The sequence below is a fragment of the Eretmochelys imbricata genome, chromosome 7, assembly GCF_965152235.1.
Source record: "Eretmochelys imbricata isolate rEreImb1 chromosome 7, rEreImb1.hap1, whole genome shotgun sequence".
Classification (NCBI taxonomy): Eukaryota; Metazoa; Chordata; order Testudines; family Cheloniidae; genus Eretmochelys; species Eretmochelys imbricata.
The window spans coordinates 85,334,722-85,621,278 of record NC_135578.1 but is presented as its reverse complement, the minus strand read 5'-3'; the positions used below and the strand labels follow the sequence as shown (position 1 = coordinate 85,621,278).

At 41.1% G+C, this 286,557-nt stretch overlaps 1 protein-coding gene across 7 annotated transcripts; it reads left to right on the top strand.

Annotated features, from left to right (window-relative positions):
• The first annotated feature begins 48,592 nt into the window (after window positions 1-48,592).
• MICU1 (mitochondrial calcium uptake 1) lies at window positions 48,593-265,335 on the top strand. 7 transcript variants are annotated; one of them, XM_077822070.1, is made up of 13 exons: window positions 48,593-48,673; window positions 84,334-84,495; window positions 105,952-106,132; window positions 113,384-113,546; window positions 122,814-122,857; window positions 143,339-143,356; window positions 144,498-144,612; window positions 162,899-162,981; window positions 172,101-172,298; window positions 218,522-218,659; window positions 224,763-224,871; window positions 256,816-256,905; window positions 264,009-265,335. In XM_077822070.1, the coding sequence occupies exons 2-13, from the start codon at window positions 84,335-84,337 to the stop codon at window positions 264,167-264,169; spliced, it is 1,461 nt and encodes a 486-aa protein (XP_077678196.1). In that variant the 5' UTR covers window positions 48,593-48,673; window position 84,334; the 3' UTR covers window positions 264,170-265,335. The 7 variants fall into 7 exon arrangements, with proteins under 7 accessions (XP_077678196.1, XP_077678200.1, XP_077678201.1 ...); XM_077822071.1 differs by lacking the exon at window positions 48,593-48,673 and adding an exon at window positions 48,780-48,879; XM_077822073.1 differs by lacking the exon at window positions 48,593-48,673 and adding an exon at window positions 56,181-56,200.
• Window positions 265,336-286,557: the final 21,222 nt, after the last annotated feature.

Genomic DNA, 286,557 nt, shown 5'->3' with positions numbered 1-286,557 from the left:
ATAGGCCCTGGTTCTGTAGTTGACTCCTTGTGAACAGACTCTTGCACCCATGCACAGCCCTAGAGTTTCACTCACACAGAGTCAGTGGCAGGACTGAGTCCATAATACGTTTCTTTTAGAAATCTCAGAGCACTTTAAACCCGTTATTTGATTAATATTCACAATATCCCTGTTGTTAGGTAAAAAGAGTTAGACCAAATGTTTTTTACAGATATGTTAAACTGAGAGAATAATGACATGCCCAAAGTCAAAGTGACACACACAGCAAATTAATAAGATGGAGCCAGCAGAGTCCTGGTTCCTAGTCTAATGTACTAGTAAGTACATCCTACCTCATGTGACCTACTCATCCCGTTTGTTATTAAAGAGAGACTTAAAGAAACTTGATTCTATGTCTTTTCACTGTTCTAGAATAGTGTTCAACAATAGCCTGGAATGTGATTCTAGTGTTTTGTCTATCCCGTTTACTATAACATAGAACTATGACAATCTGATTATATGGTGGCATCCGGATGTACCACTGGAAAGATAATAATTATGGATCAGAATTCAAATGACCTAGATAGTATATCTGTATGAAGAATAAATTGTTGATGCTCTTTACTGATACTTTTTAAAGATTTCCTCAGTAGATATACTGTTGAATATAAACAGAGGTTTTACAGAACGCTTCACTGGTGTATTTGAAGAACCATCCTCCTGGAAAATATCCATTGTGGTTCAGGAGCTGTTCAGAAATCCTTCTCAGTGATAGCTCTGTCATTATGAAATGGCAGTTTCATTAGAACTCCAGTTCAATAATGAAGTCCCTTTTCATTCTAGATTCCCCAAATGCCTCTCTTATCTACATTCTTGTTCAATAATTGCTTTCTCAAAGGGGGTTTCAAAAGTACTCTCTCTCACTCACACACAATTCTAGTTCATTAAAGATTGTCATAGTTCCCAGTTCTTGGACCTTCAAATATGTGCTATACATCACAAGATCATTCCTCGGTAATTTCAAATTCTCATATAACTGTGTTCTCAGAATGTTTATTCAGGAAAGGCTTCCTCAGATTCCTCAGTGTTCTGCAAAGCCCCAGCCAGCTCTGGTTCCTATGCCTTCCCTGAGTCACTCTAAGACAGGGCCCGGTTTGCTAGTTCCACACAGCTGCAGTTTAGTAATATCTTCCTGAGGTACAGCCATGTCCTCAGATACCTCTCTGGAGTGCTGCAATGCCTATTCAGGCACAGTAAATACATGGCCAATTAAAATTTTAAATGTAATGCCCTGATTTTTTGGCATTTTGGGAAGTGCATCTCCTACAGTCATTGACAGGAAATGCAGCTGCTTTTGGAAGGCTGAACTTAGTGTGACAGGAACAGACTTCACAACAGGAAAAAAGTTGGAAAAAAGATGGACAGCCTGATACCATGCAAAGGCTAAGAGGCTAGAAAAAAGCACAAGATGAGAAAGGGACGAAAAGACTAATAATTAATTAACAAATGTATATTGTGCTTTAGGATAGTCATTAAAGTTCATAGTAATGGAAATAAAACTGCCAAACACTGAGATCAATAAGATATTAAATTTAAAAAGACATTTCCAATGCTTGGCACCAAAGGGTTTATCCGGAGAACTGCGAAGGCTAACTGGGTCAGGATACTGGTAATGAGGTACAGGACCATTTCCTTCTAAGTGAAGTCCATCCCAGGTTGGCAGTGGCCAAAAGTCATCACCATCTAATGACTATTTAGTAGTGAATTGTGAAATGATGGCCTCACTTTAGTTTGTATCAGAAAAATGTCACAAGTGAGGATGCTTTCAGCCCCTTTCCCAGAGCTTTATTGCCATCTCTCTGCCAGTTTTAACCCCTAAGGTTGCATTTGCCTACCTCTATTTTTAATGGCACACATACCCACCTCAGAACTTACACTCAAATGACATTTTCACTCTTCTATATTCTTCCTTTTAAGTGAGGATAGGTGTATTTTATGTTATTTGGGAGCCTAGCTGGAGACGTAGCTAAAATACTTCACAGTTTATGATTCCCTTTTATTATTATACAGGTTTTCCCTTTCAGAAATAAATAAATAAATAACTGACTTCACTATGAAATGATATCCTATGAGTGCTCCAAAAGAAGGTGAGTATAAACAGTTCTGGTAGCATACTTATTCCTGCTAAACCACTTTCTGAAGAAATTTTAATAACTAGGAGCCTACTTCCAGAAATGGAATTTGTTCACTTGACACAAATTCCTGATTGAAAATTATATAAGTTTTGCCTTTAACGTGACTTGTCAACCTCTCACCAAATTCCCTGCACTGTAGCAATATGAGCCAATTCTCCCAACAGTCAGGCGAGGAGGGGCATCTTCATCATGTTACAAGTCTGAAACTTGAGAAAGTTTTCAACTTCTTGGGTCAAACTAAAGAGGCAGTGTACTGCAGTGCATCGGGCACAGGGCAGGGAGCCTTGAGACCTGGTTCCGTTGCCAGCTCTGCCACAGATTTAATGTGTGACACTGGATAAATCACCTAAACTCTAGCTCCATTTCCTATGGACCAGCTCTCTTCCCATTCATGATCACACGGTTCTCTCTCTCCCCATTCATGATCACATAATACCTCTAGCAATTACACAATTGCTCATATGGAAAAAATAATACTAAGAAAGCATTTATGAATTTTGGCTGCTTTTAGTATGATAAGCGTTTTGTCTGTTTTTAAGCTTAATTACACTGCTTTTACTTTTCACTTCATCTACCACTCCCTTCTATTCTGTTTCTCTCATCTGGAAATTAGGGGATAGCCAGCAGTATCTGATGAGCCAGCCCCACACAGACCACCCACAACTGTTCCAATGTCTAGTAGTCCCATCTTAAACTTCTGGAATCTCTGTTTTCTGGCCTAAGCCATGGGACGTGGGGGGGAAAGTGGGGTATTCTGGACCCAGGAGGGTGCTATGTGCTTTTTACAGTAAACCCTTGCTGAACTGGATTAATAATTTCTAGGGCTGTCAAGCGATTTAATAAATTAACTGCACTGTTAAACAATAACAGAATACTATTTATTTAAATATTTTTGGATGTCTTCTACATTTTCAAATACATTGATTTCAATTACAACACAATACAAAGTGTACAGTGCTCAATTTATATTTATTTTATTACAAATATTTGCACTGAAAAAAACAAAAGAGATAGTATTTTTCAATTCACCTAATATAAGTGCTGTAGTGCAATCTCTTTATCATGAAAGTTGAACTTACAAATGTAGAATTATGTACAAAAATAACTGCATTCAAAAATAAAACAGTGTAAAACTTTAGAGTCTACAAGTCCACTCAGTCCTATTTCTTGTTCACCCAATCTCTCAGACAAACAAGTTTGTTTATATTTGCAGGAGATAATGCTACCTGCTTCTTGTTCGCAATGTCACCTGAAAGTGAGAACAGGCATTTGCATGGCACTGTTGCAGCTAGCGTCACAAGTTATTTACATGCCAGATGCACTAAAGATTCATATGTCCCATCATGCTTCATACACCATTCCAGAGGACATGTGTCCATGCTGATGACAGGTTCTGCTCGATAAGAATCCAAAGCAGTGCAGACCAAGTTCATTTTCATCATCTGAGTCAGATGCCACTAGCAGAAGGTTGATTTTCTTTTTTGGGGGTTTGGGTTCTGTAGTTTCTGCATTGGAGTGTTGCTCTTTTAAGACTTCTGAAAGCATGCTCCACACCTCATCCCTCTCAGATTTTGGAAGGCACTTCAGATTCTTAAACCTTGGGTCAAGTGCTGTAGCTATCTTTAGAAATCTCACATCCATACCTTCTTTGCATTTGTCAAATCTGCAGTGAAAGTGTTTTGAACAACATTTACTGAGTCATCATCCGAGACTACTATAACATGAAATATATGGAAGAATGGGGGTAAAACAGGGCTGGAGAAATACAGTTCTCCCCCAAAAGAGCTCAGTCACAAATTTAATTAAAGCATTATTTTTTTAACGAGCATCATCAGCATGGAAGCATGTCCCCTGGAATGGTGACCGAAGCATGAAGGGGCATATGAATGTTTGGCATCTGGCACATAAATACCTTGCAATGCCAGCTATAATAGTGCCATGTGAATGCCTATTCTCACTTTCTGGTGACACTGTAAATAAGAAGTGGGCAGCATTATCTCCCATAAATGTAAACACACTTGTTTGTCTTAGCAATTGGCTCAACAAGAAGTAGGACTGTGTGGATTTGTAGGCTCTAAAGTTTTGCATTGTTTTGTTTTTGAGTGCAGTTATGTAACAAAAAAAAAAATCTACATTTGTAAGTTACATTTTCACTATAAAGAGATTGCACTACTGTACTTGTATGAGGTGAACTGAAAAATACAATTTCTTTTGTTTATCATTTTTACAGTGCAAATATTTTTAATAAAAAATAATATAAAGTGAGCACTGTACACTTGTTTCTGTGTTGTAATAGAAATCAATATATTTGAAAATATATAAAAACATCCAAAATATTTAATAAATTTCAATTGGTATTCTATTGTTTAACAGTGCGATTAAAACTGCAATTAATTTTTTTAATCACAATTAATTTTTTTTAGTTAATCGTGTGAGTTAACTGCAATTAATCGACAGCCCTAATAATTTCCCAAATTAATTAATAATCTCTGCAGGCAGCTGTGCAACATTTCTATGAACTCTCTTGAGCCAATCAGAATGTGAACCCGTAGTGACACTTCTTTATAGCATTTATGTGCTCTTATGTCCATGTGCCTAATATGCTGGCTGGCTTGTCCTCTGTGTGCATTCAGCATATATTGCTTCCTAAAAGGTCTTTTCCATCTTTGTCTTGTGAGATCCTGTGATAATAAGGTGAGGTAATAGAGCAGAACATATTGTAACCTATTCATCTCCTACCGACAAGGCTGCAAGTAACCATAAGATTCCTGACATAAGAACCAGAATATATACAAGGAAATTAAAAAAGGATTTGCAGGCCACCTCTAAGAACACAGGGTCGGTAACTCATTTGTGGGCAAGTAAAAGCCATTGGATTTGGTGTTATATGCCTCAGTTGGAGGCTGAATGACTTCAATCACCAGAGAAGTTCAATTCTCACTCAGGAATGCACAGCTTGAAGTGCCAGTGTGACAGAATGTAACATAAGAATAAGGGAAATAGCTCAGTGTGTTTTCTAGTCATTACAGACATAGATGTGACATAAGTGACAGCCAGTCAGAAAACTCCAACTGTGCTCAATGTCAAAAGCCATTCTAGAACTTTACAGAAAGAAAGAAAGCAGGAAAACTTCCATTTAATTACAACCTCTGTGTTTATTTGTTTTATATCATTATTTTGCCAGTGATCTTATTTATGCCATTCTTCAGTTTCTACAGAACTGCACAGATCTATCCGCTTCAGATCTATCCACTTCTGTTTCCTTCAGGGCTTTACTTTATCTAAAATCTTGGAATTGTATTTTTTCCCCATTTGCAAATGGGTCATCTGGCAGTTTGCAGAGGAAGCAGACACTTTGACAGGGTCCAATGAAAAGTAATTAATTCTAAATATAGGGATTATCCAAAACTACTAAAAGAACAGAAAACTACATAAAGATATCAGATAAAATGTAACAGACTCTTTCTCCCTCTCTCGTGTATTCTCCTAGTTCATAGATTTACCTCAAAATATAGCCCTTCTGAAACCATTAGTGGACACAGTGGAACTATACAACAGAAAAAAAATTACAAAGTAATTCAGTTTAATTTGGTTCAACTCTTTTGAGAAGTCACTTTATAAAAAAATGTTTACTGACTTTTCACCCACATCACATTTTGGGGGGCATGGGTTGTGCCGAGTTTAATACATTCTAATAGTATTATTGGCTCTCTTTTATGGCATAACTCAAATCAACAGAAAATAATAATGCTGCTGTTTGCTTTCCATGGCAGGCTTTTCCGAAGTGTAAGCACTCACACAGCCCAACAGGAACAGATGGCATTATTGCATTCTGTATTTGTTCCTCTGCAACACTCTTTTGCCAACTTATAGTCTTGTTTGTTGGTTATGGCAGTGCAATACATTCATCCTACAGAGAAAGATAATTAAGCATCATATGCTGTGACAAAGTGGGAATTTTCTGTAATATTTTTATGAAGCCTATGCTTACCTCAGTTTCCCTCTGTACTTTGCATTGCTACCCAGTGGGTGCAAAAGGGTTAATACTGCTTCTGGAACAGTGCAGGAGACATGAGGTATGTGTCACCTAGCTGTCTGAGTGGAATGACAAGGTCCTTAAAGAACTGATTGAAACTGATCCACATCAACAGAGGATCCGGAGAGACAATGAGAACCTCCATTGACTGAACAATCAACACCTAACAGATCCCAGCAAGTGGAACATGTGAACTTAGCTGGAGAGCAAAGGGGGAACTCAAGTGGCTGGAGTAAGGTCTGCCCTTTTGAGGGACATGGCCACTCTTATCTGGGTGTAAGGACGAAGGGAAGAAGACAAAGCCAGAAAGGGATCCATAAGAACTTGGCTGGCTCATTGCACTGCCTTGGGCAGGATAGACTATGGCTTAACCTTGACCGCTCTTTGCTAACCCAAAAGCTTTCAACTTCTGTATGCCAGGTGACTAATACATCCTATTCTGTTTTGAAACGGTTGCTTGCTGTTGCTGCAAATACTCAATGAGAACATTGTGCCCTGAAGGTGCATAGTACAAACCTCCTACAGGAGTCTGGCTCAGCTGGGTTTGCTGCAGGAGCCACAGAGAGAGATAGGGCCCAGTCTCTGAGTCATGAAGGCCATGGTCCTGTCCCTGTGGAACTGTGTGAGTCCTTGGGGCCTGGCCCACTAAAAAGAGGTCACTCTCAGGGGACTGGTTACAAGCTAGGGCATAGACCACATCTTTTGGATCTGTGACAGACATAGCAAGAAGTGTGGTTATACTAGATACTTACATACCTTGAGTGCACTGGGAGGCACATGGCTCAAAACCAAGCACCTTTAACCATCAGTTATAACTGCATCTCTTGAAGGTTGTTGTTATTTGTATTAAATATTTTGATACATTTCAGTAATCATTTAGTTAATCTTAACACACATGGTTACAACTAGAGAGGGCTGAATATGGGAAAATAATGTAAATGTACATGTAAATAATGATTTGAGCAGAAAAGTGCCAACATTTGCAGTGAATATTATTTGCAATAAATGATTCAACTAGCTCTTCTTATAATAGCACTCAGATTCCATCTTTCATAATAAACTTATTACATTTAATGAGTTTTGTCATACTGTATTCCACAGCATAGCATACATAATATAAATAAGATCAAGCAAACAAGCTTCTTATAGCATGTAGAGTGATTATTCTCTGTATCTGGCCTGATTGGTTATTGTAATATCCTCAAATAAAGTTATAGTCACCAAGTGGACTCATTAAAATGACACTTGAAGAGCGTGGACACATCGTACTTACTCTATAGCTATGAGCACAGAATCTTCAACAAGTGTGAGCCCTCACTGGCACCTAATATGTTACAATAATAGGCATCCTAGAACTATCACATATGGAAAGATATGATTGCAGAGATTGTCAAGGAACCCAGCCATGGGGGAAATGTGGCAGGTTCAGCTGAAGCTAATTGCTCCTCTCAAGAGGAAGCAACAGGAGCTATAAAAAGTCAGAACAGTTGCATGCCTCTCCCTATGGATTTGGACTGAACTGAAAGCCTGATTCAAGCTTGGACAAAAGAAGATGCTGGTTGAATGAAACCCTTTTGTTTATTTTGATTAGGTCTATGAACCCAGACTGCTGAGTTGTTTCTGCATCTGGCCTTAACTTACATGGCCTATAATAAATGACTCCTTGTATACTTGCCAGGAGTTACATTTTCAATGCATTGTACAGGGATTTCACCCGGCAACACCAATGATCATCAGTAGAGGTCTAAAAGCTCTTGTACAAAGTGTCTTCTGAATGTTTGTTGCTAATTAATTGAATTTCAGGACCAAATCTTTATTACTGTCCTCCCTGCAAAGCAATTTAGGTGCAAAACAGCAGTGTATTTTGCTCTGATTCACATACCATAACCAAAAAACAAAACTCCAAACTAAGGTGTTCCCAGAAACTGTGAGGAACTGTGATGTACAAAGAAGAAAAGACACAGCTTGATTGTCAAATATCAACATATTGAGATTTAATTGCTGGCACTTAATGCAATAAACAATATTTTTGTCCCCTGGGGGTTTTAGTGTTTGTATCACAGCCTCGATGTTCAACATACAGGAAGGATAAAGTATATACATACGTATATGTAAGCAAAAGATAACTGATATTAACATAATAGATTATGTGAATCTCTGTTGCTGCTATTTAATACTCAAATAAGCACCTAAAGATTAAGTACAAGTAGGAGGAGGAAAAGGGGGGTAAAAGAGAAGGGGAAGAGCAGAGAAAGAGAGATAGAGAGACAGAAAGCCAGGAGAATAAAAAGGAGGAAAGTAGAGAGAGAAGTGACACAGCTATTCCTTACTATTTGGGGAATTCTGCACCACTGCACATGTACAGGATTCATGTTCCCCACAGATTTTTTTCTCCACAGAAAATACATTCTGCCAGAGGGGTGCTGCAGTTATATCTTTCACCCACCAGGGGCTGTTGTGGCTCCAGAACAGAGGCATCTGGCTCACCAGCTGTAACAATCAGCAGGCAATAGGGAGGAGAAGAGACTATATTCCCCACAGTGCCCTGCCCACAGGGCCAAATGAGGAGGTATGGGATATGGGAGGGATAGATAGAGGGGGTCACATGGAGCTGCTTGTGGGGTCATATAGACTGGTATTCAGAAGGGCTAGTGTGGGGGACAGACTGGGGCAGAGGCTGAATGGGAGTGGGGGTGCAGGGCCACATGGGGGTGGAGGGTGGCTGAGTGGGGGTGCAAGCCCACATGGGAATGGGGGCAGGGGGTGCATAGGGCAAGGAGTGGCTGAGTGGAGGTGCAGGGACACATGGGGATGGGGAGGAGAGGTGGCTGAGTGGGGGTGCAGGGACACTTGGGATGGGTTTAATTGGGACGGGGGTACAGGGACACATGGGGATAGGGGGAGGGGGTGCAGGGACACACAGGGACAGGGGCTGATGTGCCTGACTGAATGGGAGAGGCTAGCTGTCAGACAGAGTCAACAGAGGGAGGCTCCCCAACTTCCTAACAATCCCTCTCCCCCCAAAAAAACTGTTCCATACTTCTCCCACCCACATCCAACAACCCTCCAGATTCACTCCTAGGCTCCTTCTCAGCAATAATTTTCCTTTCCCTCAGCTCCTCCATTACCTCTGACTCCCCCAAGCCTTTGCACTGCTTCTGTGGGATGCGGGAAATATATTTATGTATTGTAGTTTAAATTAATTATTACTCAAAGTTCCATATTAATATGCCTAGTAAGGAATTGATTTGTCAAAAAACATTTCCTGAATCTTTTTTGTTATCTGTACTGTTACAGACCTACTTGTTGACAGGTATTCTGAAATAAATTGCCAACATAATTGAAACTGGCATGATTATATTGCATTTTTTTAACAAATAAAGTATGCAGAATTAAAGTAGTCTAGGAGAGCCACAGACTGGGCTGATAATTGGTTCACTGGCTTCCAGATAAAGGACATCTCTGTAACGGACACTATCTGCAAAAGAAGCAGGTGATATTTATACTATTAAAAAGAAAAGACTATTTAGAAAAAGAACAATTGGCTGATTAACCATAGAAAAATTAATAGATAAATTACATATTTATGGCACTAAAGATTTTAATCACCTAGGGTCAGACTTTAGCAATCCAATAAGTGCCCATATCTGTCAGCTATCCTCATGCAAACACTGAAAGCTGCATTATTCTCACAGTACATGTCTTTCTTAGCCTTCTAGCTCATCATGATGAATGTCTTCACTCTTCATCTTGTGGCACAACATACTTCTCTCATGTATTACTGAAACTCAAAATTCAGCTTTTCAATGTTATATAAAATCACAATTGTTACTAAAGAAAGTAGTTCTTAAGAATTCACTTGGTTTACAGAAAGCAAACTGCTTCCACACAATTTGAGATTAGCAGTTAAACAGAAATCTGTTTATTTTGTTAGCAACATCAATTGTCTTCTCAGTGAAGACCATTTATTAATACAGATCCACTGCTGTAAGTGATGGTAATCTAGAAAACACAAACCAACAAAAAATGAGGATGCTCCCATTTCAAGATGACATTTCTCATTTTGTCTTTAATGTGTACAGATATTTGCCACACATCTGGTAAAAGTCTATCTCATGCTGTAAAGATTTAAAAATCCTGCAGCAGCTAGAAATGACCAGTTCTCAGAATTCAGAAGTAAAAGACAGGAAAAAATAGAATAGATCAGATATCCCTTTCCCTGCCACAAATGCAGATTATAACCCCCCACATAGAGGATCTACCTGACATCAAACTGATACTACACTGGATTGTGTATGCTTAAATCACAACCTTAACATGACTAAACCATGATAGGATTCTTCTGAAGTTATTAAAATGTACCTATTTAACAATCTCTATATCTTTTTGGTTTTTTCACATTTTAGTCAAACAGATAATGTATGATTACAAGAGTAAATCAGCAGCAAGCTTAAATATCCATATCACTGATAGCATTGTAGATAAAGAAGGAAGGAAGCCTCTCTCAAGTCCTCATTAGCTCACCATCTAATCTATAAACACAGACTTCCCTGTTATGCTTCTTAATTTCTCCATATCAGCCTTATGACTGAATTATTTTCTTTGTGTGTATACATGTGTATTTAGTGGTTGTGAAAGACACTAGACTGATCACCCTGGAGAATACTTATTTCTTCATTTATTTATTTTGATTTATTCAGACATATGGTAAAAGCATGCTATCCATAGTTCTAATGCACTCTTGACAATATTTAAATTGACAATTATTGATCCACAGAAGAAGCAAAATATGGATAGCAACAGTGCCCATATTCCCTTGCCAAGGTATCTGCGGGGATGCTGTTCATGAGGGACCACCTCTAGGAAGCAGAAGGATATTTCAGTCTAAAAAGTCTATTCAGTCTTTGGCCCCTTCTCAAAGGCTACCTTAATATGTGTAGCATTTGGGGATATAATTGGTATGAAAGACGCTATATAAAATAAAGCTGAGGTGGACTGGCTCTCTTAAATTATCCATTACAGGTGCCAACTTGTCCAAAAATGTTGTCAGAGTTTGTCCGAGTTTGTCCATGCACTTCAAGACTGGAAAATCTGTAACCAGGTCAGTCCAGATATTTCTTTGTAGTACATTAGAAGCCAGATTCAACTGCTATTGAAGTCAACAAGAATCCTTCCTTTGACCTCAGCAGGAATGGATTCGGCCATTATAGCTGATGCCATGTATTTAAAATACTTTTTTGTTTAGAACAAAAGTAAGTAATACATTTTTATGTGTACTGTGATAGTTCTTGAGGTACCAGGGACTGTGAGTCACCTTGCATGAGCATCATAATGGGGGACTCTTGCTTATCATAACTCGGTGTCAGCTCCCTAATACCACCAGCCTGTTAGCCACTCAAATACTCTCCTCTGGGCTTTGTTAGGCCTGACTTAAGGTAAAGCCTTACAGATTAACAACAAGTGCACCCCAGTACTTGAGTCCCTTTGAAGTGTTCCCCTTTGTTACCCAGCCCCTGAGACTGGCTAGTCACAAAAATCCCAGATCCTCCCCAGCAAAGGTGCCATGTACTCTGGTTTATTAGTTTTACCTAAAATCATTGCTCCTGTAAAATCACACAACACTGGGACAAAAAAACAGAAGTAGGTTTATTTAAGAAAGAATGGAGCGTTAACTAGAAACAAGTGAAAGTGGTGGACATGAATGGTTACAATGCAAAACATAATCATAAAATGCAAATCTAGGTGTGCACTTATTAATCGTTACCTTTCCTATCTAATAAAGTAGGTTTCCCTCCCAAAGTTCAGTCTGTTGCAGAGTTGGCGGGCTTCATGGGAAGCAGGATCCAATTTTTCATGAGAACATATCTGCTCTCCAAGTTGTCTCCTCAGTGAAAGGAAGCAGAGGATCTTTCCCATTCCACGGTATGCATCCGATGAAGTGAGCTGTAGCTCACGAAAGTTCATGCTCAAATAAATTGGTTAGTCTCTAAGGTGCCACAAGTACTCCTTTTCTTTTTCCCCCTCCTCTATTATACTGAAGCAGACTTTTGTCTTTATTCATAGGCAGGGTGATTGTCTGTTGTAATGTTCCTTTTTTATCTCCAAGTGGTTTTGATTGTTTGCAATTGTTTCTGATAGTTTTCTATTGATAGTTTGGGGATGGAGCAAGCCTAGACAACTGAGCCTTTCTTGACATGAATGGCTAACCAGTGAAGGGTGAAAACTCCTACCTGCCTGAATGAGTCATCACTGAGATCTATTATCCCCTCATGACTAACTTTTACTCCAAATCCACAAAGCCTACTTTCAATATAAATACCTTATTCCTTAAATATTATCTGTATATTTATCTCACAATGATTATGAATCGTGACAAATTACAAGCTTTCTGTCAATACCTTACATGTTACTCTTTATGGATAAATATCTTGCAAGACGTGTATAATGAGTTTGTGAGGTCTGAGGTAAGAGTTGTTTGCAAAAGAACAGGAGCTTGTGTCACATGTACTTTCCCAAACTTTACAGTAACTGTTCTTCACACTAAGCACAGTTCAATTTTACTAGGAAGAGAGCAGCTCTGTACTTTGTACTTGGTTCTGTAGAGATTTTTCTCCATAGTCTAATACACAAGACATGTTTGCCTACTATGACCAAATGAATCTGCTTCTGCTATATGTTAAATATATTTGGAGTCCAATTGTGTTAAATATTATATCTCTTCAGAGAATTAAAATTTCCCTTATAATACAGAACAGTACCTGGCTTCAATTAGTATTGTCTGAAAATTTAGGCTTTGTAGGCCTATTCCCACTTCCCCTCAGTCAACCTTTCCTCCACACTCCTCTACCATTTAGGTATGAGCTTGAGGATTCTGAGTATTTTGCAAAGCTTCTCAGCATTTACACATACAAACCTCCTGAAGGAAGATTTCTTATCTACAGGAGGGGATTGTCTCTCCTGCTGAAAACCCAAGGAAGAGAAAATTTGTGGAGAGCCCCTGTGTGGTGTGGTTAGTCGTCCACCTCCCTTCTCCATCTGAACAATGAAGAATAGTTCAGAAGCCCCAGTTGCTGCAGATGCCCTGAGATTCACATGGATCTTAGGGGATCCACAAGCAGCACAGTTCTATTTACAGTAGTACCTCAGAGTTACGAACGTTTTGGGAAGGGAGATTGTAACTCTGAAATGTTGGTTTCAGAGTAGCAGCCGTGTTAGTCTGTATTCGCAAAAAGAACTGGAGGACTTGTGGCACCTTAGAGACTAAGAAAATTTATTTGAGGATAAGCTTTCATGAGCTACAGCTCACTTCGGTTCTTTCAAAAGTTTACAACTGAACATTGACTTAAGACAGCTTTGAAACTTTACTGTGCAGAAGAAAAATGCTGCTTTTCACCATCTCAATTTAAATGAAACAAGCACAGAAACAGTAACCTTCTCAAATCTTTTTTTAAAAACTTTCCCTTTATATTTTTAGTGGTTTTCGTTTAACACAGTACTGTGCTGTATTTGCTTTTTTTTTTTTTCTTTGCGGGGAGGAGGGGGATGTCTCTGCTGAGGCCTGATTGCATTCCTCCAGTTCCAAATGAGGTGTGTGGTTGACTGGTCCGTTTGTAACTCTGCTGTTTGTAACTCTGAGGTTCCACTGTACATGGAGACCCTGTGGCTTTGCACCAACTCCAGGGATCCCAGCATTGTCTTTGGCTCCCTGGCAGTATGACTGCATTGATCGATATAAATTTCCCTGTCAGATGTTCCTGAAATTCTCTTTCACCAGTGTGAAGGGGGCACTACACAAAAAGTTAATACAGCCTCTGACTGCAGTAACTTTTTAGTGAATTTGGTGCTGGTTTCTGGGAAAGAAGGTCACTCCTAGGCCCTGCCTTTGACTTACACTTGGCACATTGACACCCCATGTTGGAGGTCCTAGACAACCCTTTGCAGATCCACAGTTGAGAGAGGCGGCACCACAGAGATAGCTTATCATCCACACACAGAAGGCAGCCTTTTGATCCCAGGAGAACAATCCCCCTGTGATTATAGTTTCCACTGGAAGCAGAGCAATACAATCCCTTGAGAACAAGGATATCCTGATAAGAAAACATTGGCTTGTCTGGTTTCAGAGTAACAGCTGTGTTAGTCTGTATTCGCAAAAAGAAAAGGAGTACTTGTGGCACCTTAGAGACTAACCAATTTATCTGAGCATAAGCTTTCATGAGCTACAGGTCACTTCATCAGATGCATATGGTTCGTCTGTAATGGAAAGATAGTTCTTAGAAATTCTTCTGTCCTGGGGTAATACTGGACTTTGAGAGTAACACCTATGTTGCAAATTAAGTCTCAACAATACTTCTCTCCCTTCCCACCCCCAGTGCACAAACCCAAGAGGAAGTGTGGACTGTCTACAGATATAGATAACCAGAAGGGCCCAATCCTTAGCTAGTGTAAAATCTATGTAACAGCATTGAATGAAATGGAGTTACATCGCTTTACATCAGTTTTAGATCTGGATCTTAATGTTTTACCATCTCCTTGCTTATGTCCAATTTCTGCCTCCCAATAGTGGGTTGGTCATAGTGGGTATTACTACGGCTGGACAACACAAGAAGTTTCTCAGGGAAACTGGTTTGAAACACTATTGCTCTGTTTGGATTCAAAAGTTACCATGCAAGTCAATCACCCAGCTGGTTTTACTTCATTTGACATACCCAGAAAAACGTCTGGAAAATGAATCCCCTTAGCCCCACTCTTTGTTTACATTCTTTTTAACAGTAACTTTTTGAGCTGTTTAAATGAACTTTAACATCAATTGTTAATTTTGCTGAAAAGCATGCCTTTATAGTGGATTTTTAATACAGATGCATCCCAATTATGGTTTGAGAAACATGAAATTAGTTTGGATAACTGGGAATTCCTACAATCAGGAGTCAATCTACTGGAAGAACCCGGGCGTTCATTGGTTAGGAAAGTTGTATGCTGAAGTGTGTATACCAGTGTTCAAGTAACTGAGATCCCACTATGTCTTAATTTGCTTTATTTAAAATAAGTGGATGCTATATATATTTTGGAACTTTTGAAATAATGCAATTATTGACTGAGTTACACAGTTAAGAGATGGAGGATCAGAGGCTCAACTGGGGTAAATCAGCATAACTCCACTGACGTCAAAGGAGCTATACCAATTAACACCAGCAGAGTACCAGACAAAGCACCTTTAAGGTGTATTGTGAAATGATCAAATATGACAGATAATAGATAAGTCTGACTAGTCAGTGCGGGCACTGAGCTATGTTGTTATCAGCTATAACCAGGCAGTGCTGACCTTGCTGACCACTCTAGACCCCCAGTTCATTCAAAATAGAATGATCTAAAAGCAGTAACAAATGTCACACATTGTGCAGCTGTTCAGGAATCCCTCCACTTCTAATTTGGTTGGCCATGGTACGAGGCTTATTGCAATAGTGGCATATGAGTATCCTGGCCTGTGTTTTCTTGCTTACATTGATTGTATCTTTAGGGAGTTTTTTTTAAAAACACACATTATAAGTACAGTTGACAGCAATGGCTCCTTTCAGAGCAGTTCTGGTCTATTGTGCAGCTACAGTACAATGATTTTTCAAAAGCTTTTATACTCAATAGATTGCTTTATTTTCCCATAGGGATATGCAGTATCTTGAATCTGCACAGGATCCTTAATCTCTGAACTTTGATTTCTGTTGCAAATTGACTTTGCACTTATCTGTATGACACAAGAACTGTATGAAACCTGTTATTTAAGTCCTCCTATTGCATAAACATCCACTTACACCTTTTTAAGAGAGTGCAGCATATCTTGTCATACACAGCCCTACAGAAAGTTTTACCAAACTAGCGTCACAGCAGTTGCTTTTCAAAGTTAATAATCTTATCCATTTTTTGTTTGATTTAAATTGACTGAATCATATTCATGCCCTTAATAAGCACATTTTTAAATTGAAATTATTTTAAAGTTGGAAAATATAAACATAAAAAGCATTTGAAAGCAAGGCTGGTATGGCTAAAATTAGCCCTCCAACCCCAACAATGAATTATCTGTTTGGATCACAGATGCAAATTTGCACATGATTCAGCATGCATGTCATATTTTCCCTTCACTGTGTCATACCATTCCTGTGACCATGCAAGTCACTAAGGGCTCAATTTTCAGAAGCATCTAATAAGCGTTGGGTGAAGCGGCAGAGGGAGAAGCCTATAAAGGAGTCTTTTGCTGCTCCTCTATCCTGGGACCTGGTTCAGTACTGCCCTTGTCCCTAGTGCTGGCATAGTTTAGAGCAGCGCTTCCTTAACCTATGGTAGCTAGCTTTGGCCCATGGAGGCTGGTATGCTAGCTGGAGATTATCAGTGCACAGCAGTACTCTGGCTTTGCCCCTTTCTTCCTGGCTTCTTACACTATGAGCTGGAATGGGAATGGTGTAAGAACTCACTATTCCAGCTCTAGACAACTTAGAGATTTCCTTTAACTGGGGTAATCCCCGCAACTGGCTGATTATGTCAATTTTCTGGCCCCTTTGTTCTACCAGAATGGTGTAAAGAGGCCACAGCTGGGACAAGGATGTGGTCATCTAAGGGCAAGATGGTTGTAAATGTCACCATATTTGTTTCTGGGCTCTAACCATTCCATAATATCCCTAGCTGTGAAAGTATTTCTCCCCTCTCTATTTTCTTTTTGGTTTGCATAATAATTTGCTACAACAAATAGACAACTTGCTATTTACATTAATCTGGAATTTCAAGATCTGTATGTAGCTTCCCACCTCTACCTAGGACTTTCACAAATAAATAATTCTTCCCAATGAGATAATTTTTTGTTGTTCTAGAAGATGTCTTTTAGAATCTAAGGAATTCTTGCAGCCCCACTTTTATGCACTTTCTTCTTTCAAGGCATCATGTTGTGGTGAGCATCCTTTTGGCAGAGAGTTCGATACAACTCCTACCGCAGCCCATTAATATGGTTACTGAATCAACTAGACAGGTAGCTGCATCATGATGGGTTCTGTCTACAAAGGGCTAACTAGTGGTGTAAAGGACCGATCTGAGTCTCAATTTCTGATCCCCTACACAGAAGTGAACTACATCAGCGGTTCTCAAACTTTAGCAACCTAAGGACCCCCATTTTGATTTAATTTTTTTCACAGACCCCCCAAGCTGTCCACTCAGCTCCAGACCCCACACCCACTCCACCACTTCCCCCAAGGCCCCACCCCTACCCCACTTCTTCCTGTCCCTGCTTTACCCCTGCCCCTCCTCTTCCCTGACTTTTTCCTCCCCCTCCCCTGAGTGTGCCCCATCCCTCCTCCTCTTCCTCCCAGCACCTCCTGAACAGGCTGTTCCCCAGCATGCAGGAAGTGCTGGGAGGGAGGAGAAGGGGTTGAGGGAGGGAGGGGGAGGAGTTGATCAGCAGGGCCCGCGGACCTCCTGGAGTACCGTTGCAGACCCCCAGGGGTTTGCAGAACCCAGTTTGAGAAATGCTGAACTATATTATTCTCAGGTTTCAGTAATCTGAACTAGGTTGCATCCTTCATTTTGAGTGTGTGAAAAGGATTTTCAGGCACCAACGAAGATAGTCTGAATTTGTCATTTTTAAGTAGGAAAATGACCTACTGACACTGACAGTGACCCTGCCCTTTGTGTGGAACCATGAAAACAAATATATTAAACTGGGGGATGTAAACTGGTGAGAAATATGTACAGAACTGAGATTCTTCAATGTCACATTTCTGACCTGTGTACCTATAGTTCATCTATAATCTCCTGAAAAGGACCCCTTGGGGTGTAAAGTGGAGAAGTGCTCACATCTTTGTATGTGCTTTCAAGCTGTGAAAGTGCAAGGAAGTGTTTCTAAGTGGTTAGAGCAGGAGACGATTGTCTGTTTGTGGATCTGCCTCTAACTTGATATGATCTATTTTTAATACAACATTAGTGCCTAGAGACCCCAATTGGAGACTGAGGTGTCATTGTGCTCGATGCCGTATACTCTTTTAATAAAAAGACAACCCGTGTCCCCAAAACATAGCTTTAGCATCTGGTGAGAGACAACAGGGAGAGAGAACAGATAGACAGAGGGAGGATGAGGTAACAGAGAAACGGTTGTGTTTGGTAGCAGCAATCTAGTCACACCAGCTGCTAACCGTTGACTTGAACTGGAGTTGTGGATGCTCAGCATTTCTTAAACATCAGAACCAACCTACTTCAAATAGGCATCCAAAATCAGTGGCCACTTTTGAAAAGGTCGGCCTTTGTGTCTCTTTACTTTACTTTTTTAAATCTGCAAAATGAAGTTACAGTGCTAAATCTGAGCTACTTCACAAGTGTGTAGTGAAGCTTAATTACTGTAATGCTGAGAAAGAGATAAAGGTCCTCAGATAAAAGCTGCTACGTAAGGGCAAAGTATCATTGTTACTGCAGCTCTGGCAGGTGATATGGGGATCACATAATTCCTCATGGAGAGGTGAATAAAACAATCCAAGCAATTTCTTCAGTAAGAGAGAAGTCATATATTTAAATATGTCTCTATTTCACTGAAGAATGCATTCAAAAATGGCTTTTGCTTACTTTATATTGTCATTATTTTTCATTTAGTTCCTATTCTCACAAACAATTAGTGCTATGTCATAACAGAATATTCTGTATATTGATGCTCAATATATGTTACTGCATGTAATTAGAAAACCTGTACAGAGACAGATTTCATATTGGCCACAGTATTTTGTATTTTATTCAGACCAGTAACTAGTGGTATAAATATAGCTATCTAAGCTACATTGCAAACAGAGTACTTCCTACTTCTGTTTGTCACCATTTCTCATCTATTAACCTGTGTGGAAAGGTCTAGCCACATGACAAACAAGACCTTGCATTCCTGTTTCTGTGTTACCCTTGTTACCTTGTCTCTCCTCTTGTCCAGAGACAGTGTAACTATGGAGGTAGGGTGTTCATACACAAATAAGCAACATCCTTCTGTGCTGTAGCATAGGTGTTATTAAGGAAAACGTTATCGTATACATTAAACCATTTATCAAGAGACAATTAAGAAATGAGCTCTTGGAGTCAAGCACCACATAGAGATTCTGCACTGAGTGAAACTCTGCTTTTTTTGCCCTCATTAATACCACCAAATGAGCATACTGTGCAGTTCTGATCAGAAAAGTGACCATGAAAATGATAGATATAGGTGCCCCATATTTACTTTCTGTAATAAGTCTGCTTACTTTAAAAGTCAAACAAGATTCACCAGAAGAAATGCAGCCACACCTGCTAAGGTGCACCAAATAAATCTTTAAAAGGTAGGGAGATTTTAGTTGCAATAAGGTTGTAAAGGGATATTGAAATGTGAAATGTCCAGTGAAGTCACAGGGAGAGAAAAGAGAGCTAGGAGCTTTAAAGGGGAACGTTATCTCCTTAAAACGGACTGAAGACATGATTGACACATTGTGTCAAATCCAAATGCCTTGGAGTCAATGAAGAGACACTGGGGATGGATTGTTTTGAGACTCCTGCAGTACATCTTATTGATTCCCAGGAAAACTGTCTCACTTTTGAAAGTGAGGTTTAGAAAAGAGAAAGGCAGGAAACCCAGACAAGGGCAAATCGGTTGCTATCATTTCGTTTCAGGTTTTATTGCTTCCCCCTGCAGGTTTTAAAAGAACGGTACAATTGGGTCCATCTCTTCATATCTGTGATCAACTGTAGACAAAGGCTATAGGGAGGGGTTGCTTCTGTGCTCCCTAGAGACTGTATTCAAATTTCGTGTTCCAGATATGTATAAGAGAACATAGGTAGGTGAAAACTGAAATTCAGAAATGCACACAAGGTGAAAAATGAAATGACCATAAATAGCTGCTTTTCTACAAAATTCCCGTTTTGGACGGTGCCAAGATGGAGCAGTATCAGAAAAGTTGATGTTGATGCCTTGTGGAGTGAACTAAAGACTGGTGAAAAGCTTTAGTATCTTAAAGTTAAAGCTGTCATCTTTTTAATTTCTTGACTTTTATGGTTTTCGGTCAGATTTATTTAAAAAAATTATTTCTTTTTTTAATATGCGAAGACAATTATCCTAGAGACTGGATGAAGGAAGGTTCTTCATCAAAGTATTAACAGCAATTTTATGTATTCCTGCATTTCTATCGTGAGTCAAAGATTATTATCAGTATCCCATTGAATGTTATTTTATCATATGGCATGGCACTTCCAATGGTCTAGTCTAATGTCAATGCACAGAGATTTGAAGGTGTAATTCTCATAATTTTGAAAGGAGTCCATGTGGCCAAGACTTCCCCCTACTGCCTGGCCCACAGAGGTGAGGCTGTATTCCTTTGCTCTTCACTGCACGCTGCAAAATATTTCCTCTAGATGAGTCACCAAAAAGTGCCATTCACTTTAATGACTTACATTGCTATTGGGGTTGTCACTGAAAACAGAGGAGCATTTGGACTTACAACAGGTTGTCGTGGACTTTTGATGACTCACCCTGTTAGCAGGCGTTGAAACTGTGAAGGGAGGTGCTGTTTGATTCCTTCTGACTCACTGTGGCAGGTATGGTTTGTTAATCCCATCCAGGTAGTTGATCACCAAAGCCCTTCCCTTGGAACTAAGTATGGGCGTGGGCAGGCGGGGGAGAGATTTAGACTGAGGTTTACATTTTTGTTGCTATTTGAGTTACTAACAAAACAAATCCCCAGAAAGGAGGGTAGTTTTAGATTTAAAACTGTGTGCACAGATTTTGTTCAGAGGAGGGTGGAAATCGCAGCTGCTTCCAAGATCTTTATCTTGTTATTGAAAGTCTGTGTGAAAAAATAAAGACTACGTACAAAAACAACTAGTGCAGGGGTCAGTCTTGAACTGGAAGACAAGACATGGCTCATAGCTCTGATACAAGATTACATCCTAAACAAAGAGACAGGCAGTAAAAACACAAAGCAATAGCAGAAGCTTCAATCTGGGAAATAAAGGGAAACAACATAAGGAAGAAAACAGCAGGAGAAAACAAAGCTCTAAGGCACCCATCCCCCCCATGGTGAGAGATAGATCTGAAATGTCTGGAGAGCAGGCTCTACCATCCCACTTTGTGCAGTTGAACAGCCGGAATTAGTCACAGATGGGTCAAGCTTCCTCCTTTAAAATTCCATGGCAGGACTCCAACTGCCCTCACTGGGAGTTGGATAAGTCCTTCAATAAAAAGGTGTTTTTATGTAGGAGGTATTTGAAATTAAATGTTAAAATAACGCTGCCTTTATGTAGGCCAATTACCAACTATGGGCGAAATTCTGGCAGGTCACACCTAAGCCCACCAGAGGGACCATGTGACAGATGCTGGGCAACCCAGTGTTGGTATCCTCCACAATCAGCACAGAGGGAGCTGCAGAGATAGGGTTGCCAGGTGTCCAGTTTTTGACTGGAAAGTCATGTCGAATGGGGACCTGTACAGTGTCTGGTTAGATGTACTGACCAGACACCAAAAGTCTGGTTACCGTGGGTAGTGGGGGGAGATACCAGATCATCAACCTGCACCAGCCCCTGTTCAGCAAGGGCAGCCTCCTACCAGCATCTCATGGGCAGGCAGGCTGGCTCCCTGTCAGGGGCTGCAGCTCCCATCCCAGCCCCAGAGCAGAAGAAGCCCAGGTGGGGTGGGGGAGGGAGATGGAGGGAGAGCAGTGAGCGAGGGGGAGAGGAGCGAGTGAGGGTGGGGCCTGTATAAGAAGCAGAGCAGGGGGCAGGACGTTGAGGGAAGAGGTGAAGCAGGAGTGGGGCCTCGGGGGAAAGGCGGAACAGGGGCAGGGCCCAGGGGGAGAGGTGGAACAGGGGCAGGGGCTCAGTGGGAGAGGCGGGGCCTCGGGGTAGGTTCCGGCACTCCTGGTGTAGTGTCCAGTTTTCAGAAATTAAAAAGTTGGCAACCCTATGCAGAGATGTGTTGCAGAGGGTGGCCCAGTAGTTGATATGTGGTTTATATCTATATGCACTCTGGTCTAGCAGAGGGTGTACACAGAAACATGCATACACCTTACCTCAGACACCTTACCTGTGTGGGGCAGAGGAAGCTATGTGTGACTGTTGTTGGCTTGCAACATACGTGTCTTTAGCTGCTAGCATCTCTTTGCAGCAGCATAAGGAGCTGCACAGACCTAGCTCTGTCCTCCACTATGCTGTCACACCTGACTACATTTGTCACGTCCTTGTCAAAGATCCCCCCCTCCCCAGCTAGGTCCTCAATAGTTTCTGTCCCCTTTACGATAATGGGGAGGCAGAAGTTCCATGGCTCCTGTAGGGACTAATCAGCCTAGTTCCCCTGGGTTTCAGAGCTTCTTCTTTAAGAGTCCTGGGTTCAGGTAGATAAAGGAACACAGGCCCACTCACTCCACTGAGTTACAGCTCAGGACCCTTGTTTGGAAAAGCCAGAACCAGTCCTGTGTTGTTTTCTGAGTTATTTCCTACCTCTCTTGTCATCCTCAGATTCTTGTGCTGCTTCTCCCTCTTTGGTGGATTGATTTGTCTGGCAGTTTCTCATTAGCCTGGTGGAGGGATCCTCTCTTGTTTCTCTGGCAGCTGTCCTACCCTCCTGCCTTGCAGCCCTTTTACCCTCACAGCTGCTGTAGGGCTGCCAATCAGCTCTGGCTGAGCATGCAGGCAATTGCTCTGTTATTCATTTGGCTGCTGAACCATCATGGGGTTCATAGACCCCATGACACAGCCATACAGAGAAGCATAATTATGCTGCTCTTAGGGAACCTTGGCCCTGATTCTCAGCTGAGCTGCAGCCACTTTGCACTCCCCTTCCACTACAATGAAGCTGTAAACATGGCATATCTGACCAGTGGAGGATTTCCCTTGCACAGGAGAATCCTCCAATGGCATCAGGTGACCAGAGGAGCTCAAACATCACCCCTCCTCCTGGGCCCCTGCTACAAAAGTCAGAATGAAAAGATAAGGCTGGGATGTCCTTGCACCCCAACACTTTCCAGTTGCTGGAACAGCCTTTGGGTGTTAGTGGAAGCTGGCGTAAAGTAAAACCATTCTAAGGTTGCTCAACTTTGAGACTAACTTAGTGGTTAGCTAGGTCCAGGATTTTGGGATGGGGCTGGGGGAGAGAAGGGAAGGAGGACTGAAATAAAATTAGCCTGGCTGTAGCTCAGATGCAGCCTGGGGTCGAGCCCTATTTACACATCCTTTCTGGGGGCCTGTGCAGAAGGATCTATATCACTTTACCCTCCACTGACATGCAGACATCTTTGGCATGGAGCAGGGCAGACCTTTAACAGCAGAAGGGTCCATTTTTCGTGAAATCTGAACTTGGTTTTTAAAATGTTTTTATTTATTTTGTCATTTCACAAATGGTCCTGGGGCTGACACTTGACTATATACTGGCACTGATTTCCACACCTAATTACTACTATTACTGTTACAATACAGTATTATATTATAGATACAGTATTACTTATTGCTGTACCTTACATGCATACATAGAACACTGCATAAAATAGGATGTCCTTAACTGAAATAATCATTCACCAAAGACGCAGCATTTTCATCAAAAATCAGTCAGAAATATAGGACTAGCACTTGTTGCAGAACCCTAAAACAGGCTATTTAAAAATGGGCTCTCTTTTCTGAAAAGTATGTGCACCAGTTGTGAGGGCTTGCCATCATTCACCAAGTGTGATTAAGGTGGGAAAGGGGGCTAGAATCTAGTAAATGATGATGCAAGTCTACCTTCAGAGTTCCTAAAATAGGTTCCTTTAATAGGTATTTCTTATTTGTGCTAACTTGGATTCTTTCCAATCAACAAATGTGAAGATTATAATGTTTAAGGAGCAGCCAATCATCAGAGCTAGCTCAGCACCTACTAGAAGGCCTTCACCTGCTATGGACAGTCATAGCAACATTTTAACAAATTTATTCAAGCTCTTTCATTGAGATAAGAATGACAAATTTAGAAAAGGTAAGAAGCCTGTATGTTATTCCACAATTGCTTGACATTTCATTGAACTGCACCAGACCTCAGCTGCATCTTGCTGGATCTCTGCTGCACAACACCACATCTTCAAGGCCCTGGAGAATAGACTGAAGAGGACCCCCGTCCCCTCCGCATGACATTTTTGCAGATCATTCACATGAAATGTTATCCTGGATCCTCTGGAGCCTAGTAGGTCAGAGCATTCTTAGAGCTGCTAAACTGTGGATCACACTAAAGACCTTTAATGCACAGTTTGTTGACACAGCACAACATCCACTGTGTAATCTGTGTGCAATACTTATACAAATAAAAATTCCATAGGAAAAATCTATTAGCATGCATGCTTAGTATTTGCTGGTTTTTTTGTATTAAGTTTTTCAGTAATTGAAACACTTTTAAAGATTTAAGCAATTTCTCGAAATATAGACCAAATTACTTAAAATCTCCTACAATTTCCAACATAAAGACAATCATAAGCGTGCAAATCCTCCTCTCACAGGCATAATCAAAACAATAGAAAACTGAAGCACTGTAGATATATCTAGTATCCCACTAATGCTCACAAACAAACCTTCAGTGGTAACAAAAAAGCTTGTTTAACGGGCAAAGATTGAAAAGAATAACACAGGACATTAGGTAAAGTTACGTGCGGTGATAATTAAAGAAAATTAAAAAGCAAATAAATACTCCAAAATAGTAAGTTCCAGCAAAGAGTAGGAGACAACCAAAGATAACACCAGTTGTTATAACACTTTCAGAAGTTTATTGGATACAGCAGCAGCGGTTTTCCATGGCATACTCAATCCACCAGGCAAAACACATGCATTGGGAGACTCACTCCCATATTGTGGTTTGGCCTTATTAACAAGCAAGTGAATTAAGACAACAGAGTCCAGTCCAAGATTTCTCCCCAAGAATGGATCCCTCACAAAACCTGCCCCTTTGGCCATCTCTGACAGACCTAAGATCACTCATTCAGTGCAGATACATTGTGAAGCCTGCTTCTTTGGTTTTCATTCTCTCCAGTTGGTAGGCACGCCTTCAAAGCTTGTAATTGTTGGCAAGTATTGTAAGGCTAGACCAGCTTTAGCCCCTTTCTCCAGGAGAGATTATTAACAGCTTCCTCCTTTGTTCATATGGGGTTTACCAGTCCTATCACACAGTGCATTTTGTAGAGAGAAATCTCCAGTCTAGCTACTCCTTTTATAACGTCCATATTACATTGCATGGGTATTTCAAGATTGTAATGCCTCACAATGTGGATTACAGAATTAGTTAGAGTCCCACCCACACAACATATTTATAACTTTGCAGCAGCACATTGTAATATGAGTATGGCATCATTTTTAAACAGCATATTGACTTCTATGTTATGAGAGATGACTATAACTTCATGAAGGACACCAAGTGCTAAACAATCGTCATTGTAATAAATAATGATTGTGGTATTCCTAAGTAGCACATACTGAGTTAGCCATACAATCTTCCTCCAAGTTCTGTGAGTCTACCGGCTAGGTTAGTAAATTCAGTTTCTTTTTCTTATTCCCCCCAGTGAATGTACGAGCTCCTTCAAAACCACAAGTGACCTCCACGACACACTTTGATTTAGCAGAATATAGCCTAGCTAAGTTAAGTTAGGTCCCATGTTTTGCTCTTAGTTCTTTAATAACTAAGAATCACCATTACCTATTCAAAGCAGAATACAAGGCCAGATCCTGGTGCTCTTGAAAGTGTTTCAGACCTTTGTCGTGGACTTCAAGGAGACCAGGATTTAGTTGATAATTCTGTTTTATGGATGGAAACTGCAAATTAACATTTCTAGCAGTTTCAGAATAAGGATACTGGGGCTCAAGGATTCACAAACTATTGAAATTATTCCCAGAATGGCACTACTACAGGAAGTTTACCTCCAGGGATTTTGTAACTTAAGCTAATGTAATGAATTCCAACCTTCGTCTTTGGCAGCATATCCTTTCCCTTCACCCCGCCCAAAATTTCCAAGTTTCCCGATTCACCTTTTTCTGCTGACCCTAAAATGCCTTTGCAAGAAGTCTCATCTTGTTGCTACATTCATCCACTTTATTTTGAAGAAAGTTGTTATCCTTGTAAAAGGTAGAGTTCATTACAAGAGGTTTCAAGGACAGATATAGTCATGGACTTTAAGGTCAGAAGGGTCTGCCAGATCATCCAGCCGGAGCTTCTGTCTACCACAGGCCACTAAAACCACCCAGTCACCCCCACACCAAGCCCAGAATTAGATCAGAATATTACAGCCCTCAGGAAACTGAACTATTGTGTTCCACAGGCAGAAAATAGGAGGGACTGATATGCACCCGTGCCCAATATTTTCTTCTCCATATGGTGCTGCCTTGAGGAGAAGGACTTCATTCTTTGATCTATAATCTTAAGAGACTTCTGTGGAACATCATGTATGTTATGGATCAGATGTATGCAGGGCTGGCTCCAGGCACCAGCTTTCCAAGCAGATGCTTGGGGCGGCATTCATAATGGAGCGGCAGTCTGTGTCCCACGGCGGCAAGTCGGCGGCCGCTCTGCCGCTCTTCCCGCCACAGTGGCTTTTGGGCCGCTCTTCAATTCGGCGGCAGCTCTGCCGCTGTTGCGGGGGGGCAATTTGGCAGCCACTGCTTGGGGCGGCAAAATTGGTAGAGCCGGCCCTGGATGTATGTCTTGCTTGTAGCCCTGCTTAACATCTAGGAGCCTAGCATCACAAAATTAGGGGTTCACTTTTATGGAAGGAACTCTAGTGGAATTTCCCATATTAAAGGCTGCAGTCCTTTAGAGCTGAATTTAAAAAAGGGGAATCCTTACAAGAGACGGAGCCTTGTTTTTTGGCTTCCTGGTAGCAGCAGACCTTTAGCTGTCTTTTCATGGCCATTGCAGCAAAAAAAAAAGAAAAAAAGAGATTTAACATGAGGTTTAAGAGTATAAAATCTTGAAGGGATGGAACAGAACTCAGGGGATAATAACTGAACAGCAGCTCATTCACACCTGTCACCAGCAGCTGTTTACATTTTATTATCATTTGTTTATTTTTTTGATGTTGTGAGTGATCTACATTATGGCCCACAGCAGTATCAGGATAATTCTCTAGGAGGTACTTTCCTCTCTGGGCTACAATGCTATGAAGCAATGGGCTTACTGTGTTTAGATTCCTGTATCACAACCATCACCATGGTATCTAATCCCCTTCTTCATATCTGATCTTTGATTCTGGCTAGGACGTGAACCCCAGTTAACTATGTAAAAGGCAGCTATGCTAACCATTACACAACTTATCATGCCTTGGACTCATATTCAATGCTGACAGTAAAGTACTGAGTTCCTGTGGAAGCATACGTGTCCCTTTTTGAGGTGCTAACTCTTCAATCTGGTTTTAAATCACAGTCTCTTCTTCCAGATTGATGGTTGTGTAGGTGAAAGCTAAAAATCCCATGGCTCTTTAGTCTTTTCTGATATAGTAGGGAAGAATCCCAGTGTCCTGGCGAACTGTCTTTTTGTGAATCAGATTCTAATATCCAGAGCTGAATGTGAGCTATTTCTGAGCATGACTACTTTACATCATAATTGCACTAGAAGAAACTAACTCAGTACTTTGTACAAACTTGGAAATCCCTCTAGTATAAATGGTAGTTGAAATAAAACCAAATTCTATTCTATAAATTTGATGTTCTGAGTAGAAAACACTTAGAAAGCACTTAGATTCTCCGCTACTCCCTGATTTTCTATTTGTTACAAAAATTGCAAACAAATTTTATATGATCCTGCCAACAGCTGCAGCAGTTTAGGTGATAGAAAAGAAAATATAACTGATATTGGTGTGCAAATGATCTCTGAAGACAAAAAATAGTTGAGATATCACATAAGATGTTTCCTTAATTAAACATTTATATAGGTATTAAAATGGAGCTGAGAAAATGGATTGATAACCTGTTTTCCATCAGCAAGACTTGTGTCAAAAGCACTGCACAGAAAAGGTGAGCTTTGAATGGCAGAGCAGAGTACAAATAAGATCCAAGAATAATGATGATGAGCATCCTCTCGGATGATTTCCAAAGACTAGGCAAGGAGAGACCACACAGAAGAATGTATCCATCTGAGGGATTTCATAGGAAGAAAAAAAAATCTAAGTTAGCCCACAGAGAAGCATAACCCTCCAATCAACATTTGAACTAGCCACTTTTATAAAGCTCTGAATGTATAAATAAAGATGTCGGCACCATAAAATCCATCTGCTGTCAATGCTGAGAACTTTTTAAATTGCCCTAATTAAACATTGAATTATTCATTTTGACAAGAGGCAGCTTTAAAAGACATTGATTGCTAAATAAAATATAGATTGCCAAATTCACAGCTGGTGTAACTGACCAGACTTCAGCAGAGTTATGCCACAGATGAATTTGGCCCAGAGTATTTAGCCTAATCCTCTGCATGAATTTACTTTGCTTCATGCTACTAATGAAATGCTCACCTTGCTTAGGAAATTAATGCAATGTGCAATTATGAGGCTGGAGTGCAAATGTTATGTTTCTAGATGGGCAAGAGGTACTTGGAACTCTGGAACATTGCCTATGAATTAAAGGAATAGATTGAGGAGGTTTTCACTTTACACTCTGTTGAACCCTTGGCTAATGATATATTTCTCATCCTTTCTGCTTGATGATCTCCACAGACTAGAAGCAGATGCAAGAACAGATCAAAAACATGTGGAACATTAGTGTCAGGGTCAGGACATAGGCAGCTGATCCTAGTGGCTAGTGTAGAGCAGGGGGACTCGTCCCCACACCAGCCAGGGTCCAGAACCAGAAGGAGAGGAGCCCAGGTCAGGAACAAAGAGTCTGATACCAGGAATCAGGCCAACTCAGGAAACCAGGAAGTCAGGATCAGAACATTAGCGAGAGCTCAGGAAACACATGTCAGATACAGGAATCAGGCTGAGTCAGGAAACCAGGAATTTAGGACCAGGAGATGAGCTAGTAGCAGTGGGGTGAGCAGTTCAAAGCAGGACAGAAGCCAATTGTATAAATGGCCTTCCTGTTGCTCGTTCTAGCTTAAGTAAGGGAAAGGAGCCAATCAGGAGTTTTGGTGTTCCACCAATTGGGATTCAGGGGTGGAGCCGCCCATCTGAGCTGGACTTCAAGGATTCCTGGTCTTAGTTGCTGCTCATCAGCTGGAGGACTTGAGTGTGATGACCTTACAGGACCCCTCTAGATTTGGGTTTGAGACCCATGGGTCATGACAGTTAGCTATCGGATACATTGGTAAATCAAACCAAAAGATGAACCACTTCATCATGAAAATGTAGATAAACTGGAAAATCCATCAGCAAAATATTCAGTAGTGAAATGTTCTTGCTTGAAATTGCTTCGGAATAATTGTTGCTAGCAAAGGCATTACAATAAGGCCAAATCCTCAGGACTAGGAAGGTTTCCTACTCTCCCATACAGGAGCTCTGTAACAGCCTAACGAATCCTGAGCATGGTCAGATCAACCCAGTGAGGCATGTGAGGTAGCTGTTTGATAGTCAGGTCCCCTGCAAGCCCGGAAAGGGGCAGAAAGATCATACAGATTAACTCTCTGTTCCCTCCACTAGGCCTCCATTGCTTTTGCCCCCTCTTCCCTTTGCTGGGGTTACAGAAGCTACCCTTGCCTAAAGGCAGAGGTAGGGTACATGGTGCCACCTGAAGCAGTATTTAGTCAGAGACCCTCAAACAACAATTATTTCGGTGGGAGTTACAGGAAATTGAGAGGGTTGCAGGAAACTCTGCTGCCCCCTACTCCTGTAGGATTTGGGGTCAATGGGCCCAGTTCCTGACTGACAGCTCAATTTCTGAGCTGTTGCCTGTCTTTGATGCCTACAGATAAGAAATAATCTTTTCAATGGACCCTATTTTTCCCTCAAATACATGAATGCCGCTATAGCTGATATCAATGAGACTTGCCCCTCCCCCCTTATCTGTGCGCAGAATTGGACCTAAAGTATTTTGCCTGAGGAGTGATGACAAGAAGATGATTCTGAAATAGAGTGTCAGAACCCACGAAGCTGCAAGGACGTTTATATGTATTCTCACCTTGGTGTCCGGTGTTAGAATCCTACAAACAGATGTACAACTGATGCACTGACCTGCGGTGGCAATCAGAATGGGTTTGTTCTATTAACTCCAACTCAGAGAATAAAAGGAAATGGGGCTCTGTCTGAGGTAGGTTGAATTAGAGTTAAAAGCAGAAAGGGCCTGCAAGAAAAAAACATAGTTATATCCAAGCCCAGAAAAAGCTTAAGGCGAGGTTTTTATGTTGTTGTTGTTTACTTCAATTAACAATAAATGGAAGCTCTGTAAAGAGGGTGAGTTTGGACCAAACTCGTTGTGGGTGTTAGGAGCAGGATGGAAATGCCACCTGCTTGCAAAGTGTTATGTGAAAATAAATAGATGTTAAGCACTTTGCATGCTTAAAAGAAAAAGTCATTGATCTCATTATAGTTCAGCTGGAAGCCAAAAACAGTTGTATTGATTCTAGTCATGGGGGCCTGAAGGGCTAATTTGTCTAGACGTTATTATATGGGGTTCTTTCCTTTTCCATGTCCTCTATTTGCAAATCCCATATGAGAAAAAATAAATGCTTTTTATATAAAAGCTGAAATGTGTTATCATTTTTTGGAAAACAACTCAATATTTTTAATTTTTAAAGTTAATTAAATACAATAAACAGACCACCATCACTTATCTTATAGTACATGAATGAGGACGTGTATGGAAACATGAAATAAAATCCATGTTAATTAAAAATTTATACTGAAGAGCAAATAAGTTAAATATAAATTGTCTCTTAGTGATTTTAAAAATAGTTACAGATTTGGATTTTTGCTTTGATGTACCCTATTAAAATAAATTTCTTAAAGGATTCTTTCCTGCAACAGCACTCCTAATGTTGTCTCATCTTATCTTCTTTAAAATTGCCTGCCCTTTCCTCAGATGCAGCCGACACATGTGCAACCCACACAAAACAGGAATGAAACCGAGGAAACACAAATAGTGTCAACATTGATACAGGTACTGGAACATACGGTGCTGATAGAAAGCTGAGATTACGTTCGTTTTCTTACTGAATTATTATCATCATCATCATTCTATCCTCAATCAAAAGCAAGTTAAACAAACTGTGGATTATAGCAACTTGGTTTCTCATTTTATAAACTTGAATAAATGTAATGATTGTTATGATAATTTTTTTGTCAATAAAGTAGCAAGAGAACTTTACTCACTAAACAAAGAGGAATTTCAGTCCATTTTCTCTCCCTCTTGAAATAAAAGTGAATCTGTGCAGTAGTATAATGATAGCTAGGGAAACAGATATATTTCACTGTTCATTTTCATGTAAATGAGATCTCAGATTTCATGGTAAGCAATTTGGCAAGGCCTACATCTGAAACACTCTACAAATTCAAGTCTTTTCAAAGACGAATTTTAAACAGCAACATTACATTACACACCCGTTGACAATGACAATATTTTTTCTAATTCAATAGCAGATGTCAGATTCATTAAGGTTGTGTCATGGTATTTTTTCCCCACAAACCTTGCATATGTATGTCTTTAAAAATTGTTTGAAAATGTATTGATTATGATTTTAGAGTTTGGGGTATATATTTATAATCAATAAAAGTATAGCTAGCTAGCTAGAAATAGTGTGGGGGGGGTGATGAGTGTGGAGAATGAGAGTCAGAGTGACACATAGACACACATTCCATTGTGGCTCGTCTTGAATTTCCTAAACTCTCAATCCTTCCACTGAAGGCAATGGGAGTTTTGGCACTGATGTCAATGAAGGCAGCATTGGGCTCAGCATGCAGGATTGAGGCTTTTATATTTTATACTACTATAAGATAAAAGAATTCTCTTTAGAGGTATGCAGGTGCACTTGAAATCCACTAGTTTCTCACTTTTCATTATATGCTATATTTTAGACAGAGATTTTTTTTTTGTGTGCATTTTTAAGAGGAAGAAAACAAATTACATGAGGGAAAAGCAATGAAATAAATATGAGCGATGGGCTGGCATAGCAGCATTGGCACATAACATTTGTATTCTATCTTGGTTAAGAAGAGATCATCCTATTAAGATTCTAGCTTCTATTTGCATTCTGTTTCTAAGCATTGACTAGTGATGAGGGCAGGTGGCTGTCATCTAGGGCTCCTCGGCCATGTGTACACTACCACTTATATCAGAAAAACATATGTCGCTCAGGGGTGTGAAAAAACATACCCCTGACCAACAGAAGTTTCGCTGGCATCAGTGGTAGTGTGCACAGTGCTATTTTGGTGGGAGAGCTTCTCTTGCCGACATAGCTACCACCGTTCATTGAGGTGGCTTGATTATGTTGATGGAAAAGCTGTCCACATGAGCGGCTACATGAGTTATCTTACAGCGGTGCAACTGCATTGGTATAGCTGTGCCACTGTCAGCTCATTAGTGTAGACATGACCCTAGATTCTAATCAAAGGGACTGGAAGCTGGATCCCCAGGTGAGTGCCATACCCACTAGACTATAGTCATTCTCTGTCTCTCTGGCCCAATGACCACTTAAGTAAGTCATGTAAGTATAACAGCTTCAACAGGAGAGACTGAGGGTATGTCTACACTACGAAATTAGGTCAAATTTATAGAAGTCGATTTTTTAGGAAGCGATTTTATACAGTTGATTGTGTGTGTCCCCACTAAGCACATTAAGTCACCGGAGTGCGTCCACGGTAGCGTGACTAGCGTCAACTTTTGGAGCGTTGCACTGTGGGTAGCTATCCCACAGTTCCCGCAGTCTCTGCCACCCATTGGAATTCTGGGTTAAGCTCCCAATGCCTGATGGGGCAAAAACATTGTCGCGTGTGGTTTTGGGTACATGTCATCAGTCGCCCCTCCCTCTGTGAAAGCAACGGCAGACAATTGTTTTGTGCCTTTTTTCCGTGCAGACCCCATACTGCTTTCAGCAGACAGTGCAGTAGGACTGCTAACCATTGTCATCGAACCAACGCTTCCGCTGCAACTCTGCTCTCCTACTCTTGACTCGATAGCAAATTTCTCCATGTTGGCTGTCATGGGCTCCCGCTTCCACTGCAACTCTGCTCTCCTGCTCTCATGAATCCAGCTCACCTCTTCGTTCTCTATAAATATCTATTCTCGTGGCATCCGTCGTCAGCCACTGCTTTCGCTGCAATTCTGCACTCCTGCAGATACCATACCAATGCAAGCATGGAGCCCGCTCAGATCACTGCGGTAGTTATGAACATTGTAAACACCTCGCGCATTATCCTGCAGTATGTTCAGAACCAGAACCTGCAAAAGCAGGCAAGGAGCCGATGGCACTGGGGTGACAAGAGTGATGAGGACATGGACACAGACTTCTCTCAAAGTACGGGCCCCGGCAATTTGGACATCCTGGTGGCAATGGGGCAGGCTCATGTCGTGGAACACTGATTCTGGACTGGTGGGACCACATAGTGTTGCAGGTCTGGGATGATTTCCAGTGGCTGCGAAACTTTCGCATAAGGAAGGGCACTTTCATGGAACTTTGTGACTTACTTTCCCCTGCCCTGAAGCTCAAGAATACCAAGATGAGAGCAGCCCGCGCAGTTCACAAGCGAGTGGCGATCACCCTCTGGAAGCTTGCAATGCCAGACACATACCGGTCAGTCGGGAATCAATTTGGAGTGGGCAAATCTACTGTGGGGGCTTGTGTGATCCAAGTAGCCAGCGCAATCACTGAGCTGTTGCTATCAAGGGTAGTGACTCTGGGAAATGTGGAGGTCATAGTGGATGGCTTTGCTGCAATGGGATTCCCTAACTGTGGTGGGGCGATAGACAGAATGCATATCCCTATCTTGGGACCGGACCACCTTGGCAGCCAGTACATAAACCGAAAGGGGTACTTTTCAGTGGTACTGCAAGCACTGGTGGATCACAAGGGATGTCTCACTAGCATGAACATGGGATGGCCAGGAAAGGTACATGACGCTCACATCTTCAGGAACTCTGGTCTGTATGAACAGCTGCAGCAAGGGACTTACTTTCCAGACTTGAAAATAACCGTTGGGGATGTTGAAATGCCTATAGTTATCCTCGGAGACCCAGCCTAGCCCTTAATGCCATGGCTCATGAAGCCATACACAGGTACCCTGGACAGTAGTCAGGAGCTGTTCAACTATAGGCTGAGCAAGTGCAGAATGGTGGTAGAATGTGCATTTGGACATTTAAAAGCATGCTGGCACAGTTTACTGACTCGCTTAGACCTCAGCGAAACCAATATTCCCATTGTTATTACTGCTTGCGGTATGCTCCACAATATCTGTGAGGGTAAGGGGGAAACATTTATGGCTGGGTGGGAGGTTGAGGCAAATCACCTGGCCGCTGATTACATGCAGCCAGACACTAGGGTGGTTAGAAGAGCACAGCACAGTGCGCTGTGTATCAGAGAAGCTTTGAAAACCAGTTTCATGGTTGACCAGGCTACGGTGTGAGAGTTCTGTTTGTTTCTCCTTGATGAAAACCCACCCCCTAGATTCACCCTACTTCCCTGTAAGCCAACCGCCCTCCCCCCTTCGATCACCTCTTGCAGAGCCAATAAAGTCATTGTTTTTTCAAATTCATGCATTCTTTATTAATTTGTCACACAAATAGGGGGATAACTGCCAAGGTAGCCCAGGATGGGTGTGGGAGGAGGGAAGCACCGGGTGGGGTGGTGGAGGAGGGAAGCAGGGAAGGACAAGGCCACACTGCACTTCAAAACTTATTGAATGCCAGCGTTCTGTTGCTTGGGCAGTCCTCTGGGGTGGAGTGGTTGGGTGCCTGGAGCCCTCCCCCCTGCATTCTTGGGCATCTGGGTGAGGAGGCTATGGAACGTAGGGAGGAGGGCGGTTGGTTACACAGGGGCTGCAGCAGCAGTCTGTGCTCCTGCTGCCTTTCCTGCAGCTCAACCATACGCAGGAGCATATCAGTTTGATCCTTCAGTAGCCTCAGCATTGCATCCTGCCTCCTCTCATCACGCTGCTGCCACCTATCATCTTGATCCCGCCACCTCTCCTCTCACACATCCCTCCTGTCCTCGCGATCATTTTGTACTTTCGTGGACTCTGACATTGCTTGCCTCCATGCATTCTGCTGAGCTCCTTCAGTGCGGGAGGACAGCATGAGCTCAGAGAACATTTCATCGCAAGTGCGGTTTTTTTGCCTTCTTATCTGTGCTAGCCTCTGGGACGGAGATGATAGGGGGAGCATTGAAACATTTGCAGCTGTGGGAGGAAAAAAAGGGAGAGTAGTATTTAAAAAGACACATTTTAGAGAACAATGGGTAGACTCTTCCACGGTGAACCAAGCTGTTAACATTACATAGCACATGTGCTTTCAGTACCAGGTTGCCCCCCCTCCACACCCAATTCTCTGGGATGATTGCTTCACCCCTCCCCCCACTGCATGGCTAACAGCGGGGATGATTTCTTTTCAGCCACAGGCAAACAGCCCAGCAGGAACGGTCACTTCTGAATGTCCCCTTAATAAAATTCCCCTATTTCAACCAGGTGACCATGAATGATATCAATCTCCTGAGGATAACACAGAGAGATAAAGAATGGATGTTGCTTGAATGCCAGCAAACACTGGGACCATACGCTGCCATGCTTTGTTATGCAATGATTCCAGACTATGTGGTACTGGCCTGCCGTGGTAAAGTGTCCTACCAGGGAGGACGGAATAAGGCTGCCCTCCCCAGAAACCTTTTGCAAAGGCTTTGGGAGTACCTCCAGGAGAGCTTCATTGAGATGTCCCTGGAGGATTTCTGCTCCACTCCAGACATGTTTTCCTAAGTCCCTGAGGAAAGGAAGGGCTTAGGCTACAGCAGCCTTCTCTTTGGCACTTCCTATGGGTTCGCTTAGGCGTCTCCCTACTCACTTTGCTGTCCTCTGTGAATCCTGGTTTTTTGGGTTTTTTTGGAAGTGGAGGGGCTGGTTTTATTGAGGTGAAAGGCTCAGACCAAGGTGCCATACTGCTTCAACACGCAGGTGTACCTGGCGATCTTGCCTTCCATGTTCTTCTCTGCCTGCTTCTGCGGTTTCATCAGCTTCTTCTTCTTGTTGTAATGCAGCTTGGCTTTCTTCTTGCGTTTCTCCTCCAGGGTCAAGGTCTAAATCTTCCCGTGTATTGTATATGGAATTGGAATGCCTAACTTGGAGCTCTGAATTCCACTGACTGGCAGGGTGGCTAAATAACAGACATTGCTATACTGTCACATATAGAGTTGACACCTGTCTGGTTTTTCAGAAGTTTGTTTTGTGTTCTGGCTAGAAGTCTTTGAGTCATAATTTCATGTGGAGGCCTTTTTTTAGCAGTTTGCTTATTGATTTAAAAATTGTGATATCATCCCAAATTTTGCATAGAAGTTAAGTGGTTATGAATGGGTGAATTATCTTGAGGTAGTATTTTCAAATCTTACACTACTGTCAGGGGAAATTTGAATATGCCCAAGTCATGTTCCTTCAATTGTTTTCAGGTCAGAAATATGATGAGTATTGTAGCATTTTATAAGTTCTCAACATTCTCCCATAGAAGAGATAACTAGATTTGCTGAATTAATTTTAGAAAACAACTCAGAGTTTTGATATCTTTAATAAATTCTGCTGGAGATTTTTGTAACTATTATTTCTAGGATAGACAGTGCACCTTTACAATTGGTGTAAAAATGTCTTCACTGTGGCTATAATTATGGCTCAGAAGGCTTCAGATGGCTGCTTTTATGTAACCTGTACTGGGTGATGTCTATACTGAAAAACTGTATAAAAATACACCTCAAGATATGAAATAATCTGTTGCAGCAATGAAACAGGGGAGAGTTAATAAAATATTGTGAACTTTTTAAAAATGAAGAATCTGTGTTTCAGGAATTATAAAACACCATTCACATCAGAATGTTGGTTGTAAAAGTATTTTCTTTCCTTAAAACTGTACTGGTAATGTACTAGCAATTGCTGCTGGTACACTTTACAATATATGCAAAGGGAAGGTATGTAATTGCCAAAACAATAAAGGCATCATTGTACTTTGTGAAAAAATGTATTATATATATATATAAAAAACAGTGATAGTGTGGTGATCCTGGATGTCACTGGCAAACTTCCCAGTGGCTGCAGTCTTGAAATAAAAGAACGAGTGTGGGAGAGAAGAATAAATGCTGGCGATTGAGGAGCTAGAAATCAGACCAAGGCAGGTTTTCCACTTCATCTCTAAACGGTATGGCTCCACCCAGGGATGGCGTTAGACTCGCTGAGGCCTAGGGCAGAAAACAAGGAATGGGCCCCCACCCCACATCCCTTACCTGCTCACACATTGGATTTCTGCAACATTTCTGAAGCCGAATCCCGAATGCCCCAGTGTAGGGCTGAAGCCCGAGCCTCACTACATGGGGCCCCCTGTGGTGTGGGGCCCTGGGCAATTGCCATGCTTGCTACCCTGAAATGCTGGCCCTGGCTCCACCCTGCTTTCATTTGCTACAACTCTATTTCTTTCCCTGAAAGGAGTGCTATCTTTAACTTGGTCTAAGCGAATGATATTACCTCAGTGTTTTGTTTTGTTAGCCCTCTTGTTCAACATGTATGCTAGACTGTTAGGAGAGTTAAGTCCGCCAGTGGGGCTCCATACAGGTGCAGTGGGTCCAGCCATGTGGCTGCAGTTTCAGGATTGTAGCCTAATTCTCCTAATGGTCTCATATACCTGGAACAAGAAAGCTGACAAGACATAACGCTATGGTATCCTGCATGCGAGAGCTCTCAAAGCAGATAAATGATCACCCTTAAATACCTTGTGAATCTTCCAAAAAAGAAGGAACAGAGCCACTCAAGTGTGACTTAATCTGCTTGGGACCACAGGTATGTGAATGATATCTTATGGTTAATGGTACATGAAACTGATGATAGAGCTAAAAGAATGGCACGGACACCTGATCTTCATCAATTGTAAGAAGGAGATGGTTAACCAGTGAAACTAGGTTATGATTCCTGTATCTTTTCCAGGCCTGAAACCATAATTACTGAGGTCCAGACTCCAGATTTTGCTAGCATTGTCTTGCTTCCTGTAACCTTCTGAACAATGTTTTCCATAACAAAGTGCTTAGATACTACCTATAGTGATAGGAGCTAGTACAAAACTTTGCAATAGATAGAGAAAGGGAGTTCTGAAACAAGGTAGTTCTTGTCAAGAGACTGTTTCTCAAGCAGAAGCCTCGTACTTCCATCTTTAAAGACAGCTGGCATCCTGCCCTCCCGTATTTTCCCCTATTTCTTCCAGTTTCTTCACTGTACATTTTGACAGCACTTTATGTATAGTCATTTTCAGTATTTGCAACTGATTTGTGCTAACCTGAACTACTTGTGACCTGGAATGGCTTTTAAAAGAAATCTTTGACTTTCAAAATGGGAAGAAGAAACACAATAATTCTTAGAAATTCAAACCTTGCAAAGCTCTGACACACTTTGTATATAGAAAAGGAGTACTTGTGGCACCTTAGAGACTAACCAGTTTATTTGAGCATGAGCTTTCGTGAGCTACAGCTCACTTCATCAGATGCATACCGTGGAAACTGCAGCAGACTTTATATATACACAGAGAATATGAAACAATACCTCCTCCCACCCCACTGTCCTGCTGGTAATAGCTTATCTAAAGTAATCATCAGGTTAGGCCATTTCCAGCACAAATCCAGGTTTTCTCACCCTCCACCCCCCCACACAAATTCACTCTCCTGCTGGTGATAGCCCATCCAAAGTGACAACTCTTTACACAATGTGCATGATAATGAAGTTAGGCCATTTCCTGCACAAATCCAGGTTCTCTCACTCCCTCACCCCCCTCCAAAAACCCACCCCCATACACACACAGACTCACTCTCCTGCTGGTAATAGCTCATCCAAACTGACCACTCTCCAAGTTTAAATCCAAGTTAAACCAGAACATCTGGGGATCCATCGTCTACAGCCAAGCTCTGCGATACAACCGCATTTGCTCCAACCCCTCAGACAGAGACAAACACCTACAAGATCTCTGTCAAGCTTTCTTACAACTACAATACCCACCTGCGGAAGTAAAGAAACAGATTGATAGAGCCAGAAGAGTTCCCAGAAGTTACCTACTACAGGACAGGCCTAACAAAGAAAATAACAGAACGCCACTAGCCGTCACCTTCAGCCCCCAACTAAAACCCCTCCAACGCATTATTAAGGATCTACAACCTATCCTAAAGGATGACCCAACACTCTCACAAATCTTGGGAGACAGGCCAGTCCTTGCCTACAGACAGCCCCGCAACCTGAAGCAAATACTCACCAACAACCACATACCACACAACAGAACCACTAACCCAGGAACTTATCCTTGCAACAAAGCCCGTTGCCAATTGTGCCCACATATCTATTCAGGGGACACCATCACAGGGCCTAATCACATCAGCCACACTATCAGAGGCTCGTTCACCTGCACATCCACCAATGTGATTTATGCCATCATGTGCCAGCAATGCCCCTCTGCCATGTACATTGGTCAAACTGGACAGTCTCTACGTAAAAGAATAAATGGACACAAATCAGATGTCAAGAATTATAACATTCATAAACCAGTCGGAGAACACTTCAATCTCTCTGGTCACGCAATCACAGACATGAAGGTCGCTATCTTAAAACAAAAAAACTTCAAATCCAGACTCCAGCGAGAAACTGCTGAATTGGAATTCATTTGCAAATTGGATACTATTAATTTAGGCTTAAATAGAGACTGGGAGTGGCTAAGTCATTATGCAAGGTAGCCTATTTCCTCTTGTTTTTTCCTACCCCCACCCCCCCCAGATGTTCTGGTTTAACTTGGATTTAAACTTGGAGAGTGGTCAGTTTGGATGAGCTATTACCAGCAGGAGAGTGAGTCTGTGTGTGTATGGGGGTGGGTTTTTGGAGGGGGGTGAGGGAGTGAGAGAACCTGGATTTGTGCAGGAAATGGCCTAACTTCATTATCATGCACATTGTGTAAAGAGTTGTCACTTTGGATGGGCTATCACCAGCAGGAGAGTGAATTTGTGTGGGGGGGTGGAGGGTGAGAAAACCTGGATTTGTGCTGGAAATGGCCTAACCTGATGATTACTTTAGATAAGCTATTACCAGCAGGACAGTGGGGTGGGAGGAGGTATTGTTTCATATTCTCTGTGTATATATAAAGTCTGCTGCAGTTTCCACGGTATGCATCTGATGAAGTGAGCTGTAGCTCACGAAAGCTCATGCTCAAATAAATTGGTTAGTCTCTAAGGTGCCACAAGTACTCCTTTTCTTTTTGCGAATACAGACTAACACGGCTGTTACTCTGAAACACTTTGTATATTGTCAGTTAGAGCCTGATCTTGCCGTTGATGACACTGGGGCATGGCCACTAGGTAACTCGAGGGGATGGAAGACCACGAGTGTCGATGAAGCCCCCTCGCACTAGGCCCAGGTGTCCTTGGCCCCCCCTCCCGCCTGGAGGCACTCGCAGCAGCTCTGCGTACTAGGCCCAAGTGTCCTTGGCCCCCCTGCCTGAAGGCACACACAGCAGTTATGCTAAGGATCTGCAACAGATCTGCAATCTGCAAGGCCAAACAGGGGAGATATGGAAGAACAATGCTGAATAAAGCAGCTTTATGTATAGTTTAACAAATGATACAGAGAACCAGGGAACTAGCTGGAAACTGGATTGGCTAGCTATATGGATACTTGGGGCAGCTTGCTATTGGATAAGTATGCTGGGAAAAAGAATGTATAAAAGCCTGTGTAACTTCCTGCTCTGTGTACAGGATTTGAGATTCAAATCTCCCTGTACCTTTTTGAAGCTTCAAATAAACTTTTCTGCTTCTCCACCCCGTTGTGATTATTGGGTGTAGCACACGGGGTAACGAACCAACTTCAGCTGTTGTTTAGCCTCTTGGCACTGGGTGCCGGCAACAGCTTTTGGCGGCCCTGGGTGGGCAACAAGGCTGCAATTTAGCCTTGCCCAGACCCCTCCTGGAGGTCGAGGATTGCGGCGAGAACCGACGCCCAGCGCGCACCGATGAGTTCATCGGGGGCCTCGGAGGAGACGCGATTTGATCGACCCCGGAGGGCACAACGGTGCAACGCACTCATATAGTGGAGAAGCAGTTGTGGACGGCGGTGAAGAACCAGTCCCTTAGACATGGGGGAGGAGCAGCTGCAGGCCACGGTGAAAAAACGGTCCCTTGGATAAGGTAGGAACCTTTTAAAATCCGGATTGTATGCTCTGTTGGAACCTGAGGACGCCCAGAGTTACCCTGTAGGTATGGGACAGGGACAGAGCTCAGGGGTTAGGGCACGGTGTACGCCCTTAGAGTGCATTCTAGCAAACTGGAAGGTATTTGGTGCGGATCCAATGACTAAGAGCCAATCAAAACGATTTTGTACAGTTGACTGGCCTCAGTATCAACTAGAGGACCAGGAGTGGTGGCCACCAGGAGGGTCAATTAATTACAACACGATCCTCCAATTAGTTTTGTTTTGTCAGTAAATGGGTAAATGGAATAAATATTTGTATGCACAAGCGTTTATGGCTTTAAAAAAATAAAACAGAGCTGTAATTCTGCAAAGTTGTATTTTGACTCCGACTGGTTCGGTAGTAGCTAATGTTAGTCCCCAGACCCCCACCCCCACTGTAATGGCAGAGCCGGTGTCCCCTTTGGCCCCCACACCCCCACCATATAACAGTAGAATGCCTCGGGTTACAGAGATTGCCCCCTCACTGGGACTCTATCCTTTGCTTACCGAGACTGTTGTGGCTTGCCCAGGGGCAGACGGACGTCAGGCTACCACTATGCAAGTTTACACCCATGTGCCATTCAATCCAATAGACTTAGCAGCTTTTAAAACACAGGCTGGGGAATTCTCAACGAACGCTAGCAGGTTTATTTCAGTCTTTGAGGGGTGCCTCAGTAGTCACAAGCCAATTGAGACGACTGTAATATCCTCCTGAGAACCCTGTTGTCTTTGGTGGAGAGGGATCAGATTACAGCTAAGGCAAGGGGAGCGTCAGCGTTCAAGCAAAAAAAAATAAAAAGGAATCTGTCAAGTTCCTCTCCAAATAATCGTAAGCGGCTCAGGGCATTTCTGGGTATGGCAGGCTTTTGCAGAATATGGATCCCAGAGTTTGGACTGTGGGCTAAACCCCTGTACGACTGTGTAAAAGGAGCGGATCCTAACCCCTTCTATTGGACCCCAGAGGCTGATAGGGCATTTAAAATCCTGAAAAGAAAATTAATGGAAGCCCCAGCTCTGGACCTGCCGGATCTCTCTAAGCCGTTTCAGTTGTATGTACATGAACGAAGGGGGGTGGCCCTAGGAGTGCTCACACAGCTGTTAAAAGCATGGAGACGTCCCGTGGCTTATTTTTCTAAGCAATTGGATCAGGTTGCAAAGGGTTGGCCGGCATGTTTACGGGCGGTCGCAGCTACTGCCCTAGTGCTTAAGAAAGCAGAGAAGCTAACATTGGGAGGGGCTTTGCAAATCTATACTCCCTATACGGTCCGAGCCTTATTGGATGCAAAGGGAGGGCTTTGGCTCACCCAGGCTTGGATTGCTCGGTACCAGGCTAAGCTGATAGAGAACTCTGAAGTCACCCTACAGCCTTGCCCCTCCCTTAACCCAGCCACTCTCTTGCCAGAAACAGAGGAACTGAAACATGACTGTTTAGAGATCACAGATGCCCAGTACTCCAGCCGTCCGGATTTAAAGGATGTACCCCTCCCAAATGCAGATTATGAGTGGTACACTGATGGTAGCAGTACTGTAATAGATGGACAAAGGAGGGCGGGTTATGCTGATGTGACCCTCCATGACACTGTGGAAGCTGAAGGTTTGCCTGCTGGGACCTCTGCCCAGCTTGCCGAATTAATAGCCCTGACCCGTGCACTTGAACTGTCAAAAGGAAAGCGGGTCAACATTTTTACTGATTCAAAGTATGCTTTTGGTGTGCTGCATGCTCATGCTGGCCTATGAAAGCAAAGGGGAATGCTGACAGCCCAAGGCTCCCCAGTTAAGTATGGGCCCCAAATCCTCCAGCTCCTAGAAGCTGTACAACTCCCCTCGGAAGTGGCGGTGGTACATTGTAAAGCCCATCAAAGGGAGGATCAAGTTGTGGCCAGAGGTAACGCCCAGGCAGATAGAGAGGCTAAGCATGCTGCCACCCTGCCATCCCCTCAGACTGAGAACGCCCATATGCATGCCCTTATCCCATCAGTAGGGGAGCTTCCAACCCCTCAGTACTCTGGGGAGGAGAAAGAGCTAACTGACAAACTCAGTCTCCGGGAAAAGGAGGGATGGCTCCATTCCCCAGAAGGGAAGGTCCTCTTACCAAAGGGCTTAATCCAGCCAGTGCTGCAGAAACTACATCAAATCACTCATGCTGGCAGGGAAGCACTTATCCAACTAATGGGAAAATATTTTATCACTTCCGGACTCCGACCCCAGCTGCCCAGGTACAAGCGGACTGCTTAGTCTGCCAAAAGAATAACCCCCGACCGGGACATCCTGTGCCACCAGCTGCTCTAGAACCCACTCCGGGCCCTGGACAAGTGTGGCAAATAGACTTTACTGAGTTTCCCCGGACCCAAGGGTTCAAATATCTCCTTGTCTTAGTGGATCGGTTCAGCGGATGGCCAGAAGCCTTCCCATGCCATAATTGCACTGCCAGAACAGTGGCCCTCAAGTTTGTTAAGGAGATCATTCCTCGCTTTGGACTCCCCCGGTGGATGAAATCTGACAACGGGACACACTTCACGTCAAAAATCATTCAAAGCATCTCACATGCCTTACAGGTCCCCTGGAAACTCCATACGCCCTGGAGACCGCAAGCCAGTGGGGTAGTGGAGCGTACCAATCAGACCCTTAAACGGCATCTCTCAAAAGTGTGCCAAGAAGCCTCACTGCGATGGCCTGATGCTTTGCCCCTCGTCCTGCTCCGCATCCGCGTTCTCCCAAAGGGTAGATTAGGGCTTAGTCCCTTTGAAATTATGTTTGGAAGGGCATGGCCTATGAATGGCACCCCAGTTCTGTCAGGGGAATGGGAGTTGGGTAATGGTTTTTCGTCACAGTATATGTGTTTCCTGTCTGCTGTTCTCTTGTCTCTTCACAGGTATACCAAGGATTCCCAGCCTCTCCCCTTGGACTCTCCCGTCCACTCCTTACAGCCCGGTGACTCCGTGCTTGTTCGTACCTGGAAAGATGAGCGTCTCCAGGAAAAGTGGAAAGGACCCTATACCGTCCTGCTGGTCTCCCATACAGCGGCAAAGATCGAGGGACACAAGAACTGGATCCATCACTCTTGTCTGAAGGCAGTACCCGCCCCCTCGTCAGCAGAACAGTGGACCGTCCAACCTGCTGACTCCTCATCTAGTGACGATCTCGGGCTAAAGCTAATGTTTAAAGATACAAATAGTGGGCACCTTAACGCTAAAATGGGCCCACCCAGGTACTGGAGACCCTGGGTTGGAAAGACTCTGGTGATAATTAATTGGGTAACATTGTTATTCTCTGTATTGGTATTTCTAAATTGTGCATATTGGGAGCATAACTCCTTTGTTTCGCTTGCGCACCATGTTGCTAATTTAACAAACCAGACTGATTGCTGGGTATGTGCTCCAATTCCACTGTCCCCCCAAAACGGGAATGCCTCTTGACATGCTGCCCTTGACCCTAGCAGAATTAGCTGCCACCAAAGAGCAGGAAAGAACGGATTCGCCATTCTGGAACAAGACCTCTTTACAGCAAGCCACCTATCAGGACCAGGAGTATTCAGTTGCAGTACTCACTGAGGGAGTGTTATGTTTTACCTGAAACCAATCTGCTCACTATGGGCGTCCTGTGGGAAAAAGCTCCTGTGTTATTACACAGTGGGCTGATGGGTATTGGATAAAGCCAAGAGGGGAGGCCAACAGTGTGGGTGTAATGGTTCCTCCCATTTTAGGGAAACTCTTACAAATACTCTTACCACAAAAGAAAGGTTTGGAAATATAACTTGCCGTCCAGTTAATATCTCCAATGTAGCAAGCCAATGGTGGGTTTGTAGTGGTCCCTATGGTGAGTGTAATTTGAACGGCACAATTAGAAACGCCCCCACTTGTACCCAGTCAAAAAAAAATAAGATGCCCCCGTAGGGGCATAAAAATTGTTTAAAAAAGCAGCCAAAGCAGCCTTAAATATCCCAGGAATCCCCTTAAGAAACAGTCCTTACTGGGCCCTACAGGGTCACTATTTTGTATGTGGCCGAAAGGCTTACAAGGTGCTGCCAGCCAACTGGACAGGTAGCTGTTATATAGCTCATGGAGTTCCTCATCTTTCCATAACTGCCACACTGCCCAAAGGAAAGATTAGAAATGCCCGAGACACCTCTGTTGAGTCACGAGAAAAGACCCTGCGGTGACTGACTACAGCATTGGAGGGCAATATGAAGAATCCCCTCACAACCGAGAAGCTTGTAGGGTGCTCTGTACTGGGAATAGCGCACTGTTTACCGGGCCAGCCATGGCATGCATAGGCTGCTATACTATAAGGCTGCAGATGGTACTTGAGAAGGTGGCCTTAAAGTTAGAGGACTCAGTTAGTAATTTAGGGTCAGCAGTAAAAACATTAAATAAAGAGGTACAGCAGCTCAGGACGTTTTCCCTCCAAAACAGGCTGGCTTTGGACTATCTCTTGGCATCCCAAGGGGGGGTTTGTGCCTCGTCGGGCCCCGATGTTGTGTATATGTAAATAATAGCAGTTACGAAATCTATAAAAAGGTGGTACAGGCTGAGGCCCATGCCCGAGCCGTAGCACAGGTTGCCTATACTGCCCCAGAGAACGATTGGTTGCAAACCTTGTTTTCAGGCTGGGGTTTGTCGTCTTGGCTTGGTGGTTTATTTAGCCTGCTATTGAAATTTCTCTTTCCTGTATTGCTTGTATTACTGGTATTATGCTGTGCAGTATCATGTGTTAGGGCCCTTTTGCAAAAGTTAATACATCATTCTCTTCAGGGCTGTCACAAAGTGCTTATGCAAAGTCCTATTGTAAAGAAATAAGTAGCCCAAGTGAGAAAACTCAGAGCCAAGGTTGTTGAGTGTTCTCAAAGGGGGGAGTTGTTGGGGACACTGGGGCATGGCCACTAGGTAACTCGAGGGGATGGAAGACCACGAGTGTCGATGAAGCCCCCTCGCACTAGGCCCAGGTGTCCTTGGCCCCCCCTCCCGCCTGGAGGCACTCGCAGCAGCTCTGCGTACTAGGCCCAAGGGTCCTTGGCCGCCCCACCTGAAGGCACACACAGCAGTTATGCTAAGGATCTGCAACAATATGCTGCGGAGTCAGACTGCCTGAAACTAAGCAAGGCCAAACAGGGGAGATATGGAAGAACAATGCTGAATAAAGCAGCTTTATGTATAGTTTAACAAATGATACAGAGAACCAGGGAACTAGCTGGAAACTGGATTGGCTAGCTATATGGATACTTGGGGCAGCTTGCTATTGGATAAGTATGCTGGGAAAAAGGATGTATAAAAGCCTGTGTAACTTCCTGCTCTGTGTACAGGATTTGAGATTCAAATCTCCCTGTACCTTTTTGAAGCTTCAAATAAACTTTTCTGCTTCTCCACCCCGTTGTGATTATTGGGTGTAGCACACCGGGTAACGAACCAACTTCAGCTGTTGTTTAGCCTCTTGGCACTGGGTGCCGGCAACATTGCAATCAGGGCCGTCCCTAGACATTGTGGTGCCCTACGCAGCCTGGTCCCAGGCCTCCACGGGGGTTGGGGGTCAATGTTCCCTCTAATTTTTGACAGACTGTGTGCACAAAAAATTTCTTCTGTGCAAACTTTTGACAGGCCATGTGCACAAAAAATGTCTTCTGTTCAAATTTTTGTGCTTCTGTGCAAATTTTTGTGCGCGCAGTGTTTCGCCGTGTGCACAGGGTTTAGGATTGGTGTGTGTGCGCACACGTGCACAGCTTAGAGGGAACAGTGTTGTGGGTGGGGTCTGTGCCCAAGGTCTGTGGGGGGCAGGAGAAGGCTTGGGGGGTAGGCAGAAACCGCCCCCCAGCATGAGCTGGCGAAGCTGGTTGGGGCTGAGTTGCTCCACTTCCTGCCACCTGGTGATTGCTGGGCGGCCCGACCTCACAGTCAGGGGGCGACAGGAAGTGGAGTGACCCGGCCCCAACCTGCTCCACTCCCCTGGCTCCCAGCCTTGGGACTTGGTGGGCAGGGGGGAACTGCTCCCCAGCACTCACCGGTGGCGCAGCTGGGCGCCAGCGGAGCGGAGCAGGCTGGGGCCAGGTTGTTCCACTTCCTGCTGCCCGGTGAGTGCAGGGCGTGCCCAACCCCTGCTGCAGTTCACCTGAACCTAGCTCAGGGGAAGGGGTGGGGTGAGGGTGGGGTTGGGGCTGGGGCGGAGTAGTGGTGGGGGCTTTGGGGAAAAGGCATGGCGGGGGCTTTGGAGAAAAGGCAGGGTGGGGGTAGCTTTCCTGGCGGGCTCAGCCAGCCAGGGAATCAGGCTGGCCGCTAGAGCAGCACGCAGCTGTGTAGGGCACCAGAAAATTTGGGGCAATTTGGTGCCCTAAATTTCCTGGTGCCCTACACAGCTGCGTATTCTGCATATGGGTAAGGATGGCCTTGCTTGCAATGAGCTCTGCATGGGCTCAGGGGTCCACACATGCAGATGTAGTGCAGACTGGAGTGTTAGTTTCTCCTGGTCCATTTGTGCATCTCTCACACAATAACAGAGGATAGATTTAAAAAAAAACAACATAGAAGAATGTGATTGCAAAGGCACAGAAACTAGCAGGAAAGACTGGGGGCTGAGGTAGTATGTGAAACTATGTTTTACTAATTTTTTTGAAGTTGATTAGATTTCAAGGTGACTGTCTCCTGAGTTAAGCAATATCTTCGGGATCCCTCTTTGGCGGGTGCAAGGTATTATCCTCACTACACACAGCCCCAGGCCAGTTACACGCTTCCACCTCCAGGGAGAGAGGCCAGGCAGGCGGGGAAGGCAAAGGAAACGTCCCTGAGCTCAGGACGCCCCAGCTCCCAAGATGCACATTGGTAAAGAGGTCCACGTCCAGCAGGCTGGGCGCCCCAGAATGCACACGCTATGACATCACATGGAGACGTCATGACGCGAGGGTCCTGCCTGACAATGCCGTCACAGAGAGGCGGAGGTCAAGGCGCAGGCAACGGCAGAGCTCCTCAGTCCTACACCACAGCGACGGACCGTCCCGCCCCGGCTCTGGTCCGCCACCATCCCAGCATGCCTCTGCCTACGGAAGAGCGGCGGGGGCGGGGCCTTTCTGTACGCCGCTCCAGTTTTCTCTGTACTAGGGAAGGCGGAGCTGGTTGCTGGGGCAGGGGAGTGTGGCGTCGTCGCTGCAGAGCCCGGGACAGAGGGTAAGAGCGGCCGGCCCCGCACCCTCCTGAGGCAGGGGCTGTATTCGCAGAGCCGAATGCACCGAGAGGGCACAGAGGTCTCTGTGGTGAACCGTGACCCTCCGCGGTGGGGCGGGCCGGGTGGCTCGGTACCCTCTGCTGCTCCGTCACACCCCCCATCCCAGTCTGCGAGCCCGGTTTGCCGCAGCCTTTGCGGAGGAAGCTCGGTGCGTGTCAGCAATGGGTTGAGGGGTCTGCGGGGGGAGGCGGCTGGGGACCGCCCTCAGAGGAGCGCTGGGGGTCCTGACTTATCAGAGTGCTGCCATTCACTCGTAGGGTCATGACAGAGGGCAAAGTGGGGCTGGCCCCATTGTCCACAGCTCGGTGCCAGAGGCCGGGTACAGCCGCTGGGGCAGGGGACAACAGTCCAGCCTAGCTGCTGGGATGTGGGAGGATAGAGGGGTTCCTCCTACTTGGGGATAAACTTGGCCATACCCCCTCCACCCCACATCTCAGCTGCCTGTCCCAGTGTCGGGAGTGTGGGGTCTCTTCCCCCAGCTGCAGTGCCTCTCTCTGGGGCTTGGCCCTTCCAAGAAGCAAAAGTAACCAGACTGGTCAGTTTCACTGCTCCTCTTAAAGAATCCTGTGAGCTGCAAGGGAAACTAACAAGACAGCTTCACTCTGCTGCTTGGGAAACCTCTGATCATCAGCTGAGTCACTGAGTTGTCAGGCAGCACTGCTTACACTCACTTTGAGAAGGGGATAAGGACCATATAGGGGGAAGATACTTGTAAAAAATAAGTTCTAGAAGCTTTTTTTAAAAATGAAAGCTTAAACTCTATAGAAATGCATGATTCCCATACTTGACAGATAACACTTCCTGCTTGCAAAAGGTAAGTAGGTGAGTGGATTTTCCAAGCTCTGATTAATTAAATTGCATATTTTGAGTTCTTTATGTAGAATATATCCCCTAAATTGTTCTAATATTTTCAGGATATGTGACTTTAATGATATTGTAAGAAATCTTTTCCTCATGTTGTGCTTCTTGAATAGGTAACTCAACAGCATTCAGAAAAGTGACCCAAGTTGCAGACCTAGTATGAGTGAAGTCCAAGATTATTCCATTGGGGCAATCTTAAAAATAAACTGTCCTGTTCTAAAACAAACTTCCCTTTATTCGCCATCTTCAAATATAGTATATGGCTCTTTCAAGCAACACTGCCTATAGCAGTGGTCCTCAAACTTTTTTTGTTGCACCTCTCCCCCCTTACTCATAATGGAATCCATCCATCCACCCCCAAACCCTCCCTGGAGTGGCAATCAGCAGCCAGGGGCAGAAGCCTGAGCTGGAGTGACACTGGGAGCAGAGTGGGGCTGGGTGGTGCGCCCTATCTTCCTTCCTCAAATGTTCCTCTGTGCCTCACAGTTTGGGGACCACTGGCCAATAGAATAACAATCCTATTTGGCCCTCGAGGCCACTAATTTTACAGTTTTAAATAATGAGTATATTTTGTTTGTATTCTGGGAAGAGTATTTCAGTGGCCTTCAGCCTTAATGTTAGTTACAACTCCATATCAACCTTATATTGTAAATCAGTGGATCTCAACTTGGGTACGTGAACCCCTGGGGGTATGCAAAGGTTTTCAGGGAGTGCATCAACTCACCTTGATACTTGCCTAGATTTACAACGGGCTTCATAAAAAGCACCAGCAAAGTCGGTACAAACTAAAATTTCACACAGACCATGACTTATTTATACAGCTCTATATACCGTACCCTGAAATGTAAGTTACAGTATTTATATTCCAGTTGCTTTATTTTATAACTATATGGTAAAAATGAGAAAGTAAGCATTTTTTTCATTAATAGTGTGCTGTGATACTTTTGTATTTTTATGTCTGCTTTTGTAAGCAAGTAGTTTTTAAGTGCAGTGTAACTTGGGGGTGACAAATCAGACTCCTGAAAGGGGTACAGTAGTCTGGAAAGATTGAGAGCCCTTGTGTAAATAGATCAATGGCATTATCCAGTTCAATAAGCTGGGTTTCCAAGGAGCAGAGAAGTAAGTATTGATAAAGAAGGAAAAAAGTCTGAAAAAGGACACTGATGTCGAAGTTTTGGAGACATAGTGGGATTTCATGGAGGGTTCATGCCACAGCTCTAGAGAAGAAGGCAAAAACCCCAACCCTACTTCCTGAAAGTCTTCACCATTGGACAGAGTTATGACTGGTGGCTAGCCAAACCTAGCATTACAATAAGAATATCATCTGCAAAAATTCCTGTAAGGGGAAGCAGGTTAATCAGTTCACATCCAGTCAAGATTGCAAGTGATCAGAAGTTATCATCATTTGATTACTCAGTTGTAAAATGAACTGGTGATGGAAGTTCAGCATCCTAACTGACATTGTTTATCAGGAAGGATGAGTGACAGAACCTGGAGATGCTCATTCTGTAACAAGGGCACATAGGTTGGAAAAAGAAATTAGCTTGTCTCTTGTCAATGCTGCACTAATTTTAATCGATAGGACTTTAGTCCCCAATACTGCCAAGGTAATAGTAATTCCCTTTTAAGAAAGTTGGCTAAACCTTATATTCAGTAACTTTTTTGTTTCATTCCTTTTCCTTTCAAATTATTTAGGGATATGTACATTTTGCCTTTTATTATTGGGGTAGCTTGTCAACATTAATATAATGGGGGCTCGGCACTATTTTAATCAGAATTGGATTGTTCCAGGTGCTATATACACATAGGAATACACAGTCCTGTTTCATTGTGTACAACTGTGCCATGCTTTAAAGGGAAAAAAACTGTAATGAAACTCAGTGACTGAAAATTAATTCTTCCCTTTTCAAACTCAGTCTAAACCAGATTCTAAACCAAAAATTCAAGTCCTAATTCAAGACATAATTTGATGTAAACATGCAATACAAGATTTTAGTGTTTGTTGTATTGGGTATTGTGTTAACAATTCATACTTATAATGGCTATATTTTATGGAAAATTAATACATATTTTGAAATAATCCACTTCAAAAGGAAATTGGTTTTGCAAACCGAACAGCTGTGTGGGTGATATTTTTCACTTATGGTCTGGGTGAGCCTTCCTTCTAATCTTCAGCAGATATGTGAGCTTCAGCTATCTTCATTTGTTTTTATAATTCTGTGTATAGATGTTACTTTAACAAACTTGAGTTTTCTTCTCCAAGTTATATGTGGCAGCCTTTGGAATGGTTACTTCCTAGTACTAAGAAACTAAGATATTAAAAAATATACCTACACAGCAAAAGAGAAACCATGTACAAGTTCCAAGTATCAGAGGGGTAGCCGTGTTAGTCTGTATCCACAAATAAAAAACGAGGAGTCCGGTGGCACCTTAAAGACTAACAGATTTATTTGAGCATAAGCTTTCATGGGCATAAGCTTTCTTCACAAGTGGGAGTTTTTACCCACGAAAGTTTATGCTCAAATAAATCTGTTAGTCTTTAAGGTGCCACCACACTCATTGTTTTCAAGTTCCGAAATAATCTAAAAAGCAGATTGCTTACTCAAGCATATACGTCGTGTGAGGACTTATGCCCTATATGGGGATTTTAGCTTTAAGCTATGTTGCAGGAGCCATACTCATCACTCAGTCCATTCCAATCCTAATGTTCTCTATGCATTTTGGTATAAAATTAAATTTAATCTTCCAATTGCACAATTTTAAATGTGCTACTGATTTCTGTATTTACTTAGACTCATAGCCTTTAAGGCCAGAAGGGACCATCATGATCCATCTGAGCTCTTACCTGTTGCAGGCTACAGAACCTCACCCACCCACTCCTGTAGCAGGCTCATAACCTCTGGCCAAGTTCCTGAAGTCCTCATAGCTTCATTTAAAGAAGTTCAAGTTACAGAGAATCTACCATTTACTCTAGTTCAAGCCTGAAAGTGTTCCATGTCCCAGGCTTCAGAGGAAGGTGAAAAAAACCTCAGTCTCTGCCAATCTGACGCAGGGGAAAATTTCTTCCTGGCCCTGAGCACGTGGGAAGGACCTGCCAGCCAAATACCCGGGAAAGAATTCTCTGTAGTAACTCGGAGCCCTCTCTCTTCAGTGTCCCATCTCTGGCAACTGGAGGTAATTTGCTAATAGCAATTGTGGATGGGCCATATGCTATTCTAGGCAGCCTCATCATACCATCCCCTCCATAAACTTATCAAGATAAGTTTTGAAACAAGTTAGGTTTTTTCCCCCACTGCTCCCCTTGGAAGGCTGTTGCAGAATTTCACTCCTCTGATGGCAAGAAACCTTCACATAATTTTGAGCCTAAACTTATTTATAGCCAGTTTATATCCATTTGTTCTTGCACCAACATTAGCCCTTACCTTAAATAACTCCTCTCTCTCCCTGGTGTTTGTTCCTCTGATGTATTTATAGAAAGCCATCATATCACCTCTTATTCTTAGTTTTGTTAGACTAGACAAGCCAAGCTCCTTAAGTCTCCTCTTATAAGGTAGGTTTTCTATTCCTCTGATCATCCTAATAGCCCTTCTCTGCACTTGTGCCAGTTTTAACCAGAATTGCACACCGTGTTCCAGATGAGGTCTCACCGGTGCCCTGTATAATGTCAATAACACTTCCCTATTTCTACTGGAAATACCTTACCTGATGCTTCCTAGGATTGCATTAGCCTTTTTTACAGCTGCATCACATTGGTGATAAGTGGTCATCCAGTGATTGACCAATACACCCAGGTCTTTTGCCTCCTCTGCTTCTTCCAACTGATATGTCCCCCACGTTTAGCAAAAAATCTTTGTTAGCCTAAGTGCATGACTTTGCAGTATTGATTTTCATCCCATTTCTTTTACTTCAGTTCTCAAGGTTGCTCAAATCTTTTTGTATGATATTCTGCTCCTCCTCCATATTGGCAATATCTCCCAACTTTGTGTCATGTGCAAATTTTATTAGCTCACATATACTCCTTGTGCCACAGTCATTAATGAAAATGTTAAATATGATTAGTCCCAAGATGGATCCTTGAGGAACTCCACTAGTAACCTCCCTCCACTTTTTTATTTACCTTTCAGCATGACCCATTGTAGTCACCCCTTTAACCAGTTCCTGACCCACCTTTTGATTCTTATTAAGCCCCATCTTTTCCAATTTAACTAATTGCCCGTGTGGAACTGTATCAAATGCTTTGCTGAAACCCAGGTAGATTAGGTCTACTGCATGTCCTTCTTCAAGAAGTTATCTTCTCAGAGAAAGAGATCAGGTTGGTCCGGCATGATCTACCTTTTGTAAAACCATGTTCTATCTTATCCTAATTACCATTTACCTCTATGTTGTTAACTACTTTCTCTTTCAAAATTTGTTCTAAGACCTTGCATAAAATTGAGGTCAAACTAACAGGTCTGTAGTTTCCTGCATCATTTTTTCCCTTTCTTAAATATAGATATTATTTGCGTTCTCCAGTCATAGAATATAACCCCCAAGCTTACAGATTCATTATTATTGGGCTTGCAATTTCATGTGCCAGTTCCTTTAATGTTCTTGAATGGAGAACATCCGGTTCCCCCAATTCGTCCCATTACGCTGTTTGAGTTTGATTTCCACCTCAAATGTGGTAATTTCTACTTTCATATCCTTGTTCCTGTTAGCTACCCTGCAACTATCTCAAGCATCTCAGTGCCCTTATTAAAAACTGAGGCAAAGTATTTGTTTAGGCGTCGGGTCATACCTGTGTTCTCTTATCTCCATCCCGTCCTCAGTGCTTAGTGGTCCCACTTCTTCTTTCCTTGTTTTCTTTGTATCTGTGTAGATAACGAACATTTTACTGTTGGTTTTAATTTCTTTTGCGATGTCCAACTCTGATTGGCTTTTGGCAGTTTTCACTTTTCCCCTACATTTTCTGACCTCCAAGAGGTAGCTTTGCTGATCCATCCCTTCTTTCATTCCTTCTAGGCTTTCTGTTTTGAGATGCAAACCAACCCAATGAAGAAGCAACCCCTCCCTACAAATATTTTCCCCTTATTTGGGATGCAGCCTTAAGATAGTTATAGAAATGGACTGGACTGAAGAACTTGAGCATCTGAACACGAAGGAGGCTTGGAATTATTTTAAGTCAAAGTTGCAGAAACTAATTCCCTTAATGTTTTTAAAGTTGTCTCTTTTAAAATTAGGGACCCTAGTTGCAGACCTATTTTTCTTTCCATATAGTTTAAATTGAATTAACTCATGATCACTCAAACTAAGCTTTCTTCTACAGCCAGTTCTTTTTTGATGCCTTTGCTGCTTACCAATACTAAATCTAAAATCGTGTCACTTCTTGTTGGTTCTGTGACTGTTTGGTGAAGAAATCTGTTGGCTATCACATCCAGCAATATCTGGGCCCTACCATTATTAGTAGCACTTATCCTTCAGTCTATATCTAGAAGATTAAAGAAGATTAAATACCATAATCACAAAATTCCCAATAGTATTTATTTCATTAAAAATATTATTGGTCTCTGTCCATATCCAACTTGGATCATGTGAGTCTGTAGGAGACCCCAACCACTATCCCGGTGGAGTGTTTGTTAGTTTTCTTTCCCAAAGCGATTTTTGACCCAAACAGATTGTTTTATCCATTCCATCACTTCTAATTTCTTGTTTCAGAGTAACAGCCGTGTTAGTCTGTATTCGCAAAAAGAAAAGGAATACTTGCGGCACCTTAGAGACTAACCAATTTATTTGAGCATAAGCTTTCGTGAGCTACAGCTTATGCTCAGATAAATTGGTTAGTCTCTAAGGTGCCACAAGTACTCCTTTTCTAATTTCTTGACAGTCTGCTTCATCATTAATATACAATGCTACTCCATCACCCTTACCTTTTTATTTCTGTCTTTCCTGAACAGCATTTATCTTTCAACACCTGTATTCCAGTCATGATTACTATCCCCCCGCCTGTTTCTGTTATCCCTAAAATATCTGGTTTTCTCTTACATTTTGTTACCTGGGCCCCCTGCATTTGTGTACAAACATCTTAGCTGTTTCTGTTTTGATCTCAGCCAGATTCTTTGTCCAATTAGGTGCAGTCATTTTATTGCTTGTATCGCCTACCTGACTGTTACTGTCAGTGGTATTGGCACTGTCTTTCCTCTTGACCATTCTCCTACCCTCTGTTGTTCCTTTCTCCATTGCTGTATCCTCCCAGTTGATTTTCTTCTTGCTCCATAGTAGAATCAGGCATGGTGATTATGTAAGCATCTCCCAGCTGTCTCCCCCAAATTCCTAGTTTAAAGATTTTAATTAGATGTGCCAACCTCCAGCCCAGAAGACTGTTTCCCTCCCTATTCAGGTGACATCCATCACATAAGAACAGTCCTCTGCCCGTGAATGCCTGCCAGCGGTCGAATGCCACAAAACTGCTCCCTATAGCACCATTGCTTGAGCTATCTGTTGATCAACATATTTTCTTGTCTTCACTTTTCTCCTCAGGGAGTGGTAGAATCCCAGTGAAGATCACCTGAACCTCCATTTCTCTAAGCATCTTCCTCAGCCTGGCATAGTCTTCCTTGATGATGCATACCGTAAGAATCTAGCAATATCATTGTCCTTCATGTGGGAAGCAGTCTGTGGATTCTTTCCAGCTTCCATTTGGATCCTCTTCAGCTTCAGGTCCGCATATTATATCTTCGCTCCTGGCAAACAGCACATCCTTCTGTTCTCCAGATAAGTTCTGGTGACAGGCCTGTCTGTTCTTAGTCGGGAGGTCCCAGTCATGTAGATCTGCTTCTTCCAGTGTTGGTGCAATTCTCTGGTCTTCCCCCTTCTGTTCTTTCTGGCTGCAAGTCATATTGTCTTCTGTTCTCTCTTGCAATCTTCAGTGAGTCATCCTCTGGCTATCTCCATTGTCTCTTGCCCTCTTCTTGTAGGACTAGCGCTCTTTTCTTCTTCCTTCTCTCCCATCTTCTGTTGCTGCCTACCTCTCCCCTTCTTTTTCCAAATTAGCAAACATGTTCCTCAGCTCTTTCTTCTTCACTAGTTGGTCTGTTCCTCTGCCTTTGTTCTCATAGTCACATGCTTCCACTGTTCACTTTCTTAATCCAGCAGTCTACCCTCACAGTTCTCTGGTCTAGCATGCGTCTACAAGTCTTGAGGCTTCCCTTCAGGCTCCTCCTTTCCTTCCCTCTATCCACTCAAATCCCCTTTAAAACTCAGCTATAGTTTCTAACTGCATCTCCAAACCTCAAATCTTCTCTTGTATCAGATCTATCAGATTGCACTTAATACAAATGAATCACTTTTTAGGTACCATCTCCAGAACAATGTACGTGCCACAGCTTTTGTATCCAGTTATCTTCATTGTCTCTTTCATTCCTTGGGTCTCTACCATTGCTACCTCCTGCTGCTGTCATAGTCTTCCCTCCTAAGCTGCTGTCAAAAAGGAAACTCTCACTCCTCCCCCCCTGGCTTTCAGCTCTATTTTCTAACTTCTGTGCTGCTGCACAGTAACTACAATTCTTCATTCCCCTGTCGACCTCTGCAGCTAGCTGCCCCTGCTTCTGCTACTCCAACTAAAAAAAAACTCCAACACATGTAAGCACATTTGTCTTCTGCTCATTCCCTTTTGTGTCGCAGGGTGGAATTGCCCTAATGGGGTTGCTGAGGATTCCCCTTGTGTTGGAAGAGCATCCGTTCTCTAGGGCACTTGTTACTGCTTCTCCTCACCCCACTGTGTAATGAGTGTGTTGGGGTTGTTGGTGGAGCACACTTCTGCTCTGGTTATCTGGGATTGGTGGAATGTCCCAGAGTTATTCTAACTTGCGCAGAGAAAGAACCAAACCAGATACTGTCTTCTTCAAGATGAGGGTGGGGGACTAGAGATTGTAAAGTCAATTATACTTCTCAGATGCACCAAGCAGAGCTTGGGAATACCTGATGGTTTGTACTTTTATCTTGATTCTGTTTAATAAGCAGGGATAAGGAATAGGGACTTAATTTTTTTCAAATTAAAGTTTCGATTCTTGAGCCCTACAATAGAACAATTAAAATATTCTGCAATTATGCAGCAAGTGACTTGGCTGCATGACCGTATTACACAGGAGAGACTGACAATATGCATATGATTAGACTAACTTATCTTTTGTGTTTATATTGCCTTCATCACCATAGTATTTGAGCTCCTCACAATCTTTAGCCTGCATCTTCACAACTCCCTGGTGAGCAATTAAGTGACTTGCTCAAGGTCACACAAGGGAGTCTGGCACAGCAGGAAATCAAACCCACATCTCCTGAGTCCCATGCTGGTGCCACTAGACCATCTTTCCTTAAATAATACTGCATAAAAAAGGATCTTGAACCATGAAACCTTAGATTAAAAGTCAGATGCTGTACCAACTCAGTTATTTGAGCTCATAACCAGGACTGGTAAAACCTAACCGAGGAAAGGTTCTTTTCTTCAGTCATCCCATATGCTCCAATCCTAATTCAACAGGATTTAGCAGGTAGATCACTGTGGCAATGGATCTTGATCAGTATTGCAAAGCCTATAATATGCTGTACCTGAGAAACCATCATCAACCAATATCTTATATTGCAAATATGGGGTCAGGAACATGTTTACTAGGAATTCCAAACCACAGCATTACATCTGCAGCGGCACAGGAGCCAGCAAACAGAGCTGTAAACAGGGGAGTTTGAGTGGGAATTCTGTTGGAGGAGAAGATTAACAAGATTTAGGTGGGAAGGCTATGACAGATACAGAGGCAGCAATGGGAGTGACCCAAGTAGTGGAAGACACAATGAAGATGACTGGATGTGGAAGCTGCAGTATGTACATGATCCTGGAGGGTGTACCTGGAAAGAGTTTTGTCTGCATGAAGTACTGTCTGATAGAGCTGATGGAAGAAAAGATCCGAGGATTGGAGATGCAGGTTGAAAGTCTGGTTGAGTAAAGAAGGGGGTTCGAGCGGATTATGGAGCAAAGACATGAGGCGGCTGAAGGGAAAAGCTCAGACTTGCAGATGGAAGCAGGACCGAAGAACTTTGAAGGGAGACTGCTGGGTGAATAAAATGGACAGTGGAAGCATGTGACTAAGAGAACCAGGCAGAGGAAAAGACGGGCTAGTGAAGGAGAAATAGAGCTCAAGAACGGGTTTGCAGAGTTGGAAAATGAAGAAGGGGCTCAGCAGGTGGTCACTGAAGGTGGAAGGGCAGGGAAGAAGAAAAGAGCGGCTATTCCTATAGGAAAAAGGGAAGAGTCAATGGAGACTACACCAAATATGAGTCCCAGGAGGTTACAGGATGGGTTGAAGAGGATTACAAGGGAGAATAGGAATGGAAAGAACTTGTAGCCAGAGGGAATAGGGGATAGACCGGAGAATCGCACCGTCACCAGGAAAAGGCAGGTCTACTTGATCGGGGACTCCTTACTGAGAAGAATGGACAGGCCTGGAATCAGAGCTGATCTAGAGAATAGAAGGGTGTGCTGTCTTCCAGGTGCTAAGATATGGGATGTGGACCTGAGGTTGAAGAGGATCCTAAAGGGAGAGGGAAAGAATCCACTGATCATTCTTCATGTGGGAACAGATGATACCGATAGTCTCCCTTGATGTGTTCCAGCAAGAATCTATGCCAGGCTGGGGAAGACGCTTAAGGAAATCAAGGCTCAGGTGACCTTCAGTGGGATTCTGCCTCTTCCTAGAGAAGGGCAACAAAGGTGTGACAAGATTATGAGCATCAACAGATGGTTCAGGCAATGGTGCTATAAGGAGGGCTTTGGGATGTATGGCCACTGGGAGGCATTCATGGTCAGAGGACAGTTCTCTCGGGATGGACTTCATCTGAGTAGGGAAGGAAATAGACTTCTAGGATGGAGGCTGGCACAACTGATTAAGAGAGCTTTAAACTAGGAATTTGGGGGAGATGGTTGGGAGATGTCCAGGTAATCTCCACGCCGAATTTTAACATTGAGAGGGAAGAAAAAAAAGTAAGAAAGGATACAGCCGTGGGTAGGAGGAAGGGCAGTGTGGATACCAGTCTAATAGGTCATACTGGCTGTAGAATGTCCATGCCTAATCGGGTAAAGAATGTGAGTGAGGCCAAACAGAAAAAATTAATATGTTTGTACACCAGTGCGAGTAGCCTAGGTAACAAAATGAAGGAACTAGAGCTACTGGTGCAGGAAGTGAAACCAGATATTATAGGGATAACAGAAACATGGTGGAATAGTAGTCATGACTGGACTATAGGTATTGAAGGATATGTGCTGTTTAGGAAAGACAGAAATAAAGGCAAAGGTGGTGGAGTAGCATTGTATATCAATGATGAGGTAGAATGTAAAGAAATAAGAAGGGATGGAATGGATAAGACAGAGTCTGTCTGGGCAAAAGTCACATTGGGGAAGAAAACTGCTAGAGCCTCCCCTGTGATAGTGCTTGGGGTGTGCTATAGACCGCCGGGATCTAATTTGGATATTGTGACATGATAAAAAACCCCTGCTTCAGTCAGACAAGAGGAGGAGTTGAAGCAGAGTGGATTGGTGTTGGAGCAGAGAGCAGTTTGGAGGGAAGCAGAGGAGAGTTTGGAGAAGTTCTTCAGTGGGCTAAGAAGACCAAGACTCTCAGTAAAGGGACACCTGGTTTGTGCAGGGGGAGGGCAGGAAGCCCCATAAGTTCAAGGGCAGGAGAGGGAAGTAGCCCAGGGGAAGGAACCACTAGTTCTAGTGGTTTACCGCTATCCCTAGGGCCCCTGGGCTGGGACCCGGAGTAGAGGGCGGGCCCAGGTCCCTCCCTCTCCACACCACTCCCCTCCTCTAAGACACTAGTGGGGCAGTTAATACCCCAGTTCAGGGGCAAGAAACGGTGCCCTGAACCCCCACCCAAGAAGAGATAGTGGGAGACCCATCGTAGTAGTGCCGGCAATTTGCCACAATATGGATAGAGCCTTTTTAAATGTTTTTAATGAAGTAAATACTAATGGAAACTGCATGATCATGGGAGACTTTACCTTCCCAGATATAAACTAGAGGACAAGTGCTAGCAATAATAATAGGGCTCAGATTTTCCTAGATGCGATAACTGATGAATTCCTTCATCAAGTAGTTGCTGAACCAACAAGAGGGAATGCCATTTTAGTTTTGGTTTTGGTGAGTAGTGAGGACCTCATAGAAGAAATGGTTGTAGGGGGCAACCTTGGTTCAAGTCATCATGAGCTAATTCAGTTCAAACTGAACGGAAGGATAAACAAAAAATAAATCTGCGACTAGGGTTTTTGATTTTCAAAAGGGCTGACTTTCAAAAATTAAGGAAATTAGTTAGGGAAGTGGATTGGACTGAAGAACTTATGGATCTAAAAGCAGAGGAGGCCTGGGATTACTTTATGTCAAAACTGCAGAAGCTATCGGAAACCTGCATCCCAAGAAAGGGGAAAAGATTCATAGGCAGGAGTTGTAGACCAAGCTGGATGAGGAAGCATCTCAGAGAGGTGATCAAGAAAAAGCAGAAAGCATACAGGGAGTGGAAGATGGGAGGGATCAGCAAGGAAAGCTACCTTATTGAGGTCAGAATATGTAGGGATAAAGTGAGAGGCTAAAAGTCAAGTAGAGTTGGACCTTGCAAGGGGAATTGAAACCAATAGTAAAAGATTCTATAACCATATAAATAAGAAGAAAACAAAGAAAGAAGAAGTGGGACTGCTAAACACTGAGGATGGAGTGGAGGTTAAGGATAATGTAGGCATGGCCCAATATCTAAACAAATACTTTGCCTCAGTCTTTAATGAGGATCTTAGGGATAATAGTAGCATGACAAATGGGAATGAGGCTATGAAGGTAGATATTACCATATCTGAGGTAGAAACGAAACTCAAACAGCTTAATGGGACTAAATCGGGGGCTGCAGATAATCTTCATCCAAGAATATTAAAGGAATTGGCACATGAAATTGCAAGCCCATTAGCAAGAGTTTTTAATGAACCTGTAAACTTAGGGGTTGTACCGTATGACTGGAGAATTGCTAACATAGTTCCTATTTTTAAGAAAGGGGAAAAAAAAGTGATCCGGGTAACTACAGGCCTGTTAGATTGACATCTGTAGCATGCAAGGTCTTGGAAAAAATTTAGAAGGAGAAAGTAGTTAAGGACATTGAGGTGAATGTTAATTGGCACAAAATACAACATGGTTTTACAAAAGGTAGATCATGCCAAACCAACCTGATCTTCTTCTTTGAGAAAGTAACAGATTTTTTAGACAAAGGAAACGCAGTGGATCTAATTTACCTAGATTTCAGTAAGGCGTTGGATATGGTGCCACATGGGAATTTATTAGTTAAATTGGAAAAGATGGGGATCAATATGAAAATTGAAAGGTGGATAAGGAATGGTTAACAGGGAGACTACAGCAGGTCATACTGAAAGGTGAACTGTCAGGCTGGAGGGAGGTTACCAGTGGAGTTCCTCAGGGATCGGTTTTGGGACCAATCTTATTTAATCTTTTTATTAGTGACCTCGCCACAAAAAGTGGGAGTGTGCTAATAAAGTTTGCGGATGATACAAAGCTGGGAGGTATATGCCAATTTAGAGAAGGACCGGGATATCATACAGGAGGATCTGGATGACCTTGTAAACTGGAGTAATAGTAATAGGATGAAATTTAATAGTGAGAAGTGTAAGGTCATGCATTTAGGGATTAACAACAAGAATTTTAGTTATAAGCTGGGGACGCATCAATTAGAAGTAACGGAGGAGGAAAAGGACCTTGGAGTATTGGTTGACCACATGATGACTGTGATGTGGCCATGAAAAAAGCTGATGCGGTCTTGGGATGCATCAGACGAGGTATTTCCAGTCGAGATAAGGAGGTGTTTGTACCGTTATACAAGGCACTGGTGAGACCTCATCTGGAATACTGTGTGCAGTTCTGGTCTCTTATGTTTAAGAAGGATGAATTCAGACTGGAAAAGGTACAGAGAAGGGCTACTAGGATGATCCGAGGAATGGAAAACCTGTCTTATGAAAGGAGACTCAAGGAGCTTGGCTTGTTTAGCTTAACCAAAAGAAGGCTGAGGGGAGATATGATTGCTCTCTATAAATATATCAGAGGGATAAATACCGGAGAGGGGGAGGAATCATTTAAGCTCAGTACCAATGTGGACACAAGAACAAATGGATATAAACTGGCCATTGGGAAGTTTAGACTTGAAATTAGACGAAGGTTTCTAACCATCAGAGGAGTGAAGTTCTGGAAAAGCCTTCCAAGGGAAGCAGTGGGGGCAAAAGACCTATATGGCTTTAAGATTAAACTCGTTTAGTTTATGGAGGAGATGGTATGATGGGATAACATGATTTTGGCAATTAATTGATCTTTAACTATTCATGGTAAAGAGGCCCAATGGCCTGTGATGGGATGTTAGATGGGGTGGGATCTGAGTTACTACAGAGTTACTACTTCTTTCCTGGGTATCTGGCTGGTGAATCTTGCCCACATGCTCAGGATTCAGCTGATTGCCATATTTGGGGTCGGGAAGGAATTTTCCTCCAGGGCAGATTGGAAGAGGCCCTGGGGTTTTTTCGCCTTCCTCTGTAGCATGGGGCACGGGTCACTTGCTGGAGGATTCTCTGCTCCTTGAAGTCTTTAAACCATGATTTGAGGACTTTAATAGCTCAGACATAGGTGAGAGGTTTATCACAGGAATGGGTGGGTGAGATTCGTTGGCCTACATTGTGCAGGAGGTCAGACTAGATGATCATAATGGTCCCTTCTGACCTTAATATCTATGAGTCTATGTGTAAGACCCTGTTTATTGCCCCTCTCGTTCTCCTTTAGTCTTAGTTTTCCCATTATATACTTTTTATGTATTTGTCCAGTTTCTTTCTGTCCAAATAACTTTGCTGTATTTTCATCGTATATCAGTCTCATGATTCAAAACATTCCCTTAAATTGTTGAATATTCTGGTATCATTTGTTAGTACACATTAAAAAGTATTTTGATGCAACCCCCTCCTCCCCCACTTTATTTATGGCTTAAAACTGCTTGCTTTCTGAATCATCAGTTTGGCTGCAAAAGTCTGTGTGCTATTCATTACTCTCCCCCCCTTACTCTCAACAAGAAATTTTAATTTCATGCTCTGAAGGAAAATGAATGATGTGATTCACTTATCTCATTAATCATTTCTTTACTGACTGACTGAGTCTCTGGAGTTCCCTGTACATCATGTTAAACTCTTAGTAGAATTTCTTCTTGGAGGATTCCCATTTTGCCTTTCTGATATCCAGGTTCATAGGATCCACTGGTTTAGAAAGACATGTCAGCAAACTTTTTCACAGTAGGGCACCTAATTAGGATTCCTCAAATTATGGCAGTTTTGGGACACTATCAGGTTTAAAACTAACTTTTTAAAGACTAAATTTTCTTTACCTCTTATAACAAATATCGTAGCAGATTAGGAAATTGGAAACATCCAAGAAAAAAATGTGACTTCTTATACCATTAATGCTGACTTGTTCCCTCTGAATTTCACTCACTAAGTGAGTTTCCCTTACTTGCTGTCATGCACTAGCACAGTCCTGCAGCGGCTGGCTTGCATGTACTGAAGGGGAATCTTTTTTTAAATCCAGCAAAATATTTTTTAATAGGAAAGAAAACTTCATGGAAATATTTCAGGTGATCTTAGATTTTTGAAAATAACCCCCCTAGCCTAGACCTTAAATTTAGGTCTGTATCTGCTTGGCAGTGTCCCTTTTAATATGAACTTAGTTCCAAATCAGTCTTTTTTTCTGTTTGATTGAGTAGGCGGAGGAGAAGTGTGGTTACATTTCAGATTTATCAGTACTGCTTATTTCAACTGACTTCTTTCTGCTGAAAGGAAAGAGAATAAAACCTACTTTCAAAGAAAATATAAGGATGTTCGTGTTTCAGACAGTGTTCATATCTTGGTCTGTAATTCCTTAAGTGTGAGAGACGCATCATTATCGCTGGTTTAAGAATTTAATCTTAAATTTATATGTAGAAGTTGCGTTAAATGTATTTGGATGAATTTGCTTTGTTCATTGCAATGTAATTGTAGTCAAGTCAAATACTTCTCCCGCTGGACTGGGCTCTGTTGTCAGAACATAATTTTTTTTTCTTTAAAGTTTTCCACTGTTGCTACCAGTGGTGCTGCTCGTAGTTTATACTTATGTTTCCATTACCACCATCACCAGTGTTTTAACACTGCTACCCAGAATAAGTATTATTGCAATGGTGCACAAGCATTCTGTGTTTATGGATAGGTGGTGTGTTACAGGTAGCATGCTAGAAGGTTGCAATCGTGATGGTAATGCGAACGTATTTTAGTGTAGACAAGATTTCACTTAGTTACTGTTCAGCATCACTCATTTGGAAATTGGGTCTGTCCTATATATCCCTTTGCTCTCTTCTTGTCCTTAGAGGTTAGGTATTTTCGATGCATCATTAGGACTGTGCTTTTAGAGTGACATGCCTCATGAAAGACAAGACGTTAGTTTGTCTCTTTTAGCTGGAGAATCTTAGCAAAGTAGTTTTCAGATGTCTTCACTCACTGTCTCCTCTTAGATGTTGAAGACTGTGTAACCTCTTTGTGATGGTTGGTTTGAAATTCTCATCCTAAAGCCTAAGGGATTGTAGCAAAACAAGATCTATTAAAAATACGTAGAGAAAATTGGATTAAACCAAACTGTAGACTGTGATATGCTCTGCAGAAAATCATCTAGATAGGTGTGCCTTCATGGTGTTTTAAAAAAAGCAGGGTGGATTTGATTTTAAATCACTAGTCAGGAAGACTCAATTTAATCATGGATTTCTATGTAAAAGTGCATTCTTGTTGGTTGTTATAACCTTAATACATATGCTTCAGAACTAAGAGATAGATGTAGGTTTCATTTTTAGAGGGTATACACTATACATTTTTAAACAGTTATTTATTTTGAAAACTTTACAAATTTAGTTTTACAGCTATATCAGAAAATGAATGATTTGTTATTTCATTTACCAAAGGTAATTGAAGCAGATATTTATGAAGTCATTGGGAGGTGAGCTATCGCCAATTCAACAGGTTAATCATTAATATTTGGAGGATTTTCTTGCCATGCTGTATTAGGAGGAGAACATCACCAGACAGACATTTAAATTGTTTTATTTAACTAAAACAACGTTATGTATTCTGGATTTTTTTCTTCAACAGCAAACATAGAATATTTCAGCAAAACAAGTATATGAATTTTTGAATTTAGTTAAACGTTCAAGTTTTTTTTAAAATTAGGTTTGTTTTTGTTAAAATTGTTTAACTAAAATACTTAAATGAAATATTTTTTAAACATAAAAATGTAAATCGTCTATGTAAGCCAGGTCAACATGAGAAACTTAAAATATTGGCTTCTGCAGCTAACTCAGTCGTCTTCACGTTCAAGTTTTTCTGCTTTTTCAGGTCCCTAACGATTTCTCAATTTGGAACGAATTAGTCCAAAGGAAGAAAATATTCTTTCTACACCGGCAGAAGAAGTTACTGCTGTTAAAAGTGAGATTATCACTTCAACGGTCTCTGAATCCAAATGCTTAAGTGACTTCCACCCGTTCACTGGTGTGACTTTCTTTAAAACATCATCAGCAAACATATATTTCTTGAACGATTCTTATTCCCAAACTGGGTCTTTCTTATGGCCTGCTGCCATTATAGGTTTTCCCTTATAGTGAGAGAATGGTATGGTAGATCTCAAATCAATGAAGGCTACACTCAGAAAGACACCCCCTCCCCCCGCACATCCGTCTTCAGGGTCAGGTGAGCATTATCTTATTGTAGTCCCTAACTGACCAAGGGAAGGGGGGTGGGGGCTGACTCACTTGAGAGTCCAACAGATCCTTTGGTGCTGCCTAGGCCAGTGTCCTTTGTCTCTGTGAGGCTGGGCTGGGTTTGTCCAATACATGCCCTGATGAGGTGTGAACTGCCCCTCTGCTCTTGGAGAGTTTTTGCCTGAGCTTGTTTTAAACCACGAGGACATATTTTCAGCCTCATAACTATACACATGAAATTACAACCTATAACGTTACTATAACAACAATACTCAGGGCATCATGAGCCTTCTGAAGACACCTGACATGAAAAACTTTGCATTGGATACCACACAATCATTTTATAAGGTTGAACATGGGGGTGGAGGGTGTTTCCCCGAGGTACAGTGTGTCAGAATGGGTTGCTGCACTTGAGGCCAAAGCCTCAGCAGTGCTTGTGGTTCCCCCAGGAGCATGCCATGTGGTCGTGCTACTGGTGTTGGGAATGGGGCAGGGGTGGCTTCTGCTCCTTGGAGCCCAAGCTGGCAATTGACCCCTTCCCCCATTCCCTGGGCAGCTCTAACAGCCCACATCTGCTTCTGCTGCCCATGGGAACCAGGGTGAGTCTACAGAAATCTGAGGCTCTAAGCAGCTGCTTCGTCTGCTTCTAGCTAGAGTTGCTTCTTTGTGTAAGGTCTTTCAGTTCTAACTGCCAGGATAGTTTGATCTTCCCTCCACGACCTCACCTGCCATGGTATTTACCCAAATGTACCCTCTAAGGAGGAGGAATCTCATATGAAATGGCCATTGTACGTGTCCCAGATCCATTCAGGATTGCCTTAATTGCCTTGCATGCAAGGTCTTGGCTTCTGTTTTTCCTGTAACATTTTAACACTTTCCAAGTTCTTGGGAAGCTGTAGACACATGGTACTTTTTTCCTTAACATCTTATCTAGACTGGGGATTTCAGCCGTCAGTGGCTGACCACCAGCATTAATCTGTAGCAGTGTTGCCAATCTTAAAAGTTCAGAGGTTGCATATCAGCTCCCTCTTTGTAAGAGTGTCTTAAAAATGAGATTTTTTAAAAAAATATAGGTGTTTATTTTATTTCCGTTCTGTTTTTGGAGCCTTGAGGGGCACTCCAATCAGGCATACAACTGCACATTCAAGTTATTTAAATATCTGTCTGTGTGCTGTCAGGCTTTAGAATTAACACACTAATGTGATGAATGAAGGCATTTCATACCTCAGTTTGACTGTCTAAAACAGGCCCCGGTTGTATGCTTTTCAAAAATAGTCTCAGCAACCTTAAAATTAAGGTTTGCATGCTACAGAATCTGAATCTCTCCTGGGAGGCAGGTCTAGGCTTTGACTGACCCAGTTTAGAGAGTGTTAAGCACAGTACAGTATATTCTGCTGCCTTTGCAAAAGCCAAAGCACTTGGTGTTTGGCTTCAGAATACTCCGAGTCCAAGTAAGCTCTTTGGCCAATATTTCTCATGTTAAGTGCAAAACACAATGCACTAAGCAATTAGGCCTATCAGTTTTCTTGATTCTATAGGGAGCTTTTTGTTAATGTTTAGTATAGTTCTTGTCTAAAAAAGTTTGATAACTAAAATAATATGTAGCTGGAATGTCAAAATGCTGAGAGTTCGGAGTGTACTTTTAACTTCATAAAGGACCTATTTTCTTCCCTTGTATACACAGCGAATCACTAACTTATAAAACAGAAGACACTTGCAGATTTTACAAATTTAACTTTTGTTTTCATACACACTACTTCAAAGCATGGGTTCTAAACCTGGGAGTTGTGATGATGATTCCTGTGGTGATATGCTTCCCACGCTCCTAAAAGGGAAAAGGGTCCTGGTTAGATGACGGCAGATTCCTGTGACCTCTTGATGGCAGCTAGCAGAGGATGTATTGGGTGCATAGGGTTTCACAGGGCTCTCTTGGTTTTGATATCTACACAATAGTTAACCAAAGTGTGGCAGGTGACGTCTATTCCGAAAGCCAGTAGCCTACTGGTTGACATAATCATTATGAAATATATGTACAGCTAATATTTAAGGAGCTCTGTATCTATACTAATCATTGTGTTCTTAAGGTCTTGGGGTTAAAGCAGGTCACTAGGAGGTGATATACTTCAGAAATGTTCCTTTCAGGCAGGAGGGAAAACACCTTCTGGCCATTTGTGTATTGGTATGCCTGTTTGCATACTGAGCCAAGTGTGGACTGAGACCGTGAAATCTACAAAAACGGAAATCTACAGGAATAAACAAATGAGGGGCGGGGTATCCAGTTTATGAATAAAACAAACTGACAATATGTTTGTCTCATGAAAAGAGGGTCACGGTCAGCCTGGCTGTAAAGTGCTGCAGGTATTTTGGATGAGCAATACTCTACAAGACGTGAGAGTATCTTGTTAACTAAGTCTACACTCTAGAATGCGTGTTATGATTTTATTTTATATACATTTGTTTCCATCTAGCAACTGAGCTATGTGTGTTAAAGTATTTTTTATTTGATTTCTTTTGTTTCTGGGCTTTGCAGGTCCTGCTTTTCTCACCAATATAACTAGCGCACAAGTTTTTGTTTTAGCATAAATAGAAGCCAGAAAATATTTGAGAAGTGGGCAAGGAGCTCTCCTTGATGGCTAAGCACTACTTCCCTCTGTATTAAAATGGAAAAGGTCATCTGCAGAATTGCATATTGTAAATACAGTAATCATGTTGCATTTACTAACACCATCTTAAATTATTAAAACTAAAATTAGTACAAATCTGATGTATTTTTTACTAGTCTGCATTCCTCTCAGCTTGGACACTGAAAATCAAGTCACTTTCAGTTTTGTTTGTAGCTGGATTTACTTTCTGGTTCTCTGTGCAGCAGTGTTTGGGTTCCTCAGTCTTTTTCTTTTAGTGTTAAGTGGTGCAAGGATTAAGCACTATGAGAATAGCCTCGATTTAGAAAAAGAAGTGGCATCAATGATTTTTGCTCAAATTAGTGAGGAAATTAATACATGGATTCTTTCTTTCTGCATGATCAGTAGTTAGATATTCTGGACACCTATTTGGACTGCTTTCAAGAAATAAGTGGCTGATCAGTGGGTATGGAGGTGAGAACCAATCACAGCTATTATGTAACATAGTCAGATAAATCTTCGGGAAGTTGCTTAAAATGCTTTACTTATTTGATCAGAAAGTTAAAACCAGTTTAAATGTGAAAAATAAATATGATGCACATGCTAAATAGAGAGGAAAATAAATACCTATGAATCTTATTTATACCAGACCAACAATTGGACAAAACAGGTTTCGAAGTTAGCTACATCTTCACTATTTTATTCCCACATTAGATGTCATCTTATGATAAATTGATCCATTTAATAACCAAGTGTTTCCTTTAAATACTTTTAATGAAATAAATACTATTTGGAATTGTGTGATTCTGGGAGATGAAAGTCTCCCATCTATAGATTGAAGGACAAGTGCTACTAATGGTGGGGCCCAGATATTCCTGGATGTGATAGCCAACAGATTTCTTCACCAAATTGTCACCAAACCAACAAGAGATGGTACCATTTTAGATTTAGTATTGGTAAGCAGCAAGGACATCATAGAAGAACTGGTTGTAGAGGACAACCTTGGTTCAAGTTATGAGCCAATTCAGTTTAAACTAAATGGAAGGATAAACAAAAATAGGTCTGCAACTAGGGTCCTTGATTTGAAAAGGACCAATGTTAAAAAATCAAGGGAATTAGTTAGGGAAGTGGAGTGGACTGAAGAACTTGAGGAGCTGAATGTGGAGGAGGCTTGGAATTAGTTTCTGCAACTTTGACTTAAAGTATCATAAGTCTGCATCCCAAACAAGGAGAAAATATTTGTAGGGAAATGAATGAACAAGCATCTCAAACAGGTTATTAAGAGAAAGCAGAAAGCCTACAAGGAGTGGAAGGCGGGATGGATCAGCAAGGAAAGCTATCTCTTGCATGTCAGAAAGTGTAGGAAAAAAGCAACAACTGCCAAAAGCCCAGCAGATTTGGGCCTTGCAAAGGAAATTAAAACCAATAGTAAAAGGTTCGTTAGCCATATAAACAAAAAGAAAACAAGGAAAGAGGAAGCGGGACTGCTAAAAACTGATGGGATGAAGATTAAAGATAATCTAGGCATGGCCCAACACCTCAACAAAATGTTTGCCTGTTTTTATGTTTTTAATAAGGGTAACAATGAGCTTTGGGTTAGTGGCAGGGTGTCTAATGGAAATGAGGCTGTGCAAGTCAAACTCAAAAAGCTTAATAGGACTGAATCAGGAGGTCTGGATGTTCTCCATCCAAAAATATTAAAGGAACTGGCACATGAAATTGCAAGCCCAAGAGCAAGGATTTTTAATGAATCTGTAAACTCAGGGGTTGTCCTCTATGACTGGAGAATTGCTAGTATAGTACCTATATCTAAGAAAGGAAAATATGATCTGGGAAATTGCAGGTCTGTTAGTTTGACTTCAATAATATGCTAGGTCTTGGAACAAATTTTGAAAGCGAAAGTAAATAAGGGCATATAAGTAAGCAGTAATTAGGATAAAATGCAACATGGATTTACAAAAGGTAGATCATGCCAGACCAACCTGATCTTTCTTTGAGAAGATTATTGATTGATTTGTTTATTTTTAAGACACAAGAAATGCAGTAGATCTAATCTACCTGGATTTCAGTAAAGCTTTCTGCTACAGTTCCACATTGGAAATTATTAGTTAGATTGGAGAAGATAGGTATTAGGTGGTGTCAGGGTTTCCTCCCCACTCTGAACTCTAGGGTACAGATGTGGGGACCCGCATGAAAGACCCCCTAAGCTTATTTCTACCAGCTTTGGTTAAAACTTCCCCAAGGCACAAATTCTTTGCCCTTGGACGGTACGCTGCCACCACCAAGTGATTTAACAAGAATCAGGGAAAGGACCACTTGGAGTTCCTATTCCCCCCAAGCCCTTACACCCCCTTTCCTGGGGAGGCTTTAGAATAATATCCTAACCAATTGGTTACAAAGTGATCACAGACCCAAACCCCTGGGTCTTAGGACAATAGAGAAATCAGTCCGCTTCTTAAAAGAAGCGTTTTATTTTTTTTAAAAAAAAGGTAAAAATCACCTCTTTAAAATCAGGATGGAAAATAACTTTACAGGGTAACAAAAGATTCAAAAACACAGCAAAACTTCGTCTAGGCTTAGTTTCAGAGTTACAGAAAGCAGGAATAAACTTTCCTCCAGCAAAGGAAAAATTCACAAGCAAAACAAAAGATAATCTAACATGCCTTACCTGGCTTTTACTTATCAATTTTTGTAATATGAGAGACTTTTAGGATGGTTTATAGGAGAAGGAGTTTTCTCACCTGATGCTTCTCTGCTTCCCAAGAGAACACACAAAAACAAAGCCTTCCCCCTGCCCAAGATTTGAAAGTATCTTCTTTCCCCATTGGTCCTTTTGGTCGGGGCCATCCAGGTTATCCGAGCTTCTTAACCCCTTACAGGTAAGGAGGAATTCTAGGCTACCCTTAATTGTATGGTTATGACAGATGGTTAAGGAACTGGTTAGGCATTTCCCCGCAGCTCAGATCAGTAGAGACTCTGGTTGTATTTCATATTCCTCTTCAGCATGGAGCCCATGTCACTTGCAGGTTTGAACTAGAGTAAATGGTAGACAGTAACTTTTAAGTCTTTAAATGAACATTTGAGGACTTCAGTAGCTCAGCCAGAGTTTATGGGTCTTTTACAGGAATGGGTGTGTGAGGTGGCCTGCGATGTGCAGGGCAGACTAGCTGATCACAATGGTCCCTTCTGGCCTTAAATTCTGAGTCTAAATGTTGATGGCATAAAAACTGGTATTCAATGGGTAACTCTCTGGCGCATCATTATATTAAATAAACCACCAGGTGCCATCTGTTACCAAGCCTATTTAAATATCTTGATCACTCACTTATAACATGCCAGTACCACCTGTTTGGAAAAAGGTGAACTAATTGAAAGGTGAGTATCTTGATCGTCTGGAATCTTGGAATGTACCTTGTATGTATGTCTTTATTTGTATACTTGGCCATCAATGTATATGTGGCTTACAAAGCTTAATAAACAAGTTAAAAGATGTGATCTGTAACCGCTTAGGAGGATGATGTAAACTAACTAGACACGTACTACCTTCTGAATTAATTTCTGTAGGTTTAAGAGAGGGTAAGGTTCATAGTCATTAAACCTCCTCTCCATACAGAGATTTCATTTCATTTTCTATTTTATTTTGTAACATTTCAGATTTGGATAATGTTCACATTTAAACGCCTTAAAATATTTGAGCATTGTTGATATTTGATCAGTGTTTGATGATTGGTCAATCGACCAGTTGTTTTCGTATTTGGTCAAATGCCCAACACTACTTTGTGTGCATCAGAAACAAGATTGTGACTCCCGCAGTATGGATCATCTAAAGCTTAGCGGTATTGTGGACGCGATGCTCTAAATCTCTCAAAGATTGGGGGTGTGCAATCTTTCATATATACTTAGTAAATCATGGAGGAAAAAGCATTGAAAATAAGGTTGTTTGTTCTAAGCTACTGTATGAACATGACCTTTTAATTATTAAAGGCCAGAAATAAGGTTGAATGAGGGGGAAGAGAGTGTAGAGGGTAAAATATCTCTGGTGAAGGGGTAAAGGAAATCCTTCAAGCTTCCACTCAAACCACTGATCTCCCATTTCTAGCGCTGAGGTTGGGAAAGAAAGACAAATCCACTCCTCAGTGATGGTTAAAAGTAACTTGCCAACCTGTGGCTTGGGTTCCTGATATAGATCAGATAGTCTACAACCCATCAATCCACAACATATACTATCAGTCAATTTGAATTTTGCTCTCAAATAAATGGAATTCCCTTTTTGAAATGAATATGATGAAATAATAAACCAAAACTCCCATCACAAAATCAATTACTTCCGCTAGAAAATTTCATCTTCATTCTGAAATCTAATTCAGGTACCTCTGTACATTACTTACTTTATTAATGTGGGTAATCCTTTCTCTGAAAATATGACAGCACCAGTCATGCTGAAAATCCTGACTTGTGGGAAAGTGTGTAGCTGCACTTACTGAAAGTCACTCTTGGAAAACACAGATCTATACATCTTAACAGCTAGAATTCATCTCTGGAACAGAGCATGTTACATTGGTACGTTGACACAAACCACTACCAGTGAAAGAGAGATTAGTACATGAAAAGTATTGAGAAGGACAAATGATTTGTTTAAAAAAAATCACTTGGCGTTAATCTGTGGTCTTTTGCAGTGATTCTTTCTTTAATCTGCAAATACTGAAATGCACAAGCCATACACACCTAATGAAAGCTATCAAGGTTATTGTTAAGGAGATCACTTCACAGACCCTTCAGTTGAAATTGTGAAACCTATTATTTTTCAGCAAAGGTCAATACAAATCTTCTGGATAGATGACTTAAAGAAAAATGTTGACCTAAATGAAGAATGTGTTCCTGTAAATGTTTAATTTAGCTATTTCAATAGGAAATGGCATTTATTTTGAAAACCACACAGGTCTGGTGTTGTAATTTTGGTGGGGGCAATATTTAAATCTACAATAAATGCATCAGCACTAGATGGGGAAAGAAAATAACTTGCATCTCCATCTTTTAAGTTTGCCTTCCCTGAAAACGACTACTAAACACAGCAGTCCTAGTAATGTGCCCTTTTCAAGGGTTGGAGGTCAAGCTCTTTGGGCCGGGACTGTCTGTTCAGTGTTTGTTCAGTACCTAGCACAACGAGGTCCTGATCCAGGGGTGGGCAAACTTTTTGCCCCGTGGGCCACATTGGGGAATAGAAATTGGATGGAGGGCCATGAATGCTCACAAAATTGGGGTTGGGGTTTGGACTCTGGGGTGGAGCTGGGGATGAGGAGTTTCGGGTGTAGGATGGTGCTCTAGGAAGGGACTGAGGGGCTCGGAGGGTGGGAGGGGGATCAGGGCGTTGTGGCATGGGGAGAGGCCCCAATTTTGGTCCTTGCTGTAGGCACTCTCACAATGATGCAAAAAGCCTTCATGTGTTGTTTTTGGGAAGCAGGTAGAAAGAGACCGACTCATGCTATGGGCTATATCCTAATTGTAAATGCACTAAACTGCAAGTCCAGAGGCCTTGAGTTCTAGTTCTAGCTCTTTTAGTGACAGATGTTCATATTTCTATGCACTTCCTAGTGCTTCTGAGTTCAGGTTTCCAGCCTTATGGATTGTGTGTAAATGTTCACCAATTTTACTGAAAACAGAGAGCTTGCATGAGGACACTTCAGACGGAGCTTGGAACTAGGAATTACCAGGTCTAATATAACTGAGTCACGCCTCTTCCAGTTAACGCAGTCTTTCAGAAGGAACATATCAAATTAGATTTATGTATAATCCACACTAACCTGGTATGGATCTGTTCCACCCAGCTAGACTACGTGTGTTCATGCCTCTTTGCTACTGACTCCATCCTAAGAGATCTGGTTCTTTCCCTCGAGTGGTAGAAGCTCATGCTTTTATATCCAGAAGTTCCAGGTTCAGTCCCTGCAGATGACCCAAATGGAGAGTTGTTCCATTAGGCTATGTTGTCTGCAACCAGAAGTCCATAATCTACTCTTAGAGCCAAAAATAGAAACCATGTTTTCCACTGCTGTCTCAGAAATAATTGAGTATCAGAGGGGTAGCCATGTTAGTCTGGATCTGTAAAAGCAGCAAAGAGTCTTGAGTTGCTGCTTTTTCAGAAATAATTGTGTAACCTACTGGCAATGTGTGTTGTGCGCACTGCATGGTCTGGTCCACGTAGAGGATAATGACATGCTTTCCCCCTCCAGTTATTCATGGGTGAAGTAAAAATTTGTGCTGTGGATCTGCATGTTGTGGGTGCAGACACTGCTGGTTACACATGGGGGTGAAAATAAATGTATAAAAGTTTGCAGTAAAACGTATTTAGAAGTCAATTTGCATGTTTCATTATTATTATTTGTATTACTTAATGGAAGCTGTCACTTTTTAAGAACAAGGTGCGGCTGTCTGAGTGTGTGAGATTGAGAGCAACATATGAGAGACTTTGCCTGTGGAAGACTGCCTCTGTATGCTCTAAAAATGTCAAAACTCAGTTTAATAAATGTCTTTTCAGAAAGCAAGACTCATTCTTGAAGGTGTAATGTTAGCGTTGTTGGGGGACCGGATGCCTCTGGGTATTGCTGGTGAGCTACAGGGCCTTTTACCTGTAAATGATCAGTTTGATTCTTTCCCAGTTTAACAGGGATTAAAAAGTGTTGCCATCTAACAGATGAGTGGTAGCCCCAAGGTGAGATGAGTTGGTAGAGTCTCAGTTCGAGCTCCCATGTCACAAAGGCACCATCACACTTTGCACTTTGTGAACTTTGAATGGTGGGAACTATTTGTTCCTATGTGTTTGTACAGTGCTGAGCAGAATGGATCTTCTTGGATCCACTAGTGAGAGCTCCTTCAGCAGGGGTTAAAATCCACTCTTGTGAATTTGTAGTGAATAAAGAGAGAGCACTGAAATTGTCCTACATGCACTGGTGGTGGGCAGGGGGAATTTAAAAATCTTTTTAAAAAAAATCTCATGATTTGGGGGATCTGACTCCCTGATTTTTGAATTTTTGGGGTTAGCAATTTTGGGAGAAGCAGTTTTTCTCTGTTCTTTTTTGTGCCCCCTGAAGCACTGAAGGATCAAGTCTGCACTCAGCACATAGTGATTCTCCATTGGAGCAGGCGAGAGGAGGAAAGTCAACCTTATGGTGCCGATGAGACTTTAATTATTTCTTCTCTGCTCCTGCCAGTGCTGCTGAGTGTGTACTTTGCATAGTACCACCACAGGCATCAACTATTTTCTCTCCTGTGTATGGCACCTGCAGAGCAACTTTCTACAGATGCATATGTAGGTCCATAAGCCGTTTCAAGGCCTCTTCTGTGACACTGTGAATATCATCCAATTCGCTTTTGAATCCATAGTTGGGGCACTGCATTTTGATGTGTTCAATGGTTTAGATGTTCAGCACAGCGGCACAAAGAGGAGTCTTTGATTTTCCACTTGTGCATCTATAGACACACATTTTTTTTTTTCATAAAATCATAGAAATGTAGGGCTGGAAGGGACCTCGAGAAGTCAAGTCCAGCCCTCTGAGCTGTGGCAGGACGAAATAAATCTAGACCATCTCTGACTGGTGTTTGTCCAACTTGTTTTTAAAAGCTTCCAATGATACAGATCCCAAGACTTCCCTTGGAAGCCTATTCCATGGCTTAATTATCCTTTTTGTAAGAATTATAGTCAGAAAGTTTTTACTAATATGTAGTCTAAATCTATTTTGCTGCAGATTAAGCCCATTACTTCTTGTCCTACTTTCAGTGGATATAGAGAAGAATTAATCACTGTTCTTTATAACAGTCCTTAACATATTGGAAGACTGTTATCAGATCGCCCCTCGGTTGTCTTTTCTCAAGACTAAACATGCACAGTATTTTTACCATTTCATCAGCGGTCAGCTTTTCTAAATCCTTTTATCATTTTTGTTGCTCTTTGCTGGACTCTTCCCAATTTGTCCACATCCTTCCTAAATTGTGGTGCCCAGAATTAGACACAGTACTCCAGCTGGGGACTCCCCATTGCTGAGTAGAGTGGGGCAATTACTTTCTGTGTCTTACATAAAACATTCCTGTTAATACACCCCAGAATCATATTAGTCTTTTTTGCAGCTGCATCACATCGGCAACTCATATGCAGTTTGTGGTCCACTATAACCCCCTGTAGCGGGGTGGTTACCCCGCTCCTGCCCTGAAGGGCTTAAAACAGCCCTGTGGCAGGGGAGAAGCTGGGCTGATTGGGAAAACAGCCACAGCTGTTGCTAGTGCAATCCGGGCCCAGCTGGCCCTTATAAGAGGGCAGTGGGCCAGAAGGAGGGACATATTCTCTCTAGCTTCCTTGAGAGAGAAGGACCTGGCTGCCTCTGAGCTGAGAAGGGTACCTAAGGTGGAGCCGGGCTGGGGAAGGGCAGAGGGAGCTGGGGAGCTCCAGCCTAGCAAAACCCCAGGCTGCATGCCTAATTAAAGGCCTACAAAAGGTACTGGGGTTGCAGAGAGGCAGCCCAGAGATGGCAGAGGCAGCTGGTCCCACCCCCCCTTGCCAATGGTGAGTGGTTTATAGACTGCAGTCTGCCCCAGAGAGTGGGGGCTAGATGGTGACTGGCAGTAGCCACTGAGGTAAGGTGGGGATAGAGGGTTAGGGGTTCCCCTGGGTGGGGAGACCCCAATTGTGGGTTGTTTCTGGGTGGCAGAACCCAGATGTAGAACGGGCACCAGGGTCTGTGAGGGAGACGGGGGCCAGCGGCGGGCGAAACACTGGCCTGAAGGGGGCGTGCCACTCTGAAAGAGCTGATTCCCTAGATGACCAGCAGGAGGCGCCGCGCTGGTGAGTCATCACCCTGCCACACCCCCAAATCCTTCTCAACAGTACTGCCGCCTAGGGCATGGCTACACTTGCAGATGTAGAGCGCTGTCAGTTAAACCAGCCCTGACCCCTTCACCCCCCCACAACCCCAGCCCTGACTCTGGCATCCCCCACACATACCCAGCCCCCTGCCCTGAGCACCAAACGGGAGCTCCTGCACACACACACACTCACTCACTCACTCACTCACTCACTCACTCACTCACTCACTCACTCACACTCTCTCTCTCTCTCTCCCACATTCCCACCTGCACCCCTCACACCAAATGGGAGCTGCCCAGGTAAGTGCTCCACACCCAAACCTTCTGCCCCATCCCTGAGCCCCCTCCCTCATTCTAGCTCCTGGCCAGACCCTGCACCCCAACCTACTCCTTCATCCCCAGCCCTGGTCTCAGCGCACTCCCACGCTCATTTCAGTGCAGAGAGAGAGAAAGAGAACGGCTAGAACCAGGGAGAAGGTAGGTACCTACCCTATGTGGACAGGGACAGGACCCCAGACTGGCAGCAGGCTGAGTGGGGCCAGTAGCTGGGACTGTGGCTGGCAGGAACCGGCGGACGGAACCCTAGATTGGCAACAGACTGAGCGGCAGCGGGCTGAGCCGCGCAGCCCACTGCCAGTCTGGGGTTCTGGCTGCCGGCCCCTTGCCAACAGGTGTCCCAGCCGCAGGCCACGCTCAGGCTTCTGCCGGCCTAAGTGAATGGAACCCCAGGCCAGCAACGGGCTGAGCGGGCCGGTGTTGTAAGATCAGTATTTTAATTTAATTTTAAATGAAGCTGCTTAAACATTTTGAAAACCTTGTTTACATACAACAATAGTTTAGTTATATAATTATATAGAGTTATAGAGCGAGACCGTCTAAAAAACATTAAAATGTATTATTGGCATGCAAAACCTTAAATTAAAGTGAATAAATGAAGACTTGGCACACCACTTCTAAAAGGTTGCCGACCCCTGCTTTAGGTTATGGTTAGATCAGATTTTCTGGCTTTTCACTGCAACCATGAAGGCCAGAAACTTATTTTTGAAATATTTTTAAATGAGTACAGCATGAACCCTGAGATTCTCATGCAATCTTGATTCCAGCAGCTGGGGTTTAGAGAGAAAATACCGTGCTACTTGTGATAAAATTGTGAGAGTTAGTTGGCAACCCCTTCAGATGGATAGCATGGAAAGCTTCAGTCTCAAAGGTGCATTTTTAAAAAAAGATAGATTTATTTAAAACAGTGAGTTAACGTGGGAAGTGTTTTGCTTTAGCTCTGTCTAGCTGATGCTATCGGACAAACTTTATACTATGCTTTTTTGTGTAAATATAATTTATCAGTAACTGATTACTGTATGCAAGGGGGGTGAGGTAGCATTTTTGAGAGTACAATAGTTCTGCAAAATTTAGGCATTTCAGATTGGCAGGCATAATGCTGCATTAATGTAAGGCTCCCTCTCCCTCCCCCCCCCTTCACCCCCACAACTTTCTTGATGCAAGTCTTAGCCACATTTTTCACTATCATTACAAAATGTTCTTGTCTTCTGTTTGTGTTTTTTTTTACAATTTTGTCTTGTACAGCTGGAATGAAGTAGAGAGACCCAAATAAGAGGACAGAAAAATAGTGGATGGCTTTTCAACTTGTGTTTCTAATTTTTTTAGAAAAAATAACAGTTGCATAACTTCTCTGAGTTTGCATACATAATGGCAATAATTCCCAAGAGAGAAAGTGGGAATTTAGATTAGAGTGGGATGGAAGTAATTTTGAATCTGAAATGAAGGCCATCCTTCATAATACAGGGCCATTTTATGCTGTGCTTGTGTTTGTGGGATGATATGTGATGGCCATTGTTGCATACAGTATTTCACTGAGAGTTTTCATTATGATCACGTAAAAGCTTTTTTTAAAAGGAATAAATAAAACATTAATCACAAAGTAATTTACTTTCTGGTTTGTGTTTATAAATGAGCATAAAATTAGAACTATTCAAATTCAACTGCTAATGGAAGTACTAAATGTTACGGCAATTGCCCATAACTCTGATTTTTAGGGGATATTAGAATAACTTCCTATGTCTTGAGCCACCTTTTACAGAACTCTAACCTAAGGTTAGGAAATGACAGCTGAATGTCACTGCTTGATTTCCCAGTGAAGTTGCCTTCAAATCTGATGTTTGATGTCAACAGATTTGAAAACCTTTGTCTGCACTTCTGCCTGGCATTTGTCTTCTAAGTACCTTTTTAAGCTGTTATATAAATTGTTGGTGTTTACTAAAATATTATCTGAAATACTATATTGAACAAAACAAGAAGCCTTTGGAAGTAATCTTATAATACAGAATGTCCTGCTTAAGAGGTGTACTAAAGAGGGGAATGACTTAAAATATGTTGTCCATAGACCTCTGATAAAGAATAAACAGATTGGGTAAAGCTAGAGCCCTAAAGAGAAACAAATACTACATGTGAAGAAGCATTCCTAACTAAATGTTGTTTTAAATAGCGTGCTAGTGGTTGAGCTTGAAAGAGCTGTTTTAGGGTATTTATGAAAGCGATAATCTGATTGAAGGATTGCCAGTTGTCTTGCATGTCAGTCTACAAAGAATTCATTGCTCTGAAGCTGTCTTTATCACAGATATCTGTTGAAGGCTGACTCTTTCCATATAAAGTTGAAATGCCTCACCCTCCCTTTCAAAGGTTTGGGCAGCCTTGCCCCGACCACATTTCATATCGCCTTGCTAGTGCTTTGCCCTCCGTTCTTGTTCCCTATGCTTCTACTGTACTCTTCCTAGGTCTCTCTTCACATTGCTCCACGTGACTAGAATGGCATCCTTTATCCTGTGCTGCTCTGTCAAATCCTTCCTTCTTGAAAACCTACTCTTTCCCTGGTTTCTACTCCAGTGCTGCCTCCTACTCCTCCTCTTGCTTTACCTCAGTCTCTTTAAAAGAATCAGAAGGGACATGATTTGTTCATTATTTGTATTAACCCTCATCCCTCCTTTTGTCCCGTGTTTGTCTTATTTCAGACTAAACTTTTCAGGCAAGAATTAAAATATTTTTACTCTCAAAAATGTCATGCAAATATATGATGTGTTTAACAACAATCTGTTGCTTTCCCTCCTAAATTCATACCAGCAGTTGACATATCAATATCCACAGCTACATATAGGACCCTACCAAATTTACAGTTCACTTTGGTCAATTTCACGGCCACTGGGTCTTAACATTGGTTAATTTTACAATTTCAGATATTTACATCTGAAATTTCACAGTGTTGTAATTGTGGGGGTCCTGATCCAAGAGGGGATAGTGTGTGTGTCCCAAAGCTGCTGTTAGGCTGGTTGCAGGATTGCCATACTCACTTCTGGCTCTGAAAGCAGCACAGCTCTGAAGGCAGCAGCTGCCGAGTTTCCTGCAGCTGGAGAAGGCTCCCAGAGGTGGAGCATCCCAGCCCGGGGATCCTACCTGCTAGTCAGGGCCAGTGGTGGATTAGTATATGGCCCCATGCCCAGGGCCCCTGGATAATTTGAAAAATGGGTGACCCAGCCCTGGCAGGAGCTGTGGGGGCTGAAGTCCCAAGCTTGGGCACCCTGAGCCTGGGCAGAAGCTGAAGAGGGGGACAGAAGCCCCGAGCCTGGGTGGCCCAGAGTCTGGGTAGGAGCCATGGGGGGACAGCAGCCCTGAGCCCCAGCTGGAGCCATGGGTGGGGTGAAGCTTGGAGCTTGGGCAGGAGCTGCGGGGGGTGAAAGACCCAAGTCCTGGCTGGAGCCGTGGGGAGTGGCAGCCCCCAGCCCAGGTTCCCTGAGCCGCTGGCAGGAGCTGCAGGGGGTGAAATCCTCAAGTCCTGGCTGGACCCCAGGTAGGAGCCATGGGGTGAGAGGCAGCTCCAAGCTGGGCAGGAGCTGTGGGGGCTGGAGGTCTGGGAGGTGGCAGCCAGTGTTCCCTCTAATTTTTCCCATGCTCCCCCGCTGCAGTCCTGAGCACCTGCGTGGCACTTAATAGGCTGCTGCACGGCTATGCAGCTTAGAGGGAACTTAAGTGGCATGCTCCCAGCCCCAGCAGGAGCCGTGGGGTTGGGGCAGCACCCAGTCCAAGTCCCTGAGCCCTGGCAGGAGCTGCAACTACTACACCCCCGGCAGGAGCTGAGAGAGCTAGCGGGAGCAGCAGCCTGGAGCCTGAGCTCCCAGAGCCGAGGTGGGGGTGGCGGTGGCGGTGGCAGTGGGCAGAAGCTCCAGCGCTAGGGTGCCGTAGCCTGGGCAGGAGCCTCAGTTGGGAGTAGGGCACCCCGAGGCCCGGCAAGAGTTGCCCGGGGCAGCAGCCCGGAGCTCAGCAGAAGTGAGAGTGTACCACTCATTTCTGCACTGCCTGTGGAGGTGGGTCAGATCTCCTGCCATAACAGCCATGCAGGGGAAGGACAAGTCCTGTCCCTCCCCAGCCCACCTGACTTTGGAGAGATAAGATTTCATAGAGAAGGGCTTATTTCACAGTCTGTGACGTGTTTTTCATGGCCATGAAATTGGTAGGGCTCTAACTATATACTACTGTAATTTGAGGGGAAACGTAAATACATTTAAATTAACTCTGGCGTTTGGGATAAGGGTGTGTGTATGTGTGTTTTCTCAAGCGTAAAGATTTGTTTATGCAAACTAGTCCCAACATTACTAAATTGTGAGCTTCTAGTAATGATAAAGCTGCAGTGCAGGTCTGTAGGACTGTATTGCTGCTTGTACTATAAAATGCTAATTGTATCTGTAGGCACTACTTTGTATTGATTGCTATTGGCTCCTCTCACTTGGTCTTGATCTTGAGCAGGTCAGTAAACATTTGTGAAAGGTGGTAGTAAGAGTATGTTAAAAGCTAAGGAGAAGGAATGAAGTTGCTTAAAATAAGTATGCGTTTCTTCAACAGGAGGTTTTCTCCTTGAAAATATGATAAAGGGCTTTCCATATTCTGAATTTTATAATGCATTAATCTATCTGGAGAAATTCCATAGGAGTGTGAATTAGAGCAGTAAGGATTTTTTTTCACTAGAATACACAACGCTTTTATCCTGAGCATTTCTCCTTTGTAATTCAGACTTGCATTTTGTGAGCTTGCACAGTGCAGAAGTCATTTTTATTCTAAATGTTTCTATTTTTGTGATTCTATCTCCTGTAGAGGGTTTCTTGTTCTCAGATGCAATCTTTGCAGTTTATCGATTTTTACTATTTTAATAACATTTAGATCGGCAGCTTGGTTTTCCCTTTTTCTCTGCACAACTATTTCTGTGCAGGGCAGTGAAGTACACATTGTATTTTAAAAGACATACTTCAGGTTGTGTAATGTTTTAGTTAGAGCGGAGTCTGGGTGTTGAGCTCCAAGCTAGATAACCCCCTCTTCTCCAGTCATTTCAAAAATATAACCAAGAGCCTTCTGGGTTTTTCAATAAAGTAAAATTTATATTAGTTTTTAGCTTGCCTTCTAAGATTGTGTTAGGCAGAATGGATTGTATTAATTTGCAGTGCTTATTTCTATGCCCTATTTCCATCTGTAACACAATGATACTTGAAGAGAAATAAACAAATGTTTTCACTTAATATATGAAATGTTTTGGAGAACTTAGGAGTAAGCACTGCTATAAGAAGAGTGTTTAGACAGCTGAGTCATGATTGCAAAGTGTGTCAGCTGGGCTTCTGCAAATTCGTAATATCTGCAATTTAGAAAACCACTCACCAAGTAATGTAACCATAGTTCTCTGAAAGGGATAGTTTGTTTCAAAACAAATTATCATAAGATTTGCGGTAATATGCTGGTTCTGTATGATTTGTTGCTGTCTAAAAACTAAGGGTGTATCTAGTTGGAGCCTGCTTCTAGAGGCCTGTCTACTCTATTGTACGAAATTGACTGGTGGGTGAAAAAGGTTCCCAACAGAGGTCCCCATGAACTGGTAAAACTGCTAGAGTAGAAAGGACAAAAGTTTCTCAATCAGCATTTCCATTATATTGTTGGCAACTCTTTCCACTGGGGTTTGTATAATGGCTATCACAATGGAGACCTCATCCTGATTGAGGACTCTGGGTGCTACCTCAACATGCATATTAAAGAGTAATAGTATAGCAACTTTCAACACTGATTCAGGGGGACTGTTGCTGACATCCCTTGTCAGACGCAGGTCAGCTGCCTAGTGTAGGTGCATCTTTGGAGGAGGGAAGTGTCTCACGTTGCACTGCAGTGCCCCTTTTTGTTGGCTCAGGTGTGTCATTGACAAGTTCTGAAGGGAGCTCTGTCCATCTTTCCTTTGCTGGAGTGATAGTCTTGCAAACTGGTGGACTGAAATAAGGATGTGAAATTCTTTGGCTTGGAGGATGCCTAGTTGGAAGAAGGAGGAAAGTAATGAAAAATTGAATTGCTTTTGTATTGCAGCACTTGCTGCTTTATTTTCAATAGTAATTTGTTTCCCTTACTTGATAGGATGTTTCGCCTTCGAGTTCTTGCTGCCGTGGCAGGCTTAGAGGCTGTTTCCCGATGTTACCATGGAATGGCACATCCCACCAGAAGCAGGCAAAGACTTATGATGGCAGCTTTCATAGGAACAACTGCAGCAACAGCAAGTGCTGGACTCCTATGGAAGAGGTAAGTGCTCTCAGGAGTCATTCTTGAACAGAACTTCAGCCTTCTGCTGCTTTGGTCCCGCTTTGGTCCCCTGAAGAAATTAATGTGGAGTGAATGTCACCTTGATCGTAGAAGCAACAGAAGACTATGCAAGGCAGCATCACTGCCTTGAGCTCCATTGTGTGAAGAGCAGCAGCTATTGAATGGACATGCATCTGTATCCCATATCCTACATGCAATAGAATTAGGCCCCAAGGGTGTTGGGGAGATGAGCAGGAGTTTGACTAGATTCTGTGGTTACATGGATCTACTGGACATAACCCTTCGAGGTTTCTAAGAGTTGTCACCCTTATTCTAGCTACAAAAGGGCTCTGGAGCTGTCATGCCTTGCCCACTGACTGGGAAGCAGATCATGTATTCTGGCACAAAGTCTAACTAATATATCGTGCTTTCACCTCTTAGGAAGCCTAGTAGGATATAAGTGTCATAAAATAAGACTGATGTTTCATAAAATATGAACTTCAAGCATAAATAAAAAGCCCACTTGCTGCTTAATGCTGAGAGATTTCTGTACCCTCTTGCACCATGTTAGATTTCATTTGAGGAGTATTAGCTGAAAATGTATAGTGCGAACTGCAGCTGTAGCATCAAATACTCTTCTTTATTCATGCTTCAGATGAGGCACTAAGGTTACTTTGTGACCAGTGTAAGACACCATGAAATTACATTTTCACAATAGTGAACAGTGTATAGAAATACTCAGGGTGGCACTAAATGAGCCTCAATTGACTCTGGTTATGTTCCATGCTCTAAACAAAGCAAGCAGTAAATGTTCTTTAGCTTCTAGTTGAATTAAATGTGAAAGCTGTCAGGAGCCACTGTTATCACTGTATGCTCAGGCTCACTACTGTGCAGATACCATGATTAGTCCAAAGGTGATAGTATCATTGAGAACATATCTTATTTTCAATTCTAATATTTAGGTATTACTTTATGATCTTATTTTCCAACACAGTAGGTACACTTGCCTCTTATTTGGAATTATGGCAAGCTGTGAGAAGCAGTAATGTAATGTCTCATAATTGTTGTGTACTGTTTTCTGTTTTGGGCAAGGGAGCCTACTTAACATAAACAGAAAAAGTTGTTCACTGTTTTTGCCGTTCCTATAATTGGCAAGACTTAAGCTCCTTGCTAAAAGGTGTCATCAAAAACCAGGGGGAAAGCACCATGATCCAGCACAGTCTCTTCTGATGTTACCTGTTAAAATTAATCTGGTTTATATAGTGCCTTTCAATTTGAAGGACCCCAGAGCACTTTACAGACGTTATAAAATCATGCAGCCAGCAGTGAGGTGGAATGCTGCAGCCATTCTGTGCCGATAACAAAGATGACTGTACTGTTATATATCTCCTTTTTGGGTGAGGAAGTGAATAATCTCTCCATTTAAAACTACAGTGAGAATATTTTAAGTGCACATAACATAATTACCTAAATTAGGTTTTTGGCTAGGACACTGTAAGTTCATAGCTCTTTTGTGGAAAATGTCATAAAAATAACCAAGCTGTCAGGTATTAAATTTTGTATCTCATCTGAAGGATGGCACTTCCAGCAGCACACAGAGAGCTGACAAAATCGCAAACATAAGTGGTGTGGCAGAATACAGGCAACAGTGCAGCCTGGGGCCCAGGATTCCCCGAGTTCTAATAATCCCAGATATGCTGCTAATTTTTTAAAATTTTTCTTCCTCTGTCTATTTCTTAACTAGCACAGATAGGTTAATGTTTGTAAAGCCCTTTCACTGTAAAGTGTTAGGTAAGAATCAAATATTTTGTACAGGTATTCTTTGATGCACTGTATAATTAGAGATGTGCTCATGGAATTCATATAGGGTAGACTTGTAACTCAATGAGGGGAGAAAATTTGTACTAGTTAACCTTTGTGAAGGATAGGTTAGGAACCAAGGGGCTTAACTTGCAGCAAGGGAGATTTAGGTTGGACATTAGGAAAAACTTCCTAACTGTCAGGGTGGTTAAACACTGGAATAAATTGCCTGGGGAAGTTGTGGAATCTCAGTCATTGGAGGTTTTTAAGAGCAGGTTAGATAATCACCTGTCAAGGATAATCACCTGTCTAGATCAGGGATCGGCAACCTTTGGCACGCAGCCTGCCAGGGTAAGCCCCCTGGCGGGCCGGGCCGATTTGTTTACCTGCCGCATCCGCAGGTTCGGCCGATTGCGCCTCCCACTGGCTGCAGTTCGCCGCTCCACGCCAATGGGGACCGCAGGAAGCAGTGGCCAGCACATCCCTCGGCCCGCTCCATTTCCTGCAGCCCCCATTGGTCTGGAGCAGCGAACCGCAGCCAGTGGAAGCCATGATCAGCCGAACCTGCGGACGCAGCAGGTAAACAAACCGGCTCGGCCCACCAGGGGACTTACCCTGGCGGGCCGTGTGCCAAAGGTTGCCAATCCCTGGTCTAGATAATAGTTATTCCTGCCGTGAGTGTAGGGTACTGGACTAGGAGACCTCTTGAGGTCCCTTCCAGTCTGACGATTGTATGTTATTATTTACTTGGCTGTTTAACCCAAGAAATCATATTACCATTACAATGACAAGTTGTTTTGGTGTAGAAAATAGTTTATACTGATGCTACAAAATATTAAATAGACTGTTTCAAATAAAAACATTTTAACTTTGTGTTTAAAAATAAATGAAAGAAAAGAAACCCTACAATGTAGTAAAGTTCTTTTTCAGTTCTATAGTGCTAATCTTATTGGTCATTTTCACTTGAACTTGCCAAGCCACCAGCAAGAACCTTAACTGTGAAGTGGTTCAAGAAATGAGTTCAGCTGAATATATTTGAACATGAATAGATGCTGTGTTGTGCATACCACTGCATATCATACAATAAGTATAATTGAACTACTTATAAATAAGATGTTTAGCTGCAGGAACCAATAACATTACAGATGGAGGTGGTGTAGCAGCAATGTGGTCGACATCTTGAGAAAGATGTGGACACACAGTGTCCAGAGAACAACTCAAAGGATAACAAGTTTAGATAACATGACCTATCAGGAAACTTTACAAAACAAACAAAAAAACCAAAACCAAAAAAACCGAACTAGGCATGTTTAATCTTGAGACAAGAAGACCTGGGGGAGGGGAAAGGGGAGTGGGGAAGAAACTGATCTTCAAATATGTGAAGGTTTTTTAAAGAGAATGATGATAAATTGTTCCTCACATCCACTGATGGTGGGACAAGAAGTAATTGGCTTAATGTACAGCAAGGGAGATTTAGATTAGTTATTAGGAAAAACTTTCTGTCTATATGGATAGTTAAGTACTGGAATAGGTAACCAAGGGAGGTTGTGGAATCCCCATCTTTGGAGGTTTTTAAGAACAGGTTAGAACAGTGATGGGCAACCTGTGGTCTGCACGTGACCCATCAGGGTAATGCACTGGCAGGCCGTGAGATAGTTTGTTTACATTGACGATCCGCAGGCACGGCTTCCCGCAGCTCCCAGTACCGAAGTTCACTGTTCCCAGCCAATGGGAGCTGCGGGAAGCGGCACTGGTTGCAGGGATGTGCTGGCTGCCACTTCCCGCAGCTCCTGTTGGCCTGGAAAGGCAAACTGCAGCCACTGGGAGCTGCAGGCGGCTGTGCCTGCGGACAGTCAATGTAAACAAACTGTCTCGCGGCCTGCCAGTGGATTACCCTGATGGGCCATGTGCAGCCTGCGGGCCACAGGTTGCCACCACTGGGTTAGACAAACACCTGTCAGAGAGGGTCCTGCCTCTGGACAGGACCATCGATGAGATTGCCTTTTGAGGGCCCTTCCAGCCTTAAATTTCTATAATTCTATATATAATGCATGCAGTGGGACTATTTTACAGTGGAAATTTTTCCCATAGAAGAATTTCACTCAGAGCAACATTTCACGGTAGCAGTTGCAGTTTGTATGTTACAGTGCATTGAAACAATTTAGGACTTGCATTCTGTTATATCCAAAATTACTTTTTCACAAATGGTATACATATAAATACATAAGCAATTAATGAAGCAAATCAAGATTATGTAAGATTTAAGGGAACACTCTCCAAGCTGGGAACAGTAGTTGTTTTTAAAGTGCTTCTTTGCATAAACTGTTCTGTTAAGACAGTTAACCTTCTGTAGAGATGATCTAATACAATGCTTGTTTTCCTTCAATTAGTTAAGCAAATATACTTTCATTGTTATATGAAACCTTGCTGTGCTGCGAAGCTGAAGACTTCTGGGGGGTTCTGGATCTCTTTCTTTTATCATAACAAAGAAGCCTGCTGCCTTTGATGGTATGTGACCCTAATAAAGGGTGTCTGCAAAAAGAAAAGGAGTACTTGTGGCACCTTAGAGACTAACCAATTTATTTAAGGGTGTGTGGTTTCTAATATTCTGATTAACCTTGAATGATCTATGCTTGAGGCCGTGACACTTCATCATGAACTAAATGAGATGCCCTACTGTGATCCTTGTCAGCAAAATGTCAGCTGTAATGCCTTCCTTAAAAAAGGTGACTTTAAAAAAAAAAAAAAAATTACGGCACGCAATGTAGAACATGTAAATCGTAATATCCTGAAAGGCTTTTTAGAGTTCAGTCTGCTTCCTCCATAATCATAAAGATTTATTTAGTCTCTTAGGAAAATGAAAAGCTATTTAAAGGCGTATCAGTGCTTGGTGGTACTGCCATGTAGGAGTGTTCAGGTCTGGTAGTGACTGAAAGAAGATCTTATGCTTATCAGCCCTTTGGAAAGCTGGGGACTTCGGAGGTGGTGTTTTCAGTTATTGAGGAAGGACAACAGTGGAGAAAAGGTGGGAATCTGACCTGCAATGCTTTCTAGAATTTGAAAGTAGCTTTGTGACATTGCATCTTTGGAGATAGCCTTTGCTGACTATGGGAATTATTCCATTTTTACATGAGGCATGTGTGGATTATAGGAAATCCCAGGTATAGGAAATAGAGTTGTGCTATAATTGGGATAAGGAAGTGAATGCAATCATTTCAGGATCCCCTACCCGCACCCAACTGCCTTCTTACATTGAATTTCTGAATATGTAGGAATCGCAAGCAAATCCTTTTGGAATGTTTTTTGCTCAGTAGGTAAGGGATTGCTCATACTTGGATGCCTGGACAACCCCTTCCCCCCACCAAAAATATAAAGGACAAAATAAAAGCTATACAAAGAGATAATTCAAGGTCAGGTATTCTAATGCATTGCCAAGTATGCTAAGGATTACATTTTTTTCTCCCCGAGGAACTGATAAAATTAACACAAACTAGACAGAGTTAATCAAAGACAAATAGCTGTTGATTGTATCTCTGAATTCTGTGTGGGTTTTTCCAATAGTAATCCTACTGGCTCTTTAGGCAAAAACACAGTTCTTAAATATATCATAAAGGCAGAGTAGCCTCATATTTGTTAAAAATAATTGCCTTCAACTACTAATTATTAATCTAATGTGTTTATCTCTGTAGCTAAGCTGTAGCCACAATATTTTTCAAATGTCACTTTCCTAGTCTATTGGCTAACTTGTCAGATGAATCACAGATGGCAATGGGGAGAAAGAAATACTTAATAAGGCTACATCATAAAAATAGAATGAGAGAGTTGTCAAAAGCTGGACTAGTATCTATGCTGCCTACTAATTTTTACAGTGAAGGTTTGGCAGATGTAATATTTTTCTGTATATGGCATAAAGTGGTGATTACTTCATTAATATTGATGTTTCATTAGGCATCTTAGTACAGAGGAAGCCCTGGAATTCAGGGCTTGAAAAAATCATTCACTCTAGTACTGATGAATGGAAAACTATCTTGGTGAATAGGGTGGGACTCTTATCTCTCTCTCCCCCCCCCCCCCCCAATTTAAACTTGACTTTAAAAACACAAAAAACTGTCTAGTCCTTATGATTAAAAACTTTAATGTAGGCTGCTGGCTGTCTCCGCCAGCCCAGGAAGAACTAGGGCCTTATCCAAAATCTGTGTAGGCCCTTCTTTCAAGGCACAGTTTGAAGAATAAAAATAAGACTCCCTAAGGAAGGCCAAAACAAAGCTATTCCCCTGACCAAAGCAGGCTGCAGGGACCCAAAGGCCTTTCCTCTTGCATCACTCCCCGCTGCTCCAGGGCCAGGCAGCCCCTTTCTTTCTCTTCAATGGAGCCCTTTCAGCCTGTCATGGTATCTGGAGTGGCTCACAACCATGAACGCCAACTTCAGGGTAGACTGTCAAGAAACAGGGCAGAGCCCTCCAAATGGTTGTATGTTCTGTCATTAGATTTCACCAATCCAGTAACAAGTGTGAACTCCTAAAGCACTGTATCAGTCTTACCAGAGAGTCATAGGCAGTCCAAGTCTATCTTGCCACCCAGGCAAGCTGGACTTAGTGATAAATGGTCACTATACACCAAAAATCACAACAGTATTCAGATTACTCCCAGTCCCAAAGGACCAGCCACTTACCCCAGTCAGTTTGAACCTTAGTTCTCTCTCCAAGGATAATACTTGTAGCCAATCCTATAGTAAACTGTCTATGGATTTATTCAGAAAATAAATGAGTTATTACAAGGTTAAATCAGGCAAGCATATATACACAGATGTTAGTCCATATTCCAAAAGGTGACAGAATTGTAGAAATCTGTCAACTCTGAATGCCTTTTAGGGCTAATCTGGGTTAACTCTGGTGACCTTTGCTTCCATTTTGTAGCTCCAGCTCTGTGAAAGTCTAGACAGCAAAAGAGATGAGAGAATTTCTTGTCAGCAATTTTAATTTCCTTCTTCCAAAATTAAATCTGTTGTGAGGATGGCCTTAATGATGGGCAGGAGATGACCCCTCCTGACTGGGTTCACGGTTTCAGAGCAAACACGTTTTACAGTTACGAAGCAAAAATTTAAATATTATATAACGTGACCAATTATAATTGAGATTAACGCATGCAGCAACTTGGAAGCATATCCTTAAGTCTAAACCCTAACTACATTGTTATAAGTCTAATACTCATCTTAACCATACTAACCAACAGGCCTATACATATGTGGTTTCATCACTGCTGACAGGGCCTGTAGCAGATACACACCAGAAAGGTACAGTGAAGGGTGCTTAGGACTCAATAAGCCTCTGGGATAATGGGTGAATTGCATCTTTAGAAAACCAATTTTAGCATAACTCCTCTGAAAGAAGCGGGGAAAGGAGGAGCAGTAAAAACTTACAAGGAGCAGAACAAAGGCAGCCAGGTGACCAAGAGGGGTCCACAGGAAGACAGTGAGGAAAGGAAGAGGAAGCAAGGGCCAGGAGAGGAGAAGGTCACACAATCTGGATAAGCGGCTTCATGAGGTGCAGAGACCAGCCAGTGTGCAACAGCCTACAATAGAAGGGACACCCTGCCTGCCTCTCTGGACCCACATGGTTCCCCAAGGACTCAGGAAGGAAGTGTGAGAGAGACATCGTGGTTTCAGGTGTGTTTGGTATGATTATGATTAAGTATTGAAGAGCATAAAGGTGTTACTCTCTACGCAGAGAGTGTTTGTTAACGGCTTCACAACTACCGTGTGGCCTTGAGAGAGTTAAACTGTAACCAGGCGCTTAGTGGCTCCACACCTTTGGGGTGGAGTTCCGAGAGAGGGCATGCTTAAGTACCGGGGAGTCTGAAGGGACAGCGCTGCGCCCAGAGGGGCAATGTTGCTGGACAGTGGATTCCAACTCTCAGAAAGGTGGTGCCAGATAGAAGGTCTGTGCTGTAGGAATAAGCCTAGCAACCCCAGGAATGAGACAGTGGCTGAACTCTGGTCAGGCTCCCAGGACATGAAACACCCATGGTTCCAGAGCAACAGAGGCTTGGATTCTGCTTACAGCAGTCCTAGTGAGTGGCCAGGATCTCTGACAGTAGGTTTCTTAACCTTGCCCCAGACAGTCTCCTTGCTAATTTCTCTCCTTAAGACAATGGAGAATTGAAGTTACTTAATTTTGATTTTTTTCATTACTTTTTATGTAACTAAATAGACCTGATATTGAATGAAATATAAATGTCTGGTAGGTTTTAGCTGCTTCCTGCTGTACTAGGTGGTTTCCCCCTTCTTGCTGTATTAGGCAGTCAGTGTTACAATAGGAAGTACCCCAAATTTCTGAACACACAGCTTGCCAGGAACACATGGCTATCACTTTTTAAATGACTACCTTTCAGTCTAATTTTCCATGTAATATGGTTATTTGGGGATAATACAGCTCTCAAACTAGAAATAAGAAATGTGTGTATTGTGCATTGATAAGAGGCTTTACATAAAATTTGGTATATTTTCTTTCTGATGGCTTAGGAAGCCCGTCTATACTGATGATAAAAGATTAAACAAGATATGTTGTACCATTAAATCAGTGCACACTTTTAGGATAAAAATTGCTCAGCAGATAACATTTTTTAGGACTTACTAGATACCTGTAAAAATAGAAAAGAGTGATATTTGTTGGAGCTGAGAAGGGAAGAATAATAATTGCTACATATTGTTTGGCTCCATGCACCTGGGTAAATCAGTTCTGGAATAAAGTAATGAAATATTTATGTATGGTTTTAGTATGAGAGATTCTCAGAAACACCACCCCCAGTCTAATGATTTTTAGAAGTCATGAAAATCTGATTGGATCACAAATTTCTTTTGTGACGGTTGTTGCACTTAGAGGATATTACAAAACTGGAAGCCCACAAGAAGGAGGGAGCTATAGACTGATATTCTGGACTAGATTGGTGAATGGAGGAAGGGGTGGAATTATCTTTTTCATAAATAAGCATAGATGGCTATGAGGAGTGTTGGTGACAATCTTTTTATAAGCAGTGTACATAATATACCTGAAGTATTTAGTTCTAAATCTCTCATATCCACTATACTGACAGCAATAATATAACAAATTAGGGCTATCAAGCGATTAAAAAAACTAATTGCGCGATTCAACAATAATAGAATACCATTTATTTAAATATTTTGGATATTTTCTGCATTTTCAAATATGCTGATTTAAATTACAACACAGAATACAAAGTATACAATCCTCACTTTATATTTATTTTTTATTTAAAGATTTGCACTGTAAAAAACAAAAGAAATAGTATACTGGAGGTTTTTAAGATCAGGCTTGACAAAGCCCTGGCTGAGATGATTTAGTTATGGATTGGTCCTGCTTTGAGCAGGGGTTTGGACTAGATGACCTCCTGAGGTTCCTTCCAACCCTGATATTCTATTCTATGATTTCAAGTCACATAATACGAGTACTGTAGTGCAATCTTTTTATAATGAAAGCTGAACTTACAAATGTAGAATTATGTAAAAAACAACAACAACAACAACAAAAAACTGCACTCAACAATAAAACAGTGTAAAACTTTAGAACCTACAAGTCCACAGTCCTAATTCAGCCAATCGCTCAGACAAACAAGTTTGATTACAATTTGCAGAGGATATTGCTGCCCATGTTTTGTTTACAATGTCACCTGAAAGTGAGAACAGGCATTCGCATGGCACTGTTGTAGCTGGCATCATAAGATATTTACGTGCCAGATGCACTAAATATTCATATTTCCCTTCATGCTTCAACCACCATTCCAGAAGACATGCATCCATGCTGATGATGGGTTCTGCTTGGTAACAATCCAAAGTAGAGCGGACTGACGTATGTTCATTTTCATCATCTGAGTCAGATGCCACCAGCGGAGGGTTGATTTTCTTTTATGGTGGTTTGGGTTCTGTAGTTTCTGCATGGGAGCGTTGCTCTTTTAAGACATCTGAAAGCATTCTCCACACCTCGTCCCTCTCAGATTTTGGAAGGTATTTCAGATTCTTAAACCTTGGGTCAAGTTCTGTAGCTATCCTTAGAAATCTCACATTGGTACCTTCTTTGCATTCTGTGAAAGTGTTCTTAAAATGAACACATGCTGGGTCATCATCTGAGACTGCTATAACATGAAATATATGGCAGAATGTGGGTAAAACAGAGCAGGAGACATAGAATTATTCCCCAAGGAGTTCAATCACAAACTTAATTAACGCATTATTTTTTTTAACGAGCGTCATCAGCTTGGAAGCATGTCCTCTGGAATGGTGGCTGAAGCATGAAGGGGCATATGAATGTTCAGCATATCTGGCATGTAAATATCTTGCAACGCTGGCTACAAAAGTGCCATGTGAATGCCTGTTCTCGCTTTCAGGTGACATTGTAAATAAGAAGCGCGCAGCATTATTTCCCAGAAATGTAAACAAACTTGTTTATATTAGCAATTGGCTGAACAAGAAGTAGGACTGAGTGGTCTTGTGGACTCTAAAGTTTTGCATTGTTTTGTTTTTGAGTGCAGTTATGTAACAATCTACATTTGTAAGTTACACTTTCATGATAAAGAGATTGTACTTCATTACTTGTATGAGGTAAATTGAAAAATACTATTTCTTTTGTTTATCATTTTTACAGTGCAAATATTTGTAATAAAAATAATATAAAGTGAGCAATGTACACTTTGTGTTCTGTGTTGTAATAGAAATCGATATATTTGAAAATGTAGAACAACATCCAAAAATATTTAATGAATTTCAATTGGTATACTATTGTTTAACAGTGCGATTAATCACGATTAATTTTTTTACTCACGGTTAATTTTTTCGAGTTAATCATGTGAGTTAACTGCGATTAATCGACAGCCCTATCATAAATATCTTTTAAGGTGGGTTTACAAGCAGATCCTGTGCAGCCTGTCTGCTGCTGCTTATGACCCAGTCACTCCATCTTGTTCTTACTTTCCACCCTGGCATTATTTTGTGCTGTCTTGGTTCTTATGTCTTCATGTGTACAGGGTGTTTCAGTTTAATTGTTTGGTCCCTCTCTCACTGTCTTGGTATCTTTTAGGTTTCAGTGCTTGATCCACTCCTCTTCCCCACCTGTGCTTTCTCTCTGCTTCCTTAGGTAAGCTTATCTGTTCACAAAGCTTCAGCTATCATCTCTGTTCAGATGTCCTGCCAATCTACTTCTTCTCTTCTGCCTCTCCAATCTCCACTCTCTGGGCAATCTGACATTGCCTTCCTGATACCTTCCTGAAAGATTCTACACTGGAGAACGTTATCTGTACTCACAAACACTTTTCTCTCCCCTCCCGCAATCATCTTCCCAATCATACAGATTCATAATCTCTGGCCTTGTCTATGCTAGAAAAGTTTTGGTGGTATAGCTATCCTCGTAAACCCTCCCAGTGTAGCGGTACTTGAATAAATTTTTGCATGCACACATCTTGGTATGAGCTAGGGAATTCACTGTTTAAACTCTGGTTCTTAAATATCACTTTACATTTTACTTTTTTTTTTTTTGGCTATTATGTTTTTGAAACAATATGGGTGCCCTCTGGTGGCTAATCTAACACCTGTAGCTTCCTCTGATGTTAACTAGTGTGTAGGCTAATCAGTGATGAGATTTTCTGGTATTTATGTGGTATTGAGCTGAAATACTACTGGAATTTTTTGTTCCTCCACCTAACTCCCCATTGACAAACATTTTCAGCATTGAATTTGAAAATGTATCACCCCAAAATACTTCGTATTTCTCAATAATATTTAAATAACCTCTTCTGGAAGGAAAATATAACATCATTTTATGCATAGTGGTCGTTAAGTACCTTTCCTCTTAATTTCCTGATTTAATAGTCAAGAAATAGTCATAGGACTGGAAGGGTCCTTGAGGGGTCATCTAGTACAGTCCCCCACACTCATGGCAGGACTGAGTGTCATCTAGACCATTCCTGCCAGGTGTGTGTTGAGCCTGCTCTTAAAAATCTCCAATGATGGAGCTCCCACAATCTCGTTAGGCAATTTAGTCAAGTGCTTAACCACCCTCAAAGTTAGGAAGTATTTCCTAAGGTCCAACCTAAAACCTCCCTTGATGCAATATAAGCCCATTGCTGCTTGTCCTATCCTCAGAGGTTAAGAAGAACAATTCTTCTCCCTCCTCCTTGTAACAACCTTTTATGTACTTAAAAACTGTTATCATGTCCCCTCTCTGTCTTCTATTTTCCAGACTAAACAAACCCAATTTTTTCAATCTTCCCTCAGAGGTCACGTTTGCTAGACCTTTAATCATTTTTTGTTGCTCTTCTCTGGACTTTGTCCACATCTTTCCTGAAATGTGGTGCCCGGAACTGGACACAGTACTCCAGTTGAGGCCTTATCAGCGTGGAGTAGAGTGCAAGAATTACTTCTCGTGTCTTGCTTACAACACTCCTGCGAATACATCCCAGAATTGTTTACTTTTTTAAAAACAGTATTACATTCTTGACTCCTATTTAGCTTGTGATCCACTATGACCCCCAGATCTCTTTCTGCAGTACTCCTTCCTTGGCAGTCATTTCCCATGTTGTACGTGTACAACTGATTTTTTCTTTCTAAGTGGAGTACTTTGCATTTGTCCTTATTGAATTTCATCCTTTTTACTTCAGACCATTTCTCCAGTTTGTCCAGATCATTTTGAATTTTAATCCTATCCTCCACAGCACTTGCAACCCCTCCCAGCTTGGTATCATCCGCAGACTTTATAAGTGTGTTTTCTCTATGCCATTATCTAAATCATCGATGAAGATATTGAACAGAACCAGATCCAGAACTGATCCCTGTGGGACCCCACTTGATATGCCCTTCCAGAATGACTGTGAACCACTGATAACTACTCTCTGGGAATGGTTTTCCAACCAGTTTTGCACCCGCCTTATAGTAGCTTCATCTAGGTTACATTTTCCTTGTTTGTTTATGAGAAGGTCATGCTAGACAGTATCAGAAGTCAAGCTTTGCTAAAGTCAAGCTAACTGTGCTAATCTTAACTTGAATCTTTGAAATGTTAACTAACTTTCTGTTGTGTGTGTTTTAATTTTTGTACTAGTATCACAACTTTGTATGACTTAACTGGATTTGGGTTTTTTTTAGTGTTATTTGATAGACAGTCTCTGCTAGGTTGGGTTCTACTTAAGATATCCATGGTCATCTGGGTTCCTTGAGTGATTTGTAGGTCTCATCTGTCACCACCTTGCTAACCTACTCTCAACCCCCTTCCTGTTTCTGGCGATAGGCCTGATGTGGGAGGTAATTTAAGAGCCCTGCCAGATGTGTAAGTAGTCCTATTGGCTTCTTGCTACGTTGCAGGATTGAGTCTATAGTCTGCACAATAACAAGTAGCTGATGCTACAATGACTTTGTGTAATATTATAATCATGCAACGTACCTATTTCTTGACATTGTGGGATTAGTGTCATTATTGAATAATCTAGGAAAGATCTACGATGCATGATGAATAGCTGTTCAGAGTTAATGTCCCACCTCTGACAGATACTTCAAGTCTCTCTTTTTAAAAATAAGTTAATGTATGTGTAGCTTGTCAAGACAATAAAATCTGAGGCTACACTACAAACTTTTGCCGGGATGGCTAAGTCAGTCAGGGGTGTGATTTGTGATAGATATAGCTTTTCTAGCAAAAGCTCTGTGCGGGACAGTTATACTGAGAATACTGTAGCTTTTCATTTGGGTGTCTGGAATAAGCTATATCAGCAAAAGCACAGTTTTTGCTTTTGATGCTAGGAGTGATTTGCTGGTATAGTACACCAGCGTAGCTATACTGGTAAAGCCTTCCCAGTATAGAGCTGGCCTTAGTGAAAAGTATCACTTTCAATTCAGTAACTTGCACACACAGTCTTACATTGTTTGTTTATTATTTGCATTGTGGTAAATGATCACACTTAGTTACTGGCCACCCCTGGGCGAAAGGCAAAATCCTTTCCTTTTATAATAAGCTTATAATAGAAGAAAATGAGCAAAAGATGAAAGGGTGGGGTAAGGATAAAATATTATCAAGCTTTTTTGGTTTTTGTTCATATAAACTATCTGCAACTTGCCTAGTAGCTAGATATTGGTTGGATAACTTTGTATAGATGTCATTGTAGAAATGGGTCTTGAGCAGAGGGTAGTGGCCTGATAGTACTTTAGTCCAATTTTACAGCTGCTGAAATCTCAGGTGAGGTTCAGTAACTTAAAATCTTACCGCTGTGGATTCACTGTTGAGTAGGCTATCATGCTTTACAGTGCACATTCTGTCAAGATACTGATTTAGATAGACAAGGTGGGTGAAGTAAATTTTTTTTTTTATTGGACCTGAAGAGCTCTGTGTAAGCTTGAAAGCTTGTCTCGCTCACTCAGTCGTTCTCTCAATAAAAGATATTACGTCATCTACCTTGTCTCTCTAATACCCTGGGACCAACACAGTTACAGTAATACTGCATACAAGATGTTGATTTATTATTTTGGAGGAGCAAATGCAGCTGAGTAGCCTGAAGCTAAAAACCTGAGTAAAATGAAAATTTAGGAAGTGTAAAGTTTAATATAATGTACATTTTGGAACACAGAAGAGTAGAAAAAAATGGATAAAATATTGAGTATTTCAAAGAATTTTATTTTCTCATTATTCCTTTCTCCACAAAGTCTGTTAAGCACATTAAATAACTTTATTTTGCTGGTTGATTTGAAGTTATGCATGTTCTCATACAGAACTTAATGTTTACATACTGGCCTTCAGTAGGGTCTGTGCATGGATTCAACTTGCATAGTGCTTATGGCTGCAGGTTTATTTATTAAACAAGAAAAAATGGCACATAATACAGTTTCATAACTGTAATCTTCCTGTGATGGTTTTAATATGGTCATTTATTTTTGTTGGCATGAGATGGAAAACCAGTCTTTTTGTGTGTAAGTATTTTGTATATAGTATTATAGTTAAATACTTATGTAATATGGTAGTGCCCAAAGGACCCAATTTGGATTTGGGACCCCATGGTGCTGGATACTGAACAAAGACTATAAAAAACAATTCAGACTCTGAATTGTCAAAAAATACAAACCAGCAAAGAGTAGGGGCCGGAGTTACAATATGATGGGTTTAGCTATAGAGGTAGGGAATGCAAATGAATCTGATAAAGAATTGGTCCAACTTTTTTAGATATTGTCACAGATCCTAACTCCCTGCTGGCCACCCATTAGGACTACTGTGAGGGGAATCCATGCCTCTGTGCTTTGGATTCTCTGGGGTGTGTTAAGCTTCCGGAACCTCAACAGATTGCAGCACTAGTTTCTCTGATGGCCTCTCTGGCACATTTTCCTGGGCACTGATTGTCTGCTACCACTTCTTAGAAATGGAGTTGTGCAGTCCACTTCCCTAGGCCACCAGGTCAACAACAAGTGGTGACCCCTGATATAACCCAGTAATTTAAATATGTCCCTTTCCCAGAATGTCTAGTATCTCCCAGGGGTTTGCAGTAGCTATGAAGCACTCAGCACATGCACTCATATATTTTGCACAGGGTCTAACACCTTTTTGCACTTTTATGCTTAATCATGTAAAGCACAGGAAAGTACAGATCATTCACACACACAAAAAAACTCAACTCATGTCATTTACTTTCTAGCTCACCCTTCCCTTCTGAGTCCTTGGGGAACTATCAGAATCTAGGAAAGCAGGGTGCCATAAATATAAAGGGAAGGGTAAACCCCTTTAAAATCTCTCCCGGCCAGAGGAAAAATCCTCTCACCTGTAAAGGGTTAAGAAGCTAAAGGTAACCTTGCTGGCACCTGACCAAAATGACCAATGAGGAGACAAGATACTTTCAAAAGCTGGGAGGAGGGAGAGAAACAAAGGGTCTGGGTCTGTCTATATGCTGCTTTTGCCGGGGATAGACCAGGAATGGAGTCTTCGAACTTTTAGTAAGTAATCTAGCTAGGTATGTGTTAGATTATGATTTCTTTAAATGGCTGAGAAAAGAATTGTGCTGAATAGAATGACTATTTCTGTCTGTATGTCTTTTTTGTAACTTAAGGTTTTTCCTAGAGGGATTCTCTATGTTTTGAATCTAATTACCCTGTAAGGTATCTACCATCCTGATTTTACAGGGGTGATTCTTTTACTTCTATTTACTTCTATTTCTATTAAAAGTCTTCTTGTAAGAAAACTGAATGCTTTTTCATTGTTCTCAGATCCAAGGGTTTGGGTCTGTGGTCACCTATGCAAATTGGTGAGGATTTTTACCAAACCTTTCCCAGGAAGTGGGGTGCAAGGGTTGGGAGGATTTTGGGGGGAAAGACGTGTCCAAACTACGTTTCCCAGTAAACCCAGTTAGAGTTCGGTGGTGGCAGTGGATAATCCAAGGACAAAGGATAAAATTAATTTGTACCTTGGGGAAGTTTTAACCTAAGCTGGTAAAAGTAAGCTTAGGAGGTTTTCATGCAGGTCCCACATCTGTACCCTAGAGTTCAGAGTGGGGGAGGAACCTTGACACAGGGTATCCTCTGCCTCAGCATGTTTGGTTGTTTCTCCATCATGAGAAAAAGAACCCCTGACCAGACTAGGTTCCACCCTTTTTAAAACCTCTAACCCTGCTGCATCCAGTGACATGCTTGCTAGCTTCCTTTTTTAGTGAGTACAGACCCCTGTCATATGACTTTGTTGTCAATGAGACCTATCCCTGCTAAACCAGTTTCTCTGCACAGGGAGAGTCCTTTGTGGAGAGTGAATAGATTTCCACTGATTGGGTACTTGAGTCACCTACCCTCTACTATTGTTCTTTTGCCACCAGCCTTTAGAATCTCAACCCAGCGTAAAAGCAAACAGAGCATAGAGAAAGCAAAAGGCTGCTTTCAAAATGGAGTTTTCAAATTGACACAGACACATAGGGTTCATAATCTCACACAGAACATAAACTGTACCAATGTATTACCAAGTCTTCACAGTTAGATGCACTTTTTTTTTAAAGTGAGGCTAAGAGGCAGAGAGAAAAGAAATAACAAAAGGAAAGAAGGGAAAGACTTAGTGAGCTGTGTTTTTAGTGGCATCTCACAGGGATTGGTTCTTGGCCCTATGCTATGTAACATTTTTTATCAATGACCTGGAAGAAAACAAAATCATCACTGATAAAATTTGAGGATAACACAAATTGGGGGAGTTGTAAATAATGAAGAGGACAGATCACTGATTCAGAGGTTTCTGAATCACTTGATAAACTGGGCACAAACAACATGAATTTTTATGTAAATTATACATCTAGGAGCAAAGAATGTATTACATTCATGTAATTCTTGTATTACAAAGAATGCTTACAAGATAGGGCATTGTATCCCGGGACGCAGTGATCCTGAAAAAGATTTGGGGGTCATGGTGAATAATCAGCTCAACGTGAGCTCCTGATGTGATGCTGTGGCCAAAAGAGCTAATGTGATCCTGGGATGCATAACCAGGGGAATCTCAAGTAGGAGCAGAGAGGTTATTTTACCTGTGTATTTGGCACTCGTGCGAATGCTGCTGGAATACTGTGTCCAGTTCTGGTGCCTACAATTTAGGAAGAATGTTGATAAATTGAGGAGGGTTGGGAGTGGAGCCCCGAGAATGATTAAAAGATTAGAAAACCTGCATTATAGTGACAGATTCTTAAGCAAAATAGATCAAGCTCTTCGAAAGAAGATTAAGGGGTGACTTGATTACAGTCTATATACCTGGGGAAACAGATTCTTAATAATATCTTCAGTCTAGCAGAGAGAGAGAGAGAGATCACATGATACAGCACCTGGAAGTTGAAGCTAGACAAATTCAGACTAGAAATAAGGTATACACTTTTGACAGTGAGAGTAATTAACCATTGAAACCATTTAGCAAGCGTCATGGTGGATTATCTATCACTGACAATTTTTAAATCAAGACTGGATGTTTTTCCAAAAGATATATTCTAGGAATTATTTTGGGGAAGTTATAATACCTGTGGTAAACAGGAGGTCAGACTAGATGATCACAATGGTCCCTTCTGGCCTTGAAATCTATGCATCATATTACATCATAATGGGTTTTGAACAAAACAATTTTAAATAGCATCTCAGTGTCCCTTTAAAATAAATAAATATAGAGCTATTCTGAATTGTTGGTCTGAGAATGTAATGAAGCTGTTCACAGGTTCAGTTTTTTGTATTGTCTGCATAGTCCTTCATTTGATTCAATTTTAAAGCTCTGTGGATTAAGGCATTTCTTTATTTTAGAGAAAGTACTGTGAAAAAGTGAATCTTAGTTTGAGTTTTTACAAAATGGAGGAAATGTGATGTCCTGTTTTTAATTTTTTTGTATTGGCTTTTAGCAGTTTTTATGAGTGCTGTTCTCTACAGCAGAATCCTCTTCATTAGTACAGAATCTGCAGAACTTGAAAACATGTCTTTTTGTATCTCCGTTATGAGTATCAGATCATAGGAATGTACTGGATGGATATCAATTTATTAACTTCATGAATTAATTTCAAAATACCAATGCAGAAAAACACTAACTCCTTTTTATGAAACTGCATTATGACTCTATGCTAACACAAGTTGAGAAGGTATTTAGATTATAGGCATCTTTGCTCAACTCCCAATTTTTTAGGAAAAATATTACCACTTGGACAAGCTTCCTCTCTGCCCACGTGTGACCATTTTTCTGAAAGTTTGATAAAATTCATTTCAGCTGTATGAAGGACAAAATAGTTTGTAACAAGATAAAATTTTCCAATCTACTTCTTGAGTTGTGTACGTTCCATTTAAGAAATCTGAAATTAATCTGGTCAAGTCCTGGTATTTGATATACTCTAGTTATTTGTCAATTTTGATTTCTTCAAAGTTAAATGGACACCGGAAATGCGTGGGGAAATAATTGCCCAAGTCTATGAAACGTTATCCCTTAATTTTATAGGTACTTTTGGGCAATCACAGGATTTTAAAACAAATCAATTCAAAACGCACAGAGAAACGACACAGTGCTTACCAAGGTCCAATTCTTTCACTGCTTAGCGAAGGCCCTTATTCTTACGTTGTAGCTTCTTTCACAAGAAGTCCCACTGACATCAGGGAAATATTTGCTGAATAAGGGTGGTAGATTCTGTCCCTAACTTGTTAGTTTTTATTTTGAAGTTGTAAATAAAATTAATTTAGTCCATCCTGTGTGTGGTTTAAAAAAAAAATGTGTAAAATCTTCCCTCCCTCCTTACATCATCCCTCAATCTCCGAGATCTTTCTCTTTCTACATCATCTTCTCCCCTTCTGTGAAAATCTTCCCAATCCCTCAAATGATCTTCTTTCCTTTCTTCCTACACACGTGTCTTGAGAGTGGAAAAACAAATATTTGATAGAATTTGTAATTACTTGAATTTTACGTTTTAATAAGTGCTTAGAGATCTAAAAATAAGCATGTTAGCTGAAGATTTTTATTAAAACGGTCAGCTATGAAATATTACCCCTTAAAGTCCAATGATGATTTAAGTCAGCATGCCACTGAGATTAATCTGAGAAGTTCATGGCTTTTCATAGTCGTTCTTTTAGTTTGTTGCAGCACTGGTTTGGTTCTCATTCATGAAAATATCTTTCAGACCAGAAGGGCTATTAAATATATTCTTAAATTCTCCAGAAAACATTGAAATCTTAGCAGACCCATAGTGAACGCTGAAATATAGTCTCTTTGCATACCTAGCACATTTGTGGTACTATAAAATACCACAACAAATTCCTAATTGTTAAAGTATCTCACAAGTGACCATCGTTTTCTATATTTTTCAATTGAAATTTGCTGACTAGATAAAACTCACCTTGTGCACCACCAGCCTTAGATTGCATACCAGTAGTTTGTAGAGCACAGTAGGTAGATATAAATGTATGTGAATTCTTAATGTAATGCTTCTTCATCTGTAAGCAATGTAGAAGACTTACTACTTCCAAATCTATCACATGTAATAGCGGTCAGTGACTTATGAGGAGTCCGCAAGAATGGAGCTGTACTTTTTTGTGGTGTTTAATTTTGAAGTAATCTGTCCTCTTTATTTTACTTTTTCTTTATGTAGTGCATGGAGACTATCCACAAATGTGACTGTGTTTACCCTTGTGAAATTTCAGTAAAGCTAGTATTTTTATTTTTAAAAGATAAGGAACTTTTGATACACTGCTTCTACATTTTGTTGGTAAAAATGGAGGCCAAATATAAATAATTCTTTGCTTGAAGTTTAGGAGATACAAAGATCCTGTGTTTTTTAGGATAGTCTTTGTATACGAGATGTTATGCTTTTCATTTGTGGCATTTGCAACTGAGCTTTTATGTGATACTTTTGATTAAAAGTGCAATGTATTAAAGCTCTGTTATTGCATTCTATTGTGAAGTTTGAGTTGCTCTGTGTACGAAGTGTAGCCTAGTACTTTGATGCCTCAAGTAGCTTTCATTGCTCATTGTTCACAGTGGGTTGGCAGTAAGACTGACTGTGGAAGTAGGATGATTTTCATCTGCAGAGAGGGTTACTGGGAGGTGCTCTTGCACAGCAAGCAAAGAGCTCCAGTGTTCTGCTTGTGCACAGTATTTCTAATGTATGGATAACCAACTTTGGTCTTCATTGTCATTATACCTTCACCCTTCAAATTCTCTAGATTCGTCCATGAACGAAATACGACAGTCTGTCACCTGCTTGAAGTCAAAAATAAATCAACTGAGCTGAGACCAAAAGGCTGTTTATTCTGAGCCTGGCAGTACTGAAGATACAACAGACGTTCTGCTTCCTTCATCACTTTATTTTATTTTTGGTAGAGGTTTTAAAGGCATGAGAGAAACACTTTTAAAGTCAGAATATTTTCTTTCTCATATTCTGGAAAATAGCACTCGCTGCATCTTGGGGGCGGGGGGGAGTGTTTTTTGTTGGCTCGAAGATAAGCAGACGTGAACTAGCATAATTCAGTCTGTGATTCGTATATTTAATTAGGTTCTTGGGAACAAACAAATGAATAATTAATATTAGTTTGTTTTGCAAGGGTGGGTGAATTCCACCCTAGGGGCGGGGGAAATATCAGTATGTGTTGTAAATTCTTAAAGATCCTAACTCTTTCATTTGCTTTTTGTTCTATAATCCTCAAAGCTCTGAATTGCAGCCAGTGTTCCAATCAAGGAAGTCTGTGCAGGATTCCCTTTTAGAACTCAGTGATGACATCCATTGACTGTCAGTGTTAAATCACTTGATGTGCTTTCTCTTTCCACCTGCCAAATACCAGGTGTTAATTGTGTCTGGAGATGGAGAAGTGGAAATGTATCATGGCAGGGTGCTACCATTGGATTGTTGGACCATACTACTACATTAATTGAAGTTATTTCTCTTATTATTTATTTATTTAATATTGTAACAGTAGTACCCACAGACCCTAATCAGGATCAGGGCCCTATTGTACTAATTGTTTTACCAGACACAGTCAGTGACAGTCCCTGCCTCAAGCATTTTACGACCTTAGATGTTTACAGTCAAATCTGCTGTTATTCCAATCTGTTTGGCTGAATGCAGTGTTAAAAACTGGTTAACTTGTTACTTATGGACTCTCTAAAGTTCCTGAATTGATCATTGTTGTCTTCTTGTCTATCACAGAGCCCATGCAGAAGCACCGTCATCTGTAAAACACAATGCAAGGACAGAAACTAACGAAAAAGTGAAGGACCAAGAAGAAGAGGAGAATGACGATGATAGAAAGACTGTTGACTCAAGTGGTGGAGGGGTTCAGCCAGAAGAGAAGAAGAAGAAACAACGTTCTGGATTTAGAGATCGTAAGGTACAAAAGCTTGCCACGCATAATGTTCTTCTATAATGCTGCAGTTGCACAGTAATGAACCAGGGAGAGAAAATACAGGTCACAGAATTAAAATTTTAAATACTGTGAGTACTCATGGGTTGACTTTTGGTATTTACATTTACTGGCCTTCATTTTAAAGGGGAATAGTGACTTTGTCACCCCTTTTCTGAGTGCTCAACTTGATATGCCTTAAGGGGGCTTGATTTTTGGGAAGTGTGGCCATTTTGAGGTATCTCAAGTTGAGTACCCAAAAAGTGAGTTACTCAATCACTAGTTCCTTTTTAAAATTTAGGCTAGTGGCCTTCTACCTTGCTCTATATTAAATCGCAGTGATTAAGATCTGAGAAGCATGACATAATTAAAATTGTGTCTGAAGTGTCTTACCCAACCCCTCCACAGCTGGCAAGAAGGGGCAGCTCCTTTTTATTCCATGTGGTCACTCTCTCACTGTGGCTACTGAAACACAACTTTTCTCTCCTTTTGTGCATTTATTTAGGCCATGTCCATCATAAAAAATGGGCACCTATGCTTATTTGCTGTTTGATTCCTTTCCCCCCACATTTTTAAGTAGGATAAAAGCACTCTAGTAGTGAAGTGATACTTCTGACCTACCTTCATTACTGGGAAGTCTTGAGTGCTTTGGACTCCTTTAGAATGATCTGCAACGTTAATTGTCAATAGCTGTTACTATCAATATTACAAGATTCCAGTTTGGTCTGAGGAAAAGTCCAATAACTCAGTTTTAGCAGATGGCTGTATTTTAACCTCTCTGGATGCTTATTTCATTGGGTTATGTTTTATTTAGGGTCTATGCAGTACCAAACAGAAGAACAAAAGAGTGTATTTTCTTCACATTTCCTTTTCTATAATTTTCTCCTGATAATTATTTTTAAGTCCATATGTTGGAGGCTGAATCTCATTAGTTGCTAAATTGTAAGTGATTAGTATGTAGTGGCTTAATAACTGTTCATATGTTGTAAAGGTTTTGTTTGGAGATGCTGAACTAATTTTTGCTCTCAGTAGTTAGGCTACATAACTCAGTTAAATTCTATATATCTCAGGGTGTTTGCTGGGGTTACAGACTGTCCTTTCTGCTGGTATGCTGGTGAGGATTTTAAGTGAGGTTCCATTCTAAGGTACTAGGCTGAGATTTTCACAACTGTGTAAGGGATGTGGATACCCAGTACCCATTAACTTTAATGGGAATTAAGTGTTTAAATCCCTTAGGCAGTTTTGAAAATCTCAGCCCTCATCTATACTAGTTGAGACAAATGGGTTTATTTTTCGCTACTAGCAAGGAGCAAAGTTATGATATGTCTGGTGATAGGGAGCGGGGTTGCTTGCTGGCTCCCTCAGCTGTTGCTTCCAGCTGCTGAAGATAGGAAACATTTGTTGGCTAGTATGGATATTTATTTTAAGTAATGAGGAGCCATGCCTAAAATTACCAACCTCTCTCCCTTCTAAATTAGGAAAGGTGGGACTATGGTCAGGTTTCACAAGTAAGATGTTTCAGCAGTGAGAATTGTAGAGGAAATTAGTTTATAAGATTATAATAGATGATAGTTGCAAGTTATCAGGTCTACACTAGAACTGGATTTCTCTCTTTTTGACTCAGTGATAATCACTGAACCTACAGTGGTTAATCAAATGAATAGTTTGCGGCCTCATGACTTTATGGGAGCAACAATTAGTGATTTTTCAGCATGGTCCATTGGCTAACTGAGTTATTTCTCATGTAGAATCAGTGTGAATGGTTTGTTGTGATGAAGGTGTGATACTAGCAGAAAAGGTCCCCATTTCTCCATTGAACACTGACAAATACATAGTTGGAACGCTTATAAATTGCTGCCTGCATTAATCTCATTTTTAACATCTATATCCCATATTATAAGGTAATATTAGAACATTTGATTTGCAAACCTCTGTAACTGTGTAAATCACCAGACAAGAGAGACATTAACTAGTGTGAAATGCAGGTCTCCAACCAGAGGTGATGTGTCCTGCCTATCATGGGAGGCTCATCACCACCAGAAAGACAAGTATGGAACATTCAAGAAGGCAGAAGTCGTCATTGCTTTGTCCCTTCAGTGAAGATGAGTCATGCAAGTGAATTCATCCCATCAGCTGAGTCTGCAACTCAGAGCAGAAGGAAGAAAGGGAATAAAAAACACTAACAAGAAGGAACTGATTCTTTATGCTGCTTGGACACTGGGAGGAAAGGATTACTAGGCATAAGCAAATGATCCCCAGTGCTTAGCCTGAGTTACTGCTAAAGGACATATAGAGCTTGCTTATTATAGAAGTTTCTATAATTTTTTGGAACTTTAGTTTGGAACTCATTTGTGTGTATATATGTTTACCTGCTTTAACCTTGTAAATAACTCTTGATTCCTTTTCCTATATAATAAATCTTTAGATAGTTTATTATAGAATTATCTACAAGCGTCTTTGGTGTGAGATCTAAAGTGCATTTTACCTGTGATAAGTGACGGGACTGGCAGTAACCTGAATCTTGTTATGATCCTTGGTGTAAGGGATGAACTGTCACAAAAATAGGTTTACCTGGGTGTCAGGACAGATCAGAGTATCTAAGGGAACTATCTGTGATTCCATGGTTGGGCTGTTATAGTGCTTGTGGAGTTTACACTTGATAATTGGTTGGTGAAATCTAAATGTAGGTCTCACAACCCGTTTGGAGTTTGTGCCCTGATTCTTAGCAGTCTGCCCAGAGGTTGGTACTCACAACCTAGAGCCACTGCAGGACATCTTGACAAAAGGTTTACCAGCATCTTCACTAACAATAAATCCTGTTCTTCCACAGCACAGGGTTAAGCATGTCTCCTCAGAGTCTGATGCTGAAGTCTAGTCCTACATGAGGCAGCAAGCCTAACTGGTAGTCTTCCAGCAGTTCACCGAGCACTGGAGCCCATGTTTCTGTTGTTTAAGTGAACCCTTTATTTGTGGGCTTGGTCCCATCTCTGATATGTAGTCAGCAGTTACAGTAGGGGGTGACCTGCCTAACTGATGTATGTTGTATTGTTTTTTTAATTACTGTAAAGTCGGCCACATGAAGTGGGTGAGTTTGGACACACTCAGGTTCTGTGTTCTGATGTTGGAGTAAAGACTTAATCCATTCACATTCAATACTGTAGTCAGATGAACTTATAGGAGGATGCTGTGCTCTGAAAACTGGTCAATTGTAGCAGTTCAGGAGTTTCTGGCACTTCATATAAATTCTTCTCATATCGTCATATAATAAACCAAAAGGTTGTATGTGTCATGCCCTAGCATAGGGGGGAAAAACTTCAGTTGAAGTCTTTGAGTTTTGAAACATGGCTGTTATCCCAGCACTGTTAATGAATGCAATAATTAGTAATGAAATAATAAATTAAGCATGTCACAAGTTATTTTGGATGGTGAAGAAATGTAGGAGGAAGTTGGGATGTAATCGCTCAGCGTCAATTAGAGCTTGGGGCGGCTGTTATAAACTGATTCTAGGGCAAATATCATCTTGTGTACATGTGTAACTTGAGTAATATTTAGATTTGTTTATAAACGAGAGAGAAGGAAACAATGATCACGTGCTATTGTAGCTGAAGGTTAATGACCAATAAAACCATATGAATGGTGTAACTTGTTCGCTAATTAATTTGAAAAAGAGTGTGTACTGCATTAGGACTGCTTCACTAAGATCTGTTTGGGAACTGTCATTAGCTCTTGGCAGGTATTCTGCATTATGAGGGTTAATTATGCTGAGACTTCATTTCAATATGCAGTGCAGTAAGCAGCCTAAAGTAAATGAACGTTAATTTATCTGCACTATTGCTATGCAGGCTGTGTGTGAAACCAGACTGCTTGAGTTCCTGCTCTATCAGATGATGATCTGAGGGGCCTGATGACACTGTGGAGGTGCACTGAAATGTTGATTACAGTGGACCTTGGTTTATTTAGTTTTCTTCTCATGGCAATGGAAGAGATTCTTTTCCTTCAACCTGTCATAGAGAGCTGACTTTAAGCTTCCAGAACAGTGGTTCTGTTTTGTTGGGCGTGGGGGATCCCTTGCTGCTGTTTTTTCCAAACTGTCTCACTAACCTATTAATATTTGTATTTAATTGGCAGAATGCAAACTCTCCCTGTTGAGCCAGGTGATGCTGCTCTGAGGGTCCAGGTTTTGGCTAAAGTTTAGCTTTTTAGACTGCACAATATCTTTTGACTAACCTGCGTTATACAGATTATTGAAAACCTTTCAGAAATAGGAAGAACCTGTTGTCAGAAGGATACCATCTCAGGAAATATTGTGAAAATCCTTGCAACCTGCTGTATTCCAAAAACAAAAAATAATAATAATTTTCTCTCCAGAAGTAACTCTACAAGGACTGACTTTAGTCCTGGATTTTAAGGATACTTCTGAATAGGTATTCATGTTTTCCCTGTTGAAACGACCGAGAAAAATCCACACACATGCAGTGTGTGTGTAAAATATAATTACTACTATTATTTGTGTATCCTATTGTCTCTGTCCTATTCATCCTCTGTCAGGTGATGAAATGGCTTCAGCTGATCTGATGCAGTGGTGAACAGGGCTGTGTACAATTGAGAAGAAAACCAATCTTGTTCATTGGTGTATTAGAAAACTTCAGTGTTGAATGTGTTTTTTTTTTAGAAGATTGGATTTGAGACCAACCTACTAGATATTGAACTAGTTGGATTTTTTTTTTAAATTCCACATTTGGCTTAAATTCCCTGTTTTGTTAACCTATCATCAGTTGTTACTTTCAGACATTTGTTTTCCCCTTGATGTTTGTTACTGCTAATAATTAGAATTTGAAAGAAAGTGTACTCGTCTCCAATTTGTAATAATGACATCTTACATTATCCTTCAGTTTCTTAATGACATTTACTAAATTCACTGTTTTAAGACACATTTCCTCCTTGCTTTTAATATTTTTGTCCTTTTCTAGTCCTATGTATATTACTTCTTAATCCCGATGTAAATCACAAAAACAAAACAAGATTCCAGCAAGATTATGAATTGATCCATTATTGCATACTTGTGTTCTATCCCGATTCTGAATTCAGTGGACTCTTATCTGCAGCTAGAATCCATACACAGGAAATAGATGGGTTCAGAAATCCTTCTTGATTTTCAAGAAACTGCTAGGTCAGCTTTTGCTTTATTTTTCAAAATATTACCGACTTTGGGTCCAGTTAAACTGATACACTGAAATACTTGCTTAGTTCCTCATCACCTCTTCTTTTTTGTTGATGTTTTATCTTAAACTGCAACCTAATCAGAATACAGTAATCCGGAAGCTGACACAGGCTGAACTTTCAAGTCCACTTACTCTGGAGCTATGTGTTCTGAATTGAATTCCTGTGAAATCTAGTATCAATCTAAGGAAGCTTTCTGACGGTCTGTTTCATTAAGCGCTAGGACATGAGACACTGTCTGTGTACTCCAGGCCATGCTTTGAGCACTGTGTACTCCAGGCCATGCTTTGACATCAGTGTTTATTCCAGGATGGAGGTAACAGTTTGCAAAAGCACGTGAACATGTGGCTGGTGGTAATGTAGAAATAAAAGCTACTGAACAAAGACTTGCTGTTGTTAGACATAATGAAATACAAATCTATATTTTTGCATACTACTACCATTGCCTTAATGAGTGTTTGATCTTAGATCAACTCTGACTGCATGGTTGAGGAAAAATGTGTATGCCTAGAATAACAATTCCTTGCAAGATTCACAAATGATAACCTGGCTCTGGGCAGAGATTTGAGAATAGGGCCCCTGCAGAATCTTATAAAAATGTAGTGCAAAAGGATTAGAGGAATAAGTGAGGCAAAATTATGCCTTTGCATATGAGGGTCGGACAGTGGCTAACAGTAATCTTGCCCAACTCCAATCCGTAAATGAAGGATTACTCATCTTCCCCCACTTCCCCTTCCTCTCTTCATATCGCTTTCCCTCTCCTACACCAGAACTAAAGTAGGGAATAAACGGAGCTTTTACTCTGTATTGCCCAGATGTCGGGGACCATGGCTTTTCAACCCTGGTCCTTGGGGCTCTTTGGTGCTAGGAGATTCCAACCTACCACCCAGGGACCTGCCAACTACTTTCAGAATAGGAGCTGAACTCAGACAGAGGGCCCCAGTCCTGGGAGCTGATTGGCAGAATGCTGGGAACCCTGATTGGTCCAGAGCCCCTATTTAAACGGAGCACAAGAACAGGAAGTTGTCCATCCAACTGGGATCCCCCTTGCTCTGGATTGTGTGCCTAGTGCTTCCTGTTTCCCTGGATTGAATTCCTGATGTCCTGACCCTGCCTGACTCTGGTTATTGATCTGTGGTTCTGCTCTCAAGTTTGTGTTCTGCCTCTGATTTCCTGGTAACCTGACCCTGCCTGCCTCCTGACACTCAATTCTCAGTTTACCCTCTGCCCTGTCTTGGACTCTGACCTCCCAGTATCTGACCTGGCCTGATTCCTGACTCCTGCTTTGACCACTAAGTCAGTCTGCCAATGTCCTGGTCATGACACAAGCCCAAGTGTTCTAAAATCATGATTCAGGCCCCCAGAATTGAGGTTGGCATAATAGATTTTTTTTTTAAAACAGTAATTTTTGTGCTCTTTATTTGCATTCTGATTTTTGAATATTGAAGGTTCATGTTGTTAAATTTTTCTCCACAACCATGAGGCCTAGAAACTTAGTTTTTAAAAAATGAATGCTGAGATTCTCAAGTTATCACATGACTCCAGGGGCTGGGGCTTTAGGAAAACATGAGACTTGAAATAAAATACAAGATTTGTGATAAAATCCTGTGAGTTAGCAACACTAAGGCCTGGTCTACACTTAAAATTTAGATCTACGTAGTTATGTCACTCAGGTGTGTAAAAAATTCATATCCCTTTGTGACGTAGTTAAGCTGACCTAATTCTTGGTGTAGATGCATTTAGATCAATGGAAGAATTATTCTGTCAACATAGCTGTTGCCTCTGAAATATGGATCGATTAGTGACTGAAAAATCCATTGCATTGTTGTAGGAAGCATCTATACTACAGGCAGTATAGCGCTGCTGGTGTAGTGTCATTGTAGCCTAACCCGTGTTGGCATTGTGCAGCCATTGTATTTAGAACCTGTCATAATGTGGCAAAGTTTCACCAGGACTAAATATGGAGTGAAAGTTGGAAAACTCTTGTATGCAGTGATATGTGTTTAACTTAATTTCTAGGTGATGGAGTATGAGAACAGGATACGAGCCTACTCCACTCCAGACAAAATCTTCAGATACTTTGCCACCTTGAAAGTAATACATGAACATGGAGAACCAGAGGTGTTTATGACACCACAAGATTTTGTGAGATCCATTACTCCTAATGAAAAACAACCAGAACGTAAGTAAAATATTCAGTAATTATGTTTAGGGGTGATATATGTAATGAAGAGTTCAGAATAAACTCTTTACTGTCTCTTTGTAATCAACTTTTACTTCTCATTGTACAAATAGGTTGGCAGGGGACCACCTTGTATTTGTATATGTTTACATTGCTTAGCACAATGGGCCCTGTACATGCTGCTGCAATACAAATAAATATTTTCCTCTAAACACATGTACTTGTGGATGCATAATATTATACAAAGTAGTAATAGAGTAAAAAAAGTAATAATTTAGTTCAGTAGGTAATATGTTCAGCTTTTCATCAGAAGACTACCAAGTTTAAATTCCATATCAGCACTTGGGTTCGTATCCAGTACTCTCACTGCAGTGGAGTACTGCGGGATAATTAGGCATGGCGGAATTTAATTTAATTTTAATTTTTTTTTTTTAATTTCAACAGATACCAATGTTTGTTTTTAGGCATTTTTTTCCTATTTTTAACTTTTTAAATTTTCACATTTGCAGGAAATTGGGGGGCTTATATCAGACAATTTAATGACTGTAAAGTTTGGGATTCAAAATTTAAATCTTTATAACTGTTAAAGCACAAATTATACAAATTAAATATACTTAAAGCAACTCTAGTTTTCAAGCAGCATTTTTCTTTATTGCCTCTATATAAATTTCTGTTACCGACGGAAATATTTTTCATCCGTGTGAAATACCCAGGGTATTCTCCACGGTTCTCTTCATTATAGCGGTTCACTAACCCCAGTACAGCGACTGGAGTTTATCAGCACCAACTTTGATGCAGTACAAGCAAGAGCATTTCTCCCACCACACAGACTCACTATCCTGGGACAAATGCCTCCCTAATAGGCTGGGGAGTTCACCTATACAACCACAAGGCTTAGGGCAAATGGCCTTCCACAGAAGTGACCTTCCATATCACTCTTTTGGAGCTAAGGGCTGTCAGGAACGCCTGTGCATGCTTTCTCCCTTTCATCAAGAGCACCCACTCGAAGATCATGATGGACTTAATATAACCTGTATATTTTACTTAAATCATCAAGGAAGCAAACTTTGGAACTGGTGCATCTATCACAATAGGCTCATCTCAGCTGTCTACCAGGGATACAGAACGTGACAGCTGACAGTTTGTGTTGGGAATTTTTGTCACTACCATGAGTGGGTACTGAACTCAGAGGTGCTTCGAGTTATATTCACTCTTTGGGGAACCCTGACTATGGATCTCTTTGCTACTTACTGGAACAAGAAATATCCTCATTACTGCTCCAGGGCTGGCCTGGGTAGACATTCACAGCGAGATGCCCTTATCTTCCTATGGGCAGGGCCTTCTTGTATGCCTTTTACGAGTTTCTTCTTCTGTCCAAGGTCCTGTTGAAAATTCAATGAGACAAAGTGAGAGTTATTTTGATTGCCCCTCCTGGCCATGACAACTCTGCCTCCCTTATCTGACACAGATGACAATAAGCCCTCTTATTCCTCTTTGGTCCATTCCTCACCTGCTCTCTCAAAACAATGGGTGATCCTTCACCCCAGCCTGTGGATCTTCTGCTTTCAGGATTGGCTCCTTCTTAGTTCTAAGTCTTAGAGGCAGAATGCTCTGATGAGCTAAAAGACATGTTGCTACACAGCCAAAAGTTGATCACTCGACACACTTAACTACAAACTGGAAATGACTTCAAGTTTGTTGTGATTCTAAACACATAGACCCAACCTCATCTGCCCCCCGTCCCCTCCCCCCCCCCCCCGATTTTACACGACATTTTAGATCTCAAGCAGTCAAAACTCTCACTCAGCTCTTTTAAGGTACATCTCACGGTGATAAGTTTTCCACCGCCAGGTAGACAGTCACTCGGTGTTTGCTCACCCACTGATGCATGGATTCCTTAAGGGCGTTGGGAATCTCTTCCTGCACGTGACATCACCTGCTTCAGCCTGGGATCTTAACCTAGTTCTCAGGGCTTTGACTAGACCTCCCTTTGAGACCAAGGCAACTTGCTCTCCTTTACACCTGTCCATGAAGACAGCATTTCTAATTGCTGTGACCTTAGCTAGGCACAGAGGAGAAATAGTGACTCTGATGGCACACCCAGAATTCAGACTTTTTAAAGACAAAGTAACTCTAAGGCCTTATCCCAAGTTTCTCGCCGCTTTCTCTGCTCTTTCCATAATGAATCAACAGATCCATCTCACATTCCCCCCTCTTCCCCCCCCCCAAAACCGCGTTGACACAACAGAGATAGTTCTGCATGTGCTAGATGTTAGAAGGACACTAGCATTATACTTGGACAGGACTAAGGACTTTAGGAAATCCCTTGAACTCTTTGTCCACAGAAAGATCCAAAAGCTCTGTGATATCGGCTCAAAGACTATCCAAATGGGTCTCTGGTTGCATTAATCACTGTTATCAAGGGCACAATCTGCTTCCATCCAGAATCCATACACACTACACAAGGTCAGTTTCTACCTCAGTCACATTCCTTAAAGATATCCCTAGCTCAGTAATCTGTAGAGCAGCGACTTGGGCCTCTGCCCACACTTTCGCAGAACATTATGTGATCACTGAAGATTCAGCCCCCGACCCCATCTTTGACTCCACAGTACGCTCTGTAGTCACAGACTCCACTCTGAAGTGCCAGCCTACAGTGGTGCACTCACAGGGAGACAACTCGAAGAAGAGGAAGTTGCTCACCTTGTGCAGTAACAATGGTTCTTCGAGATGTGTCCCCCTCTGGGTGCTCCACAACCTGCCCTCCTTCCCTCTACTTCAGAGTTATCTATGGGGCTCTGCAGTGGAGAGGGAAGTGAGGGTGGGGGATGGGGCTGCCCGCACAGTGCTAGATAGCCTCAAGGCAGACCACAAGGGAAGGAGAGCACATGTGTGGGCTCAACGGACACTGCTACCAAAAATCTCCCATTTAAATGCGCAGGGGTACTCATACACCTATAGTGGAGCACCCATAGGGGGCACATCTCAAAGAATCATTATTACTGCACAAGGTGAGTAACTTCCTCTTCAAGAAACAGTAGTCTTTCCATTTTACTGAGTTGTGGTATATAATGACAATTATATGATGCCCGAGGTTAGGGGTCTATTTCAGGAGTGGGTGGAGTACAGGAGGCCAGACTAGGTTATCATGATGGTCCATTCTGACCTTAAAGTGTATGAATCTATGATGCAGTTTAAATTAACTGACTTGGTTGCTGTGTGTCATTATGTAGGTTGATCAGCTTTGGTCAGTTTTCTGATGTCTGGTTACATCCCGGTACTGGAGAAAATGTTAGCCTCAGATAGTTAGTTCCACATTGTGCCCCTCAGTGTAATGCTATTTATAACCTGTCCGACAAAGCTCGGAAGTGGTCTTGTTGTTTAGCAATATTTCTTGACAATACTAAGAGAGAACTCCTATGTAATTCAGGCAGTCTATTACAATGTTGATAATTTTTGCAGTTTATCCCAAAAAGCATTCTGTGGTATGCTACAGTCATAAACCACGTTCCAGGAAAAAGACATTTGCCAGACGGTTCTGAATTTCATCGGTTAGTCGATGCGGATAAGCATCTTTGACAAATCGTGTAAGCTCCCTGTAATCAGTATGTATTTTAGCATTCTTTTCCCCATTATAAAGAGCCTTGTACAAGACAGGAGCTGCAACTCTGTGCCTAGGTGGAACACATCTTGAATTTGCTTCATGTTCTCTCCCATAAGATGCCTTGGAATACTCCAGGGGATAGTAGTACTGAGGAACTGTCGCAAATAGAAATCAGTTGGGAAGCATTGGCATAGTTTGGTGTAGTTGATCAAAAGTTCTACTGTTGCTGTACAAATTTAATAAATGGGCCAGTGCTTATGGCAGCTTCACTAAATCGGGTTTGCTTTTTCGACGATGGCATTTTCCTTTATCTCATCTGTCCCTGAAGGTATGGAGTGGGCAACACCCAGATAAGTAAAATTATTTCCATGTTTCTTACCATTTATGTGGCAATAAGTATTAGTTCAGAATATGTGTGTGTGCTCTGACAGACCCAAGGAAATGGACGTTACTTAGATAAAAGCAAAACTGAGCCAGTGCACATTGTATAGAAGAATCTGTACTGACTGCGATTGATTGGTGAAACTAAGCTGCCAGCCATTGAAATTCATCATTAGTAGAAAATTGTAACTTGTACTGTATTTAGTGAGAATGGATGGTTTGGGAGTGGAGGGGTCGAGTTGTTAAGATGTTACCAGCCCTATGCAGCACTTCGTTAGCTTGCTATGGCCAATGAGTCTGGGCTGCGTTATCATTGAGACAGGAGACCCTGTGTCAAAAAAGAAAGTGTAAGTTTTGTTCTGTCTCTGTTCTTGCCTATGTGGTGCTCTCTTCAATTTGAGTCTCCTCTTTGGCTAATTCCTTCCATGTAAGTTAACCTTTTTTTCTGTGATACTGGGTTCAAGAGCACCAGAGCAGGTTAGCTATAACCTTAACACTTGTGGCACTGGAGTTTCATTGACCTCCTGGTCAATAGACGGGGGTTCTGTTTGCTGTACCACGTTTTCAGCTGCTGTTTTCATATGTGTAGTCTGTCAGCTTGGTCTGTGTGTGGTGTACTGTAGCACTAGCAGTGGCATAAGAAATATCACTGTTCTACTAGTATATCTAACTTGTCTACATCAGAAAAATGACTGTTATATAACACATTAGTTAATATGATTTAGCACTCAGAGTGCGTATGGATTGCCATAAGCTAGCTACATGATTTTGTTATGACATGGTTCTGGCAAAATGATAGTTAGTGTTCTGCATTTTCTGTAGTTGAAAAAGAAAAAACCAGGGGATTTTTCATTGTTTATTTTCCAAATATTAAAACTGGGACAAAATCAGGTTTTTAAAAAAAAAAAAAAGAAAGAAAAGAAAAATTGGGAGTGCGGAGAAACAAAACAAAAAAAACTATTCTAATATTCACGTTTTACTACAGTATAACTGAAACTTTTTTTTAATGTACAAAGGTATATTTTTTTTTTCTCTCAGAGCTAGTAGTTTTTCCAGAAATCCTGTTTTTTGTGTACACTTCAAAGAAAATTATGGAAGTATCCTCACTCATGTTGAGCCTCATGCTGTCTTGGAGGTAGTCCAACTTTGAAGATAAGTGTTCTGCATCAGTAGATCCAGGGGGTACACTCAAAGCTCGCCGTGCCACATTGTTGTAATTGGGAAATATGTCTTGATGACTGATCCAAAAAGCCAGCACATCCAGTTTCACATTGTCAGGGTTAGATAAATTCATGTCAGTAGTAAATTCTCCTTTCAGATTTGAAATGTCACCTTTAGTGGCATATGGTTGAAACACTTGGCATAACTGTCATAGTCTGCTGCAAAATTCACTTTGAGGAAGAGGTCCAAAACCTGGATGACATTCCAAAAAGTATCTTCAGCACCAAACACATGGGGGTTCAGGTTATGGGTCACAATAGTCTCCGATTTCTCATTGAGTATTTTGAATCCTTTTTTTGGTTCTCATGTTGTGGGGTTGGAAGGATTTCCAGAAACAGCTGCGTTTTCTTGCAGTATGTTTCTCTTGCAGCTTTTGTGCTCGGTTCAGCTGAGATTTTGGTTGTCAGGATCCAGTAAATGTCTGTATTGACACATGTGTTGGTAGTAGTCGAAGAAAACTCCAGTATTTTACCTTGGTGCACAGAATCTGGTGGTCATTTTGGTTATTTGACAGTCTCGTCAGAGTTTTTGCGTTGCTTTTGTTTTTTTAGAACAAACAACAAACCAAAAAAACTCATGATGATCTAGGAGACATATTAGCACAGTCCACATGTTATTTACACAACAGGCAGCTAATTACAAGCTCATCCACTGATGTGGCACAACAAGGGTAGGTAATCGGCATCCGGCTCTGCGCTCATCTCACACTGTGTAAAACAAAGCCTTCTACTTGTTTGCATGCTTGAAAATGGTCCCAAATCCAACGATGCAAGATTCATGTCTTTCATTTTTTCTGTAGCAGTAGCTGTTGATAGGACAATGTTAATCAGATGAGCAGGACAGCTCATACGTAGAAGCTCCAGTTTCTGATTGAGTTTAATCTCCCATGCAAACTTAGCCATGTAGTAAGCAGAATCTGTGTTAGCTGTGAACATATTTTCCCAAGTTAGTTGGTACATCTCAAACATGTCAGTTATTGCTGCGTTGACAAAACAGGTGTCAGCAGAGGGAATGAGTGTCACATCAGCACAAAACAATGCGGGTTTATTTGCTTTGAAATAAAATAACAAAAACTAAAGGCCAAGAATTAGACAGTCCAAAGCATCAGGAGACTTGTCAAAAATCAGCCTAGACACCAGATTTCCATCAATTCGTTTTATCAGTTTGGATACTGAAGTATTGTCATTTTCTTTCAGATACTTACCGGTGAGGTTTTCTGCATTAGGAAGGGTTTTTGCTGCTGGACCATATTGTTGAACAAAGTCAGCAATAGGCCCCTCCGCAATTAACAGCGGTTGTCTGGCGAAACAAAGAGCATGCACAAATTCATTGACACAATTGTGCTGTGTCCTCTTTCATTAAAGCCCTGGTGAAAGCTCCTGATACTGTTTATCCCGAAGCTCACTTTCTTCTTTAAGCTCCTTGTGTCACTTGCTTTGACGTGCTCCTTTATTCTGTCAGCACGAGGACTGACCTCAGTGCTGCAGTACTTGCAGTGCAATGCATCCTCTTCATTCCCATCTTTACTTTTCTTGAAAATTTCTGAGCACTGATTTGCTTGCTGGTATTCAGGCATAGATTTGCATTTCTGCCCCATGTTTACCTTTTTACCTTATCTATCTGTAATCCCCAAGGAACTTACCTAGTCCCTGGGGCTTTGTGTGCTGGTAGTCCCTGGTAGGAATGGGGAGCCAAGGGCAGACTCAGAGTCTGCTGGGCAACCAAGAGGGAGAAAGGAGAGACGCTATGTAGAACTACAAGGGCCACTGTTAGTTTGGGGAAGGATTGCAGGCGTGCTAGCTCAGTGGAAGGGGCAGAGTGAAATGATTGACAAGGGAAAGCCCAGGAAGAAGAGCTAGCCTGACCAATACGTGGTGAGATGGCCTCCCCAGGGAGTCCTGGAGAAGGGAGAAGCCATTTTGGGAGTAGTCTAGAGCCAGCCACAGAAAGAGCAGGACTGGCTGTGTGGGAATCCAGAAGAACTCAGGCCCATCCATCCAACCCTGTAAAGAGATTGGCACTAAAGGAGGTATCTGGATGGACGGGGGCGTTACATATCTTTATCTGTGGAGGATTGATTGTTTAAATTCAGTGCCACACTAACCAGATGCAAAGCAATAGGCAGGTAATGTCTCCTTGCAAGCCAATCATAGTGCGATATTAATGTTGATATTTTCCATTCTGAGTTTTACACTGTGGAACTGCTTCAGTCTCAGCGTTGCAAGACACAATCATGTAAAGCATTTGTGTTTAACAAAAATAAGTACTCAAAAAAAATACTGAGTGGACTGATAAATGGTTGTAAATTGGTAAAAATCGAACTCCTTTAATAAAAAACTAGTCATTTATCAATGGAAATTGGCAAAAACTGAAAACGCACAACACTAAAAGTGGAGCTAGTGGTCAACTTCTGCTACCATTGTTGCAACTTACAGGATACAGTTAATTCCTTACCCAGTTTTAGTCATCAGTGTCTGAATAGGTCTCCAACACAGAATTCAGCTGGCTCAATTCTGAGTTTGGCAACAACTAAAAGAGCAATGGGAGCCTGATGTTATCATATCCAGTTAAGTAACGTTTTTACTGAAGGAGGGGTTTGTAGAAAGTCATAAGCATTAATCATGCTGTATGTATGCCTCTAACCTTGAGTAGGAGCAATATTCTTTAAGGAAGTATAGCTTCTGAAAGTGCACATTGTATGTAAGTGTGTACGTTTGTTTCTTGGAGTGCACACAAATATCAGGAGTGATTCCTCAGTTTAATATCCACAAATCCAGCAATCCATCTGACAATTCTCTAATTTTTCACTCAACCTATGATATTAATTACAGGAATTCTTACTGTATTGTCTCAGAAAGGTCAAAGAGATCATCATGAAGTGATGAACAGCTCCATTTTCTGCTCTGTGACTATTACGAATCTTTGAGTAGATGGGAAGCATTTTTTTCACTTTTACTCATAAATAGGTGACAGTAATCTATTGTTCACCTTCCTGGACAAGTTATATTTTTCTTTCTTTTTCCAATCCTTTCCTTCTCCCAATCTGGTTAACAAGAAGATCTGATAGCTATTTAAACCACTGGCTGAAAATGTGTGGTTTCTAGCATATGTTTGATTTTCAACTGTTGGTTTGACAGTCTATGCACTCTTGTGTGAATTACTGCCAATTCTCAATAACCCAGTCATTCAGGAGTTCCACTTCTCTAAATCTGTTTACAGAATGTATTTTTTTTATTGTTGTAAAAATCATTTGTAAGTCTTTCCATGTTGACTATTAAACTTTCATTGTTATGCATAGACTTGGTTACACTGTAGAAGTAGATTGAAAGATGGCTTCTTTCTCAACCCTGTAAATATTATTTTCCTTCTAAGAATAAGATCCTTCTGTTTTGTGGTAACACAATGTGAGGAATACGTTAATATGAAAATCTTCTAATTAATGCACTTGCTTATTCCTGAATGTACAGTAGCGCCCTTGTTTTTCCTTTTTATGTCCAAGACCATTCACGTGTCACTTTACCACACAAAAGCTGGCAAAATTGACTTTTGGTTGAGGTCTACCTTTGTTAATTCTGGGAGGAACACTTCTGATTTCAGGTCAATGGCCTTTCCTTGTAATCTGTTCAAAAAGGATTGCATAACCTAAAAATAATTCGTTTTAATTACACTATAAGTGCCAGTCTCATGGAAACAAGTTGATATCTAGCTAAGGATTGGTAATGGCGTAGAAATCATTTTTTTTCTAGGTCAGTAGTACAAAAGGACTAGTAGAGCATAGTGGTAGATGTGGTGGTGTCACTGTCCCTTTTGTATGTTTTCTGTGGCTAAACAGGTTTTCCTTGTCAATGCTGTGAATCAGACACCTTTCTTGAGCCCTAAGAAAAAACATGTAGATAACAGTTGATTTCCTTCCCTCTCCCTGTGCTTTCTAATCATGTTATCCTTCACATAATCTATTTTTTCTTTTAAATGCCTTATCAAAAGAGAAGCATGGAACTATGTGATTTTATATTCAAGCTCTGCTCTAAAAGTATTTTTTAAAATCTTTTTTCCTCTTTCAGATCTAGGTCTGGATCAGTTTGTAGTGAAGCGGTATGATGGAAAGGTGAGTAGACTTTAAATCTATGGTGTCTTTTTACCTATAACTTCTTTGAGTTTCTGTTTAAAATTGTGTGTAAGTACAAATGAAATAAATATTGTCTTTTGTTTGAGCTAGAACATAGCAGTATTTTTTTATTATTTGTCTGAATAGGAAGGAATGAATAAAGACTTGTTTAACGCTTATAGAACCAAAATAACTCCTCCCTGCTGGTGGGAGAGGGAATTGTAATGTGTAAAAATCAAACTTGATAGCATTATCCATATGTGAGGAGTACCATATTTCAGAGGGAAACCTGCTATATGCTGATCATATTATAACATTGTTTGGTCTGCCTGTATGGATGGACCCACACAGTAACCTAGCCATTTTATAGCTCTGAAGCCATATTCTTCCCTGCTGTAAATCCTCTGAAATCAGTGAAATTATTCCAGGAACAAATTTGGCCCAGAGCTGTAACACAAGTGGGTAACATGGTTAAAAGACTGCTTGACCTTTTTAACACGGAGAGGGCCAAGCTGTGTTATCTAAGACAAACATATAACATAGATTTACTTAGGTGGATAGTTGTTCATCTAAAGTAATTTGGTTTAATATTCCTTTATACAATTCTGAGCACTCTATACTACCTTAGAAGGTGGCTGCATAAAAATGGAACAGTATACAAGCTTCCTGTTAACTCAACTTAATGTACAACAATCACTAATTTAGCAAAATTGTCACTTCATCTGCAACAAAATTCCTTTAAAATCTAACCATTTTTGAGTCAAAGAAGGTAACTTTTGACCCTTTCATTGCTGAATGATATACCTGGCATGTAATGTTTAAATGTGACCAAACATATCCAGAAAGTCCTGCCATATGAATCTATAATTAAACAAAACAAACAAACCCTGCACAATTTGGGATTAAATGAATCTAAATTACTTTCATGTTTTCCATTCAATTGAATTCATTTTTATTTTAATTTTTCATGAGAAGGTGGATGGACCAAAAGCAACGCAAGTAAACAAATAATTGGTCTTTGTTCCTTATTGCATACATGTGTTTGTTTACGCAAGCAGTAGAACATTATTCTGCTTTAAAATAGACAACAAGTAGTTTGCTCTTGTCAGTCTTCGTTTTAACCAAAATTTCTTAGAAAGAAATGCTGAGTTTCACACAATTTTGGGTGATAGTTCCTCTGTTCCTGAGTACTGTACATTCTATTCCCCTCATACAGGGTAAAAGTCTCAAAGCAGAAGCAATTTGTTTGCTGAACTCAACTTTGTTCTGCTGAGCCTATTGCTGGGATTTCCACTTTGCAGGAAATTTTGTGATTTTGAAATTTGGGTTTGTTTAGATTTGAACAAATACAAACTATGGAAAATTTTCCAAGAGCCAGAAATTTTTTTGGGGGGAAAAAAAAGTTCATTTTGAAAACACCGACCTATGATATTTCTAAAACAAAATCTGCTCCCTGGAACACTGACAGCTGTGAGTGAAATTGACATTATTAGTCATACTAGTAGATGTGATGAAACTGACAAGCATCTGAATTTCACTTAGCAGCTGCTAGGGCTCTCATGGACTATGACTCCAGGGCAGCCACACTCTGTAAACAGCCATAGGACACCAGATGGCTGGGGACACCAGACCATTCAGACTCCTGGGCCAGCTTGTCCCAGGACTTCAGGCTCCCTGCTTCATGGGAAAGAGCTTGGAAGCACTGGCATGTGCAGCTCCCTTGGAGCTGCAGACCCCATGAAGACCAGGTTCCCCAATCTTGGGGTAGTCTGCATGGTGAGGCTGCCTTGGAGCCATGGACCTGGAAGACAGGTCTCTCCAGCTGCCCAGCTGAATGCCCAGGGGATGGGGACACTAGCATTTCCAGACTTCGATTTGCCAAAAGTTTGTTGCACCTGAGATGTTTCATAGAAACACAAGAAATCTGCATTTCCCAACAAACTTAAGTCAGGAAATTTCAGACCAGCTCTACTTGAGACTTCTGCTCTTACACAATATAGACACCCAATCTTGCCATACAGCATGGTGAATGTGTGACAACTGGTGGTCTTAGTGCAGGTTGAAATGTTCTGAGTTATGCTGGCCCTTAGCATCTGTTCCCTGCACTGACCATCCTCCATTCTGACTTTCTGTTGCAGACTGAAATTATGTATATAAACACGTTTGTGTAGATGCTATACCTAGATATATATGCAAAATACATTGGATGGTAGAATAAGTCTTAACATCAGTCATTAGAGTTTTAAAGTGGAGAGTGTAGTGGACTACTATTAGTAGTACTGTGCAGAACAACAGACCCCATTAATTTTATGATGGTGTATTGCAGGGGCTGATATAGCATGATGCTTCTGGATCATTTTTTTAAAGGAGGAAATAATGGCTCATGTTTGTCAGACTTCTCTGATTAAGGAGCACTAGTAACAGACTTTGGTTATGAGGATAGTGGTAATGGCAGGGGGATCAAGTTTGGCGTGAGGTTAAAGCAAGGAGATATTGGAGCTCCCTCAGTCATGCAGAGGAGCCTGGGTAAGGAGTGAAGTCACTCCTAGATCTTGTTTTCTCATATTATCTGCATCTGGTTTCAGTTAAGAAAGCACCGTCACCTCAAATTCATTCAAATGTTGATTCAGGCATCATAAAACAAACTACACTCATTCACGTTTTAGTTATGTTGGTATCGGTTAAGGAATAAAATTAGTCCTCGCATCTTTTCTCATCTGTTGTTTCCATTCATTTATCTCCCTGATTGGCTTCCCAAGAAATATCAAAGCACTTTTTATAACTGGATACAATCTTCTCCTTAGATACAGTTCTAACTTGGTGAAGCCATGACTTCGTATGCGGGTATTATTTTGTGCATTGGTGGAGATGGAGAATTTGAGTAGAAGGCTGAGAGGTGGGTTGTCCCCTTGAGCATCTTGCATGGTGTCCGTTAATGTTAATGAGAATTACGGTATATAGACACGATGAGGAGAGAATAGACTTTTTCCATCTGAAATGTATTCTTTCCTTTGACATGAAAGGAGAAAATGAGCAGTCAGGTTTAAGTCAGCAGTGGTACCAAAGTACTGATACTCTGTAAACTAGAGGTTGGCTAAACAAAAGTAGAAAATAGAACTATTGTTAGTTATAAACAAAGATTTATGCCTTTGCTCTATGTAAATACTAATTTAGAGCAAGCGCCAATAAGAATAGACCCAGCTGTGTAGTCAGATGCATTTTAATTACACACTGTAAAACAAAGGTTAAGGATTCAGTGTAAATTTTCTGCATGTATGTTCCAGATAAATGTCATTGCACTGGGAAATCATCTGTATCAGCAGTTTTTTCACAAATATTCTTGTAAAATTAGAAGTCAATTCTGTAAGGTTTGTCTACGCTGCAGCTGTTAGGTGTGATTCCCAGTGCAGATAGACTAGTGTTAACTCAGCTCAAGGTAGCATGCTAAAAATAGCAGTGTGGACACTGCAGCATGGGTGGTAGTCATCCAAGTTCAGATCCTAGGAGTTGGGCAGGCTTGAACTTGGATGACTAGCTGGAGTCTTTGCAAGTTCTGCAGTGCAGTGAGCTAGCATGAATCGATCTACTCCTGCTGGGAATCGCACCTCTTGACAGCAGTGTAGCCATACCCTGATAGGCCACTGGAACTGGTCAAGTCCAAAAGTCTTTGATAGTGACCATGTATTTTATTGCAGCTCTGTGAGTTTTAAGTGTCTTCCTGTGCATAGGGCTGAATGCTGTAGTGGGTGCAGTGTACTTCTACCCAACTAGGGATAATTTTTCAGAGAATTGAAGGGTGGGGGAGAGAGACGAGCACAACTCTTCATTAATAGGAGCAAAATGCATTTAATTTGAATCTGCACATTGGTCCCCGGAGACCAGAGACCAGCAGCCCTAGAGGCATTCATTCAGCAAAATCTTTGGCAAGGAGGATGGACCAAATCACAGCTGCATAATTTTCTTTCACCTAGAGCAGGGCTTAAGTGTTCAGGGCGCTAGCCTACCGAGTGTTTGTACAGGGAGGGAAGAAGCTGTCTTGGTGATGTGTGTGTTTGTGTTCCCTCCTTCCCACCACCACTCTTAAGCTTTATCTCTTTTGGCTAATCTGCTGTTAACCATTCACTTTTGCTCTCAGGTCTCACCTCATAATTTAGCTCAAATTATAATATGAATATAGCCTAATCTGTAATTTAATAAAAGCACTCAGAATTATCTAACCATAACTGCTCAGTCACCTGGCTTTTTATGTTGTATCACTTTTCCCTCTCTCTTGTATTGTGTCTGTGTAAAGCAAATGCTTATTGGGGGAGGAAATTTTTCCTGCCTGTAAAAAGAGCGTGTCTGTGGTTGTACGGAGACGGAACCTGAAAGGCACCAAGACATGCACTTTGTTAGCAGATCATTCATAGAAACATGATATTTCTTTGAAAAACAATTTTTGTTTTTTCTAATATGTTCTGTTTGAGAGATTTTTTTTTTAATTAAACTCAAATTAATCTTCATGCCAAATTGCCAGCTCTCAAAGAGAAAAGTGTATGATACTATTTAACTCTGATAGTGTGCCCATATGGTAGAAGATATCTGTCTACCCTATGACAAGGGCAAATCTTGCTCTGCCACCTGTGAGCAAGGAGAACCATTAACACAGCAGGATCAGTGGAATCCTAGTGTGATGGGACAGATTTGAGGAGTCAGCAAAAGAGGGACAGCATCAGCGGACATTCTTTCCAAAGATGTAGGGATTGTGATATTTCAGATTAATTGTTTTTATCTTAAAATATTATTGAATTTTTGCAGAAGCATTTGAATTTCAATTACTTGTAGATTTTGTGCTGCAATCAAGTGTTTTCACTGATAAGGCTAAATTGTGAGGAGTCTGGTGGCACCTTTAAAGACTAACCGATTTATTTGAGCATAAGCTTTCATGGGTTAAAAAGCCCACTTCTTCAGATGCATGGAGACAAGGCTAAATTGCGACACTTCTGAGAAACTGTTAGTCTTTTTAGGGGAAAGAATTAAACAGAATATTGCTGTAGTATGGAATAGACTTGAGTAGCGGTTTCTACCTCCTGTCGGGAAAATTACCCTGTGTAGTTGAATATAAACAAAAGCTTGCAAGCTGTCAATGATGGTATACCCTTAAATTATCATCCACCCAAGGAGGCAATAAGTAATTACAAAGGCTTTTATAGACTCTAATTTTACTTTGGAATTAAGTAACTCCTATCCAGATTCATATTTCCATGTTCTCTATTCTCCAGATACAGTTCTATATTGATCAATGCTATAGATGTAAGACACCCTCTAATTAGTTACTCTCATGTGATAGGGAAGTTGCTTTTGGTATTAAACATTATAGTTACTTGTTGTTGTTCTAAGCATCCTTTTCAAGTACTGTATTGGGATGCTTTACAGGGAAATAATAATAAAATAAATTGGATGGTGAAATACCTGAAGTCTAACATTTTGCTTTAGAAATATTGAGCAAATTTCTTGACCAAATCTTGAAGCAACAGTACTTACTGCTATGTAGGAGAAAATTCAACCTCTTAGCGTGCTGCACCCAGTTATATCTGAAATACCCCCCTAAGCCTCACATGGAGAGGTCTCTATGTAGCCCTCATTTTATATTGGCAAGCAGTCATGCCTTTGCTGTGGTGGGGGGCATCAATCTCAGATAATCTCACCACTTTTTTTTTAAATCAAACTTTATTTTGAAAAGGGTTTGGGTGTATGACTACTGTTGACCACATATGTTCCTTCCTACCCCATATTTTGCCCTTCTCAGTTCTGTCCTATCCTTGTAATATAGTTGTTTGCATTTTTGAAGCATTTTTATTTTTGTATTGGATTTTATAATGTTGTATAGTGCTTGACTGGGGGCTTCAGAGGGTGGAAAGTGGGGGAATAAAATAAGGAATTACGCAGCATCTGAAAGATGTCAGCACCACAAAGCAACTGTCTCTTTAAGATCACATGTCCCAGGACCCAGATTAAATAGGATTAATATAATGAAGCAGTAGATTGAATAACTTTAAATACAACAGGTAATGTTTTCAAAAGCCCCTAATGACTTAGGAGTCTAAGTCCCATTTTCAAAAGTAACTTAAGCACTTAGGAGCCTAAGTCTCATTTAAAGATTTGAAAATGAGATTCCTAAATTGTCTAAGCACTTCTGATTACAGTGATCTGTATAAACGAATGAGTAGGTAGGCAACATGGTGTAGTGGATAGTGCATTGGTCTGGGATCAGGAGACCTGAGTTGTGTTCCTGGCTCCGCCGATGGCCGGCTGTGTGTCTGTCTGCCTTGTGAAAGTAGCAAATCTTGCTTAGCCATCTGTGGGCAAGGAGGCCCATCAACACAACAGGATCAGTGGAATCCTATGGGAATTGGGAATGGGTCAGATAAGGTTAGAAAATTGACTTAAAACATCAGAAAGTTTCTAATAGTGGCACTGGCAGATATTTCTATCCTGCACTGTGCTTTTCTATCCATACTGTAATTAACCTCATACTGTTGTATGTTCCCAAGTTTTCTTCACTTGCCTCCTTACTTCCTTTCTCCCCTTCTATCCTCCAAAACCAAACCCCTAAACCCTTTTATTCTACAATTAAGATTACTATTATGTTTGATGCTCACATTGCGTATGGACATGTAAGAAGACAAGACCCTTCCTCTGAAATGCTTATGGGCCAAGTATCAAAGACCGATGCTTTTATATACACAAATGACCATAACATGCTTCTAGCCCGAGGAGCTGGTTATGTTTTGCTCAATAATCTTAACGATCATTATCAATACAGAGCCCTGAAATAAGCCAAACTTTGATGCCCTCTGAGCTGAATCAGTTAGTCATGTAGTTATAAGGTCTCCAGCTGATGTGGCCTTTGTGTATCTTGACCTGTGAATTCTCATGCTTGTACAATGTACTTGGAAGATGTATCCTTTCATTGAAATGTATGAATCTTTAGATTCAGGTATTATTTCAGTTTGGTTTTGTTTAAAAAAAAATCTTTAAGGCTAAGAAAATGCTTGGTTGCTTATATTAAATTGTATATGCATGGCACACAAACAACCCTGTGGAAACCCTTATTATGAGGATTATTTTGCATCCATGTATGGGTCAAGTGTGTGCTCCCTCTTTCCTCTCTCACCCTATCCACCAACAGTCTGTGACATAATTACTTTCTGCCAAAACTAGAAATATTTGCTATTACTTTTTTGTATTACAAACTTTTTTATTCATTTTCACTGGGTTTGTTTGGCAAATATTCCTGAATGTTACTGATTGCTGTATGTGCTCCTTACTTCCTGTTCCTAGGTGTTGAGCGATTCTTTGTTCTTGATGTCATTAATTGATTTTGCTGTGTTGCAATGTTGCATAATATGTAATATTTGTGGGATTTTTATTTTAATTTTGGTTTTGTTTTTTGTTGTAACCAACATTCCCTGATTTTCTTCCCTCTTTCTAACCCTCTCCCCTCTCATCAGGATTTCTGGCAGGTACTGACTTGTCAGCATGTGCTTTAAACAGTTTGCGCTTCAAAACCCGTAATATGCACCTTTTTTTTAAAAAGGGACAGTGTATACATCTGCCTTCCCCCACTCCCTTAAAGTATTTTTTAATTTGTGTCCTTTTTATTTAGCACATAAATAATAGATATTTTTATCTCAAAATATTAAAATTTAAATCATGCCAATGAGAATACAGTCCCTCGAGTAACTTTTTAATAAGTGTCGTTATTCATGGAAACCGATCATCTGGAAGAACCAGAAGATATTAGTGCCTGTTTTCTTACTTTTTTGGTACCTCCTCTTGCAGGCTAGGATTTACTTGCATTGTTTGTTAGAATTCAGTGCAATAGTGCATTGATGGAAAATGAAATTTCCTTTCCAAGCCATGGAATAATTTTCATTCTGTGATAATGGACAGGCATTTCTCAAACCAAAAGTAAATGGCAAAATGTTTTTAAGGGAAATTGCAGGCATTTGAATGTGCATGGATCTTGAAAAGACTGTTTTATACACTTGCATGCATTTTTAACTTTATGTAGCTACAACATTAGCAAGAAATAACTCATAAATAAGACCACACTTTATAAAATGACTTATGGGAAAAGGAAATGACGGACAACAGAGAGCTGTTCTACTTTGCATTCTTGAAGAGAGACCCATACCCAGAATAGGAATGAGCAGGTAGAACAAGAGAGTAATGCCATGCGTGGAATTCAGGTGGCAGCCAGCTACAGAGTTCAAGGAGAGCCCTTCTGAGGTGAATAGGGAAGAACACTCTATTGAAGAGTGTTCTGTTGCCGAGTTACTATTTGTGCCTTATTAAAAAGCATTCCTTGTGCCCTATATCATTCTGATCTCAGTGCTGTGGTACAGAAGGACAGGGCCGGCTCTACAGTTTTTGCCGCCCCAAGCAGTGAAAAAAACTGCTGTCGCAGATGGCAAAAGGGAGAAGCTGCCACTGAATTGCCGCCGTGGCCAGCGGGACAGAGGCGCTGCTGCTGAATTGCCGCTGCTGCGGAAACATTGCCACCCCTTTCCAACTCCCGCCCCAAGCACCTGCTTGGAACGCTGGTGCCTGGAGCCAGCTCTGCAGAAGGAGTTAGAGCAGCCTAACAACAGAAAACCTCTGATTTAAATGCAATTATCTGTGTTAAGGTTCTAACACTTGCGTTTCCTAGTGTTTGAGTGGAGAGTTCTGTTCATAGGGTCCCCAGAAAACAAAGTAGTCTCTGAGTACGCTAACTTACACTAGTCTGATAGTGGGCTAAATAAATTGCTGTGTGTAGGGACAATGTGGTGACTCGCTTGAATAAATTAAGACTATGCTTTATGAAATAGGCACAACTGATTATATATACGATTACTTATCAGAAGGATGAAAGTCCAGGTGACTTTAATTTCTAGATTTAAGTTATTTTGTTCTGTTACTCATGCCATCTAAACCAGCTGAGTTATCAAGCCCCTGTATCAGGTGTTAAGAAGGGAAATTTGGTCAACCCCTTAACAATGCTATTGAGCTTTGTACTGGTATAGCTTGGATTTCAGTTATAACATGTTAAGCTGGAGACTTCTTACCCTCAAATGAGTTTAGCTCTTCATTTATAGGTGGAGCTGATAGTGCCCCCTGTAGTTAAGGTTGCTTGACATTTTCCATTATTTTCAGGGGCTTATAACTTTGCTGACCTATCCATTCCGGTGGGCTGCCTCAGGTTTCTCCTCCTTTTTTTTTTTCTTTTTTTTTAGTGTTTCTGCTAAAACCATTGAGCTGTTTCTGAGAACAAGATTGGGGAAAATATGTTTAATGTTAAAAAAAACTTCTTCGAGCAGTTTCATTAACAAGCTCTTGCACCTCCTTGCTTTGGAGCAAGGGCCTGAAATCTGGCAGTTGCCCTGGATAGGTCTTTTGTCATCTCTTTGAAAATTTGCTAAAACTTGGCCAAGTAAGAAGCTTTGAAAATTCTCAGTTTGCTCATGCTCAGTAGAGCTTTGTTAGCGTTTGGCTACTAAACTCTCCAAAGATGCCATCTGCACTGAGCATGCTCCATCCCAGAGCTGCTTAGGTTGAGCAGGACTCTAGGTTGCTCCTCCTGCTTGCTGAGAGCTGCTGTGGTGCAGGCACAGGAACTGAGAACAGGGAGAGACTCACCTGTGTTATCCTTGCCTGGCCCAAAGCTGCATTATGGAGGAGGAGGAGGAAGCAGCTTGGTTTGAATATAGAGGACAGAGGAGAAGAGGGAGAACTGGAGCAGGATGGTGGAGTGGGCAGCAGGAGGCAGAGGGGGAGAGGACTGAGCACAGCAGGAGCTAGTGTGTGTGCACAGATGTTTGGTTTTATGAAGCGCAGAAGGGAAGCGATCTGGATGTGGGAGGGTGTGGTTTTGCTGGAAAGTGGGGGAGGACAGTTGCGTGCTGGGAGCCAGGTGATGATTTTGGATTTGGATAGAAGTAAGGGTGCAATAGATAGGAGGAGGGGCACAGACCCCCACCCTCCAGACATAAACACTACTACAAATTCAGGATCCTGGTCTTTCAGGTGGGAATGGAAGGGGGCAGAGTTCTGAGCATGTAATAATGCACAAACCAGATCCAGGCTGCCTGCTCCCTGGAACCAAATTGGTCACTGGGGAATCGCCAACACAACCAGAGTTTGGGGCAGAGGCTGCAACAAATCTGCCTAGCCCTGCCTGTCTCTATCTGGGGCTCAAGCGCATTGCCCCCACCCCTCACCTCCCCCCTCCGAATTGTATCCTGCAGGGGACTGCAGAGACATACCTTGGTCCCTCCAACAGGTGGGCAGCTCCATGGAGTAGGCGTTGGGCACATGATTATGTGCTCTGGGCCCTACTCATGGCTGCCCTGGCCTAGCACGTGGAGCCACTGAACGAGGTTAGGCTGCTGAGCTTCCTCTGCAGTTGTGAGGATGGCAGATTCTGCAATGCATAATTGCTGGAGCAATACAGTCAATCCTCTCTTCTAGCGTAGGGACCTCTGGGATAAGTGGAATGAGCCTGGAACTGATGGTAGCTCAAGGAGATGACGCTCCTGTACCTCTGTACAATGGGTGGAGCGTCATCTGTGCCCCTGGAGGTGGAGGTGCCCACTATGTACCACTGAGCGCTTCCATACCAGGTGCAGAGGGGTCCTGGTCACTGCCCCAGAAACACTGGCCACAAAATCTCTCTGAATGAGAATTTCAGGAACATCTGACAATCCCAGGGAGACATTCTCATGGTCTGCCTCCAATTACATGCTGGGCCCCATGGAGACCTTCCCCTCAAATCACCAACCCCTGTTTTGAGGTTTTAGAGTGCACTCTTTCCTCCAGAGTCTGCAGTTGAATCCAGGAGTCTTGAATTGCTACATTTCTCTGCTGACAGCAAATAGCCATGAAATCCACTGGTAAAGGAAATTACATTTAAAAAACTGTTAAAAGAATGTTAAGGTGGCAAAGTCAAGCATGCAAAAGCTAGCAAGTACCAGAATTAAGGTTTCATATGCAATTCAGCCCCCTTGTGTGTATGCATTATGATAGTCTTTAACGATAGGATCACACACTGGTTTTTTCCCTCTCACATTCTGTGAATTGGTAGTTTTCGCATATTTCTTCATTCATTGTGTGGCTCCAGGCCTTATTTACATTTCAGTTCCTGCTCTCAATACAGAATTATTATTTTCCTCTTTGGCTTTCCTACAGTGGTCATCGCTGTAGCAAGTAAATGCATCACTACACATTACACTGCAAATGTTAATGAATTTATCTTCACAAAACCCCTCTAAGGTAAAGTGGTGGTGATTTTTTACATTTTACATCTGGGGAATCTAAGGCACAGACACATTAAAGATCAATATTGTCAAATGTGTCACTTTTAGATGCTAACTTGAGATATCTACACCCTGGTTTTTCAGAGCACTTTGCGTTTTATAGCATATATATGCAGAGCACAGCTCCAATTGATGTCAGTTGCAGCTGTGTGTGCTCAGCATGTCTGCAGATGTGGCCTCTCTGTGGGAATCCAGAATATAAGGAACATGCAAGTGACCACCACCTCTGAAAAATGTGGTTGAAGTGACTTGTCCAGCATCACAAAGAAGCTCTGAGGCAAAGGCGTGGATAGAATCCAATTCTCCAGGGCAGCATTAAACTTCCTTAACCATGAAACTATCCTTTCTCTTCCGGCAGTTCCCTCTCATTCAGTACTCATCTCCCAACTAAAAATAAGCAGGGAACTTAAAGACAACAGTTTCAGTCACTACTCAACTCTGATTAAAGCTACATTTATGTCACGGAGGTCATGGAAGTCAGGGAATCCGTGACTTCCAGAGATCCTCCATGACATTCTCTGCTTAGCCCCAGTGGCTGCTGGACTCAGGAGCTGGCAGGCAGCAGGGCCCTGGCAGGGTTCCAGTGATGGGTGACAGCAGTGACAGGCGACGGGGCCCCCTGCAAGGTTCCAGCGACAGGTGACAGACTCCTAAGGGGGCCCTCCTTAGGGTTCCAGCGATGGGCGACAGCCTCAGGGAGGGGGACACATCGGGCAAGTGGCTGGGGGTGTCCCATTTTCTCTTTGGAAAATATGGTCACCCTGCAGCTCCCCGGTGCCGTGGGTAGAGGGGGATCCCAATAGCTCCCAGCCACCATTGTGGCGGGGGAAACCATTTAGCCGCAGCAGCAAAAGTCACAGACAGGTCACAGCTTCCGTGAATTTTTGTTTATTGTCCGTGACTTTTACTAAAAATAACCACAACAAAATCTTAGCCTTAACCAGGATTCATTCCCTGAGCAGTGCCCATTCCTGTGCATTTAATGAGGCTGGAAAAAATAGTATGTGATCTCATAATTAAAGACTTCATCAAATGCAACTGCGCAAGGGGGACAAGATGAGTGAGATAATAGCTTTTGTTGGACCAACTTGTCTCTGTCACCAACAGAAGTCAGTCCAATGAAAGATACTCCCTCACTCGCCTAGTCTCTCTCATATCCTGGGACTGACATTGCTACAACTACACTGCAGTGCACCAGGGGATCAAACTAAGGTTGCATAGTCAACCTTAGTACTTTCATTTCCTAATTTTTGATTTTGCAACTTAACATACTTTTTGGATGTGATTTATCTATAGACCAGTTCTGAGATACTGCTTAGCACATTTTACATTAGGCAGCATCTTTACACCTTTCTTTACATCTTTCCAAATTAGCATGAGGAGGAGACCAGAAAGGCCAGTGGGTTTATTCTCTTAAATCACCAAGCAGGGAGTTCAGGAATTGGAACTTTTGTTCTTGGCAGTAGAAAAGTTCTTCACCTCAAAGTTCTAGGCACACATTCTGATAAAGTCTATCATTTTTTATCATTAAAAAATTATTAATAAGGGCATGTGAAGACAGGTCTATAGTTGATAAACTAGAACCTCTCACCACTGACCAATTGTTTTTGATCAGTCCTGAGAAATCTTGAAAGCCCAACAGTACCCGCAGCACTGAGTTGTTGGTCCTTTTAGATGGGTGAAAAGTAATATCCCTTCACAGATGAAAGATTGTATTTGTTAGGTTCTTTGTGTGATGTTTTTGCAGTACCCTGTGGTACATTGAAAATGTTGGCACCTATAGCCTAAAAATAGCTTAATGGTGGAAAATTAAACTTAAGCAACTATTGCTAAATTGCAATGATGGCGCAATGTTGCTCTAAACCAAAGAGTAAATAACTTTGTTTGAAAAGGAAGTGTGTATTTGATATACTAATATAAGCCTTGTTAAAATGGCATAAGTTTGCATCAATTTTGAGTCCTGGGGAGCGCCACCAGTGGGAAATCGAAGTATAGACTGTCCCTTTTCAGAGGCATTTCCTTCTTGCTTTTCTAGCAGGGGTTTCTCCCTTGCATGTCCAGTTCCTGCTGCCTGTGAACGTCTTGGAAAGTTTGTGCTTTTTCTCTTGACTGCATAGAATGCTGGCCTTGCATTTCAGGTGCGGTTTGTTTAACAGTGACGGATATTTACTGTGTTGCTGAGAGGAGTATCTGTAAATTTCTTTTTCCAGTCTCAGGAGACCACCAACAGTAATGGTAGCTGCTTAATTCTTGATTCTCCTGAAAATGTCTAAATTCCCATTTAGAGGAAGAAAGCCCAGGGAAAGGTTTTATGTCTCATCTTCAGATATATCCTAAAGATAAAAGATTTACATTAAAATTCTTTCCATTAGTATGTGCTACTCAGAGATGATAAGCCAAAGTGCTTTCCTGACTAAAATAAAGAACACGCGAGTGGGTATTTTCCTAACTTTTCTAAGCTACTTTTTAATATTCTGATACCTCTGAATTTGACATTCAGAACCCGTTTTTGTTTATATGAAGATACAACAGGAGCATTCTAGAACCTGCGGATAGTGTTACTATATGCAGAGGCTTAAAACTCAACTATAAAATTCACTATTCAATGAAATGCTTCATAAGACTAAGCTTGAGCAATTTTTTTTATTTTCAGACTTAAAAAAACTAGACCACCCTTATGTAACATTGGTTGTGAAATATATTGCTTTTTAAAAAGTCAATAAAAAGGAAAAAACAATTAATGGGAGATATATATATAATATAATTTTGTCTGTCCTTGCTTCAGGGTACACTGCAGGACCGATCTGCATAGTTTTGCCTCTGGACTCTTCAAGCTGAAGGACTTTTTTTTTTTTTTTTTTTTTTTTAATTTAATGGGTGTTTTAACTGGATAGTCAGGTGCCAAGGTGATGGGTGCCACTTATAAATCTTTAAATGGCTTTGATGCTTTAGAATTTGAATAGCATTTTATCTGACTATGTAGTATCAGTCTTTTGGTATTTTGAAAACAGAAATAAAATGTCCTTGGTATTAATATTTGAAAACATGGCCACTGGGTATTTAACCCATAACCTTCATGGGAATTTCATAACTGTCCTTTATATACATGTATATCTTTGTACATGCTCCAAGAGAGGTACTGTTACAGAATATCTGCTCAAAATCACTTTCAGAAGAACTGTCTTAAAAGGTTACCCAGATCTAGGTTGCACTGGTTGTGAAGGAGTTTTTCTGGTTGAAGTAAGCAATGTGCATTTACCCAGGCTCTGTCTAGACTATGAAAATAGGAGACACATTTGCACATTCTGAATGCTGCTGAGCACTATTGAGTTGACCAAGATCAGTTAATATTTTTAAAGGAGTCTATCCTGGTCTAAGCTAGATGCTATGTGGAAATGAAAAATGTGCTAATTAAAATGTGTTGACTAACATGATTCTAAAACATTGCCTATTTTCCTGGTCTAGCTGTGCTCATAGCAGGATCTCTATCTGTTTGTTTTATTTAAATGGACGCTGCCAGTCAGGAGGGGCCCAGGAAAGTAAAATACCATGCAGCACGCCAGAACTAATTGTGTACGGTATACAGGTATATTGCTATGTAACTTTGTGAATGTTCTTGGTATTGATTGGATGTGATTTCAGAGAACCTTAAACAGTGACTTTAAAAACACAAGCAATTTGTCTAAAAAGGAAATGAAAGAGAAAATCATCCCCATGGGACTTCTGCAAGGGACTTGGCTTTCCATTAGAAAGAAGTTTGTTTGACAAATGTCCCTTTGATTCCCATAAATATCTGTGAAAAATTGCTTTCTTTTTTGTAGTACTAGTTTAAAACTAGAACACAGAAAATCATAAATGAAAATGCAAAAATGCTGAAGGTCTAACTACAAAATCCAGGAAATTCAGAGCAAAGGCTGGTATGCTGTAACTTATCCTAATGGACATCAAAATTGATACAGATTTAGAATATCTCTACAATATTTAGTCCTCTGAGACAGATGAGAGATACTGTTTCAGTCTTGATCCTGAATACGCTGATTGTTGTAAAGCTTCAAACCAAAACATTTCTAAGTCTTTTTTTTTTTTTTCCAGTGTGAATATTCATGGCTGTCTATGAAAGAAAAGTTTATAACGTTTTAGTGTATGTGTTAAATAGTCCATAGAACTAAAGGTGGTCAGTTGGGAATGAAAGGGAATTTGCTTTACAGCAAGCTGAAATTTACAGTATCTTAAGCATTCATTTTTCATAGATGGATACACAATTTCTGTAATGTTAAAGAATTAAAAAGGGAACAAAACCTTAATCTCAACAGCTATTGTAAATCAAAAATGGATAAGGTTGAGCTATAGTCTGTCATTAATTCACAAACAAAAAAATCTAATTTTTGGGTGAAATTACTAATTTCATTACATGCACTATGCTTTGTTGTTTTGGAAGGGGAAAACTGTGAAGCGATTGCTTGAGATGCACAACTTTTTGATGCTTTGATGCACATGAGCCCGAAGTGGGTATTGAAACATAAGCATTAATTGCATGGATAAACTTGCTGAATGTATGTTTACATCCCCCAGGATGAAATACATACTGTCATTTTAAATGACTTGCCAAAGTACTTTTTTTCCAAAAGCAGCACATTAAATGTTGTTCGTTAAGTAGTTTTTGAAATGCAAAATGAAATGGTGCTACAGGGGTTTATTTAGATTAGCTTTTTAAATGCAACAGAGGTGAATAGTGAAATTCACAGAACTCTCTGACTTTGCGGAGAAGACAGAAGTAAATCTGTCAAAAGATACAGCTTTATATATTCATTTATCTGAATATTAGATGACGTGTATACTTTGATAGTTTAACTGTAAATCATGCCTGGCAACAGCCAGAGCACTAGGTTCTCTTATTGCCCCTCCACTGGCATTCTAACAGGGTGGCAGTGCAGATGCTTATACTGGGCAGTCAGCCAGAAGATTCCAGTCCTGTGACTTCACCACCACGTCCCTTTTTATTTAACACTCTGGACTTCTCTCCTGAGTGAGCCCTGAAGGATATGATTTTTTGCTCCCAACTTAAAAAAACAAAAACCTCCAGAGGGTATAGAAAGTGAGGTGGGGGAAAGGTACCAAGTTGGGTTTTACAGGAAACCTAAATTTAGATTTGGTTTAGCTGACATGAATTTGTCTGCAACTGCAAGCTGTCCCATTATTTGGCAGTCTTTGCTCAAGAAAGGGCCAGACCTCTCCAGGGCCTAGCTGTGTGGCAAGTCAACATCAAGATGCACTGGCAGAATATGAGAGGAAGCTTGCATAATATTTCTCAATGCTTTACTTGGTTACAGCCTCTGTATATGTCACTTGAGAACTAAAAATCAAAAATTCCTTTAAGGGGGAAAAAGGAAAAAAATCAATATCCCTGCCCCCTTCCACTTTCATTAGCTGAGATCAGAGTAAGAAAAATCAAACATTTTTCTTGACCTTATATTTGTCAGGCTTTTGACAGAGTTTATAAAGGTGGGGAAACAATTTCCATATTTTTCTGTGTTTGCCTTAGGGGAAAAGAGTACCAAAATGACTGCTCAAAACTCCTGGCTAAATGATGGAATTGCTTTTCTGGTATTTATTGCAACACACACAACACTCTGGAAAGCAAGAACATACATCAGTGTTGTTAGTTGCCTTAAGATAACTTTTTTTTTTCTTCCATTAGATTAAATTGTCATTCTTGGATCTGCTTGTTGCTAGAAAGCCTAAATTTTATGGAATAGACTGAGCTTCCTTCTTTAAATGTAGATAAACCTTTCAGCTGCATGGTCAATGTTTAGCAAAGTTTGTAAGATCAATTGACGGTATGAATCTGTTTGATAAAAATTTTACTGAGTTTGTTACATAGAATATCAGGGTTGGAAGAGAACAGGAGGTCATCTAGTCTAACCCCCTGCTCAAAGCAGGACCAATCCCCAATTTTTGCCCCAGACCCCTAAATGGGCCCCCTCAGGGATTGAGCTCACAACTCTGGGTTTAGAAGGCCAATGCTCAAACCACTGAACTATCCCTCCAGCCCATGTTCACGGAATATACACAGACTTGTTTGTAATGAAATAAATTATGTATTTGATTTGTAAATGTATCTGTTTATGTATGCTTGTTTGTGTGCTTGTGTCTAATGTGATTCACTGCTTGATAAAAATTATTATAAATATTTTTACAATGCATTGCTCACTTGCGAATTCCCACCTATGAATGTTCTTTAGGCAATGTTGTATGATCTTAACTGGTTGCTCAGTTTTTTTAATGTATTTTACATAGGGTTGACTTTTTTTTAATTTGTTTGAAAATTCTTGGTTAATCGTTTTAACTTGAGCACATGAAATTTGAAGGTTGTACTGAAGTTGTACCAGTAACTAATCGTGCCAATTATAAAGATGACTCATTGCCTAAAGAGTTTTAATTTTGCTTTTCTTTGTCAGTTTTCTCTGTTTTAATTCCTCATGTTAACCTTTCAGCTGTAATATAACTCATGCTATGTTGTAATGAAACAGCAGAAAAAATAGACTGCACAAAAGGTGTTGATGGCATTGACTAGAAGTCAGAGCTTTATAGACAAGAGGAAATATATTTTAATAAAGAGAGAATTGGGTATCGATTTTGTGCCTTTAATGTCAATAGGCTTTATAGCATTTCAAAAAGTTTTAAACAATCCATGTGATGGTTTCTCATAGCTTGTGGTGTTCAGAATCCTTGAGGCAACTTTGAATCTAGAATTGTCATTAGTTTTAGATACTGATAGATTTTTCTTTTCAGGTGGGTGAGCAAACAAATGCAAAAAAGGCCCAGTAAAATCCTCTGTTAAGTCACACTGTAAAATATATGGATATAGTTCCATTTATTTGTCTCTTACACGTTCCTCTCAACTTCACCGGTAATTCTCAGTTAAACTTTCAACCTTTTATCTTCAATGTGCATACTTGGCTAAACCCTAACCATACAAGAAAGCCAGTCCTTGGAGATTCTTTCATTTCTGGCACATCTGATAGGCTGTATCTTTCACAACAGATAGTCGGTACAGTTCTCCTTCTACCCTCAGATACTATTAAACTCTGTCCTGCTGGTTTGGATGGGATCACCATTTTAAAACCCAGTTTAGGACTATAACAGAATTTAAAAGAGAACTGGATAAATTCATGGAGGTTAAGTCCATTAATGGCTATTAGCCAGGATGGGTAAGGAATGGTGTCGCTAGCCTCTGTTTGTCAGAGGGTGGAGATGGATGGCAGAAGAGAGATCACTGGATCATTACCTGTTAGGTTCACTGCCTCTGGGGCACCTGGCATTGGCCACTGTCAGTAGACAGGATACTGGGCTGGATGGACCTTGGGTCTGACCCAGTATGGCCATTCTTATGTTCTTATGTTAACAAAGTGTGGTCTACCCTTTGTTCTAGCACCAGTTGACTGCATTTCATTAAAATGGGTATTGAATTCTTACCCTGTCGATGTCTGCAGAACAACAGAGCTCAACTATTGGTGGGCACCTATGTTTGGCATTAGTCTCTTGAAAAATCCACTTGCTCAAACCTAGAAGGAAGTTTTCCCTAGGCACGGGTAATCAACTTCTGCAGGTTATAATCTTTCATTTAAAATAACTCGAAACTTTTAGCACCTCTGTGGAGAATATCTTCCAAATGTTTTGTGGAAGACAACAAAATATACATGATGAACAAAAATACAAATTAGAAATACCAGCAGTTTTTTTTAATATGCTCACTCCTTCTCAAAAAACAGCAACAATGGAAGAGTCTGAACATCCCAACGTACAAAATTACATCTCTTTTTGGCAAATGGACTTTGTTCTTGCTTCTACTGAAATTGGTGTTAAAGCTCCCAATAACTTGAATGGGATCAGAATAGGCCTCATGGTGGTAGCATGCATTAGTTTCCCATGTTTATATCTAACCTCTGACAAATAATAGTAGATTAAGTAGGTTTTTAAAAATAGTTATGTTCTTTACTCAAAGCAAAACTCAAGTGAGAAAAGGATACAAAAATATTCTATCTATAAGATTTGTATTTCTGAGGAGATTTAACTTAAAACTAGATTTTATGGGGATGCTTTTAGCCCATTCACATAACTTTTAATTTATAAGGATCTTTCCCAGCCTTTAATATTAAATAAAAGCCAACTTTAAAAGCGTCAATTCATAATACTCGTAACAATTAAAATTTATCTCCAAATATACCCCACACAGTATGTAGTGTTTGTTAATCCTTTCTCTGTAAATACTTCACATTTATCTGGATGTCGGTAGCTGGTTTATAATGAGCTCTGCTAAAGATAAATGCAAAGACAGAGTCAATAAATAACATGAGTGGGATATACCATTGTGGGATACAACCATGACAATAATCCAAGAAAATGCTTGCAAAAAAATTTACTGGCTTTTAACTCAAGCTTCCTTTGCGTTCAGAGAGAACTAGAGGCTGTTTATTTGTCTTCAACATAATCAGCGCTGTGTGGGTGGTTTTGGGTAGAGTTTGACATAAGTTTGTGTATGTGTGTGTATATAAAAATATTTCTTTAATGAAAAGAAAACACAGCCTGATGTACTGTGATAATGTATTGCTAATATCTGTGCAAAGTGGAGGCATTGATAAATGCTTCTGCTGATTTGTGGAGGTTTACCTCACTTCACATTCTTAACAACTCCAAGTCTTCAAAATATGAGTTACTGTTACAGGTTATATTTGATCAGTAGAGCTGAGCTTAATTGGAAATTGTATATTTGCTGATCAATATGATGACTTTTTTCCTCTTATGGTTTCCAAGTCAGATATTTGTCAAAGTTTCATTTAAATTATTAGGCGAACTAATCTCCAATCTGCTGTCAAGTAGAATGGTGACTTCTTTCAAATATAACTGAACAAGAGACAGCTGTAGGTGGTGGGTCTGAACCTTCAACTCAATATCAACTCTTGCTGGAATTTATACCTAGGCTTCTTAGCAGTGTACAGTTTCAGCAAATAGCTAGTTGCTGAAAATCGTTCTTGATTTTTGCAAGTCTAACAGATCAGTTAGTTTTGCTGTTTTGTGAACTTACCTTGTTGGTTAACCAATTTTCTTTCCTTTATCTTGAATATGATGGGATCTTCGCTAGACAGAGGTAACAGATGGGGTCAGTTGTGTAGCTGGACTTTTGTGTGGCGGTGTTTGTTGTTTTTTGTTTCACAATACTGTTGCTAAATTAAGCTTGCATTGTTTCTGCTTCTGTGCTTGCATGATCAGATATGGATTAACCTCAACTGCACTTAAAGTTTTTATATTAATTTTCTTTCCCTCTGTATGTGCGTGTGTATTTTCTAAATGGTTCACCACTATGAAATTCAATATCCAGCCTCTAACACAATTCTATGGATCCTTTTCAGTCTTTAAAGCTTCATTGGATCAGACACCCAATGGCTTTCAGCTCAGAAGTGAGATCACTTGATAAAATACATGTAGTGTGCTTTTCTAATCAAAAAGTTTCCAGTTATCTTAAAAGTTGCATGCATTCATGGAGGAATTTTGACTCTAGTAGTTGTCTTTTACAAACAAATGCTTGGGTTATACTAACATTTTAGCAGGTAACTAAATTTTGGGGAAACTGTGATCACTTCAGATATTAAAACCAAACTGCTCTAAGCTATTGTTAAACTAGACAACTATAATAGAAATAAAACACTTTGGGGTAAAACTCATTATGGCTTCCATTTTATTTCTGCTGTAAAGAGCCTAGATTATACAGCACCATTATTTGCTAGAGGATTTAAACAACACTAAACAAAAAGACAGGTTTCAGAGTAACAGCCGTTTTAGTCTGTATTTGCAAAAAGAAAAGGAGTACTTGTGGCACCTTAGAGACTAACCAGTTTGTTTGTTTGTTTGTTTGTTTTTTCCCACAATATGCATCCGATGAAGTGAGCTGTAGCTCACGAAAGCTTATGCTCAAATAAACTGGTTAGTCTCTAAGATGCCACAAGTACTCCTTTTCTTTTTACTAAACAAAAAGCACATCATATGTTGTTTCTATCTCTCTACTAGGCTAAAGATGCTACATATATTGGCCAGTTCCATTTTGTGCTTTATTTGAAACAAAAACCACTACATCTGATAGATTTGAAGTCTGGAAAAGGTCCATTGAATGGTAATAGGAGGGATATGTTCATAAAAAAAGCTTGTTGTTGGCAATGATATAAATGATATAGATCCTCTTTAAGTGTTTAATTGATTCCTTTATTTTCTTTCTTTGGGGGGTGTGGGTTGGATCTATAAAATAGAAGTTATCCCAAGAACGAGAGAAGTTTGCTGATGAAGACAGTATATTTTATACACTTGGAGAATGTGGACTCATCTCTTTTTCTGACTACATCTTCCTCACTACAGTTCTCTCCAGTAAGTACAGTCTATTTTTCTATAATCTGTTATCACAGAATTCTTTTTTTTTTTTAAATGCTTACCACTGATGCAATTCTTCTGTTATGGCATGTACATTGGATAGTTTTTCCTAAAAGGGATTCTGTTGACTACTTGAATGAATAATTGGTAATGAATTCAACTTTTTCAGAGTTAGCCCAAGATTTTGCAGAATGTCCACTAGCAAATTGTGACTTCTTCATATTTATTCATTATTTTAAATTTTTGGGCATAACTTTATGAATATTGATTATTTTTGGCTTGCTGTTCAAAATTAAAAATTCTAGCAGAGTTCCTTATTTGTGATTGACCATATTAGTCTAGATCAACATAACTCTTGTATTTTCAGGTTTATGTGCAAATGGGTGCACAACACAACTTTGCAGTTCATTTTTTGTAATTATTAGAATGTGCAAGCTTAAAATTCACTTTCCTGGTGCATTTGTTCTAGTAAACGCAGTCATGTGAATGCTAGTGGATAGAGAACCCAGAAGGCGTGTAAACGCAGCTGAAATGAATTGTCCACAGATTTAAACAAATATTGCAGTAACCATTTTTTTATATTATTCACCCTGCTCCAAACTCAGTCTATGATATCTTGTAATCTGCTTAAAGAATGTCCTCTGGGTTCTAAATAACAAAAGCTAAAATAAAAGCCTGTCTGTTATTTCTGTTGGCAAGAAATATACAAATAATAGCCACTGTTAATGCAGGATAATATTTCTGTCCTCTTATAGCTGTGGAGCAAAAAATAATGGACCTTGTTTCCAGAGCTGTACTGATCTGTTTTGGTGATGTTGGTGCATAAAAGGGGGAAGTAAAGAGAAATTCTGTGTTAATTTTCAGTTCTGTTAGAAAAACCCAAGGAAGAAAATTATTATTTGCCTAATGAAATGAGACAGAATTTATTTTCAGACTTCCAAGAGAGGTGATTTATAAACACTACAGAATAAAACTGTGCCTCTTTAATCCTTGTATTTGCCTAATATGTGATGAGCTGAGAACAAAAAATAGTTGTTTAGTTCAAACTTTATTCTAAACACACTTTTAAAAACTGTTTTGTTCCAATCAGTCAATAAACATTGTCATGGAGGTGGGGGGAAGACTATACAAATGTGTGTAATGCGTAGAGCCTTTGGAACAGTACAGCATAACTTTTACGTTACATTCTGAAACATTGCTCTTACAAAGTGAAAATGGTGGCTATTAAATTAGTAAATTAAATATTCTCTTTCCAGAGTATAAGTTCTACAGGTAATTCAAGATCTATTTTGTTGCCAAACTGCCTTAAGAAACTGTTTGACCATAGTGCCTGTAACGATGACCATCAGTAAATAACATTAGCTTGAGCCAAGGACTGGTCTGTGCAGTTTTCATGTACTTGTCTTTGACTGAAGTTCAGTCCTGACTTTATCATTCTTGCCATTCCTGTTGTGGATGAACAGAAGACTAGGATGAGGTCACCAAAATTCTATTGACTTCATACTTCAGCAAGGATTTCAACTCTAGTCTTCACAGGTGAAAAGCTGATACAATTAACACATTACATCTTGGAATACAGTCTGGTGTCATTCAAAAAAATTCTGGGAGGGGCAAATTTGTGTCCAACGTATAGAATGTTATATGGGATTATATTGTATCCTGCAAAATCTGGGGGAGCAAAAAGTTGAAGACATAGTGGAGCAATTCTATGATCTATGGACTAGTTGAGGCACAGCGGCAGGGCAAACCAAGGTTGGGGGAGAGCTGCCCCCCTTGCTTCATAGCACATGATGCTCCCAAATAGAGTATGTACAAACAGGTGGAAGTTCCTTGGATCATGTATGCTCCATGCGTCCTTTCTAAACTATGTGATTTGTGGACGATCAGACATTTGGGAGGTCTCATGAGAGTTCCCTGTGACTGCTTCACTGAAAGTAGCTTAGGAAAAAGGCAGTGGCATAGCAAACTCTTCTAGTTTTAAGTTTCTTTCTCTTTGTGATAAATCCTGCAAATGAACATGCCCACCAATCTTTGGGATGGTAGAAGGAGGTACAATGACAACCAGTGGGTCTGATGATGAATATTTTGAGGGAAGGGAAAGGATTTCCTCTCTCCCTTATTATTGGTCTTTTAGGTATATTCACAGGCTCTTTTATGAGTCACTTTGTAATGGGCAGCAGAGTTTGTAGAAAAGAAGAAAACGGAAGCTTTGCAAAAATGTGTTCTGGGAGGCTTATGGTAACACAAGGTATGGTTTTTGCCTACATTGAGGTAAGCTTAAAAAAAAAAAAAGTATCCTGAGGAACCACAAGCTGCCAAGATTTTTAGCACTTAGTTTCTTTGAAAGAGATCATAGAATTTTTTTTTTAAACAAACCAGGAACCCTGTGGCAAGTTAGAAAACTTAGTGTTATGTCAGTTTCTGTATCCTTTATGTTTAGGCTCCTCTCAAATTTGCAGCCATGAAAAATGTGTCATGGACTGTGAAATCTGGTCTTTTGTGTGCTTTTACCCTATACTATACAGATTTCACAGGGAAGACCAGCATTTCTCAAACTGGGGTCCTGACCCAAAAGGGAGTTGCGGGGGGTCACAGTGTTGTTTTAGGGGGGCTCACAGTATTGCCATCCTTACTTCAATGCTGCCTTCAGAGCTGGGTGACCAGAGAGTGGCAGCTATTCGCAGGGTGCCGAGCTCTGAAGATGACGCCCCTCCAGCAGCAGTGCAGAAGTAAGGGTGGCAATACCATATCATGCCACCCTTACTTTGGTGCCGCTGCTGGTGTTGGCTCTGCCTTCAGAGCTGGGCTCCCAGCTAGCAGCTGCTGCTCTCCAGCTGCCCTGCTCTGAAGGCAGCACAGTACAGAAGTAAGGGTAGCAGTAAAGCAACCCTCCCTATAATAATCTTGCAATCCCCCAACTCCTTGTTGGGTCAGGACCCCAACAATTACAACACCCTAAAGTTTCAGATTTAAATAGCTGAAATCATGAAATTTACAATTTTTAACATCCTATGACCATAAAATTGACCAAAATGGACTGTGAATTTGGCATGGCCCTATTTGTGTCTTGATAATTTGCATTGTATCTCAGTAACCTAACTAGGTCTTGACATGCTCTCTAATCAAGCAAACAAAATAGAACAAAAATATGGAATATAATTTTAAATTCTTAGTCTCATAAAAGTCTCATTTACAGTAAGTCACAACATGATTTAGAGTTCAATTTGTCTTATGTTGGAAATTCTTTTGAAGTTACAATTAAGTAAAGTAGAAAGACTACTAAATACTAAAACTTTGCCATTGCTGCTTTCTGCAATGGATTTTTACTAATATAACCAGCGGAATAAAACCATGAAATCCAGTCTAAATAGTATCGGGGGAGCCCGTCACTGCTGTACTTAAAACTGTTATTGGGGTTAGATCATCTAGGTTCTATCACTTCGTTCAACTCATCCCTGACAATTAGTGAGAATCTTCAAAAACTAATTGAAGTGGAAGAAAATTAAGGTACTTTGTACTATTACCTGCCTCTTCAGACTGGCAGCTTGACCCCTCTGGCATCCAAACATCACCCTGTCCTCATCCTAACCACTCAAACTCTACTTGCTATGATTTTTTTTATTTTGACCTAATGGGTATCTTTTACAATTCCTGAATTCCATTTATGAAGAGTATGGCTAATAGGCCACAGTAAGTGGATTCAGGTATTCTTTCTGTATTGCTGCAGTGCACGTCAGTTGGCTTCAGTTAAAGTGCAATTAATTTGCATGTTACCAGCGGAGATAGCTGTTTGCATATTGCATAGAAGATGAAGTCTGTCACCATATTTTATTTACAAGTCATTTCTTGCTCTAGCACTGTCTTTTCACATAATTTGCTCTGTGCTTCTGTGAAAATATATTTTTCAAAGGTACTAAAGTAACATTTAAATGTATCAGAAATTCAGTCTCGTATTCAAAGGCAATAACAGCAAAATGGCTTTGAGGACACTGCACCATTTTTGTTGCTTCAGCTGCTCCCCGAAGCAGAGGAATTTGAATCTTATCAGCAAAACTTGAATTTCAGTGCAGAGGTACAAGGACAAGTAGAATTAGATGTGCTTTAACTTCACTCCTTTAAAATGTCAGGTAAAAGTGGGGAAGCTAAAAGTTCACTTCCACCACTGAGAGAAATTTTGCTTTTTGACAGCTGATATTTTGGAACAGTTTGTGGGGGGGGAAGCAATATTGAAACCAACCAACCAACAGAAAACTAATTGTCATTTGAGAGCAAAATAAAATGTGGCAAGTTGACAGCACATGCTAATGTAAAGCCATTAAACAGGTTTGGACACTTGAAAGAAAAAGATAGTGTTTCCCTAAGCAATTTTTTAATGAGTTTACTGCTCATGAAAGGAAGGATTAATAGCATTGGTTAGCAGCAGGTGCTGGACAAGCTTCCACCCTCCTTACCATTGCCAGTGTACTTGCATCACCTTGTTCCAGTTCTAGATCTCTCCTTTCTAGAGCAAAGAATGCCAAGCTGTGTTGTGTTTCTCATGATGTGAGTAAAACGAGACTAATAAAGTGAGAGAACCTCATTTATCTTCTTTTATGATCATCACTAGAATTTCAATCACTTTGATAAAAGTCTTGCAATGGCCATGGTGCCTCTTGGACTCGCCTAGCCTAGTGTTCATTGCTTTTTCCAGTTTAGAAAATACGTCATTAACTATTCAGTTCTGGAATTCGATTTTAAGTGCAATTTTAGCACTGTACACTTATTTAGAACTCAAATTCAGAAAGAGTTGTTCTGTGAGTAGACTTGATTACACCAGTCACTTATTCTGATCACTGATAGCAATGAGCGTGCTGGTGATAACAATGAGCGTGCTGATGAACGCTCTCTGACACTAAAACCTGAAATGTCCTTCCCTGCCATTAACTTAACAACAAATCTGTTATTCTGGTACTGCTGCTTTGGGACCTTTAAAGCAACACCATTTGTAAAAATGCAATAAAAAATACTGAGCACCCTCTCATACTAACCATGAATAAGGATAAGATTATGTCACAGCGGTCACGAAAGTCACGGATTCCATGACTTCCAGAGACCTCCATGACATTTTCCACTTCCACCCCTGGGTGGTGGGGCTGGAGCTATCAGGCAGCAGGGGACCTGGAGTTGCAAGCCGCCGTAGGCGACAGGGGACCCTGCAGCTCTCAGCTACCGCAGGCAGCAGGGGGCCCCATAGCTCTCAACTGCCGTGGACAGTAGGAAACCCCTGCGGCTCTCAGTTGCTGCGGGCGGCAGATATCCCCCACAGTTCTCAGCCACATCAGGTGGTGGGGGGACCCACAGCTCCCAGTCACCACAGGTGGCAGGGCTCCCTGCAGCTCCCAGCCACTGTGGGTAGCGGGAGGACCTGGAGCGCCAAGCCAGGGCAGGGGGACTTCAGAGCTGTCAGCAGCAGCAGGTGCTCTAACCCCCCCCCGCCCCCGCTTCAGGCTCTCATCCCTCTCTCAGCCCCATTTTGTCAGTTGTTGTTAAGTCAGGGCCAGGTCTCTGGCTTTTATTAATTTTTGTTTATTGCCCATGACCTGTCCCTGACTTTTACTAAAAATAGCCGTGACAAAATCGTAACCATGAACATTCTTTTTTTTTTTTACAAGGCTCTTGGACAAAATAACCCACCTGTAGGTAAATAGTGTACACAATATATTTTGTTGTTGTTGCAATGTTTGGAAGCTTGACTTTCAATTTACCTATCCTATAAGTTGTGTGTGTGTGTGTGTATATATATATATATATATATAATATAAAGGTGCGTCACATATCTGAACTATATTACCTGCCTCTGTAAGCTCCATGGGGCTGAGACTGTCCCTTCTTTTTGGACTGAACTGAATATGCTGGTATTCATATAATGAAGAATACACATTGTTGAGAGAGGTTGTGGGGCTTATGAGTCATATGTCCCCTGAAATAAGCACTCATGTTTGTAGCACAGTGGTCGCTGGAATGTGTCCATCTTCTGTTTCAGAAGGAGCACTTATTGCTGTTACTGACAGGAGGCACAGTGCTGATTCTCATATATGCCAAGGACAGGCAAGTTGCTTGCTGGTATCACAGCACATAAGGAAAGAGAATGAATGTGGGTCAGTGGCAGTAATAGTCCAGAACTGTGAAGTTGTTAGGAAGTCATCCTGTATCAGGTACCCCGGGGGATTCCAGGCTTTTAGAGTTGTAATTTACACGGCATTATTTCCAGACTCTTGTTTGGGCAGTTGGACAGAGCATTTAAAGTAGAAGTTTTTGTTTCCCACAGCCCTAGAAGGTTATCCTGTAACTGATGTGATGTTGCTGAAAGATAAGGGTTGCATTTTAATCCTAGACATTATTAGGTTGTCCATTTTCAGGTTTGAGGAGGTAAGTTTGACATTAATTGTCATTAGAGCCAAAATACATAAGTAATTACCATTAAAATCACACTATTTCTCTGGTTCACGAACTTGCAAGCAAAATGGAAACGTGAATCCGCAAATGAATCTCTTTTGTTCGCTGAAACTTTTTTTGAATTTTTCCTTGATAGATTAAATAGAAATCATTTAAAAACCCACCATCATCCTTCTCCATACTACCACTTGACACCAGTGTAGGGGAAAGCACATGGCATATGTCTCATGCTTAACATATAAGGTCTCTCACAGATTTGGTACATCTTCCTAATGAATAGATCACATTGGGGCAGGGAACAAACAGAATCTTTCATACCCTGTGTGTCTAGTCCTAAACTTGCGTGTAATAGGCTTCCTGTTTGACATTTGCCTCTTTGCACCTAGGAACCTTGTATTCACAAAATTGTTATATACAAATGAGGCATAAGTGTATACTAGCAAGGTAGAATAATATTAAATGGCTTTAGAAATTTCATTTTAAATTAAATCTTCTCTGAAATGCATGAAGATCTAACCTGTGCAAATACTATAAATTTTAAGTTATTTATCCCATTTCATAATGGTAGTAACACAATCTATACAAGAAATTATTAGACTTCTGAAGCATGTAAAGGTCCTACCCAAACTATACAATAATTACCCAGGAATACCCTGCCAGTCATACTGTGTTGATTAACACATAGTGGTGGGATGCTAGGGAATGAGAGTGCTTATTTTTACTCTTCCACTACTAATTTCCATACTCATCTTTAAACTGTAAAACTGCCAAGTATTTACTGTGTCTAGGTGCATGTGTGCATGCACCTTGCAATAGTGACCCTGTCATACACAGCTGGGTCAGGATAACTTCACTCATGGCCAGTGTTTTGCCCTTAACATCCTGACAGGGTTCAATCCATTCTCTGCTAATTGGTGTTTAGCCACCAGGACAGGTAGTGGAGCCCAGAGGATCCCTTCTCCCAGAGTAACTATTCTGGAGATCTGCAGATTAGAAGAGGGGATGGGCATTGGGCCAAAGAGGATCTCTGTCACAGTTTCTCTTATACTCCAGAAAAGCTATTTGAGAAGGTATAGGAATCTCCCTTTCCCCCCACCCGCCAACCTGGCAGCTTGGGACCACATTCCCTTTCCATCTTCTTCCTGCCTATCCAAGTTCCTTCCCCTCCACTCCAAAAACAGCAGCTGACTTTCTCTCTATTTTTTGTCAGCTCACAGGACAACTTGGATTTGTATGTCCTTTTTGAGGCCTTTTGGAAGTTTGTACAGCTCTGGGGGCTGTAATAACTTTCATAGGATGTTCAGCCAGATCATGGGAGAAATGGTCTGGGATGAGGAGCTATGGAACATGGGAGAATTCATGTGCACCAACTTTCCTTCCCATTGGGTGCTCTACAACTACAGTCTTTCCCCTCTAGGTCAGCTTGCTGGAGGGTTAGTATTCACAGCCTTCCACAGACATTGTGTCTCAGAAGTCTCTGGGTACCTTGGGCTTGATAGAAGTCTAAGTGTATATTATATGTTTTTCAAAGTACAGTGTTTCGTTGTTTTTTTTAAATACACCCATTCTGTGCATATTGGGGCTGTGATTTTATTTCAGGCTTCTTGTGAAATGTACAAATGATGTCAATTTGACTCTTCCAATTAAAGTATCTCTACCGATATACTAGATTTCAAGTGTATCCCATCATAAATATGTGCATGTGTGTTGAGACCGTCCATTTTCTTGATATTGGAAAGGATAATTTTTTAAAAATTCTAGAGAGACCTACAATAAGAAATTACTGTTTTAGTCTTAGCAAACCCGACACTGAATTTCAGCTAAACTGTTCATGTTTTCTCTATGAAGTGATTTAAGTGTATACATTGGATAAGATCTTTATTTATTTTTTACCTGTGCTTTTTTCCTCTTTAGTTGGAGGGCTGGCAGCTACTTTTATAAAGCATGTCAATGTTAGTGCTTAGTTGGTTTGTTAAACATACCATATGAAGGGTGGCAAGTTCTGTCCTTTTTCTTAGATTAGTGGTTCTCAGCCAGGGGTATGTGTACCCCCGTGGGTACTGACAGGTCTTCCAGGGGGTACATCAACTAATCTAGATATTTGCGTAGTTTTACAACAGGCTACCTAAAAAGCACTAACGAAGCCAATACAAACTAAAATTTCATAGACAAGTATTTGTTTATACTGCTCTGTATATTATACCCTGACATGTAAATACAGTATTTATATTCCAATTGATTTATTTTATAATTATATGGTAAAAATGAGAAAGTATGCAATTTTTCAGTAATAGCGATAGTTTTGTATTTTTATGTCTGATTTTGTAAGTTTTTAAGTGAGGTGAAATTTGTGAGTACATAAGACAAATCAGACTCTTGAAGGGGGTACAGTGGTCTAGAAAGGTTGAGAGCCACTGTCTTAGTACTTTTTTATCTTGTGACCTCCAGATATCTTTTTTCCTCTAGCAAGTCTCATCAGTCACTCTGCATTTTATAGTTGAAAAATGCATTTTTAGACCCTCCTGCAGGTCTATAAATTCTTAAGTCAGATACTGGTGTCCACTGGATTAAGAAGATCAGGACCACTGGCACCAACAATAAAGGAACCTTATGCGGGGAAACTAACTGAATCCAATTTTTTTTATTTAAAAAAGAAAGAAAGAAAGGTAAAATACCTGCTGTCAAGGCGAATTCCCCACTCTAGCGCTGAAGATGGGGGTCCGCAAGGATTCTAAAAATTAATACTGACCACTCCAGGCTTGTATTAAAGGCCCAAGGTTACAGCTTTTCTCTGACCTTGGATTGGTAGATGCTGCCACCACCCGAGTGCAGAACCCCTTTGAGAGCCCAGGAAGGTGGACTTGGGAATTCCTTCCAGTGGGGTACCCTCAAGCCCTTTCACACACACGCCTCCAGGGAAGAGCTGAGAAAGGGGGGGGAAAGGAACTCAGCTGTTGCCACCAGCTAATTAAACAACATGTGCACAAACCTCTTAAGACACACAAATCTAATCCTGTTCTTAAAAATGGTAAATTTTATTAATAATAAAAAAGAAAGAGAATACATCTGGGAACTCAAGCTATTGTTAGATTTTAAAAGAGCAGCCACAAGGATTAAGCCCCAAGAATACCTTTCTTCCAAGAATACAAGCAAAACAAAAGCATGTGGGGTTAGCACAGAGGAATCCACAAGCCATAACGAAATAAAAGGGATAAACCTAGTCATGTCTTCCTAGACATTTCCTGATCTACTTAAATATCTGGGGTTTTAAACGAGTAGTTTCTAGGTATGATACCAATGATTTGTTTCGTACCTGGCCCAAGCTTCTTACAGCATAACTGTCCGCCTCTCCCCAAGAGAACAACAGACAGACAAAAGGGGAGTCTTTGTTTCAATTTGAAAAAGTTCTAGCTTTCCTATTGGCTCTTTCGGCCAGGTGCCCACTCACTTCCTTTTACCTGTGCATAGCAGTGAGACTTTCTAACCTTTTACAGGTAGAACTATTAGAGAACAGCTACTAAGAAGGATTTTATAGCTACTGACTGGCTGGGTGCCCATAAAAGGGAGCTACCTCCACCCCTTCATTTATCACACCTATGTTGATCCTCTGATTTTGAATGGCAGCTTACACCAACCATTTGCCACAACTTCCTGCCATATCTGCACAGAGACATACCCATGAACCAGGCATGATTGTACTTCAGCTTGCATGGTGCAGTTCATGTTATTTGTTATAATACTAATAATGTTGTTGCTTTATTATGTGTAGTATTTTTGCTCCCAGAAAAGCTGTTCTAATGATAAATTGATACCTGTTAAGCACTCTGGGGATATTTATTGTATAGGTTAGATCAGATGATTAACTGAACATTCCTTGCCCTCTAATTTTGCATAGAGGGCATGTGTGTACGAATGAGAACGGAGAGGGAGTGTTCAGCAGTTGGAATGTTGCAATTTATTGTTTGAATGCAGGAAAAGAAAATTTCTGAATTATTTGAAGTGCTATGTATTAAAATTGTACATTTGCCTTAAATGGCAGGGTATTGGAAAGGAGCGGCTCTGTTTTGTTTTCCGGTTCTCTCACTCTATGCATGAGTAGGAGACATTTCTATGATTTATAGAAGTACTCTTTTCCGCACCTAGAGAGAGGGCTGGTACTGTTCAGTTTTTTAAAATTTTTATTTTAAAAATAAAGTAGAATATTGCAATTGCAATTTCTGATTATTGAAGGCTAAAATCAGTTTTAAATTAGAATATGTTGGGTTTTTTCTAAAGTTATGTAAAAGTTGACAATTCTGCCATGGACCTAAAATATTACAATGCCTTTCTATTTGAATTAGCTGACCTGGATAATCTTTAATGTTCTTTTATTGAGGGTCTATCATTTTGTAATCAGTAATATGCTGGCCACAGAGAGGCAGTTCTGGGCAGTGGGAACTCAACAGCTTCTTTGCTTCTCACTAAAGACAGGGATCAGTGGGTTTAATCAGTTCTTGGTGATAAAAAATCCCCCATGGCTATTTGAATGTGTTTCACTTGTTAGGCAGCTGATAATATTCCAGATAAATATCCAAGCAATGTAATTGTCACTTAAGTCACATAGAATTGTTTTTTTCCTGGTTGGATGACCTAACGCTTAAAAACAAGAGTAAGGACTAACTCATTGTGATTTGGATTGCCCTGTGGTTCTGGGGACACTTCAGGGAAGAGGTAGCAGAAGATAAGCAGGCCTCGGGAATGTTGGGAAATTTTTCATACGTTTCTTCCCGTCTGTCCCACAAGGAAAAGCATTATATTTGGCTACATATATGGATTCCCAATCTAAGAATGCCAGTGTTTATTTCTGACTGAGAGAGGACACAAAACACTGGAAGCAAGAACTGTGGAAAATTTTTTGCAGCAGTCCCCTACAAAAAATTCTTGTAGAATTTAAAAATAGGATTTCATAAAATCGAATAGTGATATCCCTTTTGTAGGTTTTTAAAATGATCCTTTAGAAGGGTTATAATTAAGGATCTGATTCTGTCACAGCAGTCCTGGATTCTCTGACATTCTGGGACCTCTTGACTTCTTCCGGGGCAGGGCTGGAGCTGCTGGCAACTCCAAGACTGCCAGAGCAATGGTCCCAGGGCTGAAGCAGTTGATGGGGGTTGGTCAGCACCTCTGGGGCTTGAGCAGCGGCGGGGCTGGAGTCACGGCCGGCAGTCAGCCTTGAGACTGTGGGAGCAGTGACCCACGGGCTGCGGGAGCAGCTGGCTGGCAGTCAGCCCCGGGGCTGCCGGAGTAGCAATGGGACTGTAACAGCTGCCAGAGGTCAGCCACTGGCAGTGCTCTGTTGGTTAATCCCTCCCACCCCCCAGCGTATTTTTACTAAAAGTCAGAGACAGGTCACAGGCTTCCGTGAATTTTTGTTTATTGGCCATGACCTATCTCTAACTTTTAGTAAAAATACCCATGACAGAATCTTAACTTTAGTTATAATCCTCTCGATTAAATTCAAGAGAATAGTTGAAAATGCTGAGAAAAGATACAATTTTTATTGAATTCAATAGGATTCTTTTTCTGAAGAGGGTTTTTGTTTTTTCCAGTTTTTTCCCCTCCCATTCACACAAAGTAATTGCACTTTTATGTGTATGTGCACTGCCTTGTGATGCCATTTTTGTATATCCAAGCAGGAGTAGTTGCTGCTCTCTGAGATAGGCCAGCCGTGATCAGTGCATGATGCCGTTCCAGAGGATGCCCGATAGAATCCATCCTTGGGTATACTTTCTCCTACAGCCTCCCTGGTCATGCTTCTGGAACACAGATCAGTTACCATGTATTTTCCTGACCATAGACTGCCACAAGCTGCAGGCACTGCTGCCAGTTCTCCTGTTTGGGACTGTGTGATGTCTTCCTTTTCTTCCAGTCTCTCGGAGATTTCAAGATGCCTTGTGAATGATCCTGGCAGGAACCTTCACCCAGATTTATTCAAGACTTAGTTTCCACAAACATGCATGTGAACAAAACCCCATGTCACGCTGTGTGGAGTGGTTCACAACCATGAGTTCCGGCTTCAGGGAAGACAGTTTGGAGTGTGTGCCCTGCTTTTTTAGAGTCAATATATTCTATAATTAGATTTCACCAACCCAGTAACAAATGTGACCTCCTGAAGCACTAAACAAGTGTTACCATGGAGTCACAGACAGTCCGCTTGGGCACTTCAGTCTGTCTGGCTACTCAGGCAATGATAAATGGTCACTTACACCAAAAATCACAAAATATTCAGGTTGCTTCCAGTCCCAAGAGATCAGTCACTTACCCCAGATCAGTTTGTATCTTAGATCTCACACCAAAGACACTGCTGGTAGCCAATCCTATAGTAAACTAACTAAGGAATAATTAACTAGGAAAAAGAAATGAGAGAGTTATTTACAGGTTAAAGCAGGCAACATATATGCACAAATGAGTTAGCCTTTGTTTCTAAAAGGTGACAGAGATATAATAATCAGTCCACTGAATGTCTTTTAGGGTTAACCCAAGTTGACCGTGGGGAATCTCTGTTTTTGTTTCTTAGCTCAAGCTCTTGAGAGAATCCAAACAGCAAAGAGAGAATTATTTTTTCTTGTGATCATCTTTATATGCTCTTCCCCTAGAGTTCAAATCGATGTGACAACGGCTCCTGCACGTAACTTCTTCATGGGTGGATGGGGCAATCAACAAAGTTTTTTGCCTTGATAGTCCTTCATGATGGATGAGGAACCAAATTTCTTGCCTAGATTCAGAAGTTCAGAGCAGGCATTTTTACAATTGTAAAGCAACTTACATATTACCTTATAGCATGGGACATCAACATTACAAATACAATTGATGCATGCACCAACTTACATGCATTTTATAGAGTCTAAACACTAAATGCATCTTTACAAGACTAACACCTATCTTAAATAATATTAACATATAGGTGAGTTGGTCTGGTTTCCAGCTCTGAATATATCGGTGCTTAGCTGACACCTACAGCTTTGGCAACAGTTGGCACCTGGTTTACAAGCATATCACCTCACTGGCAGGAGTGCTCATTGAAAATGAATACATATTGTGCAGTGTTAACACAGCTCTGTCTTGAACATATGCAGCTTATCCTATTCAAACCAGTGAATTTCCTTGCTTTAAGCTGTAGAATCCTGCTATTAAGGCCTAGCTCATATTTTTATTACTAGAGAAGAATCTTAACTGTTCTGTGCTTCTCTTCTTGAATTAATCCTTCCTGAAGACAACTTTCTACTAAATGTTCTAATGTTATGATAATCTATTTCATGCACTCTTGAGAAGTCTGATTCCTCATTAGTGTTTTGATCAGAGTTTAGCTTTGCAGTCATTTCTTTTGTAATTGCTTATTAAATTACATTCTTCACTCCAGTACTATATAGCACCTATTTCCCTTGCTTTTCCCCCCCAGACAGTAAATGCATCAAGAATACATTTCGGCCTTATTAGAAGTAGGCTTGACAGAATTTGATTTTTATTTTGTTATAGTTTTGACAGATAATATTGATTTATTTTTAAGCTTTTTTCTATTTTCATTTAAATGTTCACAGTTACAGGAAATTGTTGGACAGGGTAGACAATAATTTAGTGACAGCAGACATTGAGATTCAAAAAGTTAAAGCATTATAACCATGAAAACACATTGTCAACACCACATGTCAAAATATATGAAGTATATGCCCTTAAATCAAACTCTACTCAGTTCTCCAGCAGCTTTATTTCTTTTTTTTTTTTACGTTGCCTATTTGTAAATTTTGATGATGGAAATATTTTTCGTCAGTTTATGTGAGTACAGTGAAATAAAAATCTAATCCTTCCAGAGATAATTGTCAGGTTTTTTGTTACTCCATTTTCAGACATAACATGCTGTCCCTTGGCTCCCAATTATATAAAGGTCTATAATCTATTTCTTCCCTGATATCATTGAAACTGTTTAATCATCTAGATGCCATTGCTCATCCTCCAAGGGCTGTCTTATGAGGGTGAACTTTTATGTGGCCCTGATTTGTTCCTGGAGATAATGTCCTCACTCAAACACCCTCACGCAAAAAAGACTGGAAGTTTGGCCAAGAAGCCAGCATGCTGAGTCATAGGGAAAAATTAGCATGCTGATTCTCAGGCTTTTTAAAAAATATAAAACTTTATTAATCATTGTTGGGGGTGCGTGGGGAGAAAGGTAAGATGTTTTTTAATGTTTTTGAACCCAAAGATAGCAAAAAGAAAGTGTGCTATAGGGTTTAGATTTAAAACAGCTCTTTTTTGGTTGTGACATTCTTTGTGTTGAAGGATCTTGTATTTTGGAGACTGATTATAAACCTCAAATATTTTATAAACTTTACTTATTGTGCCCTTTTAACTTGCATTTTTTCACTTTGGGGCAGAGGGATGGAGGTGGGGAGTAGCTATTCAAATATTAAGCTACAAATTAGTCATTTTTCTGGAAATAATTTCTAATAAAACACTCTCTAGTTCCTTACTAGAGTCACTTGTAGAGTTATTAAACTGCAAAACTGATATTGAAGCCTTGAGCGGCTTGTATACCACACTGAAAGTCATACAGAAAAATGGGATGCTTCAGGGCTGTCAAAGGAGTAGGAAGTAGTAAAGCTTTTCCCCTCTTAACTGGTGAAGTTACATAAATGTGAAACATCACAGAAAAGAAAACTACTTGAAGATCGTACTCTTCCCTACAGGTCTGAAAGGGACATTATTCAGACTGCTCAGTCAACAATTTGGCATATCAGGCATTTATTGCATTACACACATATAACACTTTTGCTATGTAGTGTTTATTTGTTCCATGCGTGTGAATAGCCAACATATTGGAATTGACAAGAATTCCCCATTCAAAAGCACTTGAGACAAGTTTGCAAGCTTCAGTAAATAATGTTTGCTTCACAACTATAGAAAAGACACCAGGTACAACACAGGAAAAGTGTTAAATGAATGCCCTGCTTAAATATAGCTTCTACCAGTTTGCGTTTAAATTAAAATAAAAAAGCCAAAGAACCTTTTTAAAATCCCCCTCTTTCCATTGGTTTTCACTCATTTCTGATTTAGCTTTTTATGTAGTGGTGTCTGGTAATGGAGGGTACTCAGTTACTTTTTTAACTGTCTGCTACTGTATTATTTTAATTCCACCTCTTGTATAGTTGTTGATCATTTAAATTGAGTATATTAGGTCTGTCGATTAATCGCAGTTAACTCACAATTAACTCAAAAATTAATTGCAGTTTGAATCGCACTGTTAAACAATAGACTACCAATTGAAATGTATTAAATATTTTGATGTTTTTCTATATTTTCACATACATTGTTTTCTGTGTTGTAACTGAAATCAGTGTATATTATTTTTATTACAAATATTTGCACTGTAAAAATGATAAACAAAAAATAGTATTTTTCAATTCATCTCATACAAGTACTGTAGTGCAATCTCTTTGTTGTGAAAGTGCAATTTGCAAATGTGGATTTTTTTTGTTACATAACTGCACTCAGAAACAAAAGAATGTAAAACTTCAGAGCCTACAAGTCCACTCAGTCCTACTTCTTGTTCAGCCAATCGCTAAGACAAAAAGTTTGTTTACATTTACAGGCGATAATGCTGCCCTCTTCTTATTTGCCATATCACCAGAAACTGAGAACAGGCATTTGTATGGCACTTTGGTAGCCAACCTTGCAAGGTATTTATGTGCCAGATATGCTAAACATTCTTATGCCCTTTCATGCTTCGGCCACCATTCCAGAGGATATGCTTCCATGCTGATGATGCTAGTTAAAAAAATGTGTTAATTAAATTTGTGACTGAACTCCTTGGAGAGAATTGTATGTCCCCAGCTTTGTTTTACCCACATTCTGCCATCTGTGTCATGTTATAGCAGTCTCGGGTGATGACCAAGCATATATTCATTTTATGAACACTTTCACTGAAGATTTGACAAAACGCAAAGAAGGTACCAATGTGAGATTTCTAAAGATAGCTTTGACCCAAGGTTTAAGAATCTGAAGTGTTTTCCAAAATCTGAGAGGGACGAGGTGTGGAGCATGCTTTCAGAAGTCTTAAAAGAGCAACATTCCAGTGTGGAAACTACAGTACCTGAACCACCAAAAAAAGAAAATCAACCTTTTGCTGGTGGCATCTGACTCAGATAATGAAAATGAACATGCATTGGTCCATATTGCTTTGGATCATTATAGAGCAGAACCCGTCATCAGCATGGATGCATTTCCTCTGGAATGGTGGTTGAAACATGAAAGGAGATATGAATCTTTAGCGCATCTGACATGTAAATATCTTATGATGCTGGCTACAACAATGCCATGTGAATGCCTATTCTCACTTTCAGGTGACACTGTAAACAAAAAGAGGGAAGCATTATTTCCTGCAAATGTAAACAAACTTGTTTGTCTGAGTGACTGGCTGAACAAGAAGTAGGACTGCATGGACTTGTTGGCTCTAAAGTTTTACGTTGTTTTATTTTTGAATGCAGGTTTTTTTGTACATAATTCTATATTTGTAAGTTCAACTTTCATGACAAAGAGATTGCACTACAGTTCTTGTATTAGGTGAATTGAAAAATACTATTTCTTTTGTTTATCATTTTTATAGTGCAACTATTTGTAATAAAAAATAATATCAAGTGAATACTGTACACTTTATATTCTGTGTTGTAATTGAAATCAATATATTTGAAAATGTAGGAAAAACATCCAAAAATATTTTAATAAATTTCAATTGGTATTCTATTATTGTTTAAAAGTGTGATTAATTTTTTTGAGTTAACTGTGATTAATCAACAGCCCTAATTAGCAAAATTTTCAGTCGTATTGGATTTAGGAACACTTACAATAAAGAAAATAGTGTAATCCAAATAAGTGCAAAAATTGCACCAAGTCTCAGCCACAGAGCTTGCAGGATTTAATTATGTCTGGAAACTGAAGTATACACATTATTTGGTGGTCTGCCCACATTAGGGCTGAGGCTCATTAGTGGGATTTTATGGGATACTTTGCACTAAGGCTGATGTTGCTATATTTCACGTTTGAAGACTTCTATCCCCAAAACTGTCAGTACATTATACTTTTACAGATGTAGCATCTCCATTTTACAGCTGGGCTATCTGAGGCAGAGATGGTTAAGTGACTTGCTTAAAGTCACACAGTGAGCCAAAGGCAGAGTCTGTAATAGAATTGGTTGCCAGACTTCCAGTTCCATGCCGTATGTCTCAGACACGTTTGCCACTCCACAAAATGTTAAAGTAGATCTGCAAAAACAAAAATAATTGTACCCATTTGCTTCTCTATGATGTATTGAGATGGCCTGAACACCTATTCCAAATTTATTTCTATTGGATTTTATATATTAGGAATATCAGATATTGATGTCTCTGTAATGTTGCTGGAGTACTGTTTAGAGAACTGGAGTGAGCTTTCTCAGTCCTCACTTGAAAGGAAAAGGGTTTAATTAACTCAAATTTTTAAAAACATCTTTTCCCCCAGTGTAGACATATCCGTAGGGAGTCCTACAGAGCTCTTAGCAAGAGGGGTGGAGGCTAAGATTAGGAGCCTTTCTAAGGATAGGGAAAACATTGAATGAATGAACTACAAAAAGCTTCTGGGAGTGAAGTAGAAAATTACATACATTTATGATAGATATACGTTATAAGAATTAAACAAAGCTGCTTTTGGATACAATAATACATTTTTGATCAGCTGGCAGCAAATCTTCCTTTCTAATCTAATTTCTGCTGCTTTCTTAATTCAAATAAATATTGTTTACTGGTCAATATTTTTCATTTTAATTATGTTTCTTCTTATGTAGCTCCCCAGAGGAATTTTGAAATTGCCTTCAAGATGTTTGATTTGAATGGTGATGGTGAAGTGGACATGGAGGAGTTTGAACAGGTAAATTTCTGGGAGGTTGACTTCTTAAAGATATACAACCTAAGACTTAATTGTAATGCTTACTATACAACATAATTATGATGTTTGCTATTAGTAGGTATTGGCACATAGGTGATAGTTCATAGATGCTCTTTCTATGCACCACAGCACACCCTTTTCACTCCAGCTTCCAGTAGGGAACCTTTAATTAAACCAGGAGAATTACGTGCATAATAATCTGCAAAGCCACCATCATTATTCTCTGACTTGAGTCTTGAGAAGGTCTCATGGACAACCCTAGTTCCACAAACAAAAGAAATGAATTGCTGGGCTAGTGTAACTGCTGTTAGGGATTCTGACCTTGCCTGCTCACATTTTTATTACAAAGCTATTGTTTTGTCATAATATTGAATAACTGTGCTTAATGTGTCTGAAACATAAGACTTTATGCATTTGCTTAGAGCTACTTCAGTAATTTTGCTTGACTACTTTGAATTTACTTTCCTATGTTAATTTTCCCCAATCAAAGTAACATCCCATCCCCAATCATATTTGATTTACATAGTTTGACTTTTCAGGTGATGATATCATCCATTGGAGGTAGGGTGAGACAAAACAGATCTGATTTCTGCTATGTGTAGGTACACATGTTCACTCTCTTTCAGATTAGGGATGTGTTGTTTTTTTCTTGGACCACAATTTGAGTGGAAAACAGGCTTAAGAGCTCTGAAACTCAAAAAACATCCTTAATTGCCAAATGATAGAAAATCTCCAGAGTTGTAAGACTGATGAAAAAGAAAGGTGAATGCATTCACAAAGAGAAGGAGGTAATTAGCTAGTTTAATGATGAGGCACAGTACAAAACAAGGGAATAGATTCAGAGGAAGAAGGAAAAAAGGTTACTCTACATTTGTCTCCATTATCCATTTGTACCAACATGATGCATCGGTTGTTATTTATTATATATTGGGTTGTATTTCAAATGTTTCATTTTCCTCCAGAACAAGAGGACACAACCAAATATTCAAAAGTATAATTAGATACACAGAGTGCAAACTAGTGATGTGGCCAGTGTTCTGAACATTGACTCTCTTAAACAAATATCAACCATATCCTATTTCAACAGTATGTTTATGTTCTCATCATAGCGTCTCAGTGCCTGTCTGCATCTCTTATCGAAAAACTAGGTTAAGATCTAATGTTCATCCAAGTCCTCTCCCCTCAAACTCCACACGTTTTAAACAAGAGGCATAACATTTTAAGCTCTTATGGATGTTGCAGACATTCTGGCATTTTCTGCTGAATTCTTGGATGAATAATATGTCTTCTCCACGGGAAGTACAGTGCCTTTGATCCTTTTCCTGCCTAGGTATATTAAGAAAAGCAAACAAAATCAGTAAGAGTAATATCTTACACTCTCTATGCAAAAGAATAAATGGACACAAATCTGACATCAGGAATCATAACATTCAAAAACCGGTAGGAGAACACTTCAACCTCTCTGGCCAGTCAGTAAAAGATTTAAGGGTGGCAATTTTGCAACAGAAAAGCTTCAAAAACAGACTGCAAGGAGAAACTGCTGAGCTTGAATTAATATGCAAACTAGATACCATTAACTTGGGTTTGAATAGAGACTGGGAGTGCCTGGGTCATTACACATATTGAATCTGTTTCCCCATGTGAAGTATCCTCACACCCCCTTGTCAACTGTCTAAATGGGCCATCTTGATTATCACTGCAAAAGTTTTTTTCTCCTGTTGATAATAGCTCATCTTAATTAATTAGCCTCTTTCTCCACCTTTTCATGTTCTCTGTATGTATGTGTATATATATCTTCTTACTATATGTTCCATTCTATGCATCCGATGCAGTGGGCTGTAGCCCACGAAAGCTTGTGCTCAAAATAAATTTTAGTCTCTAAGGTGCCACAAGTACTCCTGTTCACCTTACACTTCCTAATAGTTTAACTTCCAAAGCAATGTTATATAAAGCAAAGTAACAATTGAAGGTTATCTTTCAGTTTCACTTTCTAAGATTAATTTGTTTCTTCTTTTTAGTATTTGGTTCCAAAACACATTAATCTATTGTTCTGTAAAATACTGCATATAACATATAGTCCTTCACTGTGACAATTAGGAGTCATGTCATTTTTTCCTGTACAATATTTAGCCAACCCTGAACTATGGAGGGGCATAATAAAAATTAGTTTAGCAAGCACCTCTAAAGGAGATATAGAAAAGCATTGTATGAGCAGTCTGTAATTTTTACCATACTTTTATAACTCTACACATTATAGCTCTACACACCACCGGTCAGTATTTCATAACAATAAAAAGCAGAAACTACCAGTTGTGTGTGGAAACACAGGATTTAGTGTCAGACTAAGTGACTGTACCTTTGAGTCTCTTTAATGGAGAACAATTGGAAAATATGTATGCTCGTGAAATGGTACTCCAATTGAGAATGTCCATGGATATCTGAGAACACAAAGGTATCTCTGAATAATCTAGTCACAAATTTTTAGCATATATTGATTAATTTTAGAGAGACTGTTACAAGATATGATGATGATGATCTGTATTATTCATTGAAAACTAGGGCCAGAACAGGCGAGTTTTTGTTTTAATTTACTTTGTTTTCTCAGAGTAAGGAAATCTTTGGGATCCATTCTGCCCCATATCACTTATGGATGTAGTATCACTGCTATTGTTTACTTCAAAGGAAGAGCTGTGTAACATGCTTTACTTCCTCCACCTTGTTCATTTGTTACAGTTATGCACATAATAGTGTGTATAATTCCCAAATAGTATGGATGGAGGTAATTGCTTGTAAAATGAAACTACAAGACTATTGCATCAATCCATCTCTTCCGGAGTGGAAATCTGAATTCAGAATTATTACCCAAGTTATGGCCCCATTCATCACTTGCAATAGGTGATAGGGGGGCTGAGCCCTATCAAGCAAGGTTAATAATTCCAATTAGTCATGCTCTGCACCTGGGGGATGATTAATTACCTCCTAGCCAAAGAAGGTGGAACTAGTTCTTATAAGTAGACTGAGGGAGCTCAGTTAGGGAGACAGGTGTCTCTGGTGTAGAGAACCCTGAGATAAGGTTTGACAGTCAGGAAACACAGGAGGAAGAATGCTACTGGAGCTGGTTAGGTTCCTTCAGGGGAATCCCTAAGGTAGGGCCAACAAGAGAAGGGCAGAAGGGGGATTAATTTAACGATTTGTTTGGACTTGGATTTGGATTTGTTTGTGCTACCTCGGAAGGGCTTTAGACTTTCATGTGACTTGGCTGGAGGTGAGCTGGGAGAAGACAAATGCTGGGAAAGGCCTTTGCAGGGAAGGCTAGAAGCCAGTAGAAGGCTCCAGAGACTAGTTCTTGTGCAGTGCTGTGACTAGAGACAAGGGGGTACCAACATTGTGAGAACATACTATTACGCTACTTGAATGGTGACAGGTTTCATAGTGGTAGCCATGTTAGTCTGTATCGGCAAAAATAAGGAGGAGTCCTCGTTATTTTTGCTATTATGCTATTGTATCCCTAAATACCACTGGCCTGGTTTTCAGAAGTGTTGAGCTCCCTCATTTTCCATCAGCCCATACGTATCAGATACATTCTATTTCCTACCATTCATATAGTTCCTGAATATACCACTTCATAGTCATTTGACCATATTTAACCATTCCAAAAAGCTTCTTACACTACATTTAGTAATCAAAGTAAGTTTAAGAATTTTTACATCCAGCTAAAATCAGTCATTGTTGAATGTTGATAAATGAATTTACAGTACCTTAAGGAAAAAAAGAAAATAGATAATGGATTGCCAAAAAAAGGCTGAAGCTAAGACAGTATTTAACAGAAATAAAGGCTTTTTTTTATTTTGGGGGTTTTATGTAAAATACGTGTTCTGAGGATCAAAATTTATAAAATACTTTGAAGATGAAAGTGCTGAATTCTTTTAAGTAATCCCAGTCCACATGATATGCAAAGGGAGGTTTCAGGTGCATTAAGAGGACATATACAAGCTGTTAAGGATATGAATATCTATTTATGCTAAGCTTTTTACATGCTTCCATGTATATACAAAGGAATAAAGGTTGTATACATCACCAGTATAGTTTGATGAAGACTATAATCTCCCCAAAACTTAAATCCACAGCTTTCCAGACAGCAGTTGAAAGGAGCTGTATGTGGAAAGTGGGAAGAGGTCAAGAATATCTAAATGGCTACAGCTATTTAAGAACAAGAATGCTGACTCTAGTGAATATCCAAAGAACATTCCTAGATTCAGCTCGTTTCAGATATCAGTATAAATGATTGGATATACTTTGCAAATAACCCCCCCCAAAAACAAACTAAACAAACTGTGGTTCCTTTGGTAGGGATATGTGTATTTTTCAAGAATTTATGCAAATACACCCTGGAATATCATATGCTCTTTTGGGTATTTCAGACCAATGAGGTGTTGTCACTCTTGCTCTGCATCTTTGGGTGCCTCATGATGCTTTACTGCTGTAGCCCCCAACTGGGCTGCTCACAAACAGCCCACCAGCGTGTAGGTCGCTCCCTGAGTGTTTGTGTATAGCCATAGCCCTGGTTCAGCAACTCTGATTCCAGTAGTCTGTCAGCAAACACCAGCCACACTCTATCTTAAAGCACCCTTGGTTACCACTTGCAGGGTGATCCTAGCACATACCCAATACTGGATTTTCTCCCAAAATGAGTGTTCTGCACTGTCCAGCCTCTCCTGGCCTCTTCTCAAAGGATCAGTATTTAACAGTTTGCCACCCTAAATAGAGTTACCCATACAGTTCACAACACTGGTTTAGTTTTCATTAAAGAATAAAACAAGTTTATTTAACTACAAGGAGATAGGATTCAAGGAATACAAACATAACCCATTAAAGGCAAAAATGGTTACAAGAGAAATTAAGATAAAATACTTCCTAGTACTAAAATTTAACAAACTAGACTTGGTTCAAGGTGGAAATATTTATATTTCCATACACATAAACCATGCATGTACTTTTGGACTGTATGATTTATTTTAGATGGAGACAAACAAAAGTACCATGATCCTTACTGGGGCCTGCAAACACTGCTGTCATATAAATTGGGATGGCCAAACTGGCTCATGAGCCACATGCGAGTCTTTTACCATTAAATTGTGGCTCGCAGAGCCCCCCATGTCCTCCCATTTTCCACCTATCAGTCTTTGGGGGGAGAAGGGGGACTTCAGAACCTCTGCCTTGCAGCAGGGTGGTGCAATAGGGGCTTCTGCCCAGCGAGGAGGGGAGGTCTCTGGGCTTCTGCCCAGCGGGGATGAGGGGCCTTGGAGCTTCAGTCTTGCGGGGAACACCTGCCAGGGCTCAGGGCTGCAGCAGGAGCAGGGCTGAAGCCCCAACCCCTGGCTCCCAGCAGATGTGCCCCAGCTCTCGAACTTTTGAAGATTGTCATGTGGCTCAGAGGGCCAGTAAGTTTGATCAACCTGGATATAAATTATTATCTCCATGAATGCACTACTTCCTGTGTAACAGTCTGCCATGAGCTGAACACTAGCCTCTGCAGGAAAAAGTCCTTAGAGATTCAGAGGCAGTGTGTTCCAAACCAACCATAAATTACATAGCTTCATACATAATTACTTACAGACCATCACCTATATCTGTATGCAAAATGCCTATTAATGTTGGCAGTTTTGACAAATGGAAAATGAGGTGACTATGTTCAATGATATTAAAGGCAAAATGCTTCGGTTTACATTTTAGTGTATTAAAAATGTGAATCCTCATTCCGATTTCATTCTTTTTTTGTTATACATTTTTCTTTTCAAATTGTTTTAAATGACTTTTCTTGTATTGTAAGTACATCAAAATGTCTGTAATTTGGAGGACGCATTTAGGCTGTGGGGAGCATAGCAAATCAGTTGGGGCAACTGAAGTTTTAAAAGAGAGAAACCTCACTGCTTTTCATTTTTAAGGTGCAGCTAAGCCTGTATCTCTGATTCCCCCCCTTCCTCCCAGTTGGTGCTCTCCACTTATAACAAGGGTCCTACGTGCTTTCGATATTTAAAACCTTTTGCAGCTGCCACACTGCTTTTATCCCCCATCCAGCATGAGGAGGAGGGAGAGGGGATTGCCAGCAGTGCAGCCAGTGTTTAACCTCCAGAAGTCTTCCAAGGAGAGAGAGGTGAACAGCTCTTCACTTCCTCCTTTCAAAGTATCCCTTTCCTATTGAAGCTAAGGTTTGCTCCACTAGAGTCCCTTGGTGTGGGCTGACAGAGGATGCAGGCATACTCTGAATATCATAGCAGTTTGCACTCCTGGGACATTGCTTTCTAAAAAAGGGAGTTTCAGAGGCAGTAAATGGTCAAACCTGGTAAATTGTTTTAATTTGAGAATGGCTGGGGCCTCTCTCTCACCCTTACCCTTTTTTTCTTGGGAAACCCAAAGAAGCCCTCTTCCTACTGAGGTTATTTCATGACTCAGAGGCTGGGGCCAGCAGCAGAAGGCTGTCATAGGGCAGGCTGGTGAAAGGGCTAGGAAGTAGGTGTGTCAGGGGTTATACATCTTGTATGACACATGCATTTGGCAATCCTGTTTGTGTATCTCAGGTAAAGTGTCATGCATTTCACAGAGATTGAGACTCCTTCACTGAACAGCCTTTGCCCAGGTGAGGAAGGGGATTTGGGTTGGGAGCTAGAAGACCTTGTGTTTCTTGGTTTCCTTTTCAGTTGAGCGCTGTTAACATTTTCTGTACAGTTCACAACTCTTAGCATTCACCAAAGCCTCAGATTCTTATCCCAAGAGTCAGCAACTATCATTCACCCTTCCCATTTTACAAATAACAAGGTCACAGCAGGCAGGGCAGGGAATAGAATCCCCATCTGTAATATGATAGAACCTAGTCTCACCACTGAGCCACCCAGCCTTTTAGGCTGAACGTGCTAACTCTGTGGATGTGGCTGACCTCTCTGTAACCACTGCCCTAACCATTAGATGGCACTCTCCTTCCAGAACTAGGATCAGGACCTAGGGATCCGTATATCCAACAGCCCCTGCTGCCTCCGAAACACCTTTTTAATCTATGGGAAAGTGTGTGTTGTCCACCTCTAGGGACTATTCCACACAGAGATAACAACCTACTTCTGATACTAGTTGCTTGTTCAAGTGCAAGAGATCTGTGTTCTGTATTTGAAGCTCCTGAGTTCAAACCCTGCTGCCTATCCTGTTGGGGAAAAATAATATATGATCATGTAATTAAAGACCATCTCAATGCTTCTGCACAGGGGGGCAGGATTAAGGTTGCATGGGTAGGAAATGCCAGAACTATGGTTAAATTTGAGTGCTTGACTGCAGCTTTAATCTTCTTTTAATAACATGTTTATGTATCTATGGGGAGAAAATGTGAACAGGGCACTGGACTTGCGACGAAGAAGACTAGGGTTCAATTCCCAGTTCTGCTACAGTGTTGCTTGGTGACCTTGGGCAAGTCACATTCCTCCTTATGCCTCCACTTCCCAATCTGTAAAATGGGCAGAATGATACTGACATTTGTACGTCACTTTGAGGTCTGTGGATGAAGAGTGCTGTATCAGAGCTGGGTATTATTATTATGCTGATTATATTATACATACATAGTGAGTTTTGTCTAAATAGACTGGACCTCCCCTTAAATTGGTATGAGGACCCTGGAGTAATTGTAATTGTTATAAACTCATAGTGTTTTTAAGGCTGGAAGGGACAATTAGACCATCAAATCTGACCTGTATAACACAGGCCAAAGAATTGCACCCAGTTACCCTGAATTGAGTCCAGGAATTTGTGTTAGAATTTAGTCAATCTATAGTCGAAGACATCAAGAGATGGAGAATCCACCACTTCGTTGGTAGTTTGTTCCAATAGTTAATAACCTTAAAAAAAACTGCGCCTTTTTTCTAATTTGAATTTATCTGGCTTTAACTTCCAACCATTGGTTTTTGTTATGCCTTTCTCCTCTGGATTAAAGTGCCCTTTAAGTACCCAGTATTTTCTCCCAGGCGTGGTACTCATACACCATAATCAAGTGACCTTTTTGATAAGCTAAGCAGATGGAGTTCTTTAAGTCTCACACTGTAAGACATTTTTTCCAGCCCTCTAATTCTTTGTGGCTCTTTTCTTTACCCTTTCCAATTTTCAACATCCTTTGAAAATGTTGACACCAGTATTGGGTCTCATCAAATGCTGTATACGAAGATAAAATCGCTTTCCTACTCCTATTCCCCTGTTTATCATACAAGATTCCTGCAGGCCTTTTTGCCACAGTGCAGCATTGGGAACCCATACTGAAAAGTTTTTCTGCTACCACCCTTAATCTTTTCTAGAGTTGCTGCTCTCCAGAATACTTCCTTCTTCTGTAGGCATGGCATGCATTCTTTGTTCCAAGATGTATGACCTCACATTTGGCTATATTAAAACATTTTGTTTCTATGGGTCCAGATACCCTAGCAATCCAGGTTGCTCTGTATGACTGCCCTGTTCTCATTATTTACAACTTTGACGGTCTTTGAGTGCAGTACTCAATTGGCTTAATTGTAACTAGTCTACCAAATTTCTCAGGAGTGTTCCTTCTGGTCATCTTTCTTGATGGTTGGGACATACTTCTCCCAGCCAAGAAACCAAGTTCTTTGGTTGGTGCAGGCAAGCTTACAGCTGTTCCTTCCCCTCATCCCATGCAATACATCTTGGGCTCTTGCCTACTGCTTTTGAAAAGATAAGCTCCCCATTGTCTACAAGTGACTCTGCTTCCCTAATGCTTTTGCTGGTAGCTTTTGCGGGACAGGGTCAGCTAGGGCACCAGACTGGTTAAAATATGAAGGTAACAACCACGTTTTCAATGTATGTAACTGATTTTTATTTTTTTTTTTTAAACTGAGAATTGGGAAAAAAATAAAAATCAAGATCCAGCCACCCTATGCACTGAAGTAACAAAGTAACTCCTCTTTGTACAGCTAACCAGTTCACAGACTTGACAGTGACAAAATGGTCAAGAGTAACATTTCAGCCAGTTGGCACAGTTAACAATGGTACATTGGCCAACACAAGTACTTCCTTATGATGCTATTTTCCTTGCTAACTACTTTTTTTTTCCTGCTTAGGTCCAGAGCATTATTCGCTCCCAAACCAGTATGGGAATGCGTCACAGAGACCGTTCGACTACAGGAAATACTCTAAAGACTGGCTTCAGCTCAGCCTTGACAACATACTTTTTTGGATCTGATCTGAAAGGAAAGCTGACAATCTCAAACTTCTTAGGGTTCCAGCGCAAACTTCAGCATGATGTTCTGAAGCTCGAGGTGAGAATTCGTTGACTTTGGGCGGGGGCTGACTGAGGTCAGTCATGGAGTGCCCTATTGTGGTGTACTGAGGTGATCACCTGAGGGCTATCCTCATGAGGGTGAGCGTGGGTGTGGGCGAGGAGGGAGAGCTGGTGCTATAAATGTATTCTAGCAGCTGCTGAGACATAGGAGTTATCATAATGAATCAGATTAGTGGTTCAATATCTTGCCGACAACACCAGATACTTCAGAAGAAGGTACAAGTGATCCCACAATAGGCAGTTATGAGATAAACTCTACTCGGGCAGGTTATCTAATCCTCAATAGTTAGAGAGTGATTTGTGCCCTGAATCACGAGGGCTCATGTCCTTTCCAGAACTCTTGGATTTTTAAAAAATTGCTATTATAACTCTGGATAGCCTTGTTTATATCAGGTTATGGCTACACTGGCACTTTACAGCGCTGCAACTTTCTCTATCAGGGGTGTGAAACCCCCCCCCCCCCAGCTCTCTCCCAGCACTGGCGCGCGACCACACTCGCACTTCAAAGCGCTGCTGCAGGAGTGATCCCGCAGCCGCGCTTTGAAGTTTCAAGTGTAGCCATACCCTTAGTGTTTGGTCCTTTTCGGAATCCTGCTAAACTCTTGGTTTCAGTGACATTTTGTGCCAATAACTTTCTCAGGGTAACTTGCATTGTGTGAATGGCTATCTTTGCATTAATTTTGGATTTTTCCGCCACTTAATTTAATTGAATGTCCTATTCTTGTATTATATGAGAGCATTAAGAAGCTCCCAGTCTACACATGCTCATATTCATTTATATGAGTTTAAGGATCTGTTGGTTTTAAATGTAGCTATACTCCAGAAAAGCAAGTATAAAAATAGCATTATGGAATTCCATGGTCACTTTCTCTCAATTTCCAAATAAAATCTACTCACTTTAAAGGTAAAATCTTTATTTTTCTGACTAGTAATCCTGCAAACTCAACCTGGGCTCTGAGTGACCAAGTGCAGTGTCTTACATTTCAGCCAGAAAGAACTATTTTGCAGGCTAAATAATCTCCTCACTTAAACTTGTGCAGCCCAGTTACTTCCAGTAAGGTGGCACAGGTGTAACTAGCTAAACCAGTAATGAACTCAAACAATTCTGTTTAATGTGCAAAAAGGAACAAAATCCAGTTGTTCTTTCTTCGCTGCTAACTGAAGTAAAAAGTAATCAATTTCTCATTGAATTAATCATTACAAATAATTAATCCTTAAAGTCAGCAAATGTGACTCTGAATACACACAGGGAGCAGATTGAGTTAGGAATATGCCATTTTTCAGACTAGAACGAACTACATTTTTTAGTTCCTCTGTGGTGTATAAGTTGGAAATAAGAAAAATAAACATTAAGAGTTGTGGAAAAAGTGAAACTAGTTTCACAATAATGAGGGTTATAAATGAATAAGGTTATTTCATGCTCAGTGACTGCAACAGCACCATATTCCCTGAGTTTTCCAAACACCAACATTGCCCCCTCTACGCCATGCAAAAATTGTCCCTGAAATTTCTTCCTTGCCCATTACTCTAACCCACATAGTCCCTCCACTAACTCCCTCTTCCCCTTGTCACTGTTCTCAACACCTTACATAACTTAGCCCCTCTCCAGTACCTGCTTTTGGTTGTTTCATGTCATGGAGCACTGTCATGGATGGGTATAAACTGTTCAGGCAGGGGTGGAAAGGTGGAGGAGTTGCACTGTATGTAAGAGATCAGTATGATTGCTCAGAGCTCCAGTACGAAACTGGACAAAGCCTGTTGAGAGTCTTTGTGTTAAGTTTAGAAGCGAGAGCAACGAAGATGATGTCCTGGTGGGCATGTGCTATAGACCACTGGACCAGGAGGATGAGGTGTAGGCGAGGCTTTCTTCAGACAATTAACTTAAGTTTCCAGAACACATGCCCAGGTTCTAATGGGGGACTTCAATCACCCTGACAATCAGCTGGGAGAGCAATACAGCAGTGCACAGACAATCCAGGAAGTTTCTGGAGATTGTTGGGGACAACTTCCTGGTGCAACTACTGGAGGAATCAACCACGGGCCATTCTCCTCTTGACCTGCTGCTTACAAACCGGGAAGAATTGGTAGGAGAAGTAGAAATGGGTGGCAACCTGGGCAGCAGTGACCATGAGATGGTTGAGTTCAGGATCTTCACAAAAGGAAGAAAGGAGAGTAGCAAAATACGGACCCTGGACTTCAGAAAAGCAGACTTTGACTCCCTTAGGGAACTGATGGGCAGGATCCCTTGGGAGGCTAATATGAGAGGAAAAGTAGGGACCGTCGAATCGTGGAAGTCAACGAATGGCTACGCAGGTGGTGTCGGAGAGAAGGCTTTGGATTCTTTGACCATGGGATGGTGTTCCATGAAGGAGGAGTGCTGGGCAGAGACGGGCTCCATCTTACGAAGAGAGGGAAGAGCATCTTTGCCAGCAGGCTGGCTAACCTAGTGAGGAGGGCTTTAAACTAGGTTCACCGGGGGAAGGAGACCAAAGCCCTGAGGTAAGTGGGAAAGAGGGATACCGGGAGGAAGCACAGGCAGAAATGTCTGTGAGGGGAGGGCTCCTGCCTCATACTGGGAATGAGGGGCGATCAACAGGTTATCTCAAGTGCTTATATACAAATGCACAAAGCCTTGGAAACAAGCAGGGAGAACTGGAGGTCCTGGTAATGTCAAGGAACTATGATGTGATTGGAATCACAGAGACTTGGTGGGATAACTCACATGACTGGAGTACTGTCATGGATGGTTATAAACTGTTCAGGAAGGACAGGCAGGGCAGAAAAGGTGGGGGAGTAGCACTGTATGTAAGGGAGCAGTATGACTGCTCAGAGCTCCGGTACGAAACTGTAGAAAAACCTGAGTGTCTCTGGATTAAGTTTAGAAGTGTGTGCAACAAGAGTGATGTAGTGGTGGGAGTCTGCTATAGACCACCGGACCAGGGGGATGAGGTAGATGAGGCTTTCTTCTGGCAGCTCACGGAAGCTACTAGATCGCATGCCCTGATTCTCATGGGTGACTTTAATTTTCCTGATATCTGCTGGGAGAGCAATACTGCGGTGCATAGACAATCCAGGAAGTTTTTGGAAAGCGTAGGGGACAATTTCCTGGTGCAAGTGCTAGAGGAGCCAACTAGGGGGGGCACTTTTCTTGACCTGCTGCTCACAAACCAGGTAGAATTAGTGGGGGAAGCAAAAGTGGATGGGAATCTGGGAGGCAGTGACCATGAGTTGGTTGAGTTCAGGATCCTGACGCAGGGAAGAAAGGTAAGCAGCAGGATACGGACCCTGGACTTCAGGAAAGCAGACTTCGACTCCCTCAGGGAACGGATGGCCAGGATCCCCTGGGGGACTAACTTGAAGGGGAAAGGAGTCCAGGAGAGCTGGCTGTATTTCAAGGAATCCCTGTTGAGGTTACAGGGACAAACCATCCCGATGAGTCGAAAGAATAGTAAATATGGCAGGCGACCGGCTTGGCTTAACGGTGAAATCCTAGCGGATCTTAAACATAAAAAAGAAGCTTACAAGAAGTGGAAGGTTGGACATATGACCAGGGAAGAGTATAAAAATATTGCTCGGGCATGTAGGAATGAAATCAGGAGGGCCAAATCGCACCTGGAGCTGCAGCTAGCGAGAGATGTCAAGAGTAACAAGAAGGGTTTCTTCAGGTATGTTGGCAACAAGAAGAAAGCCAAGGAAAGTGTGGGACCCTTACTGAATAAGGGAGGCAACCTAGTGACAGAGGATGTGGAAAAAGCTAATGTACTCAATGCTTTTTTTGCCTCTGTTTTCACTAACAAGGTCAGCTCCCAGACTGCTACGCTGGGCATCACAAAATGGGGAAGAGATGGCCAGCCCTCTGTGGAGATAGAGGTGGTTAGGGACTATTTAGAAAAGCTGGACGTGCACAAGTCCATGGGGCCGGACGAGTTGCATCCGAGAGTGCTGAAGGAATTGGCGGCTGTGATTGCAGAGCCATTGGCCATTATCTTTGAAAACTCGTGGCGAACCGGGGAAGTCCCGGATGACTGGAAAAAGGCTAATGTAGTGCCAATCTTTAAAAAAGGGAAGAAGGAGGATCCTGGGAACTACAGGCCAGTCAGCCTCACCTCAGTCCCTGGAAAAATCATGGAGCAGGTCCTCAAAGAATCAATCTTGAAGTACTTGCATGAGAGGAAAGTGATCAGGAAGAGCCAGCATGGATTCACCAAGGGAAGGTCATGCCTGACTAATCTAATCGCCTTTTATCATGAGATTACTGGTTCTGTGGATGAAGGGAAAGCAGTGGATGTATTGTTTCTTGACTTTAGCAAAGCTTTTGACACGGTCTCCCACAGTATTCTTGTCAGCAAGTTAAGGAAGTATGGGCTGGATGAATGCACTATAGGGTGGGTAGAAAGCTGGCTAGATTGTCGGGCTCAACGGGTAGTGATCAATGGCTCCATGTCTAGTTGGCAGCCGGTGTCAAGTGGAGTGCCCCAGGGGTCGGTCCTGGGGCCGGTTTTGTTCAATATCTTCATAAATGATCTGGAGGATGGTGTGGATTGCACTCTCAGCAAATTTGCGGACGATACTAAACTGGGAGGAGTGGTAGATACGCTGGAGGGGAGGGATAGGATACAGAAAGACCTAGACAAATTGGAGGATTGGGCCAAAAGAAATCTGATGAGGTTCAATAAGGATAAGTGCAGGGTCCTGCACTTAGGACGGAAGAATCCAATGCACCGCTACAGACTAGGGACCGAATGGCTAGGCAGCAGTTCTGCGGAAAAGGACCTAGGGGTGACAGTGGACGAGAAGCTGGATATGAGTCAGCAGTGTGCCCTTGTTGCCAAGAAGGCCAATGGCATTTTGGGATGTATACGTAGGGGCATAGCGAGCAGATCGAGGGACGTGATCGTCCCCCTCTATTCGACATTGGTGAGGCCTCATCTGGAGTACTGTGTCCAGTTTTGGGCCCCACACTACAAGAAGGATGTGGATAAATTGGAGAGAGTCCAGCGAAGGGCAACAAAAATGATTAGGGGTCTGGAACACATGACTTATGAGGAGAGGCTGAGGGAGCTGGGATTGTTTAGCCTGCAGAAGAGAAGAATGAGGGGGGATTTGATAGCTGCTTTCAACTACCTGAAAGGGGGTTCCAAAGAGGATGGCTCTAGACTGTTCTCAATGGTAGCAGATGACAGAACGAGGAGTAATGGCCTCAAGTTGCAGTGGGGGAGGTTTAGATTAGATATTAGGAAAAACTTTTTCACTAAGAGGGTGGTGAAACACTGGAATGCGTTGCCTAGGGAGGTGGTGGAATCTCCTTCCTTGGAAGTTTTTAAGGTCAGGCTTGACAAAGCCCTGGCTGGGATGATTTAACTGGGAATTGGTCCTGCTTCGAGCAGGGGGTTGGACTAGATGACCTTCAGGGGTCCCTTCCAACCCTGATATTCTATGAAAAGTAGTCCAGGAAAGCTGGCTGTATTTTAAAGAAGCCTTATTGAGGGCACAGAAACAAACAATCCCGATTGGCAGAAAGAATAGCAAATATGGCAGGCGACCAGCTTGGCTTAACAGTGAAATCTTCAGTGAGCTTAAACACAAAAAGGAAGCTTACAAGAAGTGGAAACTTGGACAGATGACTAGGGAGGAGTATAAAAATATTGCTTGAGCATGCAGGGGTGTAATCAGGAAGGCCAAAACACAACTGGAGTTGCAGCTAGCAAAGGATGTGAAGGGTAACAAGAAGGGTTTCTACAGGTATGTTAGCAACAAGAAAAAGGTCAGGGAAGGTGTGGGACCCTTAATGAATGGGGGAGGCAACCTAGTGACAGAGGATGTGGAAAAAGCTGAAGTACTCAATGCTTTTTTTTGCTTTGGTCTTCACAAACAAGGTCAGCACCCACGCTGCTGTCCTGGGCAACACATTATGGGGAGGAGGTGAACAGCCCTCAGTGGTGAAAGAACAGGTTAAGGACTATTTAGAAAAGCTGATGCCTTCCATACATCCGAAGGTGCTGAGGGAATTGGCTGATGTGATTGCAGGGCCATCTTTGAAAGAGCATTATCTTTGAAAACTCATGGTGATTGGGGAAGGTCCTGGACAATTGGAAAAAAGCAAATATAGTGCCCGTCTTTTAAAAAGGAAAGACTGAGAACCCAGGGAACTACAGGCTGGTCAGCCTCACCTCAGTCCCTGGAAAAATCATGGAGCAAGTCCTCAAGGAAACCATTTTGAAGCACTTGGAGGAGAGGAAGGTGATTTGGAACAGTCAGAATGGATTCACCAAGGGCAAATCATGCTTGACCAACCTGATTGCCTTCTATGATTAGATAACTGGCTCTGTGGATATGGGGAAAGCAGTGGATGGGATATATCTTGACTTCAGCAAAGCTTTTGATATGGTCTCCCACAACATTCTTGCCAGCAAGTTAAAAAAGTATGGATTGGATGAATGGACTATAAGATGGATAGAAAGCTGGCTAGATTATCGGGCTCAACGGGTAGTGATCAATGGCTCGATGTCTAGTTGGTAGCTGGTATCAGACGGAGTGCCCCAGGGGTTGGTCCTGGGGCCAGTTTTGTTTAACATCTTTATTCATGATCTGGATGATGGGATGGATTGCACCTCAGCAAATTTGCAGATGACACTAAGCTGGGCGGAGAGGTAGATACACTAGAGGGTAGATATAGGGTCCAGAGTGATGTAGACAAATTGGAGGATTGGGCCAAAAGAAATCTGATGAGGTTCAACAAGGACAAGTGCAGAGTCCTGCACTAAGCTTGAAGAATCCCATGCACTGCTACAGGCTGGGGGACTGACTGGCTAAGCAGCAGTTCTGCAGAAAAGGACCTGGGGATTACAGTGAATGAGAAGCTGGATATGAGTCAGCAATGTGCCCTTGTTGCCCAGGAGGCATATTGGGCTACATTAGTAGAAGCATTGCCAGCAGATCGAGGGAAGTGATTATTCCCCTCTATTCAGCACTGGTGAGGCCACGTCTGGAGTACTGTGTCCAGTTTTGGCCCCCCCAATACAGAAAGGATGTGGACAAATTGGAGAGAATCCAGCAGAGGGCAACAAAAATGATTCGGGCTGGGACACGTGACTTACAAGGAAAGGCTGAGGGAACTGGGCTTGTTTAGTCTGCAGAAGAGAAAAGTGAGGGGGGATTTGGTTGTAGCCTTCAACTGCCTGAAGAGGGGTTCCAAAGAGGATGGAGCTTGGCTGTTCTCAGTGGTGGCAGATGACAGAACAAGGAGCAATGGTCTCAAGTTGCAGTGGGGGATGTATTATGCTATACAAAGCACACGGGCTCTTTTATAAGAGAGAAGGCAAATATGCCATATTTATTGAAAATACAACAGTTAGCATATGCTTTTCAGTCGCGCACACACACACTCTCACTCTCCTGCCAGTTGCTGTTCTTATAGATACCAGTCTGGATCAATCTTGTGGCCAGCCAGATTGGTCTTATAGGGGAGTCAGGCTTTGTCAGTCACGATCCGATGCTCCTAGAGTAGTGGCAAGACGAACCCAAAATCCCATGGCAAAGCACCCTGTTCTTACAGTTCTTTTTCTCTGTTGAAATCTATGGATTTTGCTGTGTCAGTTTATGACAGGTTACTCCTTAATTCGTATCTTTTAATGTAAAAACATTCCAAAACACCTCCGAGAGGGTTATCCTGTCCTGGTTCCGATTTAATCAATTGTCCTGTCTTTAGGGGTGCCAGCCTTCACCTCACGGTCGTCAACTTGCCCTTCCTTCATTATTGATGTGTGCTGATGATTTTCTGGTGTCGTTAAGTCTCTTTACTCCTTTTTCCTTGACCATCTGGCTATAATAATGGCCTTCACATCTTATCTTTTCCTGAGTCATACATTCCTCATTCACACAAACAGTCTTTCTACAGAGATCTTTGAGAATACAAACAGTGTCAGTTTATTTTGAATCTCCTTAACATAGATACAATACAAGATCCTGTCTTTTACTTACTAGACCTTAAAAACAATGAAATGTATATTTAACTAGAGTGCCTAATTTGTAATACATATAGGAAACCATAGTAGACATTATAACTTATCCTAAAACAAAAGGGTGACCATAGTCATAAGGATTCTTCTGGTCTGTCCCTACCTTAACATCAGTACAGACACTGGCAGTCTGTTAGATGCATTCCTACCAATGTCCCAGAGGGTCATTCCTTTCTGCTATTCAAAAAGGGTAGCTGGTAAAATGAAATCAAGACATACATTAGTACCTCTATTCTTATATTACAATTATAAAATCCTGCTCCTACAGAGGTCTAAGTTGGATATTAGGTTTCAGAGTAACAGCCGTGTTAGTCTGTATTCGCAAAAAGAAAAGGAGTACTTGTGGCACCTTAGAGACTAACCAATTTATTTGAGCATGAGCTTTCGTGAGCTACAGCTCACTTCATCAGATGCATACCGTGGAAACTGCAGCAGACTTTATATATACACAGAGAATATGAAACAATACCTCCTCCCACCCCACTGTCCTGCTGGTAATAGCTTATCTAAAGTAATCTTCAGGTTAGGCCATTTCCAGCACAAATCCAGGTTTTCTCACCCTCCACCCCCCCACACAAATTCACTCTCCTGCTGGTGATAGCCCATCCAAAGTGACAACTCTTTACACAATGTGCATGATAATGAAGTTCAAAGCAGGAGAGTGAATTTGTGTGGGGGGGTGGAGGGTGAGAAAACCTGGATTTGTGCTGGAAATGGCCTAACCTGAAGATTACTTTAGATAAGCTATTACCAGCAGGACAGTGGGGTGGGAGGAGGTATTGTTTCATATTCTCTGTGTATATATAAAGTCTGCTGCAGTTTCCACGGTATGCATCTGATGAAGTGAGCTGTAGCTCACGAAAGCTCATGCTCAAATAAATTGGTTAGTCTCTAAGGTGCCACAAGTACTCCTTTTCTTTTTGTTGGATATTAGGAAACACTATTTCACTTGGAGGGTGGTGAAGCACTGGAATGGGTTACTTAGGGAGGTGGTGGAATCTCCATCGTTAGAGGTTTTTAAGGCCTGACTTGACAAAGCCCTGGCTGGGATGATTTAGTTAGTGTTGGTCCTTCTTTGAGCAGGGGGTTGGACTAGACGACCTCCTGAGGTCTCTTCCAACCCTAATCTTCTATGATCCCCACCACCACCACCATTGCCTCCTCTACTCCACCAGTGATGTTAACTTTGTTCATTCATCAGCTTCTCATGCACACATCTTCGTGGTTTCGTTCATGTGATTTCCTATGTGAGGAACATTCTTCTGAGTTCATTCATCACTTTATTCACATTCATGTATTTCCTAAAGACCCATTTCTGCAATGAAGCGGATGGAGTTTCTAGCTGACTTGTAAATATAAGTTTGAAGAGTAATTATGAATAACTTGTCTTTATTTCAAAAAGTAGTAATATAACTTAACCTTGTATTACCAAAGCCCTGCAAAGCAGCACCTTGATCTCTCGAGTAATTTTTGAACCCCTTCTCCTTGCATTGACTTTTTGTCTTTAGGTAGTAATCTCCTTTGGGCAAGGCATGTTCCTTCTTATTCTGTTTAGAAAATGTCTAGCACATTATGGCAATATCAGAAACAAATCCCTAAGGGTCACTCTCTTATATGGTCCTAATTATCCATGGCTGCTGCCTGCTTTAAAAAGAGATGGGGGGAGGAGGAGAAATCAAGCAATTCTGAGGAACGCTTCCAATATATGATCAGCTGGTGCCTTTTTTTTGAGTGAGTTTAAAAAATCACTATCAGTAATACTCAAGGTTGTTTTGAGTGCTATAACTGCAGAATAGAGTTTGAAGAAAAACTGTTTACTTCTCTAAAGGGATAGATTTATGTATGTTTCAACCACTGATTTGAAATTGTAAAGCAGCTGTTCTCACAGTGGGAAGCTCAGATTTTTCTTCCAGGAAAATGCAAAAAGGGACATTATCTTACTTTGGGCTCAGCCAACAGAAAACCGTCTATTGTATTTAACATACTGTATGGTTAGTTTCTTTTGCTGATTGCTAAGGTGAAAGAACTCTTTCTAGCTAAGTTAACAGCCTTCCCTGTTGTTGTGGGTTTTTTTATATTATCAAAATGTTCACACGTTTCAAGAAAATTTCAGCTGAAACCCCCTCTGAATAGAATTGTATCAGGTAAAGCCTGAATATGTTTCTCATTCTCTACAGGAGAAATGCCAAGACAACACTTAAGAAACACTGGAACAGTGAAGTCCTCTACTTCCTCCTTTTGCTTACTTTTTTAAACTTAATTATATTTCCCATAATTTTGTTAAAATCTCAGCAATTTGCTCCATCATGGATGTGAAGAGTAAAAGTAACCTAAGCTGGGGAAAAAACAGAAGCTTTTAACAACATAATAGAACTCTCCTGTGGTTTGGGTACTTCCATTATTTATTTTCCTCTCCACTTATACCTTACTGCTTAGTTACAGTCTTTTAAATTGGAATTTGGCATGCAATGTAGTTTATGGTTCCCACTATATAAATTAAAACATGTATGAACTATGCAGTTGATTGGTTGCCCTCCATATGTTGCTTTTTCTTACTGGATAGATGATGTATTATAATGGTGAGTTAATGCAGATATTTCCTCCCTTGTTGTCACTCTGCAAGAGACAAATGCTGAAATGTTTTCTCCTTTGAAAAAGCAAGCTGAGCCATCCCTGTTTACTCTTGAGCAGTGGTGTAACCAAGTACTCTATCCTGTTGGTATATGCAGTGTTTTGCCTGTATAATACCATCTGGATGATGGTGATCCACTCATTTGAAATAAGGGCAATTTCACATTATACTATTTCTGCTTCTTAGCTTTTTCTTATAGGTGCCACTGAGGACGGGTAAGGCGATAGAGGGAGAGAGAGATCGGTAAGACACTGGCAGCCAGTGTTGTTGTTGTTGTTATTATTGGGTGTTTCTAAAAGAGGAACTAAACATTTTATTATTAATATTTCAGAAGGTCTCCTCCCTCCCTCTTAAAATGCTTGGTACCAGTAATGACTTAAAAGTTAGTCTAATTTCTCTTCCAACTGGCTCCTTATTACTAGCAATGGGATGTGGCTACTAGCATCAAAACATTGGTGAAGTATAGCTTGAGAATACCAACACCAATTTGCTTTAGTGTGGTATTTTTAGAAAAATTTACTGGCCATTATTTCCTGATGGCCTAACACTTGGGATGGAATCCAATTTTGACTCACTCAGTCTGTTCCATAGGTTTGGTGGCTCAGAATTAGTCTGCCAAATGTACATGGAAACGGTAGCCAGGCCTTGCACTTAATGTGGGACCAGCAGACGCTCCTGGTGCAAGTGTCAGGATTGCTCCCTGTCAAAGACTCCTTGTCTAGTAGTGGAGAACAGAGATACAAAGTGAAAAGCAATGGGATTTTCTGAAAATGGTGTTGCAACCCCAGGCCTCATTTCCATTGTCCTAAAATGCTGTTTCTCTTGAAGGGAAGAGGTTGCTGTGGGGGGAAGTCAACAGCCTGCAGGATGACTCTGCATCCCTGAAAACAGTCCTTGTTTTCAGGGCCTGTCTTGGCACTCAAGTAGATTTTCTTTTTTTCTTTGCTTATTTTTAATAAAAACAAATTGTAAGAAGCGCCATTGGCACCTTGCTCTAAACAGAGCACATGCACACACTGCATGGAGTCCTAAAATTATCCCTTTTTAGGATTTGGCTTTATTGATCACTCTATTAGCAACAACAACAAACTTCAGCCTCAGGCTTCTCCACAAGTTCAGCTGTTCTTGGGGCTCTCCTGCTGTATCGCCTCTGTCCCAGAAAGATACTCCAAACCTTATATCCTGGCTGGAGCTAACAAGAAGCCAGCTTGAATCAGAAGTAAATACTTTACATCCTTATGCCGGGTTCCAGTTCCTGAAGTTAGGGTGACTCAGATGAATTCTTCATTCTTTTGCCAGGTCTTACAAATAACCACCATTACACCCTGTAAAATGTCATCTGAAATATTGTTTACAATTCTTATCACCTATGGTCAAGAAAGATTAATTCAAACTGAAACAGGTGCAGAGAAGAGCTACTAGGATGACTAGGGGAAATGAAGGGCCTATCTTCTGAGAAGAAGCTGGAAGAACTCTACTTGTGTAGTTTCTCAAAAAGAAGACTGAGAGGGGATATGGTTGCTCTGTATAAATACATCCGGAGAGTAAACACCATAGAGGATGAAGAACTATTTAAGGTAAAGGACAATGTTGGCTCAAGAAAAAATGGGAATAAACTGAAATTTAAGACCATTGCTCCTTGTCCTATCCTCAGAAGTTAAGGAGAACAATTTTTCTCCCTCCTCCTTGTAACAGCCTTTTATGTACTTGAAAACTGTTTTCATATCCCTTCTCTTCTCCAGACTAAACAAACCCAGTTTTTTTCAATCTTCTCTCATAGGTCATGTTCTCTAGACCTTTTATCATTTTTGTTGCTCTCCCCTGGACTTTCTCCATTTGTCCACATGTTTCCTGGAATGTGGCGCCCAGAACTGGACACAGTACTCCAGTTGAGGCCTAATCAGGGTGGAGTACAGCGGAAGAATTACTTCTTGTGTCTTGCTTACAATACTCCCGCTAATGCATCCCAGAATGTTGTTTGCGGGTTTTTTGCAACATGGTTACACTGATTCATATTTAACTTGTGATCCAGTATGACCCCCCAGATCCCTTTCCACAGTACTCCTTCCTAGGCAGTCATTTCCCGTTTTGCATGTGTGTAGCTGATTGTTCCTTCCTAAGTGCCGTACTTTGCATTTGCCCTTATTGAATTTCATCCGGTGTCTTATGTTCCTAAAGTTCATGCTTCAGATGGTCACCTATAGGGGTCAGGGGTCGTTCGCCCCCCCTTCTCTCCCAATACATCCTCTGTGTGTGGTTTTTTTGTTTGTTTGTCTGTCTCTTTCCTCAGAAGTATCAGAGATGGCCATGACTGGACATGGGACACGGAACAGAGGGCCAGTTTTCTGAGGTGTCACTGAGCATTCTGTCTATCACATGCTTAGCTGGCTGGTTCTTGCTCACATGTTCAGGGTCTAATTAATCACATGGAATTAGGAATGAATTTTCCCCCAGGTCAGATTGGCAGTTACTTTGGGGTTGATTTTTCCTTCCTTTTCAGCATGGATTGGAGGTCACTTGCTGGGATTTCTTGTATGCAGATCATATCAATAGCATGTTGATGAACAAAAGCACTGATTAAGTGTCGCTTGGCTGTCGATAAACCCTCAGTGATGAGTTGTAAGACTCCACATGTGGGCCCAATGGTATGGAACCCAAGAGACTGCACATTCTTAGGATTACTGGAAGCGGCGATACTGGGATTCAAGTATGAACTTACAGAAGTTGGTTTTCTAGGAGGATCATTCACTTCCTTGGACTGTGCTGGGTACTGACAGCTGGCACCACAAGAACGCTGATTCATTTCCACCCTTGCTGGGAGTTTCAGGATACATCTCACTTTAAGAATTCCCTGCCATTGCAGAGGCCTCAGGCATTGCTGCACCTTGGTCCCTCCTACTGTCTGTGGCACATAACAATTTAGTCTCCTGTAGGCTATAATATTTTGGTCTAAGTTTGCATCTTGGATTTAGTGCAGATGCTGGGTGGTATTGGTGGCCTGTGATATATAGGGGGTCAAACTGGATAATTTGGTGGTCCCTTCTGACCTTTTAAATTCTGCAACTGATATTGGTCCGTTTTTTGTAAAACCCTACCTACAGACTACTACAAATCTTCTGTCATGGTTACCATAGTGAAATAAGATTGCTGCACAATTAGTAACTGTATGAAAGCATGTTTTCCGACTGCTATAATTTATGTGGGTGAAAAGATGATTGATCTCAGTTGGATTCTTGACTATTGACCAGCCGTTGTGGTGGAAATAAGAGTGTAGCAATGTCAGATTGGTTGAGCTCCATAAGCTATTAAACACCGCAAGAATCTATAAATCAAACAGTTAGAGAAAAGGTTTTTTGAAAGCCAGTTGTAACTTTTCCAATTGAATTTACCAAACTGTCACGGGGTGCACTCACTGCTAGTGGTGCCGCCTCCGGCCAGGCTGGGGATTAGTTCTGCCAGGTTTTGCACCCACCCCCTCTCCAATGGTATCTTTCTGATCGTCCTCTTACCTGCGGACCTCTCTTGCTCCAGGAACCTCAGCCTCCTCTTCATGACTCAGCCCTCTGGCCAGGTCACTATGTGGTTTCCCCTTCCAGGAGTACCAGAGTCTTTCCAGGTCGAATCATCCCAGGCAGTCCAGTGTCCCCTGCCTGGTCTGTGCCATGTCCCCACTGGCTGGTAGGGGAACTCGGGCCCACCCTCAACTCTAGGTTCCAGCTCAAGGGCCATCTAATCAGCAGCTAAGGTCTGTGCTCCTGTTCCTTGCTGCTTTTCCCCTGAGCCTTCTCCTATCTTCCTGGCTTCCAGCCTCTCAACTCCTTCCTCTCAGGGAGTGACTACAGCCTACCTTTCTGCAACCCCCTCTGTTCTCTGATTCTGTGATTTATACAGGACCCTCCTGTTCCTGGCTAGCTGAGCCTTATTTAATCAACCTCTGCTCCCTGACTTCTCCTCCAGGTGCAGCCCAGGGACTTAACTGGCCTCCTAGGCCACCTTAACCCTTTCAAGCCTTGTGTGCGGTGAACACCCCATCACACAGACAAAAAGTTTTGCGGTATAACTTACTACTGGAGTAGCTTGCATCTTAGACTGTAGCTTCAAAGAAATTGTGTATAAACTGTTTTCGTAAATTAGCTGTGATATGGTAATCTTCAGACTAGGAATTGAATGGAGCCTACCTCATATTTGCCTGTTATTTACTCTTCATAACACAAGAACTAGGGGTCACCAAATGAAATTAATAGGCAGCAGGTTTAAAACGAATAAAAGGAAGTATTTCTTCACACAGTGCACAGTCAACCTGTGAAGCTCTGTGCCAGAGAATGTTGTGAAGGCTAATACTGTAACAGGGTTCAAAAAAGAACTAGATAACTTTATGGAATACAGGTCCATCAATGGCTATTAGCCAGGATGAGCAGGGATCGTGTCCCTATCCTCTGTTTGCCAGAAGCTGGGAATGGGTGACAGGGAATGGATCACTTGATGATTACAGGTGCTGTTCATTCCCTCTGGGGCACCTGGCATTGGCCACTGTTGGAAGACAGACTACTGGGCTAGATGGAACTTTGGTCTGACCCAGTATGGCCGTTTTTATGTTCTTATATACATGGAGTGAGTCATTGAACTATCAGATGGTAACAGCTATTGCTCATTACTGACCAGGACAGTATCTGAACCAGTGATCAAGAAGAAAAAGGTTTCTTTATCCTGTCAACAGTTGTATGAGCCACCCAGTCCCTCTGTATGTATACCACTTCTCCTGCTGCTTAGTTTTCTGTCCATATACTTATGTAGCTTTGTCGTCTTTTCCCTCCATCTCCAGTCTAATCTGCTTCCTTTTTCATGTCCCTCCCTTGCTGTTGCCCATCTCTCCTCTCTCTCTTTCTTTGCCACATCACTTCCCTCTCATTTATAAACACTCACTCTGGCATATGTTTACCCAGTTTCACCCATTCCTTCCTTCCTTTGTCTCCCCTTCCCTCCTTGAAGTAATCAGGTGCTCACCTATGACTGGCAAATGGATGGAAACTCATGTATGCTGGCCCAGGTAACAGCAGTAGCTGACTGCATATAGTGGTGGTGGTGATGGTGTTAATAGGCTGCCTGTCCTCTCCCCTCTATGATAATCATTGCTGCAGAGTTATAAGGAAGTGACTCGGTTACTTTCAGACACCTTAAAGTGAAACCTGAACAGTGAAGGTACAGGGGCAGGAAATGTGTAAATCTATCTATCTTAACACTAGATCCACTTCATTTCCATATTTTCATTTTCTTCTCCATGTGCTGATTATTAAATAATTAGTTGCAAGGATTAATCTTGCAGTACATCTGCTTTTCGTGTTCCTATGTTGAAGTCCGATTTGTACAATATTGCTTTATACAGTAGCAGCACAATGAGGTCTTGGACCATGACTAAGGCTCCTAGGCACTACAGTAATACAAATAATAAGAGTGTTAATTCTGGTGCACAGATGGTTGTTATGTGGAAATGAAGTCGTCAACATAGATTTAACTTTACCTCCTGATGAAGTGAAATATTTAAAAAATAGAGGAGAGGGAGAAAGGAGAACACAGTCAAAAGAAAAATGAGGTACTATCGAAGAATGTGAATAAGCAATAAAGTGTGTTAGTAATAAATGGTGTTCTAACTGTAGCACTGGTATACACCCCTCGTGGCCTTGAGCAAGCTACATAAACTGCCTCCATTTCCCCATTAATAACATGAATATAATTAGGGCTGTCAAGCAATTAAAAAAAGTAATCGCAATTAATCACACTGTTAAACGATAATAGAATACCATTTATTTAAATGTTTTTGGATATTTTCTAAATTTTCAAATATATTGATTTCAATTACAACACAGAATACAAAGTGTGTACAGTTCTCACTTTATATTTATTTTTTATTACAAATATTTGTGCTATAGAAAACAAAAGAAAAAGTATTTTTAATTCACCTCATACAAGTACAGTAGTGCAGTCTCTTCGTCATGAAAGTTGAACTTACAAATGTAGAATTATGTACAAAAAACCCTGCATTCAAAACAAAACAAAATGTAAAACTTTAGAGCCTGCAAGTCCACTCAGTCCTACTTCTTGTTCAGCCAGTCACTCAGACAAACAAGTTTGTTTACATTTACAGGAGATAATGCTGCCTGCTTCTTGTTTACAGTGTCACCTGAAAGTGAGAACAGGCATTCGCGTGGCACTGTCATAGCCAGTGTTGCAAGATATGTATATGCCAGATGCGCTAAAGATTCATATGTCTCCATCTTCAACCACCATTCCAGAGGACGTGTTCATGCTGAAGATGGGTTCTGCTTGATAACGATCCAAAGCAGTGCAGACTGACTCATGTTCACTTTCATCGTCTGAGTCAGATGCCACCAGCAGACGGTTGATTTTCTTTTTTGATGGTTTGGGTTCTGTAGTTTCCACATCGGAGTGCTGCTCTTTTAAAACTTCTGAAAGCATGCTCCACACCTTGTCCCTCTCAGATTTTGGAAGGCACTTCAGATTCTTAAACCTTGGGTTGAGTGCTCTAGCTATCTTTAGAAGTCTCACATTGGTACCTTTTTTGCATTTTGTCAAAATCTGCAGTGAAAGTGTTCTTAAAATGAACAACATGTGCTGGGTCATCATCCGAGACTGCTGTAATATGAAATAAATGGCAGAATGCAGGGAAAACAGAGCAGGAGACATACTATTCTCCCCCAAGGAGTTCAGTCAAAATTTAATTAACGCATCTTTTTTTAACAAGCGTGATCAGCCTGGGAGCATGTCCTCTGGAATGGTGGCCAAAGCATGAAGGGGCATACGAATGTTTAGCGTATCTGGCATGTAAATACCTTGCAATGCCAGCTACAAAAGTGCTATGCAAATGCCTGTTCTCACTTTCAGGTGACATTCTAAATAAGAAGCAGGCAGCAGTATCTCCTGTCAATGTAAACAAACTTGTTTGTCTTAGCGACTGGCAGAATAAGAAGTTGGACTGAATGGACTTGTAAGCTCTAAAGTTTTACATTGTTTCGTTTTTGAGTGCAGTTATGTAACCAAAAAAAAAATCTGCATTTGTAAGTTACACTTTCATGATAGAGATTGCACTTCAATACTTGTATGAGGTGAATTGAAAAATACTATTTCTTTTGTTTATCATTTTTACAGTGCAAATATTTGTAATAAAAAATAATATAAAGTGAGCACTGTGCACTTTGTATTCTGTGTTGTAATTGAAATCAATATTGAAAATGTAGGAAAACATCCAAAAAATTTAATAAATTTCAATTGGTATTCTATTGTTATAAGTGTGATTAAAACTGCTGTCAAACGCGATTAATTTTTTAATCACAATTAATTTTTTTGAGTTAATCACGTGAGTTAACTGCAATTAGTCGACAGCCCTAAATATAATACTTAATTCACCAGAGTGTTTATAAAGATTGAATTAATCCTTAAAATGATTTGACATAAAGATGCCGTATAAGTGCTAATTATTGTTTGGAGCCACTTTATAGCTAGCATAGTTAGGCTATGTCTACACTACGGACCTTACAGCAGCATACTGTACTGTTGCAGCTGTACCACAGTAAGGTCTCCTGTGTAGCTGCTGTATGCTGACGGGAGAGAGCTCTCCCGTCAACATAATTAACCACCCTCAACGAGCAGCAGTAGCTATGTTGGCAGGAGAGCGTCTTCCACTGACGTATTGCTGTCCACACTGGCGTTTTTGTTGGTGAAACTTACGTAGGTTGGGAGGGTGGCTTTTTTCACACCCTTTACTGTCAAAAGTTTTGCCAACAAAAGTGCTAGTGTAGACAAAGCCTTAGATTGGGTTGAGATTTGCACACAGAAGTTAAACTTTTTTGTTATGTCTGATGAGTACCATGTATTCTTCCCCAATTGATGGCACTTACTGTTAAAGATTCTCTGAAAATTGGTTTTATACTCAGTTACACGTTAGCCCGAGTTATAAACAGTTTAAAATGGCCACCTACAAAAGTTTTGTGGTGCTTCTAGCTTTTTTAGATTCCTCCAGAAAATAAATTCTTGAAGTTCTTTTGTTTTTTGACTGAAAAACTCCCTCATTTCTACATTCAGAGAATGTTAAAGTTCAGCCAATTCAGAGAATGTTAAAGTTTATTTATGGGTCATTTTTTTTTCTTTTGTTCACATAATGAGTAATAACTCTGTCTCTGTTGCAATGATTGCCTTCAATATTTTTGTAGTTCCATATATTTGTTGTCAAATATTCTAGAATTTAAGCTTTCATTTAAAAAAAAAAATCACTTCTAGCCCCGAGGATTGCTATTAATATTCTTTAAATCACTAATGTGGTAGCTATGAAGTAAACCATCAGAAAAGTTCACATTGTTGTCCTCTTGAATCTGAGGTGGCCTGAAAAATGATTCCGAGAGTTGTGGACTGCCTGGTCTGTCAATAGTGTTTAAAACTCTTTGAAAGCTAGTGTATAATGATTTAAATGTCAACATTGTTCCTTTTAGTAGAAACATCAGCTAACATGACAAATAGTTTTGATGACAAATGAATTTGATGGGCTCTTCGTTGTCAAATCTGTTCGACACTTGCACTTGATGACCTGCTGGTTGAGTGATTAAATCATTTGTCACCTCAAGTTTTGATGACTGAAACTTCAAATGATGAAAGTGTTGGTATCCCCTTGTAGATTATTCCAAAATCTAAAGCAAGGGTTATATTTTATTAGTGTGCAAATTTTGGATTTATGAACACCGTTAGTCTTAACAGTATGTATTTAAATTGTGATGTTTTTCCTGCAATATTTTAGGTCACATTAATTTATCAGAACATGTAATTTATGATGAATATCCTGTGTATAAATGATTTTGCATAAATTACTTTCAGTGGAGAATGGGTCGTACAATGTATTTTTTCAGGATAAATTACCAGAGAATGCCTTACAGCTCAGCCAATTAAGAGATTCATCAGTTTAGTGACTGAGCTATAACCAAGCACTCCCTTCTAGAGCTTGCCCAAGTGTGCAGGAGAATTGCTCTTCTGCAGATTTCTGAAGTTTTAGATTGCCTCTGTTAAGAAGAAAGAATAGTAAAGCTAGTGTAGATCTGCTCTTCAAATGTGAAATGCAAAAGTATCTATAAAGTATTTGTCTTTGCTTTACTTTCTATTAAAGTTGAACTGGATAGTTAATGAGGAAGTGAGTTGGGGCCTCCTGTGCTATGAGTAAATTATCAAAGTGCTCAGTAATAACATATTTGTCCCCTAACCTGGTTACAGAGCTTTCATTTGATAGTGAAGACAAGACCCAAATCATGCTAAGCCATCATCCTATGATGTCAGCTGCGGGCATCTGCGATGACACAGAAAAATATTCTGATATATTTTCAGTCAATTGAGATATGCCATTGGACTATGTAGGGGAGGGAAAAACAAATATTAAAAATGTTTTCTTAAAGTGCACAGCATTCCAACCATGGTCTAGTTAGTGGGAGGGATATTAAGCATAGAAATCTTGAAATTAACTTTCATTTTTAACAGGGAGGAGACAGCAGCAGATTAAAAAGTGGAATGGATGAGGTTCTGGCAAAGAATCAGGAAGAAATAGACTAAATTATGTGTAGCTATTTGAATGTATTCCAGTCTGTTGGATTTGATGAATTCTACTCTGGAGTGCTAAAGGAAGATGCAGGGCTCGTGCCTGTGCTGATGGTTATTGCTAAGATAGCAGAGGTCCCAAGGGGTGGAAAAGGACAAACAGTGCCTATTCCAAGAATGAGAGCCAGAGAATTAAAGCAGTAAGCTGAATTTTAATACTTGGTATGTTGATAGGACAATTAATAAAATAGTTGATTTTTAAGCACCTAAGGGAAGAAACGTAACAGTTTGGTATGGATGTTTAATTACTATTATATTGCCTGTGAGCTTCTTCTCTTAGCTTGGATAAGAAAAACCTAGTGTGCAGTTTTGAATTAGCTGGAGCTACAACATGGATGACACAATACTGAAGAAAACTGAACATATGATTATGGGGAGGACAGGTCTGTGCGTGGAGAGGACTGTTCATGCAGATTGTCCTCTGCCACATGAAATGGGGAAGTCCTCTGGCCCTATCACGGATTGTCCAGTCCCACCCTGGACCTCCTGATGTCACTCCCCATGTTCAGGATCTATGCTGGAGGAAGCTAAGATTGGGGAGGCTGAGAATAGAAGTGGGTAGACTGATGGTAGATCTTGGCGAACGCTCCCCTTCTGATCTCAGGAATTCCCAGTAAAAGGTTAGTTTATCTTTTATGTGGAGCCCCCTGACTTTGGGTTCCACAAGGATCAGTAGGGGAGGGAGAGGAGTCTGTGAGATTTCCTTCCCAGAACCAGCTCCTGCATGTGGGGATGGCTCAGGCCATCAATTATTTATGAGTCAGTGTCAAGCTGGGAGGAATTGCTGAGTGGGGTCCCACATAGGTCCATAGTAGTTTCAATGCCATTACAACATATTATGGTCTTAATGGAGAGCATGATAATCAGATTTGGAGATATCATAAATGATAGTTAGAATTTAGTAGTCTCTACCAGTTAAAAATGAGCTGTACTAAACACAACTAGATTTATTTCAGACAACTATAAAATGCTTTTTGTAAGGAAGTGCAACCAATCCTAAATATGGAAAATGGGGAATGCTAGCCAGGCAGCAGTTGTAAAAAGGGGTCTGGTCTAGGCAGTTATTATTGCATTAGCTCAGGGGTGTGCAAACTTTTTGGCCCGAGGGCCACATCGGTTGCGAAACGGTATGGAGGGCTGGGTAGGGAAGGCTGTGCCTCCCCAAACAGCCCCTGACTGCCCCCCTCAGAACTCCCAACCCATCCAACCCCTCCCCCACTCCTTGTCCCCTGACCGCCCCCTCCTGGGACCCCCTGCCCCTAACCACCTCCCCAGGACCCCACACCCTATCCAACCTCCCCCCCCCCCGCTCTCTGTCCCCTGACTGCTCCAACCCCAATCCTCACCCCTTCCCCCTGACAGGCCCCCCGGGACTCCCACACCTATCCAACCCCCCCTGCTCCCTGTCCCCTAACTGCCCTCCCAGGACCCCACCCCCATCCAGTCCCCCCGGATTCCCCAGGACCCCACCCCCATCCAACTCCCCCGTTCCTTGTCTCCTGAGCACCCCCCACCCCCTGAACCTCCGCCCCATCTAACTGCCCCCTGTCCCCTGACTGCCCCCCGGGGCCTCCTGCCCCTTATCCAACCCCCCCATCCCCTTACCCTAACCATGCCACTCAGAGCGGCAGCACAAGCTTATCTGAAAGCCTGGGAGGTGGGTGGTCGCAAGCCGCACTGCCTGCGTGGCAGTGTTGCTGCAGGGAAAGGGGGACAGCGGGGGAGGGGCCAGGGGTGAGCCTCCCCAGCCGGGAGCTCAGGGGCTGGGCAGGACAGTCCCGCGGGCTGTAGTTTGCCCACCCCTGCATTAGCTGTATGAAATATTCAGTTGTATCAATGGACAGGATCATGTGAAACAATCAGAATAATTTCTGTGCATTGGTTAGGGATTAGTTGGAGCCTGGTGTTGAGTTTTTGTACCACATAGCGAAAAACTGGAAAGAATTCAGGGTCGAATAGCAAAACTGATTCAAGGCTTTAAAAATAAGACTGAGGAAAAGTTATGAGACCTGGGCATGTGCATCTTAAAGGAAAGACAGAAGGGAGACATAATTCTCTCAGTAAACATAAAGATTTGCTAAAAAGAAGACTGGGACCACTAATTATAATCAATTAGTACGGGTAGAACAAGTAGTAATGAGCCTAAATTGCAACAGGGAAAATTTAAGTAAAATATTAGAATACTTCTCTAACTGTTCAGAACCATTAGGAAAGGAAGGTGACATTTGAGTGGTTAATTTATCTTCACTGGAGATACTTTACACCAATTTATCAGAGGACACAGTTACATTAATCCAGTCACAGTATGGTAGACTAAAAGACCAACCTTTTCCCACCCAAATTAATCCTTAAGGAGAAGACTGGAGTTTGCTTGAAAGACAAACTCTTTGGCCTTGCCTACACAACCACTTATGTTGGCAAAACTTATGGTGCTCAGGGGGTGTACCTGAGCAAAATCAGGTTCACTGGCATAAGTGGTAGTATGCACAGGGCTATAGTGGTGGGAAAGCTTCTCCCAGCAACATAGCTACCGCCTCTCGTTGCGGGTGGTTTAGTTATGTCGACGGGAGAGCTCTCTCCCGTCGGCATAGAGCTGCTACACGAGATCTTACAGCAGCACAGCTGTGTCAGGACAGCTGCACTGCTGTAAGCTTTCTAATGTAGACGTGGCCTTACTCAAACACACAGCAGGGATAACAGAAAGTTATGGGCAACACACATTTTTTTGCATGTTTTTAGTTTAATCATTTGAAAGTTATACTTCAAATCAGAAGTATTAATTTGCTACTTTACTAAATGTCAAATTAAGATGTTTGGGGCAGGTTGTGGATTCTGAATTTTGTTGATAATAATTTCAGTAACTTTTTATGTTGAGGTCAGGAAAGACAGTGACATCTTCTAGCCCTGTATATTGGATCTTAAAATCGTTACACCTGTACATACAGAAAATTGTAGAAGTCCTGTACGATTGGGCTCACGGTAACTAAGATATACAAAATATGACTTCACAGTTTGCAAGGTACAAAAATAATTTAAAAACACGTAATTGGAACTTCCCGAGATGCTTTTAAACATGTTTTATACAAAATACATAGAGTGGTTTAAAAGTTCTCTTGGAGCTCATTTGTGATGAACTCCACAGTTCATTTGTAGCTTTGCTGCTCATGAGTTTGTGTTGGTTGTATTACTAATGTGATCATCTTTATAGCAGGCCAACCATCATGCAATCTGTTTATCTTTATACGTTAGACTGGATATTGTAGATATTTAGCAAAATTACAGGAAAAAGGTAGAACAGGAAGTGAAGAGTTCTGTGTCCAGCTGAAATTGACATCTAAATACAGTTATACTAATAACTACTTGCTTCCTTTTTCTTTATTAAATTATTTGTGTAAATCAAAGCTTTTGGTGTTATAAAACCAACCTCATTTATGTTGATTTATGAAAGGATGCTGCAATTTCAGTTTTTAGGACATCTGGTGCTAGATTTCTAGAGATACTGAGCATTGACAACTCCAGCTAACATAAATGGTAGTAGCAGTTTCTTGGAACCTCTGAAAATATAACTCAATTTCATATATTTATATATATATATTAATTGCATTGTCAAACAGTGGATTTTAACATCATTGACTGAAGACCAGGCTAATTAGAATAGAGCACCTTTGTTCATTCTCTCTCTCTCTCTCACACACACCCACCGTTAGTTTACTTACTGAAGACCTCTGTAATCCCAATGGTCAAACTACAGGAGACTGGAGTGTACTGATAACCAGCCTTTGCCCAGCTGCTGTCCCAGACTCTGTGAAGGGAAGGAATCACCACAGCAATTTTGGAAGCTTCAGAGATTTCATTTTTATTTTGAAATACACGTTTATTCATTCATAATGTCCAAATTATGATGTTTAAATGCAAACAAAGCTTATGAAAGCTCCAGTGAGGCTGCAGGATTTTCGTCTTCTGAGAAAATCCAATATGGTTCCTACGTGGATACTGTGCAGGATCCACAAATCTGCCACGGTATTTCAGTAATTGCGGAAAACCGATGAGCAAATAGTGAACAAAATGACTGGATTCCTTTTTTTAAACCTCATCAGAGATTGTCATCTCTTTAAATAACCAGCAGTTTTGGTTTCCAAAGTTTGAAGCATTCAGCTTTGAAAAGGAATAAACTCTCATGTATGAAATTTGTTTGACATTCATTGTCATCCTTATTTTATTTAAACAAAATATTTCAGTGTCTTTCATCTTATAGATTCACTTTAAATTCTGAAGACACAGCTATCCTAGGTCAGCTTCCTACATCTTCACTAAAAGTCACTGTTTTAGCTGCTGATTTTGATATTGCTGCAGTAATGATGTAGGAAGCAGAATGTCAACTTGATTCTCATTGTTAGATTGAATTTGGAAGTACTGAAAGAAGTTTAAAAAACAAACTTAGTTTGCTTGGTAAATTGAGCAACAAAGTCAAATGGAGACTAAACATAATTTAGGTAGCAGGCAGCAGAGGTTCTGTATATTTATACAATTATTTTATGTATCTGTTGCATGGAGAATATTATTTGTGCTTCCAGATTGAAAGCTAGTAGAATGGAGAGCTCAAAATGCCCATTCTATTCTAAGAACTAAATGTGACTGCAGAGCTATTCGACTGTAATATTTTATAAATTAATATAGTAGTAGATGTGTGGTGTCTTCTTCTTGCCTAGAAACTATACAATGTTCTATCTTGTTATGGTTTAAAAGTTTCAAATAAGTAAATGAAGATAGAGGGAGGAAAAGAGTGTATAAAAAGATCTTCTACGTTTTCCACAGTGTGTATCCGATGAAGTGAGCTGTAGCTCACGAAAGCTTATGCTCAAATAAATTGGTTAGTCTCTAAGGTGCCACAAGTACTCCTTTTTCTTTTTGTAAGTAGGAGTGTGAGTTTTATTATAGTGAGTGCCATGTGATGTGTGTTCAACTTCTGACTGTAAGATGACTTTTACTTACCGTAGCTATATGTGTGTTGTGTGGTGTTGTGTTTCATTTCTGGGTAGAAGGAAGAAGCTTTCTTTTCTTTTCTTCCCCTTTTCCTGAGGCCTTGTTGTAATAGAAGAAAATTAAGGTAAAAGCCCTGCATCTTTTCCCTTAACAAAGCACTAGAGACAGTTCCAAACAGGACACTAGTCCATGTTTAATGTATATGGAGCCGGGGTCCATTTTGTCTCTAATGGTATGGTGGGTTTCCATGTAGTGTTGCAAATGAGTTCTGGGACCTGTAGTTTTGTCTGAACCACTTAAATAAAGTTTGAAATAAATTTTTGTCTTTTAATTTAACCAAACATGCCATGGCGAGATTGTCAATGGCAGTTAGGCACATTGCTCCTATTGAATATCAACCTAACTGCCATTGGAAAATCCTTGTTATCACCTTGTCCCCATCCCATCAGTCCATTTAAAAATACTCTGAAGTATTCAATTACAGTGTTAACGCTAATTTCTCTTCTTTCCCCTCCCTCATCTTATGAAGTCCCAAAATGCTGCTTTTTGGAGATGTAGGAGAAGAGGCTAGCCGGGGATCATTTCTTGCAAGCAAAGTTAGTTTAATTCAAAGCTAAAGGTGTAGCACTCCTTTACATAACTTTTTAAATTGCTCATTAAAGTGTGTAAAACTGCTAGAGAGGCTGGAATTAACTTTTCCCCCCCTAGACTGCAGTGCAATGTCAAGGTCAGTAATATGGCAGAAATATTTCTCAAACGCCTGGAATCCACCAGGATTTCACTTGCACTGACAAATCTTAAATTTTAACCCTGTTACTAAAGGTTTACTTAAACTTGTCCCAGGAAGTAGAAGGAGAATATGTGAACTGTGAAGGCATTCAAAGTATTACTAGTCTTTTCTTCCTTAGAAATAGATTCTTTTCTTGCATAGATTTTCTTAAAACAAAAAAGAGAACCAAGTTGTTTTGACTGACATGTTTCAGCCACTTATAGTGAAATTTTGAGGGTATTTCCATCCTAGTCTTTCTCTTTAGTGTTCATCGTAGAGTTAGGTGCTGGAGTTTTCGCTTTTAGGGGGTTTAAATTGTTTGCATACTGTTCATGCTCAATAGGTTAAAAGAAATGATAATTTGGGTTTCTGTGTCTGAATATGAGTTCAGGACATGAGGGCTCCATTGTGCTTTCTGCTATATGGACATGAATCACCATAAATTTACTAAGATCAGTGAATAGGCTTTGTGTGCAAATTCATGATAGTCTGTTTAACTAAAGAGATGCAATGGCACAGCACCAAATAGCAAGAGCAGGACTGTGTCTCTAAAGAGGAAATCTCAAGCACTTTCTGATAAGCTGAGGCAACAGTCATTTTCTCCAGCCGTTCTCCCAAAGCGTTCAAGACGCTCCATATTTTATCTGCTTAGATATTGCAGTTGTCTATTCTCCCAATGTTTTCTGGCTGTTCCAGGCTTCTGTTCTACCTGTCATACAGCTGTTCGGAGCCTCTTCACTCCCTCCTCCTACCACGCACTTCTACCCATTATGGACTTCCTTATTGCTTCTCCTAACTCCTCCCTTCCAATCTGGGTTTCTGTCCTTCCCCCTCCCTTAATGTCTGCCCTCTTCTCCGCTTCATTTTTTTCTTTCCTCTGCTATTGGAGACCTCTGCCACCTTCCCTTAGCATTCCAGCAGCTGCCACAACTAATTTTTACCAAAGCTATTAAACCATTTACTAAATAATCCAATGGCTTCCTTAATACTACTGAGCAGTTCATCATGGATTTCAGAACAGTAAATCCAGTAGACTAAATCTAAAATACTCTGGGACTTTTCTTGCTAAATCAAATGCTTTGTACTCATGCGTGCTTGTTCTGTATATACTGCTATATATATACAGCTACAAAGAAAACTTGGTCAGTACATACGTTTGTTTGAGAGAGAGACTTACATACCTGAAAGATGGAATAGCCTTTAGGAACTCATGTTTCCTGCTGTAGATGATGTTTGCTAATAATTTGGTGCCCTTATAAACATTAAAACCTCTTATTTTACATTTAAAATCTTTTTCTTTCCTTTTTTGGTGGAGAGGTGGCTGAGGATGATAGGAAAAGAGGGAAAGTCTTTTCACCTCTATCATGCATACTAACTATGCACCTTTACAAAAATCCAGATGGATTTCTTCTCCAGAACAGGTTTCAGAGTAGCAGCCGTGGTAGTCTGTATTCGCAAAAAGAAAAGGAGGACTTGTGGCACCTTAGAGACGAACTAGTTTATTTGAGCATAAGCTTTCGTGAGCTACAGCCACTGAATGCATCCGATTAAGTGAGCTGTAGCTCACGAAAGCTTATGCTCAAATAAATTTGTTCTTCTCTAAGGTGCCACAAGTACTCCTTTTCTTTCTCCAGAACAGTAAATAGAGCCAGTTCTGCAGCAATTAGCAGATAAATAATGTATTGCAGCCGGTCAAAGAAGGCTTTGAGTAAATGCTTCTTTATAGGGTCCTATGTTGCAAGTCAGACTATTACTCTGCAAATTCAGGTAACACCACAAAAATGATCTGTGAGATCTTTGATTGCTTGTTACATGTGTTTTGTGTTTGTAGCTCTTTTCCCCACACACCCCAAAAATTTCACAGCATTAGTAATTTTTCAGCTTTATGGTTGCTTGTTGATTAACTGAGATCAGGGTCGAGGGACAATTCTCTGAGCTTTTCTCTACAAACTAAAAGGCCTAATGTAGCTTCGTTTTTCTTTTTCATCCGCAAATAAGCAACACATGAATCTTTAAATCCATATTTTGCTTGTGATGTCAGGGGAAGTCTTCCTACAAAACCAAAAGCCCTTTTGAAACACAAAAGTTGAAATGTTCAAAGAAAGGATTAATCTAATATGAAGGGGATGCCAATTACAAAAAAAGTGTGTGTTTGGCATTACTTTTGACGTTCAAAAGTAAAGGAATACATTCAATTTGTAGGTAACGAATATAGGGTTTGGTAATGCGTCTGGAGTTTAAAGAACATGCAAATAAAAATCTGGATATATGTGAGCACTAGGTTTCCTGATATCTGTATCTGTAATATTCTTTCTAAATTGACTGATGAATATATGTGCATTTTCTTGCTTTTATAAAATATGCTGGTTCAGTAGCTTTCGCATTAGAGCAGCATTTGCATATGAGAAATGACACAGTAGTAAGTATGGATGTAACTGTGTGGAATTCACTGATTTCAGTGGGAGTCAAGGGAGTTTAGCAGCTTGCAGAATTAGGCTCTATGATACAGTATCCTATCCTGTTTAGTAACGCCATTACTTTGTCAGTATGGTTTAGTTGGTTGTACTGTTGGCCTTGGCTAAGAAAGTCACATATTTGAGTTCAGCACCAGAAACTGAGCTGATTTCTTCAGTTCATAGCCCCTGGGCCAGCATGTGAAAGAGAGATTGAACAGAGGTCACTTCTGCCAAGCTGTTCTGACTACACAGGGAAGTTAAAAGCCCTGTGACATTATTCATAAAAATAAGCAGTAACACTGCTGTCCTGACCATCAAATTCCCTTTCAATAAAACCAGTTCTGATTTCCAAGAACATGAACTGTTTCTGGTGACTTACAAGCTTTTCTGTTTTCCTAGGAATCGCTCTACCACCAATCTCTTAACTCGTCGTTTTGTAAAGTGTCTGAATACCTTCAATATGAAAGCCACAATATGAAACAAAATTATTTTATTGACTCTTTCACACCATAGCATTGACTTTATAAAAGACTCTGTATATGAAGTGCATAAAACTAGAATATTTCAGAGAGGGAGCAGAAAGATTTTTGTATTCTCTTTGCACTTGTGTTTTTACTTTTTTTGTTTGTTTTTACAAATATGGCACACAAGCTTTTATTGTGTCAGTCATGTGTACCGTGGTGGTGATAAGAAATCAAGAGTATAGCTCAGGAGTGGCCAACCTGAGCCTGAGAAGAGCCAGAATTTACCAACGTACATTGCCAAAGAGCCACAGTAATACGTCAGCAGCCCCACGTCAGCTCCCACCGGCAGCCCCGCCAATCAGTGCCTCCCCATCCCTCCCTGCACCTCCCGATCAGCTGTTTCATGGCATGCAGGAGGCTGGAGGGGTGAGGAGGAACAAGGGCATGGTAGGGTATGGGGAGGGGGCAGGAAAGGGTGGAGTGGGGGCAGGGCCTGTGGCAGAGCCAGGGGTTGAGCAGTGAGCACCCCCCAGCACATTGTAAAGTTGGCGTCTGTAGCTCCTGCCCCGGAGTCGGTGCCTGGACAAGGAGCCGCATATTAACCTCTGAAGAGCCGCATGTGGCTCCGGAGCCACAGGTTGGCCACCCCTGGTGTCGCTGATTGCTAGGCCTCTCATGAACAAGACTACATTCATTTTATCTTGCTTTGAGTTGAGTAGCAGAACGGTTTGAAATCGATGATCCATGTAGTCTAGTATCCTGTCCTTAATGGTAGCCAGTAACAGATGCTGCAGAAGTTATAAGAAACCCTATAGGGGGAAATTATGGCGTAATCTGCCCACAGAGGAAAATTCTTCGTAACCCTATTGGTTAAATCTTGGTTTATGTCCTGAAGTATGAGGATTTAGAGCTGTAACGTAAATGTGAAGTTCTCTTTTCTATATGAACTTTTGAAAACTATACTTTCCATTACTTCCTCATGGCAATGAGTTCCACACTTGTATTGCAGAAGTGTTTCCTTTTCTTTGTTTTAATTTACCTTTCAGTTTAATTGAATGGCCCCTTGCTCTTGATTTCATTGCATTTTTATATAGATTGTGTATTTTTGTTAGTAGCTCAGCACTTCGTTCTTAAATTCCTTCAGAACTCTTGGATATAGCCGTCTGATCATGGTGGTGTGTTGCTGTTTAAAGTATGTTTGTTCCAGCACACTCTTTTCGGACACCTCCAGCTCAGACAATACTTCATCTTTATCAACTGAAAAGAGTAAGAGCAAAATCTTAAACACCCCTTCACCGCTCCCCCATTGAAATTAATAGTTAAACTCACTGACTGCAGTGGAGTCAGAATTTCTCCCTAATTCTGGGGTAGGTATCTCCCTAGCATCTTTTGTAGTGAAGGCAGATGCAAAGAAATTTTTCGGTTTCCCTTATCATTAATTGCTCCTTGGTTGTCCAGTGAGCATCAGTTCTCTGGCAAGTTTCCTGCTTCCAATATACTTAAATAATTTATCTATTAATTTTCACTACCATAACTGCTAGCGGAATTATTGCAAAGGAGTCCCTTGAGCTCACAGTAGATACATTTGTTTGGGGAACAGAAATTATTTTGAATGAACTAGCTGAGGAGAAGTAAGTCTGGAACTCAGCAAATAACTCAGAAGTTCTTAGAGATATTGGTGGAAAGAGGGGTTCTGGGCAGAACCAATTCCTAGTTCCATTAGCAGCATCCTCTAACCAGCACTGCTGTGTTGCTTTTGTGATGTTTTATAGACTAGCTTCAAGTTACATAAACATCCACACCAATTATATTTAATATAACCGCTTTAAACTGAATTTCCCACTCTTGAATGACTATATGGTCTAACGACCAGTTTAGATTCAAGCTTGGCCTTGAGACTTCCTTGAATGTAGAGAGCCCTGACTCTATCAACTGCATATGGTAACTTTGTTCACAGAACTTGCATTCTTAAGACAGGATCTGACTGGGACTCCCTGTTCCAGATATAGCTATAGTTAGTTAGCCATCTTTATGGAAATGATGTTCAGAATCTGTAAGGCATGGTTCCTTTGGCATCTTGCTGTTTGTTTGACAGAAGTCTATTTTTAACTTAATGTCGGAGGAGAAATTGCTTGTTCTCAGCATTGGCTACATTACGATAATATATGTGAGAATGTTCCCTACATAGAAAAATATACTGTCCTAACCAATATGGGATAAAGAAACCTTCATTTATGTCATAATAGTAACATATTTACCCTACTTTTTTGTTAATACTACTGATATTGTAGGACTTGCTTTTTTGACTTACATAGGAAAATATATATTTAAACCAAGGATTCTAGGAAGGCCTATTTCTCACACAGTTGTTTGTTGGCTTAGAAAATGGACGCAAACAATTTTCTACAGAAAGCCTATTGTAGCAGCTATGCACCTCATTTTTAATTTTGTGGTGAAGAGGGAAGAACGCTGCTGCTGTTCAGTAGGGATCTGGTAGGACAGTGGAATAACAGACTCCAGTTTTAAAATAAAACTGAGCCTAGTTATGACTGTCCCATTGCAGCATTTGCTATTTGTGGGGAAGCTTCAGCTATTGGTTCCCAGAGCTAAGCTCACTAGAGCCAGGGCAAGGGCCTTCTCAGTAGCTCCTCATCATGTTAGGAATTTGCTTCCTCAGGCAATTGCTCAGGCCTTGTTTTCACTAGGGGAAAAAAGGTGTGCCTTGTGTTAGCCAACACCTGGTCACCGGAGGTAAATGCCTAATAAAGACAAGGTAGTTTGCAGTTCGAACATGTTCGCTGGCTGAGGTAAACCCCCAGCTTCCCCATAATCTTTACCTCAACCTGTCTACTTGTGTTAAAAGTACAAATTGACTTGTCTTCAATAGGAGTTTACCGCATACTAGTCACCTCATATTAAAACAGCCTTTTTTCCTAGTGAAGGCACTCACACAGAGTGCATCTCTCCACTGGTTGTCTTATACTTATCCAGATGCTGGTATCCCCCTGGAAAATTTTCCCTCGTTAGTGCAGCCCAATTCTATTGAGAATAAAGGTGGAGTGTGCAGAAAATGTGCTCTCTATTTTGGATAAATACTATGGTCTTGATTCTCCACTCCATCTAAGCTGCCCTTGACACAGTGAAAAAGTGGGGAACTTAGGGGAGCTAGTTGCAGCTCCCTAATGCAGGGCTGCCTGGTTCTGGTGCAAATTAGGGCTGCATAAGGACAGAGGTTCTTTGCATCACTGGAGGACAGGGCGTAGTTCCACTCCAACATGCCTCCTGCCAAGGGAGGCTAGTGTAGTTAGCAGCATGTACTGACAAAGCTCTCATGGACAGAGGAACTTCTTCACTGGTTGTTTCCAACCAGTTTTGTGCATTAAGCACACAGTGGCCTGAGCAAACTGGAGAGTCTGGCTGTCTTTACATTCTGTTAAGGAGCACTCAGATGCTGTGGTTGGTAATGGTGCCTCCTAAATGTTTAATGAAAAATTATTTTTAAATTTACTTTCAGATTTTTAGTGATCTGTAATGTCCTGTTGCGACGACATTATGTCATTGGAAAACACTGAAAATTACTTCATTTATGCACTCTGATACAGTATGAAAAGTGACAGCGTGGGAAGCCTGTTGCCTAGTGACAATCCCATAGATGTCTGAAGGAATTTTGTTTGTTCACCTTGCATTGCACTTGTTTCCTTAGCTGCTATTGATCAGTGTAGCACTGACGTCAACTGCCATTTTGATAGCACTCCAAGTCTGTCTCGCAGTAACATTGCTTGAGTTCGTTCTTTTCCCCCTCCCTTTTGTATTGACAGCAATGAAGATAAACTAAATCAGCTGTCTGTCAAACCCAGACCTGCTGTGTTGAGCTTAGAACCTCTGGGAAGTCCCCTCTATTTCTCTCTTTAAACAGAGCATCTAAAGCTCTGTTTGGACAAACAGAGCATCTAAAGCTCTGGTTTTTTTGCTGTTGGGTTCTGATATGAGTTGGGCAAGTGTTTCTTCAAATCAGATTCTGATCTTCTTATTGTATATCACTAGGGATAAGACATTATTCATACTTCTGAATAGAAATCATCAATCTAAATAATGCTTCTGATCTCAAAGTGCTTTATTTAAAAAGGCAAAAAAAGTATATTGGCAGGATAGAACCACTTTGGGGCCATGAGTAACTAAGTATTTTTGATATTTTTTATTGGAACAGCTGAACATGATTATGTAATTTGCCTCTGATGGGAGAAAATTGGTGTTTGTCTTGTAGGAAGTGGTCTGTAATCAAAGTGCAGCATTTAATGGTGGATAGAGGAATCTGGTAGCATTAAGTCAGAATAAAGGGGTGTGTGTAAATCTGTCTTCTATGAACATATATTATCCTGAGTCACTGCTTCAGCCAATATGGGATTCTTGGAACATGCTGGCTGAGGGCAATAGCTGCTTGGGTTCCCCTGCTGCAAAACATATTTTTATATTTAGCTATTTTTATGGCATTGAAGTTGGCAGGTAATCAGCAAACACCTTGGAAGCGGCATCTTGTGTGTGTGTGTGCTGTCTTAAGAAAAATCCAAGATGTCTGTTTGCATCATGCTATTTTGCATTACAATTGTATGTGTGCTTGCTGCTTCCTTTATGCAAGTTTTTAGGTTCTTAATTCTTTTGGTGAAGATCATTTTGTTTTGGTTTAAATATTTATCCTCTGAATGGCCATATCTAGTTGGTGTTAATGGAGTACGATCTGTGAGCCACTCAGATGTCTGTGTATCTTTCTACAGTATCTCTTTCAGAGGAACAGAGGTTTATTTTCTTGGGTTTGTTTGTTTGTTTTTTTGTTTGTTTGTTTTTTTAACATCTCTCATTTCCTATGGGTAAGAGGAATTACCAGGTCACTTAATGGGACACAGAATAAATCTTAGACCTAAATCATTTAAATGGTTCTGGATTCTAAAGGTCTATATTTCAAAAATCCAACAACTTGGAAATGAGAAACATTAAAAACAGTCATCACTGTTTGTGTATACTTAAGTGTTCTGTGCTTATTATTTTCTGTTTACTTAAGAAAAGCATAAATTAACAAATCCTATTTCCAGAGGTCTGCTGACATTTTTTGCCACGTTTACAATGCTAGTACTTAAAAAAAAAAAAAAGAAAGAAAAGAAAACTAAAGTAAATCTTTACTTTTTTTTTTTAATACAAAACAAAAGTGCTGTTCCATATATAGGTCTAAAATTCCGTTAGTCAGAGAAGGACAAAATCAGTGTGGAAATAAATCTTTCCAAGCTTAGAGATTAAGAGAATATTATTAAGTTTTAACAGAATATAGTTGTACCACTTCCTGATTGTTAGCTTACCAGCCTCCTTCCCCAGCAAATGCTGGCTCTTTGTGAGCTTTATCTCCTCGAAGTTCAATCTGTTTAGGTTTCAGTGATGTAGAAGAACCAGTGAAGATGCACTGTTCTTGAGCTCTAAATAGTTCTTTGTACTTAAAATCTCAGAGGAGAATGGATCTCAAGAGTGAGTTTTGTGGCAGCTGGTTTTTTACACTCTTAAGGTACAGTTAAAAAGGAGGAGAGGTCGCTGAAATGAAGAACCTTCCCTTGAGAAACTCATAGGATTTGAGCCTCCCTGAAGGAGGATATCCTGAGGGGGAAATAGACAACTAGCAAATTTTACTTAAGATTAAAATGCTTTTATGCAGCGCTTGCATGTATCACAATCAAAGCAACACGTTTTGCCCCATTAACTTTGAACTTTAAATGGCAGTAAATTTTCTTTATTTAAAACAATGCAAATCCATATTTACTTAGGTATAATTGTAGAGAAACATACTCCCACTCACACCTCTTGGTTATATGTGAATTAAAGGATTATTCCATATTTCCCCAGTTTTTCTAATGCCTGAAATGCAGTAGTCTGGGCCTGTGTATTTAGTATATAAACTATCTAGAAAGCTTAAATCTAAGGTATAATTTGTAGTCTTCACCTCCCCCACTATTTAAGAATGAGTAAGACCCCAAAGGAACATACCGTTCTGTCTGTGGCAGATGGTTGTATGGCCATTAGAGCTTTCTAATTTCCTGGCAAGAGGAAGTGTTACAGCTGGTGGCAGAAGAAGAGGAGAAGAAACGGCATTCATAATCTTGGTGTTCATATTTAGGTATCTCCAGTGCTCTGAAAGAGAGATTCCTCATTTTATTGTTTTTTGAATTGATTTAGTCTGTATAATTTCAAAGAGTGATGTTTGATTTTTTTCACACACAAGCTGGGGCAAGCCAAAAACAATTAACCCCGGAAGTAAAGAGAGATGTACCCAAAATTCTCTGGTCAATTCGTCCAATTGTCTTGCTACAAGAGTTTATTGAGCTTAGAGAAGAAGGCATGTGAGAAAACAGAAACTTTCCACGTACCTATGGGTTTCCCTCACCCTATACTGCCTCATCCTGCAATGTCAGAAAATGCAAGCTGAACTGGAGAGGTTCCGTGACTGAGAGAATTTACAAGTTGCAGGAGAAGGATCCTGGATGCCCAAGAGGGCTCTGCCCAAGCACAAAAATCTCTCCAGAGTCGTGAGGGCTCCAAGGCAGGGAAATGCATGTGTCTTTATTATTTAGCATAGATCTGTGCATGTCTCATGCTACTAAGTAGAGAGTAATGATGTCTTAGAATCTTCTGCAAAGTCTGGCTTGCTGGCTGGCTTTCACTGTCACATACCCCTGAAGATGTAAACTGTAAACCAGAAGGCTCAAAATGCATAAATACAATCTGCTTCTGAGATGATGGGAATGGAGCAGAAAATTCCCCCCACCACATTTCTGGTCCTTTCCATTCCAGTATAATTGCTGAAAATCTAGATCTCCATTAACTCTTCCCCCTTCCATGTGTGGTATTTTAAAAAAACAAGTCACCTTGTGGAGTCTGCATTAATATGATCGAAAATCATGATCAAATACTATATATATATATATATATATATATATATATATATATATATATATATATATTTAAATTCTCCTTAATAATAGCGTGGGCCTTGTTAATCAATATTGTTGTTTGAACTATGAAGTGATGGTGCCCAGGATTCAAAAATGTGATGCTATGCCTGGATTTGCTTAACCTTTTAGACAGAGGAAGTTTGAATTTCCCATCACACAAAGAATTGATATTTACTAATTGTCATAATAACGTGTCTATCATATTTTAAGTGTTTGTCTTTATTTTTACAGTGCCCCACACACCTTGGTTTGGGGAAGAGGCACTTAGAACATTACGTACAATTTCTTGTAGTCTTATTAATGGATATATACACTAGCCACTGCTTTCACCAAGTGGTTAATACTGGAAACTGTTCTGGAGGTAATGATTGGTATGGCACTTCTCTAATCTGTTTCATGCTACATATTGCAGCTTGCATTATAAAATAATAATTTGCATTTTAAATATTGAGTGTATGACAAGACAAACAAATGGGTCCCAAATCTTGATTTATAACCTGAAATATTGTTGTTCGTCATGAACTGTCAGAAGGAACCGATTTCAGAACAAAGGCACACAGCGTCTAAACGTTTGACATTTTTTGAAAGGTGGAAAACTAACCAACATGGATCCAAGATAGCAGGCCATCAGTCATGTTTTTTAGTTCCTTTGGCAGCATCTTTGTAAAGATTGAGTTTTTTAAGGGCTAGTCCTTTTGAGTTCAAGGTGCGTTGGGTGTGTTTTTGTCCCTTGAGTTAAAGGAAATGGGATTTGTAGTTTAGGGCCCTAAGCAACAATCCCAGTGCATAGAGCTTTCCCTCCCCAATTTCCTCATGCCCATGTCAGTTCTTTCGTACTAGAGAAATAAACTACAACTGCACTTTTCCACACCTAACCAGATGCTATCACCTTTTTACACTGCCTGCCCCCATAACACTTTAGGTCTTAAAGATTGACTCCTGATTGGGGGAGGGGGAAATCAGTAAACTTGTATTTTTTTTCTTTATAATGTATTTAAAAATCTTTTAAAGAAAACTTTTTGGTTGTATTAGAATTTCTGGTGTTCTCTACACTGTTTTTCCTGAAAGACTTGGTGAATGATTGGAGAACTAGCATTATTTATAACATCACAGATATGAAGGAGGAGAAGCCTGCTTAATTGAGAAGGAAAAGTTATTTTTATTCAGATTGTTTAAAACTCTCTGGGCTCTTAAAATATGTATTTACCTCAAACACCAAAAGAATACTGGAAGAAAATCCATAATTATCTTAGCACGTTCCTTTAGCTAGGGTTGAGACCTCCCAACCAATCCCCTTTCCTCTCCTCCAGAGACATCAAGCAAATGCCGGGAGAACAAGACTTGAAACCTGATTTTGAGGATGGAGGGAAGATAAAACAACATACAAGCAACCCTTACTCACAAAAGCAAAAAAGGCACAAACCCGATAACTTTTCCTTTGCAGTTCATTTTTAAGCCTTGGGTCTGTATGATGAAGCATCAGTACTAGCCAACCACAGGAATCAGAAGGGTTTACATACATGGTGAAAATCTTTCTTGTTTTACAGACCGATAGAATTCTGACGTATTCTGTGTAATCTAGGATTCGTTGTTACCCCATGTCAATTACAAAGTACAGATTTCAAATTTAAGTGCACAGTGCTTACCAGTTATGAAGGTAAAAAAACAGCACTTTTCTATTTTAATGAACACAGCAGGCAATTATTCTGGGATTTTTCATACTAGAATTGACACCTTTTTAACCACTAATGTTAATTTTTAACCAAGTTTGGAAGGCTGGGGAGAAGCCAAAGAAATGGGGAAGAAGGCGAAGGTAGAACCAACATTTAAAAAGCGTAAAAGGGATGATCCAAGGAACTATAGACCAGTTAACTTAATATCTATCCTGAGCAAAATAATGGGACAGTTAGTTCAGGATTCTTATCAACAAAGAATTAGAAGCTAAAAACATAATCAGTGGTTTCATAGAATGTAGGTCTTGCCAAGCAAACCTATTTTCTTTTTCTGACAATATTATAGGTCTAGTTATGTTTGCTACAGTTAAAATTTTTCCAAGGAATTTGATGAAGTACTACATGAGATTTTGATTTAAAAACTTGCATTTTATATAACTAACCGGGCACACATTACATGAATTAAAAGCAGGCACACTGACAGATCTCACAATGTAGTTGTTAAGGGGAAGGCATCAATAAGCAGGGTTGTTTCTAGCAGGGTCTCGCAGGGACTCGTTCTTGGTCCAGTGCTATTTAATATTTTATCAGCAATCTAGATGGTAATGTAAACTCTCTGCTTGTAAAGTTTGCAGATGGTACAAAGACTGGTGGGATAGTAAATAATGAGGAGGAAAGGTTGCTGTTAACTATTTGAATTGCTGGCTAAATGGTCACAATTCAACAAATTGTATTTTAATACAGCCAGATGCAAGGTAATGCACCTAGGAACCAAGAACGCAGACTATACCTACAGAATGGGAGGACTGTCTTGGAAAAGCAGTGACTCGGAGAAAGACTTAGGGGTCATTGTAGATAATTGTCTCACTATGAGTTCTCAGTGCAATGTTATGGCAAAAAGGGTTAATGCAATCCTTGGATGTTTAAAAAGAGGAATGTCATGCAGAAGTAGGAAAGTGATCTTGCTGCCATACATAGCATTGGTAAGACTGCTAGTAGAGTATTGTGTTCATTTCTAGTGTACACATTTCAAGAGGGATGTGGAAATACTAGAAAGAGGTCAAAGGAAGGCCACAATGATTCAGGAGCTGTAAAACAAGCCTTCCAATATGAGCCTTAAGTCACTCAACTTAATCATCTTATCAAAGAGAGGGTTGAGAGGTGACTTGATTAATATCTATAGATATTTATACATGGAAAAGATATCTGGTCGTGGGAGATCCTTCAATCTAGCTAAAAGCATAACAAGATCCAGTTGCTGGAAAATGAAAGTAGACAAATTCAGCCTTTGAAATAAGATGCAGTTTTGTAGCAGTGAGGATAATATGAACATTGGGGCAACTTACCTGAGCAGACAGTGGACTCCCCTTTGGTTGGAGTCTTTAAGTCAAGCTTAGAAATATAGCTGAAAGGTGTGTCCCACATGACATTCTTATAAGCAAACTAGGGAAAGGTGGTCTAGAAATGAAATTACCATACGGTGGATGCACAACTGGTTGAAAGGCCGTACTTAAAGAATAGTTATGAATGGTTCGCTTGTCCAAATGGGAGGCTGAATCTAGTGAGGTCCCACAGGTGTCAGTCCTGGGTCTGGTAATATCCAATATTTTCATTAATGACTTGGAGCATGGAGTGGAGAGTCCACTTATAGAATTTGCAGATGACACTGTGACTTTCCCCAGGGTACAATCTGGCCTGTTGAACAGCTGTATCCCCTCAAGTCTCCAACATGGGGTGCCTTTTAAACTGTTTCACTGTAAAAGTAGTCTCACTCCTGGCCAGCTCACACACAACCTCCAGAATGTAAATTACCGCATGTTATACTGTATGAGTACTATAACCAGCCAGCCACCCACCCATTAATTATAATTAATTACAGAGCAACACCAGCAAATTCCCAGTCCCAGACTTATCTCCAGAATTGAGCGTCTTGTACTGCCCAGCTCTTTCCTTCTGGACAAAACAAGTTCATAGAAAGTCTGTCATTTCATTAATAGAAATGATGTGCACAAGTCTTGTTATCCCAAATGAAGTTCCCAAATACTTCAAAACAAACACACTGGTTTAGATAAAACAAGTTTATTAACTGCAGAAAGGTTTTAAGTGATTACAAGTAATGAAGCATAAAATTCAGAATTGGTTACAAAGAAATAAAGATAAAACGTAAATTTAATACCTAATTTAACAAGCTAAGTGAATTCAGAGCAAAATGTTTCTCTCACCACATGCTCTTGCAGTCTTACTGGTTGGATGCCTTTCAACCAGGACCCCTCCCCCAGTCCAGTGCTCCTTTCCTTGTCCTTCAGGCCTTGTGGATGCTGTGGGCAGAGAGAAAGGGAGAAGAGATAACATGTGGAGTTTCTCCCCTTTCTGAGAGCAAATCTCTTCTTTGAGATTCATCTCCAGCTCAGGTGATAGAAAATCTGTTTGCACAGGAACCTCCAGCTGTTCCATTGCCAAGATGTAAATTTCTCAGTCACAACCTTCCTCCTGCCAAAGAATGGCCTTCGCCAGGTGACAGTCCATTTGATTTTGTTGACACTTGGCTGAGGTGTTGCTAGCATTTTGTCTCCACGACATAGTTTGAAGCTGTTTCCCCAGACTAGAAATGTATCTTATACAGTATAATTTTATAACTTTCCATACAATGGTGCCACACATTTTACCAGGACAATAATTATCAGCAAATTATGAGTTTTCAAATGATACCTCAGAAGGCATACTTTGTATGAAATATGTCATAGTCTTGTAAAAAGGATGAATGTGAGGGTATAGACGGTCACCGACACCAAGCTGGGAGGAGTTACAAGCACATTAGAGATCAGGGTTAAAATTCAAAACAACCTTGACAAGCTGGTGAATTGGTGTGAAGTCAAGAAGATGAAATTCATTAAAGAAAAGTACAAAGTACTTCACTTAGGAAGCAAAAATCAAATGCAAAACTACAAAATGGTAAATAACTGGCTAGATGGTAGTACTGCTGAAAAGGATCTGGTGATTATAGAGGATCAAAAATTGAATATGGGTCAATAATGTAATGCAGCTGCAAAAAAGGCGAATGTTATTCTCAAATGTATTAACAGGAGTGTTGAATGTAAGACATGGGAGGTAATTGTCCTGCTCTACTTGGTACTGGTGAGGCCTCAGCTGGAATACTGTGCCCAATTATGGGCGCCACACATTAGGAAAGATGTGGACAAACTGGAGAGTGTCTAGAGAGCCACAAAAATGGTAAAAGATTAGAAAACCTGACTTATGAAGAAAGGTTAAAAACTGGGCTTGTTTAGTCTTGAGAAAAGACTGAGGGGGAACCTGATAAATCTAATATGTTAAGATTTGTTGTAAAGAGGATTGTGATCAATTGTTCTTCTTGTCCACTGAAGGTAGGACAGGAAGTAATAGGATTAGTCTGCAGCAAGGGAGATTTAGGTTAAATATTAGGAAAATCTTTCTAGTTATAAGGGTAGTTAAGCTTTGCAATAGGCTTCCAAGGGATATTGTGGAATCATAGGAGTTTTTTAGAAACAGGTTGGACAAACATCTGTCAGGGATGGTCTAGATGTCCTTGGTCCTGCCACAGTGCAGGGGGCTGGACTTGATGACTTCTCAAGGTCCCTTCAAGCCATATGTTTGTATGATTCTGTATGCTTTAATGGTGCTTCTAGGACAAATTCTATGGCCTTGTACATGTGTGGGGTCAGGCTGGTTGGTTGTGGTGGTCCCTTCTGGCTTTGGAGTGTCTGAATCAGTGAATACACCTGTTTCTTCCCTTCTTTCATGGGCCATGGAGGAAAGAAGTAGCTCAGCATTGCCCTCAACCTGTTCATAACTGTTGCAGCTCTGCATTAAGATAATGACTACAGTCAAAGCTTCATGGCATACATTAATCACCTGCAGTGGTCAGGAAGGATTTTTTTCCCCCAATGCAGAATTGGCCAGGTGTATTCTAGGGTTTGATTTTTTTTTCTGTTGTCTTCCTCTGAAGCATAAAGGACAATGGAGAACATTCTGATCTTCAGTGAAGTTTTCTCTGCATCACATTGTGGTACTACCTGTAGCAACTCTGCTTTCTTTTAAGTCCCATGTATGATCTGTTGTGATTAGCAACAGATCACGGGCATTTGTATATACTTATTTCCTTTTTCCTCCTTATCCTTTTGTTTCATTTTTCTCATTCTTTATCTTTTTAGATATTGTATACTGTATATCCCTTTCATAAGCAATTTAAATATAACTTGTACCAGATGAGTGAGAGTTTGGAAAAATAACTACTTTCTTGACATCACTTCATTGTTGCATGGATTAAAACTAAGAGAAAGTGCTTACTTTTCTCATTCCAAGCTTTAAATGATTCTGTTAGTTTTGGAAACTCAGTCAGTATTTAAAAGCAGCATGAAGATGTGTTGGTGAATATTTCTGTTAACTTACGCAGTAAGAGTTGCTACAGGTACAGTAATTAATTGGTGGATGTGGGGGTATTAAATCAGTTTGTCAAGAATAGGTAAGGGACGTTCATTTTAAAGGTACAATATGGAAGAAAAACAAAAATATTAATACTTTCACATGAATAACTTTATCTAAAGTTTTATGACTGATCATTGCTGATGATTTATAGAAATTAAAAATGGGAACCAAGTTTGGGTCCATAATGAGGGATAATGATGAGCTGTATTCCTAACACTCCCCCTTGAATATATTATTTTACTTCTTAAAGGCAAGAGGTATTTCTCTGAAGTGGTCTTTGTATTAAAAAAAGAAAAAGGATGATAGTTTAAAAAAAAATCCAAAAGTATACTGTAAATAAAATGACAGGTTTCAGAGAAGCAGCCGTGTTAGTCTGTATTCGCAAAAAGAAAAGGAGTACTTGTGGCACCTTAGAGACTAAATTGGTTAGTCTCTAAGGTGCCACAAGTACTCCTTTTCTTTTTGTAAATAAAATGTAAAAAAAAAAAAAATAAAAAAACCCTATTTTTTACCTCACCTGTGACTTATTCTCCAATACACTACCATTGTGGTTGTAACTTCACAGTTTGGTACAGGCTGGGGCATAGCAATGGGATAGGGGAATTGTTTTTGTACTAAATGCTCCTCTGCCTCTTGTTTGAGTCATTCAACTCATAATGCTGCATTTATTTCATTTTTGACAAATTTTTGCAGGATTATGGGCACCAGCAGTCAAATTATGCTGATATATTTTTGGGATCCACCAGTTACGAACTGATGAGATCCTTGTACTTTAAAGACTGTGTTAATTTTATTAGGTGCCAGCAATGAAGGTTAGACTTTGATTCCGTAAGTGCTTTTCCATCCTGTTTTATCCCATTTCATTGATAGTTGATGAAGTTGTAAAAGCTCCTACGATTTTTCTATCTCCAAAATCTTTGCTCTCTGCAGTGCCAAAAAATCTGGGCTAAGTGTCTAGGCTAAGTTGACCACAACCAGCTAACACATTTTAAAGTGACACTGTTTGTGTCTACATTTGGATCTCCGATAGTGTAACTTGACAAATATTTTTAAAATCATCTCACTTCTTGCATGCACCCTTGCTGTCATTCACTCTCAATAGGACTGTCGTAGAACCGACAAATCAATTGAAATTGAGTGAAAATTATAGCGTTGTCTTTAATCTATCCAGTATATTTGAGTATTGAGTAGTCTCTCTGCTACTAAGGGACATCTCATTAAGGAGAGATGGAGATCCTAGCATGGCAGGGGAAAAGGGGGAATGTCTGCGATCACGATATGGTAATTAGCCTTGAACAAATGAAATACTTGAGGATCATATCCTAAAAAGGGGGTTAGAGCAAGATGGCCTTGCTGACTGATACGAATACTTCTTACTGGGGCCCCATGGTTAAGTGGTTCCTGGTGAAAGACTGGCTTTGGGTCTTTGGTTAACCTTACCAAAAAATGGCACCAAAAAGCTTGAGGTGAGACCGTTTGAGAGGGGAGGAATGCGGAGGAGAGGTTGGGTTGGGAGGAGGGGATGTGTTTGTTTCCCTTCTGAGCTCAAGTACTATCACAACTAATATTGTAGTACAGTCTCTCTTTCCTGGTCAGTTGCAAAAAAGTACAACCCAGATGTAGCTGGTACCGATGGAACTTGTATGGGTACAGTTCTTAATCCTGTTAAGGGCATGAAGATAAATGAATAAATTCCTCATCAAGTTGTTAAAGTGGGGTAGGGGAAATGAAAAATGTACATTACACTTATTCTAAACTTGTCTGAGAAAGGTCACTAATTATAAACTGAGCTTGAAAATTTTAAAGCCCTTTCAGGTGTGCTAATAAAAGATAGTGTCTCACACTCCCTCGAAATTGAGGTCTTTAAAGAACGTGTAAAAATACTGATTTGCATGTTTGGGGGTTAATTGAGAGGCAAATGGAGAGTCTCTACTAGAAAGTCTTGCTGCTGGTTTAAAAACTACATTGGATGTAAAATTTATGCCTCAAAGTATTGTAACATTTTTCCATATTCCTCAGAAACACCAAAGAAGTGGGTGAAATTCCTTACTTCTGATGTTAATGAAGACTGTATTTTTCCTATACCAAATGAGTCGGAAAGAGTTCAGTGTTTTGGGCACAGAATAAGTGGGATTCTTTAGCAAACTACAGCTAAGAGGTTGCATGACTTCCCAGATACTGCACACACCATTTAGGCTCAGAGAAAAAGACTGAAGATCAAATTGGTTGGTTTTTTTTAATATATATATATATATAGCATCTTGGGACTGGACATCGTTATTTCATTTCCTTCCAAAAATTGAATCTTCAAAGGTCAGAAATTTTGCTATGATAGTTAATTTTGACTAAATAGTACAGTGAACAACCTATGGAATTCATAATCCATGAGTCATTCACGTCAGAAACCCAAAAGTTCTCTTATCTGATCAGGAAACTGAATCCTAGTGCATGGCCTATGTGTTCAATCCAAACAGTTCAGATTTGAACGTTGAGCAACCAATATCTTACTGTCAAGCTGCAGACCAATATCTACTTTGTGAATTTCAAATAAAATTTGAATCTCTCCATACAGTTTGTGAACAGGGAGAAGAAAAGCAGTGAAATTGATCAAGTAAATTATTTACTATGAATTATTTACTCAGCTCTTTTCATTACCATGCAAATTGTAATGGCTTGTTTACAAGCCGCCTACTTATTAGGTAGTTTAACTAAAGAACTCTCATACACATCCTTTTGTCCAAAATAGTTCAAGCTTGTTGACCTTCAGGTCATGCTGCAAGGCTATCCATTTATGTTAACTTGTAGGGAGACAGGAGCTTGATGGGGGTGGTTGTCTATGGGGCTAGGTAGTTAAGGGATGTTAACTGTTGGCTTTCTTATATCAGCTCTGGCAAACTTGATATAAGATGTTAAAGTGTTGATAGTGAGTTTTCACTTTTTTTTTTTTAAATGATAATTCCTAGGGAGCAACCGAGATCGAGGCCCCCTTGTGTTAGGCACTATCCACAAATGGAGTAATAGTCCCTGTCCAAAGAGCTTAGTATCTAAATGGACAACACCAACAATGGGTGAAGGTGAAGAGGTACAACCTATAAGCAGAGTAAACAGACTGATTGATGGTTTGCAAATGTCATGTTAGATCCTTGACTATTTGTGATTTGTTTTTGTATTTATTTTTGCTGTAGTAAGTCTCTAGCCTTTTTACTCGCTGCGATTGATGTTAGCATCTAACCTGATCACTTAGAAGGCTATTCAATGAAAAAAACAACTTTTTTCTCCCTCTGAAAGGCTTGTGAGGGGAGATTGGGGTGGAAGTGTCCCCCAACAATCTTTGTAAGCCTCTCAGAGGCTAGAGATTGGCAGCTGTCAAATGTATGTTTACCAAAACTTAGCAGTTGTCAGGGGAAATCAAGAGCAAGGGAAGGAGTCTTCTCTCACTGACCATCCCTACATAGTGCTTGGGGATTTTTCCCTACCTGATTTACTGACCACCATACCTCTTGCCAGCCATGTTTCTCCCCACTTATTTTTTTTAAGTCATGCTTACTGTGTTTTCCAAGGATCTGTGCAGGACTGAACCCTGAGAAGGGGTTACTGACAGCAGCTTGTTCTCTGCATGACACAGTCACACTTCTGTGGCCTGGAGTGTGTGGCATATATTTTCTAGTACTGGCAAACTGTCTTCTGACAGTGTCCCCACTCCGATTGCAAGTTTTATACCGTTTCTGAACTGCCTTTAAGTGAAAATCTAGCTTATTTTCATTCAGAAATGTCCATTCTGGGTTGTAATCAATGCTTGTTGAGGACCAATCCCACAAACGCTGTCCCCCTGTATAATGGAACAAGTTGATCGTGATAAAGAAAATTCCTAAATGGTTGTCCAAGTACTGGGATGTGTGTGTAAAATAAATAAATAAATAATCGCTGACATTGATGAAGAGGGGATGTTGAGCACAGTTAGAGCTGCTTCTGGAAATACTGTCAACCACACTTACCTCAGCATTACAGTAAATGTTGTGCACCTCCTGAATAAAATATCAGCTTCCTATTAAAGCAGAATTGCTTTAATATTAGTGTTTTGTTTTAATCTTCTTTCTCTTCCAGTTTGAACGGCATGACCCTGTGAATGGGCGGATCACTGAGCGTCAGTTTGGTGGCATGCTGCTGGCCTATAGTGGAGTGCAGTCAAAGAAGCTCACTCTCATGCTGAAGCAACTCAGGAAACATTTTCAAGAAGGAGAGGTTAGTGATTTCAGGCAGCAAAAGAGAAATTTTAAGACTTTCTGATGCATGCATCCACAGTGCTTTGCACTGTGAAATGAAGTCTAAAATGTGAATAAACTTGTAGAATGAATCATTTCAGTGCTGATACTTCCATTGACTTTTACCAGTCCAAAATATATATCAGTAGTTAAATAATGCTTGAGAACTGAATACATCACGGGCTGGAGTCAAACAAAAAAATGGCCATTTCATATTTTGCTCTGAAATTATAGATCTAAGCTGTGGGCTGGCACAGACTGGGCTTATCATAAAATGAATATGCTCCGACTCCTGAAAAAAAGCACCTGACCCTCTAAAACCTATTCAGGCCCAAAGAGCCACATTGACTTCAGTTAATCAACAAATCACCAGAAGTAAGGCGTCAAAAAATACATATGTCTAGTGATCAATATCTGGTTGTGTGTACAATGACAGACTGCTTTACACATTTTAAAATGAGTGCATTGCAATTGTGGGTGTAGAAATACTTAACATTAATTTAAAAAACCACGCCTTCTGGAGAAAGCCCCCACATGTTTAACCTGAACAAACTGAAGACTTATATCTAACAGTTGACTTGACCTTGGGTTAATTGTGCAATACGATTGGGTAGTTTATCATTTTATTATGAATTTATGAGAAAAATGTGTTACGGGAATTAGACTCAAAATTTGTAGGGGGAAAAGGTTGCAGTCCCTGCAGAAGTTAATTCAGGGAACGAGACCTCGAAATAAAACACTTAAACCTAAAGGACATCTTTAATATGATAATGAAAGTATGGGGTGCTAAATTACAGTAGTGTTAGAATTTCATGTCTGCTTCTATAGAGATTGACAGTGCTCCTTTTTTATTAATTAGTTTGTGAACATTGCAATTAACCAAAACAGGAACTAATGAAAGACTTCTGCTTCTGTGTTTAGTAGGCCTGACTGTTGTAGAACCACTTCCTTTTAGCAGCAGAACTGTCATCTATTTCTTAATTTCGTTAATCCATTTTGTGATGCAAAATATATTAAGAAATACTGGACCAGATTCTGACCAACCTTAAGATCCCGTTACGCTGCTCCTTAAAGCTGCTTTAAATGGATTCCACTGGTATGAAGGAATCCTCAGTTGGCATAAATCCAGCATGGCCAACCCTATCTCAGTGCCTCCTGCACCTAGCATAGGGGATGTGTTGGAAGAACTAGGGTATTTTGAGGAGCCAAAGCACAGTGTATTCAAGCAGTTCTTTCTGGTGTAATGGCCCTTAGGTAGCATTCAAAGCCAGTGAAAACTAAAGCAGCCACTAGGTTCCTCTAACTTGTTTCAGGGGCAGCTGACAATTTACGACATTATGTTTTATATTGTTAGTGCTAACTTCTACATCTGTCATGTTTTGGATATTATGAAAGAAGCAATCTGATTATTACGGTATGCATATCAGGGTTAATTTGTCAGTTTGCGTTCCTTGAAATTGTACATTAATCAAAGGTTAAAAAATACACATGGAAATCTCCTTCATGAGTCAATAAATCATAATTCAAGTTGTCACAGAGTACGTCACTCGCCACCAGACTGGCACCTCCTCCTAGTCATTCTAGGGATTAGCTCAAGGCTGATGCTCCCATCTGTAGTCTGTACACCATCACTCCTTCTCCGCAGTCCAATAGTAATCCCTCTCACAGCATCCGAAACTGCAGTGTCCTCTTTGTGGCTCGGCCCTGTCTGTGTTCCCTCCCGCTTTCGAGGGAGTTTAGCTCCTAGTCCAGCCACCTCCCCAGTGGCGACTGCAGTTAATTATCCTGCCACTTCCCCAGCATGGGGGAGGGTGTTTCCCAGGCCTGTCCACTACTGTCACTGCATTTCTCTTGGCCACTTACCCGTAGCCACAACACCTTCCTAATCTCAGCAACCCATCCGGAGCTCCTTCTCTTCTCACCAGGCTGCTTCCTGCATGGCTCTGTCCAAGGTGCTACAGGGTTGCAGCCTACTCCAGACAGTCCTCCCTCCTCAAGCTCTAGGCAGCTACTGACCCTGCTCTGCCCAGAGGCTCTTTTTATGGACTTGCCAGGTCCTGACTGGCCGCTCCTCACAGACCCTCTCCTATTGGCTGCTTTTCATGCGGCCTCCCCAGGTGTATTAACCTTTTACTAGCCATGGTGGGGCAGACACCCCATCACACAAGTATTTTAGAACTGTGCTAGTAGAGGCCAGTGAGGCCTAAAATACTTTCATGTCAGCTACATGCTCCAAAGGTTTTGCAAAGGTCATACTTCCCTGATATCCCAAGAGGGGTCCTGCTCATGCCAGGTAAAAACTTCCTTTAAGACTTCACTCTTTCTCCATGGACTTTGTTTGAGTTTTCACAGAAGTTGAGTTCTACAAGCATAACATGCAAAGCTTGGCATATTCAAGCACCATTGATAAAATGCAGGCTTCAGTAAAGTTGCAAGCTAAATCCGGACCCTGGTTTTAGAATTGTATAAGCACAAACCCACCCTTTTTTCTCCACATTAATGAAAACTAAGAAAATTCCCAGACACACATCTTCATTGAGATGTAGCCAAGTTTGAGAATACATTTCTCTTTAAAGCACAAATAGAATGTATAGTTAAAAGTAAACACTAGAAGCTTGGGAAATTCTCCATGTAGAGTTGGGTGACATCCTGAGCCCTGTCTACAGTAGTAGTGGCAGACCTGCACTGGCGGTAGTGCAGTGGGGGAAGACTTCCTAAAATATGTTAGTGTAGATGTAGCCTTAAAGAGCAAACTACTGGCATCCATTTCGGGAGAACTTAAGTTGTGTGTGAGGATCTCTAGCCTCGAGGTGAACGTGGGTAGGGACATGAGGACAGAGTTCCATTTGGAGTTGGATGTTCTAGTAACACTGTTTTTAAAGGTCTGTATATTTGTAATTTTATCTGAAAGCTTTTGGTTCAGGAATAACAATTTATAGATGCATAAAGTTTGGGTGTGTGACTAGCAGAAAATACCAACTCCTAATGTCTCATTTTCCAATTTGCTGTAACGTTTTCTGTAACTAGTTTTGATGTATGGTAGCTAACAATAGCCAAGGATGCTGAGAGATGAACTGGAGGGACCTGATTTTTTTGTCAGCATCCGATTGTTTCTTCACCGGATAAAGAAAAAAACTCTTAACCTGATAGAGAGGGACATGTTTATGTCCAGATTCTAGGGGTAACACTCCTGCCAGGCTGTTTTTGAGGTTATAATTATTAGCCAGATTTATAACCACCCTTTTTATCTCGAAGGAAGGAGGAATTCAGAATTTTACACTTGTAAGAGAAAAGCAATAGATGATTTCCAAGTCTGGAGAAGGATGAAAAGCTGAAAGTTTTTAATTACAGCAATAGCAAATAAAGGCAAATAATAAAGAGTTTTTTGGGGAAGAGGTAAAGGATGTGGGGGTGCCAGTTTCTCTTTTCCCCTCTGGCACAGGTGAAACTCTTGGCAGCTTTGTTGACTCCAGGCAGCTGGCTATACAGTGACTAATTAAGTTAGATAGAAGGATCATCTATTACAAGCAGTTGTAGCTCCTGTACATTTCTGTCAATCCAGTCCAGTACCTTTCTTCAGAACATCCTCATACAAGACTAGTTGCTTTTTCTGTCCCAAGTGGGAAGAGGTTTTTGGAACACAGTGTCCTTTGGTAATATGTATGTAATACCTTCAGTACCCAAAGATATTTATCTGTTTTTATTGGATTTCTCTATTGCTTCTGACTTAACATGTGGTTTAAATCCTTACACTTTTTTAATGAAGTGTGATGGAGAGAATCACTTGCATTCCTTTTGAGCTCGCTAGCTAAATTTATACAGGAATGCACCTGCAACATTTTCTTTTGTAAATGAGTTCAGTGTTAGCATAAACATTTTCTTGGACTTGAAATAATTTAAGCTTAACCCTAGTGTTGCATCCTGCTCTTCATTTGTAATTTACAACCTCTGTAGAAGTGGCTGGTTCCCAATTCTTTTATATTTGAGTCACAAGCTAGCAGTCGTGCTGAAAAGGTGGTGTTTTTATGCTAATCACTGATGTTCTCTTGGATCCCAGACCTTAAAAATGAGCTATCTTCTCTACAGTGATTTTTGTCACTAAACTCCCTTTCAGTCAGAGTATCTTACAATGCATTTCTTGTTTTAAATGATTAGTCCAATAGTCTGCCCTTGTTGTTGTTTAAAGACCTTAATAGCTCAAGTTACTGAAGACATTTTAGACAGTGTTAATACAGATTTTACAGCTTAATTTGGATTCACCAGTTGAATGTGCTCATTTCGACATTTTCATCTTCATCATAACAGTGAAAATATATTTATTTTTATAGGTACCCCATTTTTAGCATTCTGTCTCTTGCTGGGTAGAATAGAGAGGAAACTTGAATTTAGGCTGGCATGGTGATTCATCATGTGAAGAGCCAAATTCAGAGGTGATGGGTAAGGTATTGAAGTATAGAATCCGTTACTGTCAGACCTGTGCTCATTTAGGTTCACTTAGGCTGTTACACTCTTAAGTTTTTGAGACTCTCCTGCTGTTGTTCTATCATTGATGCAGTTTCACTGGTGCTAGCAATAAATAATATAAGGGCTAATATAGATAGGGCTTGGGCATTTTTATCACCTCACTATGTCCTCCAACTCTGAACAAATCTAGACACAGTGGTAAAAAGACAAGTAACTACTCTAAACTAGTATTTACCTGGGTGCTAGCCCCAGTGGAGTTGCCTTTAGGCTAGAGCAATTGTGGGAGAATTTCCAAAATTCTCAATGTGAGTCATGCCTTAGACCTGACACACTCACTCTGTCAACATGTAGAGAATATCATCTGATTTAATTTACATACCAAAGAGCCAGAAGAAAGTTAAAGTATGATGAGACTACTTTCGCTTTCCTGCTCTCTGTCTCAGCATGTAATTTTCACTAATGTACAACCCCTCTGATTATATGTAAGGGAGTCTAAATGTATGTTTCCACTGCAAAGAAAAACCCATGGTGCTGAGTCTCAGAGCCCAGGTCAATAGACTTGGGCTTATGGGGCTCGGGCTGTGGAACTAAAAATAGCAGCATAGGTGTTCCTGCTCAGGCTGGAGCTTGGGCTCCAAGACCCTCCCCCCTTCCCAGGTTTCAGAACCCAGGTTCCAGCCCAAGACTGAATGTCTACACTGCTATTTTTAGCCCTGCAGCCTGAGTCCGCAAGCCCAAACCAATTGAACTGGGCTCTGAGACTTGGCACCAGGGTTTTTTCTTTGCTGTGTCGACATACCTTAAGTGACTTGAAGTGCTAGGGGAGTTTTACTTACACTGCTGAGACCTCTGAATTTGTCCTTAAGGCTCTATTTTTAGAGTGTCAACCATCTGATCTCCTTACTGCAGGTTTGAAGGCCATAAGGGTTATAAACTGATATGCTTGCAGCAAGTTCCTGGATCTTGATTGTGCACTGGCTATGTGATCACATTATTGGGCAAGTGGTTGACAGCAGGGAGAATGGTGGTGGTTTTTGTTTCAACTTCGCTATCACCACTGACCCTTCCACACACCAAGCCTGATTCTTATATACACTAAGGCCTTTTATACTATCTGAGTGCTGTAAATGAGAATCAGGTCCATAATGGTGATCAGGAACAAATAATGGCTAGGCACAGGGAAACCTACAATATCTGTAAAAAGAAAAGGAGTACTTGTGGCACCTTAGAGACTAACCAATTTATACAGACTAACACAGCTGCTACTCTGAAACCTACAATATCTGTATTAAGCCTATCCCCTTCAGATGGCATTAACTTCATGGTAAGGAGACAATAGAACTGTAATGGGGTGTACTGCAGAAAGAAAAATTTCAATTAAGGGAGGAAATAAGAATGTCGGTAGCTAGTTGACTTTTCAGTTACCGCAAGTGTAGATTTTAAATTGTATATAATCCCAAATAATGATTTAATATAATGCACTATGGCGAGTCATACATGAATTCCTATTTGGACATACTTATCATCTTTGCTGTCATTGGGGCCTTTTCCTATCAAAATTATTTCATTATTTGTCTCCTTACTTTAACCATTAAAAAAAAGTGTTCCTTCTATTGCAGGGGCTGACGTTTGAGGAGGTGGAAAGCTTTTTTACTTTTCTGAAGAATATAAATGATGTGGACACAGCTTTGAGCTTTTACCACATGGCTGGAGCTTCTCTTGATAAAGGTATTAAACACTTGTGAGCTTGCTGGATTTTTTTTTTTTTTTTTTCTGGTGGTAGAATACCATTAAAGCAGGATGTTCAGACTTGAAGCTGTTCAGCAAGGCTTTTCTGACAGATTAAAAAGTGCACTAAAATCATGTTTCCCCTCCTGTCATGAGAAGATTTTTGACTTGCAGCTGTTAGTGGAAAAAGAGGGATTTGGGATTTTGTGCTTGTCCTCTGTTAGGTGTAAGGAAAAATATGCTGAAATTTACTTCCTGTTTGCATTTTTCAGGCTATTTTAACAGATCCACAGGCTCTGAACTCCCACTCAAACTCCCCTGTTTACAGCTCTGTTTGCTAGCTCCTGTGCCGCTGCAGCTGTCTGTGCCGCTGCCTGACTGGCTGCTACCTTTATAGGACCCCTAGTCAGTGAAGCCCCGCCCCCTAATCAGGGCTCAGCTTCTCTCCCAGCACAAAGCCCCTACAAACCTCTACACATACAAATACTACCAATACAAAACCAAGCACACACAAATACCTTCTCCTCCAACAGAACTCCCACTCAAACTCCCCTGTTTACAGCTCTGTTTGCTAGCTCCTGGATACAGCTGTAGGTAGGAGGAAGGGCAGTGTAGATACAAGTCTAATAGGTTATACTGGTAGTAAAATAACCGTGCCTAATAGGGTACAGAATGTGAGTGAGGCTAAACAGCAAAAATTAAGATGTTTGTACACTAATGCAAGGAGCCTAGGTAACAAAATGGAGGAACTAGAGTTACTGGTGCAGGAAGTGAAACCAGATATTATAGGTATAACAGAGACCTGGTGGAATAGTAGTCATGACTGGGCTACAGGTATTGAAGGGTATGTGCTGTTTAGGAAAGACCGAAATAAAGGTAAAGGTGGTGGAGTAGCACTGTATATCAATGATGAGATAGAATGTAAAGTAATAAGAAGCGATGAAATGGATATGACTGAGTCTGTCTGGGCAAAAATTAAATTGGGGAAGAAAACTATTAGAGCCTCCCCTGGGATAGTGCTTGGGGTGTGCTATAGACCGCCGGGATCTAATTTGGATATGGATAGAGCCCTTTTTAATGTTTTTAATAAAGTAAATACTAATGGAAACTGTGTGATCATGGGAGACTTTAACTTCCCAGATATAGACTGGAGGACGAGTGCTAGTAATAATAATAGGGCTCAGATTTTCCTAGATGCGATAGCTGATGGATTCCTTCAGCAAGTAGTTGCCGAACCGACTAGAGGGGATGCTATTTTAGATTTGGTCTTGGTGAGTAATGAGGACCTCATAGAGGAAATGGTTGTAGGGGATAATCTTGGCTCAAGTGATCATGAGCTAATTCAGTTCAAACTGAATGGAAGGATTAACAAAAATAAATCTGCAACTAAGGTTTTTGATTTCAAAAGGGCTGACTTTCAAAAATTAAGGAAATTAGTTAGGGAAGTGGATTGGACTGAAGAATTTATGGGTTTAAAGGTAGAGGAGGCCTGGGATTATTTTAAATTAAAGCTGCAGAAGCTATCGGAAGCCTGCATCCCAAGAAAGGGGAAAAAATTCATAGGCAGGAGTTGTAGACCAAGCTGGATGAGCAAGTATCTTAGAGAGGTAATTAAGAAAAAGCAGAAAGCATATAGGGAGTGGAAGAAGGGAGGGATCAGTAAGGCAAGCTACCTTATTGAGGTCAGAATATGTAGGGATAAAGTGAGACAGGCTAAAAGTCAAGTAGAGTTGGACCTTGCAAAGGGAATTAAAACCAATAGTAAAAGGTTCTATAGTCATATAAATAGGAAGAAAACAAAGAAAGAAGAAGTGGGACCGCTAAAAACTGAGGATGGAGTGGAGGTCAAGGATAATCTAGGCATGGCCCAATATCTAAACAAATACTTTGCCTCAGTCTTTAATAAGACTAAAGAGGATCTTAGGGATAATGGTAGCATGATAAATGGGAATGAGGATATGGAGGTAGACATCACCATATCTGAGGTAGAAGCGAAACTCAAAGAGCTTAATGGGACTAAATCGGGGGGCCCAGATAATCTTCATCCAAGAATATTAAAAGAATTGGCACAAGAAATTGCAAGCCCATTAGCAAGAATTTTTAATGAATCTGTAAACTCAGGGGTTGTACCGTATGATTGGAGGATTGCTAACATAGTTCCTATTTTTAAGAAAGGGAAAAAAAGTGATCCAAGTAATTATAGGCCTGTTAGTTTGACATCTGTAGTATGCAAGGTCTTGGAAAAAATTTTGAAGGAGAAGGTAGTTAAGGACATTGAAGTCAATGGTAAATGGGACAAAATACAACATGGTTTTACAAAAGGTAGATCGTGCCAAACCAACCTGATCTCCTTCTTTGAGAAAGTAACAGATTTTTTAGATAAAGGAAACGCAGTGGATCTAATTTACTTAGATTTTAGTAAGGCGTTTGATACGGTGCCACATGGGGAATTATTAGTTAAATTGGATAAGATGGGCATCAATAGGAATATTGAAAGGTGGATAGGGAATTGGTTAAAGGGGAGACTACAACGGGTCCTACTGAAAGGTGAACTGTCAAGTTGGAGGGAGGTTACCAGTGGAGTTCCTCAGGGATCGGTTTTGGGACCAATCTTATTTAATCTTTTTATTACTGACCTGGGCACAAAAAGTGGGAGTGTGCTACTAAAGTTTGCAGATGATACAAAGCTGGGAGGTATTGCTAATTTAGAGAAGGACAGGGATACCCTACAGGAGGATCTGGATGACCTTGTAAACTGGAGTAATACGAATAGGATGAAATTTAATAGTGAGAAGTGTAAGGTCATGCGTTTAGGGATTAATAACAAGAATTTTAGTTATAAGCTAGGGACGCATCAACTAGAAGTAACAGAGGAGGAAAAGGACCTTGGAGTATTGGTTGATCATAGGATGACTATGAGCTGCCAATGTGATATGGCTGTGAAAAAAGCTAATGTCGTCTTGGGATGCATCAGGAGAGGTATTTCCAGTAGGGATAAGGAGGTTTTAGTACCGTTATATAAGGCACTGGTGAGACCTCACCTGGAGTACTGTGTGCAGTTCTGGTCTCCCATGTTTAAGAAGGATGAATTCAAACTGGAACAGGTACAGAGAAGGGCTACTAGGATGATCCGAGGAATGGAAAACTTGTCTTATGAAAGGAGACTCAGGGAGCTTGGCTTGTTTAGCCTAACTAAAAGAAGGCTGAGGGGAGATATGATTGCTCTCTATAAATATATCAGAGGGATAAATACCAGAGAGGGAGAGGAATTATTTAAACTCAGTACCAATGTGGACACAAGAACAAATGGATATAAACTGGCCACTAGGAAATTTAGATTAGAAATTAGACGAAGGTTTCTAACCATCAGAGGAGTGAAGTTTTGGAATAGCCTTCCGAGGGAAGTAGTGGGGGCAAAAGATCTATCTTGCTTTAAGATTAAACTCGATAAGTTTATGGAGGAGATGGTATGATGGGATAACATGGTTTTGGTAATTAAATATTCATGGTAAATAGGCCCAATGGCCTGTGATGGGTTTTAGATGGGGTAAGATCCAAGTTACCTGGGAAAGAATTTTCTGGGAAAGAATTTTCTGTAGTATCTGGCTGATGAATCTTGCCCATATGCTCAGGGTTTAGCTGATCGCCATATTTGGGGTCGGGAAGGAATTTTCCTCCAGGGCAGATTGGAAGAGGCCCTGGAGGTTTTTCGCCTTCCTCTGTAGCATGGGGCACGGGTCACTTGCTGGAGGATTCTCTGCTCCTTGAGGTCTTTAAACTACAATTTGAGGACTTCAATAGCACAGATATAGGTGTGAGGTTTTTTTTGTAGGAGTGGTGGGTGAAATTCTGTGGCCTGCGTTGTGCAGGAGGTCAGACTAGATGATCATAATGGTCCCTTCTGACCTAAATATCTATGAATCTATGAATCTATGAACATCACTAATTGACTAAGATAACATTCAGATCTAATGTGTGTGTTCCCTTCTACTTTACTTATTTCCTACATTGTATTCTACATAATTTATGTCGTGATTGAGTGCATTCAGCAAATGGTTGCTTTCAACTTTTTAGGCTTCCTTATAAAAATCTTATCAATTTGCTAAATGCTGCTTTTAGTGATCAGAAATCAAAGTTTGGGGTGAGTATCTTTTTATCCTCCAGACCTGCAACAGGGATGGACTTGCAACCTTTGAGGGGTCACTTTGATAGGACTTTTAGCCATGATGCTGGGACTTGGGATGCTGTATATTTTTGTATATTTTACAGCAGATAAGAAAATTGTTGCTGAAAGTAGGGATGTGCAGACAGTCTCATTCCAATGGGAACAGAAGAACCAAGATCACTGTAGTATCAGGTTTCAGAGTAACAGCCGTGTTAGTCTGTATTCGCAAAAAGAAAAAGAGTACTTGTGGCACCTTAGAGACTAACCAATTTATTTGAGCATAAGCTTTCGTGAGCTACAGCTCACTTCATCGGATGCATACGATGAAGTGAGCTGTAGCTCACGAAAGCTTATGCTCAAATAAATTGGTTAGTCTCTAAGGTGCCACAAGTACTCCTTTTCTTTTTACTGTAGTATCAGTAATTCTCAACCTTTTGGCATTAGTCATTTCCTGCTCTTATGGAGTCCTCAGTACAGATTTAGTCAGAGATCATCTTGGTCTTATTGGTCTGAGGCTTAGTGAAACATGAGAAGCAGCCCCCTCTTAGGAGCCACAAGTGGAGAGAGGAAAAGAAGAAATAATGCTACCCTGGCAATTTTTGGAAACCTTAATATCTGAACCACAAAGATCATAAGCTCTACTGGGCAGGAACTCTGTATGCATTGGGCTGTGAGCTGCCATGTACTCTTACAATACTTATAATTTCTTCTCCAGCATCCAAGACAAGGAGGGAGCTATTGGTGAGCATTAGAAAGGGGCCCACAGGGTTCATCATATTGAAGGAAATAAATTTGACAGTTCAATTTCAGTTTGGGATAGATCTCTGAATTTTCATAAATATATGTAAAAATCTAGTTTCTTCTCCTGTCTTTGACCCAATGCTGACTTTTGCCTTCTACTTCTGAATCCCTCAAAGCTGAGTCAGAGATTTAAAATAACTTCAGTGCAGATTCTCTTTAAAAAAGCAAAAAAGCATTTGAAGTCCAGCTAGAACATACTTTTACTTGTGACCAAGTATAAGGTCCAGTCCTTCTTGTGTAAACTATCTATAAGAGGGGGCACACAGTGGTATAGTTCCTAATCAAATAATGTCTACCTTATATCCCACTATCATCACATGGAAAACACCTTCCAGAAGGAACCAGCAATAGTAGATGAATAATACAGTATTTAGCTGAGAACCATTATAACAATATAATTTATTAAACATGCATAACCATCCCCTTCTTTTTTCACCTTCTTCCAATGCTTAACTAATCCACCAAATTATCTGAACATTTACACTGTAAAACTGAAGTTCTTTGTTTCTGTATTGCCCATAAATAACATAATTTTTTTAATCTGTTACAGTTGCATACTTGTTTTGAGTCAGATTTTTTTTTTCAGATTAGTAATTTTTGTAAAACTCATTGGTAAAACTGGGAACATAACACATCACAAACAAATTTAAAGTTTTCAAATCCTAATGAAAACTCCCATTCTGTATATAAAAGCAATAGATTATTTAATTAGCTAAAAGGTGAAAGTTCTTTACCAGTAAGTTATAACTTTGAGCCATTACTGCCCTTAGAGCATTAAAGTGTGAAGGGGGGCTTTATACTGGAAGATTTTAAAAGACTATTACATGCTCTAATTCAACTTGTATCTCTGCTCTTAGATGCTCTTATTAACTGAGATCAGCCTTAGTTTATAGCTGAGATCATGTACTTTAGGTATTTTAAGTCAAATGGGACCCAACAGGTGGAAACATCTTCTTTGAATTAAAAAAATAAAGAGAATGAGCATAGTGAAAGATCTTTCAACTGGAACATTGTGTGTAAAATAGCAGTGTACAGTTATTGAAATACAGACTAACTTCAGGTAAAACTTTTAGTTACCCACCAACCTACTCTGATCTGATAATGGTCCAGAGAAATCCTATGTTTTGACAGTGCCCCATCTAGGACTCTGCTTAGGGTAAACCACAAACATTTATGTCCTGGAATTAATATTTGTGTAGTGTCTAGATTAGCACATATTTCAGCCAACTCAAGTTAACTGACAATTAACATGACTTGCAATGGAGTCACAAACTGTAGTATAGCTGTATACTGTCGGCATAGCTCGATAGAGGTTAGAAACCAATTAGAGAGTTAATTCTGCAACATTCCTCCTGGAAATCCCCTGGTTGGACAGTAGCATGCCCCATAGTGGCCTGGTCTACACTTAAAAGTTTTGCTGGCATATCTATGTTGGTTAGGAGTGAGAAAGAATCACACCTTTAACAGACACGGCTATGCTGGCAAAAGCTCCAGTGTAGACAGTTATATTGACAAAAAAATTCCTTTTGCCAGTATGGCTAATATCATTCTGAGAACTGGTATAAGCTATACAGGCCAAAGAACTCTGTTTGTTTCTGCTGCACCGTGATACAGCAAACTGGAAATTCTGCCACAGGTTCAGGTAGATTAAAATCTGGAGGACTGTGGTAGATTAAATATGAACATGAATAAAGCAATTGTTGCAATCATTGCAATGTTGTTTATGTTGGTATTAACCTACAAATGTTTACGCTGCCCCCAAATATTTTGAGTAGCAGAGGTTTTTATATTAATAGTTAATGTAGACCTTCGAGGAAAGCTGGATATTTTGGCAGCTGGATAGCGCATTGTTGAAGTTTGATCCAGACAGATATGTAGAGAGGTTGGAGCGGGGGAAGTGGGGAGGGTGTTGGCACTCAGAAGTTGGATGAGGCTTCGGCAATGAAAAGGGAATTCATCTTTCTTTCTTTGCACTCAGGATTGCAGGTGGCCTGAAATTTGAGAGAGTTAGTAGTGGATAGTGTGTTAATGAGATATTTACGTTCAAATGATCTGCACATTACATGGTTCCTAGCATATAAATGTGTTCTCCTAGTCAGAGCGTCAAGTCCACAGAGAGTAAATGATACATTTGTTCCACCTTTTCTATAGATGAATTCTCATAAAGTTCCTTATATCTCTATTAATATACCACAAAAAAGTCACTCACGTGACTGCCAAAAGAATGGGATTATTTTTACTATTAAAATTAAAATGTTAAAGGTGACCATAATCCTTATATGCTAAATAAATTGTTCCTAATCTACTGCAGCAGACTGACCCATTTTTATGATTCTAAACGTCTTATAAACTGAAAGGAAAAAATTAGTAGCATAAAATAGACACAGTGGGTTCCTGCTTCACTGACGTTTTGCACCCTTAATTTAAGATAGACCCTGGTTTAAAAAGAATGGTAGGATACGTACTTTAATGAACCATGGAATAATGCATGACTTTATTCATTCAAGCTTGTATTTTCTAGAAATAACTGTTATGCTACCAGAAATTCAATGGCAACAAATTCTTAAATCGCAAATAAAGAAAAATCTTATGCAGAAATTGTACCTAACAAATGAGCTCAGGAGTGGAGCAGGGTGTGGGTTGCCGGCCCACTTTGCGGGGGTCAGGGTCTGGAGCAGCTCTCAGGGTCCAGCACGTGTGGCTGAGGTTGGGGCTGCAGGCTGGTCCCATATGGCGGGGTCCAGGACAGCCACCCAGCCCTGCAAGCTCCAGGGTCTGAGTCCGGGGCAACCACCCAGCCCCGCAAGCTCTGTGGTCTGGGGCATCTGCTTGGCCCCGCGAGGTCCGGGACAGCCGTGCGGCAGGGGTCCGGGGCAGCCAGCCAGCCCCGCGGGGTCCGGGGTCCAGGGCGGTCTGCCAGCCTCCCTGCACAGCAGGGGTCAGGGCTGCCGCTTCTCTGCCACCCAGCCCCTGCGGCCCAGGTATGGTAACACAATGTGTAATCAGTTGAGAACCACTGTTATAGAGGCTCTGAGCCCCACCTCCCCTTCTTGCCCTCCTTATGTAAATTGGAATCTGAGTGCCTTGTCCCTTTCATCAGGTCTGAGCCCATCTTCCTACCACCCCACCCTTGTGAGCCAGGATATGGAGAACAAACCCCTGCCTCTGTGGGCAGGGAGCTTAGAACTGGCATCCTGAGAACATGCACCAAGAACACACTGCTGACACTGGGCTGAGCTGAGAATAGTTATACTTGATGCATATCAGAAACTCTTCAGCACTGGGGAGGCAGGATGGAAACACCCACTGGGATGAATGGAACAATTCACACATCTCAGTGCTATTGTTTCAGGCTATATTCATCTCCATTGTATATTTTCTTTCTGCTCAGAACTTCTCATTGAAAGGAATGGGATACTTCATACTGCTCTGAGTCTGCTGTGCTGCTGACGTTTGAGCATAGGCCACATGCAGGTAGCACCTGTCTATTACACTGAAAAGACAAAGTACGAGTATGTGTGTCATAAGTGTTCTGCGGCATTGCTCAAAAAAGGCAGAGTTAAAAGTTGTGTGGGCATTTACCTTAACTCTGTATTTCCTGTTTTTTTGACTTCTGCTGAACTCATCATTCTGGAATGGCACGAGCGGTCACTGGGCAATTTTAACTCGGTATTAACTAAGTTTTTTGCCTTTTAATATAAGAAAGCATAAATCATCTAAGCAAAACTATAGGGTTAGGAAGACAGGATGTGTCAGATTCGTAATGGAATATGGCATATGAATAGTGATAAAATGTTGTTACCATCTGATTACTGGCCTCAGTCCCAGTTGATCAGTGTTAGTCTCACAGTTGCCACTAATAGGTATCTTTGTCTTGAGGAAGATGGTACCATGAAGGGGTTTTGTGCCACATTTTCAGAATGCTGGCAGGAGATACCTGGAGCTTGTCAGTCTGGCTTCTCTAAATGTAGAATTATAGACACAATTTATCAAGCATTGACAGAATATTTTAAGTAGTCTGCCGCAGGTATTAATGCAAAATTGGACATAATGCAGGATACTATGGCTTCCCTAGACAGGAAGGTGTAAGGTTTTGGATTAAAGCTTCAGGAAACCAAGCAACACTGGGGATCTTGAGATATGAATTGATGGGAGCAAGACTCCATTGTCATAGAAGATATTACTCTGTAAAGTTTTTAAAACTCTAAACAATGACCTTGAGAATTAACAAGGATTAACAACTCATGGAAGGTTTAAACTATTATTCAGTTTAGAAACAATTCTACATATGTCATAATTTCTGTACTTCCTTTATTTAGTATAAAGAATATCTGTATAAAAACAGTGATGCAGGTCTGCCTTTGGCCTGGTATCTATCTTTGTGGAATCTTAATGTGCTTTATTTTTCCTATTCCTCAGTCATTTGCTATCACAACAATTTCTCCCCAGCGGCAGTGATATGTACAAATGATGCTAATACGAGGGAGAAAAGTACAAATACATAGTGTGTGCAGGATTTTTTTTTTTAAAGTTTGTTGTGTAGAACTGTTTTACAGGTAAATATTCAGTTAATTGTGTGTCTGTAAAACACATTGGTATATAAGCTTTAGATGTGTTATGCAGCGGGCTTCTTATCAGTATTTGGTTTTCACACAAAAAAATATATATATATATTTATTTGGAATTGTATTGTTATATGTTCATAAATAATTGGGCCATAAATTTCAAACTTGGGTGCCCAGATTTAGACACCTAAATACAAACTTAAGAACCTGAAAAAACACCTGATTTTGTGAGCTGCTGAGCACATACAGCTCCTGTTGACTTCAATAAGATGTGTGAGTACTCAGCACCTCTGAGAATTAAGCCACTTTCATTTAGGTGCCTGAATATGGATGTAGGTGTCTAACTTCAGTACAAAAGTTTGAAACCATTGTGCTTGATGTAGTGTTTATGAACAGGTGCTGAGTATTAGGTTCAGAAACGATAGATTTGGGAACATTAAAGAAAAAAAAAGTTGATGATTTCATGAAGCATCAGCACCAAACATGATGCTGTTGCTAAGTGAGGGTTCTTGAGGGATGTTCACATCAAGTTCTGAAATATTTGCCTAATGAATTGAAAAGGCACTTTAACTTCCTCTGAGATGTGTGGTAGCTTATCTTATAGATGGAAAGCAACTTCTGCATGATACTGGTGGAACAGGCTGCTCTTAGTGTGAGAATTGCAGTTCTGAAGCTGGCCTATAAGTGCAACTGTTTTTCAAGATTTAATAAAATAACTGCATCAGAGCTACAGCCCTGCCTAGTTTCAGCCTTAAAAGGCATTTATTACTGCTAAAGCAAGCCTATGGTTGATAAACCCGAGTTTTTCAATGCAGTATCCTGGCATACAGAGGTGCACTGTGGAGGCTATATATACATTTTCCTTTTCTCATGGATGCTGTGGATAAAACATTAGACTGACAATTCTCAAGAACTGAAATAAATGGTCTCTGTTCATTCCAACGCTTAGGCGACTTCCTCCTCACTGTTGAAAACGAAACATTCACATTAAGGATTTGTTCAGTGCTATTTTGAATGTCTATTTTTGGGAACAATATTGCTTTTTAAACATTAATGGAGAGTATCATGATTTGTTACCAGAGGTATATAGAGCAATTTTTGGGAGAGGTTTTTTATACTTTTAACTAGCCTCCATTAAAAACTGTGTATTGTTTATTTAGGTAGGATCTTGAACAGTTAGTATGTGACATATTGATGAGCTGCTATGTGTGTGTATTAATGAACATCTACTTTTGTCATTATGGCTAAGAGAAGTTGAGCTACCGTACTGAAGGTAGCTTTTTATAGATCATACTTTTTTAAAATGTAAGAGCCTGGGTTCAGTTCAGAGTCTTTTTTTCTCATTCTCACTAGGCCAATGGAGGTGGGTAGGGCTGCCATGGCATTGTACCAGTGTTCCTTTAGATGAGAAGGAGTGCCTTGAAGTGATTTGAAGTGACCTAGCTAATGAACTTGGGACACTGGTTGACTTCAGAAGGGCGAACTCTTGCAGCACTCCTCAGAATGAAAGTTGCCATGATACGGAGCTTTAGAGGGAAGGTCAGCTTGGGAAAGTATGTGTGTGTTTATGCGCGCGCGCTATGTGATATAAAAATCTGTTCAAATAACTTCCCAGGATAAAATGTTATATTTTGATGAAATGCTTAATTAAACTCCAGAGAGTAAAGAAACTGCTGTATTTGCATTGTAGTTTCTTCTTGTATATCTTAGCATCAGATTAGAATCCAGCAAGCTCCCATGGCTTGTGAAGAGATCCATTTGCATGCACTCAAATGCTCAGACTTACCTAATGATTAAATATTAATCATTAAGTAAGTCTGAGAATTTGAGTGAAAACCTCAGCACCTGTGCCACACACTATTTGATTTCAATATGCCTTGTGAATATCTTAAACAAGCTGATAAATTATTGTTATGAGGAAAACCAGTTTTGAGAATATATTTTGGGATCTAGTTCTAATACCAAGTTAGAACACATTTGAAATGGCTTAAGACGAGCTGAATTTTTGTCTGGAAAGACTGATGCAGGAATTTGGAAATGTTTGTTTTATGAGGAAGCTTCCTCCAGAAAGAACCTGCTTTCATTTCTTACATCTTAAAGTCTGAGTCTTGAAGGTTGATTTCAACTTTGTTCACAAACCATCAAGAATATGTGGTGATTTAGTGTGTGTGCACCAAAAGGGAAAGTAAAGCTGCTCTAGCATTCATTATTGCCAGTCAGGAAAATAAAATTGCCAAAACTTATAAATAGAAGAGAGGGAAAGAAAATAGGCAAAAATATCTTATTGAAGAAAGCCTAGAAGAGCACAAAGATCTCTTGCTGACTAGAGGTAAAAACATTTGCACAGCAATGCATCAATCAATATTTGGAGCAAATGGAGGTAATGCTTGTGGTGTTGGATTAATATGATAGGATGCAATAATTGACTGTGGTAAGGGCAAATTAAAGCTATAAAAACCATGACCATGTGAAGCAAATAAACCCATGTACAGTATAATTGAAAATAAGTCAAATAACATACAGTATTATTTAAGGAGAGAGAGAGAGAGAATGAAAATTTTTCAGAACAAGCCTGGCGAATAATTACAGAAATTATATTCTGGTAACTGTTTTTTACACTGTAGAAAATAATTTTGTCAGTAAGATGAACATTAACTTGAAAAAAATGTGATGTGGTAATGGCTACAGGGACTTGGGTAACAATGTATTGACTTCCCTTCTGTAATGGGAGGTCTGATGATAACGCTCCTGGCCTTCCTGCCCAGGTTTAATTTGGGTCAATTCTTTTCTTCTGAAACGTTATTTCCATGGAACTCAGTGGGAGCTGGTGGGTGCTCAACATTTATGATAAGCAGGCTGCTTATTTATATGCCTGACTATGGAATTTGGAGCCCAACTTTACGGACCTTTTTTTCAGAATGCTGACGTCGTATATTATGCACCAGTATTACTTCACTGTACCATCATTTTGCCACTATTGCATGTAAAAGTTATCCTGAATTACGACGCTGCTTGGGACTTGTGGTGGTTAACATTGTGACATGCCATAATGTCTCAAAGGTATAAATGTTTTTTAAAATAATAATGTCAGGCCCTTAAGTGGCCAGGAAAACTCTTGTCCTTATATCCCTGATAACCTGATTTTTAAAGTTTTGCAAGAGCAAAAATATTTCACTTGAGACAGTACCTTATTGTACAGTAAATTAGCAAACAGTCCCTCAGATCATATCGCATGCACGTGCCACACTTACTTAGAAATTTGGAATGCTATAGAGCAGTCCATGACCAAAAGAATATTAGATTTTTCCTCAATAAGCTGTTTAAAATACTATAATTCATACAACAAAAAACAAAAACCATTCTGTATCCACTGCCTCTTCAGTGTTATCATATTCCTGAAGGCTTTGGCTATCACTGAGTGAATACTCAGTTGTCTTGTCCCAGCTTAATTTACCCTGATGGCAACACTTTCAGGTTCTATCAGGATTGTTGCCATTGGCTGGCTGGTCTACAAAGTAATGCCTGTATTAATGGATCATAGCTAATTTGTATGGCTTAAGTATTTATTCGAATCATGAAATATTCAGAAAGATGGACTTCCAGTGATCACAGAAATACTGATAGATTGCGTATCTAAAGCATACCTCCCTAGTGAATTAATCTGCTGAACTCCATCAGCAGTCCCAAAGTAATGTAGTAGTGTTGACATTTAAGTTATTGTCTAGGAAGCTTCAGAGATAACGCACCCTTTAGAAGAATGAGCTAGTTCACCTCTCTCTGAGCTATTAATTTTGTCTGTCTGCAGAGACTGCACTGTATCCTGTCAAATTCAGAAGATTTTCTTTATAACCACAAAGGACAGGAAACGTCTTTTAAATTAGGCAAAAACTGATGGCGCCATCATAATATTGAAAAATATAAAACTAAAAGACCAAAATAATACTCCTTAAACATACTGACCGCACAATCACTCTTTGCAGGCAAGAAGACTGAGGAAAGAGGCAGGCCTTCCTTGTATGGGCTGAAGGTCAGCAAACTCAGGCTTGTGTAGTATCCAAATTTTGCATATTTGCCCCCTTAAACATACCTTAGAGTCAAACTGTCACTATCAAAAAAACAATGTTAAACAGCAGGTAGCCCTCTATCAGTGAAACCCTTAAATCTTCACTAGCCAAGCCACTCTTGGCTGTATCTGAAAGCCCCTAAATCCAAAGTATCTACACTCTCCATGCAGTCTTGTCAGAAAATAGAGCTTAAATCTAGTCTATTTGACCTCCCCTACCTTATTTATGCAGTTCCTTGTTAGAGCACAGCTCTTATACCTACTTCATTCAGTCCACATGTGCAGCCTCTTATTAGCCTTGACTTTCACCAAGCAGTATCTGGGGTCAGGCGTGCACGCCAGGTGCTACTGTGGACCCTAAACATAGAGTTTCTGAATTCCCTCTGCATAAGTGTGCAAATAGAGTATGAAAAACTATTGCAGTATATCAGAAATATTGCTAATAGGAATAGCTAACTTTGGTCAGGCATATTTAGAGAACTCTTTAAATTTAAAAGACCTAGACAGAGTTTAAATACTTGGAAATACATATTCCTGAAGAACTTGACTTAAATTATATACTGCTATTACAGCAAATGTAGGTCTCATTTGATCTCAGAAATTAAAGATCTCGCATAAAGATTAAATTATAGCAATTAAAATATATATCCTTCCCAAAGTAACTTTTTAAAATGTGTACGCTGACAGTTTTATAGAAGACTTGCATAAAACTGAAATGCAAATTATCTGGGAAATAAGTTCACAAAAACTATTTTTTAAGTCTTCCATACATTAATGAACTGTATCTCGCAACAACTTTATATGACAAGTAAGCATTGCAGAGGGCTAAAATCTGAGATACAAAGATAAGTGACTGTTCCAAGGTCACATCATTTAAATATTAGAGACAGGCATATAACTCTCATCTCCTGACTCCCTGTATTGTGTTTTAATCATTACAGAATAATGCTGTTAAAGTAAATTATGATTCAGAGCCACAGTAATACTTGTTCATTGGATCTGAATTCCCATACCTTAACCACTTGATTTTTCGGAATATTGTATAAATACTCAAGGAACAGCAAAAGCGAAGAGGCGTAGTCAAATTATTGCCAAATACATAATCAATATCTTGGCATTTGTAGTTGCTGCTATTTCCAAATTGATTGCATAAGACTTGAGGACAGCTCAACCAAAGCAATTATCATGTCGTCCAAGTTATGTGTTCTGAATGGTTACGAGGCAGTGTCATTGGTTTACAGTGTTAAAAGAAGACATGATTTCCCTGTCTGTTGATCTAAGGAGGTTTTGCTGTCGTCACCGTGTTGGCTGTAGAAATGCTGAACACAATAATCCAACTTACTGGCACCCAGAGGCTGCAGGCAGGATCGGAGTCCTACAGTGCCTAGACACTGTACAAACATATGAAGATCCAGTCCATGATCTGAAAAGCTTACAGATGCCTCTGTTTTTTGTGTATATATTACTCCTGAGGGCTTTCTGTGCCAAAAAATTAAAAAATCTGGGCACAATATTTTAAAATTCTGCAAGTTTTATTTGTCAATAAATAAATGCAGAGGATCCAGCATGGCAGCAGGGAGAACAGGCCACTGGGTTCATGAAGGTGTGAGATCACCTAGCAGCTCCCTACCACTCCCAGGACACGGACTCAGCAGACACGGCCTGGGCCTGCCCCAGAAACACCTTGGAGCCCTGCCCCTCTGCGCCAGACGCACCAGGTGTGGGGCAGGCAGGCTCAACTAGGCAGAATCTAAGTGTGGAGGGGCATCCAGGTGTGGGGTGAGAGGATTCTGTGTGGAACAATCTGGCTGCAGGCAGCTCAGTGTGGGGTCTAAGTGTGAGGAGATCTGTATGCACGCAGGCTCATTGCGGGGGTTCCAGGTGCAGGGGCAATGGGACTCTGCGGTGGCTTCCAGGTGAAGGTGGTTGGGGCTCAGTGGAGGGGTCTGGGTGTGGGGGTTTCAGTGGCAGGGGGTCTGGGTGCTGAGGAAGTGGGGCTTGGTGGAGTGGGGGGGTCTGGGTGCAGTTAGTTGGGGTTCTGGATGTGGGGACTCAGGGTGGTGCAGGGTGTGGGACATCAGGGTCGGGGTTTGAGTGGAGGGAGCTCTGTGGGTGGTGGTCTGGATGCAGGGATGGGGGTCTGGAGGCAGGGGGGCTCCAGATACAGGGGTTGAGGTTTAGTGGGGTGGGGTTTGGGTATGGAGGACATGGGGGGGTTCTGGATGTACGTGGTGAGGCTTGGCAGGGGTGTCTGGGTATGGGAGGTCCAAATGCACAGGGGTTGGGTGGATGGGAGAGAAGCTCCCTGCACAGTGACCCCTCCCTGCACAGTTGAGGAGTGATGTGGGCAGGAGGCAGGGGAGGATGCTATGCTTCCTGCAGCTGGGGGAGGTTTCTGGGGGTGGGTCTGGCACAGCCCCAGACACTTGTTTCAGGGGAAGAGGAAGTTCTGTTCTCTTCTGCCTCCAGCCCAGTTGGGACTAGCATCTGATCTCGGCTCAGGGTAGAAGCCACTGGCTGGAGTGTCCCCAGCCCAGCGGTGATTTACCTCTCTGCCAGCTGCTCCAGGTGCATGAAATGATGTACCTGCACTGCTAGGGAGTGGTGTATGACTGCTCTTGCAGCTTCCCTTTGCTTCCCTGTCTGAAAGTCATTTTTCTGCGGGAAAGCAAAGAAATCTGCGGGGGACATGAATTCTGGGCACACTCATATACATACAATATTTATAATATATCTCCTTCATAGTACATTAACGTGTGTGTTGAGAGACAGTGAAGTTATTTTAAAAGCCATGATGTTTTGAGAGAAGAGCGTGCAGGCAAACTGAGAGAAAGTCTGTAATTGTCATTTTGTGTATATTGTGACCACGTTCCTCCTCTGCCTTGGTAGGTCTTGCGCTTATTGGCAGATTTGCTTGCCTCGGAGATTCACAGCAGCCCTCAGTTTGGCCGTTCTCATGAACCCACAGTCCAGATCAGCTTCTCCTGTGTCTGACCAGGAGTTTGGAGGTTTGGGGGAAACCGGCCCGCCCTCTACTCCGGGTTCTAGCCCAGGGCCCTGTGGAATGCAACTGTTGAGAGTGCCTCCTGGAACAGCTGTGCAACAGCTACAACTCCCTGGGCTACTTCCCCATGGCCTCCTCCCAACACCTTCTTTATCCTCACCATAGGATCTTTATCCTGATGTCTGATCATGCTTGTACTTCTCAGTCTTTCAGTAGTACACCTTCTCACTCTCAGCTTCTTGCACCTCTTGCTCCCAGCTTCTCGCATATGCACCACAAACAGAACTGAGCTCCCTTTTAAACCCAGATGCCCTGATTAGCCTGCCTTAATTGATTCTAGGAGCTTCTTGATTGGCTGCAGGTGTTGTAATCAACCTGTCTGTCTTAATTGTTTCCAGAAGGTTCCTGATTGTTCTGGAACCTTCCCTGTTATCTTACCCAGGGAAAAGGGACCTACTTAACCTGGGGCTAATATATCTGCCTTCTATCCCTCTCCTGTAGCCATCTGGCCCAACCCTGTCACAATGTATTCAAGGTTTGTACTTACAACCAAATAAAAACAGCAATAGACTTTTAGCTAAGTGTTGCCTTCAAAATTTCCCCTTTGACCTTGAAGATTGCTTGGCAAATAAAAGGGATTAATTTGATCTCTGTTCTCAGCAGTCCAAAATCATAATACTGAACAGCTACAGCTGTACGATGACCACAATTTTTCAGTTTTTTGACCACTTCTCCAGCAGTAAGACAGGTGATTCGAATCTGTCACCATTGGCATAGCTGCCTGGAAAAGGATTTTGCATAAAAAGCAATTACATAGAAATACTCTAGGGGCCACTTTCTCTCATCTCCACTTCAAAATTTCATTCCGTTGCTGCCTTTTTTCCCCCCTTTTTCTAAATAGCCTATGCAGAAGAGTGCCTGAAATGGTCCTGTCTTTATAAGGTGACTGGCTCTGTTAAGATACACCTCAAAATTAAGATACAGCCTGTGCAGAAAGCAGGATTTACCATCTTTGCATGGTGCTGCCTGTAAATTTTTGCACACTCCACTTGCAATAATTAAGCATTATTAAAGCACAGTTCCAACCTTCCCATTACCTGCTGACCTGGCTGATGTGAGCATATATGTAATAGAGTGTATTGCAAAGTGGGTCAGGGGATTTATATATTTAAATTTAAATATTTTCTCTACTGGTTATTTTATCTGTCTTCATAAATACAGCACCTTTGATGGACTTCACAAAATGTTAGTGCTTGTCTGCACTATGCCAAAGTGGAGACTATAGGGGTGCACTCTGCAATATACACCCCTGTAGTCCACGTGTTGGCGTAGTATAGACAGAGGTGTTCTGCACACAGAAAATAAGTGGCATCTTTGAGGCACAGCTTTCTATATGGGCTGTAGTTGCTTGGTCTAGGATTAATTAAGCAGCTTGCCAGTGACCTGAATTACTTGGCCCAGACTCTGCAGAAGCCATCCAGAGAGGAAGGGAGCAAATGTGTGCCAGGTTGTTAACTATGAATAGAGGATCATCAACAACATTATACAGGGGCATGCTCGGACATCTGTTTTGTGTCAGCTTGGTCCAGGATTCATTAGGCTGCAGAACAATAATCGACAAAGTTATTTCAGGCTCTGCAGAGGCATTTTGAAGGACTGTCAGAATATATGGGGTATTCAGATTTTATCTGGTCTTGTTGATCTTTTGAGCTAACATGCGTTGAACTTGTCCGTGTTGAACTAGATAGGAAAGTGAAACCTGCTTATCCCCGCAGCACTGAACACTTGTAATATTTGCAGGGACCTTGGGATTAACTGTCAGTGATTATCCCTCAAAGTGTGGGGGGAAGAGGTGGAAATGAACTCAGCTGTTGTCATTTAATTATGATTCATGGATGTTAGATGCAAGTGTGAATGGATTAAATCATAAAGATGGTTATAGAGTACTTCTTGTAGGACTACAGACTGCCTTCATCAGATGCACCCATTATAGATTCATAGATATTAAGGTCAGAAGGGACCATTATGATCATCTAGTCTGACCTGCACAATGCAGGCCACAGAATCTCACCCACCCACTCCTATGATAAACCTCTCACCTACGTCTGAGCAATTGAAGTCCTCAAATCATGGTTTAAAGACTTCAAGGAGCAGAGAATCCTCCAGCAAGTGACCCGTGCCCCATGCTACAGAGGAAGGCGAAAAACCTCCAGGGCCTCTTCCAATCTGCCCTGGAGGAAAATTCCTTCCCGACCCCAAATATGGCGATCAGCTGAACCCTGAGCATGTGGGCAAGATTCACCAGCCAGATACCCAGGAGAGAATTCTCTGTAGTAACTCAGATCCCACCCCATCTAACATCCCATCACAGGCCATTAGGCCTATTTACCATGAATAGTTAAAGATCAATTAATTGCCAAAACCATGTTATCCCATCATACCATCTCCTCCATAAACTTACCGAGTTTAATCTTAAAGCCAGATAGGTCTTTTGCCCCCACTGGAAAGCTATTCCAAAACTTCACTCCTCTGATGGTTAGAAACCTTCGTCTAATTTCAAGTCTAAACTTCCCGATGATCAGTTTATATCCATTTGTTCTTGTGTCCACATTGGTACTGAGCTTAAATAATTCCTCTCCCGCTCCGGTATTTATCCCTCTGATATATTTATAGTGAGCAATCATATCTCCCTTCAGCCTTCTTTTGGTTAGGCTAAACAAGCCAAGCTCCTTGAGTCTCCTTTCATAAGACAGGTTTTCCATTCCTCAGATCATCCTAGTAGCCCTTCTCTGTACTTGTTCCAGTTTGAATTCATCCTTCTTAAACATGAGAGACCAGAACTGAACATAGTATTCCAGGTGAGGTCTCACCAGTGCCTTGTATAATGGTACTAACACCTCTTTACCTCGTCTGATGCATCCCAAGATCGCATTAGCTTTTTTCATGGCCAGATCACATTGGCAGCTCATAGTCATCCTGTGATCAACCAGTACTCCAAGGTCCTCCTCCTCCTCCGTTACTTCTAATTGATGCGTCCCCAGCTTATAACTAAAATTCTTGTTGTTAATCCCTAAATGCATGACCTTACACTTCTCACTATTACTGTAGCTCACGAAAGCTCATGCTCAAATAAATTGGTTAGTCTCTAAGGTGCCACAAGTACTCCTTTTCTTTTTGCGAATACAGACTAACACGGCTGTTACTCTGAAACCTGTCATCCTATTACTATTACTCCAGTTTACAAGGTCATCCAGATCTTCCTGTCTGATATCCCGGTTTCTCTCTAAATTGGCAATACCTCCCAGCTTTGTATCATCCGCATACTTTTTTAGCACACTTCCACTTTTTGTGCCAAGGTCAGTAATAAAAAGATTGGTCCCAAAACCGATCCCTGAGGAACTCCACTGGTAACCTCCCTCCAGCCTGACAGTTCACCTTTCAGTATGACCCGCTGTAGTCTCCCTGTTAACTATTCCTTATCCACCTTTCAATTTTCATATTGATCCCCATCTTTTCCAATTTAACTAATCCCCATGTGGCACCGTATCCAATGCCTTACTGAAATCTAGGTAAATTAGATCCACTGCGTTTCCTTTGTCTAAAAAATCTGTTACTTTCTCAAAGAAGGAGATCAGGTTGGTTTGGCACGATCTACCTTTTGTAAAACCATGTTGTATTTTGTCCCATTTACCATTGACCTCAATGTCCTTAACTACTTTCTCCTTCTAAATTTTTTCCAAGACCTTACATACTACAGATGTCAATCTAACAGGCCTGTAGTTACCGGGATCACTTTTTCCCTTTCTTAAAAATAGGAACTATGTTAGCAATTCTCCAATAATATGGTACAACCCCTGAGTTTACAGGTTCATTAAAAACTCTTGCTAATGGGCTTGCAATTTCATGTGCCAATTGCTTTAATATTCTTGGATGAAGATTATCTGGGGCCCCCGATTTAGTCCAATTAAGCTGTTCGAGTTTCACTTCTACCTCAGATGTGGTAATATCTACCTCCATATCCTCATTCCCATTTGTCATGCTACCATTATCCCTAAGATCCTCATTAGCCTTATTAAAGACTGAGGCAAAGTATTTGTTTAGATATTGGGCCATGCCTAGATTATCCTTAACCTTCACTCCATCCTCAGTGTTTAGCGGTCCCACTTCTTCTTTCTTTGTTTTCTTCTTATTTATATGGCTACAGAACCTTTTACTATTGGTTTTAATTCCCTTTGCAAGGTCCAACTCTACTTGACTTTTAGCCTGTCTCACTTTATCCCTACATGTTCTGACCTCAATAAGGTTGCTTTCCTTGCTGATCCCTCCCATCTTCCACTCCCTGTATGCTTTCTGCTTTTTCTTAATCACCTCTCTGAGATGCTTGCTCATCCAGCTTGGTCTACAACTCCTGCCTATGAATTTTTTCCCCTTTCTTGGGATGCAAGCTTCCGATAGCTTCTGCAGTTTTGACTTAAAGTAATCCCAGGCCTCCTACTTTGACTTAAAGTAATCCCAGATCCATAAGTTCTTCAGTCCAATCCACTTCCCTAACTAATTTCCTTAATTTTTGAAAGTCAGTCCTTTTGAAATCAAAAACCCTCCTCACAGATTTATTTTTATTTATCCTTCCTTTCAGTTTGAACTGAATTAAAGAGCACTTATGCAGACAGCAGCCACATCACATGGTATGCAGGCTACTTCTGATATACAAAGCACAGTCACAGAAGAGAATTAGTGCTAAGGTATTAGGGGGCTTTGGTGGGCTTGAAAGGTATAATTATAGCTTTAAAAAAGGCGTGACTATCTCTAGAGTGTTCATGCACATTATCTAATTTCTTAGTTTTCTCCTAAAATATAACAAACTGCGGGGCGGGAGGAGGAATATATGCCTTGAGAGATAGGCAAAGTGGTTGCAAGACACAAATTGTGGGTGCGCCACAAACAGGATGCCTGCTGTGCCATTGTTTCATCACCACTGAAATAAAGTGTTCTGTAAGGTTCATCTTAGCCTTATCTAGAAACCAGAAATGTTATAAAGCTGTGGACTCCACTGTGGTGGGCCTGTAGGCAGCATACTTATTTTCAGGGGCAGCTTTTTGATCTTTAGTACTGGTAGTCGGATCAGGAACTTCCATCATGTTAAATGACAGGTTGGCTGTTCTCAGTGCCAAGGAAGGGAGCTATTCTCCATATCGTTAATCCCAGGGAAAGCGTTCATCAACTTTGCATCACTGAACTAGAATCAAAGACAACAGATAACGGCCTGCCCTGCAGGGCTTTCACTGTAGTGAAACCTGCAGTGATGCAGTATTTCTGCCTGCCTGGCATAGCAGGCATCTAGAGGTATAAGTGGAATGAGAGATGCAGTGTATAATGAGAGATACAGATGCAGAAACAAAGAGAAGGGAATTTGGGAATAAAAGAGAATCTGTGTAAAAAGAACCTAGCAGCCATTATACAGAATCATCCCTTTAGCATATATCATAACACTCATTTAAAAACAAACAAAAAAAAAAACCCCACCTTTGACTTTTACTAGAAACTGCTTTTATAATTGAGTATTTGAGGGATGTCTCAGTGCTTTTTTCTTTTTACTTCCTGTAATTAATATTTCTGATAGTTATATTTCTTATTTCTAAAAGACACCTAATTATTGGGAATAAAGAAGAGGAAATTAGGCATGGGATGGGAGGCAGAGGAATTAATTTGTGTTGACACTTGATGGTTTTGTCTTTCTGCCATTTTGCTTTTCTCTCAAGTGGGGTCTACAAGATTCTCAGTCAGATTCATCTCTTTAGAATTGCACATTTTCCCTGTTTTCCCTTAAATTCTTTGGGTTCTCTTTTAAAAATTAGCCCTTTTTAAACTCTTGACTTACAGCTAACAAACAGCTAACAAACCATACAAATGTGGATGGTTTTTCATTGAGTCTACTACATTAAAAAAAGGCATTTAAAAATCATTTTGCTAGCATCTTCTCCTTCTCCTCTCCCCCCTCCCGCCGCATACACATTCTGTGCCGTGCAATTTAATGTGAGGTTTCTTGGCTCCATTGAAGAAAGCTGTATAAAGGAAATCCACACTGTGGGAGGCAAACTAATAAATTCACAGTCATTACTGTAAATGCAGTTTGCTGCTCTCATCTACTTTTCAGGGATAGCTTCTGTTTTGGTGTGATTTCATGGTGGTTGTCAGTAAGTTACAACAAAATGGAGAAGCTCATTGACTGTTTACTTTTTTCCTAATAAGGACTCATGTGCTTGTGGAATTCACTCAACTGGTGCCAAGTATTAGAATTCTATGTCAGTGTAAAAAAAAGAAATGGATTGCCTTAGACAAGGGTGACTAGATATCCTGATTTTATAGTGACAGTCACAATTTTGGGGTCTTTCTTATGTAGGCTCCTATTACCCCCCACCCCATGTCCCGATTTTTCACATTTGCTTTGTGGTCACCCTACCTTAGACTGAGTGTCTTGAAAAACTGAGTGAATTTGTTTTTAATGGAAGCTGCCTTGTATCAGTCATTGGTAATGCCTCATGCTAAGGAACTGAATTTTTGATTTCTCTTCCCTTTCTCAACGTCCAGGAGACATGTCTGCACCATGCCCATTTCTAGAATTATAGGGACAGGTTTTCAGATGCATATGTGCCAATGTAGGCTCACAAATAGTCAGTTGTACATACCTGAGTGCACACCAGTTGGGGTGTTTGCACATCGGGGTTGAGCACATGAAGTGTGCTTGTGTAACACTGACAGACTCTGGTCGTTGGCAGGCATGATAGAACCTGGGACTTCTGAGGCTTAGTGTATGAGCCTCTACTGCATGAGCTAAAAGCCACATGGCTCTGAGCCAAGGCTGTAACAGACTCATCAATCTCTAGGTGGTCTAGGTACCACTACAGGGGGACAGAGCACCACACTCAGCAGGTATGGGTTACATGTGCTCATCTGAGAACATAGCCCATGATTGGTACTCTCCTTAAGCTTGTATTTTGTTACTTCACCGATAGGCACACTCCTCTCTTCTCAGGTTCCTCTGCTACTATATCAAATTGATTGTAATAGAATGTCAGGCTGTATCTGATGCAATTGGTATCAATGAAGCACTTAAACTAGAAATTACTTGTTGATTTCACCACTTCTACCCTTCACCAAACTCACATATTGTTTTATATGAAGCAGATGACTTACATTAACAGTCAGCTCTTACATCCCTATTCGTGGACCTCAAGCACTTAGGAAGCTGATTTATTTTACGCTGCATTTAGGAACATTGTCTTATCTTTTTTGGTAGTAACATGTAGACACCCAGACTAGAATTCTTAAACAATTATTTTTGATACATTTGGAATGGGGGGAGAGGGGAGCGAAGTTTTAGTTGTTTTGTGTTTTGAAGAGGGAGGGAATGTTTTTTGAGGGGAAATGTCACTATTTGTTTGCAAAACCTGGACCACATGTTTGCAATGTGCAATGGTTCCTCTTCTAGTGCAAAGCCTTCCGGGTTCTCAGTTCTGTTGAAGATTGCAAAATCCCAGAGTGTAGGATCAAAAATTCTCCCAGATGACAACAGATTTCACAGCACAGCTGTTGAATTATTGGAAAGTGTAGGGTCGCAAGTGCTCTATTGTAAAGAGGTGTAATTTTTTTTTATTTAAATTGATTGTATGAAAACGAGACTTGTAGCCTGGATAAAGGCATTATCTGAACACAAATATTAAGAATAAATTGTGGCATAGTATATTTGTTTGCAGGAACTTAACTTCCCTGAAGCTTTTTAACAATAATAAATGAATTTATAAAGCACCCTTTTGCCACAGGTACGTGAGGTTCTGTACGACATAATAAGGACAAATTAAAATTATATACTATCATTATAATGAAACCCACCCTTTTAAAATACAGAGAGATGAAAACTATGTCAGTGCTCTTCATTCCTAACCTGTATCACTCCTACCCCACTTATGCACTTCTTTTCTATCATTACTTTTTAAAGTTAGAATTGGAAAACAAATCATAATAAATATCAACATATGTTAGTACAGAGACTACCAGTTAACCCTCCCCACCTTGTCCTCTATAATCCAATTATCAGCCCCAAAAGAAAAAATAGAGGGAGGTAGCTGAATGCTCCCAATGTGAATGGATAATGGTTATATATAATGCTAAGCCATTGATTTCTGTACAGCCGGAACTACTATAGCAACCATGCTGAATTGTGTGTGAGTGTTGTGACGTGGGTCGCTGGCCACTAGGGACTCTGATGAAACTACCAGATGCCTTTTCCCTTGTGGCCTGAACTCATTCTCTAGACTGAGATGCCGCTAACCTTGCCATGAACTCTGTTACTGCGTATTGCAAGTTTAATATCACAAACCTCTCCACAAAGCCTGGTCAGTGATTGTCAAGGTTCCTTCCCCACTCTGAACTCTAGGATACGGATGTGGGGACCTGCATGAAAACCCCCTAAGCTTATTTTTACCAGCTTAGGTTAAAACTTCCCCAAGGTACAAACTATTTTACCTTTTGCCCTTGGACTTTATTGCTGCCACCACCAAGCATCTAACAAATATATAACAGGGAAAGAGCCCGCTTGGAAACGTCTTTCCCCCCAAAGTCCTCCCCAAACCCTACACTCCCTTTCCTGGGGAAGGCTTAATAAAAATCCTCATCAATTTGCATAGGTGAACACAGACCCAAACCCTTGGATCTTAAGAACAATGAAAAAGCAATCAGGTTCTTAGAAGAAGAATTTTAATTGAAGAAAAAAAGTAAAAGAATCACCTCTGTAAAATCAGGATGGTAAATACCTTACAGGGTAATCAGATTCAAAACATAGAGAATCCCTCTAGGCAAAACCTTAAGTTACAAAAAGACACAAAAGCAGGAATATACATTCCATTAAGCACAGCTTATTTTATCAGCCATTTAAAGAAATCATAATCTAACGCATTTCTAGCTAGATTATTTACTAAATTCTAAGACTCCATTCCTGTTCTGTCCCCAGCAAAAGCATCACACAGCCAGAGAGAGCCTTTGTTTCTCCCTCCCCCGCTCCAGCTTTGAAAGTATCTTATCTCCTCATTGGTCATTTTGGTCAGGTGCCAGCAAGGTTATCCTAGCTTCTTAACCCTTTACAGGTGAAAGGGTTTTTCCTCTGGCCAGGAGGGATTTTAAAGGTGTTTACCCTTCCCTTTATATTTATGACAGTGATGATTCAAGATGTATTATTTGCACAGATGCTGGAACTTGCCTTTTTGAGTTTATACTGGCTCTGGACTGCTTAGCAGGAAAACAATATTCAGCCTGCAGGAACCCAGAGTTGCAAAGATGACAAGTCATGTGTTTTTTCAACAAGGGAGGAAAAAAGCCTTCTTACTAACCATGCAAGGAATAGAGAGTCTGTGAGCAGGGGAGGTGGGAAATTATATGTGGAGGGTTTACTCTCATTCTGATGCTTTTCTCTCATTTCAAGGAGCAAAAAGTTAAAAGACCCACAATTCAAGTTATATAGACTTTGCAAACAAGAAGAAACAGTAGTTTTGGCTGGTGGGTGGTTTTCTTTTGTTTTGTTTCCAGAATTGGTGCTTAATGCTTTTACTTCAATAAAAATAATAGCAACATTTCAAGGTTCATCAGCATCCCTACAACAACAACAACATTGTGCGTGTATAATGTAGGAACACAGGTCTTTTGAGGAGACTGATTTCAAGGAGGGAGTTCAACAGAGTGGGGAAGAAATTTAATTTAAAACTTCCTGAGAAAAATACTTTGGACGGTAGCTTTTTGTAAAACACTATTCTTCTTCGAGTGCTTGCTCATGTCAATTCCATTTTAGGGGTGTGTGCGCCCATGTGTACAGTTGTTGGAGACTTTTGCCTTCGCGGTATCTGTAGGGTCAGCTGCAGCACCCCTTTGAATGCCATGTTCATGTGTTGGTATGTTAGGTCCTGCCTACCCTACACCCTCTCACTTCCTTCTTACCCATGACAGTTGGTTGGAGCACCTTGTCTTGCAAATCACAAGAGCATTAGCAGTTCTTTACAACCTGTTTATCATCTTTGTATATAGTTTGTAGGTACTTAGCCATTAAGTTAAGCGTTAGGTTAGTTTGATAGTTAGAGTCCCGGTTGGGACTTCGCCTCAGAGCAGGGCATGCCCCGCTCTCCCAGCTTCAAACCATGCTCATTATGCAGCAGGCCGATGCCTAGTGGTGACCCCCATGACAGCTGTTTGAAGTGTTTGGGGGAGTCCCATAGAAAGGACAAGTGTCGAATCTGTAAAAACTTTCGACGTAGAACACAAAAGGAGCAGGATATCCACCTGAGGGCCCTCCTCATGGAGGCTGCGCTTCGTCCTGCATTGGAGCCTTCCCACTCGGACCCCACACCAAGCAATTCGATTTCAGTGCGGAGTGCAGTGCTGGCACCAGGCTCCTCCCAGCACTATTCCCCCTTGCCGGTGCCTAAAAAGTGGAAAAAGAAGAGCTCCCCCAGCACCAGAAGGGAAAGGGGCTTTGGGCAAAGGCCATGTGCCTGCCCTGGGGCTTCACGGGGCTACCGTGGAGGTTGGACTCCCCAGCCCAGCCAGGATCCACCTCTGACTCTGGGGAGCGGCAGGGGACCCCGGCGTCTCCCAGGGCTCTCATTGCCCGAAGCAGCCCTGGCAGCTAAAGAACAAGTAGGCCATCTGGCACCGCAGATGCCGCAGAAGGCTCAACTAAGACCTTGACATCTAAGGGCAAGCCGATCATGGGACGCCTCATCGGGCAGTGGAGCACCCTCAGTCACTGGACCTCAGGCGCAGATCTCCATCTCTGCAGCCTTGGACCCAGGCACTGTATCCTAGGTCTCCGACCAGAAGGCCCAGGTCCTCAACACGCTCTACCTCTACAAGACGTGGGACACCAGAGTCGAGGCACCGGTACCAGCAAGCTTCCCATCAAAGATCAACACGGCCCAGGTCACCTTCTCCAGACAGTCTCCCAGACATTAGTCCCTGCCCGGGTGGGGCCGCTCCTTGTCACGGCATTGGTCCCATTCTCCGCGGTACTGTTCACTGCGCAGGCACCGTTCCGCGCCTTCGCCTTGCCAGTCGCCAACCAGAGTCAGTCGACAGACTCAGGCCTCGATGGCTTTGCCCTGGTCGTCGGAAGGGCAATGGTATACTGGCATACAGAGTATGCTTATAAAGTTTGTGGATGATACCAAGCTGGGAGGGGTTGCAAGTGCTTTGGAGGATAGGATTAAAATTCAAAATGATTTGGATAGACTGGAGAAATGATCTGAAGTAAATAGGATGAAATTCAATAAGGACAAATGCAAAGTACTCCACTTAGGAAGGAACAATCAGTTGCACACATACAAAATGGGAAATGACTGACTAGGAAGCAGTACTGTGGAAAGGGATCTGGAGGTCATCGTGGAACACAAGCTTAATATGAGTCAACATGTAACACGGTTGCAAAAAAAGCGAACATCATTCTGGGATGTATTAGCAGGAGTGTTGTAAACAAGACATGAGACTTAATTCTTCCGCTCTACTCTGCACTGATTAGGCCTCATCTGGAGTATTGTGTCCAGTTCTGGGCGTCACATTTCTGGAAGGATGTGGACAAACTGGAGAGAGTCCAGAGAAGAGCAACAAAAATTATTAAAGGTCTAGAAAACATGACCTATGAGGGAAGATTGAAAAAATTGCATTTGTTTAGTCTGGAACAGAGAAGACGGAGAGGGGACATGATAACCGCTTTCAAGTATGTAAAAGCTGGTTAAAAGAAGGAGGAAGAAAAAATGTTTTTCTTAACCTCTGAGGATAGGACAAGAAGCAGTGGGCTTAAATTGCAGCAAGGGAGGTTTAGGTTGGACATCAGGAAAAACTTCCTAACTGTCAGGGTGGCTAAGCACTGAAATAAATTGCCTAGGGAGGTTGTGGAATCTCCATAGTTGGAGATTTTTTAGAGCAGGTTAGACAAACACCTGTCAGGAATGGTCTCGGTAATTAGTCCTGCCATGCGTGCAGGGGACTGGACTAGATGAACTCTCGAGGTCCCTTACAATTCTATGATTCTATGGTCCAAGTCGGACCAGGAGTTCAGCCCGTCGCCAAGGAGAGGTAATTCGCTGCCGACTCATGATACTGGTGCGGCACCTGCAGTGACAACGTGGCAGCAGTCTGCTCAATGGCCGTACTGGAACCCATGAGCGTGCCAGTAATGCCGGTCCTGTGTTCCCACCAGTCCTCCCTGGCTGCCTCGGACAAACGGCCCCAGCACCACCGGCACTGGAGTCCAAACGTAACACCGAATCCAATGCAGGGAGAACGCACCAAACCCCAGCACCTAAGGAGCTGTCCCCGTATTGGGAGGGGGAACCTGCTCCTCCACAGGTGGTGCAGTCATCGTCGTCTTCCCCGGACGAAGCGGTGGCAGGTCCCTCCAAAACGGGCAGTCCCCCCAACGACTTCAAGGAGCACCGGGCCCCCCTTAAAAGGGTTGCTGCTAATTTGAACCTACTAATTGAGGAGGTTGCGGAGGAGTCCGATGACCTCTTTAACGTTATATCCTCCTCCTCCCCGGCCTGGGTCGCACTGCCCGTCCCCCCAGGGTCCTTAAAATTGTCAAGTCATTGTGACAAATGCCCTCTTTCATTCTGCTGACTTCTAAGAAGGCGGAAAAGAAGTATTACATCCCTACACACACCCTCCAGCGGCTTCACTGGTCATGTCCTCTGTGAATGAAAGGGACAGACAAGGTGACGTTAGTGGCACACCAAAGAACAGATGCCAAGAGACTCGATTTATTTGGCAGAAAGATTTATTCAATAGCCAGCCTACAATTCAGGGTGTGTTAGGCAGGTACAATTTTAACCTGTGGGACTCCTTTGACAGATTCAAAGAGCCCTCTCACAGGATCGAGCCCAGGAGTTTGCTGCTGTGGTGGACAAGGGCACAACGGTGGCAAGAAGGGCCCTCCAAATAGCCTGGAACACTACTAACTCAGCAGCCAGGATAGTTGCTTGTATGGTGGTCATGAGGCACAGCTCCTGATTGCAGTCCTCTGGGTTGCCCCAGGAAATGCAGGCCACTATTCAGGACCTCCCGTTTGAGGGGGCGGGGTCCTTCGAGCTCACGGACTCAAGGCTCCATGGCCTTAAAGATTCCCAGGCCACCCTCTGCTCCTTGGGCCTTCACCCTCCTTAGCAGTTCAGGAAGCCATTCCATCCTCCACCTCCTCTGCCCCCGCAGTCTAGGTCCTGGGGAACTCCCCAATCGGGTTCCTACATGAGGAAGGACAGAGACAAGGGATCTAAGTGGCGACACCCTTCATCTTCCCGCTCATCTGCTCAGCCTGATCTGCCCAGGAGGCCAGAAGCAGTCCATTCTGAGGGTGCACTCAAGGATGACACCCAGTCACTTCACTGGATCCACCCTCCCTCTCTCTCCTCGACCATCTCCCCCGCTTCCGGTCAGCCTGGTCTCAGCTAACCTCGGACCATTGGGTGCTAGAAGTAATATCCTCAGGTTACATCCTGCAATTCATAGTGCCAGGTTGGCCGCACCAGCATTGGTTCGGCATGCTCCTGAACCTCTTGGCCACTCCATTCCAGTTACTGCTCAGGCTGGACCTACTATCCCAGAACCATGGCAGTCTCCTGCATCCAAATCTGGCGGCACTGCATCCCACAGCTTGGCTACTGCATAGTTAAATGCACAGGAGCAGCAGTGCTTGGCTGATGTCCAAGAGGTCCTGTTGGGCAGTAGAAAGCCCTCCACCAGAGCAACCTACCTGGCCAAATGGAAGCGGTTTGCCTGCTGGACCTTGGACAAAGGCATTAAGACTGAGCGAGCCTCACTGCAGTTAATCCTGGACTACCTTCTGCATGTCAAGCTCCAAGGCCTATCCCTTTCATCTGCAAGGTCAACTTGACAGCTATCTTGGCCTTCCATCTGCCGCTTGAGGGAAGGTTGTTTTTTGCCCAGGACATAACTGCCAGGTTCCTCGAGGGCCTTGAACACCTCTACCCACACATTCCTCTGTGGGACCTCAATCTGGTGCTGTCTCGGCTCATAGGACCCCCCCTTCGAGCCTCTGGCTTCCTGCTCTCTCCTCCTCCTTTCCTGGAAGGTTGTGTTCCTGGTTGCAGTAACATCTGCCTGCCGGGTCTCTGAGATTAAGGCACTCACCTTGGAACAACCCTATTGGGTCTTTTACAAAGACAGGGTCCAGTGAGGCCCGACCCAGCTTTCCTGCCCAAGGTGGTCTCTGTTTCATACGGGCCAGGACATTTACTTTCCTGTCTTTTTTTCCAAAGCCACATAAGTCGGAGGAGGAGGAGCGTAGGCTGCATTCCCTAGATGTCAGAGGGTGTTAGCCTTCTACATTGAAAGGACCAAGCCATTCTGCAAGTTGACACAAATGTCCATCACTGTGGCTGACGGGATGAAAGGTCGCCCAGTGTCTGCTCAAAGAACTTCTTCTTGAATCACCACCTATATTTGTTGCTGCCACGATCAGGGAAAAGTGCCATCGCCGGTGATTGTAACTGCTCACTTGACCAGGGTGCAGGCCTCTTTGGCAGCTTTTCTGGCTGAGGTGCCTATCCAGGACATCTGTAGGGTGGCCACCTGGCTGGCCGTCCATACATTCACGGCCCACTATGCACTTACCCAGCAGGCCCAGGACAATGCTGGCTTCATAGAATCATAGAATATCAGGGTTGGAAGGGACCTCAGGAGGTCATCTAGTCCAACCCCCTGCTCAAAGCAGGACCAAAATCCCCAATATTTGCCCCAGATCCCTAAATGCCCCCTCAAGGATTGAACTCACAACCCTAGATTTAGCAGGCCAGTGCTCAAACCACTGAGCTATCTCACCTCCCCGGTATGGCAGTACTACAAGCTGCTAAACTGTGAACTCCGAGACCACCTCCGAGAATACTGCTTTTGAGTCACCTAGAATGGAATCGACATGAGCAAGCACTCAAAGAAGGAAAAACAGTTACCAACCTTTTGTAACTGTTGGTCTTCAGGATGTGTTGCTCATGTCCATTCCATTACTTGTCCCTCTTGCCGGCAAGAAGGAACTGAGAGTGCGTAGGGTCGGCAGCGCCTAATATACCGACGCATGAGCGTGGCACTCAAGGGGGTGCCAGAGCCTACCCTATGGATACCACTAAGGCAAAAGTCTCCAACTGTGCACGTGGGCATGCACACACCTAGAATGGAATGAACATGAGCAACACAGTTACAAAAAGTGGGTTACCAGTTTTTTCCTGCGGAAGATGAAAGATAACACTGATTTAAGATTACTGCATTCTATTAATAACTTATCCTTATTTTATTTCAGTTACCATGCAGCAGGTCGCCAGGACAGTGGCAAAAGTGGAGCTCTCAGACCATGTGTGTGATGTGGTGTTTGCTCTTTTTGATTGTGACGGTGAGTGGCTTTAATCTACTGTAATTGGTCTGACCTTTTCATAGTCCCAGCATGTTCCCAATGTGTTGTTTAGTTTATCTGTATTTCCAAAAAAAAAAAAAACCCTGAAAGAATCAAGCTATAAAAGCCAAATATGTTATATTTTTGCATTTCAATAATATTTTCTTTTCAAGGGATGAGTTGGTTGTATCTGACAAACCTTTATCAGCATCAAAGCACTCTCTTATTGTTCCCCATTTTGCTATTTATAATGTAGAGAGATACTAAAAGTAAGATCAATAACCAGAGGCAGTCAAAATGAATGAGATTTGGAGGCTTGCTTTCTTCCACCCCACCACCACCCCCTCGCCCCAACTGGCTTAATTATCTATTGTTTTCATTTCTGCTCTCCAGCTTATCAGTACCATGAAAATACTACTAGACTTTGGCCTTCCATAGCATTATTATCCATTTCATGGTGATATTCACTGTTCCCTTCACACTGTGTTATAGTTCACTGTTTGTGTTGTGGTCTGTATTAAAAGCTTATACTTTTCCAGAGGGTTTCGTTAATGGCATTCAGTGCTCTCTGAAAGTTTTCATATATCTATCTAACTTAAGAGTTTGAGGGTTTTGTAGGTCAGATTTCTGGCTGAATAGCTTACTGCAGAGAGAAAGCAGACTATCTTCTGCTCCCAGAAACATTATACGTTTAACATAATTAGCAATTATGGCCTATTGTTGGTAATAAGAATATTTAGCACTAACATGGTACTTTATATTTACAGCTCTGTACAAACACTTGCTAATTAATGGTAGCAATGTGCATTGCCATGCAAGAAGCCTGGAATTTATTCCCAGTAGTTTGCTCTTTCTGGCCTGCTCTTGTCATTCAAAAGCAATCTCAGGTTGATTAAGGAGGAAAATTACTGAGCTCAGAAGTGTCTCCAGCCATATAGGATGATGACTGCAGTGCAGGTCTCAAAAGTGGGAGCTGAAAAATGGAAGTTGAAGAGATCCAAACTCCTCCAGCAGGGATGCTGAATTAACAATTTTTGGTTAACTCAATGGCCAGCTCAGCGAGTAGATGCACTGTGTCCCCTACACAGCAGAACCAAAGTTCAGTTAAAGAAACTAAGAACCATAATCTCTAATGCTAAACTAGGTTTTGCAGATCTCATATATAAGGATTTTATTCCAGCTGTGGTGATTTTTCAGTATCCCACTAACTAGTTTAATTTTTCCGTTGTGGACAGAAACTCAGGGCTGGATGATGTCCTCTGTGAACAGTAGCAGAAACATTCAAAACTGCAGTATACATGCCATGCCTTCAGACATTCAAGTGAAACATTACACTCTGGTAATAATTGGACCAGGCAAACCAAGAGCATCCTCTGTGCAATGGCATTTTGTGGAGTAAGCAATGAGTGTTAATCACACTTACATTGTGAAAGTGAATATACTTAACTACAGAGTCACAGTGATTGTGTCAGCATAATGTACGACGAGCCAGAACTTAATGCACTTTGTAATGATACTAGTGAGATTGGCTACTTCAAGCACTGTAACTCTGAATATGGAAGTTCAGTAACTGCCCTTCAGTGAGTATATTGGGTACTTTGTTTAACCAGCCTATCCTCCTGTGACATTACACTTTTCTGTGACATCATGGCAGGAAATCATGCCAGAAGCTGGGAATAGGTGATGGGATGGATCACTTGATGATTACCTGTTCTGTTCATTCCCTCTGCAGCATCTGGCTTTGGCCCCTATCAGAAGACAGGATACTGGGATAGATGGACCATTGGTCTGACACAGTATGGCCATTTTTATGTTCTTATGAAATGCCACTGCTGAACTGGAGAAGCTGATTAGCCAACTCATAACATCACTCCAGCTTCTTGACAGCACTGTCACAAAACATATCTTTCTCCTGTAATTATCACTTAAATGGCATTTTATATCTTCAGAGTACTTTGTAAACACCAATTGTCATAGTATTTCTCTGAGGTACATAATAATAAATGAGTTGTTATCCTTATTTTATATCCAAGGAAACTGAGTTAAGTATTTGCCTAAATCAACAGGGCAAATCATTGGCAGAGCCAAGAACATAACCTAGGAGAATTTACCGTATCGCTAGTTATCTAGTGTATTCAGTGATAAATCAGGTGCTTCTGTTTTAAATATTGGTAGACTAATGGCTCGTCATTTTTTGCTTATGTTTTCTTTTAATATACAGTAGGTCCATTGTGTCCTCAAAGGGGTAAATGTACTCACTACTGTGACAAAGCTCTGTCCTTGTCTCAGTGGTCCCGTGCTTTCTGGCGGATTTCGCTAGCCTGAGAGGTTCACTGTGACCCTCCACATAGCCCTTCTCTCTCTAGAGGCAAGGTCACAGCCTACTGAGCCATTTTAATCATAAGCCAGCAAGGAAGGTGAGGAGAAGTAACTCTCCCTTGCACAGTCTCGGTTGTCTCCCATTTTCAGTGATTAATCAGGGAGGGGTGGGGGAGCTCTGGCCTGCCCTTTGCTCCGGGCTCCTGCCCAGGGACCATAATAGTAGCAGCTGTGGTAGCTGACTTTTTGGAAGTAGGACGTGTACAATTCCCTGGGCCACTTCCCCATAGCAGCCCCCCACTCAATATCTCCTTCACTGTTACCTCAGGGGCCTCCTTTCTTGCGCCTGATATGATTTGTACTGCTTAGTTCCTCCAACAGCACAGCTTCCTACAGCTCCTGACACATGTGGCCAGCTGACTAACTGGGAGGCTTTTAACTAGTTTCAGCCAGCCCCTAATTGGCTTCAGGTGTCCCAATCAACCTAGCTATCTTCCCTGCCTTCTGGAAAGATCTTAATTGGCCCCAGGTGTCTTAATTGACCTGGAGCAGCTGCCATTTACTTATCCTGGTAACAGGGATTTGTTTAGCCTGCCGCTAATATATTTGTCTCCCACTACTTTTCTATAGCCATCTGGCCTTGCCCCGTCACACTATGTAAAGATATCCAGCAGGGCTGTCATCTCACCCATTTTGATATGCGGTCTATCCTCTGATACTGTGTGTATGCACATAGATAGTTTTGTGTTCACTGTTGATTAAATGATAAATGCATCTTTGCAATTGTGTACATTTATTTCCCCTCTTGCTTCCAGCTTCATATTCTTCCTTGTCCCTTTTTGGTGAAAGAAGTTTGAATCACTTTTTTCCTAAGTAGTTCAATAGCGATTCCTGGTTGGATCTGCAAGCCAGATATTTTGATCTGTAATTAGAGTGAATTGAAATGGTCTCAATTTGCATACTCTCAGAGGAGATTCTGTTGACTGTTTTGATACCAAATCTTTAGAAGAAAAGACTGTTCTGTTAGAGAAATCTCTTCAAATATAGGAACATAGCATAAAAGCAGACAGATCTCTTCAGTTTAATTTAGCCCATGAATACAGACTTTTCTAAATATGGGTTAAGGAATGAAACTGCTGACATTTTTTTTAACATGGTAGCAAGTCCTGACGGTGGCTGAGGGAGGAGGGGAGGGAGTGGTTAGAAAAGGATACTTAACCTTAAATGTGGTCTTAAATGAGACTCCACAGTTTCATATTGGAAGTAGTTACGTGGTTGCTTTTTTATCAGATAACATAGAAGCTAAAGATGGCAATACTGGATTAAGAACTGGACTGCAGATAGAGAAAAGGATTGTTCTAAATCAGCACAAAGAGCAGAAAATAAAGTTAGCAATGAGACCCTGTTTTTAAGAATAATTATGGGGGTTTTCTAGTTCCTTTTATGTATGTACACAAAGTGCAGAAAGAACATGGGAGGGCTTTGTTCAGAGAGTTATATTTCCAAAAAGCCTTCAGTTTTCAAGCCTCTTAAAACCAGTCTGAATGAATAATATCCTGCACAGTGGATTTTATTGGGCCCCTCTGCCCAGTGCACCAATAAAGCCACAGGAAATTGGTTGAAATATCTCTGGCCAGATTATTTAAAACGAAGACAGTGTTTGCTAGGGCTTTTAAAATCAGGATGATCTCAAAGCTTTGCTTCCTTGGAGTATTTCTTGATTTACATGAAGAGTGGGCAGGGGACAAACTCTGTAGCAATGATACAATTAGGAAGAGACAGGTTGTCTCTTAAGCAAGAGTCTAAATGACAGACACGAAGCAGGAAGAAGCACTGGGCATAGAACTGTCAGGAATCCTTTCTTCTTTCCTTGTCAAGTGGTCTTGGGGAAACAAACATATGCCTACAAAATTGATAGTAAACTAGAAAGGGATTTCAGAGACCTGGATACGTTCCAATTCATTGGAAGACAAAGGCAATTCATCATGTTGTGTCTTTGAATCTGATTGGGAATAGTCCCTTCAGAGTCTGTCAGTATTTTCATTAAAAATCCCAGGGATTATAAATTACCCATAAAAATTAGCTGTGGAATAAAACTTGCCAAAATGACTCCAAGTCTAGGAAGTTTTTTAAAACATAATATATCTGTTTCAAAACCTGGCATGCTTTCTAAATTACTTCAGTGCAAAAAAGTCCCCTCAAGAATTTCCATGTTCACAATACCCCCAGCTCCACCTCTAACTTTATAAACATTCAGCTTTGTTGTGATTATTCTTTTTTGAGTATTTTCTGTATCTCCCTTGATAAGTCTCTCATCTTGGTAGATTTCTCCATGTTCATTTTTCCGTCTGAGATCCCAAATGCCAGTTCTGTCTATGGTGCAATACCTAGGTTCGGTAGTGCAGGATGAGTTTGGAGTTGCAGATTGGACTCAAGGTTTCATTGTGTTAGTCAGTTTAAGTAAAACTCTTATCATAGTAGTTTAGAGAGAGCCCTTTGTAACTCTTCGCAGTGAGTTTTGGACTTAACTATTTTGAGTAATTTTGTATTGTCTGCAAACTTTGCCACTTCATTGTTTTACCCCTTTTTCCAGTTCATTTAAGAATATGTTGAACAGCACAGGTCCCAGTACAGATCCCACTATTTGCCTCCCTCTCACTGTGAAAACTGACCATTTCCTGTCTTTTAACCATGAGAGGAACTTCTCTCTTATCCCACGACTTCTTACTTTGCTTAGGAGCCTTTGTTGAGGGTCATTGTCAGAGGCTTTCTGAAAGTCCAAATGGACTATATCCCCTGGATCACCTTTGTCCACATGTTTGTTGACACCCTCAGATAATTCTTATAGATTGGTAAGGCATGATTTCCCTTTACAAAAAACATGTTGACTTTTCCCCCAACATATCATGTTCATCTATGTGTCTGATAATTCTGTTCTTTACTATAGTTTCAACCAGTTTGCCTGGTACTGAAGTTAGGCGTACTGGCCTGTAATTGCCAGGATCATCTGTGGAACCTTGTTTAAAAATCAGCATCACATTAGCTATCTGCCAGTCATTTGGTACGGAGGCTGATTTAAGCAATAGGTTATATAGCAGAGTTAGTAATTCTGCAATTTCATATTTGAGTTCCTTCAGAACTCTTGGGTCACCATCTAGTCCTGATGACTCATTGCTGTTTAATTTATCAATTAGTTCCAAAACCTCATCTATTGACACCTCAGTCTGGGACAGTTCCTCAGATTTGTCACCTAAAAAGAATGGCTCCGGGGTGGGAACCTTCCTCACATCCTCTGCAGTGAAGACTCATGCAAATGATTCATTTAGCTTCTCCACAACAGCCTGGTCTTCCTTGAGTGCTCCTGTAGTACCTCAGTAGTCCAGTGGTCCCACTGATTGGCAGGCATCCTGGTTCTGATATACGTAAAAAAAAATTTTTTTTTGCTGTTAGTTTGTCTCTTTTGCTAGTTGCTCTTCACATTCTTTTTTGGACTGCCTAATTATACTTGGCAGAGTTTATGCTCCTTTCTATATTCCTTGGTCAGATTTGACTTCCAATTTTTAAAGAATGTCTTTTTGTCTCTAATCCCCTCTTGTACTCTGTTATTTAGCCATAGTGGCATTTTGTTTAGTCCTCTTACTGATTTTTTTCTTATTTGGGATACACATTTAATTTGAGCCTCTTATTATGGTGATTTTAAAATGTTTCCATGCCGCTTGCAGGCATTTCTCTCTTGTGACTGTTCCTTTTAATTTCTGTTTAACTAGCTTCCTCATTTTTTGCGTAGTTCTCCTTGTGACATTAAATGCTGCTGTGGTGGGTTTCTTTGGAATTTTCCTCCCTACAAGAATGGTAAATTTAATTACATCCTCATCACTGTTACTGAGTGGTTCACCTCTTGGACCAGATCCTGTGTGCCAGTTAGGACTATATCAAGAATTGCCTCTCCCCTCGTGGGTTCGAGGACTAGCTGCTCCAAGAAACAGTCAGCTGCTTGACATAGGTGAAAAAAAAAAATCTGCCAAATTGTAAATGATCACAGATGGGGCTGCATTGCAATGTCAAAGACTTTTGCTGCCTCTGAATCTCACCAATGTCAACATTAAACATCTGACCAAAATATGAAATTTTCCTCGTTGCTATGACAATACTTGGGTCTTTGGAAACTAAGTCGTTGAACCTGTCACGCATTTTGATTTAAGACCAATGTGTCACAGAGCTCCTGATTGCAGTGAATCACAAAGTAAACATTTTGATAAAAGCAGTCATTGTTTCAATTAGTAATTGGGCCTTGTCCGGAAAAGATGCAGAATTGTAATTGGTGATATAATAATACTGTCAAAATTAAATCTGCAATCATTTTGCTCAGCTGATTGTCCTGAAATGATCTGATGGGGAGAAGCATTTTTCACATTTTGTAAAAAGTGAATTGCATATGAAATTGAAGTTAATTTACAATTTGCTATTTCCAAGCTTCCTGCAGGGAGATGCCATCGTGCTGAAAAGCAGTGCTACTGTGACGCCAGCCATACAGTGGCTGTCAGCAGGAAACTCTGAAGTGTCCGTTTTAATCAAAAACTTTAACTTCAAATATAATGTAAAATTTGTACGTTGTACCAGCACTTTTCATGGCCTCACCTGTCAGGAGACTAAAGCAAAACATGAACCAGTCTCTTTTTCTTCTCTAAAGGAAAGCAAGCTTTTGGTACTGCCCTCCAAAGATTTCTGGGCCTTTTATTTCTGTACTTTCAGGTTAATGAACATTTTTTCCCCTCTTCCCTTAGGGAATGGAGAGTTGAGTAACAAGGAGTTTGTTGCCATTATGAAGCAGCGACTTATGAGAGGTTTGGAGAAGCCCAAAGACATGGGATTTACACGACTCATGAGGGCAATGTGGAAATGCGCACAGGAGACAGCTTGGGACTTTGCCATGCCCAAACAATAACTGCAGCAAATGGAAGAACCTGGTTAACATATGTTATTGGGGGCCATAAATCTGTACTGCTCCTGCAGAATGTACCATTGTCAGATGCTCTGCAGATGAATACTCTTCACACAGAAATCTACTGAATGATTGTTACGCTGAACTAGAAAAAAACCACCCAGAGGACACAGACTATTAACAACTGGAGTTTTTCCAAACACCAGAACAGAAATTGGAGCCTACTGTATCTTCTCCTTTAATTTTTCCACTGCTGATGCCTGTTTAATATTAATCTCTCAGGAAAATTACAAAAATAATTAGTTCTGTGTATTGCAGCCACCAGCTTCATCTCCATAGTATGCTCCAGTGTCCAACAAAACCAGGATTTTATGTAGAATTGAATATGGATAGCTTCAGAGAACAATATTGGTCGGAACAGTCCCATATGTGTCAAGCAGTGGGACAGAAATGCCTAGCAAATCTACTAGTAGCAAATCCTAGTCTTTTGCTCCTGAATGATTTTTAGTTTAGATTTTAAGCACTATTTACAAAAAAGTGTGTTTAGAATGAGCTTTTGAAAAGAGCTGGGTTTACAGAAAACAATAGCAACCTTTGTTTATTACAGAAGCTGTCCGTAAGATTAAGGACAGAAGGGTCCAGCAAGGGTGAGAAGAATGCCACAGAACTTTCTTCTATAGGACTGTTTGTTTTTCCCAGTTGGATTTCTTATCTTGCAGGTGTGGTGTGAAATAGGGATATGCCTGGTCAAGCAGGGGGCTGTCTGAGGCTTAGTTACTGCCTTGGATATAAGGAGTTTTAAAATGGCTTAATTTTTTCCCACCTTTCTCCTCCCTCAGAAGAACCCTGCCTTGCATAAGCAACCTAACATATATGCTCTTTGTAATTCTCTTTTTAATAGGGGGCTCCTCCCCCTGTGAGATTGTCCTTCTGTATGGGGTACTGGCTTTAAAGCTGCTATTTACTGAATGCTTCAACATTGTAAAATATTACTTTAATTACATTGGTTCACAACAAAAGCAAATGCTCATCTTTCATCTGTGTTTATGGGAAGCCTCATGGCTTTGTCACATTTGACTTTATTGGCAGAAAGTCAACAAAAATCTGAACTCTCTCTAAAATAAACTCCTACTAAATGTAAAAGGAGAAAACACAAAGCATCCGTTTTAGAGACGTCTGGAGAGTGGAATTCTGTATATTGTCCTCACTCACCGGTAAATGTGCTTGTTGTTTTGAAAGGATCTGTTGACTGAAGTTTTACGTGGCCAGTGTTTAGCAAAAAATCTGATAACACACAGTGTACCCTAAAGTGCATTGATTAGAAAGCTTACCTTCCCCCTTTCACCTCCACACTTCAACTCTAAGTCTGACATTGTTAAATATTTAGCATTCCCTAGCTAATCTAATAACTTGCCTATGTGTGGCATGAAGTATGCATCCAGATGGGAAATAGCATTATTTCACCCAATGGAAATCAAGACAGAAATGGATTGTCCCATCAGGTTTGGGCACCAGTACAACAGGGCTGTACCAATCACTTTGAGACACCTTTGTAATACCTAATTTGAGCATCTCTCAAACTTCCCATGCAATTGCTTCCTGCATTTTTTCTAGCACCCAGTCAGTCTTCCTTACTGGCTTTACCTCTGGGTTAGTACAAGTATGATGGGAAATACAGTTTTTCCTGAGGCTGACGAAAACACATCATGAAAACTTCTTATTAGTTCCTGGGCTTGTTGTTCTGTTAAGGTCTCAGAAGAAACCGTTTCATCCTTTTCCAAAGGCCCTAGAACCTCAGGACCAAGATTTAGCATCTTGTCTGGATTGACAAGAAAACTTTTCCACTCCCACCAGGTTTCAACAGTTTCACATGAAAGGTGTTTTTTCATTTTTTTATTTTTTTTTTTAATGAGTCATGGGTGCAAATAATTTAGCAACTTAGCATGTACAAGTCCAAGTTGTTGTCAGATAAAAAGATATAGCTCCTCTCTACGCTCACATCAAGTATGTGAAGCAATAGATTGTAAACCATCAAATCCCAACCACATTGCATGACTGAGTATTACGGTGCTCCTAATTCACTTAACAAATCCTAATTCTAGAGCATTAATGTAATCTATTTTCATGAGAGAGAGAGCTCCACAGAGCTCAGGTGATCTGAAGAAGAGCTCTGTGGAGCTTGAAAGCTTCTCTCTTTCACCAACAGAAGTTGGTACAATAAAAGATTTTACCTCCCCCATCTTGTCTCTCACATCCTGGGACTAACATGGCAACAACACACAGACATCTATTTTCATGTCCATTGTCTCAGCTCTACACTGCCTTCTACTGTGAAAATGGTAGTAGTTTTCAAAGTCTTTTAAATTTATTTTTACTAATTTTTTTTGCAGTTATTGAAAGTCACCACCTTCTCATGGGTATTCAGTTGTCTTTGTGAAAGGTGTTGATATCAAAAGGAATCCACATCATAACTGGCTTCGTAGTTGCTAGTTTCCACCAAGAAACCAAGGACTGAATGGGCATGAAGACAACTACTTGCTTACTCCTAGTCTTTCCAGCAGAGAGGGGAGGGGAACTTACGATGCTGATGCTGCCTCTGGTCTACCCACTCTGTGTATAAACTTATCAACCAGCGATCTTCGACAGCTGTGAAACCTACTCTGAGAACTTCACCAGTCCCTTTGTTTTTCCTTTTTAAACAAAACTAAGTGCATATTAAAGCCCGCTACAGAACTGAATTCATCAAAAAGCCTCTACTGTGAATATGAAGAACAATGCATGACAAGTATGAATTGCAAAGCTCCGATTCTACTGAGAGTTAGCTAGCCTAATCATTTGCAGTAGTTATCCTGTCCTCCATTTTGGATTTTCTGCTCCAACAAACACATTCCTGGGTGCGTCGAGCAATCGAAAGCAGATGAATTTAAAGCAAAAGAAAGAACCACATGCAAGATACTTCAGGACAGCCAAACAATCATCCAATACTAGTTTGGCTCCTCTCGGAGACAAAAGAGCAGAGCCATCTGCAGCTGTTTAAGCTGCGCAGTGGTCACAAAGGCAGCTGAAAGTTCTAAACACAAGCATGAGCACTCTATTTTTATCCACTGTCAGAAGGTCGTTGACTGAGACCAGTGCAGTCTCTGCCGCACCCAGCTCTAAAGCTGGACTGATGAAGTTGAGAAAACCTGAGGACTCCAGGTACTGAGTTGCTTTGATGCCACCTTCTCTATAATCTTCTCACAAGGGAGATTGGTGAACTGAGTGATAGTAAGCAGGAATCCCAGTGTCAAGATAGACTCTTGATCAAGAAACAAACAGTTGCTTGTTTAAAAGATGCTGTGACCCTACTGTCCTGAAGAGAGGAAATGACACTTTCTGCTAATAATAGGTCCTATGTGTGAGCCATAGGTTTTAATAGCCAAGAGGGACAGGAGATAATAGGATGGACCTTATTGAAGCTGGAAACAAAGTACAGGGTCCCAAAATTGGGCCACCTTTCTATGTCATACCATGCACTTGTCCACGCTTCAGCACTCCAGGGCTAGTTTCTGTAGGATGAGATCCTCTGCAGAAGAAGGCATAAAGAGAGAGCTGAGGTAAGAAGACTAAAACTAAAATCCATAGAGGTGGGCATTGTTTTCTAAAAATTGCAGCAGAATCTCCGGTTATGCTTCCTACTCAGAGTAAGCATAGGGATGGGAGGAAAGAATGTGCAGACACTAGCCACCGCTGCTCACTCGTGGAACTGTTTCAATGTGTCCTCCAAATGGTTAACATGTATGGGATCCACTCATTCCTAAAGGCTAGAGCACACATATTTCTCCTAAATTCCATACGGCCGTTTGTTTCGTATGTGCCCCTTTTGAACTGAATTGGACGTAAACCCACTAAATGAATGACACATGGAGCAGGAGAGACTTTTAGGACTTTTTTTTTTTTTTAATTTGATAGATGCATTCTTTCGCAGTCCCTGCCTGGATGAAGAAAGCAAGCTGGGTTCCTAAAAGAAGCAGTGACTTGCTAGAGCAGTGAAGAATAATTGTCTGAAGTTCTGGAGCTCAGCTGCCTCTAACCTTTGTTTTACGTGTTCCCAATTAAATGGTTAAAATAAGGCATAAAACCAAACTGACTTCTTTAAGGGTCAAGCCTCCAGGGTAGTTATAGATCATTTAATTTAATGGAGGACTGTGAGCAACATGAGTGACACAATTGAAGATTTTATTTAATATAAAACAATTAAGCAAACAGGCATTACAGTATAACCATACAGTGCAGGATACTCACATTCTAAGACAAAATGTGGGAGAAAAGTGGAGTAATAAGAAAAGTAGGGATCAGTGGCAACCCCAGGGTGAAGGATTGGGTGAAAACTCATCTACCTTGGGTGCTTGGTGTTGACCCAGAAGGGAGGCCTGGCAGTTTCGGTGCTTGAGACCTCACTAGCAAATGGCTTTAAAAAAGCCATTGCTACAAGTGGCTTCTACAGTGCCAGGTGCAGATTGCATAAGATAAAAGTATGAAAAGAAAACAAATCTCCACAGCAGCTAAAGGTTTTCTTCAGTCAGGACATTAAAGGTAAAACTAGTCCTGTAGCTAAAAGAACAATTCTGCCATCTGCTGTGCAAAGAGAGTTAAAGCAGCCCAAACTGATTTCAAACTTGAAGGAGCAGTGAATCTGGGAGACCTTGTTTTAGTCCTTGCAGTTCAATTTTCTTTTGAATGTGAGTCATGGAGCCTTTGCCTTTTGCCCCATATTACCTTGTCTATGTCATAAATCCGTGCCAGAGTTACAGATAAGAGTGAAAAGTAATAAATGATTTAACACCTCTCGGCCAGAATGTTTGTGTCCCAAAAACAGTTATACATTTAAAATGTGTCCTAGAACTTAGGAAATGAGGTTTCAATCACTTTTGAAAAGGGCTGAATTCCATAACCCTTTGGCCAAGAGATGTTCAGTCCAGAGGCAAATATATAACCAGCAGAGGGCAGTGCTACTCACTGGAAGCCCTAAGCAAAAATATTTTGAGCACCCCCTCCCCCACCTTCTAAAATACTAATTTCATTATTTTCACAATCCAAAAAAAATCCCAACCCTACACATCCTTCTATACTTGTTAAACAGTTCACGTTAAATAAGATGAATGATATTTTGGGGTAATGCTAAATCAAGGCCCCCCTTGAACTGCCTGGGTCTCAAACAGTTGCTGAGTATACTTACAAGTTCCAAGCATATAAGTAGGAATTATGAACAACATGAACAAACAAAGAGGCTATTTTACTGCACAAACATTATGGGAATTACGAGGGGAAAAGTTTTCTCCTATGAGTATATTCATTGGAGTGACTAAACACAAAGAAAACCCCAAAACATAACTAAAACTTGGATGTAACAATTAAAATACAATATAAATCATAGTATGCAGTGCGATAGAGCATTTTCTACTCTACAAAACATCAGTGTAAAAGAACAGGAAAGCTTTGCTATATTACAAACAAGTTAAATGAAGCAAATGCAATCAGTTTGCTCACTTCTAAAAATATATATTCAGAGACATGAGTAATATTAAATGTTTTTAGTATTGTGCGTTCAAAACAAAATTGCCTCATAGAGCATTTACGTAATAGAAAGATAATGAGGGCTGATTAATGCTTGTTACTCACTATAATTCAGCCTGAAAGAGCTTGTTCTGTTAACAAAAACTAACTAGACATTTAGTTGGGATAAATACGTAGTTTTTTGTCTTTTCAATCAGATTGCACCCCAGGCGAAATCCTAGATGTGGCTTAATGTTTTATGCTTTGTCTGATAGTGTGGAGCTGATGTCTTTATTATATAAGGAGATAAAGATTTCAGAGTAACACAAGACTGTCATTTCTTTCAAATATGCTTGTAGTTGCCATTGACGTTGCATGCAACCAATCAATACATACAGTCCTAATTAAACCACTTTAATTATTTAGTTGACCACATAGAACATGACCAAACAAAAGAAACATGTACAGTTCTGTGGTGCATTGAGGGATAGTGTACACGACATGACAATATATTTTTGGTAATATTAATGAAGTAAATTAAATAGAGTAAAGGGTGGCCAGTGTTGATTTGCCTTTGTGCCCACTCATTTCTATAAGGAAGGTAATCTATCAGTTGGTACAGAAGTGTGATTATGCAGATACTTAGGAAGAGATCCATGCTCTTTAGCTTAAACACAGTGAATAAAATAAATGACAAGTTGTCTAGTGACAAAATGCTTTTGTTACTATTTTCTTGATCAGATAAGGGCAATGACCCACTTTAGCATTCTTTAAAGGTCTCTCTAACTGGCAAAATGGAAGATCCTCACTTCCAGTCCCATACTGTGGCCAAAAGGGCTAATGCGATCCTTATACGTATAAACAGGGAAGTAGTGTACAGGATTTTAACTCCTTGTATGGCACTGGCAACACCAATCCTGGACTACTATGTACAGTTTTGGTGTCTGCATTTTTAAAATGTTGAAAAATTGGAGAGGATTTAGGAAAGAGCCACAAAAATTATTCAAGGGCTGGAGAAAATGCCTTGCAAGGAGAGACTAGAGCTCAATCTGTTTAGCCTATCAAAAAGATGACTGAGAGGTGATTAATGGCTGGGAGTTAAAGCCAGACCAATTCCAATTAGAAATAAGACACACGTTCTTAAAGTGAGAGCGATTAACCATTGGAACAAACTGCCAGACCAGCTGCCTTTTGAGAAGATATTTAGTCAAACGTTAGTTATTGGACTTAATGCAGAGGTAATGGTGAAATTTCAGGACCTATGATGTACAAGACGTCAGACTAGATGATCTAAGGCCCTTCTAACCTTAAGCTCTCTGAATAAATCTGTTCTGTCCTTATGTGCCAAAGCCTGGCAATATCTAAGCTGACAATGCCAAGTCCTACACAGTAATATCAAATGTGGTAAGGTTCTGGGATGCAGTCCACCAAGGGTTTTAAAAAATTAAATCAATAGCCTTAAACTCTACCTACCAGACACCAGGAAACCAGCATGTAGATGTCATTTTCTCCATCCACACCAGACAATATTCCTGCTACTGTATGCTTCACTTGCTTGGAGCAACAGATCTGCTTCTTCAAAAAGACTCTGTTTAGTGCATTGTAATAATCCAAAACTGCACAAAAGCTGCACAAATTTTCCAGGACCAAGAGACTGCAGTCTGCTAATATTAAGATGTATTTTTAATAAGCTGTCTTGACAACGGCTAAGTCCCCTCCTATTCAAAGATCATGCCAAGTCTTGTCCTAAACTAACCTTGTGAGGCAAGTTCTGGTCAAACACTAGAAGGCCTAGGATGATGATCTCTCCTGCCCGAACCAATACACATCACATCAGTTGTGCTAGGACTTGCTCTTCTAGTTGGTAATCATCCAATCCCAGGTTACAGTCCTTTGTGTACCACAGACTGTCTTTGCAGGTCAGAGAGGGAGAACTGGGTATTGCCTGTATCACAATGATAGCTTGGATGGTACTGATTTAAAAAAAAAAAATGGGGGAGGGGCATCCAAATACTGAAGAACATTTAAGACAGTTCCCCCTCCACATTTTGGAGCACATCACATGTAGTCTCAGCCCAGGGCCAAATGAGCGATCCCAACATTATAACCTCAAGGACGATCTCTCTCTAAACAGGATTCCCATGACCACTACACTACACTCCTCTAAAACAAAGGAAGTGCCCACAACAAGGGAAAGGCTCATGATAGAATTAGGCAGAGGTTTCTTGGCAGTTGGGCCACAGGTTGAGATGGACACAGATTTAGCACCTTCAGGAAAAAGTACGGGATGTATCTTATTTCTCCGGCTCAGTTTTGCCACAACATATCTAATTTTCAAATAACATCATGAAACTTCTTTTTGACACCTCTGCTCCCAGCCTTCCTCATCCCCCACACCCCCTTCCAGTTTGCTTCATCCCTTTTCCTAGCAGGATGTTATCGCTGCCAACAACTGGCCTCTTGCCGGGAGGTATGGATGGTTGGTGGATGAAGTAGAACCTGATTAAAACAATGAGTTCTAAGCCATGCGGAGAGCACCTGGGACAGTATTTTAAGGGATTGGAGACCTGCTAATTCATGCACCACTTTCTTCTGGGCCTGAGCCAAAGTTCACTGAAATAAAAGGGAATCTTTCCACTGATTGCAATGGGGTTTGGATCAGGCTCCAGATTAGCAGGAACTCTGGAATACTGTGGGCACCACCCTGAGGCCCAAAAGGGGAGAGAATGACTTTTCAGGGGAATCAGCCATATTGATACTGAATGATTTGAAGTCTAGAAAACTTGACTTACTTAAGTTCAATCTATTTAGTTGATCTGAGAGAAGGTTAAGAGGTGACTTGATTACAGGATTGACGTATTTATGTGGGGAAGTTTATTTCTGACAGTAGACAGTGCTTTAATTTATCAGAAAAAGGCATGACAAAATCCCGTGGTTGAAAGTGAAAGCTAGACAAATTCAGACTAGAAACGAGATGCAATTTTTTTAACAATGAGGGTAACTAACCACTGGAGCAATTTACCTATGGACATAGTCAATTCCCCAACTTTTAAATCAAGACTGGATGCCTTTCTACAAGATAAGCTGCAGTTCAAATGGAAGCTTTGGATGTGATGTAGAAATTACGGGGGAAGCTTCTATGACCTGTGTAATGCAGGAGGTCAAAATGGATGAGCCTAACGGTCCTGCCAAGCCTTAAAATCTATGATGCGCACCTTTATTCCACCATAACTGTGTCCACAATAAGAGGTTGTACCACTTTAAAGATACGGTCCAGAGTGACCTAAACAAATTGGAGGATTGGGGCAAAAGAAATCTGAGGAGGTTCAACAAGGACAAGTGCAGAGTCCTGCACTTAAGACGGAAGAATCCCATGCACTGCTATAGGCTGGGGACCGACTGGCTAAGCAGCAGTTCTGCAGAAAAGGACCTGGGGATTACAGTGGATGAGAAACTGGATGAGAGTCAACAGTGTGTTCTTGTTGCCAAGAAGGCTAGTGGCGTATTGGGCTGCATTAGTAGGATACTTGCCAGCAGATCGAGGGAAGTGATTATTCCCCTCTATTCAGCACTGGTGAGGCCACATCTGGAGTATTGCGTCGAGTTTTGTGTCTCCCCCCAAAACACACACAGAGAAAAGATGTGGACAAATTGGAGAGAGTCCCGCAGAGAGCAATGAAAATTATTAGGGGGCTGGGGCACAGGACTTATGAGGAGAGGCTGAGGGAACTGGTGTTATTTAGTCTGCAGAAGAGAAGAATGAGGGGGATTTGATAGCAGCCTTCAACTACCTGAAAGGGGGTTCCAAAGAGGATGGAGCTAGGCTATTCTCAGCAGTGGCAGATGACAGAACAAGAAGCAATGGTCTCAAGCTGCAGTGGGGGAGGTCAAGGTTGGAAATTAGGAAAAACTATTTCACTAGAAGGGTGGTGAAGCGCTGGAATGGGTTACCTAGGGAGGTGGTGGAATCTCCATCCTTACAGATTTTAAAGGCCCAGCTTGACAAAGCCAGGGCTGGGATGATTTAACTGGGGATTGGTCCTGCTTTGAGCAAGGGGTTGGACTAGATGACCTCCTGAGGTCTCTTCCAACCCTAATCTTCTCTGATTCTATGATCTGTTTCTATATCCATGTAATTAAATTGGTCCAAACATAAAAAGTGTAGAGAAGCCCTCATTCACTCAGCAGAACCAGAAAAGGAAATATTAGTCTAGAAATACACTAATCATTCTCTAGGTGTCAGGAGTGCCTGGTTCTGTACTGCCCAACATATAAGGGTGAGATAAAGATCCAAAGAAAAAATGGCATCTTGAAATTCTGAAGGCCACCTTTCTTTAGCATAAATAACATTTTCTAAAATTAGATTCAGCCTTCATTATTTCTTCTGTTTAGCACAAATGCAGGGAGACTTGTGCTGGATGAAGGTAATCTTTGGTCTAAAGCTATCATAATTATTAGTATTTATTGTTTGTATTACCATGGTACCTAGGAACCCTCATCTTGAACCAGGACCCCATTGTGCTAGGCACTGTACAAACACAAAACCAAGACAGTCCCTGCCCCAAATAGCTTACAATGTAAGTGTAAGATGAGACAACAGATGGATACAGACAGCTGGGGGAGAACAAGTAAACAGTGAGACAGTATCGGTCAGTACAATAGGCAGTGGTCTCTGCACGCTAGCAGCCTAACAGTTGTCAAAGTTTATGTAGCCATCAGGGCAAAGGATAGTTTTGAGGTCGGATGTGAAGGTGGGTGAGGTAGCTTTGTGGGTGTTTATGTGAGGGGCAGCAAGGGAGAGCGCATGAAGGTGTTTGTGTTTTTTGCACTTAGCACTCTTTGGCTGTTGATCACAAGGCACTTTACAAAGGTAAGCACTATTATCCCTATTTTATATACAGGGAAACTGAGGCACAGAGGGCAAACTGACTTGCCCCAGGTTAGAAAACAAGTTAGTGACAGATCTAGGAATAGAAACCATGTTTACTTATTTCCAGTCAAGTATTTACTCATTGGACCATGCTGTCTGTCTTCCCCCACCCGCCTTATTGATTTAAGAGTATTTACATGCTCATTTGAGAGTCTAAGCCTGAAGCATCTTTTCTTTCAGTTTAATAGATCTCCCTTTATTATTTTTTTTAAGTGGCTTGTGTTATTTGTAAATACGGTGCATGGGCTAACGCAATCATATTGTCACATGCCTCCAGGACACTTTTTAGCCAAGTATAAAGCTGTTTGATACCATCAATATTGATTTAAATCTGAGATTGAACTAACAGAACTAGAAACAGCCTGAGGGCCTTTGAGCAGTTGAAGCTCCTTGTTTAGTTCACCCTTCAAACAATGCAGGCATCTTAAAACAGAGCCTGAGTTTTCCTCTGTACAGCTATTGACCATGTATGATAAGGTGCAGTTGAGCTGTGTGCTCAGCAGACTGTAAATAACTTGAACACTGAACCACTAACCTGATGATGGGACAACCACATAGAGCTCAGTTGGGAACAACTTCCTGTTATGCAGTCCAAATTTTCTTTAGCTCCTTTTCATTCCATTATTCTTAGGTATACCTGTTACACACCTGGAGCAATGTCTCGGAAGGAGCCAGCAAACACAGTCTGCCTTGTACACATGTTGAAAATTTGTATTAATGACAGAGTTCTCGCATAGACTGGATTTTGTGAGACAGTCTAATCAGACTGCTCAGAAGACCAAGTAAGACTCTTCCCCATCCAAATGCCCTTACGCTAAGGGATGGTGCACTGGACTGGGAGCCACAAGAGAATGAGTTCTGGTCTCATATCTACTGCCTGTATCTTTGTGCACACCTTAGTGAGCAAGGTCACATCCTATATTCTGGAAAGCAATTAAGTATCATCCCCCTGTTTTACAAATAAACTAAGAGGCAACTCCAGGTCACTTTAAAGCAAGCTGGGAATAAAACCCAAGTCTTTCTTGTGACCGATCCAAATCTTATCCTGTTAGCTGCACTGCATTTCAGAATGAATGTGCCAAATCTATGGGCTCAACTGTCCTGTCTGCTACTACTGTTATACACACCTGCTAACGCTCCCTGCAGAGCCAGGAGCAGACCACAGACTATCTCCAATAGCTTATTGGTGTTCAGCAAATGGTTGTGTAAAACACTGACAAAGCATGTGGCAAGTCTCCCTTTGTGGTGTGTCCACAAAGAAAAAATAACTGTTACTCTTTCTGTGTAAATAGATGAGGTTTGTGCTGAGGCTCTGAAGATCCAGGATTCAAACCCTCCTGACAACCCATTACTGGGAGGAGGCTTACAGTGGCATGTAAGCCAGTTTGTTTTTCCAATTTTCCTCTTTTAATCTTTTAAATTTAATTAAATTTATTTAATTCACACAGTGAGAAAGCATCTTTAAAAACAGCTTTTATCATTTAAAATTATCAGGTCACACCATGACACACAACAAAACACAGGTATTCTACATTTTGGTTATTTGTCATACAATTCAATTGCTTGTGTCCAATATTGGCAGGACTGAGAGGAATGCTGAGTGATGCTAGTTAGGTCAGGAAGGTTACTTGTCTTTCATCCCTACTCTCCAATAAAGCTCAGTTTACATATTTTCTTGTGAGCTATTCCCAAAGAAGGATCAGAAACAACAGTCATTTACGCTGCTCTATTTGAAGCAAGGGGATAGGAATATACTTGGGTAGTCCATTCTTCATTCCTCTGTTTTTCTTTCAGAAGCAAAAAAGTGTCTGACTGCCAAGGCAGTTTTAAAAATAGTTAAATGAAATAGACTGAGTGCATTTATCCTGAGAGGCGCTGCTTTTTATGTTGTCTGATCATAGTATGTCTCTGCAGTCGCTCTATTCCTTAATTGTATATTCTTTGTTGCAAAATTAAGGCAACTTTAGTATAAAATGCTGAGGACAGTCCTTTCCAGTAGAAATAGTAAAATTCAATCTCCATTTTTAAACCTTAAAATGTCTCCATTGTTCATTTAGGCCAGGGGTGGCTTTCCTGAGCCTGAGGAGGAGCCAGAATGTACCAATGTACGTTGCCAAAGAGCCAGCAGCCCCCCATCAGCTCCACCCCCAGCTCCTCCCACCCACTGGCAGCCCCACCAATTAGTGCCCCCCCCTTCCCCACACCTCCTGATCTGCTGTTTCATGGAGTGCAAGAGGCTCTGTGGGGGGAGGGGAGAGGAGCAAGGGCATGGCAGGCTCAAGGGAGGGGGCGGGAAGGGGTGGAGTGGGGGCAGGGCCTGTGACAGAGCCAGGGGTTGAGCAGTGAGCACCCCCCGGCACATTGGAAAGTTGGCGTCTGTAGCTCCAGCCCCAGAGTCAGTGCCTGTACAAGGAGCCGCGTATTAACTTCTGAAGAGCCGCATGCGGCTCCGGAGCCACAGGTTGGCCACCCCCTGATTTAGAGGCTAGTCAGAGCCAGGGTTGATTTGCATGAAGATGGCCCCACTCCCCCAAGGAAAAACCCATGAGAGCTGTGTTATCTGCTCAGTCAGATGAAGCTATAGTCACCCACAAATCACACCACAGGTGGAACTGGGAGAGGGGAAAGTGGTGGTAGTTTTCTAAATTCCACCCACAAAATAAGCTCTGGCCATGTCAGTTGGCATAATGACATATGGCTCATGGAGATTTTCAACACATCATTGATCACACATGCCACTGGGCTCAGCTCCCCCTTGTGGGACTTGAATGTGCCCATAGTTACTGCTAGGCTGGTTTGGTTAGCTCCTTGAACGGGGGTGGAGAGAAATTAGTGGTATCCCCCTATTGTCACCCAGCTGTGACACCAAAATTAGATGCAATTTATAGTACATTGTACTAATTTGTGACCCTTCCTCTCCTGTCTTACCTGAGCAATGAAATAGTTAACAATATTGATGTTTAAATTATCGTCACTGGGCATCTGAGCTAGCACCCACACTGAGATGTATGGAGCTGCTCCCACTTCTCAGAGCTATTGTTCCAGACTCTCTGAAGACTAATTTCTGCATCAGTTACACTCAGGTCATGTTTCTGAGGTTTTCATCATCATTATAACTATAGAGGCGTAGGGGGTTCTTTTAAAATGAAAGCTGAGATTTTGGAAAATGAGACAGCAGCTTGAGAGCAGTGTCAGTGTGTCATATCCCCCCAGTCTGAGCCATGTCCCACTACTATTATTCTCTGTAGGTTTTGGGAGTTATAATTAAAATGTAAGTTATAACCTTGTTTTGATTTCCTTCAATTGTATCTTCTCTTCTCTTTAGTTCCTCTCCTCAGCCAAAGCCTTTCCTTTGAGATCTAATCTGAATGCTTTGACATTTAAACAAAACTCTCTCTCCATCCCTGTTCTCGCTCTCCCTGGTCTTGTTCCAGAGAGGCAGGGTTGCTGCTGGTAACGAATGTGGGTCATGATTCCAGAATCCTGTTCCCTCACTCAGCCATTCCCTCTGCAGCCTTCAGCAAGTCACTTCACTGTCTGTAAACTGCCTCTCAGAGCTGTTATTAGATTCAATTAACCATTTATGCAGCACTTTTGAGATCCTCAAAAGGAACTATACAAGTGCACCACTTGATTAGTATTATCACTTTTAGTCTCCACAAACACTACAAATAATAAATGGAACTAAAACTGAAAATGACCCCCTCAGGCCCAACAATGGGACACTCACTTTGAAAGCTACCCCTAAGCCACTGCTACTGAGATATAGATGGTAGTTTTAACAAAAGATACAGATAGGGTGCTGTGATTTTCCTGGATTTTGAGCGATGTCTTCGTTGTGTCAATTCAGATGCTTATTATCAGTAAATAAACTAGCAGAAGGTATTCCTTGATATGGAAAGAGAAAGCAATTTAGTACCAATAATATCAGCACTTACCATGATGATGAGTGCTTTAGATAGATAATGTATGGCAATGCATGCATCATTCCAACTGACAGGGACTGTTTAATCTTTTCAAAATATAAATAAAGAGCCTTTGCCAGTGAAAATGATGCATGCGTATTTGAGGCTGATACAGATTTAATTGTAAAAAAAAAAAAAAAAAAAAAAAAAAAAGGGGCAAAGTCATTTGAACGTAGGTTGGCTGTCTTCTAGCATGGCCTATATCACTTGTTCTGAACCCATTCAAACTCAAATGGCATTATCAGAGCTAGAAGAAAAATGTCCAGCACACCACTACTTTTTTAAAAGGAGTGCAGTTCACATATCCTGGTGATCTCCTGAAATCCTATGGGCCTCATGCTGGCCCCACGGAGATCAGATGAATTGTAAACACTGATTGAAACATCTTCACAAACAATCCTTTCAAAAAGGGAGGAAAAGAGCACTCTTTTTAAAGTGGTGGGTTGTTTTATTTTTGCGTTAGTAATAGTTTCAGATCTTGAGTCCATTAACTTGCTGGCTAGGTCTGTTTATATAGTTTCTATTTTATGTTATGTTATGAATACAAATAGCATCTATTTTTTCCTGCAATGCAGAACATTTACTACCTGCCTTGTTGTGTATTGTTTGACTGCGTGCTTAATTAAAGCACATTTATTTTATTGTGGCCACCAGATCGTCTGTGTATACTACAGAAATTAAAATGAGCTGCTGCCAGCAGTTGACACAAATCAACGTCCCCTCACTCTTTTCCATCTCCACCCATAGGTCAGATGACTACTCTATTACAGGTCCCGTTTACGAAAAACTAGAGTGACTAAATGTCTTATCCCTTGTCCTACAAATTGCCAATGCTGGCTTAGGCAAATCAAGAGGAAGTGAATTCCAGAGCCAAGGACTGGGGCAGACTGCAGGAGTGTTCTGACAGAATGCACCTGTTGAGATGAGCCCCAGAGAAAGAGGAGGTCTCTGCAAAAGTCTGGTTCCAGGTTATCCAGGGCTATCAATGAGAATAAACACTTTGAAGCACAAATGAAAGAGGACTGGGGCCCTGGACAGAAGGTATGGAACATATGACTTGGTACTGCATGACATTTTGATTAAAAAACTAGAATGATATAAAATTAACATAGCACACATTAACTGGATTAAAAACTGGCTAACTGATAGGTCTCAAAATGTGAACTGGGAATAGTCATTGAGCAGGTGTGTTTCTAGTGGGGTCCCACAGGGATCAGTTCTTGGTCCTATGCTATTTAACATTTTTATCTGAAAAAAAAATCCCATAAAATAATCACTAATGTTTGCAGATGACACACAAATTGGGGGAGTGTAAAATAATGAAGAGATCATATTACTGATACTTAATGGTAAACTGGGTGCAAGCAAAGTGTTTTCATACAACTCAATGTAAATGTATACATGTAGGAACAAATAACATAGGCCATACTTACAAGATGGGGCAGTCTATCCTGGGAAGTAGTGACTCTCTGAAAAAGATTTGGGGCTCGTGGTGGATAAACAGCTCCACATGAGCTCCCAGTGCAACCCTGTGGCCAAAGGTACTAATGTGATCCTTGGATGCAAAAACGGGGAATATTGAGTAGGAGCAGAGAAGTTATTTTACCTCTGTATTTGGCACTGGTGCGACCGCGGCTGGAACTTCTGGTGCCCACAATTCAGAATGTTGATAAATGGGAGAGGGTTCAGAGAGGAGCCACAAGAATGATGAAAGGATTAAAAAACATGCCTTATAGTGATAGATTCAAAGAGCTCTATCTGTTAGCTTAACAAAGAGAAGGTTAAGCGGTGGAATGATTAAAGTCTGTAAGTATCTACATTGGGAACAAATATTTAATACTGGCTCTTCAATCAAGCAAAGAAAGGTAAAACATGATCCAATGGCTTTAAGTTGAAGCTAGACAAATTCAGACGGGAATTGTGCGAGGATAATTAGCCATTGGAACAGTTTACCAAGGGTCATGGTGGATTCTCAATCACTGACCATTTTTAAATCAAGATGGGATGTTTTTCTAAAAGATACGCTCAAGGGTTTGGGGGGGAACTTCTGTGGCCCATGTTATACAGGAGGTCACACCAGATGATCACAGTGATCCCATCTGGCCTTGGAATCTCTGCATCTAAGTGCTGCTCTGCTGGCCAGCACGACAAGGTGAGCAGCCACATTCTGCACTAGCTGAAGTCTGAGTGAGCCTAGGCACAGCACATTACAGGAATCCAGAAAGGACAGTGCACAGGTATGGAGAATCATGGTGAGTTTGGCATAGCAAAGGAAAGAGCACAATATCTGGGCCAGCTGAAGGAGGCAAAAGGTATTCCAGGCCCCTGCTGCTTTCTGGGAATCCAGGAGCAGAGCTGGATCCAATAAGACTCAAAGAATACAAACCACTGTGACAAAAAGATGGAGTCTTTGGTCTGTTATGCAATGAAAAGTGGCCTTAAAACAGCTGGAGATGGCGAGTGGAGAATTCACTCCACTGTAAAGGGGGACTCTCCACCAGAAGGTATCTGGTGGAGGCAGCTCTGCTGCCCCTTGTGCGAACTGGCATAAGAAGGAGGAAGCATATTGGGGCATTCTGGGAGCAGGGCGTGAGTAGAATCGGAAGAGCATGGCAGAGTGGAGGTCCCTAACTTGGGCTGAAGTTGAGATGCTCTGAATCAGGGAGTTCTACCCTTTCTAAGTTGTCTGAGCTCTGCTGAGATGATGTGGACAATCAAGCCCATAGTATCAGTTTGCACAGGTTTTTGCTTCAGTTCAGGATTTATTTGTCTCTGGAGGAGCTCTTGGGAAGGAAGAAGGCTGAGTTTTCTTTTCAAAGCAGAGATGTGGTTGGAGAGACTTCTTTTTTTGCTGGCGTTAGTGCAGATTCATCCATGGTGTAACTCTACTGACCACATTGGATTTACTCCAGAACTGAGTCAAGTGTGTCAATTCATTTAATTTATGTGACACATTATATATATATATATACACACACATACAAGTCCCCTTTGCTAATTTAAATCAAGGGTGAGATTAACCCCCTTCCAGAGAGGGAGCAATCATCCACCCAAGAGTTCCTCAAGATCCTTCTCCTGACCCAGGAGCTTCTGTTTTTTTTGGTCTGAGACTGATCAGATAATTTAACGGAGGATTGTAACTCAGCCAGCAACTGGGAAAGCAAGGCAATCGTCCAGAATCCAGCCTCAATGAGAAAGTGATGTAGAACAAAGTTCCTTCCACCTCCTTCAATCCATCATTTGCAGCTCAAAACGTCCCACACTCTTTCCTTATGTTTGCATATATCTGTACATACTAAACAGGAAACTGTGTGTGAAGGGAGGATAAGCAATTGCCCATTCTAGCCCTCTGGGTTGATATGGACAGCATAATGGTCAAGCAATTCATTCCATTCCTGCCAACTCCTGCAGAAAGGATTTCACTGAGTTTAATTGTGTGTGAACATATGTATTACACAGAAAAAATGACATTAAAAGAACATCATTAAAGTTGCAAAGTCAAGCACACACAAGTTAGGAAATGCCAAAATTAAGCCTGCCTGTGCAACCTTAATTTTGGTCCACTGTACATATGCATTATGATAGTCTTTAATTACCAGATTACATATTATTTTTTCATAGGACATCTGCTTCATTCAGTGCACAGGGTGGATGGACAGTGCTCAGTTAATGAACAACTACTCAGTATTTTGTTTTACCTTCATTGTTCAGTGTGTGCCCCTAGGCCTACTTTATTGCCTACTATTCAAAACCCACTCGGAATACAGAATTATTAATTTCCTCATGTGATTTTCTATCACACTCATCAATATATTCCCAGTTCTTCACAAACATTAATTATCTTGACAACATCCTTATAAGGCGAGGCAATGGCACTATCCCCATTTTACTGATAGGGAACTTGAAGCAGTGAGCGATTAAGGTAAAAATTTCCACTAATTTTGGGAACCCAAATTGCAATACATGGTGTGATAAATGAGAGGGGGACTAGCTCCCTTTTGTGAACAGCCAGTTAGCTACAGCATTCCTCTTGGTAGCTGTTCTCCACTTGCTTTACCTGTAAAGGGTTAAAAAGTTTGACTGCATGCATAGGTAAAAGGAAGTGAGTGGGCACCTGACATAAAGAGCCAATGGGAGGGCTAGAACTTTTTAAAATTGGAAAAAAACTTTCCCTTTGTCTGTCTGTTTTTTGTTCTTCGGAGAGAGGAAACACATAGCAGAAATGCTATAAGAAGTTTTAAGCCAGGTATAGAAAATCATCAGATCATACCTAGAACTACTTATTTGAACCTCAGATATCTAAGTAAATCAGGAAATGTCTAGGAAGATGCGATTAGGGTTATTTCTTTTATTTCTTATTGGCTTGTGGACACTGCTGTGCTAACCCCCAAATGCTTTTGTTTTGCTTGTAACCTTCAAGCTGGACCTCAAGAAAACCATTCTTGATGCTTTATTATTATATTTGCTCTTTTTAATTCTAGCAATAGCCTAAGTTCCAGATGTATTTTCTTTCTTTTTGTTTTTCATAAAATTTACCCTTTTTAAGAACAGGATTGGGTTGTGGGTGGTGGTGTTGTTTTGGTGTCCTAAGAGGTTTGTGCATATGTTGTTTAATTAGCTGGTGGCAACAGCTTATTTCCTTTGTTTTCTTTCTCAGCTCTTCCCCGGGGGGGGGGAGTTGGGGTGTTGATAGGGCTTGTGGGTACCCCACAAGAAGGAATTTCCAAGTGCTCCTTCTTGGGTTCTCAAAAGGGGCGTGGGGCTTTGCACCTGGGTGGTGGCAGCATCTACCCATCCAAGGTCAGAGAGAAGCTGTGACCTTGGGAGTTTAATACCAGCCGGGAGTGGCCAGTATTCATTTTTAGAATCCTTGTGGGCCCCCACCTTCTGCACTCAAAGTGCCAGAGTAGGGAATCAGCCTTGATACATGGGACTGGATTTTTCAGCAAATTTAGTGTTCTACAGCACTTTATATAGTGAAGTTGAGCTGCCACTGACTTCAGTTGCAGCTGGGAGTGCTTAGCACTTCTGCAAATCAGACCCCAAGGTCTCAAGTCAGACAGCTAGAAAATGGGGAACATGCTATTAGTGATCACTTGTGAAATGTCTCGTTTAAGTGACTTGACTTGTATCTCACAGGAACTCTGTAACAGAGGAAGGGTTGGAATAAAATTCTTCAGGCAGCATTCAACTGCCTTTTCCATAAGATCATCCATTCTTTTTCTGCAACCTCGTGGCTTATTCACCACCCACCTTCCAACTTCTGCAACAAATGAGGCAGGAGTCTCCTGTGACGATTGGACTTACAAAGCATATCCCTATTGTGAGCTCAAATGTAAAAAATATGCCCACATTCATAAGATGTTACAATAAAATGTACATGAAAAATAGGTCACATCATTTACAGCACTGAATGTTGCAACAAATACAAAAGAATCAGTCTAAATGAAAAAGGCCACATTGATATAATCCACAGACAGTTGAAATTATGCTTGGTAAAAACAGCTGATTTGGAACCAGAAGTTAATAGACCAGAATTGCTGTGATAGCTATTAGGCCTAATTGGCGGACAAAATAATGCAGGAGCTGAACTAAGATCATAGACAATCCGCACCTGCTGATAGTGGGGGGGCACAACCCCAGTACAGTTCGAGTCAGCCCCCCTCCCACCCCCACTAATTCCCTCTCTCCCTCTGGAAAGCAGCGCTGCCATCCCGGAAAGCAGCAGCCTCTCCCTGCAGCTTCTATCTGTTCCTCCTGTCTCTTCCTCGCCACCTAGCAGCTCACTGGCTCAGTTGCCCAGCAGGGAGGGGGCCCAGCCATACAATCTGGGGGGACATATGACCCCACATGCCCCCCCCCATGCCACCTCTGACATTCATTTTTCCCCTTCTTAGGTTTCTTAAAGAGACCTGTTCAGATAGTTCAGTTCAGCTCTGCTTCTCATCTCCTGTCCCACCTTGCATCCCAGCTCAATCCCTGAACAGCCAGCACCACAGCTCATCTCAATTCATCTAAAGGACTTTCTTCCTGAGAGGAAGGCCAGCTGGCCTTAACCTTGCTCAAGGAATTTTGTTTTCACCCGTGAGCACTGAAAGTTATCACAGTATAACTTTATATAAAAGTTATCACAGTATAAAAGTTATCACAGTGGCAAACAATCCACAGTCCGTCGGTGGGAATAAGTAATTGTCAGCACTGCAGAGCCACCAAAGATCCTGCATCATTGTCCCATCACTTGTGTTATTTTCTGCCCCCTCCCTTTTCTTTCCTTCTATCTGTTCACTCCCTTGGCTTTTCCCTGAATCCTGAAGTCAGCTATGCTGTATTCAGCCATGCCTGCCTTGTCTAAGAAGAATGATGTCCCTGACCAGATCATAAACCGGGATCAAAGCAGCAGATGTCATCGCTGACTTGCCAGCCAAAAGCATCCACTCGTAACTAACCAATGGTTCCAAAATCCTCAACCAAAGCCATGTTTCACCCATCTTTTCTATCCTCGCTCTCTTCCACCTTGTATGTGTCTAATTAAGACAAGGATAAGTAACAGCTCTCTACATGTCAGGACTGGGAGTAAAATTAATCCTTTCCCTTTCATCAAAGAAAAGTTCTGAAAATGAGTCTGATGTTTTGCCTCCAAAAATAGAAAGGCTTTTAAAGTTTTGACTGGTTGTTTTGTATAATCACTCAACCAATTTCATTATAAATGCCTGATTTAATTTCTTGTTCTTTCTTGTGTTTAATCAATAAACTTTTAATTTGACTAAATGCTTTTGAGTGTTTGCCAAGTAACCAAGTAAAACAAAGGCCTGTCCTTAAAATAACCCCAAACCTACCTATCACTGTTTAATGTTGGACAGTAAAAGAATCTATGAACATTTTTAACCCTTTGGGCCTTTGAGATCAATTCCATACAACAGGTCCAATGACAGCCTTTTCAGTACACAGCCCTGATTCATCAACTGAGGAGGCCCAGCCTGTACCCTGAATGAGGCAGGGGTCCAGTGAAAATAAAAGTATGTGATCATTTAATTGAAGACAATATCATAATCCATATGCATAAGGGGACTGAATTCAGGTGGCACAAGCAACCTTAATTCTGGCATTTCCTAACTTTTGAGTGTTTAACTTGCAATCTTAATAATGTTCTTTTAATACAGATTTTCTATATAATTTCCTACCTTTTTAAAAAAGCAAACTGAAAAAACAGAAATTCTATCATATTGACACTCATGTGTCATCAGCAGGGGTAGAACCTCAAGATCCACTGTACAGACCCCTACCACTTGAGCTAACAGAGTAATAGACAGAAATAATAGGATGTCACCTTCTAGATGGACCAGCACTAGAGGAGGATGAGACTGTGCTGGACATAGGACTGCTATTTAAGTATAATGGGATGCCATAATTTTATCAATGCTGTATGTGATTTGGTCAGTGAGGAGCCATTATTGTATATTGAGTTGTTAGAATTTCCTGTATGACTATTGATCTAATTTGCAGTGGGGGTAGTCAATTTCCTTGCCCAGCCAGACTCTCTTCTCCCATCCCAATTCCTCATCCCCTGTCTCTTTGCCTAGCCTATCCAGTTCCCCACTCCTGGATCCTAATCCAATCTCTCTCTCCTCCTTGCCTCACTGGCTCCCAGTCTGTCTCCCTCCCTAGGCTCCTCATCCAGTCTGTCTCTCCCCATCTGCTCCCCAGCGCCTTGTCCCAGTCTCTCCACTCCCTGGGTTCTTCTCCCATTCTCTTTGCCCAGCCAGTCCCCATTTTCACCCTGAACCTAGCTCATCAGATCTGTCTCCCCTGCTCCCATTCCTTCCCACACTGATTCCTAGTCCCCGTCTCGCCCCACAGCTCCTCATCTGATTTCATTTCTAACCTGCTCAACCAACAGGCTCTATTCTCCCCCCCACTCCCATTTCTCTCACCAGCTCCGAGTCTCAGCCTCCCTCTCCCCG

Excerpts from the sequence above, each read along its gene's own strand:
- MICU1 (XM_077822070.1), top strand. The coding sequence starts at position 84,335 with ATGTTTCGCCTTCGAGTTCTTGCTGCCGTGGCAGGCTTAGAGGCTGTT. Across the intron at positions 144,613-162,898 it reads CCTCACTACAGTTCTCTCCA|CTCCCCAGAGGAATTTTGAA; the intron begins GTAAGTACAGTC and ends CTTCTTATGTAG. Across the intron at positions 224,872-256,815 it reads TGGAGCTTCTCTTGATAAAG|TTACCATGCAGCAGGTCGCC; the intron begins GTATTAAACACT and ends ATTTTATTTCAG.